Below are 288,358 nucleotides of genomic sequence, written 5' to 3'. Positions count from 1 at the left end.
CTCATGTTCAGTAGATGAGCTCAGCCCATCCAAACAGAGAACTCTTTGATTTCAATACAAAAGACATGATCTAGTTTATTTTTAGATAAATGCATTTTTGTTAAAGCTCCGTTAATCAAATGATCTAATGATGTGTAATGTGGAAGGAACAAAACCAAAGACAATTTGTACTGTGTCATGCAGCTTGGAAAACAGTTTTCAGCTCATACACAATTCCCAACTTCAAGTTTTGGGAATAACTTTATATCTCCAAAGCATATGGCTTCAAGTCATTTTTATTAGTTTAAATTCTGCCACTTTTCAGTCCAAGATCAAAAACAATGTTACCATTTGCTGAACATAAAGGAGGATTTAGTGGCAAAACAGAACAAGATTCCCTTTAAGAGTTGGTGAAGAATCAAAATCAGAACTAAAGGACGTTGAATAATGGAGCTGCAATACTACATTATCATTTTAATGCAGTGTGGCCGGCATTAAATCGGACACCAACACATGTGTGCAGTGCGTCATTAAAAAATTTGAGGAAACTGCGTAAGTGAAGGACAAAAACTATTTATGATAGTTGAACAGAGGCATGCCAAACACAGGAACTGAAATGAAAAGGCAACAGGTCTCATATACTGGTTTCAAATTTCTGGTGCAAACTGGCAGTTTTTGGTTACCCCCTCCATGAATTGCCACCTAACCATGGTGGAGGTGTCTGTGCGTCCCACATTGAAGGCTTTTGCTTTTGCCTCTTGGCAGTGACTCCCAAGGAAAACTAGTCCTGGGTGAGGTGAAAGACAAAGAGCAAGTCAGTCAAAGACTATGAGAGGAGGCACTGTAGGGGTGGAGAGAAATGCTGAGAGAAATACTGACTTTCAAGCACGTTAGAATTGTACAAACTGTTTTTGCTTGATATGTTGTGTTTACGTGTCCACACATGTTTCATATTTCCAGTAAACCACTGCACCTAAGAGCTCAAAGCTCAATGCTTTTGCACAGTCGCATACATGTGACTTCACATGAAGTCAATATTGTCATTATCGATTATTATTAATCATTGCAGTACGCTTTTTCTCTATGTATATTTTAAGTTATAGAAACTGTAAATATTTTAAAAATTAAAGACTATCTAAATTAAATGAAGAATGAGTTAATTGCATTGGCAACCACCATGATATTAAGCATAAATTATTTAACATTTTAATAATTATATATATACTGTGTTTGAGGTAATGATAAATAATCCAGTCATTAACCGATTACATTAGATTTTGAGGGGATTAAAGGAAGATGAGATCATTTTCAAGACTGAAGTGAATCAAGTGATTCCAGTGTTCATCGCAAACATTGTCAAATGTGTTTGTGAATAAGGTGTTATCATCGAATGCATACATTTACCAATGCATATTGATTTATATGTATTTCATTCACATTTATGTGCTCATCACCCCTGCAAGACACAGAGGAAGAAATATTGGACAAAAATTGTAGGTGCACTCTGATGTGTGTTAGTATTTGACTTGGACTTCCTACCAAAATGAGGTTTTTGAGAATACAAAATGCCACATCAGTTCATACATGTATCTTGGTTCATCACCTTTCTATTATCCTGTTGTGTAAAGGCAGAGCTTGCGGAGGATCAGGGCTGATGTTTTTGGTTTAAAAATGACTCCTTGAAAGCAGTTCAGACAGCACTGTTATATAGAGATTTCTTACAGTATATACACTTAATGATGAGCTTCAGCTAAACACCAAAGGCCTCAGGGCAAATCAACATTGAATGTTCTTGACATTTTCACTTAGCATTAGGAAATTGATTGCAATGTTGCTCCCTTAAGAGCCAGACTGGCATTTTCATATCATGGGAGCTGAAAACTCTCAGAAAAAATTTATAGTCCATGGAGATGCAATCTCATTATAACCAAGAGATGTTGATCTTCTGCAAAGTTCAACATGAAATATTAATTGCATTTGGGTCCCTGAAGAGTTTTTCAGAATCAGAATCACTTTTACATGTGTGACAGAAATAGTTGGAAAGCGACTTAATGGCACACTATGCAGAGAATTATTAAAAACCAAAATGATCAGCGGTGTAAGGACATATTAAACTAGAGAAAGGAGGACAGCTCGAGTAGCATTGTGTGGCACATTGCAGAAATGAGGAGGATATTAGAATTTGGATGGTGGAGTCACCTAATAGAATGACAGCCTACAACTGAAAAAAGTACAGAGGATTTCCCACTGGAATGTGAAGAGCACAGATGAAATGACACTGTGATTACCATAAAAAGGATCAGTAGTTGCTTTGGTATGTACACATGTGTACATACTAATGTCAATATTTCTCTAACAAGCCACTTTTTGTAGTGGTTAGAAACAAGGCAATTTCATTTGGAGGTCAGGATGCTCGGTAATAGAAATTGTTGATATTTGAAACACTTCTTTCAGTTACCTCGAAATTACAAGAGGTTTCCGTCCAGAAGCTTCTTGAATCAGAGTAATTTACACAACAAATTGGTCAAAACAATTGAGGTATGGGAGGCATCAGGGATCGACCTTCTGTCTCTGGTCCTCCTCTTTTATTCTTCATATTACATTGGTCTTCTTTGTATGTGTGTACAGAAGTCCAACACCATAAAAGTCATGAAGCAGAGACTAGAAGGCTACCATTTTTCCCCTTTTTACTCTCCCTATGATTGTTGCCTTCTTTCAAATGTGTTGGCAATTTTGACATCAACACTTCAGAAGCATTTGAATGATACATTGTACAAACAAGTTTGCTTGGAGCATACTGTGACAGAGAATCTTAACCACACAGTACATGAGAAATGTGTAAAAATGCAGATATATAGATTGTCAGCGGTCTATATCCTTTCAGTGCTGCTGTTTTGATATGTAATGGCAAAGAAAACTGTTCTTGAAGTGAAAGTGTGAATCCAGGCATCCATCCATTCTCTACTCGATGTAAAAAAGGAAAAAAAACTGCTTGTAAAGGAATCATTAAACAGGAAAATTACATGACATCATCCAAACAGTCTAAAATACTTTAATCTTTGGTCGTCCACCTAAATGTTTGTGTGGCAGGGTCGGTATTTTATATTTCAAGCTGTAAAGTGTAATATATTGTGCCATGGTCCAGTGCACCGTGGAGATACTTCACAGAGTGGAATGAGGCTTGAGGAATAACGATGAGGGATGGGTACCTCATATTTTTGTAGCTGTAGAGAGTCATATAGTGCAAGGTCTGGAATTAACAGGGTTGTGCAGACGCTGTGGATTTCAAAGTATGAGCAATATCCACCACACTCATGACAAATAGCATGGTAATAAATGGTGACTGTAGTAATGTCTATAACAAGGAGTTTAGAGATTGTAGATGGCTGTGGGGTTTGAGTCACAGGAAAAGTGTGATAGGATCAAGACAGCGTCTGCATAATTCTTAGCTATGGACTTCTAATGTACAAGACTAGGCCACGAATCCCACCATCAAATGCAAAGAAAGTTATATATTAAAAAAGAAAGGAAAGAAATTATGTTGTTCAGTTTCTTTAACTATGGGTAAATAAACGCTTTACTAAGTATTTCAAAAAAGTCTTTACTACATGCAGTTAGTGCATAAAGCATTTCCTAAAAACCAGGAAATTACAAGTCTGTGTATGTTGAAATCATTAAGTGCAAATAGTGGTATTTTTATTTGTGCAATCTAAACTAAATATCATTTAAGAAAAGATTACGTTTCTGTTTTTCATCTTTATAGTTCAAATGAAGCAAAATGAAGCATTTGTAATTCATTTATTTTTTAATCAAAGGGTTTCTGTGTTTCACATTCATGCAAACCATCCTATTTAGTGCTGTTGAGAAATGATTCTTATTTCATTTAATTTGTTTATCTTTGAGTGTTTCATCTTGCATAAGTATTTCAAAAAGTTGTAAAAATAATACAATTCCTTTGAAATACAGGATAGAGACCCAGAGCGTCAAATGCAAGTGGTTATGTTGCAACACAAGGGCCAAAAACAATGCATAGAAAGATGTGCTTTTAGTACAGTTGTTCTTAAATACAAGACTGAAAAACTTGAATTCTTGAGCCTGAGAGCTGAGACCACATGCTGCTGGTAATGATGCCCATGCTGACAGAGTTCACTGTGTGGTTTCTTTCATTGAAGATGGTGCAGTAGTTCTCACATTTTATACTTGCAGCACAAAGGCCCTTACTACCCAGTGGATTTGAACCCAGGATCCACTGGATCCATCGGCTGCTCAATCTCAGCAGCCAATCAGTGTGTAAATGTGGGTGTGTTTGTTATAACTCTGGTTGTGTGTTTCAGATTAGGGGCCTAGCTGCCTCTCCCACTTTTCTTGCTGACACACCTGGAAGCAGTTTGGTATTGACCACCTGTCAGCGACTCAGTGATTACTTACATGTTACTATTTACTTTTTTTAAAAAATGTTTTTGATTTTGATCTTTTCGATCATATACTTAAGCCCCTGTCCTTGATACTCAAGTGAACAAATTGAAGTACTTGCAGAACTAATAGCCACAGAAGAATAGGCAAAGGATGTTAAAATGATGCAAGCTCAGAAAGCCAAACTACATACACTTAAATATGAAATAAAGCCAGACAGAAATGCATCTGAAGCGCCATGAAGATAATACAGTTACAAAAGTTACAACTGGACAGTGACATAATAAATAGCAGCATCTGGAGTACAAACATATAGTAGTAGGTGATGATGGCATGATGGTGAAAATAATCGTGAAACAAAATCAGGCTCTTGAAATAACAATGCAACATGTATTAAATCCATGTGCTGTGCTATTTCAAATTCAACAGCCAATCTCTATGGCCTCTTTAAGTCAAGAGATGATCAGCCTAATTCAAGCAATTACAAACTCACCAAGCTTAAATTGCCTACTTGTTCCAGAACCCACTACATTTACTGGTGATCCTCAACAATTTGTGGAATGAAAAATCTCATTGATGGTTCTTATAGGTCATAAACCTCTCCCAGCGAATGAGACAATGCTTTATCTAAAGCATTATCTTGCAGGAGAGGCACATAAGGATGTAGAGGGATTCTCTTACACAAAGACAGAGAGCACCTATCAGAGTGTTTTTGCAATTCAAGAAGGGAGGTATGAAAGTCCATTTGTCATATGAAAGGCTTTCAAAATCAAGTTGCTTAAATGGCCCAAGATAGCCCCAAATGATCTGTTAGCACTTTGCAGATTTTTTCTAAGGTTCTTCTAAGGTTGCGCTGAAGCTATACCTCATGTCAAAGGTCTTACCATCCTTGATTACTGTGAAGAAAATCACAAGTTACTTAGGAAGCAACCAGAACGTGTTTTGTACAAATGAAGCCCAGTAGTTGTGGAGGAAATAGAGAAATTTGTAAAGTCATTTGTAATCCAGTAGCACCTTCATTCTTAATGAATACCAAAACCCAGAGGAGAGATTGCCTAAGAGAGCTAGAGCACTAAATACAAACATTCGATCACCTGCAGTTATGAAAGTCATGGTATTGCTAAGTGTTCAACCTTTGCAGCAAAGAACACTGATGATAAGAAAGCTTTGATTTATGAGAATCACTTGTGCTTTGGATGTTTGAGGAAAGGGCATATCATCCAAAGCAGTACAAGGTGACATGGATGTGGTATAAGTAGTAGGATGTCATCTACCTGGATTGCATGAGGAAAGAGACAGATAGCTTGTGGAAATTCTCACCTACAGTATTTGATATTCAACACACAAGTGGTTCGACATGATTTATTGGCAAACCTTAATGTTGAGGCGCAATTCGTCAAGCTCAAACGAAGCCCAGTGACATCTGTACAGAAGAATTCATAACCGTCGATCATATGTCCCAGCTAAGAAGACATCAGTTCAGTGGCATCACCTCAGATATCTCAAAACTATCAGTGCTATTTAGAGCTGGGCGATATGAGATTTTTTCATATCACGATATGTTTTTTTCATTTCAGGCGATAACGATATCTATCACGATATAAGCCAAATAACTATATTTGTAAGATTTAAATGTGCCGTTGCTCACAAGTAAAATGTGAAATAATCAGCAGCTTGTTTTTATTTAAATATTTATTTCCCATAATAAGTTCAACAGGGTAGATGTACTTAAGGAACATGAGACTTTTTCAGATAAATAAAGGCAAATATTGCAAACTACACAAAAGGCAGCCGCTAAAGCGTTTAAGTTTCAAAACAGAACAAACGAAACAGACTACTAAATTGTCAATTCCACTTAGAAACAAAATATTAATTCTAAAAATAAATCTTAGTTTGTTTTACAGAAGATCAGACAAAACTGACTAACTTTTGTCAATATCAAATAAACTGAGAACTAAAAGGAAATTCTCAATCTCTCCTTGTTGTATAGCTTAGCTTTTCAAACAGTTTTAACAGTTACTTTAGTCTGACAAAAGCCGAATGACGAATTAGCGCTTCCAGTCAGAGACTGAGGCTACGTCCACACGTACACGGGTATTTTTGAAAACGGAGATTTTCCGTTTTCGTTTTAAAAAATAATCCCGTCCACACATAAAGGCAGAAATGAAGGAAAACGCTGCTATGAACATGCCAAAGCAGCAGGTGGCGCTAGATTCCTAACCGTGCAGAAATGTTGGCCAATCAGAAGTCTAGAAGCCTCGGTGGGAAAAAGTAAACAAAGCTGGGGCATAGAAGCAGAACCGAGTCGTGTGTGTGGAGGGACAGTAACTGTGTGTATATGTAAGCATTTAAACACTGCAGAGAGTAGAATTAACAGTAACAGTATTGTAGAAGTTAATTTCACCGAAACAATAACGTGGCGCACAGTGTGACGCATGCACCAGTTTATTGTATTTCCAGACTTGCTTTCGGCACAATTTACAGTGCACGCTACTCTGTTTTTTGTCAGACTTGAAATAGCCGAAATACCTTCACACTACGGAACTTCTATGGCTCTTCCGTTCGACAATCTCTCCGGCATTGGAACCATCATCTGTTTTCTCTTCGGTCACGCTCGGTTGATTTTTCTAGTCGGCACACTCATTTCCTCCATTACGCGCTGGCTCCATTACCCGCTGGCTGCTTCCCAAACAAACACATGTGCGGCTTGGCACTTGTGCTGTACGTAACAAGTCACGCGACGTGACGCTGCGGCTGTGATTGGTTCGGCTCTGCGCTACTTAATTTGGATTGGCTGACCTTTTTTTTTTTTTTTTTTTTTTTGAGGACAAGAGCGGCGAGGTCTATCGCGATAGCTTAATTTCTCTATCGAGTAAAAGTTATATCGCGATACATATCGTTATCGTTCTATCGCCCAGCTCTAGTGCTATTATATTAGAGTGGATCTTCACTCGACAGTGCAGCCTAGGCGAAGTAGTCGAACGCAGATCCACTGAGCTCTCAACACAGACAGCATCGTCAGAAGAAAAGTTGATAAAGTAAATTAAAAATTTTGTATTGTTTGATACATATGCGTACCGAACCAAAAGCACTGTATCAAACGGTTCAATATCGATACGAGTATCGTTGCACCCCTACTAGGAAGGCCCATAAAGAAACTCGTTGTTCTTCTACAAGCTGAATGGTTAGCAACCTACCTTGGACGTTTAAATACACATGATGCATTTCAGTTATTGCTCTACTCTACCAACTACAACTACAGTATATTGTAAATATACTAATGCTAATTTGAAAGTTTTTTAATATGTTCATTTCTTATTCTAAATGCCTTCCTGCAAAAACGGATGTCTTATTTCACCTCTGTATCAAAAAAATCTACAGTAAGCATGTGTTGTTCATCTTTTTAGAGAACAGGATTATTGTCCTTTCTTAAGCTGTGTGACTTAGTTTCATTGTATGCATTTAAGCGTTCATTTATTTTGTTTACAGTTTTCACAGTGTGTCCATGGTACTCCATGGTGCGCAGCTTGCTTAAATGATGTTGCAGTCCAGAAATAAAGAGGTTACAGCTGTGGAGACTCTACTGTTAATAGTTATTCCAAGGCCTGCTAAAATAACTTTTGATGCACTTCTCTGCATCACATTTTTAGGCTCTTGCATAAGTCTTTATAGTCATCGACTATTGTTGTTCTTTCTCTTCTTCTCCTGCTTAATGAAACATAAAAACATTTTTTTTTTTAAAAAAAAATCATATTTGATGGGGATGGGTTAGATAACGTCTTGGACTAGTTAACTTTTACCCACAGGGCTTTCTTCTTTTCCTGCTTATTTCTCATGATGCAATTTCTCATTCTTGTAACCGTCTTTCTCTTCTCCTTCTGCTTAATTAATCTACTGTGATTTCAGTTTAAAACTCAAAATATAAAAACATTCAGGAGGAAATGAATATTAGGCTCCACACCTTGGGAAGGAAGGAAACTTTCAACCAAACATACTGACAATATAACGTTTGAGTTGTTAAAAGTGTGTATTTTGAAGAGAAAGAAACCCCTTTTTTTTTTAAATAAATAAATAAAAATAGGATTTTCCATAAATAAATAGCAACTGCACTGATTTGCAAATCATTTAAATTCTATGTTTAATTGAAAATAGACAAGAAAAAAAGCTGATATAAATATTTTCCCATTTAACCAAAAGTAAAATGAGCACATAATGAACCACACAAACCTGAGTTACTATGGTTTGTGGCAGGCAATTTACTGCGAACTGGGTTAAATTTAACATCTAAAAGCATGCCTTAGGGATGGGGATTGATAAGAACTTAGTGATTCCATTGTTGATATCACTTATTGATTCTCATTGACTCTGCTTTGAGAACCACCACCACCACTAAGCAGCTCATCAAAGATATTACATTCATGCAAATTAATTGCATGATGTGTGGTCAAATGTTTGTGCATGTTGGAGGTATTTCTCCCCTTTCTTGTTAGCAGTGTTGCGGAGGTACACAAAAAAAGAAATGAACAAAACACTCTTCTTAAAAGTAATGCAGTACGTTACTTATTTCTTCAGAGGTGGAATTTCTCACCATAAAATGACCTTAAGAACCAGTTATCGATTTCCATCCCTTGTTATGTGTTTTGATGTGTGTGTGATAGTTCCCACTGTCACATCTGGATGGCTCAAAGCTCATGGCTCATCACCATCTTGAAGCACCACAGTCAGTTTGAAGGCTGCAGCTGACTGCAACAGGTCTCAGACTTAGTCCCGTCCTAAAAAAAAAGACTAATTCAAAGGCAGGGAGATTGCAAGTTCATCACACAATAATTTTGATCTCAGAGTATCATTTTCCATAGTGTGACTGTAGCCGTACCTGTATAACAGTAACTAAAACTATGAGTTACTTGACTGAGGAAAAGCATGATTGTTGAAAATAATAGGGAGCCAAAAATAGTCTTGTGTTCCACATCACACTTAAGAGGACATTCTTCTGCAAAACCTGGATACTGTTCAACATTAATGGGGCCTTCACCAAAGTGAAAGCATGCAGTAAGGCCTAATTCACCCTCATATTATCATGGATGCAAGCTTTTGAACTGTGTGCTGATAACAAGCGGGATGGTCCTTTTAATCTTTTCCCCGCAGCAGTCCACCTCCATGACTGAAATAGAATTTCAGATTTTGTTGGACAAGACCACAGGGCAGTTTAAAAAAATAATAATAATAATTTAAATTTTGCCTGAATCCATCTTAAATCTGCCTGGGAAAAAAGACAACAGCAGGATTTCTATTTATATAGGTTTTTCTTTCTTTGTATGGTAGGTTTTAACATGTATTTCTGGATGTTGGAATGGACTGTGTTACTGACAGTGACTTTCAAAAAGGGTTTCTGAGAAAATGCAGCGATTTCCTCGACAGAATCGTGTTCATGTTCAATGCAGTGCAGCCCGAGGTTCTTAGCACCATGGCCAATCAGTGACAGCTTATCTCATATACAAGAAAATCTCTGCACTCTTGGAATATTTCTTTGACTTACTTTAGATCAAATCTCCAAATTCTTTGTAATTTTATGTTACACGCTTTTATATATATAAACCAATATGTATTTATACATATATTGTATATAGAGTCTTTCCTCCAACATTTTTAAATTTATGTATTTATAAATGTAGAAGCTTCATTCAGCCCAGCTTTAGAATTTAGAAACCCGGAACCATGTATACAGCCACTGCTGTGACTGTGTTATAACTGTGTAATCCTGCAGCTCTTCATGTTTAATCCATGGCTTATTCATGTCTTTGCAACACACATGAAACAAGCAAACAGCTATCTGCTGCAAGTTCTTATGGACCCCTACTATGCATGATGCCTCATGCTAATTAATTTTCCAACCACCTCCATGTTTCTACATCTTCGAGTAAACACAAAATTGTAAATAATTCAGAGGCTAAGCATGATCTCTAGAGAGGTGCTCTGATTATCCTGTAATTTACATGTGGTATTTTTTATTATTATTATTATTATTATTATTTTACCTATACTCAAATCTAACTCTAATATTAAGGTCTGTATAAACAGAAATAAACAAAATGAAAAACATTTGACAGTGTCTCTCCGTATCCTCAGATTTATTCTGGTGAAGAAACACAAGAAATACTCACTGTGGGAATTCTAAACACGTCATAGTCACAAAAAAGTAGACCTGTAGATCTTTGTGTATTTAGAAACAGCTTTATAAATAGCTGTGAAAGGAAATGATCCATATTGAGGTCTTGCTTAAACCTCAGCCTTTCTTTAATAAGAAACTGTACACTAGCAAGCTGGAAGCTCAGACCTCCAGAGAGCCCTCAGGGAATTTTTGCAAAGTGTTCTATACGTTTGAAGTGCATACAGTTGTTCTCTAGATAGCATCTCTTCACTTTTATGCAAGCTATTGCATTCATAATTCATACATTGTAGATGTGGCTTTAGGAAAAGGGGGTGAATAAAACACATAATTCTGCTCCATTTTCACACTCTTCACACTTTAGTGCCTTTTAAGTATTATTCAGAAAACATTCCCCATCCTGGTCCTTCAGTTTATGAATATACAGAACTGTGTCATCTTTATGACTGTCTTTACATACATGCCTATTTTTAAGCGCTTTAACTTAAAAGTAAAGTGTTATGTGAAGATTCAGCAATACACAAAATATAGCCTGACATGTGAACGTATTTCGTTCGCATGCATTCACACAACACACATTAGCTCTTCAGGCTCCTTTGCCAGAGGACTTAATTCACCGTTCCATCCTCTCGCCTCTCAATTAAAACCTATCCATAATCGCTCTTCCTATTACTCTTCCTGACTAATCCCTTTGAGAATACTTCTTTAACAATCCTTTCATCTTATCCATGAGTTAGTCATGTTTTCCTTTATCTCCTGTCTGTAATCTTGGCTCCGGTTGCACACCGTATTGTATCCTCGCATCTCACTCTCGGCAGCTCAAAGAAAGACAGAAAAAATACACAGAAATCACAAATTCAGGTTACTTTTCTCTGACAAACATCCTTCTAAAGCAAATGCAGATGGAAAAAGTGGAGACACAGTTAGCTCCCAAGTACTATTCCTCTTAGAGAATGTGTTTAATCAATACATTCATCTAAAAGCATCAACCAAATGAAAAGTGATCTCTGAATGCCCTTGGGCACTAACTACCCAGCAAAGTATAATGAATCAGGTTTTTGAGTTCATTTTACTACAATATCAATGCCGCTGCACTGAGGATAGTGCTTTAAATGATTTTGCACAGCAGATACAGTTATATGCATGTGTCAGTCTCACCTGTTATCGAGTTAAAAACTAATTTACCCCGAATGAAATTATTTTCTAATTGATCACGTATTTGAGGCTCCCTTTTAACGTCTTCTGCAGTGTGCTTTTCAGATAGAACAGTTTTCTGGTCTGTAACATAAGCAGGCTGTACTGTCCTCCCTCTTCACAGCAGTGTTAAAATGATTTACTGCCTGACTTGGTATAGCCCAATTTCAAGGCTGGCTCACAGGCCCAGCTCATCTGATTATTCAGATTATCAAAGTCCTGCCAAAAATCAAAGGGGACTGTGTGGAAGAAAGTAAGTGGAGACAGGTTTGAAAAAAAAAAAGCAAAAGAGAAATGAAGTATTTTTAAACCACCTCCCTAGATAGAGTCAAGAGGTTGACAAGTTTGAGGAAAAATTGATGTTTAATCAAAAAATACATTCTTTGGTCTAAAATTGTAGGGTTTTTTTAAGCTGTTTGCTTATAGAATAATAATGACTTCAATTAGTTTTGAATGCCGCCTTTTTAACTTCTTATCTCTCACGGTTACGGCAGTGATTGATTCTCAAGTGGTTCTGTGAAACTCAGGATACCATTGCTTGTCCTCTTCACCATCTATTTTTAAAGGCAAAGATATTAAAAACATAAGAAGACCGGCAGGAAAGTATGTGTATTCTGTTGTTTTGGGAATGTTATTTATGTTGAACAAACACAGTAAATTATTGAAGAGATCTGGTTCATGTAGCTGTAAATCTATTACAAAAATATCTCTGAACAAAACATTTAGCATTTAACCCTTTTAAGCCTTTGAAGAATTTCAAGTTGCTATGGATCAATACAACCTTTATATCCCAAATTTTAATAATATGCATGTATTAAGTCCATATAACTACATAAATTGCTACCAAAAAAGGGTGCAATAAACAACAAAGAAAAACTTTTTTTTTTTAAACATATTTTCCTAGTTACAGAAATGTCAAAGGTATATCCCTCCAAACTGTAAATCCAAAAGAGTTGCACAAAATAGTTCCCAATCACAGGAAATTTATTTTGAGGGTCTTCATAATTTCATTTTGGGATACGCTAATATTTATAAATTGCATCAAAAAAACAAAAATAGATATTATTGCGTACTATTTGGAAAAAAAACAAAACAAAACAAAGCAGCATTGCACTGTTGGAACTATTTCCAACAGTGCACTCAAAGTTCTAAGTGTCCCAGGAACTATACAAAAGTCAAACATGACTATAGATTGCCGAATCTACGAGGTGCACCTAAAGGCAACATGAACCGTGATCGGATATTGAACCGTACACAATGCTGTAGTTGCACAAATTTCTTTCAAGCATGGATGGCACGATTGCAGCCTTTTAGGGGTTAACCCCAATGAAAGTCAACAAGTAGCTTGTTGGTCAATAAAGTGGTTTTTATGGTTAAATGGCATTTTCTACGTTAACTAATTGTGAGGGGAGCATTTACAAGGTCGTAGTTTACAGACATATTTAAGGTCATCTTAATGCCAACAGATATATTCAGTATACTGTATATTTTAAGCACAAGCTGATGTAATACATGCAACGTATCTATACCTGTCATACTGTCATAGCTCTATCAGTCCCACAACATTTTACAGAATGACATATTTGATGAGCTTTTAAGTTGTTGACAGCTCATCAGATACTGAATTTTCCTTCTAAACTTTGCACATAAATATCAATAAATATTCAAATGATCCATTTTTACTCACAAAAAAATCAAACTAAAGAAAAAACAAAAACTGAATTGTGTTTTTTTCCCTTCTTTCCTGGCTCATCACTCATTTTCATCACAGCTCAGATTTACATGTCTCTGTATATAAAACTGTATATAAAGTAGTTCAAAATAGCACTGCCTACATTTGTATGCTGCTCACACACCAGTGCTTGAGTGTTAACAATCTTATGATGTCATACATTATATAATAATAATGCAGTCATCCTCCCAGAGCTAGTAGTATATCATGAATATACTACTGGTTACTAATATCTTTGCATTTCATTGGATTTTTCAGACAGAATTAACACTTGGAATAATTGACATTACTGCATTGGCACGTTTATTTAATTGAATGCACATCTTTCACCACTAGACTGTTATTGCTGCTAAAATGATGTGTTAGTAAGAGGTCATATCTGACCATTGCAGTGTCATGGATGATAAAAAAATAAAAACTGCCTGAATAATACAATTTGGACCTGTCCATTATGAGCCTATTTAGCATTCCTCTTGAGTAGTGTGCCAAATAGGCTGTAACACGCCGCTGTTTTTGTTGAGTCAGCCAGTCCTCATCTTGAATCCTAATATGCTAAAAGTTACCAATGTTATAACAGATTTATCCCTTCTCCAGAGATTATATCTCCAGTATGATAGCATAATATTTCCTGCAGTTCAAAACAGAGATGTTATATATGTGTGTATATATTCACAGCCAACAGGCAAATATTGTTATTATCAGTCTATGATATTTCATACCATTTCTCTCACCCCCGTGGTAATTTTTATTTATTTTTTCTGTCTTTAGGTCTTTTCTCTAAAAGTGGATTAGTACCCTTTTCACAAAAGCTCCATGTATCTGTCCGACGCTGTCAGGGTTGACGGATGCACCTCTCCTCTTTTTTTGTGTGTATGAGGCAGAGACAGATGCCCACGCATCTGCACCAACCAAGCATGGAACTTGTGAAAATACCGGAAAACTGATCTTGTGCAATTGATTAATTTGGTTTGAGAACTGAACCAGGTGTAGTTATTAGCTTCAGAAACACAACAGGTGGTGAGGCTGAAACTACAACTTGGCTTGTTTACATTTGTTTTCTCTTGTACTTTGCTGTCATCCCTCATTATTCAACTAATAACTTCATATTATGTCAGCACTCTATATCAATATCTATTATTTCTTAAGATCCAGAAAATGCATTGCAGCAGCAGCCTTGAAGGAAAGTGTTTTACTTTAAAATCCAATTACTTCTCCTAGTTATCATTTTGTGTGCGCGTATTGGAGTTCTTCGTCAGGAGGGTGAACCAATTTGAAAATGGAATGGGACCTTGATGGAATTGTTGATGTGTGTATGAATGCATAGATAATTTAGTGCTGATTTTGCATGTGTATGTGGGTGTGTTTATGCAGCAGTCTTTACAGTCTTTATCTGAGGTTCCCAGTCAGATGCATGTCCTGCTGTAGTGGTGACTCTCCAACTGCCTGGATGGTTGGCTTGATTCTGATCAGTAACCGGTGGTGTCACAGCGGATTTTTCTGGAGTGTGGAAAAGGTGGTTGGGCTTGGGGATTTGGAGGTGAACAGACCTGTTAAGATCATTCTGCTGTGACAGACCCTTTGCGCTCATCCTCTCTACTCTCAAGTAGTCAACTCATTGCGCTCTCATTTCACACTTCAGGGCAAATGGAAAGGGGGGAAGGAAAACCAAGAGTGAGGGAAAGTAAGGATGAGGGGAAGAGGAGACACTTTTGTACAGTGAGGCAGAATGATGGGATCGAGAAGGAGGTCCAAAATGGGGCCATGGACTTGTGTGTGTGTGTGTGTGTGTGTGTGTGTGTGTGTGTGTGTGTGTGTGTGTGTGTGTGTGTGTGGACAAGTTTTATACTAAGCATTACCCACAAATCATATCACTCTGCAGAACAGAGAAGAAAAAAAAACCCAATATGACAGGATGCAAACGTTATTGTCATTCTCATAGCTGCAAGTTAGGAACCTGCTCACAACAGCCTGGTCACGTTTTCAAGAAAGAGGTATTAATGCTGAGTTTTCCAAATGCATTTTTTGGCTCTCTGAGTACTACAAGGCAAGTGCCCTCTGGCTTCATTATATACATTTCTACAGCCAATGTCTCAAAAATTGGAAAGGCCAGAGGAACAATATATTAACTTGATTTATGGGTAACCTGTCAACTTAAAACGAGACATTTGCTTTTAATCAGTGGTATGCAATGACTTTGACAGAAAGTCAATGCACGCCACTTCCTCCAATGTTTAACAAGAAAAATTGGCCCAGATTAAAACTCCGATTTTGCGCTGCCTGCCTTATGTATTTTGCACTCTTCCTTGATGTCTTCACCTTTCTGCACTCCTCCCTGGTTGAAGAATTGTCAATTATTCTTACATCAACTCTTCTACTCTGCTGCTGTTCACTGATAACAATAGAAACACGTACTGTTAGAAGGAGGGGATTTGCTGCAACACAGCTGAATAAAATTAGTAGGTCATTAGCAAGAATCTATAGAACTGGACTGCATGCTGAGGTGGCAACCCGTAACCCTACTGAAGTAAATTAAAGTGAAGTAAAGTCTTTGGAAAAATGTACTTCTACAAGTACTTTTTTTTTTTGCACCATGTTCATTCACTCATGAGCTGCTGTACCATGAATCAAATGGCTGACTTGCCACCTCAGCATGCAGTCAAGTTCTGTTGAGTCTTCCTAATGGCCTATTTATGTTATTCAGGTGTGTTGCAGCAGGGATACATGGAAAAGTTTCAGGACACTGGCCCTCGAGGACTGGAGTTTGACACTTGTGCTCTATAGTCTAAGAAAAAAATATTGTCCTTCACTTGGTATGAATTGCATCAATTTGGCCCACTTCCATTTGGCTTGTTTAAAGCCCCAGTCACCTTCCAATGTGTCATGGACTGGGTACTAGGTACACATGCTACATGCCCTGCTGCCTACCTGGGTGATGTTATTATCCGGTGTGACACCTGGGTGCAGCATATGTGGGGAAAGGTCCTAGAGTCCTGGCTCGCCAGTCCTTTAAGTTCAAGGTGAGCCATAGGTCGGGGCACAGATGATTGTGGTGACTTCCTCTCTCAGTCGTCAGGGAAGGGATAGTAGGCTAGGCCGAACAACTCCCCGGCCTAAGTCAGGCAAAGGGGTATTTGGTACGGTGTAGTTTGTGGCATTGGAGGGATCGAGCAAAGGTTTCACGTGGGCAGTGACAGGGGAGGCTGGTCACAGGTGGTTTTCATCTTCTAATCATGCCTCCCATATTTCAGTAGGATGCCAGGAACGAGAAGAGCGGAGAAAAGAGGGGGAGCCTCTGTGGAGAGAGCAAGGACATGAATAAGAAAGTGCATAAACTCTGTAAATAAAGCATTCGCTCATTGGCTTCATCTCTTGGATGCGGAAAAATTATTTGGCATTCTTGTTTTAGAGTCAGTGGTCAGAGGCCAGAGGTTTAACTAAAATGCACATGCGCAAACGACCAGAACAAATTGCTTGTTATCAGGATACAGACACATCAATGAAATTTGCAGACTCCAGTACTGTAGTCAAGCAGAGTTAATCCTGCCTCCAGAGCAACCAGAGCCACACATAGGCAGTTATTTAAGTGTGGGTGCAAACAGCTAAGAAACTGTCTGACAGAATGCAGTTTGATATTAAAGAAGAAAGTTCCTTTTGATGCATTTTAATTAATTAATATCTATTTTTAAATTTCACTAGACCAGCACTGGTTGCCTTGTTTGCCCTGTCAGAATGCCAGTGCTTTTAATTGAGCAATTTCAGGCCTTTGCTCAATTAACTGAATCTTTCACCACAGTGTCTCTAACACTCAAGCACGGTCTTCTTTTGTTTACCACTTGAGAGCTTGGGGTTTCTGAAAATCAAACTTCAGATCAACAGCCCTCTAGCAACATGCCCATTTTTAACCTTTTGACTTGAGTCTGTCTGCATGAATAACTTTGCTTTGCTTTGCTATGCTAGATATCTTCAGAAGGTGAAAAGGGGCTGTATTTTCTTTGGCACACAAAACAAAAAGGGAAACCGTGTTCTCTCTCCAGGGCCTTAATTAAGCATCTGACCAAATACTTTTCTTTTCTCATTAGATTTGCAAACTGGACTGTATGAAAAGAAAATTGCAATCTAAGCACGTTCAGAAAAAGAGCTGTTCATTTCAAAGGCAATGCACTGCACATTTCATATTCTGAAATTAAGATAAGCAAAAGAATAATCACAGTAATTATGTCATTCATAATTGTTTTTCACCAATGACCTGTTTTAATTTCTTCACTTGAAACCGCCTGCCTAATAAGATAATATCTGTGGGCTGCAATAGAGATACTCATACATTTTTATTCTAATAAATGAATAGTTTACAACAAAAGCTACAGTTGAAAAGCAGCAAATCAATTATTATTATGAATAGTCTTTACATCAATATCAGCATCTGAATGAATCATTTCTTTCTAGAAAGACCACTTGTCTGTAAATACGGAATATTTACAGCAGACATTTCTCAATAGACATGGCAGCTCAATGTTTTCACAAGCTCATCAGTTTCTGTTGAAACACATCACAAGCCATGCTTTGCATGATTATATAAAGGTATTTGTTATTGAAAAGAAAATGGAAAATGTATGCTTTAATCCATTATTTACTGTAAAATGAAATTTTAAAGAGCTTACAACTTGTATTCTTTAAAACACGAATGGGGTAACCCACTTACATTTTGAAGCAATAATTCAGTTTCTTTAAAAAAAAATAAAAATACAAGCAGGATTATACATTTTTTATGCTCAGACAGGAACAATTTAAAGTCACAATAATTGTTTACTCACACACTTTGAATGCATTTTTAATCACAAATAGTTTAAAATTTCGCCTTGATACCCACACTATGAAATTCATTTGTCCTGCTTTAATTGGTGATGCCCCCATAAAAAATAATAAATTTAAATTAAATACCATTTAATACCAGTTACAGTATAAATAAAAAAGACTTTACACCATAGACTCACATCTGGGGTGTAATTTAATTTTGAACATTATTTTAACAATCATGCCCCTTGGAAATTCTCCGCTATCAACAAATTTGAGCCAGTGTGGCTCCTAAAATAGGCGCATTTCTGCAGTCATTATTTAATCTTAATCTCTTCTAAAAGACACATTTTTTGAAACAGTGCCATTTCCCATAAGTAACATACTGACTTAGACTATGAGGTTAGACGGCATGTATTTCAGATGGATTCTTTGTGTCTTGACAGTGGCAGTTATCCATTTTATTTACCCAACTGAAATCATTTTAGCTATCTTTCATCCCAGAATAGAAGGGTAAGGCATGTCAAAGCTGCTTTTGTGTTTGGACGTGGTGACACATGGAAAGGACAAGGCTGCTGTCTCATCTTAAGCTGCTTCCTTTTATTTTGTAGAACAGACAAAGTGTATTTTGGCAAAGTGGAAACCATCAAGATTTTTTTTCCCTCGTGAAGCTCTTTTTTATAATGAACTTATGTATCTATGGAGAAAGTCAAAGATGAGACCAAGAAAAAGAAGCAGAAGGAGTAAAGGAGAGAGATAAGTGTGTGTGTGTGTGTGTGTGTGTGTGTGTGTGTGTGTGTGTGTGTGTGTGTGTGTGTGTGTGTGTGTGTGTGTGTGTGTGTGTGTGTCTACAATTTTTCCATAAAGAAAAAAAATATAGAAGAGGGACTGTTCCAAGCTTCAAACGACAGGGTCTGCTCTTTGTTCTGTGCCATAGTGTTTGCACTTTTTATGAAAAGTCTCTCTATGACTCAAGAGCTCCCAGTCTGCTCTCTGCCTCCATCCACTTTGATTTATTTCAGGGTAGACTGACAGCACTCCACTCGATCAAAGGGATTAACACCGAAACAGAGCAAATCATAGAAATTTAAAAAAAAAATCAGCTATTTTTGAGCAATATTAACTTGTAGCTATGTCATCTACTAATGCCACTTTACTTCTTGCACACCTCCGGGTGGAAGTGTGAGATATGAAAGCTGCATCTTTGTAGTTGAGAGATACAGACACAGACATTTAGACGGAGATACAGAGAGGGACGGAGATGCAGAGGGGGCTGCTGCTTCCCTCAACCAATGCTTTTAGTGAGAGTGTGCTATAATTTCCTAAAACAGGGAGAGTGACTGCATCAAGCTTCAAACAGCAGGACCTGCTCTTTCATCCATATCTTTTTATGAAAATACTTCTCTGTTCTTTAAGAGTTTTCAATCTGCCTTCTGCCTTTATTTAGAGAATTTAAACAAATAGACCAAAAGTGCAAAATGCCTGAGATACAGCATTATAAAGCACACAATTACATTTTACGCTGTGCAATTAGAAGTGCACTCATTTGCATGTTTACTAGAGGCGCAAAAACTAAGAGCAACTGAGTTTGTCATCTGCAAAACAGGAAGATGCGAGTGATAAGAATGGACACAAAGGGATAGCTGAGGTTGGAGTGAAACTCACCGCTTAAGTCTCATAAAATTCAAGGACTAGGGAGTAGCACAGACTGTGAAATTGTCAGTGATTGCCTTTTGCAGAAAAACATTGTTGCATGTCAGTCAAGTTCCCCTCACTGTGATTAGTGAACAAACTAGGGCTCATCTGCATATTAAACAAAATGTGAGAGAGTTCTGTGGCAAGATGCAGTGTCCCAGCAAGTCGCAGTGAACTATTCAATAAAAACAAAAAATATATGCTTCCAGATATACTAAGAGGCTCTGGGCATTTTGGCAACAGATGGAACCAGTGACATCAGACACAATCCATTTATTAGCTGTAGAGAGGGTAACTGGGGTAGCTTTCTTCTGAAATAACAACTATACTTTTATTTGTAGGCAAAGCATGTTATCAATGCTCCTCTCCCACCCACACACAAACAGCCTATAAATAGCTTTATCAGTATTAATACAATATTATCTTCTATCTAATGTAGTATAAACCTATTCATTTACTTTTATGTATTCAGTGCATATATAGCAGTAATAAATGTTGCTTTCTAAGCTATAAACTAAAGTTTTGTAATTTTGTGTTGTTTTTTTATTTTGCCTACATATAAAACAACATGCATTCCACAAATGCAGCTATGAATTGTTTCAGTGATTTTGCACAGGGCAGCATGTATCCACACAGATCTATACAGCCTATATAGGCTTTACTCTTAATGTGTGATTTATGAGAGGTATTAAAGTGAGGATGATGGGAAATCAGCTATGTAATTTACTTTGTCAGAGTGTGCGAGACTTGTAATATAGCTGATTGATTATAGGATCACGGTCAGGGGCGTGGGATTAATAAACAGCCTTAATCACTCTGAATTACACTCAAGAGACAGGTTGTAAATCTGAGAGTAGAACAAAGGGGGTGAAAATCATGTAATACTGTGGTACTGTTACATTTGTCAGTTGCTGATGGACTGTAATTTAGAGGCAGTCAAGCAACAGAACACATTAGTAATGGCACTATGTCAGCACTCAGGCATATGTGGCTGAAATCAAGATTTAAGGGATGGCCAAGGGATCCCATGTGGAAAAGATATATATAAATCTTATAAATTTTGCATCTGTCTTGTGTGAAACTTGTATGAAAAGCATACAAGAGTGAAAACAGATATAAGATTATATAAATGACACTTGTATGTTCTGGATACTTACTAAAACAATATATGAAAGTAATGAGAAAGTGGCCACTTTCATGAGTAAATAAGTTTTTAATATTTCTTTTCCATATGGGATGTGTCAAAATAGAAAGAAGTGAGATAAATTGTCACTTTGGCTAAATGTCATTTGTGCTAACAGTGTAATTATTTTGACAAAAAGATTGCATCGGTAGCTTTTTTTTTTTTTTCCTTTTTCCTTATGTAAATATAATTTTTTACAAGAAAAAGGAAGATATTCCATCCTTCAAGGGGCTTAGATGACACTAAAGACATGTCAAGAGTAACAGAAGAATATTTCTTAATATATGGAAATAGAAACGATGTTGCATGCTTACAGAGTGAGCATTTTGAAGCGTCAGCGGCATCCATCAGCCACAGACAGCTGATTATCCATCAGTGTCCAGCATTTGCTGATGAAGTTGGAAGAGAAATAGTGGTGGCCAAAGACAATTTTCATCCTAATTATTCTGTCTGTCAATCTGTCAGGCAAGGCTTCCAGGTTTAACGCTGCAACTGCACTGAGGCACTACTTTCACCCAGCTCAGTGCACATACAAAAGAAGTGCACCGGTGGAGCACAAGCATGCACAGACTTATATACACACAGGAATGAGGACACACAAGCTCCTGACAGATATGCCATCCTCAGTGTGTAAAAGTACAGACAAGCAAAGGATAAGAGAAACAGAAGGTAAGCAGTGAAATGACTGACAGATTTGGCTCTCTTACTGACCCACACACCAAATCGTTTTACGCGTAACTCACATCCCCACAGGGCTTTTATCCAAATCATATCCACCCTACCACAGACTCATCATAAGAACTCAAACATTAAATCTGTCTGGAAAAGACGGTCTTACAGTACAAGGCGTCTAGGTAAAAATCAATAGGGATCAATTGCAGTGTGGACACAGTGTGTGTTTCACAGTACCTGAGGCAAATTTTGGAAGAATGTGTTCTCTTTCCAGAATACAAATGAAATGCCTAGGACAAGATTTAATAATATGTGTCCCGTTGGCCGTCTGCCTGACACAGGAGCTGCCACCATTAGATCATAAGTCTATATCTCAGTAGTTCTGGCTCAAAGCTGGCCAACAGCCTGTATCCACAGGCTGTGAGGCTCCTGAACTCTCTGCCCCCCTCTCACGGACAATAACCATATCCAACTTCTTAATAGCAATGAACTGGTCTGCATTGGTGCATCATATCTTTATTCTCTTCCCCCTCCTGCCCCCCCCCCCCCCTCTTTCTTAAATAGATAACTATCATATCTGATATCATATCTCACAGTACAATAATATTGAATGGGTTGCATTGTTGTATTTTGTCATGTTTCTCAGGTCTTTGTCTGAATTTCTACGAACATTATTGCTAAGGATTGTCTTATTGCATTGGAGTCACACTGGGTTAAATATGTACACTTGGGTTTTAAGGGGTATTTATTATTTTCTTCTTTTTTTTTGGGTTGTATGGAAGCCCCAAACGCAATTTCATTGTTCTTGACAATGACAATAAATAAATAAATACTAAAATACTAAAGCTTTAATTATGATTTGGTGGGGCAAAGGTGAAACTTTGAAAAAGTTCAAAAGAAGTTGGTTTTCGATTTTTCGTGGAGCTTTATTCAATAATGAAAAGGTCCTCAGAAGTCAAACCCTAACAGCAAAGTCCTGGTCATTGTAATTAGATTTTTTAGCGATGCTTCACCTCATGACTAAAAATGGATTCATGCCTAGAGGTGGACCTTTGTGCACTTACATTTGTAGGGGGGATAAATCATACATATTTATGTTTTTGTTCTGCTCTGCTTCATGTTAACACGGAAATTTTCCAAACAGACCAGACAAATAAATATGCTAAACAAACTTACACCGACTGCACACTTTTGGTAACTCTCATCCTGTATTAGCAGCTAATTTTTTCAAGACTCACCTAGAAAATCAGCTGACACAGTTTATGCAACACTTTAGTGCAAACACAACATAACTCTGTGTTATTATATATAACTGGATTATGTGTACAGTTTAAGTATAGCATATCTATAGATTTAGGCTTTGACTTAATTGTTTCTTCTACTCGTGTAATTCCAAAGTGACACAACAACACTCACCTCAGGTATGGTCCATCAACACCAGAGTCTGCCTCACAGATAAAAAGCCAGTAAAGGAACTTAGAATTGACTCAGTTGGGTAAATGTAAGGGAAAAAATCATGAATTTCATCTATTGCCTAGAACAAGCCCCAGGGTTTGAATACCTTTAAGAAGTTCTGTGACAATGATCCGTTAAAATTCTGAAATGACCACTGTGGCCATAGGGGACTTCAAAAGGATTGTCAGGAGACCGCTCAACCGCTGGGTCGATTTTTGGTCTTATAAAAAACAGACTAATTTAATTTGACGGTGATCACATTAGTTAATCTGCTCTAAAAGTAGACATTCCATTTTCTACAGCTGTGCTCTAGTCAGATACGCTTTATTTTATATTCAAAGTGAAATGATTAATTAATAGATTAGAGATGCTGAATCAATAGCTGCTCAGACAGTCTGACTGTTGTATAAGGTATCTGCTATGGACATCTTACTTTTCAGTATCATTTAATGCAGAGTAACCTGATAATGAGATAAGACAAAAGGAAAAAACGGACAGACACGCAGCGACCAATAAAAACTGTACCCCTGAGCCACAGGCAGATGATAGTGATACTGAGGAGATAGGATACTAATAACTGAAATTCATTTATCTAATTGCTATGAAAAAAGTAGACTGGTTTAAACATGACTATTGGCTTGAAAACTATCTCTAGTGTTGCAGTGAGCCAACATTTTACAGCTTCTATGTTTTTATCCTCAGCACAGGAATAAAAATGTACTTTTCTTCTATAGTATTGTAAATAAAGTGAGTAATCTTAAATATGAAAGGACCTAAAACTGATCCGTGTGGGATCCCACAAAACAGAAAACAGTATGGAGCAAATGGGGCAAATTCAGTCAAATCAAATTCCTCATTTAACTGGATTAAATATATTAATTTTAAACTTGCCTAGTGATATATAATCAGCACTGAAAATGCAAATAAGCAGAGAAAAATTAATATGTATTCCAATTTTGCCAACCTCAGTTTAAAAAAAAAAAAGCAGCAGTTCATTAGGCTACACTCTGGCATCTAGCAAGTGTCATGATATTGCCTAGCAGGCTGCTGTTTGTAAACTGCAGTGGGTTTAGCACCGCTACAGTCCTAAACCCTTTGATCTCCCGATTTCAAAACTGAAGTCAAAATGAGAGACTAGGAAATAAAAACCTAGAAATATTTATAACTTCAAAATTGTGTTAGATGACAGTGGGAGCAGTTTACAAAGAGTGTGTCTAAAAAACAAAAGCTGGCATAAAAACAAAATCCAATTTAAGATTTAGTTCAGCAAATTACAGCAAACGCTGTATTCAATATTTTCTGCAATATTGCATTTGACATATTATCTGTAGGGACAAACTCCTGTATTTTTTATGGCAAACTAAATTATATGGTGTTCTTACTGAAACACACCCAATATGCTGAATTAGTTGAGAAATAAAACCCAGCTCATTAGTTTCATGTGAATATTGCTCCAGAGGTCTTGTGGTTTGTTCAGAAGCTGTACTTCCATGTTCTGTTTAGAGAGAAGAGGCATTTCCCTGGCAACCTCCTCTTCAGTTCCCAAACTCAAGCAAACAATGTGGCATCACCGAGAGTTAAAAACTGTCTTTAATAAAATGATCAACATAGCTGCTCAACCAGGTGTAACATTAAAGATAAACATCCAGGCATCCATGAAAAACAGGATTTATAAAGTTTAACAGAGGTAGAAGTTTGGTGTCTGGCAAACCGTGAGCCAATGGGCGGCAGTTACATGGTAAGGTTTTAAAAACGTAGCTTTAAAACGTGCTGCGGATGAATAGTGCTAATAAAAATCCAGAGAGGCCAACAGTGATCACTGACTATTTTTAGGGGTTTGTTTTTAAATAGAACACGATACAAAGCATTTAAACACGTTAAAAAGACAACAGCCTTGATGAACGCAGTGTAGTTTGGACACGGAAGCATGATCATACATCATTATCTTTTTCAAATTGTACTGTAATGAACATGAACATTAAACATGATGAATTTGCTGGAATGTCCCAGCTCTCTGGGAAGAATCTCTGGGAGGATTGCCAATTTGTGAATAATCTTCCTCAGTGTAGAATGATGGACTTGAAATTATTTGGAAATGCCTTTCCAAGACTCATAGGGAGCAACAATTTCTTCTCTAAGATCCTTGCTGAAGATTTTCCTCCACAGTACCAGAAAAGCAGACTCCCAAAACCTCCCAAAAGGTGCTCGCATTTGCTGGTCTTCAGCTAACCAAGACACCAAACAAATGCTTTACTAATTCACATTATAGATCCATTTACCCAAGAAAAATGAAGTACACAACAATATCCTGTCAGTGAAGCTGTTGTGAATCTATACTGTGTGTGCATGTATTGGTGAAACAACATGATGGATTCATGCGTTTCAATTTAGATGTTGATTGGCTCTTTGGTGAAATAGTTAGGAAAAAGGCCCATTTTAGCGTTTCCAAATAATCCATTATTTTTCTGTTTCTGTTTCAATTTCCTTTTAGGACTCCTGATTCCTGCAATCTCGATCACTTCAAGAAGCTTTTGGAAATATTGAATAATAACCATCTCAAACAAAAATTGACAAAAACCAAAACAGCCTACTTTTTGTTTTCATCTGAAGCTACAAAATTGCAGCTGCTAAAGAGCAATTTCAAAGGCAAAAAAAAAAAAAACAGATTTCAGTAAGACGTCTTATCTTGATAAACACATCCCCAGGTGTGCGACTTCCCTCAGCTTAGCACAAGAGGGTCTGGTTTGCACAAGAAAATTACCAAACAGACACAAGCACACATAAGTGGCACTGCAAGCATATTAAAGTTAATGTTGGCATTGCAGCCTGTATCTTAAAATGAAAGGTCATCGCTCGCACGCGCACACACACACACACACACACACACACACACACACACCCAACTATATTAAGTGCAATCACATTAGAGGAAACAAATTCTGTTTGAACCTGAATATGAGATGAGGATCTTTCTACATCTATTAGGAGTCTTATTAGGTTGAAAGGTTGCAGGTGAAAACACTAACCATTAATGCAGTGGTTCTAATGTTATGAGGCAGGTTCCAGGTAGGCTGCTGATGATAAATGCTAATCCTTATTTTAGTAAAATTCAACTCAATTTCTTTCTTTCTTTTTTAATTGTTAATGAATGATTTAAAAAAAATATGGGACGTGAGGCGTGTGAACATGGGTGCCTTTGTGAGTCTGAGCAAGTGTGTGTATGTTTGTCATGAAGGACTGCTAGAACCCACAAGTATGAAAACACCCGTTTCTTCTACACATTTAGACAGTTTAGGTTTGAAGAGTGCATCAGATGGGTATCATGCATCACAGATAATAAACAGCAGCAGGTTCCCTGCATCAGCAGATAGATGGGCATTGTTAGCATGTTTATCTAGAAAGTTCCTGAAGCTGTCTATTACCATTTAGCCACTAAATTCAGGAAAACGTGGAGCGTGCAAACTGGGGAAACTGCCTTCATTGTCATCATGTTTGCCATCAGTGCTGCAGTCATTCACAAACATCATTTGTTTGCCATAATCTTTTGACCAGAATAGCTTGCTATCTGACAGAAGGAAGTGACACAACACTTCATAATTCTAGGAGTAGCACGGAGCCATACAAGCATAACTAATATAAAAAAAAAGAAAAAAGAAAGCATTTGGTTGGTAGGTGATGGAGCATTTCCTGTGATTTACAGCGGTTTGCCACCATCTATCAATCAGCAGTTACAGTGTGGACTGCAATTGCATCTAGCCGGAGTGATTGTGAACAAACTCTTCGATCATTTCAGGAAGGAAGGATATTTTATGCTCTCAGCGAAGGTCAGCTTGAGGTGTGTGGCTTTTTAGTTCAATAAAACTACACGATTCTCCTTTGATGTCAACACCATCCTCTCAGAGGAGGTTTAGCTCGAGATGTGTGTGTGCTTGGGAAACCCAGAGACACACATACCTGAGCTGCAGTTTATGTTAATATTATAAAGACTGTGACAGGGCCAGAGTCTCCATTTACCATCATTGTGTGCTGTGAATGTGAAGATGATTAGACAAACATGTGTGCCTTCAGACTGGACAGGTGTAAACACAGGGTAACTCGTCATCTTCTCTCAGTCTTTAAGTCTTAATGCAATGTACACCTAATGTTGCTGAAGGCTACATACATTTCCCAGAGGAACCCACCCGAGGGATTAATAAAGTTCTATCTTATCTTATCTATTATAACTATTTTACTAAGGCAATATGTTGATCTTGCCTTAGTAAAAGAAAACAGTAAACAAGAGACACCGAGCCATGTTCATGTAGGAAACATTTTTCAGCTGTTGAAATTCAAAGGCCCTTCATGCAAATCGCTACCTTACTGTCCTGGAGTGGTTTGTGGACTATGTTGTAGTAGGCTTTTGCCCTTGTGAGGATCTTCCAAAGCAAAATGGTTTTGGGTGAGGGGCCATACAAAGAGCAATTCAAAAAAACCCTTATAAGGAAAGGATACCAGGCACACACCCTGGAGGCAGGCCTGGGGAGGAAGCTCAAGGGAGACCCCCTGATATCTGGGGCTCAGCCCATAGGGCCCAGCTGGGCACAGCACAATGAGGAGATTGGAGTCCGCCCTTTTGTGGTTTCAGCACCTGCAGGTGGCACCACAGGGGTCAGCTGCAATCAGCAGTCAAGGTTCATGGCAGTCCCGTTCTGTTGAAACTAGATCTAGAAATGTCACCTCTGTAGTAGGTATTGTTCAGCCAACCTGTACATTAGGAGTTTCCCCAGTAAATGAGGAGGTTGATTCCCTGTGGCTGGATGTTTGTTTGCACTAATGTGTGAAATGACAGATCCATACCCAACCTTCTTGGAGTTGCAGGTTGTAGAAGAAGATACTGGACATTCCTGACAGCCCCAAACAGTGGGGGTGTGATGGGAATGTCTGGGAGAGGCCCCAGTTTGTGAAATCTTTAATTTGCACCTTCAAGAGAACTTTAACAACATTTTGAGGGATGTTGAGGGCATTGACTCTAAAATGACTGTGTTCCATACTGAGGTGGCTGCATGGAGCTGATATGCCTCTGCAACACTGAACGGAGATCGTCTTCTGAAAATTTCTGTTACTTCTGAGCAGAAGTAACCCTAAACCTCCGAGCATATGCTGGAATATGCAGAAAATAGTTTTAAATGTTAAACAAATTTCTTTAGTGCAACATCAGAGAATGTTGCATATAATTTAATGTTTGCTTGATGCATAAAGTTAAAAGATTAAAACTAATAAAACTAGTTTCAAAAAGAGACTTTTTCATTTGATTACATTTTATATGATGGGTTATGCAGAAAAATTAGAACTGGGCTGAAAGATCTATTGCTTTATTACCTAATCAGGTTGTAAATCATTTTTTTAAGTAACTAAGTAACTAATTACTTTTGAAAATAAGAAATCAGTAAAGTAATGGGATTACTTTTGGGGGAAGCAATCAGTAATTAGTTACTGATTACTTTTTTTCAAGTAACTTCTTCAACTGCTTCTGAACTGACTGGAGTGTGTTCTCCAATTATAGGGCGATCACACTACATATGCCAGCCTGAGTGGGATCCCAGTAACTTTGGTCCAGGCAGGGTGAACTGGTCCCTTTATTGCTTCTTACCTGTACAGTGATGCGAATGTTGCACTGGTCCTTTTATCTGGTTACTTTGGGTACTGGCCGAAAGAATGAGTTCATGGGGGTGGGCGTCCGGGTGCACACCGGCTCACTCCTTGGCGGCCGCTTGTCGGGGCCTGGGGCCTGGGGCTCGCTCGGGCCCCTTTGGAGGTGGGGTGCCCCCGGCCTCTCGGCCTAGGGCTCGGTCACTCAGGCGCAGCTGGGGGCCGGCGGAGCTCACGGGCGCGTCACTGCAACTCCCCCTGACTTCTGCTCCGCGGCTGCTGGGCGAGCCCTCATCTGGGACTCTCCTCAGCTCTTACTGGGACAGTGGCGCGGCTGCCCCTCTGTTGGTCTTCCATGGTCTCTTGTGTTCTGGGGGCCTCTGGATGTCTGGAGTTTTGATCTCCTCCATACCCGCTTCACACCCTGGAGGACGGGGCTGTGGCCCCCCCCACACTCCCTAGCAGATCATTACATGGAGAAACCTTTGGAATGCAAGCATGCTGATCCACACAGGTATGCACACATGGGTATTCACAGACGCGGACTAAAGCTTTCTTGGCTGCTGCCTCAAAGCACACTGTGCGCTGTCTATCTTGCGTGCTGCACAATATCGTTTATTATTTAGTAAATATTGATATCTATGACTAGCTAGTTTATTGTGATGGTGCTTTGTTTTCTCTATTATTATGTTGCTCTTTGTTGTTTGCTGTCTCCTCTGTTTGTTTTTGTTTGTTTGTTTTTTTTTTGTTTTTTTTCTCCATACAGGTGACCCAGGAGTTTTGTTTTTTTTTTCTCTCTCTTCCCCCCCCTTCTCACCGTCTCTTCTCCCCTTTGGTTTTCTTTCTTTCTCTCCCCCTCTCTCTCTCATTCATTCCCCCTGTCCTATTTATTAAAAAAAAAAAAAAAAATGACAAAGGATGAACTGAAGCTCTGCCATCACGTAATGTCGCATACTGCTGTTTCTGATGTCATTTAAGAAAAAAAAAAAAAAAAAAAAAAAAAAAGAATGAGTTCATGGATACAGATGACAGAAATATGCTTCTTCCAAAGGATAGCTGGGCTCCTCTTTAATGATAGAACGAGGAAATCAGTCATTCAGGAGGGACTCAGATTCGAGCCAGTACTCCTCCATCAAATGAAGCCAGTTGAGGTCGTTTGGGCATCTAAAAAGATTCCTTATGGGGGTCTTTTGGGTGAGATGTTCCTGGCACGTCCTATCAAAAGAAGACCCTGAGCTACCCACTCAGGAGAGATTAAAGATTACAGAGACATATTTCTCAGCTGGCCTGGGAACACCTTAGTGCTCCCCTTGATGAGCTAGAGAAGGTGGGTGGAGATATGGAGAGGAGGTGGGTGGGGATACGGAGAGGAGGTGGGTGGGGATATGGAATCTGCGGGAATCTCTGCTTATGCCTTTGCCCCCCATAGCCCAACCCTGGATAAGCAGTAGAAGATGGATGGAAATATAAAGCTGTGTCAAACACAAACAGCAAGAGCTCACAGGAAACAGTGAGATTTTCATTATTCTGGTAAAACATCCATTGCCTAAGGTTAAACTTAATTTGTAAAATCAGTGAGGAGTATAGTTTAGAGGAACCATTAACCTCCAGTTATAAACACTTTAAAAAGTTTAAAATCTGCTTTGAAATAACTTTTGGAAATAGGCTTTTGTGGATGTCTTTATAAATTAACCTATTTTGCTTTGTCACAAGGTCAGATGGACCTTTAAGACCATGTCATTGCAGATCAGATCACATGAGATGACCTGACATATGAGTGTCTGTGGATAGTCTGAAACAGTCATTCTAGTAATTTTGTCTGTATCCTCAAATAGAATAAAGGATTACTGTCACAGGAAAATCCCAGGGGAGAAATAATGCATCTAGAGGACAGCAGACAATACCAATCCAACTAATATTAACCAGTGATTCATCTCAAATCCCTTGATAATGTGTGTATAATTTTTCTCCCAGTCCTGTGCTTATGTAAACTGATTATTGTTGCTATTGCTATTTTGTGCACTATGAAATAAAGTCAGTATATACCCTACCCATCTAAACACTGGAGCACACACAGAGACTATATACTGAAATCTACTCCATCTACCACATGCATGTAAAAGTACACAATAAGCCTCTATGTGTTATCAAAGGAACAAATTACTTGAGACACAAATCTGGACAAAATGGGGGGGGGGGGGGGGGGGGAGAGAGAGAGAGAGAGAGAGAGAGAGAGAGAGAGAGAGAGAGAATACATGATTCAGAAATAAATAATAAACCTTTAATCTGTGGCTGAGTGTTAGCTTGACATGAACCAAACATGTCAAGCTAACATGAGAACAAAACAAATTCATGTAATCTCAAACCTTGGCAATGAAAATGTGTTGGATTCATAATATTTTGTGTATTTTAAGAGCAACAGGGCCCGTCATTGTACCCCTGCCTGCCTGATCTTTGTGTCATTTCTTTCAGGGAGAGCTAAGGGTGATCTTGAGCTGACAGTGTGATTCACATTTGGTGTGTACAGTGGCCTACGGCGCTCAATGTCAAATCGATTGTTCCCGTATGACATCGACCTACTAATCACAGTACAGCTTTCTGCTCCATCCTGCATGCTGTGCCAGTTTGACCATTGTATCACCACATCAGAAATTCCAGGTGTAGGATTTGAGTGTATTTGTGTCCTCTGGGTGCGTGTGTGTGCATGTGTGTGTAGGTATAGGATTCTGTATAGGTGTACCTAATATAAAGTATGATGGTGAGAAATGGGTGATGATAGAAAACTTGGCCTATCCTTGATACCTGCTACCTTAAAAGGGTTCGTTTACTGTCAGTGTCAATCCTTACAGCAAGCTTAGTCTGACTACACACAATAAAAAGCATCAGTGACCACTCTGCTGTATACAGTGGGGCAAAAAAGTATTTAGTCAGCCACCGATTGTGCAAGTTCCCCCACTTAAAATGATGACAGAGGTCAGTAATTTGCACCAGAGGTACACTTCAACTGTGAGAGACAGAATGTGAAAAAAAAAAAAAATCCATGAATCCACATGGTAGGATTTGTAAAGAATTTATTCGTAAATTAGGGTGGAAAATAAGTATTTGGTCACCTCAAACAAGGAAAATCTCTGGCTCACACAGACCTGTAACGTCTTCTGGAAGAAGCGTTTCTGTCCCCCACTCGTTACCTGTATAAATGGCACCTGTTTGAACTCATCATCTGTATAAAAGACACCTGTCCACAGCCTCAAACAGTCAGACTCCAAACTCCGCCATGGCCAAGACCAAAGAGCTTTCGAAGGACACCAGGAAAAGTATTGTAGACCTGCACCAGACTGGGAAGAGTGAATCTACAATAGGCAAGCAGCTTGGTGTGAAAAAATCAACTGTGGGAGCAATCAACAGAAAATGGAAGACATACAAGACCACTGATAATCTCCCTCGATCTGGGGCTCCACGCAAGAACTCATCCCGTGGGGTCAAAATGATCATGAGAACGGTGAGCAAAGATCCCAGAACCACACGGGGGGACCTGGTGAATGACCTGCAGAGAGCTGGGACCAAAGTAACAAAGGTCACCATCAGTAACACACTACAACGGCAGGGAATCAAATCCCGCAGTGCCAGACGTGTTCCGCTGCTGAAGCCAGTGCATGTCCAGGCCCGTCTGAAGTTTGCCAGAGAGCACATGGATGATACAGCAGAGGATTGGGAGAATGTCATGTGGTCAGATGAAACCAAAGTAGAACTTTTTGGTATAAACTCAACTCATCGTGTTTGGAGGAAGAAGAATACTGAGTTGCATCCCAAGAACACCATACCTACTGTGAAGCATGGGGGTGGAAACATCATGCTATGGGGCTGTTTTTCTGCCAAGGCGACAGGACGACTGATCCGTGTTAAGGACAGAATGAATGGGGCCATGTATCGTGAGATTTTGAGCCAAAACCTCCTTCCATCAGTGAGAACTTTGAAGATGAAACGAGGCTGGGTCTTCCAACATGACAATGATCCAAAACACACCGCCCGGGCAACAAAGGAGTGGCTCCGTAAGAAGCATTTGAAAGTCCTGGAGTGGCCTAGCCAGTCTCCAGACCTCAACCCCATAGAAAATCTGTGGCGGGAGTTGAAAGTCCGTGTTGCTCGGCGACAGCCCCAAAACATCACTGCTCTCGAGAAGATCTGGATGGAGGAATGGGCCAAAATACCAGCTACTGTGTGTGCAAACCTGGTAAAGACCTATAGTAAACGTTTGACCTCTGTTATTACCAACAAAGGTTATGTTACAAAGTATTGAGTTGTATTTTTGTTATTGACCAAATACTTATTTTCCACCCTGATTTACGAATAAATTCTTTACAAATCCTACCATGTGGATTCATGGATTTTTTTTTCACATTCTGTCTCTCACAGTTGAAGTGTACCTCTGGTGCAAATTACTGACCTCTGTCATCATTTTAGGTGGGGGAACTTGCACAATCGGTGGCTGACTAAATACTTTTTTGCCCCACTGTATATTATATTAGGTAGCCACACCTACGATCTACACCTCTAAACAGATTTAATGGGCTGAAAACTCAATCATGACACTTCCAGCTCCACACAAAAAGAGTCAAGGAATGATTGGAAAGCACTTCATGCATGTCTGTGGACTGAAGTGTTGTTTTCCCTCAAAGGCTTAGTTTCTGATTGTTCCTTAAATCCCCTAAAGCTGATTTGACCTCATGCTGCCCAAGAAAGACCAACTGCTGTTAACCTTCCACTGTGCATGAGTGTTTATGTAAGTATCAAAGGAGAACATTGATGCAGGGGATTACGTGTGCCTGAGCAAACAGACTAGAAGACAAGAAGGAGGAGGGGGGGTGAATGGAGGTCGTTTTGTGTCCGTGACTTAGTTCGCGTATTTAGCAGTTCAGAATACGGCCGCATATTTTCACAGCGTCTTCTTGCATCACTGAGAGATCATTGACAGTCCCGTGAACATAGAGCCTCTATTCTGATTAGCCTGCATTCAAATCCTGGCAGTTCAACAAAAAGCATTTTTGTTACTAGTAAAATGTGTTCAGTTCACTCAAAATTGCAGCAGATGGTCAACTACAAATCTCCAAAATTATGGGAATCACTCAGCGGGAATGCATGCTTTTGTCACTCAAAAAAGAGGATGCTTCACATAAACCAACTCTAACATAAAATAACACCATTAGCAGTCACCTTGCTTTTGTATATGAATCTGTTATGATAAGCAGAACAAAGAGCTGCAGCTGCAGAGCTGTTCATTGTTATGTATTTCATAGCTTCTGACAACTTTCATCAGCGTACTTCAGCTTTTAATGTATTCACTTCTGAGATTGCTTTTCCTCTTATCTCAGCCCTCCTTCTCCTTCCTCCGCTCGCATCTTTCCACAGAATCACAGATGACTGTCAATGAACTTCCTACTTACAATTTTCTTTGCCTTCTAACCTCACTAGGCAGAGCGCAGTTAAATCATTTTAGTTTAGTTTTTTTTTTCTACCCCCTACTTGTCATTAGTAGAAGAGGAGATGGAGGAACAGAGTTTAAGGTGTGATGATGAATTCTTTTACAGAGAATGTAATCAGAGAAAGGACTTATTGCTTCTAATTGAGCAGCACATAAGCTCAGAGGTCATTTGGTTTTAGTCTCTGCCACAGTTCCTTGCAACAAACTCAACTGCAGTAATTCCCCAGACGTGTCACACAGTTTTTTAGCAGGTGGGTGGCCAGCAAATATGCACTCAGTTAACAGTTCTGCTAACAAAAGGCTTCAAAATAAAAGGCAGTTGCACAGAGGGATAGGAAGAAAGACAATGAAAAGAAGGGCAAATGAATGCCAGAGAGAAGTGGGAAGAACAGAAGAACCACAATATCAGTATTCAACACGTAGAAAAGCATGAATGCACATAAAGACTGTGAAACAGAAGCAAGCAGAAGTGGATTTAGTGTTGACAGAGGACTGTGCAAGAACATGTTTCTTAGATCATTTACAATTTGGCAGAAAATTGAAAATTACTGTTAGTTGTACATACTGTTAGTGAGCTCCCCTGACCCCTTTATATCTTGATAAAACAACTCTCTTTCATTTTACAAGCACTTGAAAAGCACAAGTTTAAGAGGATAAGGTCATGACAGCCTACATCATAAATCTGAGACATATTTCCAGAAAGAAATTCTCTCCAGGATGATAAAATGAACAGAGCAGCTGAGTATATTCTATGTTTTTGCCGATTTTCTCAACACTTGACACTCTCAACACTTAAAGAATATTAAACCCACAATTTTCAGGCAGACAGATCTATGTGTGTCTACAAAGATGACAGGCTTCGCAAATATTGCACTCTCAAATTATTGTTTTCATTGCTATTTTTTTATGTATAAGTCAGTGTTTTAGATTTGACTGGTTTCCTCTGGACGTTTATCTATTGACTGTAATCATCCGCACTGAAATTGAACTGCAATGTTATGTCAACCATTTTAAATACAACATAAAAATGAAGCCTACATACATTGTCCATGATAAAATAATACATTTTTTATAATAATCTATAATGGAGGGATGGTGGTTGCCTTTGATAAATGAAGCAATATATACGGACAATACACCAGGTTTATGGACTTGTCATGGTTATGTATTATTCATACAAAACACATACTTTTAACAACGAGTTCTTTCATTAGTGCATCACTTGAGTTATTATTTTTCTGATTGAAAGTAAAATACAATATCATAAAAAAAGTACTATTTTGTGAAATATTTATTTATCCTCACTGGTCACTTTGTTAGGTACACCTGTTTACCTTCGTGATTATAGACAATCACGTGGCAGCAAATGAATGGATTTAGGTATATGGACACGGTCCAGAAAGATAAATGGCAAAGAAAGGTGATTTTGATTTAAGGACTTTCAGCGTGGTATGGTTGTTGGTGCCAAACCGAGTGGTCTGAGTATTTCAGAAACTGTTGCTCTCCTGGGATTTTTCCACAAATCTGTCTCTAGGGTTTACACAGGAATGGTGTAAAAAACAGTTCTATGGGTGACGAGGCCTTGTTGACATCAGAGAAGAATGACCAGACTGCTTTGAGCTGATAGGAAGGCGACAGTAACTCAAGTAGCCACTTGCTACCAGGAGAGCATCTTCTACTCCAAGTATAGCCTTGAAGCAGATGGTCTACAACAGCAGGAGATCACACCAGGTGTCACTCCTATTAGCTAAGAAAAGGAAACTAAGGCTACAATTTTCACAGGCTCACCAAAATTGAACAATAGAAGATTGGAAAACATTGTTTGGTTTGAAGAGTCTTGATTCCTGCTGCAGCATAGTGCACAATGGTAGGGTTTAGAATTTGGCATAAATCGCATTAAAGCATGGATCCATCCTGCTGTCCAACATGTCCAACATGCTGGAGGCATTGTGGACATGCAACAGCAAATCATTTTCACATTTTTTGGGAATGTCCCTGTGTGGTTCCATTTTGGAAGGAAATACATAAGGTCATGGAAACAATCTTCCAAAAGAAAATACAATTTCATTTTACATTATTGTACCTAGGCAACCTAGAGAGTCTTAATCTATGCAAACCGGATAAATATTTTTTCAGTGTGCTGTCGGTAGCTTGCAAAAAGGCCATAACTCGCCTTTGGATTAAAGAGGATATTCCTACCATAGATGAATGGATTGATGTGATATATAATATTTTTGTTATGGAAAGAATAACTTTTAGGCTAAAGTGCTAGGCGGACTCATTTGAAGAATATTGGTTGAAATGGTTGAAATATGTACAAAATGGGAGGCCCGATTTTGTATAATGTCATTGTATTTCTTGGTTTGTTTGTTCTTGTGTTTTGTTTGGTCTTGTTTTGGTCCATTTGTCTCTTCTGTTGTTGTTCGGTTTGGTTTTGCTTTCCCCCTCACGGTGATTAAATTGAATTTGTTGTATATGTTGTATAAATAAGAAAACTAATAAAACATAAATTTAAAAAAAAAAAAAAAAAGCATGGATCCATCCTGTCTTGTATCAATTCAGTCTGATTTGATGGTGTGGGGATATATTCTTGGCACATTTTGGGCCCCTGATTACTCCATGATGCCGCAGCTTAGCCAAGTATTGTAGCTGACCATGACCACAGTGTGGACCTCTTCTAAAGGGCTGCTTCCAACAAGACAACACATCATGTGACAAAGCTCAAATAATCCCCAACTCATTTCTTGAACATGACACCGATGCCAGATCTCAATTAGTGGAACGGCAGATTTGCATGGCTGTGCAGTTGACGAATCTGAAGCAACTGTGTGATGCTATCATGCCAGTGATGTGAACCAAAATATCTGAGAAGTGTATCCAGCATTGTATTGGTAGCTCTGACAGCAAACATGTGCACACTGTACCAAGAAAACCTTAGTGAACGCCCTGACACCAAATTTAGGCATCATAGATCTAATACTTACCAGGTAACACTTTAACATAAAGCCCATGTGTCTGGGGAAAGAGCTAAAAGTAGAAAACAATATGTCATTTACACATGATGCACCATCATGTAGGAAACACAAAGAGTTCATACTGGTACAATAATTTGCTAGAAATTATAAAAAAGCTAAACCTATTCATGTATAATGACACCTCTACTGTGTGACACACACATCAGCCAGACAGCACACCGAGCCATAATATCATAAGCAAATGCTTTCACAGATCAAATCCTTTCCTGAACTTGTAAATCTCCTATAATGCGAAATTGAAACCACAGGCAATCAGGTAATCCAACAAGGCGTCTGGACCTCCAGGGCACCCATAAATCTCTTGTTGAGATTCCTCCCTGTTGTGGGCGCACTACAACTGACGTGTGAAAGCCAGAGGCAGCCAACAGTTTTTAGAGTGATGTTCACTATACTGAGGAGAAAGCTGGAACATTTCCATGTTGTGATATTAAAAAGGTGACAATGTGAGGTGCTACACCACCGTGAGCACGTTCTCTTTTGATGCTGCTGCAATTACAGAGGAGTTCTACCACACTATTAACATCGTTTTGATCCTGGATTGTGTACCTTTACAGAGAAATGCCTGCATAATATTCATATATGCAACCTTGTAATCTCTTTCCCTGGTAGGAAACATAATGACAGATTTGCCATCCAATATTAATCAGCCACCAGTAGAGAGAGACAGAGAATGAGTAAGAATAGAAGGGTCGAAGGGAGACTGGGATAAGAACAGGAGGACGCGGTGAGCGTGTGTTTGTGCCTGTGTGATGGTGATTGCACACCCCACTTTCACTCTCTGATCACGCACTCCACTTACAGGTACTTCGGTGAACCTGAAACCACTCTGTCAAACATCTGTCAAGAGGCTGTCAGCGTGATTATGGGGAGCCACATCAAACAAAAGCTCGCAGTCATTGCAGCTGCCGTGTCACAGTTAAACTTGCAGCCCATCAGATGTGAAATTAGCCAATGACAATTTTAACTCCTGCTTGAAGAGATGTCATTTAGCTAATTACCACCAATGTATCCCTTCTACGGTGGAGATTAAAGTCTCATTTTGACTATAAACACTACTCCTGATACGATACATGAGCAGCTGCAGTGACAGAAGAAAACTATCCTCTGAGTTTCTCCACAGGGTGGTCACTATAATAAGAACACCTAATGGTAATTAATCAGTCCAGTACAAAAGCACTGCAGAAAATATTTTGGCAATGCTTACAAAGTCAAATTTGTGTTTGTGATTTTGACTGGGGTATCACTTCACCTCTAATTTATCACGCTGTGTAACATGTTTCAGAAACTGTGAGCTTCAAAGACCTGCAACATCACCACATTCTCCAGGGGGATTTCCTCGTTGTTGTGAACATGGACAGGGGATTCCACTGCCGATGTCTATATCAAACAAAAAACTGTACAAACACAGCTTTTGCTGTTACAGTAAGGCTCTTTGCTTTTCTTTCCCACTAACTGCATTTGTGACAATTCACAGACACGTCTCTTGGACTGCGAATCTATTTTGTTCATGTGGACAGTACTGCCACAATACCTGAAAGATCACAGCACACGCAAGTGGCTTGCCGCTGCGCTCGGCTCCACTTCTGTCATGCACAGCTGGAGCTGAACAGGCTCAACACGAGAGAGGGGGGTCATTAATCCCATGGCAACAGCTTCCTCACGTTTACTCACAGGAATGTGATTCTCAGTCATTTTTCTGTGATTATGCGCTTCTAATGTAAGTGCTTTTTTCTTAATTTATCTTGTTTTACTAATAGTCACTTAGTCCATGAATACCCTCCAATGAAAATGCTTAATAGACTGTGTATATATACACACTCAAGTAATCCTTCTGTTCCCAAGAACGATATTACTCTGACTTCTGTGCCTTTTTAAATTTTTTTTTTTTTTACTTTATTCACCTTGCTCTGAGTGCCATTAAACAGCGAATAACCGATAAGAGGACATTTTAGTTTATAATACCACTGATAAGGGCCTGTCTTTTCAGATACAGGCCTTATCTACTTTCCTTTATGGCTACCACTTATCAATGATTCCTTTCCAGACATTTCAGGGGATTACTTTAGAATTATTTCACTTCCAGAATTCCATTCGTTTACACTATCTTTTCATGGATAATACAATGACATTGACAGCCTGAAACATCTATTTATGGGGAAAATGAACTTAAATAAATTTCTTCTTTAGGAAAGCACTGGTCCATTTGGTTTTTTCATGTTTAGAAAAAAGGGGTAATGCTCTAGAGTAGTTAGGGATAGTCAAAGTGTCTAGTTTTGAGTTTCAGCTGTGGTGTCAGTTCTTTTTAACTTAATGCATACAAACAACCTAAAAAGCCTGATGCTTTTTAGGTTGTTTGTATGCATAACATGCATTTTGATTGCATCTAATCATCTCTTCCTATTGAGTTTCAACACCCTAATTTTAAGCCTTTGTGAACAAGCACATTTGCCAACTGTCTTAAAGTCAAGACTGTTTTTTTGCTTTGCTCCACACATGGCACAAATCTGCTGTGGGAAAATCATTGTTCTTCTTGTCGTTATTACTCTTGCTGTATGTTTGCGCTGACGTTGGAAAATGATCCCGCCTGATGTTGTGCGGTGGGTAAAATTCCAAACATTCAATGCTGAAGCACTTCCACAGTACTACATATGCGTTTTACATTAAATAGGTCATAATGTGTTGCTTTTCAATGACTTCTCTAAATGAAACGACTCTTTAATACAGTGAGGAAAAAGGTAGTTTGTTATCACTGTGCCCTGGGCGCTGGACTCAAACTAAAATGTTGCTTGACATCAACATTAATGTGCAGCTATTGGGAGTCTTTTTGTTCACAGCTGAAAATGGATTACTTCCCTCCAGAAACCTTGACTAAAAACATTTTCATATCATCGCCTTTCCTAATTTTCTCACTAGCGTAAGGCGAGAAACACTCTTTTGTTTTACCTTTAATGTCAGCCGATGCCATGATGGCTTGCGGAGACGGATTAGTTTGTCAATACCTAAGTCAGGAGAAAAGAAAGAAAATAGCCTACTAATGCTGTACAGGTCACAAGAACCCCCTGGCTTTACAGATGATCGATACAGTGGTCAGTTCCATATATCACTTATCTTCAGTTGAAAGAAAACCTTAACATAATGGATCTAAATCCATTTCAGGCCACAGGATTGTAAATTGAATGAATAATAATTGAATAATAAATAAACCATTAGCAGCCCAAATGCAGGTTTTCCAAATAGATTCACCTGAATAAAGACTAGTATACAATAACATTTCCTAATTTAGATAATAAATAATATACGAAATATACGATGAGCAAAAAACAAAAACTGCTTTAATATACGAGTTGTTTCTGGCACTTGCTAAGGAAATATTTTACTCTCATAAGGTACTGAGGGTTGATAACCAGCCAAAGGCAAAAAGTCTTGAGTCATATCCTGAGATAACTGACAATGTGTTGATAAGAGAGAGAAAGTGTGGCAGTAATATGACTGCAGTATAACTACTACTCTATTCTATATGAGCAAGAGGGAGGCAAAAGATGAAAACAAGACTGCATTATTACTGGAGTCCCCACCTGTGGGTTTCACGTTGGCTTCACTTCTTACAGCCTGCAGCGTAAAATGTACTGTGATACTCTGAGGCGTGAAGTAGAACAGTAGAACTCCATTTCCTGCGTTCCCGTCTCTGGTCTTTGACAGAATTCCTGTGACATTTTGTCTTGTAGTTTCAGCTCTCATTAAATATTTATTTGCATTATGCTGCCGTACTGCTGATGAGTAGCAGGTTGTGAAAGCCTATTTTTACTTGTAATGATGATCTAAGAAGGCATGTACTCGTTTGCACAAGTGTCAAATAGTGGCACAATCCTGCAAGATTTCAGTTAGCGTAAATGAAAAACAAAGACAGAAACATTGTGTTAAACGAAATAAAACACACACACGGCTTTAGGAGGAAAAATGAGCTAAAAGTACTGAATAAAGAAAATGTGTTAAGAGTTCATCTCTGTCAGTTTGGTCAGGTTTGTCCTTACAACAAGGATGATGAGGTTTTGGTGCATGTTTGTTAAAACTGGGATGTCTACATAACTGAGTGAGTTGCCTTCGTGAAGCATTATGTTTGTATAGGAATACATATTTTGAACCTCTTAAATCCCGCCCCAGATCAGGGGATGAAGGGAGCTTTAATTATCCACAACAGCATTTTTGGAGCCTTTAATTATTGAGTAATTACAACTGATAGGCAGGTTAACACATATTACTGTCAAATTAGTTCATTTTTTTCATGCTCTGCAATCTGGTGTCCCTTTCTTGGACAGTATGGAGATATGAGTTATAGAAAATAAGTACATCCCACAGCTGCTTACACTTCAGAACATATAGTTCTCCTTGTCTTTGCTGTAATCCGTTCATGGCGCAGATGTAAATAAAGCTCTGGTAACATTTAGCTAGAGCTCCAGAACAAGACTGAGCATGAAATGCAAATTTTCAAACAGCTCTACAAATATCACCAAACACAAAAACTACCTCTGGGCAGTTTGTCACAAAAGGTGTCTGCTAGCTAATGTATTGCTAGCAGACAACTGCTGAATTTGCCAGTGAGAGAAAAAAAACATGTTGTTGTGTGAAACAGAGGTAAAGAAAGATGCAAGACAGAGAAGACAGGAGAGGAAGAAGAGAGATTTTTTTTTTTTTTAAAGTCAAGTTATAAGTTTTTAAATTAGATATTGGATCTATACATAACATGCTGCTGAATTATAGCTTCTTTTTTTTAAATGATGCACATTTTTGGACTGGAGCAGAGCAACCTATAGTAATTGTGGTGAATGTCTGGTCACATTACAGGTGAGGACATCAACTTCTAGTTAAGGTGATGATGCTGATTACATTCACTCAATGAATACTATCTTTTCTGCTAGCTTTATAGCGTCTAGGCGTTTGCCATCATCCATACAGCTTATTAAAGATTCGTTTATATCTTGTCGACCTCAACTGGGTAAATTCACAGAGTAGTGAAAGTTAAAAAACAAATCAAAATTGATAAAAACTAAACCAGAAATAAAGTTTTATAAACAATAAAATAAACATAATTAATATGAGCAAAATAAAATTCCCAAATTGGTAATTAAAATGACTTGATATGACAAACTACAAATCAACAATTATAAAAATACAAAAATACTTCAAACTGTGGAGCTTTAATTGCATCGAAGTAGGCCTTCATTAATTATTCTGTTTTGCTTTAAAAATCTAAAGCGGTATTATTAAATTCATTCTTCAGTTCAACCATCACTTCAAAGATAGTCACTCTGTTATTCAAAATGATTTTTGCCCATTAACTTAATATATTAATTATTAATTTACCAAAATAATAATTTGGTCAGGATGCTAAATGGCATTATCATTGCTGTGGCTAATGTGACAGAGTCATGTCCACTTTACACACACTCCCCCCACCTGGCGCTATTTCTACACGAGGTAATCGATCTCATGTCAGTGCTCTCTGAATAGGGAGCACTGACTGGTTGGTTGGTTGATTGGTAGGTTCCATACAACTGTCACACTTGCCTAAAAATCTCATTAATCAGTGGACCAAAGTGACACTTCAATCAGCAAACTTTTCATATTCCTGTAACAGAAGCGAGATTTCGAACACACACAGATGCGCACACAGGAGCACACGAGGACACTGAGTCATCAATACGATGAGTGCACATACACCTACTTGAAAGACATGCAGTATGGCCACATAATGATGGCACATGCCAAGAACTTCAGGTTTTAATTACAGGCTTCCACTGGCAGACAAGAACCGCCACTTCTAATCAGAATCAATGCATAGACAAATGGGCGCTCACCCACATGCTGTCACTGATACTTTTCTTCTACATAACCTGCACACAATCAAAATGACACAATCAGGTAGCTGTTGAAGCATGGCAAAGGAAGGACATATTTAAAGTAAATATATTTTGCACATAGTCAACGTCCACTAAATCCAATAGGTGTTCTATTAGAGTTATAAACTATAAAACTATAAACTATAAAAGTGTGATATTGACAGATAGGACTACCGTTAACTTTTCAAGGCCACATTCAACAAAGTGCTATTCTTCAGAGATTTTGGTCCACAGTGATGACAGCCTCGCACAGATGAATCTCTTGTTCCACCACATCTCTAAGGGGCTCTAATGGATTGAGATCTGATGACTGTGGAGGCCATTTGAGTGAACTTTTATAATACCAGTTTGAGATGATCAATGTGAGCTGGCATGTTATTCTGCTGGAATCAGCAATCAGAATACGGGTACCCTGTGGTCAGTGCATGCATCTTTAGAGTTTTAGGCTCTAAAGTGGAACATGGCTTTGAGGGATGTCGAGTGTGTGAGCAGACTTGTCACGAATATCCAAGTTATAGACAAAAACAGGTATGTGTAAAGAAATAAACATGATTCTGCAATGCATTTCAGCAGTTTGACAAAAATGTATCAAATAGTTATATTTTATTTATTTTTAAGCTAATACAATCAAAGTGTAAAAATTGTACCCTTAGGACTGTGCCAGGGCTGCCCCTTCAGTCATTAAGATCAGGTAAATGTTTGCTGGCTGTGGCTTCATACTTACTATGATTAATGAGACTGGATATCATTTCCAGAACCAACTTGGAGCAAGGAAAAAAGGTAAAAAAAACAAAAACAAAAAAACATTAAAGCTATTTAAACTTCGCTTGCTATCTTTGAAAAAGCCTTCAACAGCATTTTTGTAAGTTAATTGCTACCAAATGTGCAATGCAAGTATTAAAACAGTCTACACTGTAGTTTTTGTCTCTGAAGAGAATTTTTTTTTTTTTTTTTTAAAAGGTACCAAAACAGTGAAAATAAATAAAGTGAAGCAGAAAACTTCACTGCACCGATTAAACAGGGCTTCTAAATTTATTTTGCTTTTTGATATTTTACCTCTTTTTCCTCATTCAGAAAAAATGAATATCTAAAGGATCCCGGGTAATGAAATGATAAATGTACATAAATTAGAAGACTTAAATGAGAAAATTAGCAATTACCAAAGTTTTAGAGTTAACATGCTGCTGTGTAATGATAATCTTTGAAGTGGGAAGCTAATCCAATGAAGAATGCAAATTATTGATTAGAGCTAATCCTCCCTGGTCTCCTGCCATGCATACCACAGGATAATTAACAAAATGCTTTGCGGATAAGTCTACCTGTGGTTCTTATCCGTTTCTACAGAACTAACTAGTAGCAATAGGATGAAAGAGAGTGGGAGAAGAAAGATGAATGGCCGAGTCCCTTGGATTAATAGTGCTGGCAAGGAAGAAAGGCAGGGTGGGAAGTGAAGATGGGTGCAGAATCCTTAATCACCCCTTCTGCACTCTATAAGCCACTCAAGTGACCAGTAGCCAGAAGTACATTTATTCTCTACCAATTAAGACAAATGGGCCAATTCCTGCCACTGCTGCCTTTTAGCATTAAAAAATGCATATTAAAAAAAAAAGCAAAAAGCTGTAGTGCTGTTTTAAATGCAACTGAAAATAGAGTACATCAATTCTCAAATAATTTAAACCCTATATATAGATAGAAGAGTACAAAGTGGGCGTATAAAAATGTTAAATTTCTTGGCATGTACAGATGAAAACAGAATTAATGGCACAAGTATTTTCAAAGTGCTGTTAAATAGAGCAAAGACTTTTTAACACCACTTTTTCAAGCATCCTAGTTTTTTTTTTTGGACGTCCTGCTTCTACTGATGATCAGTCAGATGTGATGCATTTAGTTCGCTAGACATGATTGGAAAAGGCATGTCTGTCTATATGAGGTCCCATATTTGACATTGCATGTCGGGGCACAAACCAAGCCATGACATCCAAGGAATTGTGTGTAGACCTCTGAGACAGGATTGTATCGAGGCAAAGATCTGGGGAAGTGTACAGAAACATTTCTGCAGCATTCTGAAGGTCCAAAGTGTGGCCTTCATATATAAATGAAAAGAATTTTGAAAACAGGACTCTTCCAGGAGCTGACCACCTGCCACTCTGAGTAGAAGCGCCATAGTCATGGAGATGACCAAGAACCCGTCGATGACAGAGCTCCAGCATTGCTCAGTGGAGAGAAGAGAACCTTCCAGAAGGACACCCATTTCCCAGTAATCCACCATTCAGGCAAAATTCTCATGTCGGGTAAAAACGAAAAGTCTTTGACCTTAATGTCACACGTAATGTCTGGAGGTAACCAGACGCCACTTATCACCTGCCAATACCATCCCTACAATGAAGAATGGTGGTGGCAGCATCGAGCTGTGGGGAAAGATGAATGCAGCAATGTACAGAGACATCCTGGATGATAACTTGTTCCAGAGCGCTGTGGACCTCACACTGGGGCCAAGGTTTGTCAACAAATTTTTGTCTTTATTTTTTAATTTTAAATATTTTTAAATACATTTGCAACAATTTCAACCAAAGTTTGTTCACTTTGTTATTATGGGGTACTGCATGTAGAATTCGAGGTGAAAAATGAATTTAATCCATTTTGGAATGAGGCTGTAACATGACAAAATGTGGAAAAGGTGAAGTGCTGGGAACATTTTCCAGATGCACTGTAATCGTTCTCCAGGTTGTGCTTTGCATACAACAGTTTGGCTTGAACGTGTCAATGTGTGCAGGATTCTAGTGATTGTCTTCTTAGAGACTTCAATTCCCAATAGGCTAAGTCATTTACTAGTGTCTCGGAAGTTGTTTTGGGGTCTTTAGACACACTTCACTCCTCTTTTCATTACAATCTTTCAGAATCTTTGACTTCCTACCTGCCAGGCTCATTGTTATGGCTGAATAATATTGAATTCCTGATTATACTTGTCACTCCAGCTCTTTGTATATCCACCTGTTTTGTGAGCGTCAACAATTTCCACCCCAAAGTTTTTCTGAAGTTGTTCTTTTGCTTTTGATGCTTTTTCAAGTGACAGCTCAAACACTTATTGATGTTTTATACTGTGTCAAATAGAATCCTCAGTTTTTGGTTGATTTTACAAGCTTTAAGCATTTCAAAGTTAAAGTGTAGCCATTCCACAGCAGTGGTTTGTGCTATAGGTCAATAATGATAATGTGCGCAAACATTTTAAAATAGTATGTTGAAAAAGTGTAATCAAATGCTTTAAACCCATCGTTGGGGTCACCACTTTTGAAAGCTTGTTCGAATTTAGTCAGCTAATTTTACCAGTTACCTGAGATTTTCAACCTGGTGTTTGTTTTTAAGTATTACAGTTTTGTCTCACACAGATCCATACAGTATGCACACCAGTCAAAAGGCATATCGTGGATGACTTTCTAATAATTTTGGTGAGGGTGAACAAATTTTGTACAAAAATTTATTCAATTTATTCCCCAGAATGAATTGTAATAATCTCAGTCATCACTTGAACTCTCTCATAAAACTATCACAAAGTCATATTTATTCTGTGCATTGGCATCACTGCCCCTCCCTGAGCCTGCTTCTGCCAGAAGTTTCTTCCTGTTAAAAGGGAGTTTTTCCTTCCCACTGTTGCCAAAGTGCTTGGTCATAGGGTGTCATATAATTGTTGGGTTTTTCTTTGTATGTATTATTGTAGGGTCTACCTTACAATATAAAGCGCCTTGAGGGGACTGTTGTTGTGATTTGGCGCTATATAAATAAAACTGAACTGAATTGAACTTTTTCTATTGCTCAAACCAAAGAGCCACAAGCATGGCTGTAGGATCTAGTTCTATTTCCCACTAATTGCCAGTTCATTTCCTTGTACTTTCTCAGTAGTTATTGCCCCATTTTTCTAACTGACAGCTTCCTTTAAAAAAATGAAAAAGAAAAAAAAGAGCGTCTACCAAACTGACTTGAGTTTGCACATCAGTCATGCTGTACTCTCAAGAGAGGATGCATCTAAACCTTATGCTTACCATCATATTTCAGTGTCCTCAGCCTCTCCCACTCGTGCTCCTTTTCACTGCAATCAGTGGCTCAGTCCTTGAGGTTCCAGAATTAAGGACAACTTCCAAGTCCATTGCATTATCTGCAGGACAATTATGTCTGATCTGCTAGAAAAATGTACTCAATAGAATAAGACTGCAAAAAACAGAAAAACAAAACAAAACAAAAAAAGTACATCAAAAACTCAATAGGGACTACTGTTTTCAGTTACACAAAATAAGCACTGGGAATACAAAGACAACTATTCTGGCTGATTACTGAATTTTATTGAAGGCTTTGGAATATAAGTATTTTTCCCCATGAAAACATAACCAAGAGTTATAGCTCCAGAACTTCCTCTACTATGTCGTTTTGAAAACAAACTTAATAATTTCAATCAAGAGTTAACAAGTGAAGAAATCTTCTACTGTTGAACTAGTTAAGTAGTCAACATAATAGTAAAAAGGTCTTGTGTTTCACGGGCAGGTAAGGCTGAAAGCATAAGGCTGTAATTCTGACTGCTACTCAACTCTTATCACAGTGTCAAAGGAGCTAATGTCAGGGCCATCGCTTTCTCGAGAAGGTTAACACGCACCACGATGAAAAAAGAAAACAAATTGTTAAACCATAAAAAAAAACTTATGTAAATGAGTCTAAAATTGCGACATAGTTTAGACAATGTTTCCTACTGTGTGTGTAAAAATGCAACTATTAAATACTTAAGTGCCAATATTCAGTAATTTATTACTTTTCTTTATCAAATAGGTTCGTTCCTATTTATTAAGCATTTTAAGATAGAACACAAAAACAAATGACTCCTCTCAAATCAAATATATCAAACTGTCACGCCAATTACAGGCCAATTCAGAAACAAAAATAAAAAGACTGCAGGACAGCTAACTTCTTTTCCACCAGTGATGCATTGTGATTCTTTTCAATGGCTCTGAAAGCCACTTGATAACAGCCGCACAGGCCAGAATTAAATTCTTCCAAATTAAAGTGAGGACGAAACCTAACAGCATGTCACATTTGGAATAAGTCAAAATGAAGATGTGGCACCAAATCAAGATAAGGCTCTCAATGCGCCTAATGCAACTTCAGCCTAGTATGCACAATCCTGTCGCACTACTCTGAGGTCTTCTACAATTGTGTTTAAGTATACTGACGTGAAAAGAATGAAAAAGATGTGACCATTTTGGTTATTAAAGTGCTCCAACACACCATCAATTAGCAGCGGTATGTATATATAAACATAGTTCAGCACTTTTACAAATCAACCATTTAAAAAGCCCCCATTCTGCAATCAAAAAACAAAAAACAAAATTCTAAGCCACCATACAAAGAAAACCAAAAAAACACTTTAGTTCTCTCAGTAGTTACTTCAATTTGACCTCAGGTTATGACAAAATTATTATTAAAAAAAAATAGCTGTAGAGAAATTAACATGATGTAAAAACAAACTACAAATAATGTCAGGCAGAATATCATCCATACTTTACATACATACAAAATTACATTTCATTTTTTTCTCTTTTAAGAATAGATTCTGTAAACACTGCTTCAGGTCCTTCAGGTTTGATTTATCCCCTTTTCTGCTACAATCTGTATGTTTTTCCATAGAAAATAGTCCGAGGCTCCTGTTCTGGCACTGCAGATGATTCTTCCCCCACCCCCATACTCCCCAACCGTCACAACATTAATTTAACTTTTTCAATTTTCTACCTATTTCACAGCAAAACCAAAAAAAGTGAGGAAAAATATAAGTATTGAGTGGAAGCTCTAGTGCGTTGATGTTGTCATGTAGGTGTTTTAAAAACGTGAAGATACTCTGACCCACATAAACCCAGTCTTTATAAAAAAGGGAAGGACAAGAAATAAGATAATAGAGAGGGCGGCGGGGGTCGGTGGGGGCATGGGGTGTTAGCTGAGGACAGTTGACTAGGCTAGGTTTTGAATATAGATAAGGCATAGCATGGGCAGAGGTTGGGGAGGTTTGAATTAGGAGTCCACATGTCAGGCAGATTGTTAGCCTTTCCAGTACATTTTCAAAAATGGGGTCAGAGGGTAGCATTAGGCAAGGACGTTTCTGTAAGGTAGTGAAGACTTTAGATGTGATTTAGAGGCCTTGGAGGAACTCCTGGAGCTGCCTGACGAGCTCCGTGTCCACAGTTTCCATCAGGACTCCAAAGCCCTGGTCCCCCATCAGGGCCTGCTGCGCCTTCAGCTTTTCATAGACAAACTGCTGGAGAGAAACGCTGTGCACCGGATCCTCCAGGGCCAACTGCAGGAGGACAAAGAAAATGGAGAGTGGAAAAATTAGTGATCCCACCTGAGAAAGGGTCTGTTAGGCAGCGCTTTGGGAGAAAACAAAAACACCAGCAAACCAGCTGCTCATGGTTGTAATGTAGGTCTTAACAGTTCCCATACATTCATTTCAGAGGCTGTTCAAGATACAGTAAGTAAATATCCAATTTTGAACTGAAGGGAGGATTAATGTTCTGGTACAAACTCAGATCTGGATTTTTGATTTTTTCCTCTCAGACTCGATTTCATTTCCATGATCTAATAACTTTTGGAAGAGATGCTGCCCTACACCAGGCTATTATTTTTGGTTACTGTCTCGGTATAGAAGCTTTTACTCCGGCTTTCAGAATTTTTAATGGTTTAGATGAATACTTAGCACTCTGAAGGACAACTACACATTTCCTTTTTACGACGCAGGATTATTGGTATTGCACACTATAAATAGTGGAGAGATACAGAGCAATATATACAAAGTATGTGACAGGAACAAAACAGGATGAAACACAAAAATTCATGACTACAGAGAGATACTACACCTAGAGAATAAGGAAAGCGTATCTTAATTAGAAAAGAAAGTGTAATCTTGATTCACTTAAAGAAAGAATATCAACATAATCCATAAAATGACCTGCCTGACAAAAAAGGCAAATCCACTAATTACTCTTAATTTTATTAATGCCTGCTATGTGTTGCAATGTGTGTAAGTAGGTGTGTAAAGGACTTTCACTGAAAATGCACTGTGGATTTTTTTACAAAAAAGGAGGAAAATACAACAGAAACCTTTTACGTGTGGCGACTCTGACATATATAACTAACAGAAAACGTACACAAGGAAAAATAATTCAGTATTCACAGTCACTGTCATTCATCTTATGCCGAAGAAAGCGCTGGAAAAATAATAATTGACAACAGTGTAAAAAAAAACAAAAAAACAAAAACAAGCACAGAAGACTTGAATGGTGGACTACAGCTAACACATCTCTGTAAACCTGCACACTGTCATTTATTTTCTGTGAAATGAAGCAGAGGCAAACACAACAGATGGCAAAAGCCTGAAAGCCGGGACTCGGTCTGCAAATAAATTAGAGAGGTATACAAGTTCTGTTAACACCACTGCACAAACAAAACTTCCACGCATGCAGTCAAGTTTTGAAGATTTCTTTTTGTGTGCGTCTAATAAAATGTATAAAGACAATTTTAGTCACCCTTATATGTTTTTAATCAGTGTGGGTACCTTACTATATCACCGTTTGTAACATTTCCACGTATTCTGGCTCTTTTTTTTTTTGCTATGATTTCCCCACAGATTAATTATCATTGTTGCTTCAAAGCAGGTGAGTATCTTGAATTTCAAAAAAAAAAAAAAAAACTCTCCTTGTGATCTCCTTTATCACCTAGCACAAATTTGACATTTTGGCGAGCGTGTTCACTCTTAATCACATCAGCCCACAACTGAAAAACAACTCTGGGTCCTTAGAGAAGCACAATATTGCAGTGGCAAATCTTAGTCTCTAGCCAATCACTGGAAACAATACTTGTCATACTAATTTGGTCTTCGTCATTACAATGCTATCAAACTAGTAAAGAGTGGATGTTGCAGAGTGGCTTAATGGAAAAGCTTTCATCTGAGCTGCATAATTACCTTCTCTCTGTATACCACAACATCTTTAAGGTCTTTTTTGTGTGTATGGGTGTGTGCGTCAGAAGCCACATATCATGGCACTTGAATACATTTTTAATCACCATGGTCCTCTTAAGCATCTACTATGATCAAACTAGGGAAAACATTATTAATGCAATTCTTCATATGTCTCAGTAAATATCAGATTAGTTTGGGTTAAACAGGAATAGAAGCAATTAAGTCTGTATGTAGAGATTACAATATTTCAGCAGCAATGTAGCCCCTTATCAGGACTGCACACTTCATATATACTAAATGAGCTTTTTAGAAAAATGCCAGAAAAACAATTCAAGTCTTTGCATATGATAGGGTGTGGATGAAAGTTTGCTGAAGTAGTGTAAATTATTAATATTATAATTATTATTAAATTTTTATTATTAATAAAGATTAAAGAGAAATTGATAAGTGAATAGAATTAAGAAAATAAACAGAATGTACACTCGCCAAGGTACTTCATTAGTTAACCCTGTTCAACTGCTAATCAACCCAAGTATATAATCACCCAATCACATGGCAGCAACCTTATGGATTTATGTAGATATGGTCTTGATTGTATGGTTGAAGTTCAAACCAAGCATCAGAATGTGTAAGAAAGTTAACTTAAGTGACTTTGTATGGTTGTTGGTGCCAAACAAGCTGGTCTGAGTTATTTGGAAATTGCTGATCTACTAGATTTATAATAACCACTCGATATAACCAAGGTGTGCAGAAGAACAACTCTGAACCTACAACACACTGACCCTTGAAGCAGATCAGCTACAGCAACAGGAGACTACACAAGGTGACACTCCTATTCCTGTCAGAGAAGAACAGGAAACTGAGGATAAAATTTGCAAAGGCTCACCAAAATTGGAGAACAGACGATGCCTCTGATGAATGGAAAAAGAGAGATACAGAGAAACCCCTTTCCCGCATCCAGCACAAAGAGGAAGTAACACAAGTGATATGAGCAGAAGAATAGTCATTTTCTGTTGTAACAGAAATTTGGCATAAACAACATGAACTCATGGGTCCTTCCTGCCTGGTATCAGCAGTTCAGGCTGTTGCTGGTGGTGGAATAGTGAGGTGGGGGGCGGGGTATTTTCCTGGAACACTTCGGACCCCTTTCAACCAAGTGAACATTGTTAAAATGCCACAACTAACCTCTATTATGCTGCGATCATCATCTCTTTATGACCGCAGTGTATCCATCTTCTGATGGTTGCTTCAAGCAGGATAACACATCCCTGACAAAACTCCTCTTAAGCTGGTTTCACAATGAATTCATCACAATCACCATGTCTCCCATCCAATAAAGCACATTTGGGCTTTGGAGAAACAGTAAATCAAATTGTGGATGCGCAGGAATAGCACCTTGTTGAATATGTCCCACAAACGAAACAAAGCCGTTCTTAAGGAAAATGGGGGGCCAACCTGGTAATACTGAGGTGTAAATGTTTCTGTACCCCAAAAAATAAAGTTCTGAGATAGAGCAATGGACTGTATTTAGGACATGCTGTGTTGAGACTGTGCACATAGCAACACTGATCAAAAGCAGTTTACAATGTTGCCACTATCAGTATAAACAGTATGCACGACCCATTGTCAACACAGGGGGAAAAACAAGGGCGGAGATGAGAAGACAAGAGAAGAGGAAAAAAAATAACGGTGACACGAGGCAACAAAAGGTGTAGATGTGATGGGTACAAAGGAATGAAATGTGATAAGGGAACGAGGAGACAAATATGACAAAAGAGGGAAAGAATCGTCATGCATGGGAATTAAGTACCAGGAACTGGCTAAGTAATGTGGTTCAAAGAACCCCATAAAGGCAGCGAGTGATAAAAACAAGATGACGTGGGATGCAAGAGTGGGCAATCATAGCTCTACCTCATTGTTCAGGACAGAGAAAAGAGATGAGTGGGAAACATGAGAGAGTTGAAGAGAGACAGCTGAAATGACAGGGGCTGTAAAAGCCCTCATCTCTAAAGTAATCCCGAGACTACTGTTGTCCTTTTCCAAAGCAAACGGTTCTCAGTTATTTCTATAAAACCATCAGTGTTATTTAAAATTGGCCAATGAGGGACTTTAAACACACTTAATTCACACAACATCATGTGTACCAGGGACCAAGATCCTTAAAGCTCTCTGAATGACAGGCTCACACAAAGACAAATGGTATTAGTACAATGATTGCCAATATTGGTTTCGGGACTGGGATTAGCAAGGACATATTGCAAAGATAATAATCTCACAGATTTCACAATAGTAAGCCTTTTTTTTTTAGATCCTCAACTTTCTGATCTCTCAGACCTGCTCTCCTATTTCCACTCTTACAGTTTACTACAACAGACTACTCTATTCAGTCGAAAAACACATTTGTACTGTAGCAGAGGATATGAAAGGAAACTAAGTCAGGCAGACAAATGCTAACTGGAGTTAATGATGCAATAACCTGTACTTTTCCAGCTTTTATCTCACATCCCGTGGTGCCTCATGTCTAACTGCAAACACACAAATACCCCGCAGGAGCGCGAGTGTGTGAGCACATACACCGACTTCTGTGTGATGTAATGAACTGTGGGCCTGCATGATGTATTGAAGTGTAAACTAAGAACTGTATTGTGTAAGGAGATGCTGACAGCACCGGGCTTAGTGGATTACACTGCGGGCAAATGTTAATTTCATCAGCTAATTTACAACACATCATCTGCAGCCTCGCCAGCTCATCGCCTTTAGAATCTCTAACTAGACATGTAAGCTGCTCTCAAGTGGTCAAATTTGACTCAAAGCATCATGCTGTTTAAGAGAAGCTATTGTCAACTCAGGTTTTAATGGCATCGCCGTCTTAAACAAATACCATCATATACATTAAAAAAAAGTAAACTTATATTCTCTTATTTTTTCTGCATGTAAATTTTCTGTCATGCATTATCAGTGTTTGGGTTATAATGTATTATGCATAACACTTAAAAGCAAAAATAATACAGTATTTATTTGGTTCAAAGTGAGTAATCCATTGGACACGTTTTAGACTTTTGCACTACTCCGAGAGGTGCGCTGTCACACACTTAGATTGATAATTCTACCTTTAAAACTTACATTTTCACACACATCAGCACAAAGCAGTTTCCTAATGACATATGGAGATCTTTGCACTTCCTGATTTGTAGATACTTTGCCATTTCTATACAGCTTTCTGTGTTAATCAAAGTTAGGTGATTTTTACACCATCTTGCATAAAAAGCAAGAAACAAAACAAAGACACAAAACCACATTGTATGACTTTCAATATAGAGATCATTTAACTCATGCACTGCAAGTGACACATATTTGATTAACATTTGCATTTTGAGTGCTGAATTTAGGAGCAGTAATACGTTAGACAAATGTAAAGTGATTACATTAATGTGCTTCCCCAAACATTGAGGATTAAATGCATTTTTCATAAGCAACATTATTTCTCTATTCATTATTTCATTATTTTTCTCTTGGCAGGTAGTCCAAATCTGGTGTATAAACCTTAGCATGGCAATTTCAGCCATTCTGTTAATAAACAGAAGGGAAGACAAAAACAATCCCATCAGGACACAAATACTGCATAATGAAGGTGATTTTGTAAACTGGAAGCATTTCTCATTTATGTCATTTGTTCAGTTGCTTGATGGGAGTGAACTATGTGAAATATGATTGGTTCAGGTCATTTGAGGCAAGGTTTCAATTTTGGAGTTTGTACTGTGAAGAAGATAAAACGGCAAAGTAATTGGGGGCTCTGGATAAGTGGGGAAAAGATAAAGTAAGAAAATGATAGAGTAAGAAGTGCAAGTGCAATAACCAAAAAAGTAAACATGGTTTGCCAAAACAATAGGTATAGTAAAAACAACTACAAGTAAAACTGACTGAAAGGATGAACTGAAAGAAAAAAAATATGCATCTGTATTAATATTAGGTAACCTTGCGCACAAGCCAAAAACAAACAAAAGAAAAACCCCAACAACAAAAATCCCTCCACGACATAAAAAGTAGGAAAGAAATATGAAACCAGTAAAGTTTGAGGGGAAAAGAAAAGGAATAATGATGAGAGAAAAGGACAGAGGGAGAGTGACATGCTTCCTGCTGCAGCTCACTGATAAAGAAGCAATGGTCGCCATGCCACAGAAGAAGATAAATGAGAGGGAGGATGAATAGAAGAGACAAATGAGATGTGAAGGAAGTGGAAAAGGTTTGGTAGATGTCTAGTGAGAAGATATAGAGGGGAAAAAAAGAAGGAGAAAGAATAGAGAAGTAGGCGAGATACGCTCTGAAGGAAAAAACTGTAATTATGACGATAATGATAATAATAATGATCCTAAGCACCCACGGCAGTCCGCTTTTACCTCATGCAAAATACCCAATAAAAAGCCTACATTTGTTCCATCTGTTCTGACATTACTTAGAGAGGTTGCCAAACACCTTTTTGCTTGCATCTTTTTTCTGCAACCAGTGTTGTCACACGAACAACTGTTTTCAAGGTGGCACAGTTTCACAAATCCATGCCAAAAACATGTAATTTAGCCTCTACTCAATATTTGCTTGGAAGTTATTCATACACCTTTGTCTGGGAAATAAGCTAATCTGCGCCAGCAGGCTGGAGAAGAATATAGCCTCAGCACACCTGAGAGAGTTTGGAACATGAAATTATTTGATCATGTCACCCCACTTCTAGGTGTAAAGTGGCTTACCTAAACAGAACAGAGGGCTACTTAATGTTATTGTATGCAGCTGTTCTTTAGTTGGAACAGAGTGTTTTTTTTACTGGGAAAAGGGCTTTCCATACCTGACACATTGGACCACCCTAACTTTTGGTGGCATTGATTAAATAAGATGCTTCTCCGCAACGATTCTGACATGATGGCATCTTATGCTTGTTGCAGATTTGTTGGTTGGACACTGATGATGAGAATCTCCCATTCCACCACAATGCAAAGATGCTCTGCTGGATTGAGATCTGGCAACTTTGTTGTCCGTTTCAGTATAGTGAACTCACTGTGTTCAAGAAACCACTTTGAGAAGATGGCTACATTTTGGTCCATAAAGGAATTTATGAGACACTCAACTGGCCCAAAAGTGTGCCAACAAAATATTCCCCACACCATTAAACTACCAGCACCAGCCTGAACCATTAACACAAGTAAGGATAGATCCATGCTTTTACAGGTACACTGTTTACTCCAAATTCTGACACTACCAATCAAATGTTGCAGCAGATATCAAATGATTTAGTACTTTCCTGCTTATATACAGTACTTTATGTGACAAGACATAAGTTTTTAACTCACTGTGTGTTCACGCGCAACTTTTCTTATAATCATTAGTTGATATTAATCTCTGGCTCTCTTCAATAGCGCGTCGTTATCCTGTCTTCGTTCTCTCACCTGAACTGGTCGCAGCAGATGGGCTCCACTTCCTGAGCCTGGTTCTGCTGGAGGTTTGTTGTTATTAAAAGAGTTTACATTCCCACCAATTGCCAAAAAAAGCTTGCTCAAAGGGTGTCATATGATTATTGGGGTTTTCTCTGAGTTTTTTTGTATTATTGTAACATCGTTATCTTACAATTTAAAGCACCTTGAGGCAACTTGTTTTAAATTTGGAAATATAAATTAAATTGAATTAAATTGAAACGTGACATATGTTACATGCAAAATACTTTTGTCTCTTTTTTTGTTTACGTTCATCAGTGTCTCTGGATGAACAGACCTATCACTGGGCTTGTCTGTGTCAAACAATATGTGTTGCATTAGGCATACGGTGCAAACAATGCCAACCACTTGTAGTAAATTATTCACAACTTGGCAGCTTAAAAGTTTTAAGCCATACATTTTAGTATCTGTGAATAATATCTGCATACTTGGGCAGGGATAGCTCAGTAGGTAAAGTGGTCGCCCCATGATCGGAAGGTCGGCGGTTCGAATCCACTTAACGGCTACCCTGAGGTACCCCTGAGCAAGGTACCGTCCCTACACACTGCTCCCCGGGCGCCTGCTTAGTGGGCTGCCCACTGCTTCACAGAGTGAATGGGTCAAATGCAGAGAAAAACAAGTAATTTCCCCATGGGGATCAATAAAGTATCCATTATTATTATTATTATTATTATTATCATACTTGTATATGATCGAATCTATATACAAAAAAAGTCCCCAATTTATCACAGGCATATTTTCTTATGTGCTGCAAAAGATATTTTTCATTCTATAGTTACTTAAAACCAGTGGGTGAGCTCATGGAAAACACCATCAATCTGAATAGACAGTTTAAAAAAAAAAAAAAAAGATGATCCAGTTTACATTAAAAGACCAAACTCGAGATTAAAATCATTCTATAAAGTGTAGCATAATCATGATGTGTCAAAAACCTTCACTGCTGATAAAAAAAAATGCTGCCATGAATGATGGTCCTTCAATACAATAATCATAGGCATTGTGGTTTAAGTAAATCCCACTTAGAAAGTATGATGCTTATAAGCACGGAAAGACAAAATCACGTAAAGATTAATTGTTGAATTTGCTCTTTTCATGGGATTTTTTTTTCCAGTAAAAGTGCAGGATAATGGGGCATTGCCCTAATGCAAGGCGTCACATCAGATTGAAGTTGAGACTGATTATGAACATCAAAGAATAAGGATAGCAAAGAATTGCTCCTATGCCAGTAATTATGGAAGCATATATAAGAGTGTGGCTAATGGATATTATGCAAGAGAGGGGGTCTATATGTGTGCATGTTTTGTTGGCAGAGCTACGCTGGCTTGGTGGGAATGGGCCTGCTGAATATCCGAGTCTGACACTAATCCTATTACCTCTACTCCAACTGCTGCAGATATCAGCTATTGACTGTTGTCCCCACATACACTGTCCTGATTAAAGGACACCTACATACTTATACACGCAAGCATATATCTTAAGTTATTGGGCGGGGATAAATAAACATACATAGAACATGTAAACATAGACATGTTAATTCCACATTTTAAATGTAAAAGATGTAGCACTAAAATCTTCTTTCCACAGACATTCCAATTCGATGTGAATTTTTAAAGCATAATTTCAGCTTGACGATGACTAACACAAACTCATATGTGTCGTTATTCACATTCAGCTCGAGAGCAATTCAATTCCAACATTTTAAAGCCCACTACAGGCTTTTTATGCTCTTAAAGCATAAACATACAGTGGCTGGAGGGGAGTCTCTTAGCATCGGAGCAGCCAGTCCTTGTGTTTGCAGTAGCACATTTATTCTTCCTGTGAAAACCTCCAGTACAATCTTTCTGTCTCATAAGTGTGTTTTGATGCATATAAAACACAAACATGTGCAGGAAATGTCCACTAGTCCCAAAAGCCCTAAATAAATCCAGGACAGGAACAAATGGCACAGTAGATGATACTGAAGAAAAAAGTAAAAAAAAAAGAAGGTTAAAATAACTAATTAAAAATAAATTTTGCATAATTTGAGAATTTTGTGTATCCAAGTATGGGAACAAAACATTCATAAATAGAGTGTCCAGATCTAATGATCAGGTTAGCTCTTATTTACAGAAGAAATTTAAGTGTGAGGGGGAAAAAAGTATTGCTTGGTGATATAAAGTCAACTCAGTCAGTATAATAATGGCTATAGACATCCTGATCTCACCAACCTTGCAGCTGAGCAGAAGCAGACTGTCCCTTTCATTGCACCAATGGCATTTTATCTTGACTTGTATTAAACGATACTGACTGCACTTGCACCACTGGACTCCCACAGCTCCGTTTAGAAGTGATCAGTACCTTGCTTTTAGTCAGTTGGGTGTTTTTGTGTTGCCTGCAGACTCTGTCTCCCACCACTTACAATGACAAAGATTGATTTTTTGTAATTTTTCTGTGTACCACCACAGAAGAGTTTAAATGAAATAATCAAGAAGTGATTGAAGTGCAAATTTTCAGCTTTAAGGGGGTTAACTGTTTAAAATTTAGACCGACTTTAATCAAATCTTTAGACTAGTAAATAGGAGAAATTTCCTGACCAATTGCTTGTTTACGTCTCGCTCAAAAATACAGATGAATTTATGCTAATAAGGCATTTTCAGTCATGCGTTGCCCAAAAAAAAAAAAAAAAAAAAAAAAAAAACCTTTGAGACCGCATTGCTTTCTACTACTTTAGCATACAGTATTGCTAAGCTAATGAAAACCTCAGACAAAGAATCTGCATTACTTACAAAAACAAAAAAAAAGATCATATATGGCCAATGCTATAATGCTCTCCAAAGGTAACAAACTATAGACAACTACAGACAGCAGCCTTTACGGAAAAGCGTCAGAGCCATTAAGCACTTTACATTTAGTCATCCAGTAAGCATTTGCAATGACGTTTAATACATAATATCAGAAAAATGACTGAAGACATGTATGGCTGAAATCTGAGTCTTGGGGGATTTTAACACTCATTGCTTGACTACTGCTTCTGACCATTTAAAAAGGGTTCTCTACAGCCTTATTATATCTTAATCAGGGAGCCTGGCAGACCTAATCTAAAGAACCCCTCAGGATCAACGCATAACTTCTTAATATAAATAATATGAATGTAATTTCAATTTATATAGGTATTCTAAATGATACAGACATTCATCACACACAGTGCAGTTCCTTTCAGGTTTATGTATATAATTCCATATATCGAGCCTGAGTCGCATCAAGGGACTTTAGGCACTAAGGTAAGAACTCTACAGTATTTTGGAGAAAAAAACCCCAAGAACCAGATGACCCCTATGAGCAAGCACTTTGTAATAGTGGGAAGGAGAAACTCCCTTTTTAACAGGAAGAAACCTCCGGCACAACCAGGTTCAAGGAGGGACAGCCATCTGCTGTGACCGGTTGGGGGCTAGGGGACAGAGAAAAGATATTAAATGCTGCGCTGGGGTCGAACATGACAAGCATAGAGATGAGTCCACTGTCAGAGGCCATAAGGTCATTGGTAATCTTCACTAGTGCTGTTTCAGTGAAATGCTAAAACCTGACTGAAACTTCTGTTCCTCTGCAAATGATCAATTAGCAGTTTCAAAATTTTTTGAAATAGGAGGACGCCTGAAGATTGGTCTATAATGAGGAAAAACAGCTGGATCAAGTAACGGCTTTTTAAGCTGTGGTTTAATTGCAGCCACCTTAAAAGCTTGTGGTACCTTATCCAGTGATAGAGATACATCAATCATATTTAACATTTTAGCGTTAATTAATGATAAGACTTCTTTGAACAGTCTTGTACCGAGGTGGTACTTTTAGACATGTTGAAAATTTAAAGGAAGAAATTATTTAAGTTAGTTTGCAAAGACTGACAGGAAAGAAAGAGTCTAAATAAATGGCAGCAGTTATTAAAGTTGCTGTACATGTCTGCAGGATGGCTGTGAAGGTTGTGGCAATCCACAACAGCAGCTGTAATGGCAGGCTATATTAGTTTTACAAATAACATTTCATTACAAGTGTTTCAATATATATATCTAGCATTCACTAATAAACAAAGACTACAACAAACTATGCAATACCCAACACATCTACATAATTTAATGTAGGAGATTCTTATGGAAAATTAAACCTGAGGCTTGGGTAATGGACATCATTAGTTACACTTTTAAAATGAAGTATAAAAACTGAGCTCTCACTGTAAGCAGCTAATTGCCTACATTTTAAAACAGACACACAGTTAGCGACAATATAAAGAATTTATTCTTTTTCTTTATAAACTTCAGCAGTTCTCTCCAAGTATGTATTAGATCATGCATGAACAGAAAAGCATGCTAGTGTGCATACTACAAAATCCAGCTGGAAGCAGGATTGTGTACCCATGTAGTTTCACAAACTGCATTTGACCTTTGTGAACTTTATACCATACCTTATAGAGTGAGGGTATGGTGTTGGAAAATAACCATAATTTGACCAGTCAAAGGAGCTTGCAAAGAAAAGCGTCTGGGCTTCTTTAAGTTGCTTGAAGATGTTTCACCTCTCATCCGAGAAGCTTCTTCAGTTCTAAGGTCAAATGGTGGAGAGTCCCAGATATAAACCTAGTGGGAGTGACCCCACAGAGGGACAAAAGGACCCCCTGATGATCCTCTAATCGCCTGAGCCAAGGTGGGAAACTGGGCGTGGGTCCCAATCAGCCAGAGTTTCGGGTGTGTTCATTGTGAAACCTGGCCCCACCTTATCATGCGAATTCCTGAGGTCAGATGGCCCAGGATGTGAGTGGGCGTTAAGGCGTCTGGGAAGGGATCTCAAAACTGGATTATAGATGGCAGAGAGTTGGTGTCATAAACCCCCGCCTCTGTTCAAAGATGGTCGCTCACGGTGGACATAGATGGCTTCTTTCACTCCTCTTTCAAAACCATCTGTCCTTTGATGGTTTGAAAGAGGTTTAAGTCCAGACGCTTTTCTTTGCAAGCTCCTTTGACTACGATGACCTGGATGACTGAGAACCTTCACAGACACATAATTTGACCACTCACCTCACCACTGAACACCCACCGCCTGACAGCAGCAGCTGTCCACAGCAAGGCATGATGCCCTGCCACATTGCAAAAGCTAGCCAAGAAGGGCTGGAGGAACAAAACAAAGAGCCTAAGGCATTATAACTCTGCCTCCCAAGAGATCCCAAGCAAGGCGAGTATCCACTCGTGCACTGGAACGCCAATCAATCCATGAAGACTCAAGCCCCTAAAACAAGTCCCTAAGACTTCACTGCCAAAGTTCTTGTGCCAGCCACCAGACAACACAGCTAGAAATTCTGTATCCATGCCTTAAAAGGAAAAGCTGTTTTGGTGGCATGATTGGAAAAAACAGAGTTTCAATATTATGATGGCTGTATGTACATTCAAACATCACACAGGCAATCTAGTTAAGAAATTAAGACAGAAATGAAACTTTCCTATCGTTTGCAGGAGAAAAAAAAAACAAAAAACGAAAACAGCTGAAGCTGTCTCTCTGTTTAGGAATACGGTGATATGATGTATAGGGCATCAATTCCTAAGGCCTTGGATGTTGATTATCATTATGCCCTTAGGCTTACTAATAGTCATGTTTATAGTGCATCATTAAATCTTATAAGAAAGACATGACAGGCATATCTCATTGTTTATCTGTAAGCCTCTCAGTGGGAAACTGTGACTTTACATCACTAATGCATTAAACTTGTGCTCAAAGCTATATGTCCATGAGCTCAGTTTATTAAAAAAAAGAAAACAGAAAAAAGGAGTGCTTTGGAAACCCCTCGGTGCATTCATTACTAATAGCTATGTCCCCAGTACCAGGACGTATACATTGCACTGACAAATTAGAAAACTACTACAATAAAGAACATAAAAGAAACCAAACAACATCAGGCAGAACAGAGTTGAGACATGAGTAGAATAATCGCTGTAAAGAAAAAATAAAAACAAAGATAAAAACACCACATACACAAATGTACACATCTCTCTCTACTTTTCATTAGGGCATGGCCTCTTGACTTCGAGAGCAGATTATTCCTTGATTGCAGTAATTTCCTCACCTAGTGAGGCAGCACGAACGGCAATATCGTAATTAGTACTGTACTAAAGGGCCTAATGTAAGAGTTCCTCAGCATTCTGTCATACAGGTGCATACTAGAAAATGTGTAGCTTAAACAGGCATGAGACTCAACATTTAAATCATTATTGTGTGATTTTTCAGAAAATCAAAGGATTTGAAGAGCAACTCCGAAGAAAACAGTAATAACAATGGCCCGCTAACATGCTCTACCAAAAATTGTGCTTTGGTGTGTATCTGACGGACGAAAGCCAAACCAGTTCCACACCACTGAAGTTGCAGCATTTTTACAAACCAATTCTGGTTCATCTGTTTCATTCAACGATCCACTTTCGCCTCTCTCATTCTTCGTCGCCGCCAGGCTTTTTCTGCCATGTGCGTATGAAAACAAAGGCACTGCGCATGCGTGTCTTACCCATATTCTATCGCGATATTTCTTTTTCCTATCATTGCCTAACATTATACCGGTATTACCACGAACGGTATGATATGGCCCAGCCCTACTAGCAGGATCAGAAAAACATTTCTTTTTAGTGCTCTAAGCAGAAGGCCATGAATTAGAGGAATCTTTGAACCAGGGCTTTGAGTGACAAGCTTGGTCAAACAGTGATATGAGACATCCTGTCTGAAATCTGGTGTGCCATCTGGTATGCACTAAAAGACCAACTTCTGCATTTGTAAGATGGCACTAAGAGGGGAAAGATGCAGTCAGCAACTTTTTCTGTTTAAAACTTTGTAAAATGTCATTAATTGAGGAAGCGCACAGAATAACAAATCACCCAGACCAAAGTTGAGTATTTACAAGGAACTTTTTCTCTTAAGTGGTTGTAGGCTTCTCACATGCATGGAAAACAACAAATATTTGTATTATTGTTATTACCGCTACCGAAGGAGGTATTTGATGTTTGTTTTTTTTAATCGTGTTGCCTTAAAAAACAGTTTTTCTTTATCAGTGTGTTTTGCTTCATGTTCTGTATTACCCTGCGAACAAATTTAAGTGTAATATCACCAGTGTTGGGACTAACGAGTTATTAAATAACGCGTTACAGTAACTACGTTATTATTGTGGTAACGAGCACGGTAACTAGTTATTATGCCAAAATCAGGAACGCGTTACTCGTTACTGGGATTTAGATAGGGTCGTTACTCGTTACTTCGTGTGGTGGCATCGCGGAGCTTCCACAGATTCAGTAACATTAGCAAGTGGTGGAGGCCAGCAGGTGGATGAAGGAAAAAGGAGGCAAGAGGAGAGACCCGAGGCGGCCGCCGGTCCAAGTGTGAACTGAACTTCAGGTAAGAAGTTATGACCTGCAGTCTCTCTGGGTCAGATATAAACCAAGTTTAGGTGGAGTTTATTTTCGTTATGCTGACTTTTTCCGTACTGCGTGATAGCTAGCTTGACGGAGTTTCTATACAGCTGGGTGGGTGCTATGACACTGATGTTGAACTTTATTTTGTTCATAAGTTATTAGAGTTGCCAATCGTCCCGTCTGGTATTCAGAGAAAATATTACGCGTTTCTTATTGAGGTGAAAAGGAACAGTTTGTCCCGTAATTCAGCTACAATGGAAAAGGCACAAAGCTGGAGTTATTCTGTGTTTACGCTGCACAGCTGCCCCTTCTTCTTTCATTCTCCCCCCTCCCTCACCTGTTGCTACTTCAATCATGAAAACTGATCAGTGATCAGCTGATCGTCTCTCTTGTTTATCGCTCACTTTGCGCCGAAAGAGGAAACCAGCGGATGTCGCGCTAAACAACAGCAGCACGTTTAAGCTTGATCAGCTGTTGTAAGAATTTATTTAATATTAATATTAAGTGCATATTAGAGCATGAGGGTGGGAATGGATGTTTGTATGTGTGTGTGCCTGTATGTCTGTGTCTATATGTCAGGTTGGGTATCAGACGCCACCTCTCTGGGGACATCTCAGGCCCTCCAAGGTTTGGAGGCCTATCTCCACCCACCACCACTTCCCCTGCCAGTGGCGGACTCCCTCAGGTATCGGTGCGTTGATGGTTCTTTGTGTGTGGGGGTGGGCGTCCGGGTACACACCGGCTCACTCCTTGACGGCCGCTTATCGGGGCCTGGAGCCTGGGGCTCGCTCGGGCCACTTCGGAGGTGGGGTGCCCCCGGCCTCTCGGCCTGGGGCTCGGTCACTCAGGCACAGCTGGCTGCCGGCGGAGCTCACGGGCGCGTCACTGCAACTCCCCCTGGCTTGTGCTCCGCGGCTGCTGAGTGAGCCCTCATCTGGGACTCTCCTCAGCTCTTACTGGGACAGTGGCGCGGCTGCCCCTCTGTTGGCCTTCCTTGGTCTCTTGTGTTCTGGGGGCCTCTGGATGTCTGGAGTTTTGATCTCCTCCATACCTGCTTCATACCCTGGAGGACGGGGCTGTGGCCCCCCCACACTCCCTAGCAGATCGTTACATGGAGAAACCTTTGGAATGCAAGCATGCTGATCCACACAGGTATGCACACGGGTGTACACACGGGTATTCACAGACGCGGACTACAGCTTTCTTGGCTGCTGCCTCAAAGCACATTGTGCGCTGTCTATCTTGCGTGCTGCACAATATCGTTTGTTATTTAGTAACTACTGCTAGCTAGTTTATTGTGATGGTGCCGTTTTTTTTTTTTTACTATGTTGCTCTTTGTTGTTTGCTTTCTCTTCTTTTTTTTTCTCCATACAGGTGACCCAGGTGTTTTTTTTTTTTTTTTCTTTCTTCCCCCCCTTCTCACCGTCTCTTCTCCCCTTTGGTTTTCTTTCTCTCCCTCTTTCTTTCTCCCTGTCCTGTCCCGTTTGTAGCAACTGAAAATAAAAAAAATTCATAATTATAATAAAGGTCAATCAAATGGACCAATATGGCAAGGCCATAATGATCCACTTGGTAAAATAAATCCGCTTGGCATCTTTCTTGGCCTTAAGACAACAATTCTGATGGCTAAAGATCCAAACGGGACACAAAAAAAAAAAAAAAAAGTATTTAATATTACCGTATTTCCCGGACTACAAAGCGCACCTGTATATTAGCCGCACAAGCTAAAATCAGGGGAAAATCCTGTTTTGTACATACATTAGCCGCACCTGACTAAAAGCTGCAGGTGTTTCAATGTTGACTTATCATATGTAAGAGAATATGCACAAAGGGAATTGTCAGGAAAGAGATGGCTGTTTGGAGACATCACTTTTATTAATATTTTGAAAAACAAGTTATGGGTACATATTTGCATAACTTTTTAGGTATATGTACAAGTAGCGGTAATTACAAGTACAAAACATGTACTGTGCTTCATAAATGAGTAACAAATGTAGTACATAACAATAACCTACAGCACACCAGAAAAATAGATTCGGACTACCTTTTAGGCTCAGGTGCAGCGACACGGCTTTAACAAGAAGAAAAGTCAGTCATTCACCACCATCTTCCCCAGTGTCGGATGTCACTTTCAAAACCAAAGAAATCCTCGTTGTCAGTGTCAGAGTCGAACACCCTCTGAAGGGCCGTGGCGGTGTCCTCCTCTTCATCATGCAGCAGTCCAGCCCTTTGAAATCCGTTGGTGATCATGGATGTTTTCACACTTTTCCACGCTGTCAGAATCCACCGGTGGAGTTGAGCACAACTTGCCTTTCGCAAGTTTATGGCCGCTTGTCATCCACGCCTCCCGCTGAACGTGTAGCGCTACTTTGAAGTTTGTTTTTCGCGCTACTTGTACGGCACTATGTTGCCTGGCGGATGGACATGTGACCAACATACTACTCTTGAACCCCGATGTGTGTCCGATCACATGCCCTTCTGCCAGGCAACGTAGTGCCGTACAATAGCGGAACAAATAAAACAAATCGTCTTACGATATGACAAAAATCATGGACAATCCATAGAAAAGCCACACCTGACTAAAAGCCGCAGGGTTCAAAGCTTATGCAAAAAGTAGCGGCTTATAGCCCGACAATTACGGTAATTTCTAGTATCAGCTGATGTTTGCTGGAGCCACAGCTGTAAACCTGCTGGTCATGATGTCGGTTTGGATGTGTGATGAGAGGGAAACATGAAGATGAAACCAGGAGATGTCCTTACTGAATCATCAGAGCTGAACAGGTGATGGAGAAACAGGTTTATCTTTTAGGTGACATGAATGAGTTGAAATTATGAACTGTTTCCGAGAGACAAATAACACCAGGATCCTTTTCTAAGTAGCTGACAGCTGGTAACTGTGCAGGGGCGGGTCTAGCAAAGTGTTGCCAGGGGTCCATGTAGGGCATTAACAGGGAGAGGGGGGCACAAAGAAATACTTTTCTTTCTTATTCTCATTTAAAATGTCTCTCTTTTAAAAAATAATTATCTGAATCTTACAACAAACGATTGATAGATTGATGCATATATACCATCAAAACAGTGTACATCACTGTCACAACAGTGTTTATTTTCATTCAAAGGCTTTATGATTTTTCCTATAATGGTGGGCCACTGTCTAGTCAAAATGCCCGGGACGATTTTTTTTGTCCCAGTCCAGCCCTGTATGCAGCTCATCTGCAGTCTGGTGTTGCCTACATCTTCCTATTCAGAAGGCAGAATTTCCGAGTTCTGAGTACAATCGAAAGCACCACGACTGCAGTTTTTGTGTTGGATGTAAAAGGTGCACATGACGCTGTGACGTAGGCTAGAATCATGGCAGCAGTCAATGACTGTCCAGGCGTGGGATTTCTCTCGTGGAAATATGCACATTATCTTTTCCTTTCTATTGGTAGGTGGCACAGTGCACTTGTGGCACGTAAGCAAGCTAGAAGACTGGCAAAGTTATGGAAGCAACACATTAACAAGAGAATTCTGAGTAAAACCAAAGTTACTTTCCCTAGTAACTAGTTACTTTGAAAGTAACGAGTAACTTGAAGTAACTGAGTTACTTTTGAGAGAAGTAACTAGTAATGTAACTAAGTTACTATTTTAAAGTAACTTACCCTACACTGAATATCACATATGTCTAGTTTAATCTCCTAGGACCTGGGTCCACATATGTGGATATCACATTTTGGGTTGTCTAGACCAGAATACTAAATTTTGCTCTACAAGGGCCTGATATCCACTTACGAGGACATTACACTGCCACTGTTCTATCGAAATCTAAAGCAAATATCCTCATGTGTGGATCTGATTTTTCTCAGAAACAAAAATAAGGTTAAAACAAAAAAATCACGTTCTTTGTTTTTACATTCATAAGGTCCCAATCAGCCCAAATAGCAAAGAGAAATTAAAAATGCATGCCATGAAAGAGTTCGGGTCTCAGGAGGTTAAACATCACTTTTTTTTTTCTTTTTTTTTTTTAAATCCCACTAGAGCTCAATTCAAAGTTTTTAAAAAAGCACACTAGTGTTTCTAATAAAGCCTTTGTTGTGACAAATAATCTTCAAAATCGAGCTAATTGTTTAAGATGCCTGCAAACTATCTAAGGAGAATGTGCTACACTGTACCAGACACTTCATACTTAGACCGTGCCCTTTTAACAGCATCTGTTGTGCCATTACCCATCTTAAAATTGTAGCTTGTGACAGAAAGTATTACATTATAATGGACAGTCTATTCCTCAATTCCAGCTTCACACATAATGGCAGCATGATTTTGTTAGCAGCATCATGCTGTAAATCCCCCATTCACTTTATTCAGTGTTCACTCCATAGCTTAACAATCTTTAAATAATTTGTAAAACACTCAAAACAGCTACTCTATTCACAGATCATACTGTGTATACAGTATACTAGATCCATAAGTGCTGTGCTTTAGCTAGCAGAGGGCAAAACATAGTATCTGTCACATTATACTGAGGGCCTTTGCATTTAATTAACGTCATTGTGTTAAAATTTGCTAAAATACACAAGATGACACTCGCAAGATAGTCGTCAATGAATAAGCATTCATGGAACTAAACGGCTAAATTATTATTTTTAAAAAAAAAAAGATAATTTATATATTGGTTCCCTTTCTTTAAAGCTTTTTAAAAGGATTAAAAGGAGGACTTTTTAATACTTCTAAGAAAATCTTCTACAGTCAAAGACTAGTACCCGTTCACATCACCAAATATTGCGTTTCCTCACTTCGGATGCTCTGTTAGACCTTTAGTGCAGCCACCTTCAGTTGCTGGTTGTTTGTGGGGTTTTCTGCATTCATTTCAGTCTTCAGGAACTGAAAGGCGTGCTCTATTGGGTTGAGATCAGATGGCTGACTTAGCCACTGCCGAACATTCAATTTCTTTGCCTTTTAAACTTGTTTTGGGTAATTATTTTCATTGTGAAGTGCTGTTCTGTTTTGCTGTATTTGGCTCAGTCTGAGCAGCGAATATAGACCTGTACACTTCATAATTCACCCTACTTGTATCAGTCATATTATCAATAAACATTAGTGACCGGCTTCCACTGACAGCATAGTGCATTTAAAAAAGTATCAATTTCTACAGAAAGCTACAAGTGAGAGAGGCAAAGAAGGCAGAATGGCAAATTAGGAAAAAAGATTTAGAGCAGTAAAATCATCAATTAAAATAATAAAAATAAGAATTACAATTGCATATAAAAATAAAAGAAGAAAAAATGAATAAACAGCCAGAGTTCTTTGCATAGCATAGCATTAACATGGTGATTGGTGAGAAAAGTGCAATAGTGTGAATTACACTGTATTGTTCTCATACCAACCAATCAAAATCATAGAGATTTGTTAGCGCTGTAATGAGCCATATGCAGAATGAATAAGCTTTTCACTGGTAATTAAGATACATAATGATCGATTTTACAAGTGAATTGTCAGAGCAAAGATCAATTATCCTCATTATTTGAATCAGACTAATTAACTCCCAATAAATGCAGAGAGCTGACAGGTTTAAATACTCAACATGCTTTTGGGTGCATCATCTGATTAGCAGAGCTGAAATGTAAAAACAAAGACTGGCAGAGATGTCATAGGGCAAAATCATTCTAATGTTCCCTGTGGTGCATGCATAACGTCATAATATCTGGCTTCTCTTTTTAAGAGCACGGTCTTATTAAAATGTTAAAATGGAGTAGAGTCATCAGTATGCCAACACTAATGATAACTGTTTAGCACTAGTCTAACAGGGATCTGCGAATCCTTTAAAGTCCTGAATAGCATTACAGATGTAAATCATGCTGTCAGATTTGATCTCTGCTGAGGTTGAAAATTTGTGTATTTATGCTGCAAATGCACGAGGTCAGACCTCTTGATCTAATTAGAGTGATTAAAAAAAAAGTCTGTTCAGCCCAAATATGATGGCATTTATGTTTGTTTCATGCATCATTTATAAGAAACATTACAGGTAGCTCATGGATGAAAAAATCTCATGTTTTTATCTGCTGTTTTAGCCTCATTAGTCGAGCAGAAGCTTGTGTGGATATCTAAGAAACTGATTTAATGCAAGTCATGGAAATGGAGGTAAACTGCCTTCTGGTTACCTTCCTAATGCTTCTCATTTTCTCTGTGACATTCAGCTGAGTGTCACAATAGAAGACATATCAAATGTTTAAAATAAGACATTTGACTGTTTCACAAAAGATTCATGAAATAGTGAACTAGGTCATGGCAGCAACATGCTGGAAAAAGGCCGGGACAGGGGGTAAAAATAAGTGGTACTAAACAGACACCACTGGAGGAAAAATTTGAAACATTTTGCCACTAATTAGGTTAACTGGCAACAGATCAGTAACAAGATTGTATACATATAGATAGCATCTTAGAAACGCAGTTTTCTTCAGAAGTAAAGATGTGCATTGGTTCACCAATCGGAAAAAGAAAAAAAAATCTCAACACTGGACGCTCATGATCTTCAGGTCCTCAGCACTCAATTAAAAACAATGAGCCTATGCAGTGATTTTTTTTAATCACTGCATAGGCTAAGAAGAGAAGGAAATCATTGTGTGTGTGCCAACCGCAAATGCAAGTCAAAGCTCTACCATGCAAAGAATAAGTAATATGTGAAAATGACCCAGAAATGCAGTCATCTCTGACAAAACTGATTAAAAATGCACTGAGGCAAAGTGGGAAATTGTTCTGTGGGCAGATGGATCAAAATTTGAAATCCACTGTAGAAAACATGGACGCTGTACCTCTGATGGTATGGGGGCACTATCAGCAACATGTGGTCCGATCCAGATGTCTTGCATATTTCAGCAAGATACTGCTAAACCACATACTGCATGGCTTTGGGGTTGCAGATCAATCTGTATATTTACTTTAACTTACCAATAATAACTTACTCTAGTCAACTATCCAAACAGAACACAATGACAGCATTCCGAGTACTGCCTTACAGACACAATGCAATATTCTGCATATGTCTCGATAAGCCTATTAGCTTTTCTATATCGCTTGCCAATTAAAAAAAAAAAAAAAAACTGCAATCATGTCAACTCCGACTACTCTCATGGACAATAAAGCTGGGAACCGACAGAGATGAAAACTAATTTTGATAACTCTGTATGTCTTAGGCAGTACAAAGGAAAATCTTTATATCTTGTGCTACAAAATAACAGAGGTCTATTATTCAACAAAACCAAATTATGCTGACACCAATGGTCTGCTTGAGAACAGGAGCAATAATAAAGCAAGAATGACAAGTCTTCATTACTAATGCTTTGTGTGACTCAGAGTGAATTGATAACACACTGAAACTCATTTCCTATAAATATATACCTCTGGAAGACCTTTGGAGGCAAGTTGATTGTTCTTTAAAATGAAATAATGAAAAACCGTTGAATGACAAGATCAATTCAAAGATTCATTGGTAGCTCATCAAAGCTTTAAATAATACTTTTGGTTAACTCTGAGAAATGAAAACCTGTAATGTGAATTTTAAATGCACCAACTTTCTTAATTTATCATCTTAATAACTCAAGCATGTTTAATTAAATTTTTATTTAAGGAGCCAAATTAGTTACTTGGCTAATCTGCACAAAATAAGAAAACGTTCAATATTAATAAGTATTCTCTTGAAAAACTGTTTTATATTCATTTTGAGCAATACCAACCACAGTGCAACAATGTGATAGGAATATTTTTTCCTTATCTACGATTTTAAACCACGCTGGACAATATGTCAAACTCCATACACTTTAAAATTGGCAGACTTTAGCTAATTCAATTTTTCGCCTATTTTGTCAAACATAACAAAACAAAACAAAAAACAAACACCAACTACATTTTCTCAAAAATGGCAATTTGAAAAAATAAGTAAAGAAAGAAAGAAAGAAGCCTGTATGCCAACTTGCTGTCCCACATCTGAGTATGACAAACTGGCATTGGCTAAATCTGAAGGTGTTTTTTGTAAAGCAAAATCTTTTGTTTTGGTACAAAGATGCAATGAATGCTTCTTACCTAAATACAATATATACAATTTTATTTCTATTTATGAATGTAATTGCATTTGTGTAACAACATTCAGGTAGAGCTGCAGTCAAACTTCTGCTGGCCCGAGATTGACTGTAGCATTGTCACTTTTCACATTCATAGAACAACTTTGAAAATAATTGTTATATCACTATCATTTTTACCAAACCCTTCCAATACCAACTCCAGAATAACGCGGTACTGAAGATCAACTCATTAGCCTAATAGCCTGGAACAAAAATCTCATCAGTTACACATCTTGAGCAAATGCTATAAATGACTAAACCTAGCATTCTGTTCAAATAAATCGAAATTACATCAAACAAAACATTTGCTGTACTCCTCAGTAAAGCACACCACATGAGACTTCGAAAATGAGGATATGTAGCTGGTGTGAACCTGGGATGCTACAACGCAGCTGTCATATAATTACCCATAAGAAGTAATATGCATAGTGATATGTGGAGTCCAATTCCAAGAGCTGATGTCCAACATCAATTTTTCACACCGGGGGGGGGGGGGGGGGGGGTGTCAGGGGTCTGTTACAAATGGGGGGGGGGGGGAGTGGAATGTGGAAAACATGCAGGGGAACAGGTTTTCCGAGACTATGCAACATGTAACTCTTATTGTGGCCTCCTGTGTGTGTGTGTGTGTGTGTGTGTGTGTGTGTGTGTGTGTGTGTGTGTGTGTGTGTGTGTGTGTGTGTGTGTGTGTGTGTGTGTGTGTGTGTGTGTAAGTGAACACACTTAAAGAAAAAAAGAAAAAATTAACTTCGCCAACTTTTCTTTTAGTAATGTTATGTGTGTAGTATCCCAGATTCTCTAACTCTGTGCTTTCCCTATAACAAGTCCTATTTAATTGTACTGTAACTGGGTCACAATTTTTTTGGCAAATCATGTAGTCTGAAAAAAACAGAAGAAACAAAAACAAAGAAAAAGAAAAATATGAATAAAGTAGCAAACAGAGCATTTCCTTACGTCCCTTGTCCATTTCTCGAGGTCAGAGCTATTTTGGCAGTAGGAGAGGAAGCTACACAAATTAATGTTGCGGCTCATTAGTGTACACATTCCTTCCTTAGCAATTACTATTGATTTGCCCTTGAGAAAGGTACCTGCCTACAACACACACTATTACAAATAGTACAAGGGTTGCTTATTTAAGCAGTCCATAAAGATGGAAATTAAACCTTGTGGTATTTTGCTATGTAAATAGGTATTGAATTTTTTTTTTCCAGTTCTATGGTCCAAACACTACAATGGAGGCAAATGGAATTTTATTTGCATTGCTCAAAGTATTCAATCGAGTGTGACCTTCCTGGATCACTATTCAGTGACTAGGTTTGGAAAACAGCCAGCTCACTATATACCTACTTATTGCTGTAGATTTGTTTGCAAGAGGGCAGACGTATTTTTTACTTTTATGTTGTAGTTCAATCAGTAATTGACATTTACTTACATAAATGCAGCACAATAACCTTTATGTGTGCTGTGCACATACATTAGCGTAGTGTAGTTTAAAAAAAAAAAAAAAAAATAGACGAGAGAGAGTAATTGGGCTCAAGTGTGTGTGTGCCCCCATAACACAACAAACAGAACCCATGTCATTAGTACCCACTGGACTAAGTCTTTGATGTTGCCTATCCTTCTTGTTGTTTGATGGTACTGGCCTTGTAGATGAAGCACAGGAATCAAATAATGCATTATGAACAGAAGCCAAAACACAGCAGCAGTTAGCTTAGTCTGGTTGTCTAGAATACTCAGATTTCATGGGCGAACATGTAAGTCCAAGGTTCCATCAGTAAGAGTTGATCTCAATGAAATTTAACTTCGTTGTGTGTTGCAAGTGATCCCAGTTTCCAAAGTGACAGGTCCACTGGGTGAGTTATTAGGCCGATAGGGCTGGAAACAACTATGGATTTTTTTCCTTGCCCATCGGGATTTGTTAACATATAGAAGGCCGGTACACCGCTGATAAATGCAAGATAATGCAAGATATTTAGGTTTGGTAAACATATTGGCTGCCTGACAAAATAAGAGAGTTTAAAATAATTTTTAATGTTTCTCTGGGTTTTTAATGTGAAACGTTTTCATTTTTATATGCATTAAAAAGTCATAAATTAGTAAATGAGTTATACTTTTAATGTAAAAAATACAACGGGTTCAGTTAGTTTTGCTCACTTTGTCAGTACAGGTAATAAATTGGGTCTTCCTGAACTAAATGGCAAGCAATACATTAAGGATCGGTAGAATCAGTAGGAGATGAAGAGATGGCAGGAGCAAGATTTGTTGTTATAGTCTTGTGCATGTGAAAGAAAGAAGAAGGAAGTCAGAATACAAGTGTGTAAATGTGAGGAAGACAGGTGGAAAGGTGAACAAGCAAGGAGTAGATATAGTGAATGCTGATGAGTTTAAATACCTGGAGTCAACCACCCAAAGCAATGCACGGCATATAAGAGGGATGAAGAAGAGAGTGTGGAGTGGGTGGAAACAAGTGTCAGGGGTGATTTGTGACAGAAAGACAGCAACAAGAGTGAAAGAGAAGGTTTGCAAGGCAGCGGTGAGATCTGCTATGATATATGGTTGGAGACAGTGGCAGTAACAAAAAACAAAACTGTGAATCCGTGTTTGGAAGCAGCTAAATGTAATTTGACAAGACAAAACAAAACACCAAACCAATACCTGCAGGCAGATGTTAAATGGCTAACTATACTATAATGTATAAAGACAGATAAATAGCAAAAAGATGTGAGAAGAAACACCATTTAGCAAAAAATAATAGTTACAAAAATGAGATGAGATAACTGTAATGTTCTTTAATTATTCACTCATTTTTTATATTTAATCTTTAGCATTTCCACAATAGTATATTCATTAAATTATTCCTTTTAAGAGACACTGCTGACATTTCCCTTAGTTCGCTAATAGTCATCACCAAGCTCAAGTACTGAAACTTTCACTTTCTATAATGGGCTGACAGGGGCTGGTGTGAAATCAAGGGTCCCCTGCACTGACAGCAATCAGTCCAATCGAGACGCTTCATGATTGTGATTTGCTTCAATGAAGAATGAGGAACCCCTATAAATAACAAAAATTACAATACGACTGGTCCTGCCATTTACTTCTATACTATCCAGTTTGAATTCTAATCTCACTCTCCATGGGAGATCAATTTAGGTGTGATAGTCCAAGTCAGAAGTCCAATTTTTATTCGCACTCTGCCCCTGTGCGGTGACTACTTTAGAGAAGTACAAAGCTTGACTACATTGCTCAAAGTCTCTTTTTCAGGCACTTTGAAAATTAAGAAAATAAACAGAGTTCTTTTCATCCACATAAAAAGGTAATGACTCAAACATAAGCTCAAAAGTCCAAGGAAAAGAAAAAAGAAAACTAAGAAAAAAACTAAAGTAATTATTTTGTTTAAAGAAAATACTTGTCTATATCTGCTTGAAGAATTACTTAATCTTCCTTCCTGGTAAACAGGACTAATCCTAAGCCAACTCTCATCTCTTTGTATTGTTTCCAAAGAGAGACTGACTTCTTTTTCACTCATTTCCAATCCAGTCTTGTACCTTACCATTTTTATAGAAATATTTTTTTCTTTATTTGTTACTGTGATCACTCAGGTGATCCCAATAACCCCTACTCAACACTGTTTTTGAATTATTCAAGCACAAAAAGGCGCCTAACAATTGGATGAACCAGCGTTGTCTCTAAACAATTTTAGATTGTATCACTAGCCTCAAAAACCACGTTTGTTCCCATTTCTTTAGATTAATCTATAAAAATGCTAAACATATGAATTTGACAGTCATCAAATAATTTTTTTTCACCAACAGAGTAATTCTCAAAGAACTGTTGGCTGAAAACTTCTATTTTAGCATGGTGTGCAGTTTGCATCTAGGAAAATTAAGGAAACTGGACAAGTGGAGAATAAAAGATGAAGTGGCAGACCTAAAAAACTATAGTTTTTATCTGAAGTTTTTATCAGTATCTGAAGAAGAAACCAGATAATATACAGAATGAAAAATCTAGCAAAACAGGAGAGTTCAGGCTGTGTTGAATAAATGTGTTCATACCAAATATCAACTTTTAAGCGCGTTAGAATTGCTACAATAGAAGTCTGCTTTTCCCTTATAAACTCCATTTCCATGTCCTGCATAGCTCCACATGTTTAAACAGGTGCAGAACTTTTCGTTTTTCTTAACAGAATAGAGAAATAAGGGATGTTTCAAGACTTTTTCACTATACTGCAAGAAACACTAGAAAATGTGTCAGTGGTTTAACAAAACAGAACTCATTCTGCATTATATATTTTCCTGTAATTAACTGACAGCCACTGTGATAAATCAACACTCAGTATATGGTATTGGAAAGCAAATTTATCTGCAAAGGTTTTCTATGCAAAATGGTCTCAATCAATTTCTTTTAATGTACTTTATTAAAAAAAACATTTTATTCAAAAGGGAAAATTCTAAATTAAGGGCTAAATTTAGGAAAACATGACTATCCACACGCCTGCACAGGGTGGCAGGAGGAGAGATTCCACCTCTCTATCGGACTTCAGTTCCAATAAAACATGCATGGAGGTGTGTTCAGATCTATTTGGGCCTGCTTCACCTCCTCCACTACCTCAAGCTTCTTCATCTCTAGAGATGTGACATTTCATGTCTTAAGTGCCAGTATCCAGGGCTTCTACCCGTACCTGCACGGCACTGTTTATGCGGCACTGACCCAAACAAACCCCTATGCTACCCAGTGATGCAGATGGCAGACATATGAAGCAGCTTCTGATGAAAGCTGGAAAAAATAAATTCACTCAGAAGTGGACCTGAAACATAATCAAGCCACATGGAGATAACGATTTTAAATTTCAGCAAAAAAAATTATGGTTTTTCACATTAGCTGATCACTGATTTTCAATGTCAACTGATGAGAAAGAACATGAGAGAGAAAACAATGTAAAAATAAAAATAAAAATAAAATAATAATAATAATGATACCTGTGTCTCACAAGATCTTTGAGACCAGCAGAAAAATATAGACATTTATGCACATTTCTGTTTCATACAGATGCAGACACAGTTGCTAAAAAGTGTCACTAGTCTCCTTTCTCATCAACTTATGCCTCACATAGAAAAGTCCATCATGCAGGCACTCCGATTGCTTGCACACATGTATTCATGCACGTCTCCAAGCACACACACTCACAAACATTAAAAAGCAGAGAGAGGTGCGACTTTAAGTCTTCTCTCCTCTCTTCCCTGGAGCAAAAAGTCAGGGTCTGGGCTGAGGTGATAAGTGCACTGGGATGCTGCCAAGCAAATAGCACGCACACACATGCAAAGAAAAGTAAAACAAGAATATAAATATAGCTATATTTACTCAAACACAAATAAAATCCCATTTGTACAAAAAAAAAAATGTAATTTTGCCTAAGCACACATTTAGAGAAGACCACTGATACCAACAATATAGCTAAACAATAGTGTGAATGAGTGAAGCAATTCGTGAACTTTCACAGTGTAAAGTGGTACAGGAAGCATCCTCAGAGGATGCATGCTCATACATACATGCACCACTTAATTGGTGTACATCTCCCACCTAGGGGCCACATATGGGTACTCACTGACATTCATGCTTATCTAAAGACTTGCAGGAGGCTTTGAGCTTGCTTTGAACTGCTGTCTGACAACATACTACATAAAGTGACCGTTTTCCTTTTCGCTGCCTGGAATGAACCCTTTATGCTCTTCTCTGCATCTACTCTATGAGTTCCAGAGTGGCATAAACTATCACAAGAACAGATGGGTTTTTTTTAAATTCACGGGACACAGAAAGACACTCTGATAAACAGACAATTAAACTCAAAACAATAAGAAATAAATTCATTATTAAAGTTATTTGTCTATTATCCAGTAATGGAAATGAAACAAGAGAAAAACTGATTTAAAGATTTCAAAATTAGATCTGTACCGTGTATGAATTACACATTTCACTCACCAGTTTCTTCCTCTTGTCCTGCTCAGTTGGTGGCTCCTCATCATCACTCAGCTTGGGCTCTTCAAAATGGCTCATCAGCATGCAGCTGCAAACACAATAATATTCAACTCAATATTAATAACCGCAAATAAACCTACACAGTAGGAGACAATTTCAGAACAGGCAGCATGCATACACAGGCACTCCAAATGCTGAACCCTCTGGCACCCCTTTTTTCCTGAATGCTATTAATATTGGTTCATCTGCATGCAGAGAGAATTACAAGTAAAACCTTTGTGCACAGTATACAGTCTGTGTATGGTCTTTTATTTCCTTTGTCCTTACTTAAGCCTTATTGTGAGTAGAGATAAGGTGGGGGGGTTCCTGAATGTCACACTGTGATTGTGGTGCGTAGCTACTGATAACTCGTGATCAGAAATTTTAACTCTATTCCACCTAAACCAATGACATTCAAAGTGACAAAAGTTAATTAACTCACAATTCTGGGTAGACAAAAATGCAGACTAGTAAATGGTAACTCTTCTGGGCACGTCATTAAAGAAGCTACAGTCAACATCTTGTACTGTTAACACTGAAAAACTGTAGCATGCCAAATTGACTATGTTATTTTACTGAAATTCATTCATGGCCGTAAGGACTTCTCATTTCACACTATGCAAGAACAATTCTAAACCACTCACGAAAACACAGGTCTGTTCGTTTAAAAGTTTACGTAATTCCAAAATAAAAGGGGAATGATTGTATTACTCACTGTTTTCTGTCTCAGCTGACTGCATTTATAAACAGCAAACAACACTCAGAGGAATATGTTCATCTACAAATATATTACTGCTCGTGTCACACCCAACAGGGACCCAAAACGATTCAACATATCACTGGCAAACAAACGCATACAGTAGACTTTGCTCCCAGCTTTTCAGTTCATTTCACACCATTAGATCTTAGTATGGTGCTGAGCATCTTTCACAGCAGTGAATAGGTGTCTATGTTTGGTGAACATCTGCTAAGAAACTGCTGAGAAAGAGACCAAAAATATTGAAATATGTAGAGGAGGTTCAAAGTGTAAGGAGCGCTGTACTCAGTAACTTTTCCCACAGTGAGAAAGTGATGGTAACTCAGACACGGGCATTACTGTGAGGCTTTATCAAGGTGCAAATACAACCAAGTCAATCTCTCATTTGCTTTCCTTGTTTTCCCTGTAGTGAGCCGCTGCCCCCATGAAATTAATTTTTATCTCAAAATATTTCTTCTGAGGTTTGTATTTGATAAATTCCAACTTCAGCATCGCATCTGCATTTGTAGTGCTTCAAGCACTTTTGGGCGTCTTCATTCATTATGCATGAGTTTTGTCAAAATTACAAACTCCATTCATTTGTGAAAAAAATGATGGGAAGGTTTGGACTGTATAATTTCCACGTTTATAAGCACAGTTTTTTTCTGCTCTTCATTTGTCAGGGGAAAAAAATATGAATACTTACTCTTTGAAAGTGCCCGTTTCAGGATCTTCTGTCATTACATCATGTAATGCCTCAACACAAATGTTGACGATGCCACAGAACTTGTCCTGAATCACGCTGATAACAGAGAACAAAGCTTCATTACTCATGCTGATCTCACCATCGCTTTTGACATCATCAGTACATTTTCACTGGAAAAAAAAAATGGGACAGTGTTATTTTGCTTTTACTTTATTAGTTACACAACAAAGCCTTATCATGTTGTCCACACAGTTCTCCAGAGGAAACAATTTTTTCACATTATATGCATTTCATATGGGCAAAATTCATAGTAATTCTATCTTACAATAAAAACTAGCCCAGTTGCTACTTCTAGATAAGACTATCTATCAACTATCCTATCTGATTATTGGTTCACAGTTATCACTTATATCACTATGTCTGTATTTCTACATTAAAAGATATATTGTATCATAACAGCCATTTGAAGAGCCTCTAGTTGAACTACTCCGTTCCTAAAACTAGCAATTAAACTCCAGAGTTTAAAACCCCTTTACATATAAAGCATTTAGAGACCAATCACACAACTACTACATGACTCCAACAGAAAATTTTATATCTCATGAGTTCACACTTGCTTGTAGTTCCTTAGTTTCCAAAATAACAATTCACTACCATGTACCCAAGACACTGTAAGATTAGGCCTAAACTCTCAAGTCTCATATAATTTAGCATGGTTTGCTGAAACAGCCTCTTCCTGACTCACTTCACTCTTAATGCACTCATAAGCCATTATCGATTTAACACTCATTAACTGTGTCTTCTCTTTCAGTTTGTGTTTTTTTTTCACTCTGTTGTCATTTGTTGCCTGCCATTCTGCAGATATATCTGGCTGCAGAGGTGTATTTTCCCAGTCCTCACTTACCAGCCCGGCCAACCTGTCAATAGCCTGTCGTATTGTTTCTCCTATTTCTACACTTTTCACTTTAAAATCACCCCAGTCGGTTGTAACAAATGAGAGTCCTCCCAGAGCCTGGTTCTCTTGGCGCTTTACTTCTGTTAAAAGGGAATGATTACTCCCGACTTTTAGAAAGTCTTTACTTAAAGTGTATCGTCTTGTTTATCTCTGTAATACTGTTAGGTCTTGACCCTTCTATCTAAAGTGCCCTGAGATAAGTGACTGGCACTTTGGGCTATATAAATATAACTGACATCAACAACCTTTAAAAATAATATAGTTTATGAAACCCAACCACACAAGCTTGGAGACTTGCCACAGTCACTGGTGAACTATTTGAGTGAGTCTCAGTGGTTAGTGGTAGTGGAAAGAATATACTTGGGGGGTTTTTCTCCCCTACATCAACAAGAATGAGAAAACAGGGAAGGAAGTGTTAGTGTGAGTGAGTATAGGCACTGATACATCAACTGTTCCTTCTTCTGTCAGTTCATATTCTCAGCCAGGTAGACCCAAGGCAATGCTACATAAAGTTCACTAAGCATTAGGACAAGCCATAACCTGGAAAATCAGAATGAAAGAAGTAAGTATACACAGATGTGTCCCTTATTTTGTAAGTGTGGCAATTTTACACATACACATGGTACCAAATCAGACTAAATATTGATATCAGTGCTAAATAATCTGAAATGTGCTCAATTACCTAGTCACCATAATATTAATTAGGAAATAAAGATTACTGGCCTGATGGTTTAGGCAACTCTCGCACACACACAAAATCATATCTAGCAGTGGCTCTACAGTTGATCCTTTTGGTAAAATATACCTACCAATATCCTGGGAGGGTAAAATAAAATCACTAAACATATGTGCCCCTGGTTATGAATAACAGTCTTAAATTGGTGGCCATGGCAACAACTGGAAATAGGCTTTGCCTTTAAGATCATTTTAACATGTCTGTCAATTCTAATTCTATCAACCAAAAACAACTCCCAAGTGAAAAACTAATAGCTGATTAGTGGTGCTGCTCAGTGCCTGTCATTTAAATCACCCTTAAGTGAAAAACTTCACAGTGATTACATGATGGCTTGCATGCCAAAACAAACTATTTACAAACTAGTTCGCAGAGATCTTTGAGAAGTAGTCACTACTCTGTCACAGTAAATCCCATTCACTTTTCTTTCCCCTAGTGATTTCTTTCTTGTAAATCATATATAACATATTACATATATAACACCAGCCACGTTATTAGGTATCCTTTGCTAGTGCTGGGTTCAACACCTCTTGCCTTCTCAGAACTGCTTAAATTCTTTGTAGCATAGATTAACTAAGGTGCTATAAACATTCCTCAGAGATTTTGGGCCATAGAGAGATGACAGCATCAGAGAGTCGCTACAGACTTGTTGGCTGACTATCCATGATGCAAATGTCCTGTTTCACCGCTTCCCATTGAGATCTTTGAGTTTCCCAAGAAAACATCCCCCAAACCATTATATTACCGCTAGCATCTTCAACTGTTGATCCATGGCAGGCCAGAACCAGGTTTTTAAAATTCTGACCGTCCCATCTGAATGTTACAGTAGAAATTAAGACTCATCAGACCAGGCAACTTTCCTCCGGTCTCAAAATTTGATGAACTGCAATCTGTATTCTCAGTTTCCCGTTCCAAACTGATAGGAGCAGTGTCTTTTGTGGTCTTCTGCTGCTCTTGCCTGTAATAAGTGGTTGCTTGAGTCATTGTTGCCTTCCTATCAACTCGAAGCAGTTTGGCCATTCTCTTCTGACCTCTTGCATCAACAAGGCATTTGTCACTTGATATTTTCTCTTATTCTCTGAAAAACCCACACATGGTTATGTGGGAAAATCCTAGTAGATCAGCAGTTTCTGAAACACTGGGACTAGCCTATCTGGCATAAAAAGTCACTTAAAGTTAGGGGAAAAGCTGCAAAATTGGCTAATTTTTTTTTTTTTTTTTTTTTTTTTTTTTTTTTAAAGGAACTTCACCATAAATTCCATTTTGGAACCAATGAGTAAAGCTACAAAGCCTAAGTACCAAAAACTGTAGTACCCTGAATAGTATGGAGAGAAATTTGACTGCAAAATGCTGCAAAAGCATCCGATATGATCCACGAGTGTAAACCAAGATTTGTGAGCTAAACTTAATGAGTTGTGAGTAAATGATTAGCATTTATTCAGCTTTATGATGTACGTATTTGCAAAACAGTTTTACGTGTGGTCAGATTGCTTCATATTTGTGCTTGGATTGAACCGCATGCTTGTGAGTCCTCGTAAGTTACATACAAATCATTGAACACAACAGTAAATCTTAGTTTATGCTTGTGGATCTTATCGTACGCATTTGCAACATCTTTGAGGCAAATTTCTATCCAAAGAATGGCCTGCTCCAAAAGCAAGTAAATCTCTACAGGCTTTCATATGAAAATGCTCAACGTTACATCTGGGGGGGGGGGGGGGGGGGGGGGGGGGGGATTAAGGTGACAGCTTAATAGAAAAAAACAAAAACAATTTAAAAAAAAAAAGACGGCTTGCACATATAAACATGTATCATTACCATCATCCTTCTGTCAGTACGGCACAGAAAATGTTCAAGTTCAATGTAAGAGGGCTGGTACTCTGTGTCTGTAAGCACGTATCCACGTATTTATCTCTTCATTTATCATAGCGAGAGGTGTTGCCCAGAAAGTGTTTACGGTCGGGACAATAATCCACCAGAAGAAGAGAGACATAAACAAATGTGTTTCATGCTTTGGCTAAAGGATGATGAATTACAGATTTAAGTAACATCGCTTACTATAGCTTGTGACATTAAGTCTTAAAAAGAGATGGAAAGTCGTTTCATTTCTGACAATATATTCTCGCCCCCATATGCAAGTCTGAAAACCCAGCTGTCTGCATTGGCCTGTATAAGGTGTGTATATCAGTATCCGCATTTGTGGTGCTCGGCTGACATATAATTGGCACCCAGAGTGTTAAAGCAGGCGCCCGTTAAGCTGTTGTGCTGTTCTGCATTTTATGGCTGTAAGGAGAAATATATACAGGATAATTTCACCACCTATATCCGTAATGATGAACAAGAGTCTACTAAATAATTTTCCAAGAACATCATTACTTTCCCCCTGTTGTGCCCTAAAGTCAGCTATGCAGTTCAACCCACTTTTCATGAGCTTAAAGCAAAATCAACACAAAAAGAATTCAAAAATGATTCTCACCTGTTGTCAGAAGGCAGGAGGGAAAGCAGAGCCAGCGACGACAGCTTCCTCCTCTCAGGCTGAGTGATGTTGTCCATTCGGTCAACCCACATCTCTATAACATTGCCCAACAACTGGTCCATCTGATGAGCGGAGAAAAGGAGGAAGAGAAATAAGGAGGACAGAAAAAAGGGTTATTTAAAAAAAAAAAAAAAAAAAAAAAAGAGCAGCAGCAATTTGTACGGAGATGCGTCTCAACCTTCGCTATATTTCTGATTAAACTTCCTGTCCTGTCCTCTGTGGTGAGAAAAAACGAGCATAGTATGATGAGAGACAACTTAGAGAGGAACATCTTTGCATTTATTCAGATTAAGGCTGCAATCTCAGAACTAGGCACAATTAATTTCTTTGCTCAGAGTTTCACAGTAGAGGAGGACAACATTTTAGGGCTTGAAAATGTTACCATTTGCAATTCCTTGGCTCATTACTTTCAGCCTCGTTCACACTGATTCCCTTTTAACAGGCACTTTGCATTTATGTCTCCCACAGACATTCATCGAGTCTGTGCTGAGGAGAGAGAAATGAAGGGCAGACATCAAACCTCACCTCCTGGTTACACTCAGAAGCCATTTGACTTAGCAAAGACGAGAAAAAACTGAAGTTCTGGAGCAGGACACGACCCATGATGCCCAGGTAGGTGGACATCACCACGGGATATCTCTGTAGATCATAGACACGCAATCATGCATACAGATGATGAAAAATAACCACGCATAAATGGTTTTACATAAAACACGAGTCATTAAGCTTGATAAGAGGGAAAAGATGGACCCACTGACACAGCAGAATCCTGTGAATGTGTAACCTTTAACTGAGCTGACTTATCAGTAATTGCCACTATACAGTCTTTGAAGAATTCATTTCAAGTGACAGTAAAGGACAAATTAGAAGGAGGGCCGGGACTATTAACACTTAAGAAAGAACTGAAACCTTAAAAGACAAATTTAAGGTTAAATATGTGGTGAATAATGAAAAACATATTTTTACAGGTTCCTCCTTTTACACAGTTCCAGCGTAGATTCGAGCAAGATGCAAAGGTAAAACTCACCTCACCATCCACAATACCTCTGAAGACAGCTGGCAGCAGGGGCTGAAACATGTGGGCTCCCAGCATGGGGCTAACCTTTAAAGCTATCTCTACCACCTGCAGGGACACAGGGCGAGGAAGGATGAAGGGCGACCCTCAGAGGGTGGAGTAAGCAAAAGGAGCAGAGAGAAACTGACAGGAAAATCTCAGGAGGAAGCCAGAAAAGGAGCACAAAGGGTCAGCCACATAAAAATGTAAAGAAACTTCTGTCATTATGGGAAAATCCCTCTTTTTATAGATGGTACAGTACGCGAAAGACGCAGCGTTTTTACATTTTGTATTACTTTCCCAAGAAAACTAAATGCTGCTTCTTGTATTCATAATCAAAGACGGTGATGCTGCAGGTAAGAGGGTCTAGAGTGAGCAGTTTGATATTCCTTATGTGCCATTTCTCAAATTCTTTTATTAGTAATGAGAAGTCATAGCTCCCCTTGCATTATAATGGGGTGTCAGTTAATAAGCAGCAGTGCTTGCGCAGTTTGTGTGAGTAAATGTTTATGTGTCTCCTTTTACTGGATATAATGGTGCTTTCAGCGCACCTGCTCTTCAGTGGCCACACAGGCACAACAACCTCTCACAGTGGCTGAACTCAAAAGCAATGAAAAATAAATCCAGACAATAAAAGAGAACGAGACACAATCAGCTGTGATTTTGGAAAAACAACATCTACGTGACTTGACTTTTTGTGAGAGGGGAGGAATGGGAGTACCTTGAGCACCTGCACCCGCCCTTCATTTGTGATGTCTTTCAGCAGGTCACAAAACGATCGACACAAGGATTCTGCGTAGTTCTGGGGAGGGAATAATCGGGGTAGATGGTTCAGTTCTGTAAAAACTTATGCAGATCAGCATGCCAACATGTATTATGACAATATAAGAGTTATGTGAAGTCCAAGTGTTCTTTTGTTGTGTCTCACCTGCAGAAACTCTGTAGCTGACAAATATATGTAGCCATTAACAATGTGGAAGCAGGTACGCAGGTTCTCAGAGCTCAGCTCTAAAACAGAAATGTAAATGTTGCACTTTACAAATTGGACAACAGGTAATTTTTGGAGCATTGCATAACAGAGGGATCAAAGACACTGCGAGAATATGGTTTTTGTTTCTAAATAATCTGAGGTGATACTGCTGAGTGAGACTCTTAATTCAGTTCAGTTTTATTTATATAGCACCAAATAACAGATGCCTCAAGGTGTGACTGGCAAAGACCCTACAATAGCACAATATTTGCTGTGGTTTTCTCTATATTGTGGGGTCTTACAGTATAAAGCAATATAAAGCACTCTGAGGTGACCATTTTTGTGATTTGGTGCTAACAGAATTTTTGTGTATCTGTGTGCATGTTTAAGTAACTATGTTTCTCTGTAAAGTAACATCTGGCAATAGCAAAGAAGCAAAGCATTCAGCCATCTCAGGTATAATAGTAAAAAAAATCATAATTATAAAAATTAAATTAAAAAACAACTTTATAATAATACAATTAATCTAATTTATTATTTTAGAATAATTTAAATTTCTATAAATAAATGTGCTGTAGCCCATGCCCCCACTTTAGACTCAAATCTGCTTGCTGCAAGTATCACTGGAACAACAAGTGGGATTGCTGCAGTCAGCTTTCAGCGAGCTACCCAATTCAAGCAGTGTATTAACAGTTCATTTTATTTTGACTTCTGTAGCTTTATTGTAGATTTTTGCTGATTAAAACAAAATGTAGCTGCTTCCATTCAACATTAAGTTCGCTTTTCTTAATGTTGAAGCTTGCTGAATAGGTGGTTTGAGTAAGGACTCCCGCTAGCTTTTTCCCAGTAAAGTTTGTAATGATGGTTACAGTAGCAGGCACTGCTGTTTTAAATACTACAAACACACTTTGTTTCACTACACCTGAGCTAACCAGTTTGGAAATGGCTCTGCATCTTTGCTGTTCACCCTCTTTTTAGACAGACACTGGTTCCATATCACTCACACACACCCCCTCATTAAATTTCTCTTACGGGTCTGTTTTAGTCGCAAACCCTTACAGTAAATGAAGGGTTGAAGCAAAAAAATCTGCTTCTTTGCGATAAAGTTATTTGAGTTACTTGATGAATCGTCTAAGGCGTAGTTTACAAGATGAGACAATAAACTCCTTAGTTATCAATAGCTTTTCTTATGTTAAATTAAGTGCATTTAGTTTAATTTAAGACTGATGAAAACAATTTCAAGGATATCAAGTTATATAAGGTAAAGACAAACTGTTCAAACAGAAGTCTTGTACAAAAATAAAGACAATTAATTTATACTAGCAACTTCAAATCAAAATAATAAACCACCAGTGCTATCCCCCCTGCCTCCTAGTACTCACACCAATGTATCAATTTCAAAATCCTACGTCGCCTTGTTTTCAAGTTCTCGCATTCACAAATTTTGGTTTCCATGCTGCTCGCCCGGCAATTGACGACAATACCCCATCAGCCTTTTACGGTTATAAACTGTAACACAGTATTGTTACAGTTTTCCTGTGCAGTATTTCCTAGTACACATACTTAAATATAGCGTTGCTTAGGAGGCTGTGATTCCTTGTCCTTTTAAACAAAATCCTACCTTTCTTTTGATTACATCAAAACACCTAAACCTGATGTGTTTACTTGTCAAAGTTTGTCTGCAAGAAGATTATAGTAGAATCTGTGATAAACAATGATAGCGGGCCCACTATGAGCGTGCCTGTTTGTAAAGATGATATTTATGCTAATGCATGCAACATGTTTTCTCCAGCCAACTGTCAGACATAATAAAGTAATGACGATAATATATTCTGCCATCTGTTATCTTCTCAGGTACATTATGTATTCCAGGAGCAATTTAGTCACTGCATCAGCCAAACACAGTATAAGGCTATACTATGCCAAACACATGTAATGAGAATTGATAATGAGTAGACAATTATTGAATATAACACAAAGGAGACACAGGTTAGTGCAAATTATAAGGAAGGAGCAAACAGAGGAATGTCTAAATAGTCAAAATAACTATTTTAATATGTCATTCTGTGTAGAATTGGTACTGGAGGAGAGCATTAAGAGGAAAGAAATGCATTCGTTTGGTCAGCCCAAGTCATAAAAAAAAGAAAAGAAAAGTCAAGGCAACAGATTTCTTAATAGTGAATGAGCAAGGAGACGTCAGTTCATTGAACATTGCGAGCATGGCAGGTCCGCAGAGAATGGATAAATGGGTGTGAATGTCCAAGCTTACTTAGAGACTGGATTTACATATTTTGACATGTGACAGTTTTTATGCATATTCTTTTTTAAGTTAAAAATATATATTTTAGTAAATGTGCAGTAACTCTATAGTTACCTCTAACCCAGTAAAAAACAGATATTGTGTTGCTGGTTTCCCAGATACTTCACCAAATGACCGAAAATGCTGGAACTTTTCCTCTCCTTCAAATTCCATTATGCAGTTATTTAGTAAAGGACACAAAAGAGTTCATTTGATGGAAGCTATTATTTTCATAGCCTAAAAGCGAGCAAAATCAATATTTCAAAAATAAATGTATTCAAATAGATTTAACTTGGACAGAAATTCTTTTGTTGTGTCTAAATCATTTTATTCCCATCAAGGTAACCTGAAAGGAAAGGAAAACATGTGGGTGGCTAATCCATCTCTGTGCTGTCAGTGACACCAATGATTTTATTAAACATTACTGAATCAAATTCAAAAGAAAGCAATACCTCCGCTTTCACAATACCTGCTCCAGCTGCAAATTATAATTTGTGCCAACAAGACAATTACTGCATAGACGTTTCTGTACACAAACAAATATAGGGTAAATAGAATAGCCTGAGCACATGCCAAACTAAACATAACTCTTTAGCAAGTTTATTTTGTTGTGACTGCAAAAATAAAACTACTAAGTAAGCAACTATGTTCAAACAATTGATGCAATACATGAAACAAGACACAAAATTAAGGTTGGCTATAGTATGTACTTAAATATCTCATACATGTTTCTCCAAAATATGCCTCAACTCACACTGCGTAACTGAAAACAGTTACAAGTTGCCAAAAATAGGTTGATTTAAACTACTGGTGGGCTCTGGCTGGTGGCAGAGCTCTCACAACAAACCTCCAGTGAGAACCGATCAGCATCTAATATAACTGCTTTGAGCTGAGATTCTACCAGCAGGTCTCTAAAGGCCAAGACTGGAACAAACATGGAAAGGGGCTTTTATGAGTGAGCTTAGCGTGAATACCCCAGGCGCAGTTTAAAAGCTATTTCAGTTCATATGACAGGGAAACTAGTGGGGTGTACTAAAAATGTGGCAACAAGGTTAATCTGGTTTGATATGTAACCTTGAAATGAAGGGCTCTGAGAGGAAAAACAAGTTTTCAGAAGAGACGTGAATGTTACATTAAGCATTTGTCTGTTATTTTACAATCCACCAAACAGAGTAACTTTGAGGGGAAAACCAGGTTGTTTCACCACAAATCTTCCCCAAGAGGGTAAAAAACAGAGTTGTGCATTGTAGGCATTGATTGACAAGAAATGACTATTATTTGGCATTCTGTTTGATCAGAGTCGGGGCTTTTTATATTACTTTAGCTGGTTATTACTAGCATTTCATTCCTCTTCTTAAATGTGTACTTTCTGATAAGATAGTACCTCAAGTGTATACAATAGATCAGTTATGCTTACCTAAAATCTTAATTGAGTGAGCTACATGATACTGGAAGGACCAAAATACCCACAAATTTGAAATGCACACAACACAGGGCAGGAAATTTTTCAGGAAACTTAGAAAAATTATTTCATATATTTCTTAACAGTTTTTTTTTTTTAATATTAACTGTTTTACTAAACTGTCTTTGAAGTGGGACTGTACAAGGTTCTACCAGTAGATATGACCTCCAAGCAGACAGGATCACCAAGCCGTGATCAGCAGCACGCATATTTTAGTTGCCAAAAAGAAATCATTATCATTTAAATAAACATATGCATGGGTCTGTCATCAGAACGTTTACAATATGAAAGAAGGACACAGACACCATGACATCACTTATTCATTTTGTGCTCCAAATTTTGTTGCTGCCATTTTTTTAATTTATTTTTTTGGAACCAGAAGTGATGAAGATGACTGAGTATTCTACCCTAACTAGATGGTTGATAAAGCTCAACAACCAAACTGTACAAGTGAAATGCAGATATACAGATATTTGCTAATCAATGCTAATTAGTAACAGACTCATTTCAGACATCAAAAAGTACAAACTTCTTGGGAGGTGTGTGCCAACAAGCAAACCTATATTAGTCAGTCCAGAGGTGTAATTATCTCACTATGCCGTGGAGGCGCCACCTAGCAGGCAATCAAACATAACAATCATAACAGCACCAATCCATCTGCCTATCTACGCTCCCTTCTCCCCTCACTCGTAAACAAGACCCCAAGATACTTAAACTCCTTCACTTGGGGCAGGAACTCGTCCCTGACCCAGAGTCAGGACTCCACCCTTTTCCAGCTGAGGACCATGGCCTCTGATTTGGAGGTGCTGATTGTCATTCACACTCAGCTGCGAAACACTCCATTGGGAGCTGGAGGCAGTCACCTGATGAAGCTAACAGAAGCACATCATCTGCAAAAAGCAGAGATAAAATTCTGAGACCACCCAAATGGAAGCCTTCTGCCACTTGGCTACACCTAGAAATTCTGTCCATCAAAATTATGGACAGAATCGGCGACAAAGGGCAGCCCTGGCAGAGTCCAACACCCACCAAAAACTAGTCCGCTTTATTGCTGGCTATAGGGACCAAGCTCTTGCAAAGGCTTTATAAGGACTGAATGGCCTATAGCAACGGATGCAACGAATCCCTTCACCAAGTCCACAAAAGACATGTAGACTGGTTGGGCAAATTCCCTTGCCCCCTCGAGGATCCTCGAGTGGGTAAAGATGGTCCAGTGTTCCACGACCAGGACGAAAACCACATTGTTCCTCCAGTATCAGAGGTACTACTGACGGATGGACTCCTTTCCACCACCCTGGCATAGACTTTCCCAGGGGGGCGGAGGAGTGTGATCCCCCTATACTTGAAGCACACCCTCCGAACCTTTTCTTGAAGATGGGACCCACCATCTCGGTCTGTCAATCTAGAGGTACCGGCCCTGATCGTCACACAACATTGTACAGGCACGAACCTCATCCAACCCAGGAGATCTGCCACTAAGGAGCTGTTAAACTGCTTCAGTGACCTCACTCCCGGAGATAGACAAGTCACCCCCCTCTACCCCAGACTCTTCTACAGAAGACATGTCAGTAGGATTAAGGAGATCCTCGAAGTACTCTTTTCACCACCTGACAATGTCCTCAGTTGAAGTCAGCAGCGCTCCATCTGCACTATACACAGTGCAGGTAGAGCAATGCTTTCCTCTCCTGAGTCGCCTGATGGTTTGCCAGAATGTCTTTGAGGCAGTCCAGGGAAAATAAAATCAATTGATGAAAAACTATTTCTTCTAAACAGTCTAGTTCTAATATAAACAAAGAGTAGACTGTTCTTTTTTCTATGCCTGTGAAAATACTGTCACCCCCATTATCAAACTTCAGTGACACCATATGAGTACACTCAAAAATACTTAATCTTACCTGCAAGCACAGTTACACATGCTGCATTGTCTTTAATGCCAAAGGCAAAATAAGAGGTAGATAAATGCTTGTGACATCTCTCCAGTCCCTGTCCCTCCATAATGAAACCACCACAAGCACTCCTGCCATGTCAAGCTGATAAGATGTGTACATATTCTGGTAATACCCTTTGAAGAAGAGTTTTGTGTAGCTATCAACATAAGAGGAAAACACACAAATTAATATTAAAAGAAAAAATAAACAAAGAATGTCATTCTTATTCTGGGCAGCCCAGAGTACCAAGGCCTGGACTTGATAAGACTTTCATCATTCACATCCCTCACGATTGCAAATGAACTCAGGCCACCCCCAGTGCCCATGTATGAATACAAACAGCCTGACAAAAATAACACTGCATCTTTCTGGTTATTGGAAGTAAATTCACTTCCATCTCCACACAGCATCCCCAGACAATTTCGGTGTGACACAAATACGGCAGGAACAAAAGGATGGAGGATTTAGTGTGTCAGCTTCAACATATCGGCTTCTTTTTACATCAACACAACAGCCCGATAAATGCTATTCTCTACCTTTGTTGTTCTCTCCTGGGTTCTATGTTGTGACTGGTCCTACAGTGAGATATGAAAAGTGCAATCCTGAAAGCACAATTATGATGGTCTGGAAATAAACACTCAGGTTCCAAATGAACAACAAAAAAATGTCTGCAGTTGATAGTAACCAGTGGTAACCCTCAGCCTTCTAGCAGGTAGACCTATGGTATGAATTTGAAAATCCTAGGTGATTTCCTTCTGGACTTATCCTGTTCCAAAGATTTTCAGAAAAGTTGACCTCTGAGTAGGGATGGGTATTGATAAGATTTTCACGATTCAGATTCTATTTTCGATTCTGTTTAACGATTCGATTCTTTATCGACTCTCTTATCGATTTTTTTTTTTAAAAAGGAGAACACTAAGTTCAATTAGCTTAGAACTTTGTTTTATATCTTCTCTTTGAAGAAGATAGAAATTTAGGAGTAACATGGCCTTACAAACCCAACAGTGAGATCTTAAGAGATCCACAGCCTACGGCTCTTCAATGGGGTGTCACAGGGTCCCCAGGAAAAAAAAAAAAATGTAAATGTAAAATAATAAAATAAATATTCTTCTGTAGCAATAACAAAGTATAACATAAATTATTCAGTAGCAATTACACAAGAATATCCAGTCCCTGCCTACAATTAAACACATTCAGTTACCGATAATCGGGGGCATCTGCTGTGGCAAATGGGTGCAAGCCTTTACCACAAACTTAGTCACTGCTGGGTGACATTCGTCTATCCTGACCTGAAAGGAGACACTAACGGTAGACTGCAGCAAGAACTGCCAGCATCTGAGCCAGCCAGACTCTGTTTGTCTCTCTCATCATGGTCACCTAAATGCAGCGCACAGTAATGGCAGGTTTTGTAATAAGGCAGATCGTGCTAACATAATATGCACTGTTAGTTGATTATTTACCTGCCGCATTAACGGGAGAAGACGTGCAAACGTTACCGCCGCTGCTGAGATTCACGAGTCCGGAGCGGAATTAAAAACACGACATTCATTTAAGGTCATCGTGTGTTTTGTGAGCAAATGCTTTTGCGTATTCGTAGTGTTTCCTCCCTTAAATGAAATATCTACTTTTCAAGTATTGCAAGTTGCCCTGTTGTCATCCGTTCTCGTAAAATATAATCAAACTTTTGAGCGTTTGAGCCGCTAAGGCGCTGTGTTTCCTGCCAGGTAAATGACGCTCCGCAAAGTGGTGACGTCATTCGGGGCGACTGGAATCAATAAGGGAATCGTTTGCAAAAATGGCAAACAATTCCAAGGAATTGAAACATACCCATCCCTACCTCTGAGTCATGGTCAAGGTCAGTGAGATCAGAACTAGTCTGGGACATAGGAGATACACCTATACTATTAGTTTCAAACTCCTACGTTACTTCGTTCTCGAGTTATCACATTCACAAACTTAGGTGTCCATGATGAAGGCCGCCTGTTCGATACGATGACGCCACTATCCCATCAGCCTTTTACAGCTAAGGGGTAAAAAATACTCTTTCAAATGTTTTTGAAGAGGACAATGCACTTCCTCAGGTTTCCAGCAAAGCGCTCACCAAAAGTGCAGAACACACAGCTGGGCACAAGGAAACTTTTTTTATTAATTAGTAAGATTTGGATGCAATTGAATTATAGAGAAATTATTTTAATATTTTCTCCTTCCATGCATAGAAATGCCCATGGACAAAATATTTGAAAAGCCTAAGGAATACAAATTAGTCTAAATCAGAATAGGCTGTTTTGCCAAACACTATAAAAGCAATTAAATTTTAACAAAGATGTGGGAAGGGAGGACACAATCACCCCCTCCACGCACACACCGTCATAATCAAATAGTCACAAAAACAGATGCTAAAGCACTGATTAAGCTTTAGTGAGTACATCCTTCATAGCCCTGGGCATATGCTGCAAAATCAGCTTCAGTTATCAACATTAGCTGGGAAATGAGACTCACATCTGACTGCGATAACAGTCCCTGAAGTACCACTAATGGTTCCTGGGTACTTCTAAAACGTGGTCATATTCCACAATTCCACTATTCCACAATTTTCAGTTTATAATCTGTGATTAGGGTGAAAATGTTTGCAAAGTAAGGAAAGTGAACAGATAGCAAAAAAGCTGTGCCAAAATCTGCAATGAAGCACAACAAGAACAGATAATGTTTGTTGGGCTTATTCTAGTCAGCCAGCTACAAAAAGTTGGAGATCAGTAAAGCCCTAGGCTCGGGGGGTTTAACAGCCTTCAAATGCATAAAACTTCACAGAAAAGTGACAAGTCATGATATGTCTGTTATTTCAAAGTGTTAATAAATACTAGACCTTGTTAATGCTCCGAAATATTCCAAGGTGAACGTATGAGAAGCGCTCTCCAAGCTCTATAGCCAGCAAAAAAAAAAGTCTCAAACATCTCACACTGGTTAATGCATGAGGAACTCCAGGTTAAACATGGATAGTATATCTGAAGTTATTAGACTGTAAGAAGAGCCCTTGTGGAGTATGACATCAAAATGGAAGAAAAGATGATAAGATGTTACCGTTTCCTCTATTAATGCATCAAATAAGGCGAAATATTTCCAACGTATGTGATAGCTATAATCAAAGCCATTACTTACAGTTAGGAAACCTGTAATAAAGAGCTTGTCGTCTAATGGGGTTGTTCAGATTGATCCAGGAAACATTAACAGGGCAGTTAACTGTGAGTCTACATTATGAGAAATGTTAGCAATTCCCTCAGAGTACTTTCATAAGCCCTTAGCAGGATTGCTTTATTCGTCTGTGGCTGTGCCTGGCCAATATTTTTGCACAACAGCTATGATGACACTGGATAATTGTGCCCCCCCAAAAAAAAACCCCAACAAAAAACAAAAACAAACAAACAAAACCCACAGACAATGATATATCTATAGAATATGTTGAAAAAAAAAATGATACCAGTGAAATTCACTTTCATCTTTGTTTACTGTGTCCATCTATCTGTTCTTTTCCGCTTATCCGATTCAGGCTGGTTGGGGGGCGGGGTTGGAAACTACTCGAGCTACTGTACAGAGAGGGGTAGGGTTCACCATGGATATGCTGCCCGACAGTCACAAGGCTAACACAGAGAAACAGACAACAGTTCACACTCACATTCATGGATGATCTGATATCCTCGTGTCGGTGTTGTTCCCACATCATAATAAATGTTGTTCCAGGTTCAACATTGCAAGTGACCAATCACATTGTTGTGACATCATACTTTTGCAAGCCAAGCCATTCATTCATTTATGACATTCCAGTGTTGCAAGGACAATATGTATAATGCTTACCGTTTATTAAAGAATAGTATCCTGAAATGAAAAGAATTCAAATTGCTGGATCGGCGGACAGAGGCGGTTTCTTGCACGTTAATTAGATTCTTTTTTTAAGGTGTTTTTTTCCAAAGTCGCAAAAGTATGATGTCACAACAATGTGATTGGTCACTTGCAATGTTGAACCTGGAACAAAATGTATTATGATGATGTGGGAACAACACCGACACGAGGATATCGGATCGTGCCACATTCATACGTAATTTAGAACCAATAATTAACCTAACACCACTTAGTGCACATCTTTGGACTGTGGAATGAAGTGGGGGTACACAGAGAGAACCCACGCAGACATGGAGATAATGAAACTCCACAAATAAAGGCCCCAGCCAGATGGTGGATTCAAACCCAGGACCTTGCTGTGGACAACAGTGCAAACCAACATACTTGAGAAAAATTAATTACCATATTAATATAATCAAAATATGAGTGTAGTCGATAACAATAACTGTATATTGGTATCCAAACAGAATAACTACACTAATAGTTAGTGCCTAACAGCCAAGAAAGGAACTTTTAAGCCATTACCAGCTAGGTTTTAACAGAGACCTAGCTGGGTCTTTAATATAACATGTCTTTTTCATTTTAAGGCCAAATTAACTTTTTTTCATCACAATTTTCAGAATGATAGAAGGCAAATGTGGGGAACTGGTTGGTGCCATTACCCCTTTTTATGCTTACTGCTGGCCATCACCTTGTACAAACACAAAATGCCCACAACGGTGAGCTAACACTTATCAAGTGCAAACAGATCTTTCATCTGTCAGCGTCTCTGACTTGACTGTGTGCAGCAGTATGTTATTACTTCAGCAAGGTCATGAAGCAGTTCTGTTTCAATTTATCAACCAGGAGGCAGGCTAATATTATACTGACACTACTAGTTTGATTACCAGTCACTCATCTGGCAATGTTTTAAATATAAGGCAAGACATGAAGCATCGCTGAATATGTTTCCAAACCAACTTCATTCTAAGCCAAAGACTAGAAAATATGGTGAAGCATATCTGCCCTTTGGGCTCCCCTGCAGAATTGGTTTTCCCTTCGTTGGGAGCACGCACTGGGCTCTTCAAATCACGGACAAACAGTATCCCACATTCTTGATTTTTAGTTCACAAACACTTGTGATGACTAACTACTGGTGACATTTTGGAGATGTTAGCTCTTTATACAGTAAAGTTACAGTGGGATACAAATAATATCAGGCTGATGCTGCCACAATTTGTTCCCCCGGTTCAAACCACAGACAAACAGTATCCCACAGTTGTTTATGTTTTTAAACCCATTTTGCACAGAGAGGCATTTTTTGAAAAATGTATTGATAGCAATGTTGAATATTATTACACAGGAAAAAAACAACTACAGTAAAATAATCACACCGTGATGCCTCTGCCTTTGTAAATAGAGGGACAGTAACTGTGTGTGTATATGTCTGTGAAGGTTCTCAGTCATCCAGGTCATCGTAGTCAAAGGAGCTTGCAAAGAAAAGCGTCTGGACTTCTTTAAGTTACTTGAAGAAGCTTCTCGGATGAGAGGTGAAACGTCTTCAAGTAACTTAAAGAAGTCCAGACGCTTTTCTTTGCAAGCTCCTTTGACTACGATGACCTGGATGACTGAGAACCTTCACAGACATATTGCCTTAAATTTTGGGAGGAACACCCTTCAACTGGTGCGGGAGTATGAAAGGGAAATAATCCAGTTTTTGAGATCCCTTCCCAGACGCCTTAACGCCCACTCACATCCTGGGTCATCTGATCCCAGGAATTCCCATGATAAGGCAGGGCCAGGTTTCACAATGAACACACCCGAAACTCTGGCTGATTGGGACCCACACCCAGTTTCACACCTTGGCTCAGGCGATTAGAGGATCATCAGGGGGTCCTTTTGTCCCTCTGTGGGGGGTTACTCCCACTAGGTTTATATCTGGGACTCTCCACCATTTGACCTTAGAACTGAAGAAGCTTCTCGGATGAGAGGTGAAACGTCTTCAAGTAACTTAAAGAAGTCCAGACGCTTTTCTTTGCAAGCTCCTTTGACTGTGTGTGTATATGCAAGCGTGTAAAGCCTGCAGTTATCAGCATTTTGTCTCTATCTGCCATTCTGCAATTCATCTCATGTAAACAATAATGTGGCGCACAGCATGACATGAAAAAAGGCACATACCTTTGACGTTGTGTGACGAACTCTGTATTCCTCGTCCACACGTAAACGCAAAAAAGGAGTTTTCAAAAATCTCCATTTTCGGTGATTCGAAATGCCGTTTACGTGTGGACGAAACAGCTGCGTTTTCAAAAATACCCGTGCAGGTGTGGACTAATAGTAGACATTAGTAGTTTATTTTCCTACTACCTGTAATTTATTGCAGATTACTTGTATTTGCTTAATTGTTTACTAAATGTTTGAGGTGTGAAATAAACCGCAATGGAGCAAAATATGGGTGTGTGTGGTTGGAGGATGTGTTTGTGCGTGTGCACGCGCGCGGGGGGGGGGGGGGGGGGGGGGGGGGGGGGGGCGAACATTTTTCTTGTAAAACAAAGGGGGGCCTAGCAAAAACAAAGTTTGGGAACCACTGATCTAACTGTACATTCATCATCTTAGAATTCAATGCAACCATCTATTTTCTTTACTGCTTATCCAATTTAGGTTTGCAAGGGAGCTGGAGCCTATCCAGGCTGTCACAAACAGGGACACAGGGTACACCAAGTCTATCACAGGGCTAACACAGAGAGACAGAAACATTCATGCTCACACTAAGACCTACGGCCAGTTTAGAATCACTAAATACATGCATGTTTTTGGACTGTGGGATAAAATCGGAGCACCTAGAGACAACCTACACAGGAACGATTGATGGCAAAAAGCAAACACTGCAACGCCTCATCGTACAATTTTGGATGACCATTTGGACCAAAATAAAGCTATTTGAAGACACAGGCTAAAATAACAAAAAGATTATGAAAATTAGCATATATGGCTACAAGAGCTACACATGACTTCCATATATCTCTTGTTATGAGAAAATAAGCAATCACTGGTTTTTAAAGATCTCTACATTTTGTGATTTTCTGTTTTATATCTATTTTTAATCCATCCATTCGCTACCGCTTTTCCTTTTCAGCGTCGCGGGGGGCGCTGGAGCCTATCCCAGCTGTCGTAGGGCGAGAGGCGGGGTACACCCTGGACAGGTCGCCAGTCTGTCACAGGGCTAACACACAAGGACAGACAACCATTCATACTCACATTCACACCTAGTGACAATTTGGATTTTCCAATTAACCTATCCCCACAAGCTGCATGTCTTTGGACGGTGGGAGGAAGCCGGAGTACCTGGAGGGAACCCACGCAAACACGGGGAGAACATGCAAACTCCACACAGAAAGACCCCGGCCTGATGGTGGAATTGAACTCAGGACCTTCTTGCTGTGCGGCTATTTTTAATTTTATTTTTATTTTTAATTAATACAACACTAATGTGTTTGTTTCCGACCAAAACTACGAACCTTTCGACCAAAACTTTGAACTGCTGAGTTTCTCAACACTGAAGGGACAAAGTAAAGTACATTAAAATGGCTACTTATCTCTATTTCTTGCTGACATTAGTCAGTGTAACGCCAGTAAGAGAGAAGAGAGAAACTTCTGTGCTTGTGCTCCATCATCACAAGTCAGAGCACCACACACAGTTGAAACGTGTCCTAGTTCAGAGTGTGGTGGCAGTGATACAGAGCGTAGTGCTAGTCTAACAATTTAGCCAAAGCAAGGCTCTTGACATTCTAATTAGGGAATTTTCTCCTCCAGTTCAGCAATGATGGAGCAGGGCTCTTTATCAGGCAGGCCAGGCCACATACCTGGCAAGCTCCAACATCCTAGTGAGCCAGACTATCTCAATGGCCCACATCCCTCCATTGCTCTCCATGGGCAAAATAAATGAACCACCAGATGTTCTAGTGAAAACTAGCCAAAGATGATGACTAGCTGAAGACTGATGAAAGAGATAGATTACAAAACACAGGCAACTTTAGTTCTTGTATAAGATTTGTCATTGGTATGTGGAAATAAATGCATGTTTTAAAGGAAAAATGTTTCTCTATTTAACTTCTTGTTCTTCCCAGCGTTAAATCACAGCTTTTCAAAGTGTTTCCTGATTTGTTCAAACCTGTGATCATACCTCTGAGCTATCATCTTTGAACATAGCAGCTTTGAAATTTCTATCTGACACTTGCACTCACAAGCACATTGAATGCAATTAATGAGCTTTAAACATGCAAACATAACCTTGGGAGAAACTGATTTTCACAAGAACATAAGACAGAGACAGCAACAAGCTGTAGAGAAAGTACTTAGGGCTGACAAGTGGCAGTAATTTTAAAGTCTTATCATCTGGGTTATTCGACTCATTAACGTAGCAGCAAGCATAGCCTAAAATAGCGGCACACATGCACAAATGCTACAATAGTGAAAACATCTACTGATGGCAAAGTACTTAAAACCAGCGCGCTTGTTAAGAGTTTTTGAAAATTTGATAACAGCTAAGATAACAGGGGCCTGACTAACTGAGGCCCACTGATCACTCTTGACTTTAAAGACAGCAACAGAGAGAAGACAAGTTCAGATTGCTTAATCGTGACATGACTGAAAGACTAAAAACTGGATCCTTTATCTCATAGCAGATGCAAGAAGAAAGAAGTTGTCAATGAGATGTGGCTGAAAGCTTAATAAGAGCTATTAAACAGCCCTTGTGTTAAGAATTATCAGTCCTAATATGACAAAACGGTAAAACAGCTAATATGTGCAAAATCAATACCTAATCTACATCTATTTTAGATACAGAAGCAGTTTAACATGAAAAGATGATTGATTAGAAACTTACCAACACCTTTTGATATTAGACATACGTATAGAAAACTCCAAAGATTTAGCCCAGATCTTTTTTATGAATATACAAACATGACTTGTATTTAAAAAGCAAAAAAAAAACAAAAAAACACAATGCATTTGCCCCTCATTTATTTATTTATTTTAATACTAATGGACTCCAGTTTCCTTGTACCTGCAGAAATGTGAAAGCTTTTTTTTCCTTTTCCTTGCATTAATATGTGTCTGGCATGGCCAGAGTAAAGTGGCACTCATCATCACTGAACCAAATATTGACAGAAAGGCGAGCAAGGTCTCCGAAGTAAACACAGAAAATGGGAATAATTATAAGCATATTTGGGTCACAAAATGAGTCACATTATATTGACCAAGATGGATGTTGGCAAAGCAGGATCTATTCTTAATCTATTAAGATCTATTCTTAAGGGAGAGAGATTGTTTCTCTATTGCAGCCTCTGATGAGAAAGAATTATTATTTGTTTTCAGCGTTTTAACACATGAGGCTGCTGTTGGATCACTGGGAGGATGGACAGATGATATAATATGGCATTTCTTCTTGCAAAATCACTTTAATAACCAATTTGTTATCTAAATAGACTATTAATTTCCTAATTTGAAACTAATTGCTGTAGCCCACATTTGAGCCCTTATGAGTTAAACTGCATATTAGGGAGATAAATGGTGCTGAATGGAATTGTGAAAGTAAACCTTTCATCTAATGTGGAATACCATTGTTAGGGCTGCGCTTCGCAGGCCGCGCTGGTTTAGAGACTTATTCCCGTGAACAAAGCAAGACAGAGCTCAATCCATTTTAACTTGCGAGGGGAGCTGATTGGACCAGGATCTTGGAGCTGCAAGCTCCTCACCTGATGTGTCTATGAGCATGTGATGTGATCAGTGATATGTGTATGTGTGTCTGTGTAGGAAACAGAAGTCAGCCTTCATCCTAAAGATCTAATCATCTTGCTAAAGATCTAATAATTTTGCACAATGACAATCATATTCATCCACAATTCTCTAACAACCATCACAGCATTTTCTCATATACCTTTATGACTGAGCTAATTTTTCTCCTGGAATTTGTGTTTCCACTTCCATCTGTCAATCTCCATTTCTACACAACCTTATCTGTCCGTGTGTATCTGTCTCTCATTTCCCACCATTAAACCTTCAATTTTTTGCTGTTCTTTAATCTGACACCCTCTTATCGATATTACAGTCTGTCTTCCCTCCTTCGATACACCCATTAAGCCCACTTAAACCAGTAATATGGCAGCTGATCAGCACGCGCTGATTATATGACAGATCTTCGTCAATCAAGTGGAAGCAATCGGGGCTGACGTCTTTCAATCACACAGTCAAGACTTCTACAAGTGCATAAATGTTATTTGCATTATTAGTTCATCTTCTGTGCTGAAAAATGTTCAGGAAAATGTTCCTGAATGATTGGACTCATTGTGATCACCCACAAACTTTAATCTGAATTTAAAACAGTTTTTCTATCACTAGGATTTGGTATGCTTTTTCACTTCTCTTTTTTGGTTTCTTGGCAACAGTAGTTGTTTTTGTCACCTTCCTGCCACCTCTCTGTAATTTTCTGTGATTGGTCTAAAATTTAACATAACTAGCAGTGATGCCTTGAAAAAAAAAAAAAAAAAAGCATCCCTTTTCCTGCCGTTTTCATCTCCTTGGTTTCCTGTTTCTGTTCAGCACTAGATAAGGCCGTCTCTTATCTTTCATCCATGTCCACGCTCCTCCAATGCACAAACTTTCTTTTATGTGACTTTCTCTTTATGAATTTTCCAGCAATCACTTTTAAATAATTCCTTTTCATTCACCACCTCCATGCCAACTTTTATCAAGCTTTCCCCTTTCCTCATCCTCTCTAATTCCCTCATCCTCTAATACATCAATCCATAACTGTCAACCCGAGTCCTTTGCTCTTGTCTCATGATTCCCCAGCCACACTGTAAGTGATCAAATGCTCCACCAAGCCAATCAAGCTACACTAGTGGTCATATCACTCGTTATGTGCAGAAGCACTAAATCAATACTATTCCTCATCGCACGCAAGGCCACACACATACACCACTACAGAGTAGAACATGTGAGGTGTGTCCCAGTGCTGTGGGCCCGTGATAAATCATCCAGCCAGTTCTATTCAGTCTGCCACCCCTCGCAGCTGCCTACAGACCAAGAGTAGTGACTCTGATGCCTTGAGGCAACTGCAAAGCCGCAACTCTGATCTTTACAAGCTACAATAGCCTGAGGTAATCAAACTATGAAAATTAAGTCCACGGTCATGGATTGCATCAACCTTCCCCATTCTCTGTGATTCTCAACTATTTGATCTGACAACACTGGCTTGTTTTGGGGGGGGGGGGTTGTGCAGCAATTTTACATCACTGTTATGACCATTTCTGGAGTGAAATGTTTTTTGTCTCTCTCTTCATAACAACACATATACAAATAAATATAACCATTATACAGGAAACCCACTCTAAAATGCATTATAGTCACATTATTCTTCATATTATTGTGACAGCTTCCTTTCTAAACAATACTGTGATCTGCATATAAAATGCCATTAAGTTATTTTGGGGAGTTTGTGTGTGGTCATAAACCAGGCCAGGCAAACCAGCAAACAAAGAAACATCATGTGAGCTCACCTAGCAAAGCTGACATGTTCTGGAAAATTCTGAGCAGCTCTGGAGTGATGGCTGGACTGTTCTCCAAAGTCACCAACCTGCATGATGACATGATGAGAGGCAAACAAGGGCAAAGTAATGAGATGAGAGAGAAAGAGAAAAAAAACAAGAAGTAACAAAAGAGATGTTCATTAGATTAGAGATGGCAAAAGAACATGGGATGAGAAACAGCAACACGACAAATATTACAGGAAGAGAAAGAAGGTCACGGGGATTTAAAACGGAGGAAAAACAAGGAATTATGAAGGTTGTGTACAAAGAAAAAGACAAAATATCATAAAAGCAACATCGAATGGCTAAATTTTGGCTATAAATGAAGTCCACTAAGAAAATGGAAGTTGTAGTCTATATAAAAAGAACTAATATTAGGGATCTAAAAAGAAAATGTTTGAATACACAGTTCATTCACATTTGTAGCTTACTAAATGTGTTATTGACACATCATCAGGATATTATAAGCACAACATAACCTTAGAAGCAAACAATAACAACAAAACAACCCAATTTCGACTGTAAACCAAGCAAACAAATATATAGGGCACCACTGTTTATCAAGTAGACTAAAAGATAGGAAAATAGATATAAGACTGAGGGTTTCTACTGCAAGACAGACACGGCATGCTGAATGCTGAACAGTGAAGCTCTCCAGCGCGGCAGACAGGAAAAGAGATTAAGTAGGACGTTAAAAAGCAAATGGATGATAAAAGAGCAATATAGGGTAACCCTGACAAATTCTCTTCTGCTGAACTGAACCTTTTGGAGGTAATGCATTTTCAAAAGTGAACATAGTGTATTGTAGCAGGCACCTTCATTAAAATGGTACATTCCCAAATATTAAGATAAAGTTAAGATTGTGGTTGAGCTGCATGAATTAACAACACCTGCATTTAACTCAAGAATAGATGCCTTTGAAAAAGAAAACTGAGAGTCAGTAAATGAGGCTGATGTTTAACATGAGAAAAGGACTCCGGTGAAATAGAGTGACAAAGACAGCTATATCCAAAGTATCTAGTGTCCTGATGGGAGTGTGTACAAGTCATAAATGTTAGTGTACTGCATATGTCTCTATACCAAAGCTCCAGCCCATCCTCCAGCAAATACACATGTGGCGGCTGCGAAACATCAGTGCTCAACTGGATGACAGGAAGAAGAAAAGGGTACAGGTTCTTGCTTTCTGCCCCGAGGCCCTGTGAGAACACAAAGATACAGGAAGTCAGTTTGTGTGCTTCAGTTTAATGGGTTTTCCTTGCAGATAACTTTAGCAGAACGGTGTGGAATAGAGACACATCGGCTTATCCAAAACCTGACACACCCTTCCCCAGCAACTAGTGAAAGACCATACCTCAGTGAATCAGGTTAACAGGGAGGAAGCTCTTTGTAAGCACAGAATGTTTCTTTGGCTGCAAAATACTTGCCTTAGGGTGCAAGAGTTGTTTATGGATTTATTTTTTAAAATCCTCACTTTATATCCCTTTAAAACACTATGGACCTATTAAGTTCGATTTCTGGGAAAAAAGCATGTCCTGGAACTAAGTCAGAGGTCGTTTCTTGGTCGTTTAGATTTTAATGACGTTTAAGATGACACAAGAGTAAGAAATGACGCAACTTCCCCTTGGGAGATTTTTTTCTTGGCAAAGTGTACTTCACAAGCCCTTTGTTACTAATGCACTGGACATCTGTATGTGGCCATACTGTAACACAGAAAAGGGGAATGAGCAACCGAGTAGTGTGTCATTTTGACCTCAATAGTATCGCACTGCTTTTAACTAATAGGGGGCATAAAACAGTGCTACTGGAAGCAAAGATGAAGACTTTAAAACCAAACTCATATTTCAAGGTACATTACCGCAGCTATAATGCTGGATTTGACTGTAAGAAAGGACACAGCTCAACACACATTCAGCTCTACATGATTGTTAGTGTTGTTATTGTTTCTGGAGGAAAATCTGGTCATCTAGTAAAGATTCTGCATCCCTTTTTCCAGATGTGTTTGGGTCAAATGCAACAGCAACATATCCAGAGTATGACCAACCATTTGATTAATGTTTCAACCAGGCTATAGACTATATCAATTTGGCAACACATAGTATAATTGAAATAGCTAAACTGAATGCTTCACTCAACATATCACAGAGAAACAGAGTTTGCATTTTCAAATTATTAAAAAATAAAAAATAAAAAAAATAAAAAAGCAGATTCCCTGTACACTTTCCTGGCCAAAAAAGTCACACATGTCAATATTTAGTTGAACCATCTAAAGCTGGCATCGTTTCAATAAGCAAACCCCTGCAGTCTTTATCTTTCAAACTTGGGCCGTCTACCAGAGGCCTGGGAGCTTCAGGGTCCTGCGAATTATCTTTGTCTTTTCTAAGCTGTGTTCTTCTGGACGAATCTCAGATGTGGCTCTTGGGATCTGCTGGAGCCATTTGTCCAGTTTGGGGATCACTGCCCTGAGTGCTCCGATTATCGCAGGACCACTATTACATTCTCCTTCCACATCTTCTCTAGCTCCTCTCTCAGCCCTTGGTAAATCACAAGGTTCTCATCTTCTTTCTTCCTGATGTTGGCTAGCACTTGGGAGTGATACATCTATCACTATAGCCTTCTCCCTCTGCTGTCAGTTTAAATATTTAATCGCAATTAATTGCGTGATTCCCTACAGTTAGCTCGAGACTAATCATAAATTAATCACAGATTTCTTTATCTTTTCTAAATGCACCTTAACAATAGTTTTTTCACGTTTCAATATCAGCACGGAGGTGGACAAACAGACCTGCTTTAGTCACATGTATATTTATGTAATACTGCTCAGAATATTCTCCAGAAAAATCTCAAGGGTACTGCATGCTCAAAAAAATATGCCAAAAGTAGACTTAAGCATATACTTCCTCACAATATAACTGCCTGCAAGACATAGCCACCCATGTAGCTATGGCTGTTGAAAGTTTGTCCCTTGTTTTAGATTGTTCAGGCGCCTCAGTTGAAAACTGTCCAGCATTGTCTGCATCAACATGTTATTATCACATTAACGTCAACAGCCCTTATCTCTGTGTGCGTGTGTGTATATATGTAAGTATATATGTGAATACACTGTCTGAGTGACTTCAAACAATAACACGGTTATTGAACTGACAAGAAAAAAGTCATCCAAATTCAGTTCAAAGTTTGTTTCATAAAAGGCAAAAGACAACCTTCCTTTAAGCAAAACTGTCAGCAGAGTTAGACAAGTACACAAACACGCACACACAGCAAAAAAATAAATACTTACATAAATCAGAATACACACAAACACACAAGTCAAGCACTCAAAGTTACCAATTATAGTGCCAACAAACACAATTGTTCTAAATTATGGATTATGCCCTCTGAAGCATTTCTCACCCTTGATACCTCACTTCCATCTTTCTTCACACATACACACAAACTCCTCTTGATGAAAACTTAACCACTATCTGACACCATGGCCTTTTAAAGCACTCTATCACTTTAAGCTTTACACATCCACTCTGTGTATTTATAGAGAACACAAGATCATTTGGAAGAGGATAAGGGAAAGATGCTGTTGATGATGCTAAGTGCTTGGGCACAGTCCCACTTTGGGGGTGTCAGCTCCTTTTATGCAGTTAAAAAGCAACTCCCCATAAAAAAGATCAAATACGAAGAGCCTGACTTAGCATGAGGTTGTGGTAAAGTTAGGATTATCGCAAGCTTAAAGTAACTGTTAAGATTAGGCAAGTACTGGTTATGGTTAGAATACATCTTAAAAGTCTTCAGAAGTGCTGAAAAATGACTCTGTGCGTGTAGCAGGGGAATAATCTGTGTGAAGGACGACAGGATCCAAAGTAGCATTCCAGATCTGTCAGCACTGTTTTACTGATAGCATGACATTAATTTGGTCTAAATATGCCATCTCTTACATTTATGTGGGTGTAAAACGAAGACAGCATTTCTCAATCCCCAGATGGTGCAACCCTTCTCTCTCCATCAAACAAACAACAACAAAAAAAAACCCTCCTACAGGCAAAACTGAAGTTTAAAAGCAAGTAAGCCAATACGCCGGCTATTATGCTGTTGGATCACTGACTGGCATGAGTTGGTTGTGCCAGTTCCAGCTGGTCCTAAGCCAAACAATCCATACACACTTCTTTGCAGGTACAGGACTGGGTACATTAGGACAGGTCCAGGTACAAAAGGGTTAATAACACAAGATACTCTGCTGTACCTTACATTTTAACTTTTAAACATTAACATTTTTCTGCATGTATTAAATGAAAAAAAAGAAATTAGCATGTGGCAACACAGTTAGATAATCTAAGGCCCTTCAGCTGCAGATTTTCATTTCGTTTGCCAGATGTGTACTCTTGTTACTCTCCCAGAGGAAACATGTTTGTATCACCAGGCATTTCATTTCCCACCATGAGCTAATGCAGCCACACAGGGGTCCAAATCTTATTCAAGTCTGAGATAAGCACCTTCAGTCCATAACAGCATTCTTCTTGGGACAAATGTTCTTCTCACTATTTAAGTTTATGGGGTTTCTCATTACTGATATCTCCAAATTAAGTTGCAGATATTTGCAATCTGCAGCTTAATTCTCACAACCCACAACTCCTATTATCTCCTGATATCTTTAATTCTAATAATAATCAAAATCAGGTGGATATCTTCTGACTTTGCTCATAGTTGAAATGTAATTAATTATTTGAAAGAGGCCCCAGCTGTGACCCTGGGGTCCTTTGGGAAATTAAACAACAGACCACTGAATATTAATATTGAGATTTTTGCCAAGAGTGTTTTGAAAGGATCTTGAGAATGTGTACCTACAACAAGGATTAAAGCTCTGGGGATTGTGAAATCCACGACTAAACTGAAATTTAGTCAATCCTGATGTTTTGGATTTTTGTGTGTGCTGTTGTTGTTTTTTTAAGAAAACTGTGAATCACACTTATAAACTTAATCACTGTAAAGTTGATACGACAGATCAACTTGTTGTTTAACATTTTGACTCCTCATACTAATCAGTCAATTCACTCAATTTATTTGAATTGAATAGTGTGTGAATACTCGATTTGCAAAAACTGGACCGACTAATGCAAAAATAATAAATTGTAAATTTGAGATGCACCATACCTGTACCAGTTGGATAAGTGTAGTTAGTATGGCACACCGAAGCATGTTGTGTTCTTCAGATTGCTTCCAGAGCAGAGGCAGGTATTGAACTAGACAGCCTACATAGGGCCGTATCTGAAAAAGAATCACATTAGATGGCAAATAAGAAGCAAAGAAAATGCTCTGCAACTTAAGTTGCAGGTTTCACAACAGTTGCAACTCATGTTCAATTCACATCAGACTCCCGTGGATTTGCAGAAATTAAAAGTCTCATTTGGGAGCAGAAAAAGCGACAATGGTGAATTCTGATTCGCTGCTGTCTCAGCAAAGTGTTATGCATATTTACTGCATGCCCAAACAAACTTTGAGACTACTCGGGCATATTTTCTCTCAAAATTTTCTTAATATTGTATACAAACTTGGCATAAGAAAAACAAACAGCCATCCAATAAGAAAGTTTTGGGGGGGGGTGTTTAAGTGAGAAATTGAGATCCCTTTCCTCTTATCCTCCCCGGCCTCCCTAGAAGCCCAAATCAGTCACTTCAAAACACATTTCAGAGGAAAAGCTGGGTACATAAAATACTAGACAGGTAGGTGAAAATTCATGATATTTTTTTTCTTTTAAGTCTGTTTGTCAGCAATGCGAAAATTAAATGTGCCAACTTCATAATCTGCAAAACCTCTTATGGAAGCTAATTTTGTTGACACATGTTGTCAGTGTCTGTAGCTCCACAGCAGCTAAGGCATTACATTTTACCAAACTATAGAGGATATGACACATGCACAGTTCATGAAAAAACTTCTCTGTCCTCAATCATCCTTCACAAAACACTGTTCTAATACCAAAATGGTATCATATCCATTTCCGTTCTTAGATTACATCAAATCTTTTGTTTAAATCATGTAAATATCTGGGTAGTTAGAGACTAATTGGATGCCATCACTGTCATTCCTGTGTGAAATTACAAAATGTGATGGCACACTGTGCAATTTAGGTGCAGTTACTTTGGAGCCAGCCAACTCCAGGACATTTGAGTATGGCACTGAATTAACAACTACAGAAACTATTCTGCCTTTTCTTGTACTGACTTGTGCTAGCCCTTTCTATTCCCTATAGTGGCTATGTGGCCGAGCTGAAGACCCCACACTGGGATTTTTTGCTCGATTACACCTTTATGAGGAGCCACCTAGGAGCAGAGAGAACAGTAAAAGAAAGAAAGAAAATGCTGTGGAGCCTTGAGGAGAAAGATAAAAAGCGAGAAAAACAGACCCACAAAACCACCCTAGGATGACATTTGTGAGACTGACAGCATAAAAAGTAGCTAAATCTCATATCTGTTATCATGTTCATTTCAACTCAACCCATAGTCGTGGTTTCATTGCCTAGTTCCTCAACTGCTGCCACTCTTTGCGGGTTCAAAATCCCTCATGAGAACGGTTAGAATATTAATGGGATTTCCAGTGACATTAGAAGTTTAGCCAAGACCAGTGACTGGGGGAAGTCTTAACCAGATTGACAGTTTGCTAGGATAAAAGCCATTTTTGTGACAGATTTAAGTCAAGGAATTATTTAAGGGATGGCACTTAAAATGGATCTGAATAGAACGTAGGGGGGTCAAAAGGAAAGGCATTTTTTTCCAGGGCTGGCAGTTAAATGGATTAAAACAACTTAATGGATGCTCAAAAAATCTAATCCATATGGTTACAAAAGCATTGCAGTGGCAGAGGAGAGACTGTATCTTCATTGTAAATGAGAGCAGACATCAGAACAAGCGCTGCTTGAGGCTTTGTGATTTACAAAGAATCAAGATTTGGGCTTTATCTTTTAAGACAGATGGCCGTTTTACCTTGGTGGTGTGGGTATAGTACAAGGTGACTGGTGATTTGTATCTGTGATTTGATGTTTTTTTAACAGCTTCACATGTCCCCTGCAGAGTCCAAGTCAATAAGTACAATTTGTGGAGTTACACTTCAAAGAGCACTGCCAGAATATATCTTTTCAGATGTCGAACACAAGGGCTCCTTCAAAGACACTTTGGAGTTTGCCTCAACTTTTCATACCGTAAATGTCATCGTGCAGTAATATAAAGATGCATATTACTTAAGGAAAACTTCTATCTGATATCAAACATCTTACCTGGATGCCTACTCTCTCGATGACGCAGGAGATGACATGGAGCACCTGCATTTTAGTGTCGCACTCTGTTACCTGCTGCAACAACTGGAAGAGCAGCCCAAAGATGGACTCAAGATACTAAACAGGGAGACAGAATTTAAAATGTCAGACATAAATACTGATGTCTAAAAAACCTTTTTTGGTGTTTTCTAAAACTTGAATTTCAGAAACTTGTACTCACTGGAAGGAATTGTTCTGTCCGGAACTCAAAGTCATCGACAGGTGATCATGAGTTAAAGAAGTAGTCAAACTTTAGGGTAGACAGATGTTAAAGCAATTCACCAAGATACACTCAACCATTGTACATTTGCTTTTGCAAGGTCGCAGTCAGTTTACAATAACACTCAAAAGAATGATAAATTCATGTGCTGCTGAAGTTAACTACCCTTATTTTCAAATAGGCCTATCAAAAGGATATTGAGTTTAAGAGTTGTAGCCGTCTCAATCCGCACCTATAAGAGGGGGGAAAAAACATGGCTCAGCAGGTAAAATTAAGCATCACATTATCCATCTAAACCGATACAAACAAACTCACATCGGGCGAGAAAAAATAGAAACCATAAACCTAAAGTAAAACAACTTTTCAGAAATAAACAAAGCTAGTTTGCAAGGTACCATGTTAGCCTAATAAAGGCCATCGAAGTGGCTGCTCAGCTTTCTGTATCACAGCAGCATAATCTGGCAATGAGTATGATGGCAGAAGGTTAAAGGTTAGCAAAAAAACTTAAATGCCAGTCTACTAACATGTCTCAAGCTTTAAATTCACATGCCTGTTTGGGTATATTCAGGTAAGATAACCCAGAACAGTCATAGGTCATACATCTAATGATCAGTTACAACTCTCAGGTTATTGCCTGTAAACTGACAAATGAGCACAATTTGGGTGAAGAACCCTTAGGTGATCAGTGAGAATTTGCTTAAATCTGTTACTGTAGGAGGAAAAGAAAATCTTGTGAATTATGGACAGATGGACTGTGGACACATCAGCATGGCATGAACTTATTGGTCCTTTGGCCAGATTTGCTAACCCAGATCTGAGAAATTCTTTTAATACAACAAATCAATATGTGTGATTTTGACTATTTTGTTACGGTTGGAATGTTATCGTTTTTAGCCTGCAAACATTTTTGCAAGGTCTGCATAGCAAATTTCCCCAAAAAGGTGCTTAAATTGCATTTTCCCTTCCACGATAATACAAATGGGGTTTCAAATCTGGATCACAGATCATTTCATATTCATACACTGACTGGAAAACTCAATTGGCCTCTGTCTTTCTGTTTGTGTTGTACAACACACACACACACACACACACAAAAAAGTTCTTTATGAATATGGAGCACCCCATTGATCTGATCTTGACCCTCAGATTTTCTCTCAATACTTCTTATCTTGACTAAAAAATATTGACAGTTTCACAAGCATTACCATCATCATTTATGCACATAACACAATCATTTTCAAACAACACGAGTGCGGAGTTAAATAATCTTCTTTGATTTTTAGAGTTACTCTGTTAGGGTAAAGCCAGAAAACTGCAGAAATCAAAATTTTAACGAACAAGATTTGTGTTCTCCATTCTTATGACACACACACACACACACACACACACACACACACACACACACACACACACACACACACACACACACACACTTTGCTTCCACCACGTCAGTCATATCATAATTTATCCTCCTTATTTTCATGCATATTTCTACATGTATAAAATACTGCCAAATCCAAATAAAATGTAAAATTGTTCTGTTTTTTTTAAAGGACAATAGTAAAAAGAAAAGGCGTTTGCATTTAATTTTTAATTCAGAAATCACAAATATCTATAAAATCCTGAGCCATTTTTACTGAAAATTTTGGTCTCCATTTATTCTGCCTCATCACATCATGCCAAGTCAAGGTTTTGGAATTACTGGCACCAAACCAGTGGTATGATCACACTCACACTGGCACATTTTCCTCAATTATTAATTGACTTACTCAAATAAGCAGCATAACAACTTCTCCAGCTTGTGGTGTTTATACTTTTCTAACACTATGAACAGCTCATATTTCTGAAGCACAGAAAATAAACTGATTCTCATATTATGTTTTATTTTTAAAAAATGACATGACAGCAATAACTGTAAGTAAGCATAATCTAAGGTCTGCATCTCTTTGGTAATTAACTTACAACACACACACACTTGACACTAGGCAGCAGCTTAGTCAAAATATAAGCTGTATGATATTTGTCCACTAAACAGATATGATACATTTGGCCATTTTAAATGAATACAATCATTTGTATAACAATAATAATATGGGCTAACAATATTATAAATCCATAGACAAAAATTTGAAGCATCTGTTCTATACTGAAAATACAGGTGACGAACAAAACAAATGGGAAAAAGTACATTAATGAAAGATAAATCTGAAATTCAGACAGTCTGGTTTAGACACGAAGAAAAAACACAGCCCTTCTGTCTGCATGTTCATAAAATACTGAATATGGTTTTAATAATTCCGCATACATTAACCAGCAACAAAAGGAGTATGTTGATGAAGTGGGCTCTGCAAGTGCCATCAGCACTGGCCTTGTTGGCAATTGGAATACTTATGAGTGAAACTACATTCTAATTCAACAAAGCATAGAGAAAACCATGGGTTAAAAGATGGAGATAAAATACTCAGATGGGTCTTATACAAAAACATACGTATTGTCCGACACTGTTACATGAAACATTCACTTTAAAATGTTACTGATGTTCAAAATATCTGAGGGGTTAAGAAGCCAAAAATAAAAAAATAAAAATAAAATTCATCAGATTTATGCCAACTATAAAAGTAACTGAAGGTCTAACCAGGGAAAACTTACATTTAACCAACTCAGTGAATCTGACTAAGATAAAAGTAACGTGAAAAAGCAACACCAAATCCAAAACAATCATCTGGAGTAAAATGATAATGAGCATCATCTAAAAAACCTACATGCATATTAAGTAACACAAATGCATATCCTCTTCTGGAAAATATTTCAGCCAGTGCTCACTGAAAAATTCTAAGTGTTAATTTAAAAAAAAAAATGCTGGCAGATAAGCAACAGCCATTTCCACAATTTGTAGTTACCGATGAGTTAAGTTGCTTTATAATACATCATTATAATACAAATTAATGATTAGTGTTCACATAAATACATGTATGTTGTAACGTGCGGTGGAGATGAAGCCAGCCGCGGAGATGTGCAGGTGGATAGCGAATGAGCAACAGCTTCTGACTTTCCAAAAAGTACTCATTTATTTACAATATCAAAAATAAAAGTGCTACCTCTACCACACATTACTAAAGAGCACACTAGTCCGCGTACACACGGGAGCATCCATTACAGGAGGAGTGCGAAGAAGAACAAAAAAAGGGGGTGACACCAGTCGTGAGACAGGAGGCGCCGCCATGTGGTGATACACTGCATTACAATAGCAACTGTTACAATGTGTATGTATGTGTAAAAGCTTAAGGAGTTAAAAGCTTAAACTCACCACAAGACTATTTTTAACCTTTACTAAGACTCTGTGAGTAAACAAACAAGAATGCTGCAAAAACTAGAACACCTTGAAGAAAATGAGGAGATAAAAAAAAAAAAAAAAACTGTCACAATCCAAGTAATATGCATCTGTGATTTAGCTCATGAATGCCACTGATGGATGCTAATAAAGCATGTGCATGGATGGCTGTCTCACATATAAAGCTCCCGGAGTGTGCAACACTACCACAGAAGTCTGCGGAAACTATTTAAGAGAGCATGCTTGTGATAATCAAAATGTTAATCTGATCAAGACACCGAGGGCCACTGCCTTATCACCCTTTCTAACAGTAAATGGCACCATAAATTACAAAAAAGCTCATCATATTGCATTCAGTACAATGACTGAGGCCATTAACTCATCGGGAAAGTATTACAGGTCACAGATCATGTTGTTTTGCCCCATAGACTTCTGCACAATTAGACTTCTTTATGCAACCAAATGGGCTTCCTTTTTCCATAACAATGAAGAGTTTGCTGCACTGCAGCATGAGCTCCTACATCTATCTTTTAAATACAATGCGACTATGACAAGGCGCTTCAGTCTAATTTTTGGACACAAGATGTCATAATTAAATAAGTGAATAACTTTCCAGGTTAATAAGGAAAACAGAGCAGCAACAAGGATATTAACAACTTAGATTGTTTATAAGTCTCGAGGTTTGATTAACAATTCATTCAGGTAAAGACTTTCTAATTGGCCCCGAAAGATACTGATCAGGAACTACAACATGATTAGTGAGCTGGTCAGTTATGTAAATGCAAGTTTGTACGAGGAAATGCCGCTGAAATGGTAACAGCACTGAAATTAATCTCTACTTTATATCACAAACGATTTACAAAACCCATTTACCTACACAGGGTGTAAATAAGAGTAAAATAGATAATACTGGCATGTAACTAAATTATCACATTAAGTGCGCATTCTTTTAAGTGCAATAAAAACCATCTGTGCACAACATCTGGATCAAAGCAGCCAAACGTATATAAGGTAACACCACACAAATTATGATCAAAGTTCAGGCTGGACCTTTAAAAAGCAAAAATCATTAGTGATTTCAATTAGGCTAAATTTGATATAGTGGCGCTACACATTTAGACTACCTAAGAGGCAGAACAAGACATGTCTGTTTGAACTATGACATGCTGCCTTCAAGCTACAATCACTGAAAACATTATCAAGCTATTTTTTTCCCCCTCCTGTTTTGCCAAGAATATCACTATAGCAAATTTCCTTGATCTATCATGACATCATTTTGAGGCTCACTTCACTACAACTTAAATTTTGTTTCGGTAGAACAAAGACAAATCTGAGGCCAGCAGATTGTGCGAGTGTGAGTGGTGGGGAGTTGAAACTGTTACAACTGTTTTGATATTTGTACTCCCCAAGACATCTGAGGGATTACAGCAGTGCTCATCAATTGGCATATGAGATGTGCCTTTATTAGTCAAGAAGACTGCAGGCTTTTGCACGGCATAGATTTTTAGGTTATCTAAGTGACTTATATATCATGTTTAACCTGAGTAGCGAAAGACGGTGGTGGGTTTGAAAACGATTTGCCGGGAGTCCGGTGTTCTCACCAGCTCTAGTGAGCTTTGCCCCCGGCTAGCTATCGAGCTCGTCGGGACGCTTTGGAAAATATGTGGTGTCTTGATAAACTGAGCAGATATTTGAGGTTTACACAGCTACATTCTCGCCTGAAAATATGTTAAACGTTTATTTTGTGACCCAGAAAGAATAATAAGAGTAATATTAAAACTAACTAGCTGCCGCCATTGGAAACTGAGCAGGGCAGCGCTATGAATTCTGGGATAGGTTGGGCCACAAAGTATACACCCGACCCATCCTTCAAATCTGGGGAAACGAAGGCCGCATTTGTCGGAGTCTTCAAATTTGGACAGTCTTTGTCATGTCGCTGTAACGTAATCGGCCTACAATTGCACAGGAGGATGCGGTTCCTGAATTTGGACACAGCTACGATACCGGACACTGCTTCTTCTTCTTCTCTGTTTCAGTCCGTTATTACACTCTTAAATCCTACTACTTATTCCTACGTCTTACAAAGCTTCAAACGACGCGTCGACTATTAAATTAGTCGTCGATGATTTTGATAGTCGACGTAATCGTGACTAATCGACTAATCGTGGCAGCCCTAAAGTACACACGTTTTTATTCTAAATTCTAACCTATAAAAATGACTGACAACTCCTGTTGCATGTACAGGAACGGATAGAAACACTCAGTTCCACAAAAAGTGAGCCCGTTTGAATGACATGTTCTAGATTTGTTCAGTGTCTGCTATTTGAATTGTATTTGAACCCTGAACAAACTTCTCTAAGAGCATTAAATAGTGTTTCACAACTTAATAGAAGGTTGTTGAAATTCAAATGCGCAGTACATTTTCCAGTCTACATACAGACACAAATCTATCTCTGTTAATAGTGAGTAACTATCCTATTTAGCCACCTACTGGCAAAGAAAAGTCAGCAACCTGCAATGAATTTTACTCAATATTAGAGATGGACCGATCCGATATTACGTATCGGTATCGGTCCAATACTGACCTAAATTACTGGATCGGATATCGGAGAAAACTAAAAAATGTAATCCGATCCATTAAATATCACGAAAGCACCTCACAAAACTTGCAACACGCCGTAACTCACCTCAGAACGTTAGCACGTCGGAGCAGTATGCATCACGTGATAGAGCGGCTGTGGCATGCGGGACCTGTCGGTGGTCTGGATAGCATTTGGAGCTTCGCTAGCAACCCGGCATTTCATCTCCGACAAAGTTATCCCGAGAGAAGTAAAGCAAGTGTGTAAGTCCATCTCTGAATGTTTGTAAAGCATTCCTGCGTTAAGCTTAACAAACGACTGCCTCTCCGGCTGCTACTTCAATCATGAAACTGCTTAACGATCAGCTGATCGGCTTTTCTGTCGCGAGTCCGTGTCTCTAGTTTGCTTTTGGCCCATTTTGCACCAGAAAGAGGAAACCAGCGGCTGAACAACAGCAGCACGTTTAAGCTTGATCAGCTGTTGTTAGAATTTATTTAATATTACTTTCTACTCGAGGATCTTTTCTACGTAGCTGACGGCTGGTAACTGTGCAGGGGCGGATCTAGCAAAGTTTAGCCAGGGGGGCTGATAGGGCATTAACAGGGAAAAGGGGGCACAAAGACATACTTTTCTTTCTTATTCTCATTTAAAATGTCTAGCTTTTAATAAATAATTATCTGACACCCAAAGTTTTAATTTGATGTAAAATGAATAGAAGTCAATTACTGTATATAGTAACTATTAAGTCTAATATATATATATATATATATATATATATATATATATATATATATATATATATACACCCTAGTAAGCTATAGTACTTTTTCCTTTGGGAAGGTACCATCTGTGCAGTCTGCAATTTTGTTGAAGAAAGATGTTGAATCTATTTAATATTTCTTGAAAAATAATTGATTTCTGTGCATTTTTTTTTTCACACTGCATCAAATTAAGGTTGATTACGTCGATTAAGCATCATGAGGTGGAGCGTGAGGGGTGGTTCCCTATTTTTTATTTTTTTATTTTTGTTGTTGCTGGGAGTTGGAACCCTATTAGTTAGGTTGCTTAATATTTATGCTAAGTACTCTTTAAAATACCAGAATAGGGAGGATGGTGTAGGTTTAAGTTTATTAGATTGATCAGTATTGCTGAACTATGAAATTTTTTTTTTTTTGCATACAGGTATAACAGAATAGCTTTAGTGTAGTTGTTGTTTTAAACTTGAGTATGAACTTATACAAAATGCAGCAAGATATTTAAAAAACAGTTTTGTTGATTAAAAAACACTATCGGATTCATATCGGTATCGGCAGATATCCAAATTTATGATATCGGTATCGGACATGAAAAAGTGGTATCGTGCCATCTCTACTCAATATACATGAAATGTATTTTGTATTCAACGTCATACCCCCACAACATGACAGATGATAATTGAGTGTCAGTTAATGGACACAGAAAATGATATTTAACTGCTACCTCTTGAGTGAACCAATCCCTGATCACATTTCTGGCTGTTTGGAGATTAAGTATTAAAATCTTAACTTTAATTAAAATGTTATCATATTACTAGATATAAATTATGTTAAAAGAAAACAATCAAGTGCATGAGACAGAAAGCATATCAGATGATTAAACTAATTTTACCTTACGGTGAAACTCAGTCCAAATTGGGGTTATGGTTTTGTCAAGGCCACAGCTAAATAAAAATGTTAGTGGATAGTAAAGGAAAAATTCAAAATATAAAATCTACAGTAAACAGTAAGTTGAGAAAAAAAGATGGAAAAAGCTTGTCACAAACTCTGATTACATTTGGCTTTTTTATGTAGAAAGATGGCAGCACAGTGGCTGTGGTTTCACGCTATTAAGCAGAAAACTGTGTTTGTGTAGCCAGCTGTGCACTTTCACTAACAGCCCATTTCAGTCATTATGAACTGAACAGGAGGGTTTTTTGTAAGAGAACCTGGCACTTTAATCACCAAGCACTTTTGAGTGGGGGAAAAAAAACTGTATGTAGCTGCCTTACCACCAAGTCGGGATCTTGCATGAGACTTAAGATGACCTCATAGAGTAAAGGTCGAAGGTCAGATTTGAACTTGACAGAAATCCACTGCCCTATTAGCCAGATGACTCGTCGACGAATCAACTTGTACCTGCAGGACAGAAGAAGACAAAGTAACTTTTAGCTGAAAACCTGAACAGATGACTACTCTGTGCTCTTCAATTATATCGTAATATGGAGAAATTAACCAGCTGGCGCTATAATCTTAGAACCATAATGTGAATACACAGCAGTAGTTAGCAGACCATTAAAAACTGCTGGGCCTATTCAAATAATGAAATCTGCACTGTCATTGTTTAAAGCTTATTCAGAATTGTTTCTTGTGTTGTGTTTTTTTTTTTTTATTGTTGCCTCCTGTATGCTGGAGGCTATGGCACAATTTGTGCTCTCGGGTAAATATCACTGTCACTTTATTACACCCTACAGATAAGTCTGAACTTGGAGTGTAAAGAATGTATTTGTTCAGACACATTCTACTGTATGTGCATTTGTTTAGCTGAATTCATATGAGCAAGAGACTGAAAGCCTGAGGGACAATGAATCTTGTGACTAATGACAACCTTGCATGTGTGCATTACAGTCGTGCTGATGGAGGATGATGTCAGGGATCGATGGCGGTCAAAAGGTTAATAGTGATAGCTCACCAGTCAAGGCTATTTTTTTCCAGTTTACCCACTGATGCAATAAATCGATAATATTATCATTGTTCTGAGATTCATAATAATTTTTAAAAAAGCCAAGCTACAGTGTCCCACTTCCACATATAACCAATACCTGCAACACAGAGGGGGACGATATAGTAAAACCACAACAGGGTACATATTATATCGAGTGGATACACATGGATACCACAGTGGTATGATGCTCTGGCACCCAGCAGCGATGCCATCACTCACTGGAGATACCATGAGGGGCAACAGGACGACTGGACTATGAAGCAAATCGTCAGCTCTAGTGTGTATGCACAAAACAAGCTACAAGTCTTGATCTTAAAAATAAATAAATAAATGTATAGCAAATAACATTAAATTAAAGGCCTGCTGCACAGGATCACAAAGAACTGGAGCATCAAAGAAGAATGAACAATCCATCAATGACCTTTAAAGTAAAATAGAGTTAACCAGACAAACTGGATTTTCACACGTTTTTTTGAGGCAATAACACGTGATGGTTCCAAAATGAGAAAGCAGGTATGCCAATGCCACTGGCAGTAAACAGGCAACTGGGAACATTCAACCAGCTCTCAATAAATCAAAATGCTAGCATCTCTGATCCAAAGAGAGAGTGACACTGCATGTAAATTATCCCAAGATCATCTGTTACTATCACTCACACAAGTTAAAATCTGTGGCTATTGCTAATGTTTGATGTTCTTAAAACTCTGAGAATATAGTACCTTTATCCTTTAGACTTGCATCGCTTTTCCTTTTCATGTTTGAACCCTACTTACTTTCCACCAAAACCTTAATAACGGTCCCTTCAAATCTTGGCCCCAATAAAATTTCCATATTGCTTTCAACTCTGGAATAAGTCTAAGGGCAAGCATTTAATTAACGAATAAGCACACATATGAGGCATCAACAGGCACATCCAAGAATCAACAGGCAATGACATTGGCTTTAATTAAAGAGTCTGTCTGCATCCAAAACGAGGAACCAGCCAGAAAAATTGGCAATGTGAAAGGAGATGCATGATACTCAGACCACAGATGTCAGGAAAGTTTAGAGACAAAAACTGCGACCACAGCAGCATTGCCACACAAAAATGAGACGGCATCGTGAGCCAAGATTGGTAAAGACAATTTTTTAAAATCTGCAAATGCTAATATGTATGCATTTTTTAATCTTTAATTCTGTGGCACAGGAATTTCAGCAGAGTTCAGGGCTGAATTTGAAGAGTTATGATTAACAGACAAAGAAGGAAAGTCCATGTAAGGAACACATTTCCTGATTTGGTGATGATTTATCAATGTTTGATTTTTGGCAAGTATCTGCAAAGAAATAAACAACATTTCTGTATATAAGCAATATTTTTTCTAGATCATGTTGTAGAAAACCAGTTGCAAAATGTCTTTGAGTATCCAACAAATAAATCTTTAACCTTCTCAGCATTATTTCTGACTTTGTACTGACGTGACTAACAGACTACACATTTCCAGGGCTATGTTGCATCTGTGCATGACTGGAAAAAAATACTGAATATCTGCTTCAGCAAGGGAGATTACAGGTGGTACAGTCTATTATTAGTGCAGTAGCAAAGTGGAAGAAAAGATTAGAGAAGCACATGGACAGACAGGTTGACAGAGGTATTTGTCAAAGGTCAGACATGACTCATCCATGCTAAAGCTGTTTCCTCCTCCACAACTTCACACAGCTGTCAGGAACCCTGTTCATCATTTCTGGCAAGCCCATGGGAAATCCGTGGACAGAAATGAGCCCAAAGGAATTTTACATTATTGCCGAGAAAGAAATCTTGCACAGTTCAGGCTACATAAATGTAATTTATTTCATACATTGCTGTGTGTATGTAAAACTTTATTTTCCCAATACTTAAAATTCCTAAGCAATGTAGTGTGAGACTTCCAAGTCAGAGTATGAAGAACCTTTTACACAGTGGCACAAAATAATTCCCTTTACCATTCCTGCAAAAAGCGATTCAGCCTGGATCTAAGGTTCGAGTGAACAGTTCCACATCACTGCCGTAAAGATTTAAGCACCATTTTTAGATTTTAGGACTCAAATTTAATTCACTTAGTCAATACCAAATGGAAGAGCTTGTTAGTCACAATCAGAGCTAATGCAAAAGAAACTAAAGAAAATGCAATGATATGACAAGTAGTATTAAAAAAAATAAAAAAAAATAGCTGCTGCCAGAGCTACCCCTCATCTTCAAGTAAATGCACCTTTAGTACAAATGTGAAAATCCTACATCACCTCATTTCAGCTACTGTATTCACAAGACTTTCACAAAACTTGACTTCTGGTCACCTAAAGGCCAAGGTTACGATAATCGAATGCATCCAAGGTTTTTAGTGGATGCACCTATGGAAACATTTTGAAAATCCTAGGTGTCATCTTTCTCGAGTGATCCTTTTCACAGGATTTACAGAACACTTAATCTCAACTAGTCCTAAGATTTTTAGATGTATGCCACCTCATGAGTTACTGTATTCACAAAGTTGGGTGTCCAAACTGCCTGTGATAGCACAAGACTTCACGGTTGAGGGATAAAAATGGAACCCCAATACAGGCCCAATCAGTTCAAGACTACTTGAAAAATGGCACACACACACACACAAAACATAAAAATCACATTTCGCATGGTTGGATCTTAACAACTTCCCAAGCAGAACTTCAACATGTAACTAGGAGAAATGGAAGTGAGTGAATGCTTTAAAAAAAACAAAAAAAAAAAAACACAGAAATCAAACTTCCAGGAATTGGAGTTGGATCGTCTCAGTGTCTTGACAGACAGCCAACTGGATCCTCCGGCTTAGTGCTGGTTAAAATTTTTGGGTCTTCCACTTGACTTTTCATAACCCTCAGGATCATTTAAGAAATTCCAAATGACTGCCTTGCTGCGTCCCACCTCAGCAGCAATGGTGCGCTGTGAGAGATCCTGCTTATGCAGTTCAACAACCCAACCATGTTCAAAATGGAAAAGTTTTGGGGGTTTTTGCCTTTGCCATCAGAATGTCATGACACTGTGACTACCTGACAGAAGGTAACAATAAATCCACTTTTTTGCACAGATTTGACCTTTTAAAAGCATGTGGTCATAAACTTTTGATCAGCCTGTTTCAGTTTAAGCCTGGTTTTCAATTAATTGCATGCTCAAACAAATGTTTGGTCTCCCTCCCATTTCTTCTTGTCACATGTTGAAGCTCTAATTGCAACCTTGTTAAGATCCAACCATGCAAAATGTGATTTTTTTTTATTTATTTATTTTTTTTGCCATTTTTCAAGTGGTCTTAAACTTTTGATCTGGACTTCATAATAAGCCCAGTTTTGTGAGTGCTTGTTTTCCCCAAGACTTGACCCCATGTCAACGTGTTTGTATCACAACGTGCTTGTGATACAAACCTAACAAAAATCAACCCAATGTGTCTAAAACTAGCAATAAGAGAACACCAAGACTTAAAAGGTAACAACTTTGAAAAGTCTCTTGGCTAACCAACAGATGCTTTTTACTCCAGACAGACACATCAAGCAACAAAGGGAATGTCAAAGTGCCAAAGTGTTTCACAGCCTTCTATGCTGGCAAAGCCTGGAAGCAAAATAATTGAACACAAACCATATCTGTTTAGGTTACAACAAAAGGTGTTTTTTAGGCTAGTCCAAGTAAATACCACAAAAAAAAAAGCTCTCAGCTATGTCCAAATACAAGTCATGTGTTAGTTCTGAATATGTATGAGCTTCAAGATGCCTCACTATCTCCTCTGTTCTTGTCAGGCACGCTGTCCCGTCACAGGTAAGACAGCTGTTTTGGCTTAGGCAGAAAAGGGAGGAAAATAGTGACAGCAAGTTAAAAATTAAAGTACTGTTTCTCATGAGGGTGACTGTACACAATGTGCATCTGTGTAGTCATTATGCCAAATACTGACAAACAACTCACTGGCTGCCTGAGGCTCAGCCATAGGTGTAAGCCACACACAGCAGCTTTGCTGACAGATTTGGGTGCGAATACATGCACTGTTACTACTTCACACCAAGTGATACAAGCAGACTTATCCAGGGCCTAAACTTATCATGAAACCTGCAAACTGCAAGAGGTGCAAGGGCCTTGTAAGAAAAAATACATAATAAAAAAAAATTAAAAAAAAAAAAAAACGCAAGCTAGCAAATAAACATCTACATAGCTTCTACTGGATGAGCGGCTCAGAAGCATTAGATGGAGGGTGATTTGAATGCAAATTATATTCAAGTTGTTTTTAAGTCTTGTAAGTAACTCAGATCTCAGTTGTAAACACCATGAACTGTAGACTTTAAGTTTGCATTCTTAGGCAACACTTTGCTAAACGGTTAGGGACCCACAGCCCTGAAATGCTGATTTGTTTTAAAATGGAAAAAAAAGTTTGGCAGATTTCTGATCTAAAGAATATATTCAACCCTAAAGAAACAACTCAAGATGATAAGTGGCACAGAAACTGTATCCAAGCAGGAAACAGAAAATCCTGTGAGTGAAAGGACTTTGCCAAAGACATTATCATTGCAATAGCTGAATCAATGTTATTTGCAAGAAACGGGTTTTTCTTGCATTAATAACAATTATACCTGTCACCTGAACATATTACTGTGGATCTCTGGGATTCTATTATGTGTGAAAATGTGAGATCACAATATGTACGCCATATTAAACACTCCAACCGTGAATACCCAAAGGGCCAAGGAAGGCAGACAGTGCAGCATCTGGGAATGTTCTGGTAACAGTGACAAATGTGCATCGAGCAAGTGTGTCAGCCAGAAAACCTGCTTTGAATGTGACGTCTGCAAATACCAAACAGGTATTGTCCCCTCTGCTTCTTTCTTCCTACTGACACTGCCAAGTTAGAGAGCTATTTTAACTATTCTGATGCTGTGCTTTATTTGTTGCTAGTAGTGGCTGGTGTGTGTGTGTGTGTGTACTGCCCTAATCTCTTTACATACTCAAATTATCACAAGATGTAAGGCCCCCGCTTAAATAAATGGATACATTTTAAAGTTTTTAGATGTTTAGGTTAGGTCAAGCATGCTGATTAAAATTGAGCAAGTACATGTTATGGCTGGTTAAAGTTTCGCCCAAGCATTCATAAGATGAACTGCAACACAGTTCGGTGAAACCAAACCCTCTATTTCCTAACGAGTCCCTTTCCCCGTCTAATTACTTTACACCAAATAAAGTGTATGAAGCTACTAAAATGAAAAAGTGAGTTCTAAGTAGGGCTGCCACGATTAGTCGACTAGTCACGATTACGTCGACAACTAATTTAATAGTCGACGCGTCATTTGAAGCTTTGTAGGATTTTCTGAGATTAAAGTTATCGTTTTTACACAGCCGAATAAACGTCAAGCAGACAACTGATTATCAGAAGTGTGAGATGCTCGAGAATATACTCCGGTGTCCTGTTATATTTTAGATAGCAAGGAGTTTATTAAACTTCACCGAAACAATCTGCAAATTTCATTAAAATTTAATAAACTATCATCTTGTCTTCATTTTTAGTTAGCACATACCTTAAACACTTAAAGCTGTAAGCTAATGATAGTTATATAAGAGCTGATGCATGCTGGTGCAATAAGCTGTACGTTTTACGTCCAATGGATGCATGATCTGATTAGTCGACTAATCGCAAAAATAATCGGTGACTAGTCGACTATCAGAATAATCGTTTGTGCCAGCCCTAGTTCTAAGTGGCATGAAAAACACAGAAATATGACAGTGATGGAAAAACTTTGCTCAACTGGCTAGGTGTTGCTATTCAGGGAAGAAAAATGGTATCCTACACAATAGTGTAAACCTGCATGGAAATCAGAACAGAAGATGATCTAAGAACCTTAGACTTTAATTGCTTGTTTTTGTATACTCGGTCACTAGGAGGAAAAACCCCTTAGTTTAGCAAATAAAGTGATTATTATCATTTCCATAAGCACAAACATGTAATTAGTAACAATATCAAGTATTAAATATAGTAATAATCATATCAAAAATTGTAGCAATACAGTTCTTTAACAGAAAGGACTATTAGAACATTTTAAAGGTGTGATACGTTCAAAAATGTCACAAATCACAGAAAGTTGAACAAAGCAGAGATAAGTCAGGTGGCACAGGCCACTACAAGTAATTACAAGTCTACAATAGAACACTTCATGATCTGGACCCCACAATTCAGCAGTATCAAATCCACCTACACACCTTTGGGGTGAACTTCAAAGCAGCATCAGTAAAAAAAAGAACTTCCACTTATAAACCTTGGGGAGCTGTGCAAAGCACTAATGTTTGCTTGGTTAGCTTTGATACCAAGAGCACGACGGCTCTGTGGTTCAGTAAGTGCCACAAGGGTGACAACTCTTTCAAATGTGGGCCTTTACTGTATGGAACAGCGACTTTCAACTTTATAGCCACGGAGTGCATATATAGATACACTATATAAAATGAGTAGTTCAGATCCACTGTATATCAAAAAACCTGCGGATCACACATATTTGGAAGTTTAAAGTGTTTGGATTGCAGTCATAATAAAGTGTTCTGAATATACAGCTTTAACATCAGGTGGCTTTAGATCAACTAGGCAGGAACGTGTGCATACGTGTGTGGGAGGGGGGTTAGCGGGCTGTGATAAGGCAGGTTACAAACAGCAAGTTAATTGCAGTAACATTACACAAGTGTATTCTTATTTGTAGTACACCCCACTGAGAGCTGAGAAATAAATACTACATTGCAACTTGAAAAACAAGATAATATACTGACAGTGTAAAGACAAGCATCACGAAGATGAAGTCCTTTAACAGATGTAGGCAGTCATGCATGAGCACTTGAAAACAGAAACCTCTGACTGCTACAGAGAAAAACTCCACACACCAAGGGAGATCATCAAGCATGTCCCTTTTTAAACCATCCATGATGAATACACATTCCCAACTTCAGAAGCCCCATCAAAGTACTGTGGGAACCATGTGACAGCAACACAGCTTCATTTGCACACCACAACAGAGAAATCAATGAGAGTTGAAAAGTTTATCTGCTGTCCTGGATGTAACTAACCTTGGCTTTGCTGAATCCGAGTACAGCTCAAGGATATGTTTTATATGACTTGCTTTGTTTTGGTGGACCACGAGTCGGAATATTGACTGACTGATTGATAAGGCCAGTGTCTTTTTATGATCACATTTTTACTGAGAAGATAAAAGACAATATTGAATTTTATATTGTAAGCAATGAACAGGCTGTTCCACTGTGTGCCACTCTTTCACCATCATCATGAAACATTGAAAGTATTTTATTTTAAAAACAAATACAAAGACACATTTTGTAAAATTTATGACACACATTGAGTGTCATGCTTCTTTGAGTAGCCATACTGCAGTGTCTACTGCTTTGATTGTGCATTCACACAGTAGTGCAAAAAGAACTCCGAGACTCATTGCTTCACCACTTCCCAGCAACTGAGGAGCACCACATATGACATGTTTCCAGAGTTTTAGCCGAAAGGGAATTTCTTACTGGCTTCTAATTACTGTTCTACTTTGCAGTTTTAATTTCAATTTGTCACTTGCATCAATTTTAATGCCTCTACACTAGCAACAGCCGTAGCTTCAGGCACTGAGTTTTCAGATTCAAGTTGTGTCTCTCTTTCGCCCCTATCGCTCTCTAGCTCCATTAATTTTATCCACACCCTTTATTGGGACGGCCATGGATAAAATTCTTAAAATTTGGAAGAAACATTCAAGTGGATTAAAAGATGGCCACTGTGGCCTTGCAAAAAATGTTTTGGACCACAACTCAAGAATTTATATGCCAATTGTGATCAAATATGACACAGAGTCTATCAGGTAAAACTCATGCCATGCCCAAAAGGTCAGAGGTCTAACGTTCTTTGACAGAATCTTGTGCATAATTATTTTATAATCATCAATAAATAAAATGTAAGAATTTTGATGATATTTCACATTTGGTCAGATGATGAACTGTAATCTTTGTTAAGATGCAACCTGTGTGTTTTCTGGTTGGTGCAGTAATTCAAATAGTCTTCGACTAACACCATTAATGTGTGTATTTGCATGAGTGCACAAAAAATTGAGAAAAATTGAGAGCTGGCATTTGACTACATAATGGATTTTGGGTTTGTTTTTTTTTTAATCATCTTCAGTGTTTTTCCCAGGAGTCTCAAAATTTAAAACCCTCCCTTAGAGTAAAACTGCATTCTGTATTGTTTCTTTATAGACTGGATTAAGCTTTAAAAAGAGATTAAACCCCAGGTAAAAGTGGAGGGGTTATCTGCACTTGCATAGCCTGGAGGAAGAATCAGTGCGACATCAAATACCATGCACTGTGACGTCAGCACCAACCCTCGGTGACCAACCTTCTGAGTGCTGCTTTGATTGTGATTGTGTGTGTGTGTGTGTGTGTGTGTGTGTGTGTGTGTGTGTGTGTGTGTCACTTCCATTGTCCTTCATCTCCACACCATCTCACCTCTGGTCAGTGTCTCCCTTTTCTAACACCTTTTAAATCCATCCATGTAGCAACTCATTGTAACTTTAGCTGACTGCCTGTAGAGCCCTTAAAGAGTTCTTTCACAGTTTAAACAAAGTTTTTCTATTGAGTGCTGCTGATGTCCGCATTTGTCTGCTGCTTGTAAAGTGATGTGAAAACTAGCAGTATTTTTTAACATAACCATGACGGAAAAAACACCCCAAGTATTTGTTACTTATGAGCTTTTTTGTATGCATTCAATGTGCTACAGGCTGTGAGAAAGCTGGAGAGGTTAATAGTCAATTAACTTGAGTACACTGGAAGGAGTGTTAAATATGCAACATAACAGACATTGAAACTGAGCTTGCATACAGTAAAACACCGATTACAAAAGAACTGCTAAGCTGCTTCACTATTATCATTTCAACCCTGAATGAGACCGATGTGGTCAAATGAGACATGTTCAAAAAAGGTAAGTATCCCCCCTCCGAGCCCCCCCCCCAAAAAAATATAAATTAATAATAATAATAATAATAATAATAACATTCCTTTTAATAATTCAGTAACCATGTCATACAAAAATAAAATCCTTACAGAAGGCTAATAAATTACTTAGATGTGGTATATTTACCTCTGTGAGGCCATTAGTGATTTAGGCCAAAAAATAATTTTATTGTTTAATGTTATCTAACCAGTAATAATTAGAGTGAAATTCCAAAAACTCATTTCACGGTCAAGTGGTCAACCTTTTCTAATTTAGTTAGATCTGGCTTTTTTTTTTTTTCATTAGTGCGTGCTTTAATATTAAAATTAATTTTTTTTAAAAAAAAGAAGAAACAATTAAAAATAGAATATTTAGAGAAGACAAAAAGAATACCTGTGATGGCTGACTTGCAACTCTCCAAGAAGCTGATTCTTGAACCACTGGTCAAAGTCCACATTGTCAAACAGTTCATAAGCTGCTAATCCCACTGCATTGTATACTGCAGAGAAAAAAGTTACACTGGTTACAATATTCACAATACGACTGACATGTTTCCCCTACAACAGGGGTGTCAAACTCAAATACACAGTGGGCCAAAATTCAAATCTGGAACAAAGTCGCGGGCTAACATTAATATTTATTGAAAAAAAAAATCTTCCTCCAGATTTAAGAATGAATCTTTTCTTATAGACTCGAACACGTTTTGCTGAAAAACTGAATATGGAACAAGCAAAGCTTAATACTAAACAATATATATATATTAGCTGTATAATACCAGTAGGCCAGCTCTAATAGTCATTTGGTACGGCTTCGCCGGCCAAATGTAATTAGGCTGCGGGCCAAATTTGGCCCGCGGGCCAGAGTTTGACACCTATGCCCTACAAGAACCTTTTCATTTAACCATTGGTTAAATGCTTGTGCAACACATGCACAGCAGCACAGACAAACAGCTCTTGAGGCTCTTTGACGCAAGTGAAAACGCAAAATTTGATAAATTAAACTGCAGGGGACCATCACAAAAATGTAACTTCATCCAACTTAACATGGACATTTTAAAGAAGCGAATAAAAGCAAAATGGTTAAAGCTAAAGCTACAGAGCTCAGAGCCAGTCAGGCTCTGCCGGCCTTGACCAAGCTTGAGATGTTATTAGCAAACTTGAAAACTGGTAAGGTAAAACATGTCAGATAAATGCCGGTGTAGAGTCATTTGGGGTTACTGGAATGTAGCTGTGGTTTCCAACAAATTAATGCTTGTTGTGAAGCTTTCATTCTGCTAACAGTAGGCTGAATATGCTTCAAATATGCAGGCAAATATTAACATACAAAACAACAAAACAAAAAAAGAGTACATGTTATAGAAACATAGACATTATAATAATGATACTATAGGTTATGCTTCAGGCAGAAATTGGTGTAATGGTGACTAAAGGGCAGGGATGGCTCAGTAGGTAAAGTGGTCACCCCATGATCGGAAGGTCGGGGGTTCGAATCCACTGAACGGCTACCCTGAGGTACCCCTGAGCAAGGTACCGTCCCTACACACTGCTCCCCGGGCGCCTGCTTAGTGGCTGCCCACTGCTTCACTGAGTGAATGGGTCAAATGCAGAGAAAAACAAGTAATTTCCCCATGGGGATCAATAAAGTATCCATTATTATTATTATTATTATTATTAAAATGAAGAAGAGTGCAATAAAAGAATAAAATAAAAGATGATTAGAAAAAGAGTGACAGAATGAGAATATAATATAATATAAAAAGGGATAAAAGAACACACAATACAAGAAATAGTGGCTGTTACTATTTATAATTTATCTTCAGAAGTAATGAATTTTGAAATGGCAAAAAGCAGAGAACAGGACTGATAAAAAACAAAACAAAACGAAGAGAGACTGATCCGATTTACGGAAAAAGAAACAGACTTTTTCCATTATTTTAATTCTCTTGTATTATGTAAGGCTGAATATGGGGCAACTTGTGAAACAAAGAGCAAAACCATAAACCAGCAAAAACAAGGGAAATATAATCATTTAGGTGTCTATGATCAGTTTCAGAGGAGTTTAACACTTTAGATACATATTCTGTCATTTATTTTGAGAAAAACCAGGACTAATGATATGATGTACAGATGGACAGTGGAGTGGTGCAAAAGTAGCAATCTTATATTTTACTACTGACAAGGGAGGGACGTCTCAATAGGCAGCTAAGAGCTCTTTGGAATTGGTCTTTTTTGTTGGGGAAGATTTTTGTGTTAGAACAGTCAAACTCTGATACTCCCAGCATGACAGAGCAATAATTACAATGGAGTAAAAAGTACGTGAGCTTTTGACTGACCTGCATCCTTCATTAGCAACTGAACAGAGTCTTCCACATTGGTTGGGCCTGAAAAGACACAAATATACACTGGATTTAATTTCAGTAACAAGGCAGAATCAATAAAATTAGCAATATAGCAGCATATCTATTGTCCCAGTATTGCTCTTTGACAGCGGAATGTATGTAAGGTATGTAACTGACAACTGGAAATTAAACAGGCACGTCACATCGGTCTTGCTTAAGCCATTTTGATGGGCTGTTCTTGCTCTCTAGTTGTATACTCAGGTTTCAAAATCAATAGATGTCTTCTTTCAACCATAGAATTACCCAAACTGGTGTTTTCCTTGCTCCAGCAAAACCAATTTCCACTCTGACACTTAAAATGAAAAGTAGCTCGAGAGACAGGGCAGAAGTGGACCTTGTAATCCACCCAAGCGAGCAATAGCACGACCAATTCAGCAACAGAACAAGAGCTACACACCAGTACCCCCATGAGATGAGGAGCAGTGTGCCAAATTTGCGTGTGTACATGACCGAGAGTTTAGAAAGGTGGACGTAATGACAGCCAATAGCAGAGTTCATACTGACTGTTAAGCTTAAATATTGAACTAAATCTGTGTTTCATCAACAGATGTGAATAGACTTGTTTGTACTATGCAAACTGCCTCAGACCATGTGTATGAGCAAATAATATATACTTATTTATGTTTCCAGACTGATGTCACCTAAAATTTGGTCAAAAGTAAGAATATTAATATTTATTATTATATTATTATAAAGACTAAAAATATCTTCTTCCCATCAGCCATCGGGCTACTCAACACCCACAATAAACTCCAAGCTGTCACTAAACACTGCCGATACTTGGGTGGGGATACAAAAAACCATGTCAAGTAATATAAATATTCATATGAAAGGGCACGGAGAAAGCTCTACAACAGACATTTTATTTTTTCAATGCAATGCCCAATCACGTCACAAAGATACCATAACAGGCCTACATCATGTTGTAATATAAAGATTATAAAAATTTTAGTATAGCCCTTGCCCTTTGAGGGGAATTACGTTTTTTTGTCTTCATCCTATTCTTATGTTAAATGTATGAAAATTATTAAAAACACTTCATGATGTCATTTATCACTTGTCACTCTAGTTTCAGTTACAGCAGTGAGTTTCTTATCTTGACTGATACATGAGCCATACCTTCACCTGCTCCCTTCATACTCTTTTGGTCTACCTGGTAGCCCCCCCCCTGCACAAACTTTGATGTCAAACCTTTTTTTTTTGTGCCTTCAATATCAGCCACAGTGCATGTCTCAGGGGATACAGAACTCATCTCCTCTGTTACTGGAGCCTGAGCCTTGCTTTTTTCTTTCCCATTTTTACCATTGTCATTTCAGAGGAAACACGGTGGACAGTTGAACCTTCTCTGGCACTATTTTTTAATCTTTTTATTTTTTTTGTCAGAAATTCTCCTGCACAGAACGTTCCAAAGTTAATGTTTCTTTATCTAGAGAAATGGAGGTGTTGCAGATTGTGAGCCAATCGCTAATATAAGCAGTGCAGTAAGAACAAACTCCAGAATATTCCATGAATCTGATGGTAGTTTTGTGTGTTTACTTTTTCTTCCACACTTTAAGTAAAATTTATATGCAAATATTAGTGACTCAGGGCCAATTTCTCTACTTACAGCTGCATGAGTAAGGGAATATACTGTAGCTGAACAGACGTATTCAACACAGTCTTTACACAAGTATAACTTCTTATGCAAACTTCTTAAATTAAAAAAATAAATCACTTATTTTGTAAAAAAGTTGAAATTAAGATTACTTGGCACAAAAATTATTGTTAAAAAAAATTCTTAAAGTTTGTGTTTTGTTTCTGTGATACTTGCACTTTTTTCCCCTAAAAAGGACCTCCTGGGATATGAATTGTCACATATTGGTGGGAGAAGTTGCACGTTGTTGGTTTCATTTTTGCCTTTTCTATTGTTTGTTTTAGTTTTTTAAGGTTAATAACCAAAAAAACCCACTGTTCACCACAATCAGGCTACAAAATGATTTGTACAAACAGCCTCTAAAATGATGATAAACTGAATCTATTTATGCATTATAAAGATGTATGAGTGTGTTATTTTTAGCTAAATGTGTCCAATTGACTGGCTCCTGCCTATACAGTTTTCATTGCCAAGGTGTTAAAAATTCACTGGAATGAAATTAGACTATGTGATTTGTAGGTATAATGCTTAAACTGACCCTGGAGATTCTGAACCATATCCAGCAGCACTGGTGTCAGGGTCTGGCTGTAGTTGTGGAAGATATCCAGGAACAGTACTTCTGTGCAGGGCTAAATACAGAAATAAGTTAGAACAAATAAAAATAGAGACAGGTAGTTGACAGAATATTAACACATGCAGCATCACATTTAGCGCAAGTCATTACAGTTACTTTTTATAGGATCACAATTCTTTAGTCTCAACAGCACGTTGGGTTCTGCTGGGCATTTAGAGGTGGGATAAGGTGAGGAGTGCAGCTATCGCATTAATATTTGATAAGGACAAAAACAAAAGTCATACAAAAAGGTGCGACAAAAATAAATAAACAATACATTGTGTTCCCAGTTCAATAGAAATGCAATCAATATAACACTGTTAGGAGATTTTTGTGGGTGTTTATGCTCAATAAAGAAACGGCCTAGACAACTTCATTAGTTTACTGGGTTAGAAAAAGCATATTAAAAAGGTGTAAGAAAGAGGTCATGGTCTGTGCCGTTTGTGAAAACATCCCATTTGCCACAATATCAGTGAGAGCTTATATACTGGTAGCATAACCGGTCCTCTTACACGGTACTTCAATCAGCTTCATGAGAATAGGACAAACAGAACAGATTCTAACTGATACAGAAACGATCCGTCCTGAGGTTCACAATATGCTAAAAAGCTGTTCAAATGCGTTTTGAGAAAAGAACAAGTCTGCCACTAAGCTTAGTGGTTGCTTATTTTAGCCTATATTTACATGCACAATTTTTAAAAGTAAGTGTTCTACTTGGAAAGCAGCAAACTCTTTTGTTCATTAAAAAAACAAAAGTTTTAAATTACATATGAATCCATTGTAAATCAGCAGTTGCAGCATACATTTGTGGATCCTGAGGCTATGAGCGTATCTGTGGCAATTTTAAAACTTCTCTCAAAAACAGAAAAGCTTCATAATTAATTGCCATGCACATGTATGAATTGATGTGTGAATTCAGAAGTTACTAGATTCCAACATATATAAATAAAATCATCCTCTAAGGCATTCAGTTTTATAGCGCTGCATTTTAAACAAAAAAAAAAAAAAAAATCAGAATCACCGATGCATTAAAAGGTATGGAAATTCACAAAATTGTTGTTTTCTAGAAAAATTCAAAACTGAAGTAATTAGATGTTTAATAAGTTCTTAGACCATAATGCCACTTTTCTTCTGCTGCTGCATGCCTTAAATGCATAAAAACTTGTACAAGGCTTAGAGTTCACTGAAAGAATGTGTTACTGTACTTCAAAGAAACAGCAGGGCAGACATTTGTCATCTGAAGTGATGAAAGTAAGTGGAATGGGGCACAACACAGGAGAGGGATAGAGAAGAAATAGGACCATGGATAAAAGATTATGTCATGCATCAGCAACAGCCTCTAAAACTAACTAGACTCATGACAACCTTTAAAACTCCAGGCGCCACTAAATGTTTTATGATGCTGCCATGTATACAGTCAACCACCACAGAACTGCACAGCATTTCTGAAAATACAGCACACATAGAAATATGTAACAATACCGCTGCAATTAACTTTAATGAAACTGGCTGTTATGATCATTTAAATCTACATTTTTATGATCGTAAAGACAGACATAATTGATTTCTGTCTGTTCTCGACATTCAGTTTTACCCAAAAACACAGGGGATCGATTTATTTTTGCTTTATTAATTCCTCTAATGCTTATTTTTTTGTATGATGAGGCAAATATTTAATTTCCTTCTTTTGAGCATAAGATCGAACAGACTGTTCTTCCATACCAACTCAGTGTGCTATATATGTAACAGTTCAAAGTACTGGTACTCATATAGCACTTTCCTATTCTAACTGAGCACTCAAAGCAAAGCAAAACATTCACCTATCCATAAACGCTCATGAACGTACTGGTAGAGGGGACTGAATCACTGATCTTCTGATTAGTGGATGACCTGGTCTACCCTCCTGAGCCACAGCTACCCTATTAATTTACAATTTCTCTGCACATATATATAGATGCATATAAAAATATACTTACCCGCAGACTGTATTTCCAAGAGTCACCACCTGTCTCTTCCACAGCTGAAACAGTTACAAAAAATAATTATCTGTTAGAAAATGTTGATTAGGAGGTGATGGCTGACACTGCACAACAGAAACATCATATATATTATGACAAAGCCCTGAAATTGCAAGTGTGTTTTCTCACACACACTCTAATATGTGGCTCTGACTGACTATAAAATTGGATTCAAATGTCAACAGACTGAACTCCCACACTGGGCCCTTGTGGTTTTAGCTTTATGAAGTGTTATGTCTGAGTGGTCAGTGTCATTACATAAAGCCTGTGAGGACACTATGATGTTTTGAAAATATAGCAAGATCTCAAATGCTGCCTATAACTACAAACGCGCACCAAGAGCTATACCCTATAAATTATGTCAATTGACAGTTTTAAGGAGAATCAAAAATACGTATTATAAATCACAAAATATTGATTTAAATTGCTTTAAATCTGCAAACTGTCCAATTTATGGATGAAGGGTATTAATATAATATGGTCATATGATGGTAGCAATCATTTACCTAATGCTGTAGATTCTCCCTAATACATCAAAATTTAAAATACACAAAAAAAACAGACATTGCAAAATCCATACAAGTTCAAATTTGCGAGCATATTTGTAGATGTGATATTACCAAAGCTCTCAGGGTCCTCTTCCCACATTGCTAGCTCTTCCTCTGTGAGAAGGAAGTAGTGTGAGACAAGCCGACGTCCAATCTCTGTCAGTGTGGGGTGGGTGAAGAATGCCGTCTTGATTTTGTGAGCTTCCAGGCTCTCTGGTTTACTGTCTGAAGGATGGAGAAATACAACAATAAATAAAGGAAAAAGACAACATTTCAGTCGTAAGTCATCACAAACACAGACACTTTTCTTCAAAATATTGTTACTTAATACAATACAAACATTGTATTATAGCAGTAGTGTTGCTACAGACATTTAGTACGTAAGATTCCTAAATATAAATAAGGACTGCAAGGCAAAATCTCTTAATTTTAGGCAACGAGCAGCTGAAGTAATCCTCAAGTGTGACTCATTTTTGCTGTCTGCTCATTAACTTCAAAATCATAATTCATTTTAATAGTGTTTCTGGTAAAAAGAAAAAGAAAAAAAATCTGCTCTGTTGCTCATTTTCTATTTTGTATTAATTGTGCATGATTTAAGGTTACAGTACAAGAAGAAAATTAAACAGCCCTTTAACTTCCTCATTTATCTTCTCTGTTATAGGAAAGCAAACCTGAAGTCATGACCAACTCTGACACAACAACACAGTCAGATATTCGAATGAAACCCAGAACCTTGGATTGTTAGAATGGGAAAGTTCTCGAGTAAGGAACCCCAGAGATTATGCTAGCTGACACAAGAAAGGCCAACTGCTGTGCCATTTGCTAATGAAGCACTAGAAACCTCAGACAGCTTGGGAAAAGAAAAAAGAAAAGAAAAAATACATGGAGCTGCGATAAAGTACAGTGACACCGATGGCGTTATAGCCCTGTGCTATTGAAACTCGCTGTCAGTGATGCGTATTCAAGGGCTTGTGGCATTTCTGCTGACTTTTAAATCACAAACCTAAAATGAAATGTTTATTACCTACAGAGAGCATCATTTTCATTTTTAGTATTATCACGTATATTTTTCAGTTATTCTCCAACCCTTCAGACTCCTCTTTCCCCGAGACACTCACAACTTACCATCAATGTTCTTGGCGGGTTTGTAGGCATCATTCTTTACAATCATCTTGATGAGGTTCATGCACTGAACAATAAAACGTTCAAAGGTCACTCCCTCTCCTGCAGGCGTGAACACGTAGGTAACAGCAAACTCCAGGGAACGCTGGATTAGCGGTATAAATGCGCATGGATGGTATTCCAGGAAATCCAACAACTACGTGAGAGGAAGGGGTAGACAGAACACAAGGACAGATACATAAAAACAGTGGTAAATTTAAATATTTTAAAGAAGAAGCTATAACAGGCCAGCCTCAGAGGCAGAATGCACAACCTATTCATGAACAACTAATGCAGTCATTTATATCATCATAAATTAATAGACGGGTCAACTCACAACTTTAGTGTACAAAATGATGGTCTTTTCCAGCTTTTCTCTGCATGTGCTGTCTGAACCAACCTGGCGACCTGATATAAAACAATCACATAGCTTTGTTACTTAAAGCAGTATTACACTAAATATATGCATGCAGCATTCTAGGAACTCATTTCATTTAGATCCAAGATACTGGACTAAAAGGTAGGAAGCAGGAGCTGCATCTCCAACTCTTATTAAACTCTTATTTAAAAACAAAAACAAACAAAAAAAAGAAAAGAAAGCAAGCAATAATAAAAATTTTAAGAGCTTTATAATCCTGGATATTCAATGCACAAATGACAAAAAGGAGGAGGAAAAAACTGAAAACCGAATCACTCTGAATTAGTTGTTAGCTCTATTTTGGAAGAATTTATTTAGGACGTCTTTGAGATCAGTATTAGTATTTTATTCTAGTATTTTCCACTTCAAGGCCAACCTCTTCAGTGATTACAAGTTTATTACTTGCATCTGAAATAAAAATGTTTAAGATCTCAGAGCTTAGGCAGAAAAGCCTTAAAGATAAAGACTGCCTGCTAGATGACAGTGATAGCGACCTAACATTAACAGACATATCATCTCTAAAGATCCTGTGTTGGCAGTATAGTGGCATTATTTTTTATAGAGGGTTTACTCTATTGTGAAGGCAAAAAAAAAAATCTGAATTTTTAAGCAAGATCTTCAGTTTGAGGATTTAGAAATAATCAATATAAAGATCAGAAGAAGTCTCAAAGTCTGACAAGAAAAGCAAATAAGTAAGTGTCCGAAGTCTTTATAATTTCTAATGGCCATCAATTGGTGCACTTGATTTTAGTAAACATTTACCTAATGCATATTAAAGTACCAACCACATTGGAAATGACTTTTTCAATGATGCTTGACAGTCACTTTGTAAATTAATGTTTTAGATTAAAACAAAATAAAGCAGATATGATTTATGGCTTGGCTACTTTGTGACTGAAAGTTCCTACTGCATGTGTATGGTCTCCTCAGGTTCTCAGTCAGATTCACATTTTTGCTTCTTAAGAGCTTAGAAGGATTTTATATTAAAATCCAGGTCTGAATATCTTTAAAAGTATCTTTTAATTCCAGTGACATCTATGCATCAAATACAATTTCATCAGCATAAAAATGGTATTCTCGTATGTGCAGAATGAACAGCAGAGTGCCCAATATCTAGGGACACATTCATCAATCAACTTGGAATATGAGTTAAAATCACTACGAGATGTAATACACCAAAAAGAGATGCTTTTAACCGATGGTAGAAAACATAACTGACATTTTACTTATCAAGAGATAGGGGAAAACCCTTTCAAGGATCTCAGACTGATGGACAAAAATTGCTGCAGTACAAGGAAGACAGGAAAGAAAAGAAAGGGGGGCAAGAAAGTTGACTCTCCAGCTGAGACTTCCTTTTCTTTAAAGTCAGATGCCCACTACACCTTGCTGACTGATAATCCCATGAGTCCTTTACAAGCGCTGATGCATATAATAAAGTACAGTAATATTAAAAATTAGAAAATAAATGACTCGCTCCCTCTGATGTACATTTTGGCTCCATAAAACCACTCCTGATTCTAGAGGCAATAAAGATGTCCTCTATAGTATACATTCTTGCCAAACCCATTGATGAAATCAGCTCTGCCAACAACAGTCTCATACATTCCTCCAACCACTTGTGAGCATGCAAGGTCATTGTTTCCTTCAGCTTCATACACACTAAAACTTCCATCAGCATGTACTAATTTGAAATGACAAAAGCTTCACTAAAAAAGCAAAATAGGTTAATTTTGCTTTGTTTACTTTTTTTGGCCACATATTCTTGAGCCATACAAATTTTCAGAGCCCACTGCATTCTAACTGAATTCGTGCTCATGCTATTGTTTCTCTGATGATATGCAACAGTTGGTAATGTTAGATGTGCAAAGTCACCCACGTACTAAGGAACCAATATCTGAGCGATCAAAAATATCTTTAACTAAGCAAAGAAACATATTTGAAGAATTAAACATTTATTCATTGTTATTAAAAGATAAGCAGCTAAGAAAAAAATATATACATGTATATTACAAGAATATAGTGACTGACAAAAATAGACGGGCCATCTGAGTAAAAACCTCAAAGATAAAGAGTCTGACATCAGAATGGACCACAAACATCGTCCCCAAGATACCAGTGTATATAGCTGACCTTATCAGACTGTGCAGAGCTGATATTTCTCACCACAAGCACTGAGCTGTCTTTCCGTTTCCCCTATCTGTCAGGCCAAAATACCAACAGGACCATGATCCTGTCTCCACTGCCATCAGCAGGGTGAATATTAGAAGTGATAGTACTGGCTGATACTGCTAATGATATTTTTCAACATCTGCTGCTACGGCAGATGGTGGAGTTGTGCCTGAGATTTATCTCAAACTGATTGGATGCTATGACAAACTTTTATACAAAAGAAAAAGAGACCATAAATAGCGAGATGAGAAGAAAAGTAAGCTTACGCAGCTGCCAATGACCCAAGTAGTTCCCAGTGGATAGAAATCCAGCACAAGGGCATGAGAAACCTGTTTAACTGATGGAACTGCACTGCTCAAAAAAAACTTAAGGAACACTTGATCATCACAAGAAAATCAATGGCTCCATAAACAGGACTTTATGGAGTCTGGTTCTGACAGAAGCCACGACTTCAATTAGGTAAAACAGGCGGCCAACGTCCATGGTGCTGGGCTGTGAGCACAGGTCCCACTAAGGATGTTGGGACTTCATGAGTGTTGCATGAAGTCTTTTTCTGACAGTTTGGTCAGGAACCTGCACATTAGAAGTCATTTTGTCACCTTTTGTTGAAGAGCTGGGTTGATGCCGTTCTACAACCCTGTCCTACTCTCCTGAAACTGCTAGAAAACAAAGCGAGTTTTCTTCCAACACCATGCACTGGCTCCATGTACATTCTGGAGGAGCTAAGCTACTTGTGCAACCTGAATGGGCTGCAGATACTGTCTTATGCTATCAGTAGACAATTTATTTACACAATAGCTAAGCATACGTCAACTCTAGTATTAAGGAGGGAATATTAGTATTCATGGTTTATTGTCCACAGAGCCAGAAACTTTTTATTATCAAACAGAAAATAATGGAAAAATACACATTCCTGACAAAGAAGCAACAGGCTTTTTGTCTGCTGATCACAGACTAATCGTGAACAACCGTGTAGTCACACCTCACAGGCCCATCGTGATCCAGATGAAAGAAAACCAAAAAGGGGTCTTTGGAGATTAGATTAAAAGTAGATTCTAAATTCCTGGATGAATTTCTGTGACACTTTAGTACCTAGAACAACATGACCCAAAATTGCAAATACCTTCCATCAAAAGAAGTCCCCACTCAAAGGCTGTGATTAATTAAAACACAGGATACATTCCACTCACCCTCAGATTGTTTTGAGCAGCACTGTTGAAACTCGTTAAATACACTGTTAAATAGCAATGTTGTCTTTTTGAGTTTAAAAGTTTGTGAAGTGAAAGAAATACTGTTTTAAATTCAACTGCTGCTCATAACCAGAATATAAAACTACAGGTCAGGAAAACGTTGAAAAACGACACAGTAAAGAACTATCATCACAACTAAAGCAACATAATATCAAGGAAAAGAGGCAAATAATAGGATAGGAGCGGCTGATAGGTGGGATTATGTCGTGCTTTTTTTATTCCGTGAACTTACTGTATGTTCACATGCGCACGCACGTGATTATCAAAGACAATTCATTATGTCTTTTAATTTTTTCAAGACATAAAATATTCATAGATTAGGTTGTCTTTAATTCAAACTATTTTTTTAATAAAAAAACAACAACTTGTAATTAGACATGTTCCAATACTTCAGAATATAAATTAATGAAAAACAAGGCTCGTTAGGATGACTCTCTCTGAACTTTTCATTTTCAATGCGACCACCTAACTTCAGAAATTATAAATTATCGGAGACTTTTCAGGAAATGCCTTCTGCGTGCACTACATGAAGCACCACTAACACGTTTACTGAAGTGTGAAGCCTACAATCATATACTTGAGGAAAAAGAAAGCAACATATACTTACAGCATTCCAAGAACTGTTTTAGCCTTTCAAACACTGCATTCAGGAAGCCCTAAAAAGGAAGAGAGGGTGAAAAAAAAGTTTAATTTCTGACATTTTTGCATTTGAATTACTGATGATGGCTTCATTAGTATTGCTCCAGGGGATATATACTGACAAGGGAATAACTTTTGGTATCTGTGTAGGTGGGGATGCTTGCAGCTTTACTCAGGAGTGTGTATGTATGTATGTATGTATATATATATATATATATATATATATATATATATATATATATATATATATATATATATATATATATATATATATATATATATATATATATATATATATATATATATATATAAATAAATAAAAAGGTGCCAGCTACTCGGTATGAAAGAGAATCAATTTTCTGTAGCCTGGTATAGTCATGGCTTAGCATGGGAAATTAGATGATAGATGGAGACACAACTGTTTAGTTCTGCAATAATGTGCACCCTTGAGGTCAACAGCAGTGGCATTAATCACGCGTTCAGCCAACACAGTCTAGTCAACAACTAAAGGTCCTAAAAAGAGTGAGTGAAGAAACGGGGGGGGGGGGGGTGTCACAAGTGGAGCACAGAAGACAGTGTGGAAAATTACAGAGAACACGGTTCACAGCAAGCGTTCGATATGCTCATGGTGGGATTTAGACAGAGGGGTATAGGCAAGGTGCATTGGGAGGATATCAAAATGGAGCATGTAGGAAATTACAAACTGTGAAAAGGGGGTGGAAAATAATTTTCAATCAAATCAGCCATGTCAAAAAATATTCTAGAACTAAAGAGGAAGGGAAATGAGGCTAATAGCAATGCCAGGGAAGAATGCACAGGATGAGGAGAAAAGCAAACAAATGTCAGCAAAATGAACAGAGATGGAAAATGGATACAGAGTGATAGCCATCAAATGGGTATGTCAGCAGTAGTGTGAGAAGTAGGAGATGAAAAAGGCAGATGAGTGTCAAATAGGCTAGTTCGCTTTGAGAAAAGATCTAAGGGAAAGGCAGTAAGTGGCAATTTAAGTAGTGAATGTTTTAGCTCTGTGATCAGGTATATGGGCACAGACCAGTTTTACAATGGCACAAGTGAATGTGCCTTTTTTTTAATGCAGAACTTTTTGGAATGGAGTGACACCAAGATGCTGGAAAGCTCCTGGATGTTATTCATCCAGCTTTAGTGTTTTTTGTCTATGTCGAACAAGCTCTATTGAAATTCTATTGCATCCTCACTCTTTTAGTGATTGTTTGACAATCAAGCCAGGAAGATTATCAACTGCAAAATGAGTTTTACAATTCATCACTGTGGCAGCCTGTGTGCAGAGTGACAATGTTCTTTATTCTTAGAGACAGTATTTTCCAACTCACTGCAGTTCTGCAATAATGCAGTCACTGTGGTGAGAAGAAAACAAACGTAATCTTTTCAGAACGCTCATGTCATGTGTAAAGAGATTCATTGTAAAACAACTTTTTAATGGGACCACAAGTATGAACTCCATAAACGATGCCATAGAGCTGTGACACACTAAGCAGAGTTCAGGGGAAGTGCCAACTTAGAAGAGATGGCTGCACAGCTCATTCTTCTGAAAATGTGGAATTTGAATACACTGGACACTAAAATCAATGGCATATAGTAATGTGCAAAAGTATCAGTCCACCGCTTTGTTCCTTTAAAAGTTTGCTAGGGAAATGGGAACAGCAATATATTAAAACATGTACACAAATGGCAATGTAGTCTATAAGGCAAAAAAGGGAGCTTGCACACTTCTAATGAGCTTGAAGGTCAAGATTTGGGATGACCACATTTATTCTCCAACACAGCCTGAACTCTTATGCAAGTTTTCTTGCAGCCTTCAAGTAGTTTTAAAGGACAGTTCTCCGAACTTTATGTCGGTTTTATCACACATTGCTTCAGTGATGTTGAGGTCTGGGCTCTGGGGAGGCCAATCTAGGATGATTGGTGTTCCATTGTTCTTATGCACCAAACTGGTTATTATATAGTTCTTTCCTAATCCACTTGAGCGCTCAATCTGCTTTAGTCACTCACTTATACATGCACTAGAGCTGGGCGATAGAACGATAACGATATGTATCGCGATATAACTTTTACTCGATAGAGAAATTAAGCTATCGCGATAGACCTCGCCGCTCTTGTCCTCTTAAAAAAAAAAAAAAAAAAAAAGATCAGCCAATCCAAATTAAGTAGCGCAGAGCCGAACCAATCACAGCCGCAGCGTCACGTCGCGTGACTTGTAACGTACAGCACAAGTGCCAAGCCGCACGTGTGTTTGTTTGGGAAGCAGCCAGCGGGTAATGGAGGAAATGAGCGTGACCGAAGAGAAAACAGATGATGGTTCCAACGCCGGAGAGATTGTCGAACGGAAGAGCCATAGAAGTTCCGTAGTGTGAAGGTATTTCGGCTATTTCAAGTCTGACAAAAAACAGAGTAGCGTGCACTGTAAATTGTGCCGAAAGCAAGTCTGGAAATACAATAAACTGGTGCATGCGTCACACTGTGCGCCACGTTATTGTTTCGGTGAAATGAATTTCTACAATACTGTTAATTCTACTCTCTGCAGTGTTTAAATGCTTACATATACACACAGTTACTGTCCCTCCACACATACGACTCGGTTCTGCTTCTATGCCCCAGCTTTGTTTACTTTTTCCCACCGAGGCTTCTAGACTTCTGATTGGCCAACATTTCTGCACGGTTAGGAATCTAGCGCCACCTGCTGCTCTGGCATGTTCATAGCAGCGTTTTCCTTCATTTCTGCCTTTATGTGTGGACGGGATTATTTTTTAAAACGAAAACGGAAAATCTCCGTTTTCAAAAATACACGTGTACGTGTGGACGTAGCCTCAGTCTCTGACTGGAAGCGCTAATTCGTCATTCGGCTTTTGTCAGACTAAAGTAACTGTTAAAACTGTTTGAAAAGCTCAGCTATACAACAAGGAGAGATTGAGAATTTCCTTTTAGTTCTCAGTTTATTTGATATTGACAAAAGTTAGTCAGTTTTGTCTGTTCTTCTGTAACACAAACTAAGATTTATTTTTAGAATTAATATTTTGTTTCTAAGTGGAATTGACAATTTAGTCTGTTTCGTTTGTTCTATTTTGAAACTTAAACGCTTTAGCGGCTGCCTTTTGTGTAGTTTGCAATATTTGCCTTTATTTATCTGAAAAAGTCTCATGTTCCTTAAGTACATCTACCCTGTTGAACTTATTATGGGAAATAAATATTTAAATAAAAACAAGCTGCTGATTATTTCACATTTTACTTGTGAGCAACAGCACATTTAAATCTTACAAATATAGTTATTTGGCTTATATCGTGATAGATATCGTTATCGCCTGAAATGAAAAAAACATATCGTGATATGAAAAAATCTCATATCGCCCAGCTCTAACATGCACTTTTTGCAATCCTTTTCTACCCAAGAGTTTTCTATCTAACACTCCACACACTCCAATGAACAGATTGGAGAGCAACTTGGGTCCAGTATCTCAACCAAGGATACTTATCGACTGGAGCAACCAGCCATCGAACCACTAACCTTATGCAGATATGCTTTTACTACACTGGCAGTGTGTTTAGGATAACCCCCATGCTGAAGAATGAAGCTATTGCCTACCAACAACATTTTCCAGACAGTATTTGATGGTGGATCCTCCACAAAGCCTCCACTGTGTTTTACTGTACACACTCAGTGCTGTACCTCTCTCGGTCTCCCCTGTAGATACTGACATCAATCTAAACTAAAGAAAATTCAAGTTCGCATTTATCACTCCATAAGACCTGTTGCCAGTTAGAACTCATTTTCAGTATAGTTCTTGTGTAATTTGTCATACCTCAAACCTTTTCTTCCTATTTCCCTTCCTTTCAAATGGCTTCTTGATTATCACCCCTCAACTGAGACCATTTTTGTTGAAGCTTCAGTGAACAGTAGATGGATCAGCTGAAAGGTCAGATCCATTTCTCACTTCTTTTATCATCCACTTGAACCAGTTTTTTGTTTGTTTGTTTTTAGGGCACTGCACACCATGCCATGATATATCATGTTTTCAGCTAATTGCTCTTTGGGAATCACCTTATTGGTGCAAAAATATTAGTTTGTCATCTTTGGTGGGGTGTTTTATGCACTGAACTAAATAAATGGAAACAAATTATGTGCTTTCAGTAAAAGACACAATTTAAAATTTGTTCTTCGCTATCCTATCTGTCATGTGTAGACACAAATCAAATCAAATTTATTCGTATAGCACAACACTAGTTGATCCCTTGAATTAGGTGTTTTTTAAAGCTTGAATGATTCAGAGGTCAGCGTTAAGTGGCTTTAACAAAAATACCTCCTCTGAAAATGGTCAGGTACAAGGACTGGACTGAACTGGACTGAAAATGACCAAAAAAGAAAGTGTCCAAAGAAAAACTTTCAAAGACCTTCACAAAGCCTGCAGAACTATTGCTCAACACCACTTCGTTTTGTTCCTTGGAAGCAAAAACAAATCCACACTATTGTATGAGGAGAACAAAGAAATTAGTCTCTATATTCAGTGAGCACTACAGCAAGACCAACTAACCAAGCCTTTTAGGATCATTCTATGTAAAGTCAGTCAGTTCCTGACCACTTCATAAGTGGCTAACTGTTTTATTTTTTTTTTTTTTATACCAACTTTTGTATATTTAATAAAACAATGCAGAATTATAACATCAAGCTATGAATGGGTTGAATTTTTGCTGTATTTCATTTTTTTATTTTTTCAGTATTTTTGAGCCCTCATAACTTCATAAGAAGAGGACCTAGTTAAAACCGAGTGTCACAACATATTAAAAAAAAAGAAGTCTTTTTTGGTTCATAGCTATTGTTGGGTAATAATAATGCCTGAGCAAAACAGTACAAATTAAATGTCTAGAATGTAGACTGACAGGAACGAGCAGCATTAGTTTATCTGTTACTGATGACTTAAAATCTGAAAGAAAACTAGAAATTTTCAAGGGTTACAGATTTATTATTATGTGAAAAGGTGCTCAATCAACATAAGTTATAGCATATAAAAGGTGTCCTTTATACACATAATATCAGGCTCATCTTATAGCATGATTCTTATTATTTTGTTATAGAACATTTGACACACATCAGCTATCAAAATCAATGAAGCAACTCAAGCAACCCAGTAACCTACAGACACTTCATTTCAGTTCCTGACAGAAACATGACCTTGAAAGGGAACTGGAAATTAGATCATGCAGTATGAATTAAAAGGGTTTTCTTCATCATCACACCCATCATCAAAGGAAGAGCAAAATGAGAGGTGACAACTCATCAAATTCTTAAAGAACTAATCAACACATAAGCATGACACATCCATAAACCATCACAACTCTCTGACAAACTTCAATAAAAAACATGGAGCAGTAGCTAAAAACATTCAAAACAATTTAGACTCCTGTTACTAGATACAATTTAAAAAATACTGGCAACTGCCAGTGCTACCCCTCAGCCTTCTAATAGACACACCTATGACATCAATTGAAACTCCTCAGTGCACTTATTCTTGAGTTATCACACTCACAAACTTGCGTGTCCATGCCGCCCGCCGGCGTGGTAGTGACAATTGCCCATCAGTCTTTTGAGCTGAGGTTTAAAAAGTTTAACACATGGCAAAAGAGTGAATAACTATAAGTTTTCTATTCAGAAAAAAAGGTAATTTCTTATTAACTGTTTTTTTTAATTGATTTAAGAGACATTACCCACTCTGAATCAGCTCTTTTCCCCCAACATTAACTTTAAGTTATGTCCAATAAAAAGAAAGGAATAAAATTTTGGAAAAAGGAAACTTTTTCCTTTGTCTCCAAACAATCAAGGGTCTGACTCAGACTCACTGCAATCACTCTGAGACAGCTTTTCAAATAATTGCCATTGCCAACACATTGCAATCAATGTGAGACAGTCTGCTCCAATAAGCACAACTTGGCTATGACGCATCTCTGTGCAACAGGGGAGTCGACTCAAATGGTTGCTAACTGGTTGTTTTCCGATTATATTCCTATATACTGTAAAAGCAAGACTGCTGAGTGCCCATATCATTCTGTAGATCAATCTCCACCCACAGCAGCTACATCCCTATCAGAGGAGGGAATTCTCTTTGAGATCTACAAGACTCTGGCTGGACTCTGAATGTAAGTAATTAATGTGGTAGTTAATGTGAACTTCTGCGTATGTAGACGGCAACACGTTTACAAAGGATTTTGCCAATTTTACTTATCACAAGCAGATTGCAAATTTGACCCCATTCAATCGCAAGACTGCACCTCACTGTGAGTAGTTGCAGACCTGGTCCCCATCTTTTCAGCAATCATTTGAAAGGCAACAAGATCATTGTACACAATGGCAATCCTTTTTGTCATGTCAGGTTCGAACCACTGTTTTTCCAAGTGTAAATACAGCATTAAACAGTTTAAGATAGTTACTCTGTGCTTAGTCATAATGGCATTATGTTGTTTACTTGTTTCTGTGAGAACCTTCAACGCCTAATTATTTTTAAAAGATTACAGAACTTCTTCCAGTGCACACTTGGAGCCTAATATTAATATTTTTAAAGAACTTGATTTTAACATAGTGAGTTATATTAAAACATGGTTGCCTAAGTAGATTCAAGGTAGGCATATTCCTGTGTTTATTCAGCACCAGGAGAATGAAAACAGCTATTAAAGTAGTAATTACTAAGAAAAGCAACAATGTAAATTAAATATGAAATATTTACTTTAAAACACTACAATGAGCTGGAATAACCAGTGAAAGCATGAGGCAAACATCCGTTTAATGAAAATATTGTGACCATCTTATAACCTTCAGCCTGGAGGCTAAGTTGTCGTCTCATTAGTGGAGAAACAGGGCGCAGTAAACATTTTTTTCTGTCATAAAAATGTCCTTGCCATCTACAAGCATAAAAAAAGCAGGAAAAAACAAATAAAGCAATAAAAATCAGAAATGACAGAAACATAACAGCAGAAGCACAAAGACAGAAACGGCACAGCAACAACAGACCACATTTTTAATGTTAATGACTCGTTGACCTTTTGTGACGACTTACATTGTATCAAAGACAAAAGGACAAACTGAATTCCCCTTTGGCAACTAACATTTATTTTTAATTTTCAGTTGTTCTGGCTTTAATAGATTGACAGAACCTATATATATGTATATCATAAATTACTAATAGCCAGCAATTCTGGATAGCTTCAAGCATATCTTTAATGTCAAAGTTGTTACTGACTGCCTTTACTTTCACAGAGTGCAACAACATACAACCCGCACCTCCAATCTAATCTACTTAATTGGAAACCCTGACTCCAAATAGCTTTTGGGGAAGTCATTAACACAGAGGTTCACTAACATTTTCCAGCCTGTACCATAGGTGATTACTCAGTGCTTTCAAAAAAAGACCAGAGAACAAAAATACAACAGTTTGGGATCTGTCAATTTAATCACACTGTGTGTATGACTATGTAACCTTCACTGAATGTTAAGTAGCACCTGAAAGCTTTAAATCAGTAAGCCTAAAAGGTTTATATCTATTTTTTCACTGCATTAGTAGATAATTTAGTCCTAAGTGCATTCAATTTGCTATACTGAAAAGGTTATCTGATAAAAAAATAATTATCGTCAGTATAGTTAGCAGCATTATAGGACTGTACAATGTGCTCAAGATACAATTCGTTTAGGTACAGAACAGGTAAATGCACCAAAATGTTTTCCATTTTATTTTGGTACTTAAAATACATTAAAATTCCAAGCATGAATTTTCTTGGCTAAAATCAAATTCAAAAAGCCTTAATCCTTCAAAAAATAACCAGGAACATGGTTTATCAATTATTCTTGTTCAGCATTCATTATTATTCTTTCACCAAACAGGAGATACTCAGAATATGAAACTGGAGTTCAAAGAACTGGGACAGTTTGTGCAAATGATTCCATTAACTCTGAGCCATGAGGAAACCAAAGCCCTATCCAGGCACATGCTAAAGATTTTTTTTAAACCAGATTTAAACTAAATTGAATTAACAGTTTCATGGAGTCAAACTTTCTTCACACTAGAAGTGAGAGAAGAGCTCCGGACTCTTTGAACCGAGACAAGGCTCAAGGCACTTTCAATCATCGTGGCCATCCATATTTTGCACGCTGTGATTGGAGTCGTTTTTGACCCAAAACACCAACAGAAAAATATCAGCTTTTCCCAAATATGAGAGGTACTAAAGCAGCCACAGCTGAAATAACTTGAGACTCACCATTACTTCCATATTCTGTTGTGGCTCTTGAAATCCATGGACTGTCAGTTTGCGAAGCACTAAAAGGAGCACAAAAAACATCACTATGCAGGATTTTCACTAATTAAAAATTAACTATATTCAACATCTCCTCATAATTAGTGTTTCACTAAGTAGCTGCATATATTAATACTTCCATGTTTGCATGTTCAATTATCTATGTTTTTAATCAAATGGTGGGATCATGACGATTAGATTACCATGTTGTGCTAATAGGTGATTGCATGTCTTTGCATGATAATGCAGGTTTGTGGCATGCGTGCATGTGTCTGTGCAAGTGTTGCTACCTTTAAGAGAGAGTAGTGTCCTCTCCAGCGAGCTGAGTGCCGCAGCCTCATCTCTGGCGTAGATCTGCTGGAGGAAGCAGTCTGTGTGATGGCTCCACAGGGAGCATGCAAAGCTGTAGATGCCCGATGCCAGCTGCCAACATACACATTAACATTTTGGTCAGGCACACCTGGGTTAATCTGGGTCTCGAAAGCATTTGAGGTCATTTCACTCAACATAAATGCGCAAGAAATTCTGGGCTAATATGAGTGTAGCTTTGTACAAGAACCTACTTTTGTTTTTATTTACCTGTTTTATTGTTTATTAGTTTATTAACATTAAAAATTTCCCTTCAGCACACCATCTTGGATCACTTTGCCAGTAAATTAATGTGACCACAGGTAAACATCAGCCACTGACATCAGAAAATGTCATTTTATTTGTTGATATGGTGACAACAAGGTCGGTGTTGGCGAGCGGCTATTAAATCGGCGTGTCCCTACATGGAACATCAGAAACTCAATTGCTGGTGATACACTCAAACAAACAGGAAGGAAAGATGGACCTAGGGCTGCTCGATTATGGCAAAAATGATAATCACGATTATTTTCACTGAAATTGAGATCACGATTATTTGACGATATTTATTTAACCCTTTAAGACCTACTATAGAACCAAGTCCACCAGAGCTTATATTATTTTTATTTATTTTTTGTACATGCTGTAGTGCCATTTGTGGGAGCATTTCAAGTTGCTATACATCAATACAACTGTTATAGCCCATATTTTAATAATATGTATGCATTAAGTGCATAGTAATTACATAAATTGCAAAAAAGTGCAATAAACTACAAAAAAAAATTGAAAATCGCTTTTGTTTTGTTTACATATATTTCTACTTGGAGAAGTTTAAGAGGTTTATCCCTCAAAACTTTAAATACAATAAAGTTGCAAAAAATAGTTTCCCACCACAGGAAATTTATTTTGAGTGTCTTCATAGTTTTATTTTGGAGATACAGCAATTTTTATATACTGCAGGAAAAACAAAAAACAATCCTATGATGCAAATTTGCAAAGAAAACAGCATGTGCATCATTTCACTTTGGGAAGTGTTACGAACAGCTGATAGGAACGGCAAAGCGTGTTTCTGGAATATTATGTTTTTGTTCCTGCAAGCGCTTTTTATGCAATTTTTGCAAAGCTATATGTGGAACGAAACCGTGACCGAGGACAAGCTGATGGCATCAGATGTAAGTACAACTCCTCCGGTTTCATATGCAAAACAAATTATTGCGCTAGCTTACACGGTTCAGGTTCTACAGGGATTTTAAAAAAGTTACACAAAACGGAGCGTGCTGCTCTGACCGGCTTTAAATGGTTAACAATGACTTTAAAAAAATAATATAAAATAGTGTGCAACACCACTGAAGTTTTTTTTTTTTTTTTTTTTTAACTCTTTTCAACCAACGGCAGTCACTCTCCAAATAACTTCTGCTTAGCTTTCCGAGCTTCCCTCGGGTCCTCTTAATCAGCGGTCTCCAACCTTTTTTGCGCCACGGACCGGTTTATGCCCGACAATATTTTCACGGACCGGCCTTTAAGGTGTCGCGGATAAATGAGGGAGGGGCTAATAATCGGCTCAGTCATTTTTAATGATCATTGAAAGCCCAGATCGTAATCGTGATTAAAATTCGATTAATTGAGCAGCCCTAGATGGACCTGTGAATAACAGGTCTAATTTAGCTCCAAATGAACTTCCAATTATAGTCTCAGTATTATTTGGGCTCAAACCAATTACACTTTCGCCCTCCATGATAGCGAAACAATATCATCAAAGGTAGATAAAAAGCACTCAGTTCTATCAGCCAAGTGTGACAATGTCTGCTTAGAACATCCAACAAATCTGCCAAAGGAAGAGAGTAAGTAAGTGTGTGTGTGTGTGTGTGTGTGTGTGTGTGGGGGGGGGGGGGGGGGGGGGGGGATTCTAACCATTAAATCTCATTCAAAATTGACAATAACATTGCAGTGGGATAACAGTCAAGTCTTTGCTATTTGATTAAGATAAACAACAAACCCACATTAAAATTACTCTGTGGAAAATTGTGAACACCATATATCAAACAAGGAAAGCAAGCAACTTCTAGCCAGAGGAACTTTGCGCTCTTGGTAACACTCAAGAGTCAAGTGGGAAAAATCTGAGAATCAGTGGTTAAGTTGATGTTCGGCTGTTCAAAGAGAAATCCCTACTTTGACAGCACAGCATAGGCTTTGATATATTCTTTAGAGAAACCGCAAGATTGGCAAGTTTCTTCTTTGGAGAGATTTCTCTACAGCTTGTCGTTTTCCATTCCTCAGATCCCAGACTAATCCAACCCATGGAGCCTAAAAGTGATGAGCCAAGTTCAGAAAACAACTTCATATTGTTCTCATGACTTCCTCAGTCTTGGTGTTTCAGTAGACTAATACGCTATTGTTTATATGGGTTTTTACAGTTTCATTACATTCTGTGAATGCACAACAGGTAAATCGCATCAAAGCGTCAATACACAGTTTCCAAATGTTACAGACATTCAAAAAATATAACAACCTACTCCAGTCGACAGGTGCATTGTAGTCTACCTTCTTATCCCCCTTTTTATTCCTCGTTGTGCTACATCTGTGTAAAAAAAACTAGTACATCCTTGCCGTTTGCATTTTCTACCCCATGAATCAAAAAGAACATAAAAAAATTAAAAACTATTAAGGTGCCTTTAAGTATAGGTCTGTAAGGTCCTAAGGCGAACCCGATTTCTGAATTAGTCCTCTCCCTAATGGCCCTCCAACACTACAGTGATACTTTTAATCTTTCAGCAGCGTTACCAGTCTTAGAATTACTATCCAATTACTATCCGAGAATATAATTACAGCATAAGCAAAATGTTTGTATGACAAAGTATACACATGATTATTAGAAGAAGAGAGGAGGAGGAGAGGAAAAAAAGAGGAGAGGAGGAAGAGAGGAGATTCAGTGTCAAAGTCATCAGTGCATCATTAAATGAGTGCGCTGTTTAATGGGGGCTCAGGCTGCCTTTGTTTCTTGTGTTGCCTAAGGGCAGAAATTTTGGCATACAGGACGCCTCTGCCTGGCATCCAACTATTTGGTCTCAGCCACTGCTCTCATGTCCTTTCACCCTCTGTTGGTCTCCATCTTCCCTCTGCTTGATCATCTCATTCCTCTAAAATCTTTCTCTCCACAAATGGCCTTTTTTTAAACTCAAATTTAAATCAAGCATGAAAGAAAAATATTGTATAATGTACGCTGTGTTCACCAGAAACACCAGAAATACTTACTCAAAAGTTAATTTGTCTCAACGCAATATCAACAAAGACACGGAAACGCTGATAACCATTTCTAAACAAGTCAACCATGCTTGAGTCATGTATGACAAGGGAATATTTTTGCTATAAATCTTGTATTTAACATGCTTCTAACAGAAGCTAAACAGCATCTCGTAGAGACAAAACCTAAAAAGTCTCAGGATAATCTTAGTATTCATCTATTCATTTTCAAAATCTTCTGAAGGAGGAAAAAAATAGCAACAAAGAAAAAAAAGTTATATTGCAGAGAGCAGGAGTCTGCAACCTGCAACGTATAAAAATCCAGAAAGTTTCACTGTTTACCTAACATAACCTTTTATTCAGGTATATACAACTGATGTATAAAGAGCAAAACACAGCTAAAAAACACTAAGAATAAGAATAAGAAGCAATGGAGAACAAAAAGGTTGTAATAGAATTTTGTATCAACACTGGACCAGCTAATATTGTGGACTTACATCCTGAAAAAGCCGCCTGTCCTGCGCCAGTCGTTTGGATGCTAGAGTTTTGGTGACATGATAGAAGGTTAACAGCGCTCTGTGCTGCTGCAGGCCATCCTGACCCTTCACAGACTCGAGCAGAATGGGGATGAGCTCTGGCCATTGCCTGGGGCAGTCCAGACGGGCCACCTTGGCTATCAGTACTGCGATCTGGGTTGCTATCTGTTGAGAAAAAAAAAAAAAGAAAAAAAAATACATGCAGGAAAGAGAAGTTGACCAGGGGCAAAGCATAAACACAGCAGAAGGTGGAGCAAACTTGATGGGAATTTTATTACGTAGTTCTCTTTTAAAAATAAGTAGCTCGAACAAATAGGACACAGAATATCAAACTTTTTACAGTCAACACAGTGTACATAGTACATGCATCTGGTGACAGATAGGGAATCAGTTGCATGGATTAAGTTGATTTTTAAAATAGAGTGCTTGTGCCTGAGCTATATCTGCAATGTGCATCACATGATCTGGTAACAGCTTCACTTCTCATATTTTTTTTTTTTAAATTGGCTTTCCACTGAGCCCAACAGCTGAGCAAATATCGCTCAAGTCTACTCATTACTCCAACACAAACTGCCGGTAAGACACTCAATACTTCGAGATTAATTTCAAGCTCAAAATGAAAAAGACACTTTATACCTCAAGACTTAATGGACATTTTATGATAAAAATCAAAACTCTTTATATTATTTGAACACACTCCAAATAGCTTCTTTTTTTTTTTTTTTTTTTTTTTAAATGTGAAAACCTTGCGTGAGTTTTTGTTCTTATGGTTGTATAAAAGATTTATCTCAGAACGTCTTGCAGTACACAGTTCAGTATTTAAACTTGCATCCTCACAAGCATCAGTAAGTCAATTTGTACACAAGTTACACTCACTCTCTCATTCACAAGCATAAAGCACCCTCATGAAATTTGGACTCCACGAGAGGCTGTGACTAGAGAGACATATGGTGTCCAAATCGTATTCATTGCTTGCCATATGGACCCGATCAGTCCTGATGTTCGAGAGCTGTCCCACAGGGACATACAACCTGTAGAAACCAAGATGGATGGCCATCATTTAGGGCCAAGTTCCACGTACCCCCTGGGACAGATGTATTACGCTGCTTGACTCCTGAATTATTTGTTTGTTGTAACCTTCCCCACACAGCCCCCCAAAAAAATGTCTATCAAGAAACTTCAAATTAAGTCCCAGTATGCAAAATTAGCAGCTTTCATCACTTTCAAATCTCATTCTATGGAGTCGCATTGTGACAGCCTAAAAAATCTTAATGCTGTCAGTCAGATCCTTTGTAACTTATCTGGTTTTGATAAAAGCACTTCAATCAAAATCAGTGTTTTATTCATCAGTATACAATGATCAAACATGTTTATTTCCCTCTCCCTCTTTATTTTCCCTGCTCACCTGATTGACAGGCTCGTTGAAGTTTGTGATTAGACCAGCACGCAATGACGTCTTCTCCTCTTCTGATAATGCACTGCGAACAAACCAATCAAAAAGCTGTTCAGAGGAAGTAGAGAGGTCGAAAGAGATGAAACAATAAAGCTGACAAAAAGACAAAGGCAGCACTTAATATAGAAAAACAGACACATTTGAAAGCGTCTATAGATAAATGAGTACAGTATTTCAGTATTACTTTAAAACAATCTTGCCCCACAGTAATTTTGCTTTCACAGTACTGCGCAAAAACCTTAAACCACCTTTCATTTCTTACTTCCAAGCAGCCAGACGTTCTTGTACATGAACAGTATCTGATGGTCATGTTCTTAAGAATCATGCAGTACCATATGGAAAGCATCAGATTGGCAACACCTTCATTTTTCAACATGACAATGATCCCAAACACCCTGCCAATGTAGTAAAAACATTCCTGGATATAGGGGTATGTCACCAGGGTGCAGAGGAGGCTACCCCCCCCCCCCGTCCCCTTCTGGCTGCCTCTGCCTCAATTTTATCCCACAACTTAGACATTCACATTACTCACACTCTCATTACACATACATATAGGATCTTGGGGGTGGGCACGATACACGGAATCCAAAGTACCATCAGGGTGTACACCCCACCCCTGGCGTCGTTGCCCACCTCTCAATTTTAAATACACGTAGACATTGAGGGCTAGCAGGAGGGACTGCGCTTACCTGCTGCTCTCTGGCAGGTAGCTCCATGCCCTCCTGGGTTTTAAATGCACCTTAGAACACACATGCATCAACCCTACAATGAGCGGGTGGAGGGAGGTTTGGAGTCTTCTCTCACCCCCATTCTCTGCGACCTGCTGGAGCGGGGGGGCTAGGAGGAGGAGTTGGCCGTCCGACTGCGGTCTGCAGTGTGGGGCCTCCCTGCTGCTGCGGAGTCAGGGCGGTCTGCCTCCCCCCACCGCAGGGAAAAGGGTAACACCACCTGGGTCTGGGTGCAGTTCCCCCCTCCAGGGGCAAGGGTACCTAGACCCGGTTTGTAGAGTACGCTTGGGGAGTGTGATCGTGTGTACAGCGTAGAGCTGGGCGATATGAGATTTTTTCATATCACGATATGTTTTTTTCATTTCAGGCGATAACGATATCTATCACGATATAAGCCAAATAACTATATTTGTAAGATTTAAATGTGCCGTTGCTCACAAGTAAAATGTGAAATAATCAGCAGCTTGTTTTTATTTAAATATTTATTTCCCATAATAAGTTCAACAGGGTAGATGTACTTAAGGAACATGAGACTTTTTCAGATAAATAAAGGCAAATATTGCAAACTACACAAAAGGCAGCCGCTAAAGCGTTTAAGTTTCAAAACAGAACAAACGAAACAGACTAAATTGTCAATTCCACTTAGAAACAAAATATTAATTCTAAAAATAAATCTTAGTTTGTTTTACAGAAGATCAGACAAAACTGACTAACTTTTGTCAATATCAAATAAACTGAGAACTAAAAGGAAATTCTCAATCTCTCCTTGTTGTATAGCTTAGCTTTTCAAACAGTTTTAACAGTTACTTTAGTCTGACAAAAGCCGAATGACGAATTAGCGCTTCCAGTCAGAGACTGAGGCTACGTCCACACGTACACGGGTATTTTTGAAAACGGAGATTTTCCGTTTTCGTTTTAAAAAATAATCCCGTCCACACATAAAGGCAGAAATGAAGGAAAACGCTGCTATGAACATGCCAAAGCAGCAGGTGGCGCTAGATTCCTAACCGTGCAGAAATGTTGGCCAATCAGAAGTCTAGAAGCCTCGGTGGGAAAAGTAAACAAAGCTGGGGCATAGAAGCAGAACCGAGTCGTATGTGTGGAGGGACAGTAACTGTGTGTATATGTAAGCATTTAAACACTGCAGAGAGTAGAATTAACAGTAACAGTATTGTAGAAATTCATTTCACCGAAACAATAACGTGGCGCACAGTGTGACGCATGCACCAGTTTATTGTATTTCCAGACTTGCTTTCGGCACAATTTACAGTGCACGCTACTCTGTTTTTTGTCAGACTTGAAATAGCCGAAATACCTTCACACTACGGAACTTCTATGGCTCTTCCGTTCGACAATCTCTCCGGCATTGGAACCATCATCTGTTTTCTCTTCGGTCACGCTCGGTTGATTTTTCTAGTCGGCACACTCATTTCCTCCATTACGCGCTGGCTCCATTACCCGCTGGCTGCTTCCCAAACAAACACACGTGCGGCTTGGCACTTGTGCTGTACGTAACAAGTCACGCGACGTGACGCTGCGGCTGTGATTGGTTCGGCTCTGCGCTACTTAATTTGGATTGGCTGACCTTTTTTTTTTTTTTTGAGGACAAGAGCGGCGAGGTCTATCACGATAGCTTAATTTCTCTATCGAGTAAAAGTTATATCGCGATACATATCGTTATCGTTCTATCGCCCAGCTCTAGTACAGCGTCTCTTTATGTCTGTCTCCACGTTGGTTGAGTGTGGAGTAAGTGCATATGAGAGCATGAGGGTGGGAATGGATGTTTGTATCTGTGTGTGCCTGTATGTCTGTGTCTATATGTCAGGTTGGGTATCAGGCGCCACCTCTCTGGGGACATCTCAGGCCCTCCAAGGTTTGGAGGCCTATCTCCACCCACCACCACTTCCCCTGCCAGTGGCGGACTCCCTCAGACATCGGTGCGTTGATGGTTCTTTGTGTCCGGGGATGGGCGTCCAGGTACACACCGGCTCACTCCTTGGCGGCCGCTTATCGGGGCCTGGAGCCTGGGGCTCGCTCGGGCCACTTCGGAGGTGGGGTGCCCCGGGCCTCTCGGCCTGGGGCTCGGTCACTCAGGCACGGCTGGCTGCCGGCGGAGCTCACGGGCGCGTCACTGCAACTCCCCCTGGCTTGTGCTCCGCGGCTGCTGAGTGAGCCCTCATCTGGGACTCTCCTCAGCTCTTTCTGGGACAGTGGCGCGGCTGCCCCTCTGTTGGTCTTCCTTGGTCTCTTGTGTTCTGGGGGCCTCTGGATGTCTGGAGTCTTGATCTCCTCCATACCTGCTTCATGCCCTGGAGGACGGGGCTGTGCCCCCCCCCCCCACACCCTCTAGCAGATCATTACATGAAGGAACCTTTTAAAAAAAACAAGCGCGTCCATGCTCACAGGTGTACACACGGGTGATCACACCCACAAACTACACCCTTTTTGGCTCCTACCTCAAAGCACACTGTGTTCTGTTGATCTTATGTGCTGCACAATAATGTTTAATATTTAGTATTTACTGTCATATTCCCATATATCATTGTGATGTTGTTTATTCTATTACTCTTGTTCTCTTCTGCTTGTTTTCTTTTTTCTTTCTCAGCAGGTGATCGATATATGCATTTTTTTTCCTGCCCATTCTGTTGGTTTTTGTCTTTTGCCCTTCTCCCCCGTCCCTCTTCTCAGCTGTTTCTCTTTCCCTCTTTCTTTCTCCCCTTCTTTCCCCCAGTCAAGTCTGTCCCGTATTCAGTAAGTGAAAATAAAATAAACAATAAAAGGTGAATCAAATGGACCATTACGGCAAGGCTGGGATGGTCAATTTGGTAAAGTAAATCCGTTGGGCATCTTTCTTTGCCTTTAGACAACAATTCTGATGGCAAAAGAGCCAAACGGGACAGGCAGAAAGGAAAAAAATAATAATAATAATAATAATAATAATAAGTCACTGACTGGCATCCCCAGAGCCCGGACCTCAACATTATTTAAGCAGTGTGGGATCATCTTGATAGTAAATGAAACTAAAGGCAACCAAGATCCAAAGAAGAGCTTTGAATGTCCTTTAAGAAGCTTGAAAACTATTCGTTAAAACTACTTGAAGATGTCATAAGAAAGCTTGCATAAGAGGAGAGACTGTGATGAAGAAGGTGGTCATCTCAAATACTGACCTTCCATACTGTACTTCCATGTATATTTGAACCTTTCAATAAATCACTGCAGATGAAGAAATGAGGAGTGGCTCAAGACTTTTGCATACTACTGCACATTAATTGTAGACCTAATATAGATAAACTGTTACTTTTTTGCACAATGTCTTTATTCATGTACCTCATGTTGCAGATTTATTTAATTCATTTTGATCTTAGACACAGTAATCAGACTGTAGTGTGCAGGAATATTCATTCAAATTATCCACAATAAAACAGGACCAAGTGTTAAACCCAGAATTTTCTAGCTGAAGGCAAGAATGCCAACTACTGAGCCACCATGTCGCATTACGAGGAGCGAGTGCCAGCCGCCCTGGCATTGTTGAATGCAGCACATATCCTAAGAGACCCCTATTATCTCAATTTGGATTCTAGACGTGCAAATCACAGACTTTAATATTATGGCAATAATGAATATGACAAAATAGCCAACTTGGTAAGGGATTTATTAAAATCAATTAAATGTGCTACATTATTAAGTGAAGATCCTGTGAAATGCATTAATTAATTAGTAAACTTTGAATAAACCTGCTGTCCTCCAAACCAGATATACTTTGGAGGTCGCAAAATAGTCACAATTTGTGTGAATATGCAAGAAAATATGTTGTTTTATGATGAGTTAGCCTGTTCTAATTCAGCTGCTGCTGAAGTTAGGCACATTGAAAGCATCTGATTTGAAGAACCGTGAGGAGTGACTCATGCTGTAACCCGTGGCAGAAAGAGAAGCGAGATGGGTGGAAGTCAAATTACTTGCAGGGAGATTGCAAATTAGTAATACAAGATTTGCTACACACACATATTTTGGGAATACGGGGGTGAGGCAAGCTTTAAAGAAATACAGGATGAAAGATTAAAAGATATATTAACGTAAGCAAGTATGCTCCTGAGCCCCATTTTGTCCTTGTAAGTCTGCAAGGAGCTAGAAAATCTGATGATTTGAGGGTGGAAAATATCAACCAAGTGAGAGACACAAAAAGATTTAACACAATGCACAGACTGAAAATTTCCTGAAAGAGAAACACTCAACTCCAAATTTTATTAGGTTGTTCTGGCTATTATGTGGGTGTTTCCAGCCACATAATATGTTGCAGGGAGATGTATTTTCAAAAATGCATTTGAATAAATGCAGAACAAGAAGCAGATTTGGTGTAAAAACCTCTCTAAGAACTGCAGGTTGCTCAAGTGAGTCACTCCCTCAGCAACAGTGGAGAATATAGGCCAGCTTTCTATTGTTTTACAAGCAAATTACTTAAATCCTACTTTAACAATATTTATTCATTCATTTGCCAAACTAGGGCACACTATAGTACAACTCCATAAAATTAACTCATCATAACAATTCAGCTAAATCAACCGAATTCCAACTAAAAATGTAAATCACCCGGTTCTGCATAAATGTCCTTTTCGTTTGTACAATGTTGGTTCTGGTTGCATCGAGGTCAGCGGTTTTCCCAAAGCTGACAGTACACCAGGGATGGCATAAATGTAACAAATAGATTTATCAGTTTAACATTAGGTTAAGTAAGAATTCTTCAGCTTTAAGTTTTTATGTTGTAATTTGAAGTCACTGGAACATCTGTTGATCAGAGCGGGAAACTGTAAACAGGTAAATTACTGTATTATCCATTAATGTCATATTTTTAACTGTATTCATCTCTGTAGTTTTAATATTTGATTATTATTTGATTGTAAAGCTGCTTTACCTTTTACATTTGTACCATCTTAATTTAGGCTTTTTCATTAAGTCCATTAAAAAGGAAGTTGACCTTGTTCATAGGAGAATTTCTGGGCTTGTCACAGCAGCAGCACATGTGTTACATTAACACTGATGACGGCACTATTAGCTCCAAGTGGCACAGTCGTGCTAAAATGAGCCAGGACACAGAGCCGAGTTGGTGCGGCCTGTAATGGTATCTAGTAACACCATTTTGGATGGAAATGGGCATTAGCTTTTTTAACAATGACTTGTTAAAACTATTTATCATCATCTACTACTCTACCCAGTACTGTAACTAAAAGTCCCTTCAGAAAGTGAGACAAAAATCCAAGGCTTGCTGTTCAATAATTGCTTATTTAAAGGACTGACGCAAAAATGTGGCTTTGCTAATGACTTAGAAACAATAACTATTGTAAATGTACCTGGACAAAGTATTTCAAAACCTCAAGTTAACTAAATCTGGCAACACACTCACAGATTAATTTTTTTTTTAAACAATTTTTAAATTAATTCAGTTAAAGTCTATTACTGTAAGCTGCTGTAACAAAAATGTTATGTCATGTTGCCTACACTTCATACACTGACACCACATGAACTGTGCTGAGTCACACACTATCCAACCTCTGGGTAAATGGCATTGTCCAAAAGTAATCGCATCAATAATCCACGGACCACAGCACTCCAAGTAAAATTTAGTTTACAGAACTACTGACAAGAGTGACTCAACTTTGGTAAGAGCAGAAAACTTACCAAACTTACAACAACAACAGAAATGAACTGCAACAATGCGAAGCAGTCAAAGAGTGGCCACAAGTGCTTAGGCAGAACCGATTACCTCCAACCAGCTCCTCTCCTGTGAGTTTAACAGCAAACGTCCATTCAAACCTTACAAAAGCCAGCTAGTCAGGTACCCGAAGAAAATTTGTAGGTTTTGACTACTAAAATCCGATCTTACACCAGACAAAAGAGACACAAAAGAATAAACCGAGCATAAAATCAAATCACAATGATATGAATAATCAGGACAGAAGGTAAAAAAGGGGGAAAATGGCAGCTGTGAGAAGTGATGGAGAGAGAAATGCAGATGTAAGCTAAAACTAGTGAAGGAAAGACAATGGGAAAATGGAGGACATGGAGGCTGTGACAAAACAGAAAATTGCAACTGCAAATATGAAACAAAAAGATTTGAAAATAAAGCCTCAAAATCAGGCAAAGAGATTAAGACCGATGAATAGACATGCTTCAGGAGTGGAAGAGACAAGAAAGGAAACGATGAGCTGCAGGAGAGAAAAGAAAAGGTCTAAAATGGAAAGGCAGAATAGAGAGGCTGATTAGCAGCAGAGAACGTGACACAAGCAAGCACTTACTGAGGTGCAACTCTCCTCCAGTATCTGTCGATGCCATTCTTGAAGTACAGAACCGCAAGCCACCTGACATTCACATCCAGCATGTGGTTATTGAAGATATTCTGTGGGAAAGAAACATAATCAGCTCAGCTCACAGTGCCTTGTTAGCTCAAATGAGTAGGACTACACAGTACTCTGATGGCTACAAGCCCTTTAAGATACAGCACCGTTAAAATCCAGGTCACACTGACTTTATGTTACAATATGTCTCAAGTGACCAAACTAATGCAGCTTTACTTATCATAAATGCCAAAATCACTGAGATTTAAAACGTAACCACAGAAAATACTGCTGTGTAAAGTCATTCTTCCTTACACGGCAAAGGCAGAGGCTCCATAAAGAGAGAACAGTAACATCAAAGATTGGAAACTTAGTCCTTTCAAGTTTGGGAGATAAAATGACAACGTGATTTTTCAAAAAGCATAACTTTTACTTTTGCTTTAATGCAAACCTAAAATATCCATCTGTTTTTTTTATTTAACTATGCAAGTTAAGAAAGAAACAAAATCCTCATCAGATTCCTCTCTGAAACAGTAATTCAGCTGCTTTGGTTCCCTTGCTCTTTATTTACTGACACCTTCTGTACCATCTCTGAGGTGAGAGATTAAGAGACCGCTATCATACTAAATGAGATGAGACAGCGCGCACACAGCACACCATGGCGTAATTGCCAGGGACCGTGGTATCAGGAACATCTCGTGAAAATTTAAATCATCTGTGACTCCAGAGATAACACTGAACTCAAAGCTAAGGATGACCCAAGATGGGATTTTTGAGATGGGGTCTAGCAATATGACCCCACCCCCCAATTCCACAAAACATCAAAGCACACACGCTTTTAAAGTGAGTTAAAGAAAAAGTTTGTGGTGATTTTCAGTATTACAAATGTAATAATAAATCACCTTGTGATTGTATGTCCCCACCAATTATGCTACAGTTTGTACCTATGTCTAAAAGTTCACACGGGGGAAAAAAAATGTGTTTTACATTTTTGCAATGTAAGGTCAAAGTTAACATCTTGGCCATCCTACACTTGCAATTAAAGGAGAGAAACAAATGTCACATTCTGATGTGCATTCTCCTCCATTAATCTGAGGCCATCTGAATGCATCAGTTTCATGAGCAACATTTATTTCCTTTCCATAAAAGTTACAATCTTATTTGGCTGGCTCTGCTAGCATTCACTTATCACTTTTAAAATGGCACAAGTCTGAACTGCATCCAGGAAGAGACAGGCTTACAGAACTGTCTCACACATCGTTAGTTGCTCAGCTCACTCAGTCAGGCTTGTTGGAGAATGCCCTGAACAGCAATAATGTTAGGTGGGAATTTAAAACAAACAAACTAAAATAAAAAATAAAAAAAAAACCTCCATGTAGGAGGAACTTTCACTTTGTGCCTCGCCATCTCTCTATGTCCTAACTAACCTCAGGGAAATCTCGTAGTTGGTCCTATACATATGAGATATGCAAAAAACCAGCTTGTTATTATTTTACAGAAACTACCAGGGTCAACTATTACTATTAGCCTCCCTGTTACTAATAGACAATTGTGTATTGTGTATCCTTTTTTTCTGGGTAACAGCCCGCTGTGACTTGTTGTAGCTTTAAACAAGTCTCACACGTTTCCTGCAAGGTTGCAAACCTTTCTTTGTCCATTTCTGTGCAGGATCGTCTTCTTTGACACTTTGCTAGTCATCCACTAATGTCTTGGCACTTGTTCTGGGGTCTTTAGACACAGCTTTCACTAGTTTTCTTTCTAGAGTCCTTCAAATCTTTTGCTTCCTTCCTCTGCCAGGTTTGTTCTATACTGTGTGGCTCTCTCTTCAATTTTTCAATACTTATACACTATACGCTCTGATAACTTTGTATATCCATCTTCTTATATGTAAGCACCAACAACTCTATTTCTCAAGTCTGATTTAATCTGATTTCTTTTGTTTTTAGTATCATATTTTTTCCTCAAGTTTTTATACTGTTTTTTAAGATAACCTTCAGTTTTAACTTGATTTTACAAGCTTCAAGCATTAAAACATCAGTTCACAGCAGTGCTTTGTGCTCAATAAAAAGTTTAGTTTTCCAGAGAGCTGATAATATTGCCACTGGTAATATTTAATTTTTCTTAAATAATTCTGTTAATGTGTGTAAATACAAGTATTCTATGCTTTCTAAAGAAAACTAGTATTTCTAGAAATGCTTCCCTTGTTTTGTTGAAAAAGCATTTGGGAAAAACCAAAAAACTTCAGAACTGCCTAAATTCTTTGTGGCACAGCTTCAACAACATGACCCCATTCCTCAGACACAATAGTATCACACAGTTGCACCAGATTTGTTGGCTGTACATCAATGTGACTCTCCCATTTCACCACACCCAACAGGTGCTATGTTGGATTACGATCTCAAGACTTTGAAGGCCTCTGAAGTACAGTGCTATATCAAAAGAAATCTTTGGATCTTTGTGAATTTGAGTGCATTACTCCTACTGGAAGCAGCAATCAGAAAATGAGAACGAAAACAGCCTTTACACAAAAAAGTGTGGTCAAAAAGAGATGGAGATGGGCAACCACATTACTCAGGTAGGCTCGGGTGTTTAAACAATGCTCAATTGGTACTAAGGGGCCCAAAGTATGGGGCAACCTTTTATTGTCAATTTTGGTGATGTCGTGTGAACTGTAGGTTCCTATTCTTAGCTGGCAAGTGTGTCACCTTCATATTGGGTGTTCAGATACTCTTCTGCATACCTTGATTGTAACAAGTGGAGCTATTGTGGTCTTCCTATTAGCTTGAAGCAGTGAAGCCATCTCCCCTGACCTCTGGCAGCAACAACGCATTTTTGTCCAGAGAGCGGCTGTTCAGTGGATATTACAAAGTTTCTGAAATATTAGGCTGTCTAGCACCAACAACCATGCCAAGCTAAGTCACTTGAAATCACATTTTTTCCCGTTTTGACATTGAGTTTGAACTTCAGCAGGTCATCTTGGTCATGTCTACATGCCTAATTGCGCTGACTTGCTGTAATATAATTTGCTGATTAGGTATCTACATTAGTTGCATCAGTTTAAGTGCTGTACCGGTAAATCTAAAAGTTATTTTCCTGAGCTAACTGGTTACTAAAGAGATGGAAGATCCAGCAACACCTGTAGTATACACAGTGTTGGGGAGTAACGGAATACATGTACCGCCATTACGTATTTAAAATACAAAATATGAGTAACAGTATTCCATTACAGTTACCGTTTAAAAAGGTGGTATTCAGAATACAGTTACTTTGTTGAATTAAAAGGATTACATGGCGGTCTTTTCCTGTTTCCTATGTTAGGCTGTCCCCTCTCTATTTTTGGTAATTCTACGCCGGCGGAAACCCAAACAAAACACATATTAAGAGGCTCTAATGCCTGTGTCTCAATCTCGCGGCCCATGTTACCCCCACTTGCGGCCCGCATAATTAAAAATTATTGTACAAAAAGTGATTTAATATGAAAGCAATAGGCAGAGTGTTACAGGCATAGCCCTAAAGAATGTAGCCTCATGGGCAGTATAGCCCAGTTCTAAGTAAGTTCTTAAGACTCGACTGTACTCTGTGTTCGTGTTTTCCTCCAAAACAATAAGTTCTGGTGGAGCAGCCTTTCAACGCCTCTCTCTGTCTCTCACTAGCAAACTTGACCCAAACAACAAAGGCAGGCTAGTTTTTGGCTATGAGCCCGACACGGAGCCCGACACGGAACCCGACGTATTAGTCAGAGGTTCCTTTACTGCGGTTCGGAGCCACGGACCTGTTTTATATACGCGCAGAATAGTTTTCCGTACGAGATCGCTGCAAAAAGTGCAGCCTTACCTAATGTCAACCTACTGTTACTCATTATATATTACAATTTAAAAATCTAGTTGGTATTGGTATGGCGAGTAGGGCTGCTACGATTAGTCGACTAGTCACTATTACGTCGACTGTTAAAATCGTCGATGACTAATTTAATAGTCGACGCGTCGTTTGACGCTTTGTAAGATCCCAAAAGACGCAGGAATAAGTAGTAGGATTTAAGAGTGTAATAATGGACTGAATCAGAAGATGGCAGCACTGCATGTACAAGGATGCCAGCTGCCATTAAACCCCGAAGAAGAAGAAGTAGCTCTGTCCCAGAATTCATAGCGCAGCCCAGCTCAGTTTCCAACAATGGCGGCAGCTGGTTAGTTTTAATATTACTCTTATTAGTCAAAGGAGCTTGCAAAGAAAAGCGTCTGGACTTCTTTAAGTTGAAGACGTTTCACCTCTCATCCGAGAAGCTTCTTCAGTTCTAAGGTCAAATGGTGGAGAGTCCCAGATATAACCTAGTGGGAGCGACCCCCCCACAGAGGGACAAAAGGACCCCCTGATGATCCTCTAATCGCCTGAGCCAAGGTGTGAAACTGGGTGTGGGTCCCAATCAGCCAGAGTTTCGGGTGTGTTCATTGTGAAACCTGGCCCCACCTTATCATGCGAATTCCTGAGGTCAGATGGCCCAGGATGTGAGTGGGCGTTAAGGCGTCTGGGAAGGGATCTCAAAACTGGATTATAGATGGCAGAGAGTTGGTGTCGTAAACCCCCGCCTCTGTTCAAAGATGGTCGCTCACAGTGGACATAGATGGCTTCTTTCACTCCTCTTTCAAACCATCTGTCCTCTCTGTCCAAAATGTGAACATTGGCATCCTCGAAAGAGTGTCCTTTATCCTTAAGATGCAGATGGACTGCTGAGTCTTGTCCTGTGGAGGTGGCTCTTCTGTGTTGTGCCATGCGCTTGTGAAGTGGCTGTTTGGTCTCTCCAATGTAGAGGTCTGAGCATTCCTCGCTGCACTGTACAGCATACACCACATTGTTAAGTTTGTGTTTTGGCGTTTTGTCTTTCGGGTGAACCAGTTTTTGTCTGAGCGTGTTGCTGGGTCTGAAATGCACCGGGATGTCATGCTTGGAGAAAACTGAGTTTTTCTGATACACCGACTACATAGGGGATGACAATGTTGTTGCGTCTGTCCTTTGCGTCTGTCCTTCTTATCCTCCCTCGCTGGTGTCTGGTCTTCTTTTCTGTGCCTCTTTGCTGACTTTAAGAACGCCCATTTAGGATAGCCGCACGAGTGCTTCCTTTACATGTGTGTGTTCCTTCTTTTTTTCCTTCAGGCTTAGAGGGAACATGTTCTGCCCGGTGGCGTAGGGTCCTAATTACTCCAAGTTTGTGTTCCAAAGGGTGATGGGAGTCAAAGAGGAGGTACTGGTCCGTGTGTGTGGGCTTCTGGTAAACTTCGATGTTGAGTTTGCCGTTCTCTTCAATGTGCACAGCGCAGTCCAGGAAAGGCAAACAGTCGTCCTTTGTGTCTTCCCAGAGCTAATGATAGTTATATAAGAGCAGATGCATGCTGGTGCAATAAGCTGTACGTCCAATGGATGCATGATCTGATTAGTCAACTAATCGCAAAAATAATCGGTGACTAGTCGACTATCAAAATAATCGTTTGTGGCAGCCCTAATGGCGAGTAGCCTTCAGTAATAGTAATAAAAATCACACAATAGTACTTTCATGTAGTTGTAAAAAGCATGATAATACATTAAGTAATCCAAAGTATTCAGAATACATTACGCTCATTGAGTAATGTAACGGAATATGTTACAAAATACATTTTGGGGCATGTATTCTGTAATCTGTAATGGAATACATTTTAAAAGTAACCTTCCCAATACTGAGTATACAGAAGACCTTTATTGCTTAAGCAGCACGTTTCCGCTTGTAGCCTTCATCAGGGTCATCATCAATTTAATACTGCAGCACTGATTCAATACCTGCAGCATCATCATCCGGAGGGATCCATCCTTATGCTTCTCCAAAGAGAGAGAGCTCAGCATCTTTAGTCACATAGCACAACAGTGGTAACTACATTTACTGCCTTTAAAAAAATAAAAAATAAATAAAAAAAAACCCACCCCAAAATAAAGACCGGAATAATCAGAAGCTAACATCAAATTACTTTGTGTACCTCACCTCACAAAGCTGTCTTTACAAACTTACACATTACTAATTGCTGTGACTTACTAAAGGTTACTAAAGTGTGCATGGATGCATTAGCATAACTAGATAGATAATTTGCAAGATGACACCCTAAGTAGCTGTGAAAATGTTTTATTCTAATACGGTTAAAAGAGGAAGTCTAACCTAATGCATCTAATATTACGTGATGTACTGTTAGACCTCACCCATAGTACTCATTGTGCAAGAAGCATGGCTCATTCAGTAACTGTTGTAACATCAACAAATATCATCAATGTTTGAATAATAAGATCATGTCACTGTAAAACCCGGAATGTAACATATCCCGTGTCTAAGACGCAACAGGACTACGAGAGGAGACAGACAACAAAGGCTATCGTTAGTTTCACTATATTTCACATCGTGGAGAAGTAGTTTCAAAAGGAATTTTCGGAGAGACTTCCAACGTGAAAAGGAAATCGCATGCAGTGTTGTCTCACAAATCTACAGTGTATTATTGGCAAATATAAAGGAAAATAATAAACTGTTCCATGAATGTAATAATCATTCGAGCTTACCCTTGCAGAACACAACCTGAGCCAATTTATTTACAAAATGCAGAGAGAGATGAAAGTGAAATCCATCTCATTGTATTGTATTGTATGGTTTAGACAGCAAACAAAAATGTGTGAGGATCCACTGTGGATCCACAAGGGCTTTGTGGTGAAAAGACACCAAGTGGTAGGTGCCGGTCAGGGCATTGTTTACCAGCTTTGTCACCACACATGCTTTTGCATATTGACAGTTGATGTGGTTAAAAAAGAAAAAAAACTTGTTAGTTACTTTCGTGTGAAGGTGACTGGACAGACTGTTAAAACAGAAAATATCTTACTCCTCAGTGTCCTGTTCTAATGCCGAGAGAAATATTTCCATCCATCTGAAAACAAAGAAGCCCTAAAATGATACGTTTCAGCAGATAAATTAAACCCGGTGGCATCTAACTTTCAGCAAAATACCCTATTAAGATCTTTATTAGTTTTAGTGGTTTTGATGTAGACTTTATTTCTCTTCTTTGATATCATGGCCTCACCAGAAGGACTGAGTAGAAGCCTGGCTGGGTCTCCCACTGCCGGAGCTGCTCCTCCGCAGGCTTGAGCACAGCTGTGTCCTGACTGGTAGCTTGGGTTAAGGCCTGCAGCACCACTGAACTGGCACTGTCCATATCCATAGCTGGATATATCTGAAGGAAAACAAAAGGGGAGGGAGAGAAGGAAAGACAGACAGAAAGCAGAATTTATTTTTTCTGTCCGTGAAAAGTTCTGGTTGAGCTGGGAGTAAAACCTTTCAAAATTGTTTCAGTGTAGCTAAAGCTGATGCAGTCAAATTACATCTACAAAAAAAAATGTCAGTACAAGGAATTTCTGTTGCTTTGTCTGTGGCTGCATCTTTTTCCATCTTATTTTTATTATAGATCAAGCAGTGCTGAAATCACTGTCAAACTGACTGGGAAAGAAACAAACCCATCCGAATAAAGAGAAGCGCACCTAATAGAAACACTGACAGTCATCTCGGCTGTACAAAGAGCTGTTCTGTCCCAGATAGAATTCAAGCACCCCAGCTTCACACGTCCAAAGGTGTTTTTCAGTCTCAAAGGAAGTACCCGAGTCACTTTCACAGTCTGAATAATGAACTGTTGCCTAACCAGGCCTACACTGATAACATGAATCCTTCATTATGAGCTCAACCTTTCATGAAGGGATTAACAGATTTTGTTTCCCTTTTTTTAAAACACTCTCCTCAGTACAAAACAAAATGAGCCATTTACAATATGAATAAAAAAATACATTTATTAGTGTTATTCCAAATACATTACATTAAAAACGTTTTTAAATAATCCTTTTAACAAACCAGTCATATTAAATTGGCACCATACTACTAAGTGCCATCCGTGAAATCATTAGTAGTATGGTGGCTGACTTTTCATGACTAGGTTAGAAAAACAGCATAGGGAACAACAAGACTGCCATCTACAGTCCAAAAGTAAATATCCTGCACCACAAAACACTGTGTGCGTCTGTAACTACATGTGCATTAAGAATGCATCAGGAGCATTGCGGCCGGTGCAATTTTCACATTACAAAGTATAATTATTGTAGTGCACAGTCCATGCATTATACATTACCATTATTAATTTTGATTATAGTAAGACTAGTACCAGTCAATTCTTAAAGACATTAATGAAGGTCGACTTTGTGAGCACAGTTATCTTGATTTAAGATAAACATTCACCTACAAATTGATAAGCGTTTCCTCACAGATAAACTTTACCTTGGTGGGCCACCCAGACATAATAAGAGTTACCAAGTATACTTTAAGTAATTCGAGCTTATTCCCCCCCTTATTTGCCTGTGTAAATGATGCTATCTGCGATCAGTGTCCAGGTTGTTATTGTGGCAATGTGGTTTCTGCTTTCTCTGAGAGTGGAAGCAGAACTGCTGCGAACTGGAGGGTCACTCCAACTGGAAACTGCAGAAAGTGACTACTGATTCAAGTGCCGCTACAGTGAGTTTACTGAGCCTGCAGACCAGAATAAGGACTGTCACCAGCTGCAGTCTAAGACGGTGGAATTCGAAGTTCATCTGCAGGATGAAAGGCTCATTCTGCAGAGCCAACTGATTATAATATTCACTTATTTTTCACAAAGCACTTGACAAATAAGATTTTCTCCTTTTATTTACAGGGAGGGGTACTTCTACACTTTCATTTCCAACTCACATTCCACTCTTGTGACTGTTGACAACGCTTTCCTGACCATCTCCATGCAAACTGAATCAGAAATGGCAAAAAAGGATTTCACTCCAAAGAATCCAATAATTCAGTCCAATAAAAATCCCTTGTTTTGACATCTGTAACTTACGTCATATTTTTATTTCTATTTTCTTTCCTTAAGTATGGCGTCTTGACAGTCACCCTTCTATTAATACTATTTGCTAATTTTTGTATGTTTGTTTCACTTAAATGTTTAGATCATCAAACAAATTTAAATATTAGACACAAAAAGCAGTTTCTAAATGAAGGTGTTTATTATTACGGGGAGAGAAAAAAATCCAAACTTATATGGCCCTGTGTGAAAAACTGATTGCCCCCTAAACCTAATAATGGCTGGGCCACTCTTACCAGCAACAAGTGCAATGAGTCTTTTACAGAGAGGAATTTTGGCTCATCTCAACCCCATTGTAAGATTTTCAAGCATGAACTGCCTTTTTATTCAATATTCAAGTTGAGGTCAGAAACAGATGGCCAGATATTCTACTTAAGGATGTTTTGGTAGACAGCAGAATTCAGCAAGTCTTCCAGGTCCTGAGGCAATAAAACAGCCCCAGACCACTACACTACCAGCACCATATTTTACTTTTGGTGCGATTTTCCTTTTCTGAAAATCTGTTTCTTTTATGCCAGATGTAATGGGACAGACACCTTCCAAAAAGTTCAACATTTGTCTCATCAGTCCACAGAGACGAAAGCGGATCGTTGAATGAAACGGATGAACCAGAATTGGTTTGTAAAAATGGTGCAACGACAGTGGTGTGGAACTGGTTTAGCTTTCGTCCGTCAGATACACAACAAAGCACTATTTTTGGTAGAGCATGCCAGCGGACCGTCGTTATTACCGTGTTGTTTGGTAAATACGGCACACTTAAAATCAAACCTTTGATTTTTCTGAAAATCGTGCCCCTTATAATCCCATGTGCCTTATGTATGAATTCTGGTTGCGTTTACTGACCTCGAAACGATTTTATGTCGTACACGGCGCTCGAAAATCTGTCAAATGTTTTAGTACGACTTTGCTAAGCTACGAACCCACACCGCTTGATGGATTGTCGGGGCATTACGGCTATCGTAGGCAGGAGCCTCGCGGAGTGATACGTACTGTGCTTCAACAAAATATTACCGTATTGTGTGTGTATAGCCTCTTTTTAAGTTTTGTGGATATTATACATGGTTATGCTGAGGATATGTCGGCCAATTTCCACTGGAAATGCCTTTTGGTTAAACTGTCAGCAAGGAATTTGCACTGTTACGTTTTTATACAACTTTAATGTAAAAAAAAACAGCTGCTTGTTTAAGTGAAAATACATTGATGGGGTTTTTTTTGCACTAATAAAATTGTGGAGTTGTAAAGTATTTTCTCTAGTGTCAATTATATCGTCAGTTATATCGTTATCGCAAATTTTCAAATCTATATCGTGAGAAATATTTTTGGTTATATCGCCCTGCTCTACCAGTCACTTTCTTTGAATCATGAACTCTGACCTTGACTGAGACATGTGAAGCCTGCGGTTCTTTAATGTTGTTCTGGGTACTTTGTGAGCTCCTAGATGAGACGTCGATGTGCTCTTGGAGTAATTGTGGTAGGCCGGTCACTCCTGGGAAGCTTCACCACTGTTCCAAGTTTTCTCCATTTGTGTATAATGGCTCTCACTTTGGTTCAATTGAGTCCCAAAGCCTTACAAATGGCTATATGTAACCCTTTCCGCCTCACAGATTTCAGTGACTTCGTTTCACAGGCGTTTCTTCAGATCGTGGCATGATGTGTTGCTTTTAGAGCTCTTTTAGCCTGTTTCACTTTGTCAGACAGATTCTATTTCAGTGATTTCTTGATTCAGCAGGTCTGCCAGTAATAATGCCCGAGTGTGTTTAGTAAAACTGAACTCAGCTTTCCAAAAAAATGTGGTCAAAGTTAATTCATGATCTAACAGGAGGGGCAATTACTTTTTTACAGGAACAGGTAGATTTTGATAACTTGCCTCCCTTAATCAGTGAAATCATCTTTTAAAAACTGGATTTTGTATTCATTGGGGTTATCTTCATCTAATACAAAAAAAATTGATGATCTGAAACATGCAAGTGTGTCAAATATGCAAAACACAGGGGAATCAGGAAGAGGGTAAACATTATTTTCACACCACTGTATGTAGACATAACACTGCTTTATCCCTTTAATTGGGTGCCTCTTTCGACATGAATGCTTCATAGGTCATAGTAAGTCGTTCAACAAAAATACCCTCCTCTGAAAATGGTCATGACAGACAGACCTGTAGCAATACTGGGGAACTATCACTCAAGGCCATGAAGGAAAAAAAAAACACTAAGAAAGTCCGACTCATTGGAAGCAACAGAAATGAAGGTTGGTTCAAGAGTTTTAGACAGTACTGTATGTTTACTGCAGAAACTAAAGTTAAATAGTGATTAGTCAGTAAAATAAAATAAAATATGATACAAAAAAAGAAAAATGTGTTTTTGGTTTAATCTTCTCTTGTTTAAAGTTTAGTAGAGTTTAAATCCAGTCTAAAAGCTTTAAAAAAAAAAAAAAAACAGGGTGCAGCAACAGAAACTCAGCTGGTACCGAAATGACAATGAGTGTTATGTGGAGCATTCAAGCACTGAAATGCTTGCAAAGCAGAGGGAAAAAATTAGAAACTTGGATAAAATCCAGTTTTTGAAATGTTGTATAGAAGGGCGGATTTGGCAGAGAGCCTAGTCTTGGCTCCAGCAGTAGCAGCTAATAACGTTACACTCAACCCTCTGAGAAAAGCACAGGAGGACAGGCTCTGTCCCCAAACTCCTCCCCCATGCAAGACCAATACTGCTGAGGTTTGATCAAAAGGTAAATAAAGATGTTCCGCTCTCTGCAGTCAAATTTAACAACAAAACAATAAAATTATACTAAAATACAAAAAGGTTACATCCGTTGGACTTGGGGTTACCAAGGTAGCCCACACATAGTACCTAAGGTATACACCAAGTTTACCTTAGGTACTAAAAAACCATGTCGAGCACTGCTGAGCTGACCTGAGTAGGTACTAATGGAAGGGCTTTAAGTGAGCATGTAGTGGCAAATGAAATAAGCCTTTGGATGAACAATGACGGCATTGTGATTTTGCCAGGCAGTTCCTATTAAATACCATCTATTAAAAATGTTTATTTAGGTAATATATGCTTTAATATAATAACTTATTTTCCTATGGTTAGTGATGTTATAGGACAAATTTCTGGTGAGGAGGAATACATTATTAAAGCATTACTGAAACAAATTCTGATAACACAGAATCTGCAGATTGACTTCAATCAGTAGCATTATGAGTTTAAGTCGTGCTTATCTTTTCTGTAATGTAATAAAATATCATCCATTTAGAAAACTGACCTGTGTGAGCTGCCTGGTTTGCTAGGACATTGTCTACTGATATACTGATAATCTCACTGTCGTGGACGGTTTCAGGATTATCTAGCTTACTCTTGGTGGGTATTTTAGTTAAAGACATCATTAAAATGGTGGTAGTAAGTAGACCACTGTAATATACCAAAATTCTTTTTCATGACACATGCTTTAACTTTTACCAGAAAAAAAAACCACCACGGCCCAAAAAGAAACAAAGCACTTAAGACAGTTTTTTGTTTTCCCTACAGTGACATACAGTATGAGAATGTGCTCTGTTCTGATCACATACTGCTTTTTTTGTTTTACCACTGTAAGAGTCACAACCTTAAACTTGTTCATCCACAATCCAAATCTGCATAACTATTCACGGTCCTTGGTGAGTGTAATGAGACAAACCTGGGGCAAGTCTGACTGCAGGAGCAAGACCAATGTGTCAACCTCAAATTGCTATTTAGTAGCTCAAAAGGTAGCTACTTCAATAATCTCCAACAAAGCACAAAAGAGGGAAAGAAAGCTGTTCCCGCTGAAGATAGAAGAAACAAACTTGTTTTGCCACTTAAGACAGAAACAGGCCACTGAGTACAGCCAAGCTACAAAGGAAGATTATACCAGCACCTAATGATGTGTGACTCAAACAAATCACTCCAATTACCACTGTTGTAGCCCTCACTAGTTCACATGAAGAGCAAAAGATGGACGTAAAATTGCACGGTGGAAAAGCTGGGCGTTTCGCATTCTGTTAAAAAGCTCAACGCAGGAGAGATCATCCCACGCAGAAAATATTTTCTAGTTTTATTATCTGACGATGCTGTGCAGTTTCTGAAGCGTTACAAGGTTAAGATACTTTATTTACTGTTAAGCTAAAGTGTTATTTTATACTTTAAATCATATGCTGTGTCACTGGATTTAAGGCTGCTGGCACCTTCTTTCAGTAATCACTCTTGACAACAGCTAATTGGAAAATGATAGAAAATACCCCTTAATTTACATACATGAAATGCTACTACCTGAATATCGTGATATGATTTGGGGGTTATATCACCCACGCGTAAATTGCCAACACATGAGGCTAATCCAGCGGTAGGCAGCTAAATATTGTTTTGCACTTGCCGTAGCTTCTGTCGCTAACACTAGCTTGCTGTCAAATGTTGGCTCGGTTGACAAGAAAGCTAGGGTGGCAACTGCAGGGGCTATCGGTACATTTACTGATTTACCTCCAACTAAAGCTACGGTAACACACGCCTGGACATTTTACACTATATATAGCTATATGTGTCTACAGGCCTTTAGTCAAAGCAAGGATTTGTTATGATTGTACAAACGCAGTCGCTAGCATGTCTACGCAGTGGGTTAGTTTGTTTCTGAAGCACAGAAGGAACCAAAACAAGCTCAGTGGCGTGGGGTAATAGTGGGGCAGAATTTTTAAACTAATGTGATTCACATTTGCCTTTTACTACTGCTGTAGGATTATATAGTCCAACTTGCTGTAGTCTTGCCCCAGTGCGCGTCATCTATAATCAAAATACCGCTCACTCACTAAAGAACCGGGGTGGGCAGAGTTCATAATCGTGCATATACCCCAAAACACCAAAGCTAACTTTAGGCTGACTAGCTAGCAAGCTTGAACTTATTCTATCCAAACCAACGTCCGTCAGTAGTATTTGTCCTGGCAACCAATTAAATATTTCTACAAAGACATATGAAGCTGGACTCACCTAAAAGAAAAGCAGTAGAAAACAGAATCTGTGCTTGTAACAGTGGCTGCTAAAGCGCTGCCAGTGGTAATGTAATGAGAGGTGGAAACACACGCTTGTAGGAATGGCGCGGGGAGAACAGCAGGCGCGTGTTGATGACGTAGGATCAGCGGCAGGCTGCTTCATCATGAGTAAAGAGAGCCAATCGCTGTTTAGTATACTGACACCAAAAAATCTGGCTGCTGAATTTTTGTATTTTGTTTGTTTTTGTAGGAAGTATTTTAAAGTTAATTCCGTCCTGAACTGGAAACCAGTGAAGTTACTTCAGTACTGGAGTAATATGTTCAAATTTCAATGTGCCTGTAAGGACTCTGGCCACTGTATTCTGAACAAGCTGAAGTAACCCTACTAATGATTTGGCAAACAGTAGTCTAGCCTGCTTGATATGAATGCATAGACCCATTTTTCAAAGTCAGTCTCAGAAATATATTTTCTAACTTTTCATACACTTGTTAAGTGGTAGAAAGCTGTTCTGGCGACCTTATTTGTATAATTATCCAAACTGAGTTCCAAAATAATGCCAAGGTTCCTGACTTGCTCACTGTGTTCAGAGAGAAGAAGATAAACATGGACGAAATTCTGTTTCTGACATTTTTGGTGCAATCACAAATATTTCTGTCTTGTCTCTGTTCAGTTCTGAAAAGTTTCTATACATCCATCAGTTAATGTTATCAGTGCAGCTTATTAAACTGTGAACAGTAGTTAGATGATTAAAGAAAAATAAAAAGCACAACTGTGTATCATCTGCATAAGAATAGTAGGACATATTATTATTCTTTTTGATAGTGCCAAGCACATAAAGGACATTTTAGTATCTTGTTTAATATTTGTCTATTTAAACTTGCATAGAGACCATGCATTATTCAGATATACAGTTTCATGATTACTTAATTTCCTGATTTACTTTAATTATCTTTTTTTTCCAGTTCAGTACATTAGTTCTAGTATGTTTCCAGGGTGGGCTTTCTCATTTCAGTTCAGTTTTTGTTTGTTTGTTTGTTTGTTTGTTTGTTTGTTTGTTTGTTTGTTTGTTTGTTTGTTTGTTTGTTTGTTTGTTTGTAAGTCCCAAAAAGTTGATTCTGTTCATCTGGACATAGCGTTTTCAGTGGGAAAAACATTCCATCGCTCATCCAAGTGACGTCTTCAGTCTTAGCGATTTCCCTACCAGGATGATTGAGCATGCATCAAGACGTTTGTTTGTAAGTTTCTTTTTTATATATAATTTGACAATATGGTCAGTTTTCAGGGGTGATGCAAACACAGCACTTTGTGAAGGTGGCTTTGTAATATAAAATTCAATAAATAGATCAGTGTGTCCTCTGATTTTAAGTGTCAACAGATTTGACTAAAACTAAAGACACAGGTATATATATTTCTTTTATTTTTGTGAGCAATATTGTTTTGTCTGTTTTTTTATTTTGTTTAAATATCTATTTGTTTACATCTACTGTTTGTTAAGGTTTAATTAATTATTATAATCATGATACCTTCTGTACTGTTTGTCGTTCATTATGATTCCCCAGGATCTCAAGCTGTTTTCTCAGAAAAGGCCGGCTGTCCTATAAGGCTTGTGTTTATGTGATGCTGTTTCATTAAATAGCATCGCTAATTTCTTCACAATTTGGCCTCAGTCAGAAAACCAAAGAAAAACTTCATTTTGTATTTGCTGAAAAACTCTAAAGGGCTACGACTCATCATTTTCTCGGTGGAACAACGCACTTTTGGGTTGAGTTGTGCCAAAACTTGATTTCCAGCATTTTGCCAAAAAGTGATTGCCTGTATTTAAACTGCTATAAATAACTTTTTGGCCTATATGTCAATTGTGTCCAGTCCATCATGAATGATATCAAGTCATCTTGAGCCACAAACGACATTCCTATCACAAGGTGAAAGCCGCAATCACTTTTTTGCAAAGCGACTTTTATATATCCTTTATTTATCATGTTAAAAGGTCTCACTTACATTAAAAAATGTATTTTAAGAGTAATCTGGCCAAGAGAATAGCAGAAATTGCAACAAATATAACAATAGGTCTATAAGGATATTTTAAGTGGCCTTAAAGGGTTGGATTGGTTATAAAGTAGGTACAATAACACAAAGTCATCACTTGAAAAATGTTAATTTTGAAATTTTATATATAACCCCATTTGTAAATCATGCTCATAAAGTCTATTTCCCAATACAAGTAAAGACATTAACGTAAAAAAAATTGAAAAGAAAAAAATAAAAAAAAATAAACTGGAAAAAAGAAATTGAAAAACAATCACTTTTTTGCCTGAAGGGCCACTATGCACCGGCCGAACAAGCAGTGACAGCAGTCCATTGGTTCATTTTCATGACTGACACTGGATTGCCCAATCAAATCTCGTAACGTGACCGGCCCCTCCCATAGCTATGCTGTGTGCTCATGGATCAAATGGCGAGAAGGTGGAGCTGGAAAGCTGAGAGAAAATAGTAAAAACAAAAATAGATGCAATAAAATGTGCCAAACTAACAGACATGTTAGCTGTCGGGGCTGCTGCACCGTGAACAGTAGTACCAGCAACAAGTAGTAACCAGGCCTCACAGTCAGAGGAGCGTGCTGCTGCTAGCACCAGCTGAGGGGAACACACACATATATACATACCAAAAAATAATCCAAGTCCAGTCCTGTTGACATCTCTGATCCCTAAATGTGGCTTGTATTCAAGGAATTCTCTAATCTTGCACATGGCATGTGGTCATTCACTGGGGAGAAAGGCATAACCCAGAGTACACAGGATAGTTATCTGTAGAGTGTATCTGTAGAGTGTAGACGAGTTTATCTTCTCACATAATCTCGAACTGCTTGATTTAGATTTTCTTACCACTAGGTGGCAGAGATATTTCAAAGCAGATGTACAGGCACGCAGCCTTTAGGTTATCAGGTCAGAATCTTGACCAATGTATAAATGAAAACTGCTTATTTTAAAAACCTGGAAGTTATACAAGACAAAGTGGACCACATTTCTGTCAGTCTATCATCGGTGACACCAGAGATAAACAAATCATGCAATCACACATTTATGTTGGCTCCCAAGAGAGTATTCATTCCTCTCTGTGGTTTACCACACAATAAGTATTATGCATTTACTGAATACTGATCACATCAAATAAATATAGTTTACCACATAAAGCAACCTACTCAGTGCAAGACACCAACTGACTAAATGTGCCCTATTTCAGTATTTCTCAAAATCAGAGTAACTTGATATTTGTGTGGAAAATGCTGGTCAAATAGCCTTTAATGTGTTCTGGGCAATAAGCAGACATATTACAGACATATCACTTAAGTATCTGAGAAAGTACAAGTACTGTGAGAAACTAGTTCGCCTTTTTGCACATAGCCCATTGTCAGGTGACATGCAGAACATGTTTTTCCACACAGTTATCTAACTGTAAATCATAGTGACACTAATCCCTATCAGTCTTCGTTTGAATTTCGGTGGCCATTTCACTGAAGGCTGTGTATTAACTGGGATAACTTACAATTATGGTACGCATGTCAAGAAAAAAGCTTTCTAGACATTATAACGACAAGAAAGATGATCACTTTTGACAAACAATGGATTTGTTGATACAAACAGAATAGAAGAGAAATATCCTTTATTGTCCCTCGTTGGGAAATTCACGTGTTACAGCAGCAAAGTGAAAGGCAGACAGAACTTGCAGATTCAAGTAAAGAATATCAAATAAAAAATGAGAAATGACAATTTTACAAATACTTGATCAGACATTGCAGCGCTAAAGGTGAGTGAGACTTTTTTTAAATGAAAATGAAGTCATAATGCAGCTGCTCAGAACACGATAAGATTTAATTACACACTTAGCACTCTTCCATACCTACCAGCCTAAGTTTGTGTGTGTGTGTGTGTGTGTGTGTGTGTGTGTGTGTGTGTGTGTGTGTGTGTGTGTGTGTGTGTGTGTGTGTGTGTGTGTGTGTGTGTGTGTGTGTATGTGTGGGTGTGTGTGTGACTGTCTGCCTGTCTGTGTGTATATTGAGATGTTCTTTAACCCTTGTGTGGTGTTCATATTTTTGTTACTCAGCCAGTGTTCATGGGTCTGGTGGACCCGCTAGAGTTTTGGCTTTCCAAATTAACACTATCAAACAATTTTATGTTAAATTACTCAACAGATGTTTACTTCATCCCAATTACAAGACATATGAACAGCAAACATGGTTAATTTTTTCCCTTTACCTTTGTTAGATCACATTTATGAATTAATGTGCTTCTCGTTTTTCTTTTATATAAAATGTTATAAATAAATCAGTTATAATCAAGTGGAGTGAGTGGAAAGACACAACACATTTACACGTGAAAAAATAATTACTTGTTTAATTTTTCTTTTGAAAAAAACTGAACACGGGTCTCACAGACCCGAACACCATACAAGGGTTAAATGGGAGGATCCTGTTCCTCGTTCCCTCTTTGTGTCAGTCTTTCCCGCTGAACAAAAACGTTTCTCTCACAGACTCACAGACACTTGACTCCTGAGCCTTCTGTACCAGAGAAGCATGGATTTCATGGAACTCTTTTTCATTTCTCTTGGTACTGGAGTTGTGGTGTACTATGGAGTGAGGCTACTGCTTTTCAGTAGGATGCTTTTTCCAAAACTGTGGTTTCCACTGCCAAAAACTTTCTTCACCTCAATGGGAGAGTGGGCAGGTGAGCAGCATGTTTATGCATGTCCACATGTATGCGTTTGTGCTGTGCGTGTCTGTGCCATGTGTAATGAATACCATACAATCTTCAGTAGGTCATACTATGATAAATAAATCCTGGAACTTCAGTAGGTTACGTAGTATCAAGCCAACATAGGTATCACGTTTTGTGATACAACACTACATTTATGTGTATACTGTATGTAATTAGAACTTTTAAATGACTACATTATTTGAATTAATTAATAAGCTAAAGTGTACATGGCAGAATCTGCAAGTGCCATGAACACTAAGCAGTGAAAGTGATTTAGTTGATCAACTTGTGTGTAAAAGTGCATTTAGTAGGTCACAATAGCGTGAGTCCCCTGCCCAAACTTGTTTTAACATTTCATCGTTACACAAGATTGCACTTGTGCGCTGATATACCCAAAGGAGGCAAGTCCCGACGCTTAAAATACTTCTTTTTTTATATACTTGCAGGGCAGCTGATATATGTACAGAAAACACAATTCAAATTCAATATCAAAATGTATGGAACATCAAGCATAAACTGCATGTTTTTCACATAACATCCATTCTGAGATGAGCAAAATGATCCGCGTCATCATAGTTGACATTGGAAAAAAGCTGCATAACGACAAGTCATACCTGTGTGACTAGTTTAACAGGAAGAACTTGGTATAGTACAGGGAGTCAGAAATATTCCTCTACCTTACCACACTATAGCCTACTCTTCCGAAAAATGTAAAGAAAACATAACAACTACATTTATTTTATACACAATTACATGTAGTGATAAGCTTACTGACAAAATGCACCATATTCCATTCATTTTCAAACTTGTAATAATTTAGATTGGCATGTAGTTGTGTAAAAAGGGCTGTTAAAGTGCAAATTATGATACGCAAATTATATATGCAAACTGTTTCTAATTAAGAATAGGAAAAACATTTTCAGATTTCAAGAACAGAGAAGTAAAGCCAAACCTTCGGGTTGAAAATGGCAAATTACTGTTGAAGGTTTGATTTAAACCAATCATGTTTTTCAGTGTTTTCCCAAAACATTTTACCCTGAAGTGTTTTTGTAGTGAGTGGATATACAGGATTAAGAATAATAAGCAGGAAGCTTTTACATTCGAAGTGGGTACAACAAATCTAACATAAACACTCCAAATGAAACTACAGAATAGAGTCAACTTAAAGGCGGCTGAGGAAATGAGCAAATACTTGCTCTCTTGTCAATCTCCTTGTGACATTCCTCTGCAGGTCCAGAAGCAGTTTCATTCACTCAAGAGGTTTGCTTTGGCATCTTCTGAAGGGGTTATTCTCTCACAGTGCTCAAAGAAGCCTAATAAAAACACTGGGCTGATCTTGCTTTTCTTCCCAAAGCCCACTTTCCTTCCCACTTTCATTCCAGAGGAATAACATCTGAACAGCACGGCTGCATAAATGACACCCCTCTCCAATTATTTCTCCCAATAATTGGAAAGCCCCATTTGTATCCCTCTTCAGACCTTTTAAACATTTTTAGTTTCAAGAAGCCTAAGCGGTGTTGTGCATGTGCATGGATCTATTGATAACAAAGAATAAGTTACTCAAATGGCAATGCCCCATTTTTTAGAAGCTCACAAATAATTAGGACAATTAACTATTTCACTATCAGGTGAGGCATTTTCTTTTTTTCTTTCATAATAATTAGGCAGATAAGAGATGTGGGCTTTTCAAATATAAGTGCTGTACTTGTATTTGGTAGCTGTCCACCAATAAGATGTCAGTGCAAGTGAAGGAGGGAATCACTAGGCTGAACAACCAAAACAAGCTTGCCAGAGAGACACTAAAAATGCAGGAGTAACCTAACCATCAGTTGTGAAGGCACTGGGCAGCTCAGCAGCACCCAAACACAACATCTAACCAAGGTAAGAACACTTTTAAGGTGGTACGTGAATCATCATCAAGAGGTACAATCAAGAGATGCTTTCATGAATGTAATTACAGAGGGTTTACACCGAGATGCAAATCACTGGTCATACACAGAAACAGTAAGGCCAAAAAACATCTAGCAGAGCCTGCAAACCAGATAGATGAAACTCAACTTAACTTGTACCAGAACGATAGCAAGGGAAACTGCTCGTGATTTGAAGCATACCGCCTTATCTGACAAAGATGGTAAATGGTAAATGGCCTGCATTTGTATAGCGCTTTACTCAGTCCCTAAGGACCCCAAAGCGCTTTACACTACATTCAGTCATTCACCCATTCACACACACATTCACACACTGGTGATGGTAAGCTACATTGTAGCCACAGCTGCCCTGGGGCGCACTGACAGAGGCGAGGCTGCCTGACACTGGCGCCACCGGGCCCTCTGACCAGGTAGGGGCATTATTACGACATGTGTGTGTATGGTTCTAATTGTGAGTGAATCACTATTGTTTACTGATAATGTGACTGATAAATGTAGAAGGATGAATTATTTAGTGTGCAGGGCTATACGCTCTGCTTAGATTCAGCCATGTGCTGCATAACCTATCAGGCAGTGCAAATAGATAATGACCCAAAGCATGTTGCAAAAGCAACCCAAGAGTTTCTCAAGCCAAAGTAATGGGATACTCTTCAATAGACAAATAATTCATTTGATATTAGTCAAATAGAGCATGTTTTTTAGTTACTGAAAATAAAATCTGAAGGTAGAGAGAAAAGCAAACCGAATGTAGTTGCAGTTAAGGCCTGAGCAAAGCATTAGCATCTGGTGATGTCCACAAGATTTCAATATAACTTAAAATGATCTTAGTTTGTCCAGCTTTTTGAGTTTCTAAACACAGGGAACTATGCACAATGACGACTGTGATTCCTAAAAGTTAAACCACTTGAATTAAAGATGAAATTCTGCCCTTAAATCACATTTATGTTATTTGATTTAAAATCCGCTGCGCTGGTGGACAGAGGCAACATTGCAAACACTGTGTCTAAACATTGTGTCATCCTTCAGTATTTATTTACTCAAATGGTAAATGGTAAATGGCCTGTATTTGTATAGCGCTTTACACATCCAGTCACCCACCCATTCACACACACATTCACACACTGATGATGGCAAGCTACTCAACTCTGACAATAGAGTACAATGAACTCGCTGTGACATATTAAAGTGAAGTAACTGTGGCGAGCTTTGTGAGATCACACAGTTTTTGTATAAAGTGGACAAATATGGCACTTAGAAACACTGTTAACAATGGGGACAAATAGACTTTCTATTCCCTTGTTGCCCTTGTTGAGTGCATAGGCTCAACATTAATTTAATATTGGAAAATGTCTTAAGTTGGCTTCCAGTTTTACTATCCTGCTGGCTTTTAAATGACAGTCTTTCTTGCTGCATCACTCTCACACAACAGCACATTTGTCTTTGAAGAGAAGCCTCCACAGGCTGCTGCAGTTCACAGAGCTCATTTGCATAAAGGAAAATGTCACAGTCATGTCTGGTTTCAAATTATTTTGGGTATGTTGATTTTATTCAGTTTGTCACAGAGGAATCCAATTTTTTTTTTATAACCAAATGTTATATAACTACATAATGCTGTGTTTCTTCACTCTCAGAAAAATAATGGTTCTTAAATGGTTCTTTTTAAAGACTCTATGGTTCTTCAAAGAACATTACCAGCTAAGGACCCTTTTAATTTATGAAAATGTTGTTTCATATTTTTCATTAAATATCACAAATAGATTTTAAATATATTGTAGTGGGCTAGGGGAAAGGGCCGCTGGCTAGAGGACAACTTAGAACACGTATATCTGATGTTAACGTGTTCTAAGTTGTATTGTTGTAATGGCAGTTACAGTTATCAGGTGTTGATTTGCCATTTTTGTGTAAAATTACAGCTGCTGTGTTTTCTGTGTTTGGTGTAGCCAGCGGAGCACCGTGAGTTAGACTGCTGTGTCCGTTTACCACCTCTCACTGCTGTGGTGTATGACGGAGTGATCCTAATTAAAGGCTGTGCTCGCTGTAGTTTAGCATTACAGCTAATGCAGGAATAGCAAGTTGAATACAGAAGTCTTCGTCTACATGTCTGAGCTTGCCACAATATTGTTTTGTTTAAGTTATTTGAAGGAAATGACACAGAAGAGTGATTTTCCTGTGACTGGCTCAGGTTTGAGTAACAGTGGAAATCATGAATTACAGATGCTGCAATCTGCAAAAAGGTGGACTATAATTAAATTGTGAAGGGACAAGAAGTTGTTCTTGGGTTAGACATCTTTAATAATCTATTGAAGTAATACACTAAAGGACCAGGGGTGAAGCTCTAGTGTAGCTGTCTGTCATTTTTGTTGCAGTACATGTCATTTAGAAGCTTTCTCTTGAAATATTATGGTGCTGACCAGCAAAGGGTAGCTGAGATGTTATTCTTTCCTCATGACTTCCAGCCCTTCCAGTGCTGCAGTGTCAACAGAGGCGTTTAATCCTCTCATTGTGTTATGGGCGTGCAAAAGGACATCCTTTGAGCTGAACATTTCTGCACAGGAAGGCCGATAAATGTCCAGCTCCAAGTTGGCTCATTTAGAAGAAACATGCTCATTCTAAATGTGCGACTGTTTTTATGGTCTGAAAAACAAAGTATTTCCCCAAGCGAAAATTGTTTTTATGGATGAAATACTACAAAGAATTTCTCAGAATCAACTGAACCCGTTCAGTTCATGTTGATAGTACAGATATAGACATACATCAACAAATCAAGAAAACAAGTGATCTGCTCTGCTAGTTTGCCAAAAAATATTAAAATTCATCAGACAACTGTAGTAAGCAGTGTTGGTCAAGTTACTTGAAAAAAGTAATCAGTAACTAATTACTGATTACTTCCCTAAAAAAAGTAATCCCATTGCTTTACTAATTACTTATTTTCAAAAGTAATTAATTACTTAGTTACTTAGTTACTTTTTAAAAACACGATTTACAACCTGAGTAGGTGATAAAGCGATAGATCTTTCAGCCCAATTCTACTTTTTCTGCATAAGCCATCATACAAAATGTAATCAAATGGAAAAGTCCCTTTTTAAAACTTGTTTTATTAGTTTTAACCTTTTAACTTTATGCATCATGCAAAAATTTAATTATATGCAACATTCTCGGACTGGAAGAAATTTGTTTAACATTTAAACTTATTTTCTGCACATTCCAGCACATAAAATATATTTTTTTGTGTGTGTTTACACTCTTTCAAATAGATGCAAGTAAAACACAGCAGAAAATAAATAACATCAAAGACTAGCGGTCCTGTTGCTCTATTTTCACTTGTAAAGCAGGAGTGGCGTAAGTGGAGGTTTACCCGGTCACTGGAAAAATCCGCGAGTTTCTCTGTGAGTTTCCCATTACGTCATAGCACACTCGGTGCTTGCTTGGAAGTTTAGGGGGTTTTTTTCGCTGTAAAAAGAAGTTTTCTTCCCACGCACAACGGACACTAATGTTTTTGTCACTTTTTATGGAATCAAACTCAAAGTAAGGTCAGTACTTCCACGCTTTAAATGCTGCACGCTCATACTCTCTCCCGCACTCATATGATCCATTGTTGATCTGCACACAGTTGTTGTCACTGTCATGAGATATTCTCGCAAAAAAATCACGGTTTTAGTAACGCAGTTACGCAGCGTTCCTACGGGAAAGTAACAGTAATCTAATTACGGTTTTTGCAATAGTAATCCCTTACTTTACTCGTTACCTGAAAAAAGTAATCAGATTACAGTAACGCGCTACAAGTAACGCGTTACTGCCCATCTCTGGTAGTAAGTCAGCTTATGAACGTAAATGACAACTTTGCACAAATATTACAAATACTATACTATATATAGTATATATGTACTATATACTATATACTATATTCCTTAGTGGAACAATTTCCCTACAGTGCAGCTTACTTGCAGCAGCTGTCTGACAAGTCCTTTGCTGTTGCGTCAGTAAAAACATCTGGTGTAGATACTCTGCCAAATCAAGCATGGGGAGCTACTTGCTATGGCGACCCCTTGTGAATGAGCTGAAAAAAACCTTCCCTAATCCATCCATCCATCCGAGATGGCTTTCTTTGTTTTTCTTTTAATTTTAAGAAGCATCAGTGCAGAATAGTTTTGTGGAGGTTCTGCATAAAAATATGCTGAAATTATTTATTGCATCTTGTAATGTCTTGATGCATCCAGGTAAGGAAATTCCAAAAAGTTGATTCTGTTCATCTGGACATAGCGTTTTCAGTGTTATTTCTTCAGTATCAGCTGACTGCAATTTTTTCCACCCTTATAAACAGTACATTTGCGTAATGACTATAACTGTCGTGGTCCTGGGTCATTTTGACCCAGCGCCCCCCTTTTTCTTTTTTTTTTCGGTTTTAAGTTCATTTGTTACTCTAAGGAGTTAGTCTATGGGTCCTTAGTTGTTCAGTTTGGATTTCCCCTCGTGTCTTTACCCCCTTTGTCCCCCTCTGTGTACTGGAGTTCTGGTGCCTTGTTTTCCCCTCCTTGTGTTCTATTCCATGTTTCCCCAGGCCGTCATGTCTGTGCTCTCCCTCGTGCTCCTCAGTGTTCTCTCTTACCCCCAGTCTGCGTCTCTGTGTATTTCCTGTTTTATTGTGAAGGTCCGTGTCTTATGTCAGTGTGTTCAGCTCACGTTTCCCCTGTCTCATCAGGTCAATTAGGTTTAGCCCTCCTGTTTGCCATTCTGCATTTTCCTCTGTGTGTATTTATAGTGTGTGCTCATCGCTGGTTTGTCTGTGTTACCTCCACGTGTCATCCCGTGTTCCACCACAGATGTTTTCCTCTGAGTTATGGTTTCATATTTGTTTAGGTTTGTTCTTAGTTTCCGTCCATCCCATCTCTGTTCTGTCTGTATTATCACCTCATGTAAATAAAGCCCACTCATTGCATCGTCAGTGCCTGCGATTGGGTCCTTTTCCCTTCAACCCCACACAACTCCCACTGCAGCAGTGACATAAACTAGCACTACTGGTGAACAATGGCCTGTGCAGTCAGTTTCTTGATCATTAATATGCAAATTTTTACAACCAATGATCAACAACTACTGATCAAAGACCACTGATCAATGGTCATGAGTGCCATTCACAGAGCATTGTGAGATGGGGAAAGATGTACCCTTAGGCCCGCTCCTCAATTCAGAAGGTGTGAATAGACTGTGGAGTCCTGGCCTGACAAGTTAGCTCTTCTGTGGTACATAGGACCATTGATCAATCATTGCTGATCAATGGTCATTACAATTTGCATCTTAATGATCAAGAAACTGATCTCACAGCCCATTTTTCGCCAGTAGTGCTAGTTTAAGCCATTACGCAAATGTGCTGTTTATAAGGTTGGAAAAATTTGCAGGCAGTTGAGACCAAAGAACTCACACTGAAAATACTACGTCCAGATGAAGAGAATCAACTTTTTGGGTACATCTTGTAATGTTTCTTCTTTAAAAATCATGATACAGGACAATCTGTGTTTCACATAGTTTATGTTTTCATAGGGATTATTCAAATGGTTCCTGTCCATTGGCAAGTATTTTAAATAAATGCTCTCCTTTCACCTCCACTGTATTTTGGTGGATGCAAAAATTGTAAAAAAAAAAAACCCAAAAAAACAAAAACATACATAGTGTATTTCAGGTTTGTTGCAATTGAATTAAAAAATATTTGAGTAATCAAGGAATATTGAAATACCAGATTTGAGGTTAGTCTAGATAAAGTTTGTGTAAACTTAAATAACAGTAACTCAGTTTCTGCAGACAAAATAAAAGGACATTGACTAAGGCAGCCTATTTTTGCCACTCTACCAAGGGAACAATATAACACTATTTTTATTCTTTTGTGTTATAGCATTATAAAATCTTGTTACTATGTGAAAAGTTAATTGTTCTAATTTGCAGTTATAGTAAGAAAGAGAGCGCATGTTTCTAATATAGTGGCTTTTCTTCAATGACTCACCATTAAATCCAGAATCGAATTTAAATTTTTATGTACTCCTCACATACAAGGTCTTGAATAATCAGGCCCCATCTTATCTTAATGACCTTATAGTACCATATCACCCCCATTACAGCATTTTGCTCTAGGACTGCGGGCTTGCTTGTGGTTCCTAGAGTATTCAAAAGTAGAATGGGAGGCAGAGCCTTCAGCTTTCAAGTCCGTCTTCTGTGGAACCAGCTTCGAGTTTGAATTTAGGGGACAGACAGCCTCTGTACTTTTAAGATTAGGCTTAAGACGTTCCTTTTTTGATAAAGCATATAGTTAGGACTGGATCAGGTGACCCTGAATCCTCTGTTAGTTATGCTGCAATAGATCTAGGCCGCTGCGGGATTCCCATGATGCATTGTTTCTTCTTCAGTCACATTTTTAAATTTACTATGTGTTTATACACCCCTCTGTATTAATTATTAGTTATTATTATTATTCTCTGACTCTCTTCAACAGCATGTCTTTGTCCTGTCTTTGGCTGCCCCTCCCTTAGCCTGGTTCTGTTGGAGGTTTCTTCCTGTTAAAAGGGAGTTTTTCCTTCCCACTGTCGCCAAAATGCCTGCTCGTAAGGGGTCATATGATTTCGTATGAATATTGGGGTTTTCTCTGTTTTCTTTACAATATAAAGTGCCTTTATATTGTTGAGATTTGGCGCTATATGAATAATATTGTCTCCTGGGTGAGGTGTTCCGGGCATGTCCCATCGGGGGCAGGCCCTGAAGCAGACACAGGACACGCTGGAGAGATTACAGTGGCTTGCAAAAGTATTCGGCCCCCTTGAACTTTCCCACATGTTGTCACATTACAGCTACAAACATGAATCAATTTTATTGGAATTCCACGTGAAAGACCAACACAAAGTGCTGTACACGTGAGAAGTGGAACAAAACTCATACATGATTCCAAACATTTTTTTTTACAAATAAATAACTGAAAAGTGGGGTGTGCGTAATTATTCAGCCCCCTTTGGTCTGAGTGCAGTCACTTGAACATCCCACAGAGCACTGTTCAAGCGATCATTCAGAAATGGAAGGAGTATGGCACAACTGTAAACCTACCAAGACAAGGCCGTCCACCTAAACTAACAGGCCGAACAAGGAGGGCGCTGATCAGAAATGCAGCCAAGAGGCCCATGGTGACTCTGGACGAGCTGCAGAGATCTATAGCTCAGGTGGGGGAATTTGTCTGTCAAATATGGTGGTGGCAGCATCATGCTCTGGGGGTGCTTCTCTTCAGCAGGAACAGGGAAGCTGGTCAGAGTTGATGGGAAGATGGATGGAGCCAAATACAGGGCAATCTTGGAAGAAAACCTCTTGGAGTCTGCAAAATACTTGAGACTGGGGCGGAGGTTCACCTTCCATTAGGACAACGACCCTAAACGTAAAGCCAGGGCAACAATGGAATGGTTTAAAACAAAACATATCCATGTGTTAGAATGGCCCAGTCAAAGTCCAGATCGAAATCCAATCGAGAATCTGTGACAAGATCTGAAAACTGCTGTTCACAAACACTGTCCATCTAATCTGACTGAGCTGGAGCTGTTTTGCAAAGAAGAATGGTCAAGAATTTCAGTCTCTAGATGTGCAAAGCTGGTAGAGACATACCCTAAAACACTGGCAGCTGTAATTGCAGCAAAAGGTGTCTCTACAAAGTATTGACTCAGGGGGCTGAATAATTACGCACACCCCACTTTTCAGTTATTTATGTGTAAAAAAAAAAAAAATGTTTGGAATCATGTATGATTTTCGTTCCACTTCTCACGTGTACACCGCTTTGTATCGGTCTTTCACGTGGAATTCCAATAAGATTGATTCATGTTTGTGGCTGTAATGTGACAACATGTGGAAAAGTTCAAGGGGGCCGAATACTTTTGCAAGCCACTGACTGAATACCTGTTAGGACCATTTGCCTGAGCATTTATAGTTTTCTTTCCAGATAATCACTAAATGGATTTTGTGCTTGTGTGTGCTTAGTTTATAAAGCGGATGTGTTTACTAATGTTACAGTAATAATCCTTATCTTCTCCTGGGGCATAGTGCAGATGATCACAGTTTTAGTGCCTCTCCCTTTAAGAACGCACTCTTTTCGAGTTTTTTTTGTTTTGTACTGATTGCTCCATGCAAACATTGAGAATCACACACAACTCACTTTGAACTTACCATAAGTGGGCTGGTACAAAGAAACTCCCATTTCTGTCAGTCGAAGGAAGTTTAACAACAGAAATTTGTATTATAGATGAATATAAAAAAAAAGTGGATTTTCTTTCTGTCATCTAATTGTTTATTTAATTATTTGGTGCAGGATGAATAGACATGAGGGACGTCTTTATCAACAGGAAACATTATAAAACTTATTTGAAAAAACTAAAACTAAAATTTCCAATGCTATCCAGTGGGCCAAATTGCAGTTTTTGCTGGGCCAATTCTGGTCCTCAGGCCTTGTGTTTGACTCTCCTGGCTTAGAGCATTTAGAGCAGTCTGAAACTTGAGCTTTTGGTTCACTGCGGTAACTTTTACTTATGTTGACTATATTATTTAAAACTTTGATCATGTTTAACATGAGCACCATATATTAAAATCAAAACGTCCACTTCTCATCACATAACCTCACCGCACATGCTCAGTTTGGTTATTTTCACTGTTTCATTGTCTTGAATGTAGTTCTTAAGTTGATATAATTAGGTTGTTTGTTTGTTTGTTTGTTTGTTTTTTATAGTTCAGTATGTATATCTACATGTTAAAGCCCTATTTGAACATACTGCTGCCTGTTTGTGTATACTGTGGTTTTCACTAAAGAAGAAATATAAATGACAAAACTTAGCGGATTGCATTTCATAAAACGGAGGCTCAATGTGAGGTTTCTTTGTCATTTGATACTTTCCTAATTAAGTAGTAAAAGTGTGAATTCAATTTATTTGTTCAGCTGAACAAATTAAAACGGAGGCTTAATTTCAGTTCCTGTTTCAGTAGTTAATAGGCAGTGTCACATTACTCATTTCCCCCCTGTGCTAACAACACTTCAAACCATGGGATCTTTTTAATGTTTTAATGGCTTTACACAATTTTCTCAGTGCTGTAAAACATAATTAGATATGAATTCTCATTTAGGTCTGAAAACGGTGATGAAAACAGCCTGTGGTCTTTGTAATAAGGGCCAGGAGGAAATGGGAGAGCAGTGAACACTCAGAAACAAGCTGTTCCTATCAGTTCTTTATCACACCAGGGGAACATGCTGTTTTAGCACAGTTTGTACAAACAGAATGGAGTGAGGATTAAACTAATGTAAACAAATAATAAAACAATCCTGGGATTTGGCTGAAAGCAGAGGAAGATGGGTAAGGCAGTGCATTACTGTACTGTTCTGTGCAGTACAGTGCCTCTAGTGGTCAGAATGGAAACTGCAGGAGATTTGATGAGGGATTCATTTGTAATTTTCAGTCTCTCCATCCTCCTTTCAGTGGTGACTGGTTCTTCAGAGGGAATAGGAAGAGCATATGCATTTGCAGTAAGTGACTGTTTAAATAACTCTGCTTGTGTTCTCATAAAACAAAACGAATACACATACTGTACATAATATCTTTTTATATTTTAGCAAATACTTATATGTATAATAATTTGAAATGAGCACACCATAGTTAAACTACTGTTCCTTTGAGGCACACTTGCTACTTTTTGCTGTGTAACTGTGTTTTCATATGTACTTTTCCACTATCGCTATTGCATCTCAGCTAGCTCAGCGGGGAATGAACATTGTAGTCATGAGCAGAACCAAAACAAAACTGGATCAAGTGGCTAAAGAGATAGGTATCTATGTGCATGTTTTATTTTCTTTGCTTCCTAAAATGTATGATATCTGCTAATATGCTGTTGATCCAGGCAAACGGTGCACAATATTTGTCTTTTCATTGTTCACAGGAGAAGCCACAGGGCAGAGGGTGAAAGTGATAGCAACAGATTTTACCAAAGAAAATATCTTTAGTGAAATTGAAGAGCAACTGAAGGACCTCAACATAGGAGTTTTAGGTGAGCTTTTATTTGTGCCTCCATACAAAATCCAGTTCCAAAAAAGATGGCATGCTGCGTAAATAGAAACACAATCCAATGATTTGCAAATCTCATGAGCCCATATTTTATTTACAACAAAACATCTTCATTTTTAAACACCATTTTAAGAAAAACATTAGCTTTTAAGCACTAAGCTGGGGCAGAGCCATGTTTACTGCAATGTAGCAGCCCCTCTTCTTTTAAGAACAATTTGTAAATCTGCTGATTTTACAGACTGTGGAATTTTGGGAGATGAATGTTGTTCCATGTTTTGTCCGATATAGGATTCTAGCTGCTCAACAGCCCTGGATCTCCTTTGTCATACTTCTTTGGTGAAAGTTATGGAAGATCGGCAGGCCTGTCAGCACCCAGACAATGCAGTTGTAGTTGATGCAGAATCGAGTTGATCAATATTTTGCTGGAACATGCAAAGATTTCCCCCAAAAAAGACAACCAACCTGTTACCGATCAATCTAATCAGCCGCAAAACATTCCTCCAGTTGTTTCTTTTTAGTATCATTTACTTTTCCAGCCTTTTGCTGCCACCATTCCAACATTTTTGAGACATGTCATTCACAGTGAGCTAACACTATTCATGAACTGTTCAACTGTAAATGAAACACAAATTTATCAAATTTGCAAATCAACACAGGCACTTTGTGTTTAGAGACAAAAAAAATGGGGAAAAAACCCTAATTATTTAAGAAAATAATATCAGTTATTTTCCGCGCTTTTTTCTACCCCAGTCAACAATGTAGGAACGCTGCCTTGCTTCATTCCCTACAGATTCCTTGAGTATGATGAGCTGGACAAGGTCAGTAGTACCTCAGCAGCTTATACTTAAAGGTGTTTAGTTTTTTGTGTATATGTACAAGCACATTATGTTTATATTTGTTGTTCCTTATTAAAACCCATTGATGATTAGGCTCTAAAAAAATCATCCATGCTCACCTGCTAGCTGTGATTTCTGTATGACTCTCTTTATGGCTTTGGCAGATATAATAGCATCACCTGCATATGTGTGCAAATGTATAATAAACAGATCCAGGACCTTGTGCACGACTCCATGTACAATAAGTAAAAACAAAAAAAGAAAATACCACTACAACATTATGACTAACTATAGATTGTTTGGATTGACCCCATTTGCATAATTATTACTTTTATTGGTAGTAAGTTTGACAGCAGATAGCATCCTGATGTTGAACCTCAGAGGGTTCAGTTTATAATAACATGTTTTTAGAAGAGCATTTTAGCTCCAAATACATTTCTTTAGATATAAATAAAGAAATTATCTGAGACCCATGTTCATCTATGTTTTCAGACAATTACCAAAGTGATAAACTGCAATGTGAAGACGATGGCCAAGGTAAGATCATAGTTTTATTGTTACTACAAAACAATGAATTTAAGGTCATATTGATTGTTTATTGATGAAGACAGTATATAATCATCAGTATAATCTGAGAGGGTTTGCCAGTAAAGGAAGCGCACGTAAAGGATTTTGTAGAGCAGGGTTGTCAAAGTGGCACATACAGCCCACTATGATCTTAAGTGGGCCAGATCAATGAACTTCCCCTTTCTGTCATTTTAAAGAAGTTTAAAACAGATTCCTGAGATATGGAAGTATGATTTCAGCAGTATGTCTCAGTTTTCTACATAAAAACGACATAAAGTAATAAATTAAATTACAGACAAAGTTTCGGTAGCTTCACCCAGACTGTCCTGTAATTATAAAGCACAAAGTTTTTGTTAATTTGCAAAAAATGTTCTTTGTTTATTATCTTTTTTTTACTGTGCACCCAAACATTTTTTTTTATAGTTAATAGTGAATGAACGGGGACTTTTCTGTTATTTACATACTTTTGTATAGAGTTAAAATATAGTTAAAACTCCACATTTTATGCCATCCTTTACATTTTCTAAAGCTGTCCAGTGGTCGGATTGGAGTCTTTGCCGGCCCAGTTCTGGTCCCCGGGCATTTTGTTTGACACCCCTGTTTTTTAAGGATTATTTGTATTGTTCTAAAACAAGTTAATGCTTTTCATTGCTTCATATGACTCAAGTCTGAACTTATTTTCTTTTGTTTCCAGATGTGCAAAATTATTCTCCCAGGCATGGCAAACAGGTTTCCTACCCATGTTTTCTTCATTAGATGTAATGTGTAAAGTGATGGATTATAACATGCTAATTAATACTGAGGTTGTGCTCATAAGTGTTGTTTAATTATTTATATCTGTTTGTATGTTTATTGTATTTATAGAGGGAAAGGGATGATATTGAATGTTTCTTCTGGAATTGCTTCTATCCCATTTCCCATGTACACCCTGTATGCTGCATCAAAGGCAAGTTTCACACCAGCGGCACACTTTTAAGTCTCTCTGCCCAGGCGACGTATGATCCTTCACATTTTAATTTGCGTTCTTATAGGTGTTTGTGGAAAGATTTTCTCAAGGTCTACAAGCTGAATACAAAGATAAGGGGATTATTATCCAGGTATTTTGATCCTCACTCAGACATCATCTCAAGTTTTATGAAACGAAAGCAATTATTTTCTTTAAACTAACTTTAAAGTCTTTTATTTCTTGTCCTCTTGTCCTAAATCTTTCCCTCTCATGCACTGTTTTCAGTCAGTGGCTCCATTCGGGGTATCCACTCGAATGGCTGGGTTCCAAAAAGCTAACATGATAACTTTTTCACCAGAAGACTTTGTAAAATATTCACTGCAGTACGTCAGCGCTGGAGACAAAACAAATGGAAGCATCTGTCATACAGTTCTGGTAAGACTTAGAGTCGCAAACATAATGCCAAAAACTGCCACCAAGAGACTGACCTGCAGTATTGTATGTGTGTGTGCATGTGTGTACAGGGCTGGTTGCTGCAGACTATTCCACTTAAGATTCTCTATGCAGAACCTATGATGCAAGGCTTACAAGACTACGCCAAGCAAAATCGAATGCAGGCTGGATTGGTCTAAATCAAAATCCATGTGTGACAGACATGCTGGTGTGCTTCAGATCATAAGTTCTTCTCCCCTTGCTTTTCTTTTTCCATCAACAGGTTAATCTTGGTTTCATCTGTCCGAAGACTGATATTTTTTTTTGTGGAGCTATGCAGGTTCGTTTAGATGCTTTCTGGGAAAGTCTAATCAGGTTTTCTTGTTCTTGACTGTAAACAGCGATTTGCATCTTGCTATAAACCCTCTGTATTTATGTTCATGAAGGCATGTCTTGATTGTAGACTTGGACGCACCTACCACCTTGAGAGTGTTCTCGACCTGGGTTGATGTTGAAAAGGTTTCTTTCTTCCTTTTTTTTGTTTAACCATCAAAATGATTCTGCCATCGCCTACTTTTGTAATCTTTGTGTGGTCTTTCAGGCATTTTGGTGTTCTTGAGCCGGTCAGTGTTTGGTCACTCCTGAAGTTTTTGCTATCTCTCGGATGATTTTGTTTTGTTTTTTTCAGTCTATGGCCTCCCTTACTTGTACTGACATCTTTGAAATTCCAGTGAACAGTTACTAAATCCACATTCAACACTCAGAATCCGCTTCAGAATAACACTGGAAAAGGCCTCGCCTGCCCAATTAATTTTTACAGTTGACTGACAAAACTGGTTGTGTACTAAAAAAAAAAAAGTTATAACATCTACACAGTTAATGCATTGCCTTTGTCAAACAGCCCCTGAATTAAAGGTGAAAGTCTGCACTTCCATCACATCTTAATTGTTTGATTTAAAATCCACTGTCATGGTGTATAGAGGCAAAATTGTCTCACTGTCCAAATACTTATGGAACTAACTGTATTAATATGAATGCAGTAGTACTGTCTGAACTGTTTCCATGTAAAACACACATGTCTATAAATTACATTCTTAATTTAATCTCCACGTCTTCATCTTATAGGGACTGATGCATGTTGTTTGTTCACTCAAATAAATGAAATATCACCATTGTTGGTTTTAAACAATATTGTTACTGAACAAATGGTGCTTTTCAAGTTTACTTGAGTAATTAGTGTTATTTCATGTAATACTGTGCACTCAAAAACAAGCTTTTCAATTTGCTTTAAAAAAAAACCCCTCAGGCCAAGTTATTCCACCCAAATGCAAAGTAACTGTTAACTTGCCAAAGCACTGCTTTTTGTTGTAATCAGACTATTACTTATTTATGAGTGTTCTTGTCAATAGAAAAATGATGTCGTGTTTCTCCTTCTTTGCACCTTCAGTTTTACGGTTCAGATATAAATCTCTTACTCCACACAGTTAATAATTCTGATGCAATTCAAGGTTAAAATTTACATAACTTTCTCATACGTGACTAAGCACTGATAGCAGTGACAAATGTGTGTGTGTGTGTGTGTGTGTGTCTACATATCTTGTAGAGATATGAGTAATAAAAATAATAATGACACCTTATCTGCTAAACGGAAGGACCTGTCTTGTTCCATTAATTCACTCCTACACATCCGTACGCGCGCGCGCGCACACACACACACACACACACACACACACACACACACACACACACACACACACACACACACACACACACACACTTTTAACTGTCATTAGCATCCTCTATTCTCCTCTGAGATTAAGAAAACATTTGCTCGCGTGATGGGAAGACGCAATCATCTCAGAATCAGACTCTTTTCTAATCCACAGCAGGAGTTCGGGACAGAGACTTATCAGCTTCTACCTGCATCCTCAGAAATTAGTTTGAAGGGTGTGCTGCAGACAGCATGATATACAGTGTTTAAAGAAAACAAAACCTTCCCTCATCTGTGTATGTATATATGCTGACACGCACAGCTGTTTTAATTAGCATGTGCTTCAGTGATGTCTGACCTAAAAGGGTCACTAATCACACGGAAACAGGGGTGTTTAGACAACCGTGATGAATGATCCTCCCCATGAGAGATAGTGTCGGGAATAAGAAAAAAGAAGGAGTGAGAAGGGGAGGAAGGTCAGAGTGACCCTGAGCTTAGATAGTCTATTCCTAGTCTGAATGTTTAAAAAAAAAGAAAGGAAAATAATGACCTGTTCACAAATCAAAACTCTGTTCACTTCTCTTGGTATCAATCAATGACTGTAGGAAACATATACACTGATTGGTATGGATATTCATGGTAAGAGAAAATCTCAGAATCTGTGAGCTCATCAGTTTATCTGTAATTGATACATATGACTTTGGTTTTGTAATATATTAAGACAGAAAATCCTCGATTTCCACTGTGTACATTCACAGCAACTACAAATAGTGTAGGAGCCAAACTCACGTCCACAAAGTCTTTTAAAATTGTCAAATTATCAAAAATGTATTGCTGCCTGATTGATCATCGCGAATAATGGCCGATGGTAAATCAAGTGTGTGGACGCTTTTAACGTATTCCTACCTGAGCTGTTTGTTTTTGTTGCACATCATTGTTCATGGTAAAGCTTCAATCTAACCTGGCCTGGACTGCAGATGTAAATTAGCCGTGTTGTTTAAATTTTTTAATGTTTTTTTCTTTGGTTTATGTATATTCGTTTACATGTATGAAAGGAAAGAAAAAAGAAAGGAGTATTTATCATACCAACACAAACAGGGTGACACAAGAGTAACTAGTAAATCATACTTCATGAAAAATAAAGATGTGTTTTAACTGAGTGATTTGATGTCTTCTCAGAGTTCTCTAAGGTCAACTGAATTTTATTTATGTAGTGTTTTTCATAAATACTACGAGCTGTAATAAATCATTGGAGTGATTTATTATTAATCATTCATCAGGCCCCGTTAGACCCTGAACTTGAGCTGTTAAGAATACGATGGGTGGATGTTGTGATCGTGTAAAGATTCGTCATGGCCACTAGAGGGCGCGAAATGTAAAGGTTTCATCGTGCCTTGGGATTCCAGAGCTATAGCGCTGCAGCAGAAATCCGGCGATCAAATGTAGTCAAATTACCATTTTTATCACAACACTGTTCCCCGCCACCGGGGGTTTCCCATCATGCGTGCTAAATTGAAATATCTGTGTAAATGCATCTACTTTCAAAGCTGCAGTCTGAGCAACGTGTGTGTTACCTGCAGCTGAAATCAAAGGATGTTTACCTGGGTTGTTCAACAGCAGGGACTTTCCTCACCTGGGGTGATCTGCGATTTATGGGTATGGGTGGCAGCACAATTATGACACCTTTTAATTTATAGTTTCCCTTACAAAGCCTCTCTAACGTCAAGTGCGGTTCTCAAAGCTAATATCTCACTTATTTTCCAGACAGTGTGTGGGAGAGCTTTCTACACACGCAGAATGAGGGCTTTAACCATCAGATAGGTCAGATTTTGGTACACATATTAAACCCAGAGTGTCTAAAGCCTCCAGCAGATAATGAATTCATTAAGGAAGGGGTCAAGAAAAAGGTTTTATCACAGAAGATGACCATGGGTGACATGGGTGGTCAGGGCTCTTGAAGACACCTTCTTGTGTGTACGTTTGTGTGTGTGTGTGTGTGTGTGTGTGTGTGTGTGTGTGTGTTGAAGCACGGGTAAGAAAAGGAGAGCCTTTGAGGATGCTCCCTGTGTGACTCCTTTCTCCTCCCTGGACACTGCTTGCGTGTTGTTTCAGTAAACAGAAGGGTCCAAAGATGATCCAAGACAAGCACATTGCCACTGCAGCCCACCCAGAAGCCAAGGTCAGCACTACTAACCTTCAGACACATGCGTAAACTTACACACTAAACCAAGCTCACACACAAAAAAATTCCAGGTTAACTCAAGTGTTTAGTTTGAAACTAGAACTTTATCCACCTTTGTGCTTGCAAAGTAAAACGAAGGTAGCAATTAACCCGGATAAAGGAGTTTTGAAAAAGTCCATACACTTACATACTTGACTGGCCAAACAGCCCAGATGTATATACTATACCTTTAACTCCATGTTGCCTTTTTTGGAGTGATGCTCATCTGTATTGATGGGCAAACATTCATAGAAGCTGAAATATTTCTATGACATAATTACCAATCTTGTTTTTCAGATTTTCTTGCTGAGCCCATGAACATTTAATTCCCACTGAGCAGTTCCAGGGGGGTAATTATTTCTCCCAGCAGTTATAATACCTACAGCTTTCCTGCCATCCAGGACTGGGCTCTTTGAAACTCAAGAAGATAATTCCAATCCTTCATCTTCTTCAAAAGAGCAGGCTGTCAGGGAAGAGCTGGACTGTCAGCGAGGGAAAGCAAACAAGCTGAAAGAAGAGGGACAAACGAGACAGAGAGAGTTTTAGAGAGATGGATGGTTTGAAAAATAAAGGGCAAGTAACTTCTCTGAGGGCCCAGTGCTCACATATGGCTAGGCTTTGCTTGTATAGCCTCACTTCAAGGCGAAGGGCCCTGCAAACATAAACAGTAGAGAGTCTGCAGCTGGAGCGGGGAGGCAGCCGCTTGCTCACCGAGACCTCTCTACACTAAACAATGGATCAAGTGACGCACAGGCCTTTGGCAGTGCAACAGAGACCCGGGCTGCTTAGAAAAGCCTTTCTTCCGTGCGTTTATATCTCTACTCTCTCAATATTTACCCCATGGGAAAACACACAATTTTCCATTCCTTTTGTTCTGAAAGCAGCAAAAAGAGTAGCCCTCCCATTTCCATCTCTCCCACCTTCAACACAGGGCAGGGTCAGAAAGGATAAGTGTCCTTTTTGTGCAAATCTTTAAAAATATTATAAAATTTTTGACAACAGTAGAACCCCAGCTAAAGAATTTAATAACTAAATTATTGCAACAGCTCGATAAAGGTGCTAGGAATGAAAAGATTAAAGCTTAGATTTGCACTGAATCTCCTACACTGATATTCCCACACATGGCCTATTTCCAGCCGTGATGAGGAGAAGCAAACAAAATGCGGATTAGTCTCCCTTACTGTGTGAGTCACTGCATTAGAAACTTAGTTTGTACAAGTGTGTGCATGTGTATCTGTGTGTGTGCATCTGTGTTATATCTCTTTTATGATGGGGCACAATGGGGAAAGGAAGGGCTCGGGAGCTAGTGAATTAACCCAAATTACAGCTAGCAGTTACCCAGACAACTGGATAGGAATGAGGGGCAAATGGTGTGTAATTTTGTAATGAAGGGGGAGTTCTTTTTCACATTTCGAGACCTCCTCTGCCTGTTACCGTAACAGGAGGACTCTGTATCCCTCCAAAACAGTTGTTGCCTGCTGAGTCACCTAAATGTGTGCTTTTTTTTTTTTAATAGGCCTCGGATAGAAGCTATTTATCTGTTTCCACGTTATTATCTATGATGGTCAGCTAAGTTTCTTTTACAATTTCTTAATGGTTACCTTTATTTTCAGCTTATTTTTTAAATAAGCTATAGTGTTGCATGAACTTTGACGAGAATTATATACTATGATTTCCTCTATGAGCTCGTAAAAAGCCCCAATAAGTAATTTTCTTAGCCAACCAACAAGTTAGTTTGTAGAGTTGTGATGTTTAGATGAGTTTTACTGAAATAGTGAGAAGTGTTTTGCATTTTTTCTCTTTTCTGACTCATTAAAAGTTGGTTAGAAAGGTTAAGTAGAAGTGCAAACATTAAAGATCTGGTAAAAGAGGGTAGGGTGTTTGCTCACTGCTCAAATGGGATTAATTTGCACCCACACAGTCCTAATAAGACAGATTAAAAAGATTTTTGAGCACAAAACCTTTAAGGCCACAGTGAAATGCAAGTTAAACCAAGGATGTGAGTGTTTTGCATGATCAGGAATTTTTTACGCTGTACAGGAAATAGTGGCTGGAGGGACTTAAGTAAGAAATTCTGACACCCACAAATGTTGTATGTGGCTTGGCACACACAGCATAACAAATGCAGGAACTAGCACCTACATACACACACCTTCCTTTCCCACAATATGAGGTCAGAAAACAGTGCTAGGAATAGATTAATTTAATCCAGTCTTAAGTAATGCATTTAGAGAATTTACTATAGCATTTATTGTTACAGTTGTCCATATTTGATATTTTGTCATGTTTATTGAAACAGGTGCACACATAAACAGAAAACCTGTGAATAAGGCAAAAACAGACTTTGTACAATTCTGTTTGTTCTGTTCTCTGCCAAGCTGTCGCCACACTGCTTCGGTGATGTTAAGGTCTGGGCTCTGGGTCCAGTCCATGACTGATCCTTTTGCATTGTGTTTTTTTTCTATCCAGTTATGCTTTTACCACACGGGCAGTGTGTTTCATCAGATGCTTTCTGGATAGTACTACATGGTGGATCAAAATCTGATGGTACTTTTCTGCATTTAGATTTCCATCAGTTCTGACAAGATCACCAACACTACTGGCTGAAGTGCAGCCCCATGACAGAGCCTGTGTCATGTTTTACTGTTGTACCTCTCTCCTGAGCTCCTCTGTGAATACTGACAATTTGAACCAAAAATGTCAAATTTGTATTAGTCACTCCATAAGATGTGTGTAGATACAAAACTGGTTCATCCTTTGAGTTTGGTGCCTTTTTAATGCTTGAATGATTCTTATACCGACTTAAAAACCCAAGAACTGGACTGAAAATGAGTGTAAAAGCAGTCAATGTCCACATAAAAACTTCAGAAAGCTTTAAGAACTATTGCTCAAAGAACTATTTTGTACAGTACTGTAAATCAACATTTATCACATTCATACGCTGAAGACTTGGGATTACTTTTTTTCAATGTGTATGTTTTTTTTTTTTTAAATTTCAGTGTCTTTAAAACAACAGATGCAGTTCGTAGCGCAGATTCTTTTGGTTGCTTCGTTTTATGCATTTATACATGAGCTATTTCTTAATCTGGGACAGCCTGCAGATGTTCTTCACACACTGCAGAGTGAACCTATAGAAACCCGATCCAAAGATGACTGCAGGCTGAGGTCAGAGTGGGTGACAACACTCATTCACAGTTTTTTACAAATCAAATCAAACTAGGTGTGACAGTCTGACCTGTGAAAATAAACTTAGAGGTTCAGGGCCATCTCTTCGCTTGACTGTGCTGCATTTTACAGGCTTACAGACACTCAGGTTATTGTGGCAGGAAATATAAACAGACTTCTCAACCTTCCCTCGACACATAAAGACAAGAAACTAATGAGAGGACTGGAAAAACAGTCAGCCTCTTTGGTGGGATTTCTTGTAGCTCCATCTGTGGGAAACGGCCTCCCATGGCAAGTAATAAAATACAATAATCCAACTGATTTGAGACATTGTCAGTTATAAGTCATGGCAGCAGAAGCAGATCTTTGTTATAATAATGTAGTTAGTACTAAGGACATGAAAGCTTTGTTTGCCACCGAGCCATGCTAGCTGACATCCATTAGCCTGGAACCACTGCAAGCCAGTTAGTGAGCTTCACCATTGCCAGTAAACACAAAAAGATAAAAACGATAGGGATCTGCAAATCTCAGTTTTGGATGAATCAGAAACAAAGAGAGAAAAATGTTTTGGGGACTTGGAAGAGAAAAGGCTTTTGATTCATTAAACAGGTGTGACGGATGTGTGGCTTCTAATTTAGCAAACATAGCCATGATCTACCACACACACACACACACACACACACACACACACACACACACACACACACACACACACACACACACACACACACACACTTTACCGACCTGCATGATTTGTTGAGGCACGTTCAGTGATGTTCCGCACTTTCTCATTTCTGCTACACAGAACACAACACTTAAACAGAGCAGCTTTCATTTACATCAACGCAACAGCTGAAAGAGGTCAAACACAGCTGTGTGTAACAGAACAGTAATGTGCACTCCCAAACAAACAAGATGACCTTTTTTTTTTTCATATTAAGGCAAAGCTTAGAGTTTGATGAATTTGACAAATGCAACTACAACGAAAATTTTCAGATGATGGGTGAATGGAAGGGCATGAATACTACCTGCCATCACTCATCTCGCTGCTCCACTTAAGTCTTGAATTGCTTATTGTTATTACACTAATAGCACAGCAGCTCTCCCCTCTGAGGGGCACAACTCAGCAGACCCACAGAGCGCTCAGATTACAGTGCAGATGACTGCAGGGAAACATCACCATCTACATTATGTAATGTCCACTCTCTTGGGAGGTGTGAGGCAGCAACGGGTGTGGAGTGACACAGACCTAACAGCCATTAAGGAGTTTTAAGTGGTATTTCTGCACAGTCACCAACACTTATTGGGTGACAATTATGATATCAGTCACACAAGCCTAGAAGCCAGTCGTTAACCCCTTAACAACCACTGGTTGGCAGAAAAAGAAAACGTGTAGTCCCAGATGCCAACCACCTACCAAATGAAAAGTTTAGTCATTTCACAGTTGCTGTATTTAGGAACAGCTGATCAGCCACTATACCTGTGTGATCGGCCAAAAGGGCTGACACTATGCAACCCTGCCTATGCTAAGTCCAAACCATAACCATGTTTGATGAGATCTGAGTCAGCTTCGCCCTGAAGTTCCACTTTTTGTTTCTCTGTTGGAAACAGTCCAGTGTAATGGAAATTATCTGTTGTCATCACATGATACATATATACAACTTACCACTGTGACGACAAAGTATAGTGCTTAGCCAGTGTAGAAAAAAAGAAAAAAAAGAAGAGCAGGGAAACTATTTTGATAAAAGTATATGCACGTTCAACTAAATACTTTCAAGAGTGATTACACTGAAGTTTATTTTAGTAACATACAAGAGAATTCTCTTTTTTAAAAAGTAAAAATAAAAGACAATTTAAAAGATTCAATCGTTTTAAACAAAAGAAAAGTACGAAAATTTGCAGACAAAGCTGCAAAACTGTTCACTAATACAAATTCAAATGCTATTTTTTCCACAGGAACTTGTCATTAGTTTTCCAGAGACTCTTGCTGTCCTTCTCCGCAGACACGGTTCTAGCTGCAAAGTTGGTGGTGATGCAAACTCTCTGCACTTCTTCTAAATCTGTTAATCTATTGATACTCTCCTCATTACCCTCATTCAGGATGTCCCAGAAGTCTTTGCGACTGCCCTTCGATGCCCGTGCTGTTGTTTCGACCTGGTGTGTAGTTTGGGTGTGTAAGGTTGCATCAGAGTGGGAAGTGAGTGCGGACGGTGAAGGCGTGGTAAGATTGGTGCTTACAGGTGCTACGGGTGGTGTTTTTGGGATGTGTTGAGTACTCTTGGGTTTGGGTTTTAGTAAGTCATCTAGGATCGAGGTGTCTCCTATCAGCTCTGTTAGGTAGGAGCGATTAGTGGAGATGGAAGGGGGCTGAGAATTTTCTCTCTGCTCCCTCTGCAAAGTTTCACTTATCCTCAAAGATGACTTCTGCTCCTGCTCTTTTCCTCGTGCTGTGGGTTTGGATACCATGGCGGAACTGCCATGGCTGAGGTCCGAAGAAGAAGGGGTATCTCTGTCTGTGCAGTTCAGGCGAGCAGAAGCCTCCCCAGACCCAAGACCACTGCTGCTGACTCGATCGCCGCCAAGACCACCACCAGCTATGTGGGCTCCAGAAGTAGAAACACTACCTCCCTTTGTCCGCTTGAGTCCTCTGGCACTGCAGTGCGTCTCGTCCTGCTCTTCTGACTCAGGACTTGGAACATCACTTAGAGGTTCCAGCACATTCCTTTGTGATATTCTTTGCTTTTTGCGAGGTTTTGGAGTATCGCCTTTTGAGTTTCTAGCCTTTTTTGGTGGCACAGGAGTTTTTTGCGATGTTTCAGGTTTAGTTCTGAAATTCTTTTGAGTGAATGTCAAATTTTTTGTGGCTTTTGAAGCATCCTTTTGTGGATTTTTGATCTCCGAGTTAGCAGCTAAGGGGGAGGCTTGTGCTGAAACAGGTTGTGGGAAGTTGTTTTTGACCGTATCAGCCAACTCAGGGAGGTTCAGTGAAGTGTAATACTGGTGAAGCAAGGCCAGCCTCTGGGTTGAATCTTTGCTCAGAATTTCAACAGCAAACTGGTGGACTGTGGGAAATTTGAATTTTTCTGCCATTTCCTCCAGCTGTTGCCTGCAAAAAAAAGAAAGAAAAGAAAAGGGGCGATAATGAAGGAAGAAAGTGCAAAAAACCCATCTAAAAATAGAAAATTGTGTTAGATACTGAAGATGACAGGATATTTTAACAACTAATGGTTTCTCCTAACCTCTATTCACAAATGCACAGTAAGATCAAGGCTAGAATCTGGCATCTGTGACCATAAAATGCCTTAAAATCTCAAATAATACCTCTTCAAAAAGCCACAAGGCCTATACTATTAACCACATATTGAGTGAGGCCTAACTAATTATAAACATCCCATATTCATGCTCATATCCAGAAAGCAGTGTAGTGTGTAGTATTTTTCATTAGCTCCTAGGCACCTATTAAAACTCTGCTCTAACAATTATTGGGGACAGAAATACCTCCGTGGTGGTAAAGCAGAATTATAGTGGTGTTACTAGCATTTGTGGCTTTTACTGAAAAAACAAAACAAAACAAAACAATACAATAAAAGTAGGAGCAGTATAACCTGATGCGCATGTGGATTTTAATCATTAAACACCAAGGTTAACTGAGGCGATAGCAATATAAGTAGTGTGTATTTGCTTCCTGGTGAGCCTCCAGGCAGGGATACAGCCCTCGGGGAGTGAGACTGGAGCCACGAACAGTGTCTGTGTGTCTGCGTTTGAGTATTTAGAAAGGGGTGGGGGTGATGCAGCAGAACAGAATCGTGTATTTGAATGCTCTGCATGTGAACGTGTGCTAATACTTGTTAGGATATGTGTGTGTACGTATCAGAGTGAGTTTGGAAGTCCTAAGGCGATCATTTTGGTTAGTCCCAGGAGGGCTGCGGTTGTGAAGGGGAAAACTCCTGCACTGTTGGGCATGGTCATAACTGGGTAATCTTTGGCACGATGCTGGGAAATAGGTGGAAGGAAAAGCTCAGAGGTGGTCCCTCACTAAATACACATACACAATTACTGAGGCCCAGGTGGGGCACTCAACACTATATCTCCGGTAGGTTTTGGCCTCATTCCTCACTGCTAGAAATTGTTCTTTCTTTTCCTTTCCTCCCCATTACTCCTCTAGCCAACCTTCCTCTCACTTATTATCCTACTTTTTTCCTCCCATATCAGAATTTTTTTTACTCTTCTGTTGCAGTTTTTCCCCTACACCTTCATCACCTCTCCCTCTTTTACCCCCCGGCCTCTCTTATCATCATGTGATTTTTCTGCCTTAAAATAAGTTAAACTCTTTTACAATTCACTACCTGCGTATGGCTTTGGGAGTCTCGCCAAAGATGAAGGTGTTGTGTTTGGTGTGATGCACACTCTTGGTGGTAAAGGTGACTGGATGATCCAAACTGAGCTCTTGCAGCCTCATAGTGGAATGACACGGCTCACTGTCTGGCAAGCTCTCCGCCAAGCTCTGGCACAATCAAACAAGAGTAAAGTTTCAGAGAAATATTGATCCACTCTCTGTCAAGTTACCTAACAACAACATAGTTTATAGTCATTACCGGTGGACCAGATTTGCAGGCATGAAAGAGCATGTAAAAAATGAAGTACTGTGCTGCAATTAATGGACAGTCTTAAGTCACTGGTCCTAAAAGTCCTATAATTACGCTAAATCATAATGAACAGCATTTATTTACCCCATAGTTCTACTCTTTTTAAAATTAATTTCACTGATCAACTCGGTTTCAAATCAGCACAAACTGCCCAACAGTAATCTACAAGTATCACTCCCATGTAACAGAAAAAAAATGTGTTTTATAAACTGGGTGAAATGATCCTTTAACTTGCCATCAACACAGGGTTAAAGGTATGACGCTTGACTGAGGGCTCTATATCATACTATGTGAAGAATCAATGGACCAGATCAGTGTTTGACCTCTTGTTTGTACCTCTTGGGTTCCTAGAAGGTGATTGGCCGGGAGCTGCGAGTACATTTTGCGTTCAAACACGTCCCGTACAGCAGCTCGACTGATTAGCTCTTCTGCTTTGCTGCCACCCACAATGCGCTGGTTAGAGTGGGTGTACACCACCTCCTGTACACCTCCTTGAAATGAAAAAAAAAAGTCCATCAGAATTGGTACAATTTTGTTATTAAAAGTGTTTAAAGTAGCACTGGAACTAACCTAGCATGCAGTCAATAGTTCCATTCTTTTCTTTAGATGCCAGGGTTGTCTGACTTTTCAAAGTTGTAAATGAAACAGCCTTCGGCATCAAAGCTTCCTTCTCTGTTGTGCCCGTCACAGGTCTTTGCCCAAGTTTTTGCAATTTAACTCTGGATCTCTCCATGTGTGGACTTACATGTTCCTCCTCTGAAGATGAGAATGTCTCTATATCTTCTGTGTATTTTGATCTTCTTTTATCCCTTTCACTTGCACTTTGCCTCCTTTTACTGCAGTCTGTCCTTCCTCCCCCCTTCTCTGCTCCATCATGTAAATATAAAGTATCCTTTTTGGACCACGACTTTGCCTCTAAGTCGAAGTCTTCAGATTCATCTGAGTAACCACCAAACTTGTGTTTTTGGCGAAATGTAGTTTTGAGTTTATTAACTTTATTTTTTTCTACTTTAGAGTTTTTATTGCCATCTTCATCCACAGTAATTATTTCACGTATCTGCCGTTTCAGACCCGTGTCACCGTCTTGTCTCCCATTATCTCCATTATCTCTTAATTTTCTGTCTGAATTGCAGGATGTGTCCCTGGTTTCTGTTCCCAAATGGACACCGACATTTCCTGTGATGGAGGTCGACGTGTCTTCCCTTTTTTCCTCCTCAGGATCTTCCTCAAAGCAGCTTCCTTCACCTTCTGGACTCGTTTGTCCTTCTAGCGCTGGTGCTTCTTTGACTCTTTCAAAGAGTTTGGAGAAACCATGCTGTTGGAGACTCATTCGACCAGGACCTGTTGTAGCACTCCTGCTCCTATTGCAATCATCTGTACTGAGGTTTGAGGCCTTTCTCTTGACCCCCTGCTCCCTCTCATCCTCTTCACTGCTGAAGTCCAGCACCCCTGTGGAGACGTTTGATGCATCGCTGTTCTCCTTCACTGGTTTATCATTTGGTACATGGACTTTTGTAGGTGAAGAACCTCCAGCTTGCTAAAACAGTAGACACAAGGTAGAAACAGACTGAGAAAGAAAGGACAAGCAGGGCAGGCAATACATTTCTCTTATTAGTTGCATCTTGTTGTAAGTGAACTGTAGCTTTAGCTCAAAAATCCACCTGTATCACCACTGAGTGACCCAATCAGGCAATCTTTCAAGTGATACAAAGCTATTTGTTAACTTTCAATAATGTGGTTTAAAGCTTCTATAATGATAAAAAGAAAAGGGTCATAACGTGTTCCAGTGTTACATGAATGAGTCTCTGGCTGCCCCCCAACTGATTCTAATTTCAATTTCATGAACTAGGTGACCCAGGTTAGCTCATATTTTTGCAGGTATCCAGGTTCTTTGAGTATGTCTGAATTCACTATAGTGTTTCAGGGTTTTCGTTATTTGTTTTTGGATTTTTTTGCAAGGAAAAAGCTGCTCTGACTGTTCTCAGTGGAGTAGTAAAAAGGACAGCATAGTGCACACTGCAGGCCTGGCTGGGAAAAGGATGATAAGGGGTACCACTGTATAAATAAATAGCTGAAAAGTGGAAGACAGACTTCATTGTGGTATGTGCCTTACATTAGCGCAAACAAGTAATGGCACCCAGCTGTTCATATGTGGTGGTGACACAACAAGAGCCTTATGCTTCAGTTTCACTAATAGAATAAAATGTTATCTGTTATCTTCCATAGCGTACTCCAGAGTCTACTGCACTTGATGTGTTTGCAAGTATTAATAGTAATTAATTGGAAGTGTGCAGTACAAGTTGGTCACTTTCACTCTCTCAAAACAGCAGCTGAGATCTGCTTAATGAGACTGTGTGGCTGGTAGACTGACGGACAGCAGGGTTCACGTGGGAATGGGAAGACAAGGGGTCTGCTTGGAAAGAATGACAGAGTCAGGGGTGTTCTGAGTTTCTGAGAAGAGAAGACTACTCACGCCAGCTCCCTTTGTCTCCTCCTCCGTGTCTTTGCCTGTGTGTGTACTCATCATAACACCAGCCTCCACTTGCCCTTCTCTCTGAGAGGAATTCATCAAAACAAACATTTCAGTGAACAGCATCAACTCAGTTCTGTCACAACCATCAGCACAACAATATCTTTCACTTTTGGTATTTAGTATAACACTGTGAGAGACAGGTTAGGTCTTCTGCAGGATACCATTTTTATAACTGTACGTTTAAACATATCTTTAATTTGAAATGTAAAGGGAAATCCTATTTGGGCAATATCCTGCTTTTTAAAAACACAACAAGCAACCTAGAGTACTGTGACACTGTTGTATGTATAAATCAAGATTTCTGAATCCTGCTAACCACCCTTGCGGACGCAGCTACAGCCAATTATTTTAACAACACCTGAATTCAAAGATTAAGAGATGTAGTGCATTTATTATGCAGATGGAAATATGTACACCCAGTTTTCTCTGTGCTCTGAGATGATGAAACCAGGACAGTCATACCTACCTAGTGTAGTTTAAGTCTTGATATTGAGTTGAAAATCAAAGCAAGTGTTAAATGCCTCCAAAGGCCCAAGACAAGAAACAGTAAAAGTCATTTTGGTTTGTGAAACCCTGAATTGCGACTGTGGAAATAAATCAGTGGGATGATGTGAGTCCAGGCGGGCAGCAGCACACACAGTCAAACAGTAAAAGGTCTGTCGGCTATCTAACCTCTAAAATCTTGCGGGTGAGACAGGTCCCTTGAGTTTGCAGCCTAAATAGGTTTTTGATCCCAAACAGTTCATCCTTATGGTCACCATGCCCCCGCACTGCTTCGAAATACCGCCGGGAGCTCTCTTTGCCAACTACAGAGGAGTGCAATTGCTGGAAAATGGGAGAGAATGTGGAAATGCAGCATCTAATTTATATACTATAGCTTCATCTGTATATACAGTATTTAAATTGCAGATTACATTATGTCTATGAGTTTACAGTAGTCTGGTACCTGTTTGTAAATTTGTCGTAGGTATATGACCTCTTCCACAGTCCCCAGTGAGATCAGCCTAAGAACAGTCACATCCCTGCATTGGCCAATGCGATATGCCCTGAGGAGATGTATAAAAAGTATGATGCTTTTCAACAGCACAAAGTGGCGCAATAACACCAAACATTCCTGCCTTGACTTTGGATGCAGTATGCAACAGTTAGGAATTACCAGAATATTGTTAGGTTAGCTAAAGAGCTGCAGCAAAACACTACTATGAAATAATATCTAGTCAGGTGGCAGCCTACCTGTCAATAGCCTGAAGGTCATTGGCTGGGTTCCAGGTGGGGTCAAACAGCACCACAACATTAGCACCAACAAAGTTAAGACCAAGACCACCTGCCCTAATAGAAAATACACATATTAGTAGGTTTCAATACCAAATACTACCTAGGATAAAATTAATTGCTACAAGTGTTGGTATTTCCAACTGACATGGTGGAAACCAGGCAGAGGTTGATGTGAGAGGAGCTGTTAAAGTCTCTGACGATCTGGACTCGCTCTTTGGATTTGGTGGATCCGTCCAGTCTGCTGAAGTCCAGGCCCACAGCCATGCAGTAGCTCTCCATCACATCTAATAGCTAAAAGATTCAATACACAATAAATGACCATTTAGGAGTTTATTAATCAGTAGAGTTGTATAGAAAATAGATCCTACACGTGTAAACTGAAGCAGCATATCTAAAAATATCTGCTGGACTTTAGTCTTTACAACTTATACTTACAGATCTACAGTGAGGCTAAACACTGAGCACTACACTGGCCTGTATGGACACCATGATTAGCATTAAAGTAAAACCAAGGTCATGAAAATATGACTTCATATCATGCTTCCTCCCTTCTGCACACTCTGCCTGCATCCCACGCCCACATCAAAAATTAAGTACTTTCAGTTATGATGTGAAGACTGAGAAAAAGAAACTTAGGCTCAAGGTTATAACTAACTAAAACTAATATAACACCTAAAAGTGAGTGTGAAAGTGCTGTAAAATTAAATGAAAACAAAACCTAACTGAGATAACACAACAATACTTAACATAAAAATATTACTTTTAGACTTAAGCCTATGTGACCGTGTATTATCAGACTGCTCTGCACTTTAATCTCACCTAGACGATAATGACAACAAATCTAAAACTATTAAAAATTTAACGAGTAAACCCACTCTAAAACTAATTCCAGAATTATAGCAGACGCAGTAGCATTTCAACAGAACCTCACAAAGACACCTGATGTATTCCTGGAGAGAGTGAAATTAAACTGAACAGAAAGCAAAAACTATAATAACTGCTGATTGATATACCTGAAGCTTAAATGAGTTATACTGTATCAGGTGACTACAACCATTAGACTGCACTCTCAGTCTAATTGTCTTCACCACAAACTTATAAATAAACATGATGTAATGAGAAAACCACGTCCTCTAGACCTTTTTTTCCTATAAGCAATTCATCTAACAGAAGACGCGATTAGCAAGGTTCAGGCTGCTCCTTTGTTCAATTTTATTTTATTGGCATAGCACCAATTCACAACAACAGTTGCCTCAAAGTACTTTGTATTGTAAGGTAAAGACCCTACAATATTAGAAAAACAATTGCATAACCCCCTATAAGCAAGCACTTTGCAACAGTGGGAAGAAAAAACTCCCTGTTAACGGAAAGATTTAGAACTGGTTTCTCAGGATCACTCTGAGACAGGATGATATTTTGCAAATGAAGGAATGCAGTCCTACACGTGTGTTTAATATGCATACAGAAGGACATATCCTGGTCACAAAGAACTCCAATACTCCTCATAGTGTTACTTAAGGTCAAGTTAATGCCATCCAGAGTATCAGGTTAGACACCATGTTTCCAAGATTTTTAGGATCAAGTACAAAAACTTCAGTTTGGGATGATTTAGAAATAGGAAATTAGAGGTAATCCAGGTCTTTAAGAAATGCCAGTAATTTAACTGGTAGATTTGTATCATCTGGCTTGATGAAAAAAATAATGCTGGGTATCATCTGCATAGCAATGAAACTGCACAGAGTGCTTTTTAATAACACTGCCTAAGGAAAATATGTATAATGTAAAACGACCCTAGAAGAAGACTCCCTATTTAAATGAACAAATTGGAATCTATCAAAATAGATACGACTCAGTATTTAATTCACTCATTGCACAACATATAAACCTGCAATCACACATCCAAAGTCACAGAAACAAAAAATGCAAACGCAGCTCTCACCTTGGTTGAGAGAGAAAAAATAAGCACTTTATCTCTCTTTTGTAGATAAAATTTGAGAAGCTTCTGCAGCACCTAAAAGAAAGCATAAACCTGTTAACCCCCTTTAGAAACTGGCAGTGAAGGGATCACGCAGCTGTTTTCGTGCTTTACCTTCATTTTTCCACTGTACATTGGGTCTGACAAGGCTTCAAATGCTTCATTTTTGCATCTATGCACAAATTCTGGAAACTTCTGGAATACCTTTGCACAAACAGCACTCACATACTTTTCCTAAAAATAAGTGGGAAAGTCATTTTAATGAACAAGATCTTGAGAGAATCGATCCAGAATCACGTGCAAAGCAACACAACTCTACCTGTTTCTTGCTGGTGCCTGGAGTAGACTGAAGGAGTGCTACATGGTTCGCAACTTTTCTCAATATGGCCAGGTAACTAAAGTACAGCTCCTTCATATGAACACCATCAGAGTTTGTCTATGATAGAAGGAAAATATTATTTAATGTAAGAGACAAAGCATCTTCTTGTTGATTTTTATACATGTGATTTTTATGCAAAAGCATAAAGTTTCCTTTCTGTTTTAATGGGATCTATTACTTAGTGTATTCTAGCAGACTATAATGAACTTTAAAACAGTTACTTAATGAAAAAAAAGATTAGGCACCTTCACAAAGACACTTTATATGAACTGCAGTTAAAATACATTGTGATATTTTGATGTGATACTTTAAAGTGGGTAAAATAAAATGTAAACAAACAAACAAAATATCCAATAAAAGTGATTTTGGTCTCAACATATAGAATCAAGTTGTGTGTCCCTGCAATTTACGAAGCACGATAGCAGAAGAGAAAAACTAACTTTATAGCAGCAGCTTCTGCGGGTGCGTCTGTTGTGACAGTCACATTTTTCTGATGACCTTAGGAGTAATGTCACATCTTCACTGCCGAGCACTGCCTGATACACTGTCTGCTGAAACTCTGTCATAGAGCAATATACCACCTTCGATGAAACAACACATACATACATATACAGAAGGGAATTAAGTCAAATAAATCTGATTGAATTAAAAAAAAATGTAATTATGAAAATGATAAAAGCACAGTAAGTGATAAAAGTGTTGGTCAGTCTGACGTCTAGTCTTACCCGGTCGTCCTTCTTGGGCAGCTGTTCTTTGATAAGAGCTTTAGTCCTTCTGAAGAACCAATGAGAAATCTTCCTCACCAGGGCTCTGACGGCCTTCCTCCCTGTAGCGAGAGCGCGTTTGGTTGCGCTGTGCCTCTGCCCTTGCTCAATTGGATCTGAAAATTTGTTCTTGAAGTGGCCTAAGCTACCAAGACAACCTGGTATAGCCCTGAAGAGAAAAGTAAACATAAATCTGAATCCCTGCATAGAAGTTAAATAAAAACATAATGCAATTCATTAAATTTAATTGAAAATGGGGCAAAGTCTACATATTAAAGTAAGATTTTTAACAGTAAGAATTAACGGTTCTTGTTAGTAAGATGGTAAGACCAGAGGCAAGCATTTGTGGAGGTGTGGGAGTGCATTAGTGTCCATCTCTGCACATTGATGGGACCATTGATGTTGAACAGTCATGGATGTTTTTCAGGGAAGGCTGAATTCAGGTGCTAAAATGGTCTAGTTAAAAATGCCTTCTTTAGGCTGCTCCTTTTAGGGGTCACCACAGTGGAGCATCTGACTACATCTCACGCTATAACTAGCATACTGCTCTCCAACACCAACCCTCTGCATGTCCTCCTTCACTTCGTCTATGAATCTTCTTTGTGGTCTTCTTCTCAACCTCCCACCTGGAAGGTCCACATTCAGCATCCTTTGACCAATATATACATTATCCCTGCTCTGGATGTTCAAAAAAATCTCAATCTTCCAACTTTGTCTCGAAACCGCTCAACCTAAGCTAAAATATCTTAACGTCTTCAGATCTGCCACCTCCAGCTGCACCTCCTGTGGGAATTAGTGGTGCTATCTCCAAATAATACAACACAGCAGGTCTTAAAACCATCTCATAAACCTTACTTTCACACTTACTGCAACATTTTGGGAACACATCACTCCGTACACTCATCTCCACTCTGCCAGCACTCACTTCTTCACTGTTATGCACTGTCCATTGCTTTGAATGGTTGATCCCAGGTATCTAAATTAATCCACGCCACTACTGCCGCTCCTTGCCTGTCTACCCTCACTACAGATTGCAATGCCATCTACAAATCTTATAGTCCACATAGACTTCTGCCTGACCTCATCTGTCAACCTGTCCATTACCATCACAAACAACAAAGAGCTCAGAGCTGATCCCTGATGTAATCCCACTTCCAGCTTGAACTCACATTTCACCAGGTTCTCGCTGTCCTCGTACATGTCCTGTACCAACCTCAGTTTTCTCTGCCACTCCTGATTTCCTCATGCAGTACCACAGTCCCTCTCTTGGCAGCCTATCATGGCCCATTAAAAACAAATTATGAAACAATAAAAACAACAGAGGAGGCCAAGAAATGTTGAGCAACTGAAATCCTACAGTGGTCAAACACTTGCTGAGGGCTGTAAAAAGAAAGGGTATAGTGAAATAGCCTCCCATATCCAAACATGTTCCCGACTTGCATTGCTTTATGCCTCTCACATTTTTTAAAAGACAAGTTGTGATATAAATTTTAAGGTTGTAATTTTAACCCACCAATCCATAACACACCACAGCTCCTCCAGGTTGTTCTGTAAAATAGTTCCAGTGAGACCAATTCTGACCTGATGGAAATACAAAGTTAGCATTAGAATCCTGACTCAAAGTTGAGCTTGCTAAAAGGTTAATAAATTAATGTGTACAGCCTCAAAGACAAAGTGCATCAACACTTTCCACTATCAGTTATTTGATACTGACTCATTAGTAGTCCATACTAAATACAAGAACTCTGAAATAACAACACAAGCTCTCTAACCTTACATCTTAGCTCCTTCATGGCCTGAGTGATCTGAGAGTCTGGATTTTTTATCTTGTGGGCCTCATCCACAACCACACCAGACCAGTCAATCCTGTAGGGAAAAGGCAAAGATATAATCTAGGGCATAAATAGATAAGGCAAATTTATTTACGGCACAAAATTGATCTAAAATGCAACTAAAGTGCCTTAAAAATAAATAAAAACTAAAATGAACAATTTCTTAAGGAGCCTAATTTATAAATAGTACTAAATGTACTATACATGTTTTTTAAGCGTGGGTCTTACTTATTAAACTGATCCAGGCAGAGACGAAGAGTTTCATAGGTAGTGAGGGCAATTTCAACTCGCCCTTTCTTAATGCGGGCCAACTCCTCCTCTTTCCTCAGTCCGTGGACCACCACACACTGGAAGTGACCCCATGTGTCCAGCTCATCTTTCCAGTTATAAAGCACTGACAGTGGGGCCACAATAAGGAACACCTTAAACAGAAATGTCACAGAAATGTCAAAATTGTGACTGTGATATTCCACTGCTGTCACTTGTTGCACTTTATCAAATACATAGTGTGTGGGTTTTTTTTCTTGACAATTTTGTTAAAACACAGGTCACATTTTTATGTAAGCAAGCTTTAAAAAAAAAAAAAAAAAAACCTACTTTGCTGGGATTACTTTGCTCAGATGACTGCTGACTCTGCAGAAACTGGGGCCTGTTGTTTGCAATGTCCTCCCATGTGCCTGTTTTGTGCAATACAGCAGCCAGAAAACCAATGACCTAAGGTGAGATCCAACAGACGACAAGAATGAAAAGGAAGAGAGCCACAGGAAGCAAAATTAAAAACAAACACTGGCACTTTAACAGTTCTCACAAAAAAAATAACGTGCTTTGTACCTGTACAGTCTTTCCCAGGCCCATGTCATCTCCCAGGATGCAACCTCTGGAACGGATGTAGTTATTGTAAATGAACCTGATACCTTCCTGCTGGTAAGCTCTAAGGTATCTATTGATGGTATAGGGAACTCGGTCTTCATCAGCATCACTCAGCTCTAACGGGACACATAACTTGGGGTCTATCAGGCTGGTAGGAAACCAAGGTTTCTCATGCATGAAGTCCCTCAAACCAGGTCTCACAAGTTTTGAGACAGGTATGGCTTCCGCCTCTTGTTCGTCCTCTCCCACATCTTTATTAGTGTCTTTAAATATCACCCATGCTGTATCCTCATTAAGAGAGCTGGAGGTCAGTTTCTGGATAGTGGCTTCTCTCAGGACACCATGTCTTAGGTGTAGAGCCAGACAACTGTCACCTTCACGCCATTCTGCTGCAAAATCATTGTGACATTATATTTATTAATGATGTAGATGTATTAAAGAATTTCACATTAACTCCAGTCATTAAAATGACTGCAAATTTAAACTTGGGCAAATATAACACTAGCTATAACATATAACAATAATCTTCGCAAATACTCTTTAAGAAATTGGTCAAAAAAAGGAAAGAAACGTCTTTGCAGGAGGGGGTATTTACCACCAACTGCTAAAATATGGCTAATCACTAATTTGTGAATGTAAAAATGAACGTAAAAGCTACTTGATAGAAATATAAACATTATCTACGGAGAAAACAGACAGAATAGGAAGAAAAACAGAACAAAAATACCTTTTCCAACTGCAGAAGTTGAAGCCATTAGGAGGAAACAGAGGCTGCACTCTCTGATCTTCTTCCGGTAGAGGAAAAGGCACTGTAGCTTGTTAGCCTGCTAGATTAGCTCAGCCATCATATACAAAAAAGGAAAACGGTTAAATGGAGACGAAAAACCTATCTGTGTGAGTCACGTGATTCCGAGTAAGTCGCTCATACTTTCTCCTCTTCCAAGCGTCCTTTATTTGGGGAAAAGGCACAACAGGCTCACAGCAGGATCAGCTCCACTGCAGGCTGCTCAGTGTTTATCTGTTTTCACAATCGATACCGCACTTTCGACAAATTTCACTGACGAATCTACATTTAATAAATGTAAATATAAAAATGTCGTTTGTGCAGCTTTGTTGATTTGATTTAAATCATTTATTAAACATTGTCTGGTTTAATGATTCGATCGATTTCATCTCTTTAACCATGCGTCTCTCTTGTGTGGAAAGTGCTGCTGAGGTTTTAATGTGCTCTATTCACGAAAAAAATGATAAAATTTAAATATCAAAATGAGATAAAACATCTCAAATCTGATTTGGAGTTAACGAAATATAATATCAACTAACAATTAACTTCATATGACATAAACAATATACAGATCGGTCACATTTGTCTCACCCTCGTAGTTCCCCGGTTTTTGGAGGTACTCTGAGCATCTCAGTGATTTTTTTTTTTAATTTATTCCTTTGCATTTTGCCAGGCTGACTCACATGTTGTGATCAGGGTTGATCACAATGTGTGAGTCACATTAACAGTGGAGCTGGTTGTAGATTTTCTGTAAGAACCCCCCCCCCCCAAAACAGCAGAGTTTGTACTTCCTGACAGTGATGAAAAGTTTAACCTGCCAAAGAGGATAATGATGCACTTTCTCCATCAGTGCCTGGTACCCTGCTGGCATGATCATTGACAAAAGCAGATGGTGGCATATAATATGTTCTCCTAAGACAATTGCTGCCTCCAGTTTCTACATGACCAGTACACCTGCAGTATCTGCTGGCAGCCAAAAAACCTTGTATCCGACCCCTCTTAAATCAGATGCAGACTCTTTGTACATGTACATGCCTTCTTGAGCAGGGGGAACTTGCATACGTTGCAAATGTTTAATCCAATATAGCAGGGGTGACAAACATAAGGCCAGGCGATCAGAATCAGTCTGTAAAAGGATGCAATACAGCCCCCTGGATGGCTTTGGAAAATGTTAAGGAGGGCATAAATTTTGGACTTATTTTTTTACTGTACTGATAAAGAACTTCCCCATGGCTATTTATACTACACCAAATTAATAAATAATAGTTAAATATTTAAAAAAAATAATAGAACAGTCTAATATAGAAATTTACAGTGAAACAATTACTTCTTTACACTGATGGAAAGGAGAGTTTCACTGGTCTGGACTTAAAGTAGGCTGTATGTAGCACATGATGTAAAATGAGTTTTACATCCCTGCATTACAGTATAGTGTGTTACCAGTGGTGTTGTTGGTGACTGTGGTCACGACTGCCATCAGATCATTAACAAACTCCTCCCATATAGTTTTGGGATGATCCTCGTCCTGTTATGATTATCCTCACCCTGTGAGGTACGATCTTGCCTTAAGCTCCAGACGAGGGTGATTGATGATCATTTTACATTTCCTCCACCCCTGAATATTCACATCATCCTCTGTCATCTTCTCACCAAGCTTCTTGTTAATGGTCTTGTCATTCTACCTTTAAATACTCTAGGAACAACAGTTAAGCCTGCAGTCTGAGAGCTCTAATGGGGTGATAAAAGGTCATTAAGATAAGATGGGGCCTGATTATTTAAGATCTGTTATGTGAGGAGCAGGTTTTTTAAATTAGATTTAAAATTGGATTTAACAGGCAGCCAGTGAAGAGAAGTCAATATAGGAGAAATATGCTCTCTACTTCTAGTCCCTGTCAGTAGTCATGCTGCAGAGATTCTGGATAAGCTGGAGGCTTTTCTGGGGTTTTTTTTTTTAGTACATCTTGATAATAGTAAATTAGAATAGTCCAGGCTAGAAGGAATAAATGCATAACTAGTTTTTCAGTGTCACGCTGACGCAGGATGATTCGATATACAGGTTGAGACCAGGAGCATCTGTGATTGATTGATTGGCTGATTGCAATCATGGCACACAGCCAATCTGTGGGAACAATAATTCTGGCTGAGTTTTAGGGATGGGACTTATTTCCCTCAATGACATGCAAATCAGTTAGTAACTTTTATGTAAAGTGTTGTTTTTTTCTGGATTTTTAGTCTCCCTCCACTAAAATCAATCTTCTTCACTCACCTTTTCACTCACTGTGCATTTATACACCACTCTGAATTGAATCATTAGTTATTATTATTCATCATTGGCTTTCTTCCACAGCATGTCAGCATGCCTCTTCCCCATACCCCCAACAGGTTACAAAAGATGGAAGCCCTTTCCTGAGTCTGGTTCTGCCAGAGGTTTCTTCCTGTTAAAGGGAGTTTTTCCTTCCCACTGTCACTCTGTATTATTGTAGGGTCTTTACCTTACAATATAAATTTCCCCAAAGTAACTATTGTTGTGATTTAGTACCTTATAAAAAAATTGAATTGAATTGAATTGTCAGCGTTTTTCACAAATCTGAAAAGTCCCAAAAATCTGCCAAGAAGCCAGAAGCATTTGAATTTTGAGTGTATGTTTAATTTAGCACTGAGTGTGTCTGCTAATAATGTGCTAATAATGTGAAATGCTGATTGCCTATGGGGCTAGTTGAAACTTTAACATTTAGATATCACTGGCAATGAAGACATTCTTAAAGAGGAAACAACAACATCGTCACATCAGCCAATATTTCCCATTAAATGCCAGAATACCACACAGAGTTGGTCTGTTGAAAAGTAAAACCAAGACAGATGTCTTGCCTGTTGTCTGGGGCTGATATGGTGGCAATCAGTAAGATCTCTTCAATGTTGTCTGTTGCTGTGCAGAACTGGCTTGTAAACATACACCAACATTATCTCAGTTCTTCATCCCCAATTTGATTTTCCCAAAACGTTGGCCATGCTGCTCCAGATGAGGCACGACTGGGTCTGCTTCTTGCCATGGTACACTGCTATACAAAAATGGAACTTTTTGTTCCTGCTTTCTCAACATTGGGAATTTATAGGGCAGCTGCTGCAGATGTTCTCATAAAGAAAGCCCAAACACTGATGTCAAATGGTTTACATACTACACTACATCTCACACACGCTTGTTCTCTCACTGAATCACAAGGAACCTTTTCTGGCCCCGTTAGAAATTCACGACTCAGACAGATAGAGTTGAGATAAATAGATCACTGGCTTCTGGCAAAACCTTCTCATTTTCAAAATTGACTAATTGATTTTTTTGAGATATTGTGCCAAGTGCTGGATTTTGATTTTTCATTTCTGAAATCAGTTGCTGGTTTTCAAACTTAGCTTCTTCTTGATCAAATTGGAGGAGAAAAAATATGTACTTTATTTTATCACTGCTCTTTTTTATGTTGGAAAAACTTGATAGAAACCCAGAATATATAGCAGCCTTCTTGGGAACCTACTTGCCTTCAAGAAAGCCCATGTTGTCTCTACTTGCCTTTCAGCTTGAGCCAGCTCTATAACCAGACACATTCTAACTATGTGTCCTGATTTCTGAACTGCCAAAGAAATATAAGATGGAAGTGGTCAGATCCAGCACTGAAATAAAAATAATAAAAATGTGAAAATAAATAGTGGCAAGTAAAACAGTGTGCATAGATTATTCATTCAGGTGTGCAGAGATATTAACTAATTGTAGCCACCCGTAAAAATGTATCTTTATCTGGTGCATAAATGTACATTTATCGGCTACTGTTGTACTATTTTGTGTCTATATCATCATGGAAAAAATGCAGCACCTAAAGTTGTGATTATAAATCTCTCGTACATTATACATCACCCAATAAACCAAACAATAGTAAAATTCCAAATCGATCTAGCTGATCTATAAGATATTTACTTATGTATGAGCAGTGTTGGGGAGTAACGGAATACATGTACCGCCGTTACGTATTTAAAATACAAAATATGAGTAACTGTATTCTGTTACAGTTACCGTTTAAAAAGGTGGTATTTAGAATACAGTTACTTTGTTGAAATAAATGGATTACACTGTTTCCCTGTTTCATATTGTGGCGGGTCAGGACTGTTTGGTTTTGTTTGACAGCTACGTTCTGTTGTTCCAGGCGGCAGCGTTACGGTTGCCATGGTTACATGGTGTAAAATATCAACTCCAGTGACATATTTACATCAGGACGCTCTCTCTCTGCGTGTTTCCTGGGTGAGAGAGGCCTTTTTGTTGTTGTTGTTGTGCTAGGCTAATAGGCAGAATGCTACAGGTATAGCTCTAAAGAATGTAGCATCATAGGCAGTGTAGTCCGTGCTGCAGGGAGAATGGACTGCCATACCCGTTATGTGTCTGTGAGCGAGGGAGAAAAAGGAAAAGTCGGAGCTGTCATCGAGCAGAAACGGGAGCTGGGAGCATGTAAATATAATAATAACCACTGCAGCCAAGAAGAGTGCCTGACGAGCCCAGGTGTAAGTACGCTATTAAGACTCGACTGTATGCTGTGTTTGTGTTTTCCTTCGAAACAATAAGCTCCGTTGGAGCAGCCTTTCAACGCCTCTGTCTGTCTCTCGCAAGCAAAGTTGACCCAGACAACAAAGTAAAGCTATTTTTCGGCTACGAGCCGACAGGGACCCCGCCGTATTAGCCAGAGGTCCCTTTACTACAGTTCGGAGACGCGGACCTTCAGTAACAGTAATAAATCACAGCAATAGTACATTCACGTAGTTGTAAGCAGTATGATAATATATTAAGTAATCCAAAGTATTCAGAATACGTTAATCTCATCGAGTAACGTAACGGAATACGTTACAGAATACATTTTGGGGCATGTATTTTGTAATCTGTAATGGAATACATTTTAAAAGTAACCTTCCCAACACTGTGTACGAGAAGTAACATGCATGGTGGTATTTTTGGCCTGCGGCAGTGACTTCTTCTGAAATGTGGCTAAATAGAAACTAAACTAAATAGAAAAAAAATTCCATTTTGCCAAAGAACTCTTAAGTACAATTGCAACGAGTTAGTTTTCACTTCTGTTAAGTAATAACTTTTTTTATAACATTCTTGCTGTCTCAGCTTTGTGCTTTCTTGAGATGAATATTTAACATTGTAATCTCTTAAAACAGAAAAGAAATATTTTCTAATTTATTCTAATTAGGTCAGAGTGTTGCATTCTCTTGCATTCATGGTGAAATTTCCCCACTGGCTTTCCTAGGAACCCACCTGTATTGACTTAAGAACATGCACTTTTGTGGACAAGGTGTTTCCTGCAGCAGTAGCTTTAATCTCAGTCGGATTTATTCGCCTCAGTTGAGGTTTGATTCAGATAAAACAGTGTTGGACCAGCCATGGGTGAAACTTCTGTCGTACGTTGTAATCAGCGCCTAGAAAGACCTGAATGGAAGTCTTGTCCCGCACTCGGGAGCTTCGGAAATACTCCTGTGTTCCACGTCCTCTCTCTCATGAGTCAGAAAGTCCACTATGAGCCAAAAGCAATTACCACTGTGCCAAAAATGACAGTTTCAACTTCATAAACACTGATTGCACAGACGGAAAATTAGGTTGATAATTCATGCTTTTCTCTTTGTCGCAGTTGTTTCATTCATCTGTTTAATTCATTCATGGTATAAGTGTGTCCTGCAAAAGCTGAAATAGTTTAATTTAAATTAAGTAAGATGTCTAAGAGCAACATATCCACAAAGCCTTAATTAAATGAGTGTGGATTTTTCAAAAAGAGGAACATTTCTGACACGTTTTCACTTTTTTTTGTACCAGTTGCATTTGTTTCATAGTAATGGTCTTTTTGCTGTAGAGCTAATCTTTCTCTAACCATTCGTGGTAGTATAATCCTAGGGAATGATCTTACTTTTATGAAGACTTTCTTTCAATTCCTCCAGTTGTCAATACGTACTTTTCAAATTAATGAAAAATATCAGGAATTCCATGAGGTAATTTCTTTAAACTGGCCACAGAAGGATAGAATAAAGAGATTTTAGATGTGAAATAGCTAACAAAACATCTTTCTGTCATAATTTTTTTAATCCTCACTCTAAATGTGTACTACTACAAAATTTGACAGAAGTGAATCATTTTAATTCAATTCAATTTTATTTATATAGCAGGAAATTTCCCTTTGAGGAAGTGCTTTGGTGACATTGGGAGGAAAAATGTCCTTTTAATGGGACGAAACCTCTGGCAGAACCAGGCTCAGGGAGGAGTCGCCATCTGGCATAACTAGCTGGGGTGAGTGGAGGAAGACAAAAAAATCATACATGTGCAAATGGTCAAAGGAGAAACTTTACTGTGACATTGAAATGTTCCGCAAAACCCCCGAAAAAAACTTCTTGGCCATTATTCAACACCATTACTCAATTATTAACATTTCATAATGTTCATACATTTGGTTGGATACAGATCTTGGGTTCCCACTCTGAACCTGCGGTGACTGTACGGATCTTTTGTCTATGTGCTATGCATTTTAAATATGAATACATGAATATAAACTTTATTTTGACCAGCGGGGGAGTTCTGCAACTCCCAGGCAGTAATTGTAGTTTTGAATACAGTTAATAAGACAATTTGCATCACAGACTTCTGACATGATTACATCCTTAGAGACTGCACCACTCCAAATCATAGGCAGTATGCAATTAAGACTGTCATCTATGTATTTATATTGTTTTAAAGATGCCAGGATGTCTCAGAATCACTTCAAATTGTGTTGTCACAGCTGCAATTTTTTGAAATCCACCTATTATCTTGTCATTGTCTCATTTATCATTATGAATGTAAGAGCTAGTCACAGTAAATAGTGTCCATTTAGCAAGGCTGGAGACAAAAGTGCTGTAGTTCTTTTTAATAAAGTTATATAAGGCTCAAATAAACTTTAATCATTATCCATTATCTCATCCAAACTCCTCTTGCTCTCACACACTCGCTCCTCCAAAAGCTGATAATTAACCTCCCTCTAAATGTCAGAGTGCTCTCAGGCCTGCGGCCACACTGAAACGGTAAAAGGTAAATATACAAAACCACTTTTTGTCATTCAGATTTCATAAGTGGAGAATCCTTCAGCCTCTGTTGAGCAGTTTGGGGCCACAGACAGATGATGACGCAACGTATTCTGCTCAGCAAATTGATTTACAACGTAGAAGCCTCTAATGACCCGAATTTGATGGCTGGTCCCCTTTGTCCTGCAGTGAGATGGAAAACTCTGCAGAGCAACATATTTACAATCACACTGCCTCTCATTACACTGCAACCCCATAGAAGAGCCTTTTGTTTGTCCTCTTTGGCCACACTACCAGAAAGCCCATCAACCAGAAAGTATAACTGACTGTGGAGTCTGTTCATGTCTGTGTGTGTGTGCTCTTGTGCTTGTGTAGCTGGCATCTTGCTACAAAATTCTCCACAGGGCCTTAAAAAAAACAAAAAAAACAGCTGATTAGATCGCTGACAACAAGAGTGTTAAACTGCAGGACAGAAACGCAATGGAAAGAGGGAAACGCGTCCGATTTCTGCCTGTGTTACTCCACTCTGGTAATAATCACACTCTTCCTGCCAGGCATGTTGGGCAAGCATGGATTGTCTGATACTGAAATAAAATAACTGGACCCTAGACAATATTTTCCCCACTTCCACTCTTCTGAACCACCCCTAACCCAACACTGACTGCAAGTCAAAGAACTGCATGACTGCACGTCTCAACAATGAGGCCACACAAAAAGCACAGATTCAGCAGAACTGGATGTCCATTTCTCAGGCGTTTAAGCATGCAATTATGCTCCCCTTTGCTCACCAATTCACAAACAGGATTAGGGGGGAGTACAACGTGGTATCTGTAGTAGTTCACTAAGTGCAGAAGGATCTGTGGAGACACTGCTATCTTGATTGGCAGGATTTTAAAGTTGTTGCACGTGAAATACCTAAGGGCTTGTGTAGTTGTGAGATTTCATTTGCGTGAGAGCTGGCAGTTTCATGCATAGTTGTATTTTTATGTATCTTGTGTTAATGTACTGTGTTTTTGAGTTTTTGAATATCTGCATGTGTTTATATATTTGTATGGGTATTCAGTGGGATGTTTTACTGTGGGGAGCAGCCCTGCTGCGGGTAGGCCGTGCATCCATGCATCCACACATATTCACCATATGGGGTCCAGAGGGGCTTTCAGGGCCAGGCCAGGCCATGCTTATGGACCATTTAGCACACATTGCTTTCTCCTTCATGGCTACACTGCATTTCTCCTGATACACAAATCAGAGGTGGAAACTTCACAGTGAATAGAGAAAGACTCCACAGAGAAAACAGAATGATATACAAATCTGTACTTATTGGAATACCAACACAATTTTCCATTTGCCTTTTATGCTGGTTCCTTGATACTTTGGATATTCTCTATTTAAATCTGTCAGCAGTACTGCGGGCAGTTAGTGTGACCTGTCAAAGCTGACTATTGTGAAATGTAATCATATACCAAGTTAAGAGAAATATGGCCTCGGGGTAGTATAGTATAGTATAGTAGTTTAGCACAGCCATTTCACCTTTTACTTGAACCCAACAGCTGATTTAAATGTGTCCAAATATACAGTGGACACATTTAAACGATTTAAACTCATAACTCATATAAAATGAGTAGTACATATATTCTACTGGATGTCACATATTGAGTTGAAAAAAATGTTTTTATTCAGTATTCTTGATTTGAGGAAACATTTTGAGATTCCATTAAGAAGTCTAAATGTAGAATGAGGCTGTTAAAAAACTAAGTACACCTCATGATTCAGTAGCTTGTAGAACCAACTGTAGCAGCAATAACTTAAAGTAATCGTTTTTTTCTATTACTTTATCATTCTCTGACATCACTGTGGACGACTTTTGGCCGACTCTTGATAATATTGTTTCAGTTCTCTGAATTTGCGTCATGCACAGCTTACTTAAAGCTGTGCCACAGCATTTCAGCCGAGTTAAGGTCTGGACTTTCACTGACCACTGTAGCGCTTTGATTCTTCATTTTCAGTCATTCTTTTGGAGATTTGCAGCTGTGCAGGGGTGTAATTTCCAAGGGGGGTTAGGGGGATTATGATCCCCGCAATAAACAGACCCAACCAATATAAGACCCCAATAAAATTATGAATTGTTCAGCACAAAGTTACGCCGATGCAGCTATGCTTAGGTTTGTTGTCCTGTTGCATGACACAGTTTGGACCAGTCAGGCAGATGGCCTCACATCTCACTCTAGAGTACTTTAGTATACAGAGTTTATGGTTGACTCATTGAAAAGTGCCAAGGCTGCAAAACAAAACAAGCTCAAATCGTTACCCCTCCACCACCATGCTCGACACTTGGTATGAGGTATTTGTGCTCATACGCTGTGTTTGGATTCCACTAAACAGGGTGCTGTGGGTACTTGCTGTGATTGATTTATATTTTAGCAACAGAAGAGCGTATAGCCTTATTTGATGTCAGAAGTGTGCAGACTGTCTAAAGAAAATAATTTTTGTTAATTTTGGGTTCACTATGTGGTGGTCTTTGGTTGGAATGCACTTACGTTTGTAATCCAAAGGTGTTATTTAATTTAATGAGTGCCTGCAGTTCAGTGATTTGATATTATTATCAGGATAAGTCATTTTCTGCCCCCAGAACAGCTTAAAATATATAATTCTATAACATTAAAACAGGGCACATTTAATCTTCTTTTTTTGTTGTTGCTACTTTTCCATATCTCCACTTTCCTTTCATCCATCCCTCACTCTTCTGATTTGTCTGTGTGTGGTCTAGAGACATTGTAAATCCCCAGCTCATGCATGGTGCCACCCAATGCGACGTTTAGGTCTCCTTATCCGCAGTATCAGCCCAACCCAGTCAAGGTCATTTATGGCTTTCAAAATTTCTCAAAGAAGACTTAATGATCTCTTTCTACATACATAAACAGACTGTATCTTAACACTCTGATATGCAAAAAACTCTTAACTTATCTGTCCTTGTGGAAAAGTTAGCTATGTTAATACAGTTTTTACAATTTTCCTGATGGATGGATACTCTGACAGTCATGTAAGATAACTTACTTCTTATCTATTTGTTCCTCTCGGTCAGTCATTGTCAGTACAAATCAGTAGAAGTGTTCATAAATGTTATATTTTATATGGAATTTATTTTAAATTATGTGTAACTCCAGTGTACAAATACCTAACGAAGCATTTGTGTTGTCTCCTAATTTATTTCCTAATTTTTTTCCACTGGAAAAATCCTTCTTTATATGACTCGACTGTTTCTTTCTTTTTGTCTGTTTTGCACATCCTCTCTTTTACCTGGATATTCCAGAAGTGACTACTATGCAAGCTATAGCGTTAGACACAGATGGTGGTGACAGAGAAGGGATTAATCTCATTCAGCTCTGAGGCCCTGGGAACAGTGGAGGCGTTGAAAAATAAAGCCTTAATTCCTGAGTTTTGGCCTGACTGGCTGGGTGGTCTCACAGGCACAAATATCATACTAAGTGACCATCCTCTCTACAGTTCACATCAGCCTTTTCAAACAAACACTGGGGCAGAACCCATTGCTAGAATGGCAATTGAGATATGCAACAGTGGGCATGCAACCTCTGCTCTGCCTGGGTCAGGCTGGCCTGAGAGAAGATGAAATGTGGGAACAGTGTGAGAGAGCTATAATGAAGATGGAGCAAAACTGAACGGGTGACCATTTAAAACAGTGGGAACGAGTTAGACGGTATGAAGGGAGGAGAGGAAGGAGAAAAAGAAAGAGAGTCATGGAGAGATCTTTGCTTGCTCTGTGTGTGGTCTGAAGACCTCCAAGCTTGTTCCGGGCTGACTGTGTCCTTCCTGGGCTCAGAGAAGAAGGGGCCAAAAAAAAAGGAGAAGACGCCTGCACAATAAAAGGGAATGTTTGCCTTTGCTTGTGTAAGAGCACGAATGAGTAAACTTTTCTTTTATGTGGAATAAGCAGGCAAACACTGGCATGTTTGGCCCGCCATGGGGAGATTACTGTGTTATTTGCAAATATATCAGCTAGCCTGCCAAACAGAGCTCTTTTCACCGGGCATTCACCCAGGAAGAACGGAGCCTCGCTCTGTGACGCATAGTAGTTTTTCGAAACACTTGTGCACCTGTGTGGATTTTGGTGGATGAACTTGACAAGATGAATTTTCCAAATAGCCAAAACATATTATAGATATCCTTATATTACATGTTGGTTTTCAAGCTAGTAAAATAAGTGCATTGTAGGCGAGCTGTTGTGCATTGAATTGCTATAAAGCATGTGCTTATCTCCATTTAGGGCAGTAAAAAAATTTCAAAATTTGTTGCAAAACGCAAAAGTAGCCAATTTAAAGATGTTAAAACTCAAACTCATTTAAATTTAAACACAGTCATGGAAAACAACAGATATCACTGCACATGCACAAATACTTCAAATGTGTCTGCAAGTCACAGAAATGTGCACATGCATGCACAATATGTAAGCAGTGGTTCCCTGGACAACCCAATAGCTGTGAGCATAATTATATAAATGCATGAATATAGTACGCACACACACACTCACAAACCCAAACACAGCACACGCCCACATACATCAAATACAAATACTTGTGTTCAATTAAAATCAACACTGACTGAGGTCTCAAACCCTGAAATCATTTCCAGAGACATTTTGTGTCTCTCCAGTGAAATGTAGGTTGTGCCTCAGTCGAGGGGACTGTAAAGGCACGGAGTGAGGAGGTCTGGCCCTGAACAGACAGGGTTACATATGAGTCCACTGCTGTGTGCCCCAAATACAGAGAACTGAATACCCTTCTTCAAATAAAGACTCTGATTAGACTCCATCAGTCATCTGTTAGCACTGAACCACAGGGTTTTTTCACCTTCAAGCTGGAGGAGAACAGATGTTGACAGATAAACACACTTATGCACAGGCACACACACACATTCACATGCACAGACAACATCCTGAGGCCAGATATGGGACCTATATGCAACCCTAATTCTGTTTAATGTAAATAAAAAACAGAATTAAATGATTTGAAAATCTCATAAACCCATGTTTTATTCACAATAGAACAGAGAAAACATATCAAATGTTTAAAATGAGACATCTTACAATTTAGTGAAAAACATTGGCTCGTTTTGAAATTAATGGCAGAAACATGTCTTAAAAAGTTGGAACGTGTGCAACAAAGGGCTGGAAAAGTAAGTGGTACTAAAAAGAAACAGCTGGGGGATCATTTTGCAACTAATTAGATTCATTAGCCAGTAATCAGTAACATGATTAAATATATGAAGAGAATCTTTGAGAGGCAGAGATTTTCACAAGTAACATTGGGCAGAGGTTCACCAATCTGCAAAGAAAAAAAAACTGCATCTACAAATAGTGGAATATTTTCAGAATAATGCTCCTAAAAAATTGCAAACAAATAATATCATCATCATTCTGAGAAACTGGAGGAATATCCATGTGCTGGGGACAAGGCTGAAAATCTGTATTGGATGATCTTAAAGCCCTCAGGCAGCACTGCCTTAAAACAGGCATGATTCTGTCATAGAAATCACTCTATGGGCCCAGTAACACATCCAGAAATCATTGTGTTTTATCCTGTCTTCCTCCCACCACCCTAAACTGGCCATGGCAAATGGCTGCCCTTTCCTGAGCATGATTCTGTTGCGGTATCTTCCTGTTAAAAGGGAATTTTTCCTTCCCACTGTCACCTAGTGCCTGTTTAAATGGGTTTGTTTGATTGTTGGGGATTTTATCTCTATTATTGTGGGGTCTTTGCCTTACAATATAAAGTGCCTTGAGACTGTTGTTGTGATTCAGTGCTACATAAATAAAATTGAATTGAATTGTCTGTGAACATAGTTCACCTTGCCATCCACAAATGCAGTTTAAAGCTCTACCATACAACGAAGAAGTCATGTGTAAACATGATCGAGAAACCCCACCATCTTCTCTGGGCCAAAAATCATTGAAAATGTGCAGAGACAGAAACGTACAGAGACAAAGATGAAAACTGTTCTGTGGTCAGATGAATGTAAATTTGATCATTATTTTTTGGAAAGAATGCATGCCATCTCCTCCAAACTAAAGAGGGGACATCCAACTTGTTGCCAGCACTCAGTTCAAAAGTCTGCATCTCTGCAGTTTAGGGGTTTATCAGGGGAAATAGATGGGATCTATACTTAAAGCTCACAGGCAATATCAAGTATGATATTCCTGTTCACTGACAACAAACGGTGTTTATGGGTTGTGTTAGGGTTTATCTGTGCTTCTGCAAAAATATATTTTGGGCAGAATCCAAAAAAACCCTCCAAAAACAAAACAGTGATTTATATTTTATGAATGATGTTATTTGTTATGTAGCATCTGGTTCAGGGTCATATCCAAAGTATTGCTATCTTCTTTTTCCCCATAGCACCTGATAGTTAACAAATTAGGGTATTTCCAGTGGGTCAGCTTCATCATCAGACAAAGTACTGGAACATTTGGAAAACACATGAGTATTTACATAGTGTTAGTATTCTCTACAGCACCTATTTCAACAGTGGGGGAAACAAACACATTAATTTTACATGCATGCAGAATCAGTTAGGATGAGGTTATCTGCAGGCAAACACTGAGGTATGGATGTAGTGTTTATCAAGTCAGGACTGCTTCTCAGAATTACAGCATGTGTTGAGGTCATTTGCCACAGCCCCACATGGATCCCAGTGCAAACAGGATGTCCTGTCTGACAGCTAGAAATAATCAGTCATTAGTCACTCTACCTTAGCAACGCACAAAGACACAAATACACAGTGCACACTGCTCACAAAGACTCTAGTCTGGTGTCTTTGTCACATCTTCAGCCCTGCTTTCATCTACAGATTCCTGCAAGTGGGCAAGCGTACAGATAACACATTATTTCTATATATCCAGACTTTACAATGGGATTGCGCCACCTGACGTAGTGAGCAAACTGGTTTTAGATTATGATAATTTACAAGATATACTTTTGATCAGCTGTGTTTTGTAGAAGAAGAAGAGTATAATGGTTAGAAGGCCATAAAAGGCATGGCTGTGAGGCTGTTACATGCACTTGTTAAATCCACTTGTCACTTTTATACACATTCAGAGACATATCCTGTGGTCCTTGGTGGGGTCATTCATAGCCTCATCTTTACTGTGGTAGTCCCTGGAGATGTAAACAGTTTGTGATGGGTCAGTGGTGTTTCTGCATAGGCACTGTTTGTCACCCAGCTATAGAGTCTAGGCAACAGCACAGCGGTAATGGTTTAACACTGCAACAAATCCTATATGCCAGATACGTTTTTATCAAATTTGAGGCAAAACAAGGTGTGTTGTAATGCTTCTATGTCATAGGAGGGGCAGATTTATTTATTTTTTTATTACAACCCATGGCTTGGTATTTTGCCATCAAACTGAATTAAAGCTGGAACAAAGGGGGAAGTCAAATTATATTATTTAGAACTTAGGAGTCTATCTATTTCCTATCTCCTACCACAATCTTACATGAGTTGAATGGGTAAGTGTTTTGGGTTGGAGGTCTTTACTTTAATGGCAAGTGGCAAATATTCTGATACTGGAAGGTAAAAATTAAAAAATTAATTAAATTAATTTTTTAATTTAAATGAACAAACTACAGAGGTCATTGTGTTTGGTCCCTGTGACTACTATGACTTTGGCCCTTTAGAAATTTATTTTAAAAAGACCCTTTGCGAGGAGTGATTTTTGACAGTAATCTGATGTTTGATAAACACATCAATGCTGTAATCAAAACCAGTTTCTTGCATCTTCAGCTACTTGTAAAAGTGAAGCCATCTCTCTGTTTTAGAGACTTTGAGAGAGCTATTCATAACTTCATTTCATCTCGCCTCAACATTTGTAATAGTTTGTAATAGGTTGTAATAGGTGTCAGTCTGTCATCAATTAGCCGACTGCAGCTCCAAAATGCTGTAACACGATTACTAACTTGCATGCGCAAGTGAGATCACACATCCCCAATACTAGCATCCTTACACTGGTTGCCAGTTAGTTTTTGAATTGATTTTAAGATTTTATTATTCGTTTTTAAGGCATTGCACGGGTTAGTACCCTCATACCTTTCTAATCTTTCGAATTGGTACACTCTTGCAAGATCATTGAGGTCTGCAGATCAAGTGCTCCTAGCTGTCCCAAGCTCCAGATTAAAGCACAGAGGAAATTGGCCTTTGCTGTGGCTGCTCCTACACTGTGGCACAAACTGCTCCTTCACATCAGGACCTCCCCAACATTAGATACTTTCAAAACCTGTTTTAAAACCTTTCTCACTGAAGTCTTCTCATTTTATGCTTCTTTTCTTAAATTTTGTCATTTCTTCCTATTTTTATCTCTTTTGATTATTTGAAATGTACAGCACTGTCAACAGTTGTTGTTTTAAATGTACTATATAAGTAAATTTGATTTTTGACTAATTTTACATTAGTACAATGTAAAATATTAATCTAGTCAACTGAAATTTGCTTGATTTGTATATATTTAGTTTATACTAAGCACCTTAAAGATTAAGTATTTGAATAAATAAACCTCTTACTTTATACATTTCAGTTGCATTTTACTCCGAATTATCGGTTCATGTTAGCTGAGGTTGAAATTTTTTTTCTTTTAAAATGAAAACAAAGGATTTTGAATGAAAACAACGGAATTAGACTGAACAGAAAAGAATTTGAATCAAAACAATGGAATTTGAATGAACAGAACAGAATTTGAATCAAAACAATGGAATTTGAATGAACAGAACAGAATTTGAATCAAAACAATGGAATTTGAGAATAAACAATGGAATTTAAATAGAAAGAGTAGAATTAGAATGAAAACAAAAGCATTTGAATGAAAACAACAGAATTTGAGAATAAACAATGGAATTTGAATGAACAGAACAGAATTTGAATGAAAACAATGGAATTAGAATGAAATGAACAGAGTTTGAATGAAAACAATGGAATTAGAATGAACAGAACAGAATTTGAATCAAAACAATGGAATTTGAATAAAAACAACAGAATTTAAATGAAAACAACGGAATTTGAATGAAAACAACAGAATTTGAGAACAAACAATGGAATTTGAATAAAAAGAGTAGAATTAGAATGAAAACAAAAGCATTTGAATGAACAGAACGGAATTTCAATGAAAAGAACGGAATTACAATGAAATGAATAGAATTTGAATGAAAACAACAGAATTAGAATGAACAGAACAGAATTTTAATGAAAACAACGGAATTAGAATGTACAGAACAGAGTTTGAATGAAAACAATGGAATTAGAATGAATAAAACAGGATTTGAATCAAATCAATGGAATTTGAATGAACAGAACAGAATTTGAATGAAAACAATGGAATTTGAATGAAAACAACAAAATTTGAATGAAAACAACGGAATTAACATGAAAACGACGGAATTTTGATGAAAACAACAGAATTTGAGAATAAACAATGGAATTTGAATAGAAAGAGTAAAATTAGAATGAAAACAAAAGCATTTGAATGAAAACAACAGAATTTGAGAATAAACAATGGAATTTGAATAACAAGAGTAGAATTAGAATGAAAACAAAAGCATTTGAATGAAAACAACGGAATTTCAATGAAAAGAACGGAATTAGAATGAAATGAATAGAATTTGAATGAAAACAATGGAATTAGAATGAACAGAACAGAATTTTAATGAAAACAACGGAATTAGAACGTACAGAACAGAGTTTGAATGAAAACACCGGAATTAGAATGAATAGAACAGAATTTGAATCAAAACAATGGAATTTGAATGAACAGAACAGAATTTGAATGAAAACGATAGAATTTGAATGAAAACAACGGAATTAGAATGAATAGAACAGGATTTGAATCAAATCAATGGAATTTGAATGAACAGAACAGAATTTGAATGAAAACAACAAAATTTGAATGAAAACAACGGAATTAACATGAAAACGACGGAATTTTGATGAAAACAACAGAATTTGAGAATAAACAATGGAATTTGAATAAAAAGAGTAGAATTAGAATGAAAACAAAAGCATTTGAATGAAAACAACGGAATTTCAATGAAAAGAACAGAATTTGAATGAAAACAACGGAATTAGAATGTACAGAAAAGAGTTTGAATGAAAACAATGGAATTAGAATGAACAGAAAAGAATTTGAATCAAAACAATGGAATTTGAATGAACAGAACAGAATTTGAATCAAAACAATGGAATTTGAATGAACAGAACAGAATTTGAATGAAAACGATAGAATTTGAATGAAAACAACGGAATTAGAATGAACAGAACAGAATTTGAATCAAAACAATGGAATTTGAATGAACAGAACAGAATTTGAATCAAAACAATGGAATTTGAGAATAAACAATGGAATTTAAATAGAAAGAGTAGAATTAGAATGAAAACAAAAGCATTTGAATGAAAACAACAGAATTTGAGAATAAACAATGGAATTTGAATAAAAAGAGTAGAATTAGAATGAAAACAAAAGCATTTGAATGAAAACAACAGAATTTGAGAATAAACAATGGAATTTGAATAAAAAGAGTAGAATTAGAATGAAATGAATAGAATTTGAATGAAAACAACAGAATTAGAATGAACAGAACAGAATTTTAATGAAAACAACGGAATTAGAATGTACAGAACAGAGTTTGAATGAAAACAACGGAATTAGAATGAATAGAACAGAATTTGAATCAAAACAATGGAATTTGAATGAACAGAACAGAATTTGAATGAAAACAATGGAATTTAAATGAAAACAACAGAATTTGAATGAAAACAATGGAATTAACATGAAAACGACGGAATTTTGATGAAAACAACAGAATTTGAGAATAAACAATGGAATTTGAATAAAAAGAGTAGAATTAGAATGAAAAGAAAAGCATTTGAATGAAAACAATGGAATTTCAATGAAAACAATGGAATTAAAATGAAATGAATAGAATTTGAATGAAAACAATGGAATTAGAATGAACAGAACAGAATTTGAATCAAAACAATGGAATTTGAATGAAAACAACAGAATTTGAATCAAAACAATGGAAGTTTAAAACAGACAACAGAATTTGAATGAAAACAGTGGAATTTGAATGAAAACAACGGAATTAGAATGAACAGAACAGAATTTTAATGAAAACAACGGAATTAGAATGTACAGAACAGAGTTTGAATGAAAACAATGGAATTAGAATGAATAGAACAGAATTTGAATCAAAACAATGGAATTTGAATGAACAGAACAACAGAATTTGAATGAAAACAATGGAATTTGAATGAAAACAACAGAATTTGAATGAAAACGACAGAATTAACATGAAAACGACGGAATTTGAATGAAAACAACAGAATTTGAGAATACACAATGGAATTTGAATAAAAAGAGTAGAATTAGAATGAAAACAAAAGCATTTGAATGAAAACAACAGAATTTGAGAATAAACAATGGAATTTGAATAAAAAGAGTAGAATAAGAATGAAAACAAAAGCATTTGAAGGAAAACAACAGAATTTGAGAACAAACAATGGAATTTGAATAAAAAGAGTAGAATTAGAATGAAAACAAAAGCATTTGAATGAAAACAACGGAATTTCAATGAAAAGAACAGAATTTGAATAAAAACAACGGAATTAGAATGTACAGAAAAGAGTTTGAATGAAAACACCGGAATTAGAATGAATAGAACAGAATTTGAATCAAAACAATGGAATTTGAATGAAAACAATAGAATTTAAATGAAAACAACGAAATTAGAATGAACAGAAAAGAATTTGAATCAAAACAATGGAATTAGAATAAAAAGAGTAGAATTAGAATGAAAACAAAAGCATTTGAATGAAAACAACAGAATTTGAGAATAAACAATGGAATTTGAATAAAAAGAGTAGAATAAGAATGAAAACAAAAGCATTTGAAGGAAAACAACAGAATTTGAGAACAAACAATGGAATTTGAATAAAAAGAGTAGAATTAGAATGAAAACAAAAGCATTTGAATGAAAACAACCGAATTTCAATGAAAAGAACAGAATTTGAATAAAAACAACGGAATTAGAATGTACAGAAAAGAGTTTGAATGAAAACAATGGAATTAGAATGAACAGAAAAGAATTTGAATCAAAACAATGGAATTTGAATGAAAACTACAAAATTTGAATGAAAACAATGGAAGTTTAAAAGAAACAACAGAATTTGAATCAAAACAATGGAATTTGAATGAAAACAACGGAATTAGAATGTACAGAACAGAGTTTGAATGAAAACAATGGAATTAGAATGAACAGAACAGAATTTGAATCAAAACAATGGAATTTGAATAAAAACAACAGAATTTAAATGAAAACAACGGAATTTGAATGAAAACAACAGAATTTGAGAACAAACAATGGAATTTGAATAAAAAGAGTAGAATTAGAATGAAAACAAAAGCATTTGAATGAACAGAACGGAATTTCAATGAAAAGAACGGAATTACAATGAAATGAATAGAATTTGAATGAAAACAACAGAATTAGAATGAACAGAACAGAATTTTAATGAAAACAACGGAATTAGAATGTACAGAACAGAGTTTGAATGAAAACAATGGAATTAGAATGAATAAAACAGGATTTGAATCAAATCAATGGAATTTGAATGAACAGAACAGAATTTGAATGAAAACAATGGAATTTGAATGAAAACAACAAAATTTGAATGAAAACAACGGAATTAACATGAAAACGACGGAATTTTGATGAAAACAACAGAATTTGAGAATAAACAATGGAATTTGAATAGAAAGAGTAAAATTAGAATGAAAACAAAAGCATTTGAATGAAAACAACAGAATTTGAGAATAAACAATGGAATTTGAATAACAAGAGTAGAATTAGAATGAAAACAAAAGCATTTGAATGAAAACAACGGAATTTCAATGAAAAGAACGGAATTAGAATGAAATGAATAGAATTTGAATGAAAACAATGGAATTAGAATGAACAGAACAGAATTTTAATGAAAACAACGGAATTAGAACGTACAGAACAGAGTTTGAATGAAAACACCGGAATTAGAATGAATAGAACAGAATTTGAATCAAAACAATGGAATTTGAATGAACAGAACAGAATTTGAATGAAAACGATAGAATTTGAATGAAAACAACGGAATTAGAATGAATAGAACAGGATTTGAATCAAATCAATGGAATTTGAATGAACAGAACAGAATTTGAATGAAAACAACAAAATTTGAATGAAAACAACGGAATTAACATGAAAACGACGGAATTTTGATGAAAACAACAGAATTTGAGAATAAACAATGGAATTTGAATAAAAAGAGTAGAATTAGAATGAAAACAAAAGCATTTGAATGAAAACAACGGAATTTCAATGAAAAGAACAGAATTTGAATGAAAACAACGGAATTAGAATGTACAGAAAAGAGTTTGAATGAAAACAATGGAATTAGAATGAACAGAAAAGAATTTGAATCAAAACAATGGAATTTGAATGAACAGAACAGAATTTGAATCAAAACAATGGAATTTGAATGAACAGAACAGAATTTGAATGAAAACGATAGAATTTGAATGAAAACAACGGAATTAGAATGAACAGAACAGAATTTGAATCAAAACAATGGAATTTGAATGAACAGAACAGAATTTGAATCAAAACAATGGAATTTGAGAATAAACAATGGAATTTAAATAGAAAGAGTAGAATTAGAATGAAAACAAAAGCATTTGAATGAAAACAACAGAATTTGAGAATAAACAATGGAATTTGAATAAAAAGAGTAGAATTAGAATGAAAACAAAAGCATTTGAATGAAAACAACAGAATTTGAGAATAAACAATGGAATTTGAATAAAAAGAGTAGAATTAGAATGAAATGAATAGAATTTGAATGAAAACAACAGAATTAGAATGAACAGAACAGAATTTTAATGAAAACAACGGAATTAGAATGTACAGAACAGAGTTTGAATGAAAACAACGGAATTAGAATGAATAGAACAGAATTTGAATCAAAACAATGGAATTTGAATGAACAGAACAGAATTTGAATGAAAACAATGGAATTTAAATGAAAACAACAGAATTTGAATGAAAACAATGGAATTAACATGAAAACGACGGAATTTTGATGAAAACAACAGAATTTGAGAATAAACAATGGAATTTGAATAAAAAGAGTAGAATTAGAATGAAAAGAAAAGCATTTGAATGAAAACAATGGAATTTCAATGAAAACAATGGAATTAAAATGAAATGAATAGAATTTGAATGAAAACAATGGAATTAGAATGAACAGAACAGAATTTGAATCAAAACAATGGAATTTGAATGAAAACAACAGAATTTGAATCAAAACAATGGAAGTTTAAAACAGACAACAGAATTTGAATGAAAACAGTGGAATTTGAATGAAAACAACGGAATTAGAATGAACAGAACAGAATTTTAATGAAAACAACGGAATTAGAATGTACAGAACAGAGTTTGAATGAAAACAATGGAATTAGAATGAATAGAACAGAATTTGAATCAAAACAATGGAATTTGAATGAACAGAACAACAGAATTTGAATGAAAACAATGGAATTTGAATGAAAACAACAGAATTTGAATGAAAACGACAGAATTAACATGAAAACGACGGAATTTGAATGAAAACAACAGAATTTGAGAATACACAATGGAATTTGAATAAAAAGAGTAGAATTAGAATGAAAACAAAAGCATTTGAATGAAAACAACAGAATTTGAGAATAAACAATGGAATTTGAATAAAAAGAGTAGAATAAGAATGAAAACAAAAGCATTTGAAGGAAAACAACAGAATTTGAGAACAAACAATGGAATTTGAATAAAAAGAGTAGAATTAGAATGAAAACAAAAGCATTTGAATGAAAACAACGGAATTTCAATGAAAAGAACAGAATTTGAATAAAAACAACGGAATTAGAATGTACAGAAAAGAGTTTGAATGAAAACACCGGAATTAGAATGAATAGAACAGAATTTGAATCAAAACAATGGAATTTGAATGAAAACAATAGAATTTAAATGAAAACAACGAAATTAGAATGAACAGAAAAGAATTTGAATCAAAACAATGGAATTAGAATAAAAAGAGTAGAATTAGAATGAAAACAAAAGCATTTGAATGAAAACAACAGAATTTGAGAATAAACAATGGAATTTGAATAAAAAGAGTAGAATAAGAATGAAAACAAAAGCATTTGAAGGAAAACAACAGAATTTGAGAACAAACAATGGAATTTGAATAAAAAGAGTAGAATTAGAATGAAAACAAAAGCATTTGAATGAAAACAACGGAATTTCAATGAAAAGAACAGAATTTGAATAAAAACAACGGAATTAGAATGTACAGAAAAGAGTTTGAATGAAAACAATGGAATTAGAATGAACAGAAAAGAATTTGAATCAAAACAATGGAATTTGAATGAAAACTACAAAATTTGAATGAAAACAATGGAAGTTTAAAAGAAACAACAGAATTTGAATCAAAACAATGGAATTTGAATGAAAACAACGGAATTAGAATGTACAGAACAGAGTTTGAATGAAAACACCGGAATTAGAATGAATAGAACAGAATTTGAATCAAAACAATAGAATTTGAATGAACAGAACAGAATTTGAATGAAAACAATAGAATTTGAATGAAAACAACGGAATTTCAATGAAAAGAACGGAATTACAATGAAATGAATAGAATTTGAATGAAAACAACAGAATTTGAATGAAAACAATGGAATTAACATGAAAACGACGGAATTTTGATGAAGACAACAGAATTTGAGAATAAACAATGGAATTTGAATAGAAAAAGTAAAATTAGAATGAAAACAACAGAATTTGAGAATAAACAATGGAATTTGAATAAAAAGAGTAGAATTGGAATGAAAAGAAAAGCATTTGAATGAAAACAATGGAATTTCAATGAAAACAATGGAATTAGAATGAAATGAATAGAATTTGAATGAAAACAATGGAATTAGAATGAACAGAACAGAATTTGAATCAAAACAATGGAATTTGAATGAAAACAACAGAATTTGAATCAAAACAATGGAAGTTTAAAACAGACAACAGAATTTGAATGAAAACAGTGGAATTTGAATGAAAACAACGGAATTAGAATGAACAGAAAAGAATTTGAATGAAAACAATGGAATTAGAATGAATAGAACAGAATTTGAATCAAAACAATGGAATTTGAATGAAAACAATGGAATTAGAATGAACAGAACAGAATTTTAATGAAAACAACGGAATTAGAATGTACAGAAAAGAGTTTGAATGAAAACAATGGAATTAGAATGAACAGAAAAGAATTTGAATCAAAACAATGGAATTTGAATGAAAACTACAAAATTTGAATGAAAACAATGGAAATTGAAAAGAAACAACAGAATTTGAATCAAAACAATGGAATTTGAATGAAAACAACAGAATTTGAATGAAAACAACGGAATTAGAATGTACAGAACAGAGTTTGAATGAAAACACCGGAATTAGAATGAATAGAACAGAATTTGAATCAAAACAATGGAATTTGAATGAACAGAACAGAATTTGAATGAAAACAATAGAATTTGAATGAAAACAACGGAATTTGAATGAAAACAACGGAATTAGAATGAACAGAAAAGAATTTGAATGAAAACAATGGAATTAGAATGAATAGAACAGAATTTGAATCAAAACAATGGAATTTGAATGAAAACTACAAAATTTGAATGAAAACAATGGAAGTTTAAAAGAAACAACAGAATTTGAATCAAAACAATGGAATTTGAATGAAAACAACAGAATTTGAATGAAAACAACAGAATTAGAATGTACAGAACAGAGTTTGAATGAAAACACCGGAATTAGAATGAATAGAAAAGAATTTGAATCAAAACAATGGAATTTGAATGAACAGAACAGAATTTGAATGAAAACAATAGAATTTGAATGAAAACAACGGAATTTGAATGAAAACAACGGAATTTGAATGAACAGAAAAGAATTTTAATGAAAACAACGGAATTAGAATGAACAGAACAGAATTTGAATGAAAACAATGGAATTTGAATGAAAACAACAGAATTAGAATGAACAGAACAGAATATTAATGAAAACAATGGAATTAGAATGTACAGAACAGAGTTTGAATGAAAACAACGGAATTAGAATGAATAGAACAGAATTTGAATCAAAACAATGGAATTTGAATGAACAGAACAGAATTTGAATCAAAACAATGGAATTTGAATGAAAACAATAGAATTTAAATGAAAACAACGAAATTAGAATGAACAGAAAAGAATTTGAATCAAAACAATGGAATTTGAATGAACAGAAAAGAATTTGAATGAAAACAATAGAATTTGAATGAAAACAACGGAATTTGAATGAAAACAACGGAATTAGAATGAACAGAAAAGAATTTTAATGAAAACAACGGAATTAGAATGAATAGAACAGAATTTGAATCAAAACAATGGAATTTGAATGAAAACAATGGAATTAGAATGAACAGAACAGAATTTTAATGAAAACAACGGAATTAGAATGTACAGAAAAGAGTTTGAATGAAAACAATGGAATTAGAATGAACAGAAAAGAATTTGAATCAAAACAATGGAATTTGAATGAAAACTACAAAATTTGAATGAAAACAATGGAAATTTAAAAGAAACAACAGAATTTGAATCAAAACAATGGAATTTGAATGAAAACAACAGAATTTGAATGAAAACAACGGAATTAGAATGTACAGAACAGAGTTTGAATGAAAACACCGGAATTAGAATGAATAGAACAGAATTTGAATCAAAACAATGGAATTTGAATGAACAGAACAGAATTTGAATGAAAACAATAGAATTTGAATGAAAACAACGGAATTTGAATGAAAACAACGGAATTAGAATGAACAGAAAAGAATTTGAATGAAAACAATGGAATTAGAATGAATAGAACAGAATTTGAATCAAAACAATGGAATTTGAATGAAAACAATAGAATTTAAATGAAAACAACGAAATTAGAATGAACAGAAAAGAATTTGAATCAAAACAATGGAATTAGAATAAAAAGAGTAGAATTAGAATGAAAACAAAAGCATTTGAATGAAAACAACGGAATTTCAATGAAAAGAACAGAATTTGAATAAAAACAATGGAATTAGAATGTACAGAAAAGAGTTTGAATGAAAACAATGGAATTAGAATGAACAGAAAAGAATTTGAATCAAAACAATGGAATTTGAATGAAAACTACAAAATTTGAATGAAAACAATGGAAGTTTAAAAGAAACAACAGAATTTGAATCAAAACAATGGAATTTGAATGAAAACAACGGAATTAGAATGTACAGAACAGAGTTTGAATGAAAACACCGGAATTACAATGAATAGAACAGAATTTGAATCAAAACAATGGAATTTGAATGAACAGAACAGAATTTGAATGAAAACAATAGAATTTGAATGAAAACAACGGAATTTGAATGAAAACAACGGAATTAGAATGAACAAAAAAGAATTTTAATGAAAACAACGGAATTAGAATGAATAGAACAGAATTTGAATCAAAACAATAGAATTTGAATGAACAGAACAGAATTTGAATCAAAACAATGGAATTTGAATGAAAACAATGGAATTAGAATGAACAGAACAGAATTTTAATGAAAACAACGGAATTAGAATGTACAGAAAAGAGTTTGAATGAAAACAATGGAATTAGAATGAACAGAAAAGAATTTGAATCAAAACAATGGAATTTGAATGAAAACTACAAAATTTGAATGAAAACAATGGAAATTTAAAAGAAACAACAGAATTTGAATCAAAACAATGGAATTTGAATGAAAACAACAGAATTTGAATGAAAACAACGGAATTAGAATGTGAACAGAGTTTGAATGAAAACACCGGAATGAGAATGAATAGAACAGAATTTGAATCAAAACAATGGAATTTGAATGAACAGAACAAGAATTTGAATGAAAACAATAGAATTTGAATGAAAACAAACGGAATTTGAATGAAAACAACGGAATTTGAATGAACAGGAAAAGAATTTGAATGAAAACAATGGAATTAGAATGAACAGAACAGAATTTGAATGAAAACAATGGAATTTGAATGAAAACAACAGAATTAGAATGAACAGAATATTAATGAAAACAATGGAATTAGAATGTACAGAACAGAGTTTGAATGAAAACAACGGAATTAGAATGAATAGAACAGAATTTGAATCAAAACAATGGAATTTGAATGAACAGAACAGAATTTGAATCAAAACAATGGAATTTGAATGAAAACAATAGAATTTAAATGAAAACAACGAAATTAGAATGAACAGAAAAGAATTTGAATCAAAACAATGGAATTAGAATAAAAAGAGTAGAATTAGAATGAAACAAAAGCATTTGAATGAAAACAACAGAATTTGAGAATAAACAATGGAATTTGAATAAAAAGAGTAGAATAAGAATGAAAACAAAAGAATTTGAAGGAAAACAACCGAATTTGAGAACAAACAATGGAATTTGAATAAAAAGAGTAGAATTAGAATGAAAACAAAAGCATTTGAATGAAAACAACCGAATTTCAATGAAAAGAACAGAATTTGAATAAAAACAACGGAATTAGAATGTACAGAAAAGAGTTTGAATGAAAACAAGGAATTAGAATGAACAGAAAAGAATTTGAATCAAATCAATGGAATTTGAATGAACAGAACAGAATTTGAATGAAAACAACAAAATTTGAATGAAAACAACGGAATTAACATGAAACGACGGAATTTTGATGAAAACAACAGAATTTGAGAATAAACAATGGAATTTGAATAAAAAGAGTAGAATTAGAATGAAAACAAAAGCATTTGAATGAAAACAACGGAATTAGAATGTACAGAAAAGAGTTTGAATGAAAACAATGGAATTAGAATGAACAGAAAAGAATTTGAATCAAAACAATGGAATTTGAATGAACAGAACAGAATTTGAATCAAAACAATGGAATTTGAATGAACAGAACAGAATTTGAATGAAAACGATAGAATTTGAATGAAAACAACGGAATTAGAATGAACAGAACAGAATTTGAATCAAAACAATGGAATTAGAATGAACAGAACAGAATTTGAATCAAAACAATGGAATTTGAATGAAAACAACGGAATTTGAATCAAAACAATGGAAGTTTAAAACAGACAACAGAATTTGAATGAAAACAGTGGAATTTGAATGAAAACAACGGAATTAGAATGAACAGAACAGAATTTTAATGAAAACAACGGAATTAGAATGTACAGAACAGAGTTTGAATGAAAACAATGGAATTAGAATGAATAGAACAGAATTTGAATCAAAACAATGGAATTTGAATGAACAGAACAACAGAATTTGAATGAAAACAATGGAATTTGAATGAAAACAACAGAATTTGAATGAAAACGACAGAATTAACATGAAAACGACGGAATTTGAATGAAAACAACAGAATTTGAGAATACACAATGGAATTTGAATAAAAAGAGTAGAATTAGAATGAAAACAAAAGCATTTGAATGAAAACAACAGAATTTGAGAATAAACAATGGAATTTGAATAAAAAGAGTAGAATAAGAATGAAAACAAAAGCATTTGAAGGAAAACAACAGAATTTGAGAACAAACAATGGAATTTGAATAAAAAGAGTAGAATTAGAATGAAAACAAAAGCATTTGAATGAAAACAACGGAATTTCAATGAAAAGAACAGAATTTGAATAAAAACAACGGAATTAGAATGTACAGAAAAGAGTTTGAATGAAAACAATGGAATTAGAATGAACAGAAAAGAATTTGAATCAAAACAATGGAATTTGAATGAAAACTACAAAATTTGAATGAAAACAATGGAAGTTTAAAAGAAACAACAGAATTTGAATCAAAACAATGGAATTTGAATGAAAACAACGGAATTAGAATGTACAGAACAGAGTTTGAATGAAAACACCGGAATTAGAATGAATAGAACAGAATTTGAATCAAAACAATAGAATTTGAATGAACAGAACAGAATTTGAATGAAAACAATAGAATTTGAATGAAAACAACGGAATTTCAATGAAAAGAACGGAATTACAATGAAATGAATAGAATTTGAATGAAAACAACAGAATTTGAATGAAAACAATGGAATTAACATGAAAACGACGGAATTTTGATGAAAACAACAGAATTTGAGAATAAACAATGGAATTTGAATAGAAAAAGTAAAATTAGAATGAAAACAACAGAATTTGAGAATAAACAATGGAATTTGAATAAAAAGAGTAGAATTGGAATGAAAAGAAAAGCATTTGAATGAAAACAATGGAATTTCAATGAAAACAATGGAATTAGAATGAAATGAATAGAATTTGAATGAAAACAATGGAATTAGAATGAACAGAACAGAATTTGAATCAAAACAATGGAATTTGAATGAAAACAACAGAATTTGAATCAAAACAATGGAAGTTTAAAACAGACAACAGAATTTGAATGAAAACAGTGGAATTTGAATGAAAACAACGGAATAGAATGAACAGAACAGAATTTTAATGAAAACAACGGAATTAGAATGTACAGAACAGAGTTTGAATGAAAACAACGGAATAGAATGAATAGAACAGAATTTGAATCAAACAATGGAATTTGAATGAACAGAACAACAGAATTTGAATGAAAACAATGGAATTTGAATGAAAACAACAGAATTTGAATGAAAACGACGGAATTAACATGAAAACGACGGAATTTGAATGAAAACAAACAGAATTTGAGAATACACAATGGAATTTGAATAAAAAGAGTAGAATTAGAATGAAAACAAAAGCATTTGAATGAAAACAACAGAATTTGAGAATAAACAATGGAATTTGAATAAAAAGAGTAGAATAAGAATGAAAACAAAAGCATTTGAAGGAAAACAACAGAATTTGAGAACAAACAATGGATTTGAATAAAAGAGTAGAATTAGAATGAAACAAAAGCATTTGAATGAAAACAACGGAATTTGAATGAAAAGAACGGAATTACAATGAAATGAATAGAATTTGAATGAAAACAACAGAATTAGAATGAACAGAACAGAATTTTAATGAAAACAACGGAATTAGAATGTACAGAAAAGAGTTTGAATGAAAACAATGGAATTAGAATGAACAGAAGAGAATTTGAATCAAAACAATGGAATATGAATGAACAGAACAGAATTTGAATGAAAACAATAGAATTTGAATGAAAACAACGGAATTTGAATGAAAACAATGGAATTTGAATGAAAACAACAGAATTAGAATGAACAGAACAGAATATTAATGAAAACAATGGAATTAGAATGTACAGAACAGAGTTTGAATGAAAACAATGGAAGTTTAAAAGAAACAACAGAATTTGAATCAAAACAATGGAATTTGAATGAAAACAACAGAATTTGAATGAAAACAACGGAATTAGAATGAATAGAAAAGAATTTGAATCAAAACAATGGAATTTGAATGAACAGAACAGAATTTGAATGAAAACAATAGAATTTGAATGAAAACAACGGAATTTGAATGAAAACAACGGAATTTGAATGAACAGAAAAGAATTTTAATGAAAACAACGGAATTAGAATGAACAGAACAGAATTTGAATGAAAACAATGGAATTTGAATGAAAACAACAGAATTAGAATGAACAGAACAGAATATTAATGAAAACAATGGAATTAGAATGTACAGAACAGAGTTTGAATGAAAACAACGGAATTAGAATGAATAGAACAGAATTTGAATCAAAACAATGGAATTTGAATGAAAACTACAAAATTTGAATGAAAACAATGGAAATTTAAAAGAAACAACAGAATTTGAATCAAAACAATGGAATTTGAATGAAAACAACAGAATTTGAATGAAAACAACGGAATTAGAATGTACAGAACAGAGTTTGAATGAAAACACCGGAATTAGAATGAATAGAACAGAATTTGAATCAAAACAATGGAATTTGAATGAACAGAACAGAATTTGAATGAAAACAATAGAATTTGAATGAAAACAACGGAATTTGAATGAAAACAACGGAATTAGAATGAACAGAAAAGAATTTGAATGAAAACAATGGAATTAGAATGAATAGAACAGAATTTGAATCAAAACAATGGAATTTGAATGAAAACAATAGAATTTAAATGAAAACAACGAAATTAGAATGAACAGAAAAGAATTTGAATCAAAACAATGGAATTAGAATAAAAAGAGTAGAATTAGAATGAAAACAAAAGCATTTGAATGAAAACAACGGAATTTCAATGAAAAGAACAGAATTTGAATAAAAACAACGGAATTAGAATGTACAGAAAAGAGTTTGAATGAAAACAATGGAATTAGAATGAACAGAAAAGAATTTGAATCAAAACAATGGAATTTGAATGAAAACTACAAAATTTGAATGAAAACAATGGAAGTTTAAAAGAAACAACAGAATTTGAATCAAAACAATGGAATTTGAATGAAAACAACGGAATTAGAATGTACAGAACAGAGTTTGAATGAAAACACCGGAATTACAATGAATAGAACAGAATTTGAATCAAAACAATGGAATTTGAATGAACAGAACAGAATTTGAATGAAAACAATAGAATTTGAATGAAAACAACGGAATTTGAATGAAAACAACGGAATTAGAATGAACAAAAAAGAATTTTAATGAAAACAACGGAATTAGAATGAATAGAACAGAATTTGAATCAAAACAATGGAATTTGAATGAACAGAAAAGAATTTGAATGAAAACAATAGAATTTGAATGAAAACAACGGAATTTGAATGAAAACAACGGAATTAGAATGAACAGAAAAGAATTTTAATGAAAACAACGGAATTAGAATGAATAGAACAGAATTTGAATCAAAACAATGGAATTTGAATGAAAACAATGGAATTAGAATGAACAGAACAGAATTTTAATGAAAACAACGGAATTAGAATGTACAGAAAAGAGTTTGAATGAAAACAATGGAATTAGAATGAACAGAAAAGAATTTGAATCAAAACAATGGAATTTGAATGAAAACTACAAAATTTGAATGAAAACAATGGAAATTTAAAAGAAACAACAGAATTTGAATCAAAACAATGGAATTTGAATGAAAACAACAGAATTTGAATGAAAACAACGGAATTAGAATGTACAGAACAGAGTTTGAATGAAAACACCGGAATTAGAATGAATAGAACAGAATTTGAATCAAAACAATGGAATTTGAATGAACAGAACAGAATTTGAATGAAAACAATAGAATTTGAATGAAAACAACGGAATTTGAATGAAAACAACGGAATTAGAATGAACAGAAAAGAATTTGAATGAAAACAATGGAATTAGAATGAATAGAACAGAATTTGAATCAAAACAATGGAATTTGAATGAAAACTACAAAATTTGAATGAAAACAATGGAAGTTTAAAAGAAACAACAGAATTTGAATCAAAACAATGGAATTTGAATGAAAACAACAGAATTTGAATGAAAACAACGGAATTAGAATGTACAGAACAGAGTTTGAATGAAAACACCGGAATTAGAATGAATAGAAAAGAATTTGAATCAAAACAATGGAATTTGAATGAACAGAACAGAATTTGAATGAAAACAATAGAATTTGAATGAAAACAACGGAATTTGAATGAAAACAACGGAATTTGAATGAACAGAAAAGAATTTTAATGAAAACAACGGAATTAGAATGAACAGAACAGAATTTGAATGAAAACAATGGAATTTGAATGAAAACAACAGAATTAGAATGAACAGAATATTAATGAAAACAATGGAATTAGAATGTACAGAACAGAGTTTGAATGAAAACAACGGAATTAGAATGAATAGAACAGAATTTGAATCAAAACAATGGAATTTGAATGAACAGAACAGAATTTGAATCAAAACAATGGAATTTGAATGAAAACAATAGAATTTAAATGAAAACAACGAAATTAGAATGAACAGAAAAGAATTTGAATCAAAACAATGGAATTAGAATAAAAAGAGTAGAATTAGAATGAAAACAAAAGCATTTGAATGAAAACAACAGAATTTGAGAATAAACAATGGAATTTGAATAAAAAGAGTAGAATAAGAATGAAAACAAAAGCATTTGAAGGAAAACAACAGAATTTGAGAACAAACAATGGAATTTGAATAAAAAGAGTAGAATTAGAATGAAAACAAAAGCATTTGAATGAAAACAACGGAATTTCAATGAAAAGAACAGAATTTGAATAAAAACAACGGAATTAGAATGTACAGAAAAGAGTTTGAATGAAAACAATGGAATTAGAATGAACAGAAAAGAATTTGAATCAAAACAATGGAATTTGAATGAAAACTACAAAATTTGAATGAAAACAATGGAAGTTTAAAAGAAACAACAGAATTTGAATGAAAACAATGGAATTTGAATGAAAACAATAGAATTTAAATGAAAACAACGAAATTAGAATGAACAGAAAAGAATTTGAATCAAAACAATGGAATTTGAATAAAAAGAGTAGAATTAGAATGAAAACAAAAGCATTTGAATGAAAACAACGGAATTTCAATGAAAAGAACAGAATTTGAATAAAAACAACGGAATTAGAATGTACAGAAAAGAGTTTGAATGAAAACAATGGAATTAGAATGAACAGAAAAGAATTTGAATCAAAACAATGGAATTTGAATCAAAACAATGGAATTTGAATGAACAGAACAGAATTTGAATCAAAACAATGGAATTTGAATGAAAACAATAGAATTTAAATGAAAACAACGAAATTAGAATGAACAGAAAAGAATTTGAATCAAAACAATGGAATTAGAATAAAAAGAGTAGAATTAGAATGAAAACAAAAGCATTTGAATGAAAACAACAGAATTTGAGAATAAACAATGGAATTTGAATAAAAAGAGTAGAATAAGAATGAAAACAAAAGAATTTGAAGGAAAACAACCGAATTTGAGAACAAACAATGGAATTTGAATAAAAAGAGTAGAATTAGAATGAAAACAAAAGCATTTGAATGAAAACAACGGAATTTCAATGAAAAGAACAGAATTTGAATAAAAACAACGGAATTAGAATGTACAGAAAAGAGTTTGAATGAAAACAATGGAATTAGAATGAACAGAAAAGAATTTGAATCAAATCAATGGAATTTGAATGAACAGAACAGAATTTGAATGAAAACAACAAAATTTGAATGAAAACAACGGAATTAACATGAAAACGACGGAATTTTGATGAAAACAACAGAATTTGAGAATAAACAATGGAATTTGAATAAAAAGAGTAGAATTAGAATGAAAACAAAAGCATTTGAATGAAAACAACGGAATTTCAATGAAAAGAACAGAATTTGAATGAAAACAACGGAATTAGAATGTACAGAAAAGAGTTTGAATGAAAACAATGGAATTAGAATGAACAGAAAAGAATTTGAATCAAAACAATGGAATTTGAATGAACAGAACAGAATTTGAATCAAAACAATGGAATTTGAATAAAAAGAGTAGAATTAGAATGAAAACAAAAGCATTTGAATGAAAACAACAGAATTTGAGAATAAACAATGGAATTTGAATAAAAAGAGTAGAATAAGAATGAAAACAAAAGCATTTGAAGGAAAACAACAGAATTTCAATGAAAAGAACAGAATTTGAATCAAAACAATGGAATTTGAATGAACAGAACAGAATTTGAATGAAAACAATAGAATTTGAATGAAAACAACGGAATTTGAATGAAAACAACAGAATTAGAATGAACAAAAAAGGATTTTAATGAAAACAACGGAATTAGAATGAATAGAACAGAATTTGAATCAAAACAATGGAATTTGAATGAAAACTACAAAATTTGAATGAAAACAATGGAAGTTTAAAAGAAACAACAGAATTTGAATCAAAACAAAAGCATTTGAATGAAAACAACAGAATTTGAGAATAAACAATGGAATTTGAATAAAAAGAGTAGAATAAGAATGAAAACAAAAGAATTTGAAGGAAAACAACCGAATTTGAGAACAAACAATGGAATTTGAATAAAAAGAGTAGAATTAGAATGAAAACAAAATCATTTGAATGAAAACAACGGAATTTCAATGAAAAGAACAGAATTTGAATAAAAACAACGGAATTAGAATGTACAGAAAAGAGTTTGAATGAAAACAATGGAATTAGAATGAACAGAAAAGAATTTGAATCAAAACAATGGAATTTGAATGAAAACTACAAAATTTGAATGAAAACAATGGAAGTTTAAAAGAAACAACAGAATTTGAATCAAAACAATGGAATTTGAATGAAAACAACGGAATTAGAATGTACAGAACAGAGTTTGAATGAAAACACCGGAATTAGAATGAATAGAACAGAATTTGAATCAAAACAATGGAATTTGAATGAACAGAACAGAATTTGAATGAAAACAATAGAATTTGAATGAAAACAACGGAATTTGAATGAAAACAACGGAATTAGAATGAACAGAAAAGAATTTGAATGAAAACAATGGAATTAGAATGAATAGAACAGAATTTGAATCAAAACAATGGAATTTGAATGAAAACAATGGAATTAGAATGAACAGAACAGAATTTTAATGAAAACAACGGAATTAGAATGTACAGAAAAGAGTTTGAATGAAAACAATGGAATTAGAATGAACAGAAAAGAATTTGAATCAAAACAATGGAATTTGAATGAAAACTACAAAATTTGAATGAAAACAATGGAAATTGAAAAGAAACAACAGAATTTGAATCAAAACAATGGAATTTGAATGAAAACAACAGAATTTGAATGAAAACAACGGAATTAGAATGTACAGAACAGAGTTTGAATGAAAACACCGGAATTAGAATGAATAGAACAGAATTTGAATCAAAACAATGGAATTTGAATGAACAGAACAGAATTTGAATGAAAACAATAGAATTTGAATGAAAACAACGGAATTTGAATGAAAACAACGGAATTAGAATGAACAGAAAAGAATTTGAATGAAAACAATGGAATTAGAATGAATAGAACAGAATTTGAATCAAAACAATGGAATTTGAATGAAAACTACAAAATTTGAATGAAAACAATGGAAGTTTAAAAGAAACAACAGAATTTGAATCAAAACAATGGAATTTGAATGAAAACAACAGAATTTGAATGAAAACAACAGAATTAGAATGTACAGAACAGAGTTTGAATGAAAACACCGGAATTAGAATGAATAGAAAAGAATTTGAATCAAAACAATGGAATTTGAATGAACAGAACAGAATTTGAATGAAAACAATAGAATTTGAATGAAAACAACGGAATTTGAATGAAAACAACGGAATTTGAATGAACAGAAAAGAATTTTAATGAAAACAACGGAATTAGAATGAACAGAACAGAATTTGAATGAAAACAATGGAATTTGAATGAAAACAACAGAATTAGAATGAACAGAACAGAATATTAATGAAAACAATGGAATTAGAATGTACAGAACAGAGTTTGAATGAAAACAACGGAATTAGAATGAATAGAACAGAATTTGAATCAAAACAATGGAATTTGAATGAACAGAACAGAATTTGAATCAAAACAATGGAATTTGAATGAACAGAACAACAGAATTTGAATGAAAACAATGGAATTTGAATGAAAACAACAGAATTTGAATGAAAACGACAGAATTAACATGAAAACGACGGAATTTGAATGAAAACAACAGAATTTGAGAATACACAATGGAATTTGAATAAAAAGAGTAGAATTAGAATGAAAACAAAAGCATTTGAATGAAAACAACAGAATTTGAGAATAAACAATGGAATTTGAATAAAAAGAGTAGAATAAGAATGAAAACAAAAGCATTTGAAGGAAAACAACAGAATTTGAGAACAAACAATGGAATTTGAATAAAAAGAGTAGAATTAGAATGAAAACAAAAGCATTTGAATGAAAACAACGGAATTTCAATGAAAAGAACAGAATTTGAATAAAAACAACGGAATTAGAATGTACAGAAAAGAGTTTGAATGAAAACACCGGAATTAGAATGAATAGAACAGAATTTGAATCAAAACAATGGAATTTGAATGAAAACAATAGAATTTAAATGAAAACAACGAAATTAGAATGAACAGAAAAGAATTTGAATCAAAACAATGGAATTAGAATAAAAAGAGTAGAATTAGAATGAAAACAAAAGCATTTGAATGAAAACAACAGAATTTGAGAATAAACAATGGAATTTGAATAAAAAGAGTAGAATAAGAATGAAAACAAAAGCATTTGAAGGAAAACAACAGAATTTGAGAACAAACAATGGAATTTGAATAAAAAGAGTAGAATTAGAATGAAAACAAAAGCATTTGAATGAAAACAACCGAATTTCAATGAAAAGAACAGAATTTGAATAAAAACAACGGAATTAGAATGTACAGAAAAGAGTTTGAATGAAAACAATGGAATTAGAATGAACAGAAAAGAATTTGAATCAAAACAATGGAATTTGAATGAAAACTACAAAATTTGAATGAAAACAATGGAAGTTTAAAAGAAACAACAGAATTTGAATCAAAACAATGGAATTTGAATGAAAACAACGGAATTAGAATGTACAGAACAGAGTTTGAATGAAAACACCGGAATTAGAATGAATAGAACAGAATTTGAATCAAAACAATGGAATTTGAATGAACAGAACAGAATTTGAATGAAAACAATAGAATTTGAATGAAAACAACGGAATTTGAATGAAAACAACGGAATTAGAATGAACAGAAAAGAATTTTAATGAAAACAACGGAATTAGAATGAACAGAACAGAATTTGAATGAAAACAATGGAATTTGAATGAAAACAACAGAATTAGAATGAACAGAACAGAATATTAATGAAAACAATGGAATTAGAATGTACAGAACAGAGTTTGAATGAAAACAACGGAATTAGAATGAATAGAACAGAATTTGAATCAAAACAATGGAATTTGAATGAACAGAACAGAATTTGAATCAAAACAATGGAATTTGAATGAAAACAATAGAATTTAAATGAAAACAACAAAATTAGAATGAACAGAAAAGAATTTGAATCAAAACAATGGAATTAGAATAAAAAGAGTAGAATTAGAATGAAAACAAAAGCATTTGAATGAAAACAACAGAATTTGAGAATAAACAATGGAATTTGAATAAAAAGAGTAGAATAAGAATGAAAACAAAAGCATTTGAAGGAAAACAACAGAATTTGAGAACAAACAATGGAATTTGAATAAAAAGAGTAGAATTAGAATGAAAACAAAAGCATTTGAATGAAAACAACGGAATTTCAATGAAAAGAACAGAATTTGAATAAAAACAACGGAATTAGAATGTACAGAAAAGAGTTTGAATGAAAACACCGGAATTAGAATGAATAGAACAGAATTTGAATCAAAACAATGGAATTTGAATGAACAGAACAGAATTTGAATGAAAACAATAGAATTTGAATGAAAACAACGGTATTTGAATGAAAACAACGGAATTAGAATGAACAGAAAAGAATTTGAATGAAAACAATGGAATTAGAATGAACAGAACAGAATATTAATGAAAACAATGGAATTAGAATGTACAGAACAGAATTTGAATGAAAACAACGGAAGTTTAAAAGAAACAACAGAATTTGAATCAAAACAATGGAATTTGAATGAAAACAACAGAATTTGAATGAAAACAACGGAATTAGAATGTACAGAACAGAGTTTGAATGAAAACACCGGAATTAGAATGAATAGAAAAGAATTTGAATCAAAACAATGGAATTTGAATGAACAGAACAGAATTTGAATGAAAACAATAGAATTTGAATGAAAACAACGGAATTTGAATGAAAACAACGGAATTTGAATGAACAGAAAAGAATTTTAATGAAAACAACGGAATTAGAATGAACAGAACAGAATTTGAATGAAAACAATGGAATTTGAATGAATAGAACAGAATTTGAATGAACAGAAAAGAATTTGAATCAAAACAATGGAATTAGAATAAAAAGAGTAGAATTAGAATGAAAACAAAAGCATTTGAATGAAAACAACAGAATTTGAGAATAAACAATGGAATTTGAATAAAAAGAGTAGAATAAGAATGAAAACAAAAGCATTTGAAGGAAAACAACAGAATTTGAGAACAAACAATGGAATTTGAATAAAAAGAGTAGAATTAGAATGAAAACAAAAGCATTTGAATGAAAACAACGGAATTTCAATGAAAAGAACAGAATTTGAATAAAAACAACGGAATTAGAATGTACAGAAAAGAGTTTGAATGAAAACAATGGAATTAGAATGAACAGAAAAGAATTTGAATCAAAACAATGGAATTTGAATGAAAACTACAAAATTTGAATGAAAACAATGGAAGTTTAAAAGAAACAACAGAATTTGAATCAAAACAATGGAATTTGAATGAAAACAACGGAATTAGAATGTACAGAACAGAGTTTGAATGAAAACACCGGAATTAGAATGAATAGAACAGAATTTGAATCAAAACAATGGAATTTGAATGAACAGAACAGAATTTGAATGAAAACAATAGAATTTGAATGAAAACAACGGAATTTGAATGAAAACAACGGAATTAGAATGAACAGAAAAGAATTTTAATGAAAACAACGGAATTAGAATGAATAGAACAGAATTTGAATCAAAACAATGGAATTTGAATGAAAACAATGGAATTAGAATGAACAGAACAGAATTTTAATGAAAACAACGGAATTAGAATGTACCGAACAGAGTTTGAATGAAAACAACAGAGTTTTCATGAAAACAACGGAATTAGAATGAACAGAAAAGAATTTTAATGAAAACAACGGAATTAGAATGTACAGAAAAGAGTTTGAATGAAAACAATGGAATTAGAATGAACAGAAAAGAATTTGAATCAAAACAATGGAATTAGAATGAACAGAACAGAATTGTAATGAAAACAACGGAATTAGAATGTACAGAACAGAGTTTGAATGAAAACAACGGAATTAGAATGAATAGAACAGAATTTGAATCAAAACAATGGAATTTGAATGAACAGAACAGAATTTGAATGAAAACAATGGAATTTGAATGAAAACAACAGAATTTGAATGAAAACAATGGAATTAACATGAAAACGACGGAATTTTGATGAAAACAACAGAATTTGAGAATAAACAATGGAATTTGAATAGAAAGAGTAAAATTAGAATGAAAACAACAGAATTTGAGAATAAACAATGGAATTTGAATAAAAAGAGTAGAATTAGTATGAAAAGAAAAGCATTTGAATGAAAACAATGGAATTTAAATGAAAACAACGGAATTAGAATGTACAGAAAAGAGTTTGAATCAAAACAATGGAATTTGAATAAAAAGAGTAGAATTAGAATGAAAACAAAAGCATTTGAATGAAAACAACAAAATTTGAGAATAAACAATGGAATTTGAATAAAAAGAGTAGAATAAGAATGAAAACAAAAGCATTTGAAAGAAAACAATGGAGGTTTAAAACAAACAACAGAATTAGAATGAAAACAATGGAATTAACATGAAAACGATGGGATTTTAATGAAAACAACAGAATTTGAGAACAAACAATGGAATTTGAATCAAAACAATGGAATTTGAATGAAAAGAACAGAATTAGAAAGAAAACAACGGACTTTGAATGAAAACAACAGAATTTGAATGTAAACAAAGGAAGTTTAAAACAAAGAACAGAATTAGAATGAAAACAACAGAATTAAATGACCACTCATTCAACTGTGTTATTCAGGTTCGAGTGGTTGGGAACATCTAAAAATAATATGTGATACTTTAAGACAAAGATAATACACAGAATGAATGAACACAGAGAGTGTTCAATTAAAAGCAGCCCAAGGTGCATTCCCACCTATAGCTATCATTCATACAGATGTGCCTGCATGGGAAACCTGTGTATATGTTGTAAGGTCACATCACTGTTTGTTTACCCAACCGTCTATCTTACCAGACACACTTGCCATTTAGATCCAGTATGCAGGAATGTTTACGACACTCTGTTAAATATAACGACGGCTTGGTTTGTCTCTATGAATTAAGGCCTTTCTCGTAAAGAAGAAGAGGAGGTTCCCCTGGGGCAAGTTTGGGGCTCTCTCATCACAGCACAATGGTTTTTAAACACAACTCTGGAGCGCTGTAATAGTGTTCTGTATATATGCTGTGACTTCACGATGTCTGCTAAATACAAGGCAGAAGCCATATATGATATTCACTGGAATTTTTACTGTAAGACATTCAACCCAAGCTCTGTTCTGCTTCATTTCTCTTTAAAAAGCATAGCAGCATATGTTTTTTGCAGCCATGCTTCCAGAAATACTAGGAAAAACACACGCAGTAGTTACTAATGCCTTGAATGAGTAATGGCAAATTTAAAAAAAACCTCACTGTAGTATGTTTGTTTTACTTTTCAGGCTTGTGGTGTATTGATTTGATATAAACCAATGTGATTCAGTGCCACAAATATGTACTCATAAAAGTGGGCTGTCAAAATCTGCACTCCTGTTCAGATGTATGAGAATGCATAAATCTGACATATCAATCTGCAAGAAGTAGGAAACTACAATGCCGTCTTTGTCAATAGCAACAGATATCTACATCTAACTCTAGACTTTATACACTGACCAACATTAAAATCATCTCTGTAATTCTGTGTCGGTCCCCTTCATTCCAACCACACAGCTTTGACCTGTTGGAGCATGGGAACACGGGACCTCTGTCACCAGGAAGTGGCAGTGAATGTGAAGTGATGTGAGGCCGCGCTTTTTCAAGTGGATGATCGGATGATTCCTTGAGGGGTCCTTGAATAGGTTTTGAGGTGTGGGAGGGACCATTCTCCTCTTGGAGGAGACCACTGCCATCAGGGTGTGCTGTTGCCACTGGGGGTCTCCTTGGTCTTCAGCTACGCTTAAGTGGATGGAACATACCACCTACCACCTTGTTACGTTCTTTTTTCTTTACTGTTGTGACAGATATTGTCTAAAAGTAGTAGACAGTATGTGACAGGTTTAGCCATTTGTTCCTGAAAATACCAATGTTTTGCATACCAAGCATTTTGTTTTTTCCCTCCTGTGGCATGCAACAAAATAACTCTGAGGAAACAATTGAACATTGGTCTCTGAATCTCAACCCAGGCCCAAATTCGACAAGAGCCAGATGTGGCTCTAAAGATGCTGATTATGTTTGTGTTGTTTACAAATGCTGCTCAAAGCAGATTCCTCCATTTTTTGGCCTTTTTCCCTTGCTGGGTCTATATACACAGACGCCCATTCTGACATAAACTGCAAACAATGAGGGTTTTGGTTTTATCATATAAAAGGTTCTGTTTGTTAGAGACGGCCCTCAGCGCCATGGTTTATAGCAAATATAGGGTTAGGCTCGGGTTGGGTAAAAGTATAGCGATGACACTATTTTACCTAAGCATGATCAACAAAATGAAGCTGGCCTTTGTAACACTTTACATAATAAAGTCATTTACATGCTGCTGTCCCAGTGTATCAGGATTTGGTTTCATATAAATAAGTGTCTTCCAAGCTACTAAAACTCCGCACATTATTACAAAATATGGTGCCCTTCTGCCGATGTCCCTTACCTTCTGGCACCCAATTCGAGGTCAACCAGTTTCGCCCCCTTTTGTCCCTCACAGTGACACTGGCAGGAAATGATTTCACACACGGAGAATGGATCCGCACCATCAGACAACAACCTCCTTCACCTAAGGTCAAAGGTCAGTGTAGTCACAGGGGGATTCGGAGTGTGTGTGTTTGAAATGTTTGTGAAGCCAGTCTCTGATCAGTTGTCAGCAGTGGACAGTTTGAGCGACTGATGAACTTGTGTGAGCAATTCTGTGGTATGTCAGGCATCTGTAACTGTCCATGTGTGAATCCAAATATGTTTTTTTTAAGGCCCCTTGGATTTTCTTTAATGTCACGCATGACCTTTTTTGAAAAAAGACTGCTTGAAACGACGACAGTAAGGCCACGTACCGGAAAGCCTCCTCCTTGAAGCCGAGGTCCATTTTTCTTGCACTTATTAGCATGTATGTGTAAGCCTTCTTAGGTGATTACTAGTGAAAGCTCTGTGAGTTTTTAAAATAAGGAAAATGGTTATTTTAACCGAATTGTAATTAATCCTTCTTGGCAAAATGAGCCACCTGAACAATTCTTTATGGGGCTATTTTACACTTTTGCTACTGTAACATAAAAAAACCCCCATGGAAACAAAAGAGAGGGGGAAAAAAGCATGTGGGTTCAAGCACAACCTTGCTAGGAATTTATTTGTGCAAGGTGAAGCCAGGGCAGTCCTAGTGAAACTATCCACATGGGATCATGTGACTATTAGTCATCTGCAAGATGAATAGATCGTTGGCTAGAATCCCATCAATCCCCACTCAACAACTGAAAGTTTGACTTTATGATAAGGATATGACTCGGGATTGGATCTGTGTTAGTCAGTGATGCTTTTATTTTGATAATTCCACTCTAAGGCTTCATGCTTGCCTAAAATGCACACATGTATTCAGAAAAGTAATGCAAACAAATTTCTATTTAGTTTACAGCTCAATCCACAAAGATCACTGATTTTCATGAAGTGGAGCGTATCACTGATAATTGCATTTTATCTCCAGATGCTCAAAGGAAACTGTGCCTTTTTCTGCACCTTTGTGCCTTCAAAACCTGTTTACACATTCATTTCAGCTCTATAGTAGGGCTGGGTATCGTCACTGATTTCTAGAATCGATTCAATTCCGATTCACAAGGCCCCGAATCGATTCGATCCACGATTCGATTTAATTCGATTCGATTTAAATCTGGGAAATTTTGACAGTCAGAAATATTATAATTCAGATCAGTACATTTACATATTTTTGTATCAATAAAAAGGAAGCTGACACACGCAAGACTTTATCACAGGTGTGAGCATCACAGCAGAGGCCTTTGTGTCAAAGTAGCTGAGGATAAAACACAGAAAAACATGAAGGTGATTTTCCTGGCCTGGGATTTTATAAAAATATTCTGCAGTACATCAAAAACGAAAGAAAACCATTAATCAACATATGAACATCACCTCTGAAGTTACAGCGGTTTTATTACAGACACAGCGTTTTGCATTTTGAATAATTTTAAAAAGTTTACATTTGTTCAGTATTGAACAGCAGAAATGAGGTTTTCTTTTCGGAAGAATGTAAAAGGGAAAAAACAGCGGCCGACAGCCTGTAAACAACAGTAGACTTGTGCGTAACAAGCAAGCGAATAATGAAGAAAGGGAAACTGTTCTTGAAGTACAGAGAGAGAGCTGTGCATCGCAGTGGAAGCAAAACAGTAAAAGTCTGAGTGAATTCATGACGATGTTTATGTGAAGCGTTTGGATCTTCTTTTGCTGCTGGTTCGGTCAATATTGTTTGGAGAGAGATCAAACTAACAGCTTTAGAATCGGCGCATAAAGGGCGTGCACACAAAGCGCAGACCCGCCGACAGATCAGAGTCAGCGAGCTGTCGGCTTTCAGCCCCGACTGTGAGAAAAGCGACATCTAACTGATTCTGATCCGCGGGTCCCGCTGTGTGTTTAAGTCTTTGTGCAGAATCCGTGTTCCTGCTCTCATTTACTGTCTTAACTGTTTGGTGGTTCTTGAAATTTTGTGAGATTTCACCTGAGATTCTGGCATTTTGGGCAAAATAAATTTATATTAAAAAATCGATTCAGGATTTTAATGAATCGATTTTACGTTATCCAAGCCAGAATCGATTTTAATCGATGAATCGATTATAAGAACCCTCCCCTACTCTATAGTATGTCAGGGCGGCTCCACGTTGTGCTGGGTTTTCCATTAAAATGTTTTGGTGTGAGGACAGATGAATAATACAACATCTGTACTTTGGATGAAGTAACTTAAGTTCCAGTACTTTATTTCTCGAATCTCTTGAGTCTGTAGTCTTTGTCAACATGCTCCTCACGAATGATAAAACCAAGAGCAGCTTTCAAGCTGACATTCCCCCCATTGCAAATTTCAGAGTCCCTCTGTATACAAGCGCATGTTGACTTTGTCTCGGACTGTTTGACATTTCTGTGCTGCACACCACCATGGTGGCGAGAGCACTGATGAATGGGTGTTTCTCTGATGTCTAGAGACCAAAGCCTGCAAACAATGTGTTAATATGATGCATGATATCAACTTACTTTTATTTCTATGAACTTCCTAAGTATTTCACCCACTTATTTCTCTTTTAACTTCTTTTGTCCCTCATTATTTATTGAGAAATGATTGCAACAGACACACAAAAAGCTCTGGTTGCATCACACTTGACTACATGATGAAAATCTTAAACAATGCTGCTTTTGAAATGTGCAGATGGATATCTCCTGAGTTCCAAGACTTCTGAGCAAGTACCTTTGCTGCAAAACATGAGAGTCAATTCAGATTGATATTCTTTGTATACATAACAGCCTTTGGCAGTCTACAGAAAAGCAAAGCAATAATTTAAATCAAACTAATAAATACTCTCATCCAGCTGTGTTTACACTGATCCATTCCTTTCTGAAATGAGAGAAGGCATACTGACGTTCTGGCTGTTACCATTTCTTTTGCTTCTTTAATGTATTGTTTTATCTCTTTGAAATATTTACATATTCATGCACACCTTGCGTGGAAACTGCCGTGTCATTCTCTTGCTGATGAAAAGGGGGACCCCTCATTCTTCAATTTAATGTGAAGCTGTTTAAAGTTTTCAGCAGAAATTATGGTTGAATGTTCACCACTAACAATTTTGGCAGGACTGGAAAAGAGTTACAGAAGGGAATGCCCACATCTCTTGACCAATACGCATAAATTAGCAAGATTGCTTGCAGGCGGTAATTAGGAAACAGGGATTGGATTTCAGCTACAAGATACAGGCTTGGGTAATTATGACAGCTATTTTCCCCTGCTCAACTCAGACCTCACAGTAAGCACACTAGACACTTAACCAAAACAGCCCTGATGCCCAAAGACATAAACCAGAAATGCACATAGCTAAGCGCACAGAAGTGCAGGTGTGATGTTACCGTGATGGGGATAAGTTAGACAGGTTTCATAATCCTCTGATTGCAGATGTCCAGTGAAGCAACCATAAATACCCCTCTTCGTTCTGCTCATGCTATCACCGTATATGTCCCGGATTTAACCGTGTTTGGGCCGCTTAAGCTATGACTTCATGGTATTGTGAAGAAAATAAGCAGACGATGACTGTGACGCCACATTCATGAGTCAGAAGAAACCCGAGTCAGACGCAGTGGTTTGGCAGCAGGTGGTCTCAGCACATATTCTATAGGTATTTACCACAGTTTAAGCAGTGTTATTAAAATGAATATAACCTATAGTCCCAGCTTGTTTCCCTGTCTCTGTTCCACTTATTCATTCCCCCCTTTTTTCCTCCACTCCATAAACGTGGAAGAAATGTGACTTGAAAAAGAGCAGCGAATGAGAAAATTCCCTTGTTGTGTCTGTATTTCAACTAGGGAGCAACAATTTTTAAAAAATGATCCATGTTCCAACATTTCCAAGCCTGGTGTGTCCTCATTATCTCTTTTTTCTTAATGTGTTCTGATGGTCAAAACAATCCAGAATCAAATGTGGCTGCACCAAAGTAAATTTTCCCAAAGAAATATTGACATTTTGTCAAAAAGCCCAAATTCCAGCACAGCTGATGCAAAAAAGCATCATAATTAAAAGTCTTGCAAACATCCCAATCAATGTAATGAGAGGGTTTAATGATAGATGAGCTTTCACCCGCATGCTGTCTAATTCAGTCCACAGTGCAAAGCTGTGCTTTTATTCATCTTTCGTCATTATTTAAGATTAGGGTAAAACATCCCCAACAAAAATGTGGTGAAGAGAGACATTGCTTGAATAGAATTGTAGTGTTTTTGCCTTTGTTGTCTGTTGTTTGTCTTTTGAGTAACAATGTATAATTATACAGTATATAATACACAATATAATGCTAGCTTTGTGAAACGCTGCTGTAGTTGAATTTAAAATACAGACTGTATATAAAAGATTGCCACAGTAACTATGATGTCACCCACTTTTTTGTGAATCCCGGCTTTTAAAACTTTAGTGTTAACATTTTTGGACCAGAACAAGAAAGTGGAGTGCTAGGTTATCAGCTATGATGAAGCCTGGTTAGTGTGCCACGTCTATTAAACCTTTCTAATTAAGATAATGAGGAAACACAGTAGAATTTACATAAAGACTATTTTCCTTACTCAGTGCTTTAGACCTACTCATAGACTGTGTACATAAAGGATGGACATAGGCATGGTGACACCATCCAGTACTCTGAATATTTGGTCATTAAGCACACTTCAGTCAGAAATCAAATTATTGTATTTAGCGATTAGACTCCAGCGACCCATCAAGGCAGAACAGAATCCCAGCAGTCCTAGGATTTAGGACAGGACCCCCTGGAATCTAGACACTGGTGGTGGTGGTGAAGATGAAGACTGAGGCTTGGACTGAGTTCTGACTGAAGTGGTTGTGAGGTGGAGATGGGAAGGAAGTGAGTTGCACAAATGAGAGGCACAGAAAATGATGGAGAGCACAGATTTTAACCACGTAGAGTAGAGGCTGATTTGCACAATGAAGGCAGGTAAGAAGGTGATTGGACCAGAGTAATGATGGCAGTACTGAGGTTGACAGAAAGGTTGTACTGATGAAAAGAACAGCCAAGAAGCCTAACACCTAACCATGAAGGTAGAAAGCGGGCATGAGTAATTACAGATTTTCCTTAATGAACTTACATCGAAGCTGTATTTCATTAAGGTGCAGCAACATGGAAAACAGTGACACTATAAGAAGTTGGAGAAGTGTATATCTTTGCCCAATCAGCTGGTAATTGATCATCTCAGCGGTGAGAAATGATGAGCCTACTACCCAATGAGCTGTAGACTTAGTGGACAATAGCATGTCGAAGCTGGTAACTTACTGAGGTTTCACATTACGTCAGACATATATTGCTTAAGAGTTATCTGCCATATTGGATGTGATACAGCCACTGGTTGCTAGGGAAAAATCTGTATTCCCTGACTGGTTAGCAGTGGTTCCTGGAGGTTGCTGGATGTCCCTGGATGAAATTGGTTGTAAGGAAGGAGCCATGTTAAAAACCTTCTATTGATTGCTTTGGTTGCTGAGCAGATTGCCAGGGTTTCCTCTAGTTTTTTTATGTTTGTCTGCAAATACGTGGTAAAAAATTAGCCTAGCAGAAGTAAACTTGAAAAACTCAAACCCCAAAAGCCCATTTGTGTTGCACATTTCACAGAGAAGAGATGGGTAGTGGAAATCTATAATTTCCATTCAAACTATGACCACAACAAAATACTTGTTGACCAAAGCAATCACAAGGAGATATTTTCCAACCATTTTTACCTAGTAACAAGTGGCTGCTAGGCCTGCGTGACTGGGTTTTTAGCAATAATTTTCTCAGTTAATGCCATCAACCTCTATAGCAAACACTCACCAAAATGGTGAACAAGTTAGCATCACAAGTCTTTTTTTATATTCTCTTGGCAGATTAAAGCCAAACATGGCACACGAGTCCCAGAGCACAGTCATTTTATTGCACGCAAAATTACACATGGCGATAAATGTAAACATGAAAACAGATTTTTCTTCTCTGTTTTGGCCACCGTATTTCCTTCCCTTCCCTGGCTCTCTTCATCCAACATTTCAGTAGTTTTAATTCTATACATGATGCTGCGGCATAGTTTACGCTCAAGAAACTGCTGTTTTTTGCACTCGATATATTGGATTTATTTACAACTCTGACATTTCTGCTTGATTTAAAATAGACATTGTGAATCTATTTCTAATTATTTTTACATTTTCAGGACGCCATATGTGCACTTCATTCCTCTGACAAACCAACACAAAATCCTGCAATTATAGGTTTATTACGCTATTAGGCACACCTGAGAAGAGCGCTGGTATTCCGAGAACTGCTAAATACCTTTCATTCCCATTAATACAGCTCTTGAGCTCAAACTGCCACCACTGACACACTACAGACATTTACAAGGAAGTTGTATTAAATTATAAATTTGAAATGCATCATCAATATTTAATAGGAAACGTTTGAAAGATGCATTTACAAACACCAAAGTGAGCATCCATTCTCTGCGCAGCTGAAACAATTTTCCCCTAACAAGAATTAATGCAGCTTGTTTATGAGCTTACATTCCAGAAAGGTAACAGTTCCCGCTGTTATTGCGACCAAACTGAACAGGAGGTCTGAGTGAGTAAACAGAGGTCTGGACAGCTTATTAGTTTCATACTCTTAAATGTGTCACTTTTTCCAGTGGCCCTCCCACAGAGACCTACCTCAGTTCAAATACAAGTAAATCTTCCATTAATATGCTGCAGTCAAGATGCAGAGTGCAGATGTTTGAATTTAAACAAATATATTTGTTTGTGAATGTGTGTCTGTGACTCAAAATTTCCCTTCTTTCTTTGTGCAATTTATAAAAATGAATTTTTTGTGAAACTAACTCCATCTGTCTGCTCTCCCTTCCTCTCAGCCTTTTTTGGACTGTATAACTTTCCTTCCTTTTTTTTTTGTAAGCCCTTTTTCTACAGAGCCACAGCGTTGATATTGTATTATACTGCTTATTTGTTGAGGCCATGTGTATACATTGAGACCAGCACACATTTCCTGTTAACATTGGAGGCTCAGCTCGCTTCCAAAAATTACAGCTTCTCAGGCCAGTTCTGCAGAACAGACCACTGCCTTGTCTAAATATCTGCTTGCTCCAACATTGTCCATCCCGGATTTCAAAGTAAATGTCAGCCAAACAGCAGACTAACTGTCAACTGCTGCACATAGTTCCAATAAAACTGACACAATTTAAAATTTTTAGTTTCTCATTAGCAGTCACACACTTCTTGTCAGGAAAACCTCATCTCATATCTCTATTCTCACATCATGCCTACTGACTTTTGAGAGACATCACTAGGAAGACACCCAAATCAACTTGCTTTATGTAAGCTTTATTTTTTTCACATATCACTGTGATTTCACAAAAGAAGAAGAAGAAGAATCAAAATCTGTCCTGCTTTCTTCACTGTGCCAGTCAAACAAACAAAAAAAAAGCATTTTCTTGATTTTCTTATAGTTTTGGTCCACCTCTCTATGTTCCTGCTAAATGTATCCTTGCCGAGCTCCTCTTATTGTACATACAAACCCTCACAGAAATTGGAAGAGGTAAACAGAGGCCAAAGTCTGCTGCTGCAACCTGTCAAACAGCTCTACGTATGATTGAAGACAATCTTGAGCTGCAACATAAACATCCCAGCAGGCTCTCACTCTGCACTCAGCCCCTACTCCTTCACAGGGAGCCATGGTGGTGCAGAGGTGGGGGGGGGGGGCAGTTAAGATGGAGGAGGACGGGAGAGCTTTATGACCTGGCAGAAATATTGGAAATGGTACCTATATGGGCCTTCCAAAGGGGAATACCGTAAGGATGTACTGACAGAGAGATTTTCCGCTGACTAAAAATGTCCAGCCTTACAGATAGAAATACACAAAGAACATTTCCCGTTTAATACAACTCGTCTTCCATTTCCATAGTTTGGAGAATTAGTGTATAGAGCGAAAGACAAAAGCACCAGAGTATTTGAGAGGAAAGGCACTCCACAGCAGGTTTGGTATTAAAAGCACTGAATAAATGTGTGAGTGCAAAAATGGGCTTAGAGTAAAGGAAACTCGATTTAAAGTCCACAAGTACAAATAGCAGCTCTGTTTTAGGATCATATATTAACGCTTGTAGAACAATAATATTTTTGTAAGATTGTTAGCGGAAAATTGGGAGGAAAAAAATCAAACAACAAGGTTGCATCTAAGAATTTTCATCAGGGAAATGCAAAGACATGAGATGCTATTGAAAAACTTTAGACTCTGCTACTATCTATGCAGGAGTAATGATGCAGTTTTTCAGGAGAATTTATTGGTCAGTAGGTGGTGATTTTGCACATGTTCCTCTCTAATCTAGAACCTAACCATTGCAGTATAAGTTAGCACGGTGATACAGCCCATCGTATCACAGCACTTTATCCTGCTGCACAGGCCTGTGCACAGAAACACACATAAAAAAATAGTTACCAAAATGAACTGGGAAGACAGCTGTACAAACACATGGATGAGATAGAGGAAAGATAGACACTAGGAAACTAAACTAATAAAATCAACCGCAGATCAAAAACTCTTTTAGTTCAATTCAATTTTATTTATACAGCGCCAAATCAAAACAATAGTTTTCCTCAAGGCTATCATATATAATTATATCCTTAAACTTAGTTACAGCACTTTCAGAAAGAAATCTACTGTAATGAAATTTATTCCCCACTGCTGTGAAAACCATTGTTGTAAATGTAAATGTCATTAAGAAAACAGTCAGAAAAAATAGGCTTTTTGGGAATACTGTTAAATATTCCATTTCTATGGCATATGTTAGAAAAAGATGCGACTGCGATTAAAGTGGTGGGTGGGCTCTTTTGAATTTTGCGAAAAGCCAGTAGACAATGGACGGTGGATGATTTGATGAGCAGCTCTAAGGCCGAGTAGATATAGAAAAGGGCATAGCTGGTCCCCTTTAGGCATTACGATATTGGTCAGAACAAAACCAGAATGTTACTCTTTATTTATGTTTACAAAAGATGGTTGAAACAAAGCTTTGTTTTCTTTTTCAAGGTTTGGCTAGCCAGGATTTTGTATCAAACCTCTGTTATTGTCTTATTGTTTACTGTGTTGGCTGTTCTATAAGCAAAGTTCCCATGGTTCAACAGCAAACTATTCAACTTGGTTAGAAGTTTGGGGCAAAACCTAGAAAACAACATATGATTATCATAGTCACAGCAATGTGTGCATAAGGGCATACAAGAAAACAAGCAGTCATGTTAGGGGCATTTACACATTTTGCAATACCTGTTTTCTTTTTGTTTTGTTTTGGTTAACAATCAGTGTAATGCTGCTAAAGCTAAATTGGACGTATAAACAACACTTTTGCCCATGAATGGAACATATCACATAAGCTTTCAAGCACCAAGAAACCTTCACTCCCACGCATCCATATTGATTTTCCTTCACTTTACTTTTTGTAAGTGGCATGAAAAACAAAAGTAGAGGATGTTCTTGCTTAACTGGGAACATTTGTTTTCAATAAACAGGTGTTCTTCTGTTGTTGTTGCCCCTTTTGGTCTTTTTTTTTTTCAATACACTTCACTGTAAGTGACTTACACTTACTGTAGTCTTATAACGACTGGAAAAAACGAACGCTTCATAAATACTCAACTAAACTGAGTATTTATGAACTTTCTGCATTTACGAGACTTTTTTTTAACTATTGGTTGGTTGGATACTGCTACTGTTTACTGATGTGACAGAAAACGAGTTGACTAAAAATGCAGTGGTTGGACTGGTTAAAAAAAATTCAAAGTATGTCCATAACGCCGGGTAATGGAAATAGTATTGATTAGAAATCTTTGTTTATCCCTGCATCAAGCATAACCATGGTCCTGGCTAAAAAGACGCTATTGTTTTGACTCAGGGATAGTAATGTTTTGGCACAGTTCTGCTTGGAACTGTAATCCACCTGCAAATCATAAATAAACGCATGCACTAAGCAAGGTTTCTCAGTGTTTTCTCATGGCCACTGGCCAGCAACCAGCCTTGAGGGGTGTGAGGGGCCCTGCCAGGGGTCACCAAAGGTGACTTGTTGGTGAAGTCATTCTGGGATCAATGCCCAATACCTCAAGCACCTAAATGAATACTTCATCTCCTTTCCTCATTAAGAAATCCATGTGGCTGTGAAAGAGGGCTAGATAAAAATTAAAGTATGTCTTCTTGACAAAACTTAACATATTAATAATAAAAACGAACCTAGAGTTAAACAGTTCGAACAATCAACTTGAGTAAAACAAGCAAACTAACTCTGAAACAATTTTTAAAAAATGTAATGCATAAGAAAAGCTAACAAATATTTAAGAAAAATATGATAACTCTCTCTGTAGGACATTGTTTTGAACAGTGAGTGTGTCACAGCAGATGCAGAAGAGCAGTTTAACTTATTTCTTTGTAGATCAACATGTAACAAATGATGTTTACATACAGATTTATTAAACATATTCGGTCACAAAAAGGGGAGTAATCTGATTTTGATGACAAGTATGAAAAGGTGACTACTGAAACCTTTTAGTTTGTTGTTTGTTGCTCCATGCCTTACAAGTTGAATGGAGTTGTTGATCTTACAAAATCTGAAATCCAAACTGTTTCCTGCATTTACAGATCAGAATAAGCTGGATTAATTTCTCCCTTCCTAAAGCCAGCAATTAGTGCATCCCATCCATGTTAATGGTCAATAAATAAAAAATGATATATGTTCATGTTTGGTCTAGGGTGTTTTAGTGTTGTTTGTGCATATGTATTTCATTAGTTCACACAGATGCTTGCAATATAATCTCCCGAGAGCATTTTTACAGGCATATCTTTACAACTTTTAACTACAGTATTCAAATGGGGGGAGGGGGACTATTTTCCACAATGACCTAAGGCACATATATGGAGTCCTGCAGCGTTACTGTCATGACAACAACTTGAACATGCATAGCACAGATATTGTGCTGCACTTACGGCTCCTACTTCCTCCTGTTCCACTGACACAGGCCTGGTTCTTCTCAGGAGCATTAGGGGGCATCGCAGCCTAACTTTGTTCCCCCTTGGACACTTTCCCTCACTCGGATGCTACACCTGCAGTATCTGATACTACACCTGGAGTATCTGATGGCAGTTAAATTGTATATATTTAAGGTTGGTTTTCTCCATCACAACCAACCTTCATACTAACTGCAAAGAAGAATCTTAGTATTTATGATACAGACAGATCAGAAATAAGCATTTATATGAATGTTATGTTATTTCCAGTAAAATGGACAGTTTCTGTCCAGACCAAATGTAAAGTAATTTGCTCCAAGGGTGACACTAAGGGTAGTAAAATTACTTACTTTGATAGTAACACAAATCGGTCTTTGTAAGTTAATATAATCTGAGACTATGTGGCTGAGGACATGTGATTGTATTAATCTGTTTGTGGTTTCCTTATTGTACAGCATCTACAGTCCCTTATGCATCAATGGAAACAATCTGTATGCTTGATCCTATGTGCTTGTTCCTTAAGTACCCACATGTGCACATGCGTCTCTATATTGCATTGCATTCACTTCTTTGATGTCAGAGTACACAGGTGTGCGTTGCGGGCTCTTTTTCTTTTTTTCCCCTTCAATTACCAAAGCCTAAAATACTGGAAGCTGCTGCTGCGTGATTGGCACAGTTTACGACGAATCACGTGACAATCAAAGGGTCCTGCCTATGAAGCTAAGGAGACCACCAACGTGGCCAAAAAAGGAACAGTCCTATAATTGGGTAAACTTTTTTTCTGAGCATTCTGACTGTGACCAAGACAGATTACGATGCATCTCTTTCTCTCCTCACAACACTTAATCATTCCTTTTTATCTTTATTATAACTGACTCGTTTCGCTCTCCGAGGAGCGGGAAATCACGGATTTGTTCTGAATGTTCTCCCCACCAGGACAGAAGATGGTAAGAGCTCGGCTGGCAGCCACACGCCCAGAGTCAGCTTAGATGGCTTAGGTGTGAAGTACACCTGATGCTCTGGCGAGCCAAGAGTGGCTGCTGGAGTTAATTGTTTTGCTTATTATAACCTTATTATTTTGACCCGATGTCTGTTTATTTGAATTAATTTGTTTTTATCTTTATTTCATGAAAAAAGTTATATCAGAATAAAGTCAATTATAAAAATGATGCCTGCAGCACGGATAGATAAATGCTACCTCCTTTGGCAGTTTAGGGACATGAGATTATAATGAAATCCTAAAATCCGCTTGCTTACTGTGCAGCAAGATGTAAATGCACAAATAGTTCTTATGTATATCTGCATCTATATGAAATGTGATTTTTTTTTTTTTTTAGCTAAATAACCATAATACTGTGATATTACCCTGTCGGATCACTAGACTAAAGGGGAGATAATTAGGCATTTGTATGCGTAATTGCGCATAAACACATCGCAGTTCTCTATAGGTAATATTTTCCCAGTTAGACGTTTTATCAAAGGGCTTTTGTTTTGCTTTGTAGAGAGCTGTGGTCCTGAGGCTGTGGCGTATTTTGATATGTACAAAACACTAATGAGCTGATTTTGGCGGTGTTGGACTCTAAAGATCGCAACAACAGTATAGCCTACAAGCCGCCCCCCTCTCATTGAACCAGTTAGAGGATCATCTGAGGGGAAAAAAATAGTTAAAGTTCTGACATGCCAAAAAGCCCCCTCCGATGCACAAACGGGTAGCTTGTATTTGACTTCGGGTCCTCTCGGGGAAACGCTTCATTATTGTAACGGAGCTCTACGTGAAAACCTGAATGCACCAAATGGGTTCGACTCTCGGCGAGCCTCCCCTGAAGTTGGAGATGCTCACATGAGGTCTGCCTGCCTGGGTGGTCTCTCTACTTTAGTGAGCTGTTGCTAAGCAGCTAATAATAGTCGTGTTTGCTGAGTAATTTCTGCCCTTCTGGAACCAATCAGATGCAAGAAACTCCTGCAATCTGACAGCCCCAGAGGCGGGATCTCGAGTATTTTTTTCCTCTTCTCACCCCTCCTCTTTCTCTGCCTCCAAATGGAGAGAGGTCTTTTTCTTCATTTCTATTGAATCTCAGAGTTGGCCGTGACGCGCGGCCCAGGGGAAGACCACATAGATGTCACCAGAATGCTACGACTATCGAGGTTTCATACCCGACAACTTGTGTATGGAAATCACTTCGCGAAGCTCGCTTTTTGAGAGAAACTTACTTTTTTAAGAGACACGGTGAATGCGGTGAAAGCGGTGGAGACCTCCGGATCACGAAATGTTGGGATGGAAGGCGCAGACTTTGACTCGCCGTCTCCAACAGGAGTATGAAGCCCTACTTCACGGGTGTGAGATCTCCGAGAGTGAAACTCTGTTCTCTTGGGATATCGCTACACGCTTTCGGGGAAATACTATAAAGTGGGAAACCATATCGCTGTCCCCGCAACATGGCCTCGGCTGGTAATGCGCCCTCCGAGCAGGAAAACAGAGACCCCGATCGGCCGAGGATAACGCGGAGGAACAGGGGGGACTATACCCGCAACACACCGCTGGATTTGGAGTATTTGCAGCGGCCGAGTTACTGCGATGCGGGCTTTGCTCTGGAGCAGATTTCAGAGGTGCTTTTATTTCTCATCTTGAACGGGAAAAGGCTTTGTGATGCTGCTTTCATTGTATTCGTCGAAAAGAAAAAAATGTGGCCAAACTGTCCAGTCGCTGCTAGGTAACGGGACGGGCTGGGCACGGGGTACACAGCGGTAAGGCAAGGTTGCAGAAAAGCGCAAAGTAGTTGTGTTTGATTTCACGCGACTCTTCCGATGCAACCGGCTTATGATGAAAGATGTGCTGCAAGTTCTAAGTGCCCGTTTCCCCAGTACAAACACGCGATTGTTTCCAGTGCATCCCCAACCTAGAGCAGTCCCGCACCAGGCAAAAAACATGCAGCTTTTACTCTCGCAGGCAACGCTGCCATTGACCGTTTCATAACATCCAGCCTTTCTTTTACGCGGAGCACCCAAAGCTTTAAAGAGTTTCGGTGACACTGTCTAAACTTGGGTGACTCGTGTAAAGAGGAGGAAAGTAAAGAATCCATGTGGCTGCCCTCTTCCGTTCACAAATATTGTGATTCCTCCCCGTGATAGCTCCTTCACTTCCCCGTGCAGGCCGGAACACACGAGCGGCCAGACTGGGAGAGCGCGTGTGAGTGCGTGGTGGTGGTATTTGTGGTTTTACCACATGCGCCGATTCAGGGTATTTAATATCACCGGGCGATGTGTGCGTGCAGGTTACTTCAGTAGCAATTACACTACACCTCAAAATGTAACAGTTTCTGTCAAGTGGGGAGCATGTGGTCTACAGTGCATTCAGTATTTTATTTTATTCTGTCTTTTAAGACTTATAGTCTGCTACTAACAGCAGTATTGTGCTTCCAATGGCCATTTTACATAAAGAGTAGAACAAAGACACAAGGGAGCCTGCTTAGTAGTTGTGGTTTGACAGTTATGTCCTGTTTACCTGTGTCTACTCTGGAGGTCCAGATGTACTTATTTTGGACTATTAAAAAAAATAATTATATATATATATATTAATATTATTATTATTATTATTATTATTTGTATTCACAACTGGTTATTGTGGCTGTGAAGTGACAGGGAATGTTGGTACCTTCCCAGTGCATGTATTATGCTAAGGATTCTGATCTGACAGGACCTGTAGCTCGCACTCTGGGGAGTCCTCAGCACTGCCCAGGATCCCCAGCAGATTTGTGGTTTTTCAGTGAATAAAGGTTAGCAGAGGGATTTAGTGGATGTGTTGGAAGATCCCAGCTCTCTGACTTTAGATCCCCGGTTGTAGGTAAATGTGCAGTCTTACTGAAAAGAGAGCAGGTGGGATTCTTTGATCAAAGAGAGGCTTGTACTTTAAAACTGTAAAGGTTCTTTTAAGTGGACACATTTATTGTTGTAGCTTATTTGCATGTATACCATAAAATCTTTTGTCTTTAACCCTACAGCCTCACCTGAGCAGGTAAGTATGGTGCTTTGTCTGTTAACTGACAGTAACTCTGGGACTCTTGTCTTATCATAGGGGAAGGCAACTGGGAGGAAAGCACCTCTGTGGCTGAGAGCGAAGTTCCAGAGACTTTTATTTAGGCTGGGCTGTTACATTCAAAAGAACTGCGGAAAGTTTTTGGTTGTTGGCCTCATGATTTTTGGAGCTTTTGCTGTGGGCTTACGGGCAGCTAATTTGGAAACGGATGTGGAGAAACTCTGGGTGGAAGGTAAGACGCTCTTGATTATTTTGTTTTTTGACAAGCTGTGCAATTCATGATGTTTTTAAGTGTGACCTGCTGGGACTTTTCTTTATTTCAGTGCTTTTGAAACTGTTTGACTTCATATTGCATGTTTCCAAGAATTTGACACAGTTTAGTTTGGAGGAAGAAGGTTTGTTGGTGTTACTTAATGAAGTAGGTATGGGGATTGTTTATTGTATAGGTGCTGGCAAGCACCCAAGCAAAACTTGAAAATACTTGCCTATTCCCAACACACTTAGCTTCTAAAACCGTTCTAGATGCACACATAAGATGTGCAAGGGCTGAGTGTAACTATGCTCATAACAAGTTGTAATTAAGTTCATAAGGGGCTTTCGGGGTAGAAGAAATTTTTGTGAAAGCCGCCATTTTGTGAGATGTGTGTGAGTGTGTGTGTGTGTGTGTGTGTGTGTGTGCGCGTGTGTGTGTCTGCCTGCCTGCCCCCAGCAGTTGACTGTGTGTGGTCCCGTTTTGGACAGCTCTCAACTTTCCAAAAAGATTTGTCTCTGGCTGCAGGGAAAAAGCGGAGTGAGGGCAGGAACTCGTGTTTGCGGGGTGGATGGAACATTTGTTAGTTTTCCTTGTTTTTGAAATTCCTAAACAACTTATGAAGAGTGAAAATATATAAGGAAGAAAGAAACTGTGCATATGGGTGGTGCTTGTGGGGGGTTTAAGGGGAAGGGGCTGAGCTTTTTTTCCTTTCCTTTGATCCACATTCCTGCGCTTATGGGTAGAGTTGGCTGTAGGAGTCATGAATGGAGGAGCAGACTTGTTGAGAAATTGAAGTGGAGTACTGTTTGGTTATAAAAATGAATGCATTTTTTTAGCGTGTGCTTGTGTGGTTGCCTTTTTAACTTTTTTAAACCACTTTGTCTCAGGTTTAAAAAAAAAAGTTAACAAGATCAAGCACTAAAGCAAACTGATTCCTGTACAGATCAAACACCACACCTCCTGCCCGGGGTTGGCTGTTCTCCCCTTGCGTGCAGCTGCAGGGGTCTGACAGACAGCGTGTTCTTCTAATCTGTGGCGCAGGCGCAGTTGGCAACAGTTTAGGCAGAGGGGAGCCTCTTTGGGATAGGAATCCTGATTATACTCAGAGGATCGCACTGTTTTCACACCCTTTCACATGTCTGACCACGGTCGCGTATACTAAAGTGACCGGCACCTTTTGGAACTGAATATTATTGCACACTTCACAGTGCATCATTTACTCTTACACACAAGTGCTCAAATGAATTAGTAATATATTTATAACTTCTTGTAATTTATGTAAAAAAATGAATAAATCAAAGATTTGCAGGGACCTGTCGCCGTTTTGTTGCCTGTTTGATTTAATTTTAAACGCTGTGTGGGATTTTAACAAAAATTACTAAAAAATACTAAGAGCATCACTTTGGCGTCTTCCTTCTCATACTGCTGCCCTTCTCAAAGAACGGGGTTTAGAAACATTTTGGCAAACTTTTTATTTAAAGCATATTTAAAAGGACAGCAATGAAGTCTTTTGGCTTCAAGATACATTGCAAGTGCAAACTGTAGACTTATTTCAGCTTCTTCAGAGTACTGAGGTTAAAATTACTAAAAGCTATAGCTTCAGAGTTATTGATTCAGTAGGTAAACGGTCTTCTTGTAGCTTCTCAAATGTGAGAATTTTTAGATTTTCTCAGTTTCCCATTATTATTTGCACCTTTTTGTCCTTGCAAGGTCTGGTAACTTGTGATTTATCAGCATTTTCAGATGTTTCAGCTGATTCTGTTGCAAGTTTAGCGCTGCTGGTGTTGCATCAAATTCAGGATACTCAAACCCAGAGTGACTGTACACTTTTGTTTTGTTCCACCAATAAATTTTGGTGTTGACAGAACTGAACCTGACCTTGACTGACACACAAGTAGTGTAGTGACCTCTGGTAGGCGTCTACAAAATGGTCTCATACTGGCTCACACCAAGATGCGAACCCCTGCTCGTACACAGGCTCTGACTACAAGACAGGGCTGCTGTGGTTTTCTACATCCCGATAAGTGAGGGGTTCCAGATGCTGGTAGGGAGAGATCTGTTTGTTTAGATTAGACTGCACAGCTGAGGGATAGATTAGTTCTGCCTGGACCGTGGAACGCTGTGCTGGGCCGTGCTGGGGGACTGGCCCATCGTCCGAGAGGAAAAAGAGGAGAGGACAGAGTGCCTGTTTATGTTTCATTTGGTTGGAACTGCAGGCGACCCATGGACGACCCCACGTGGAAGCTGTGTGGCCTGTGGATGCGTGCGCTCATACAATACAGCCCAGCTCCCATCAGATCTCTCAGCTCCTCCAGTGTTGACCGGAGCAACATTCACGTTTGCGATCTCGTGTCGTGTCGGTCGTCACCTGCTTTCTGATAGCTGCAGAGCAGCTGAGGTCTCCGGCAGACCGCCGTTAAGTCTCTACTGCAGTTAGCTTGTAGGTCACGTGCCACAGCTTTTGCAGGGATTGTCTTTTCTCACACAGTGCTCACTCAGCACTGTTTATAAATACTCTGACACAGGAAGTTCTGTTTATTAGACAAAGTGACAGAGACCAATTGGGAGTGAGATGCATGCCTGCACAAAGACGCAGTGGTGTCAGACCTCTGAGGATGCATGGAAGTTTGTTCTTTACTTAACAATCGGGGCAAGATCGTAAGATTTTCAGTCTTGTTTTCCCACTTAGAAAACATCAAAGTGACCGTGGTTTCTATTTAGGGCAGATTGTATCCACACTACAGACAATCTCTGTGTTTATATCCACTCACAGGAAATGATTAGTTCAAACAGGAAGCTGTAGTATTGTGGTGTACTGTCTCCCCACACACAATTGTGGTCTGAAGCTCTCTGTGTGCTTTCCTCAGTGTTGGAAAACATGCTCACTGGCTTGCGACCTCAGATGCATCCTCAGCTTAAACCTGAAGATCATCTAGATGATCTTGCAGTGATTAACAATAAGCCACATTCATGGAGAAGAGACATGGATAAGCGAGGAATGAGAGTCCTTTAGGTTTCCTCCTGGCTGCAAATGGAAAATGGAGCCATCCCTTGGCATTCTAGGTTATGGCAAAAACAGGCCAAATTGTAAAGAAAATAGGAGCACTGCCTGCCACTAATTAAAACAGTATCACATAAACATTGGCCTTCCTGTAGGACAGCCCCTCTCTCTTTTGCTCCGTTTCTTTGCGGAGAGAAAGGCTGGAGATTATGGAGCTGTGCTGATTGGGAAGAGGAGACGCAGGGAGGGGATGGTTTGGAAGTTGGGGCTTTTGAAGCTTGAGCTCTGGGCAAGGGTTGAAGTTGAAGCCAGGGGTGAAGCCGACGATGTGGAGCTGTGGGGTAATCATGGCTGGAGTTTTATTTAGTCTATAGATTCAGCCTAGACTGAAGCGAGGATGAATTAAGTGGCTGCATTTTGTTCTCATCACACCTCAGGATCCAGAATTGTGAATCTGTGGACCAAAGAGGTTTGATGAAGGATAAGTGAAGAACAGTAACTGGAGGAGAAGACAGAGGCTTCGTGTTAACACTGGCGACTGCTACGTAAACGGCATGTTTTTGCAGTATTGACCGATGTCAGAGTTTATTTTAACTTAGCTGTGCTCCAATCTTAAAACCACTGACATGTTGACATGGCTACACATCAGTGTTGACCTAGAAATATATTACATCCAGTCAGACACTTTGCTCCGTAATGATTGGTTAAGGAAAATTGAATCTCTTTCCCCTATGGAAACTTATTACCAAGAAGGAAAAAGAGTGTAATTGCCTGACAGTTGTGTCTGATATCAAATGTATGGCAATTATATGAATGATTCAAGTTTAAAAAGAGCTTGTGGTCTCCAGATTTATGGCTGGGACTGGGGCACAGGGCAGTGGATTGTAGTCTCAAGGTTGCAGACTGAGGGGAGGGCCTCGGTCCCGGAGTGCTTTCTTGGGGGGCATAAGTGCAGAGGCTGGGGGCCACTGGGGTAGACCCCTGAGACCCTGAGGTCATCTTGTGGAGGCCCCACTATTTAAAACCTTACCTGATACTCACCCTGTGGCCTGGGTGCAGAGTGAAGACTCACAGCAGAAGTGGGAGGGGGGGGGGGGGGTGGGGGGTGGAGGAACTGCAGCAAAGGTCGCAGCTGTCACCGGTCACTGTTTGTATATGTTCACGTGCGGGCATGTCGCATGTGTATGCCTACTGTATAATAGAGCGCCTCAGTGCCAGCTGTTTTGTTTCGAGTTTGCACTCTTTTCTCATTGTGTGATGATTCAGTTTTGTGAGTTTCTGATCAAACTTTTAAAATCTCTTCTCCAGCAGAGGGCAGTGAATCTATTTTTTATTTAATCTCTGAATTACTGTATAATAATTTTATGTCAAATAAATATCCAAGTGCAACAACAGCGCGCATCATCATTCCAGCTTCAACGACAGAATACACTTGAAGGAGCGACATGTCACAGAGGGAGTAATTTCAAAGTCATACTGCAGAAATTTCACAATTTAATTTCCTTTTAAATTGAAAGTGGAGCGCCTCTAGCCTGTCCCTGAAATCAGTATGGTAACAGTTACAGTGGTGCCAGGCTATGTTTGTGTGGAGCCGGATTTAAGGTTTCAAAATCCAGTCTGATAGGATCAAATGTTGTTGTTGTTTTTTTATTTTTTTTCTAAAGCCATTCCTTGCCCGTTCCTCCGTGTCTGTTTTGTATCTAGTATGATTAAGAACTGAGTCAACAGAGCTGGTGGTTGTTTTGTTGTTTTGCTGGTAATGGCAGTGGAAAAGGGTGCAGTATAATGTTAAGTGCATGCAGAAGAAGCCTTGACATCCTTTTTTGTGGAGGAGGAGGAGTGCCCTGAATGTGGTGTCTCCACTGAGAGGATTGTGGTTTGCATGGCTGAATTATTCAGCTTTTGATGTGTATACAAGCATAGATACATGCATGGGTGCATGTGCACACACACATGTACGCAGAAAGAGGCTTTGGAGTTTTGGTTCTGTGAATGAGTGGGTGGTTGAGCAGGGTTGGCATGCCAGTCTATTTTGGTAGTATCTTTTTTTTCCCTTTATCTTTCTTTTTCTCTCTTTCCCTTTCACTCTTTCTCTCACACTACACCTCCTGCAGCTTTCTTTCAGCAGAAGCAGCAGCAAGCGATCAAACATACAAACGCCCCCCCCCACACGCAATATTTCTCCCTAGTTAGCGCGGCATACACGACATAGAGTCATCTATTCTTCTCTCCTCATCAGTTTCGCTCCCTGACATCAAATGTATACAGTAATACTCAAACGTGAGCGCACCTACACATGCGCGCTTGTTCCAAACTGCACTCCGCTGAGTTTGTGTTTATCAGTTCACTACAAACATGATTAAACCCCTCTATAAGGAATAACATTCCAGTGTGTTGTGTTAAACTTTACGAGTTGATGAAAAGTGCAGGCTGGCTGGTGAGGGATTTAGTGTGGGGAAACATTGCGCCTCTGGTACTGTACACAGACTCGCTGCGCTGTTTTCTCAAGCTAGCGTTTGAAAACAGCTTTGTGTATATTAGGCCTACCTGGCAAAAGTGAATGTGAAATACCATTTAAAAATTTGCTCGTCAAGCGTTCCCCGCGTGTGTGCGGGCGTGTGTGTGTGTGTGCTCCCAAGGCAAGCATGCTCCCATTCACAAACAACATCCTGAGATACCTCCAAGCACTCTGTTTACATTTTGCATTCTTTCAGGCGCTCTTATTCAAAAACCAGAGCCCTGCGAATGACCGACCACAGGAGACTGTGGAGAGAATTACTCTCCCCCTCTACCTCCCTCTCTCTCTCTCGCTCTCTCTCTTCTGTTCTTCTCTTTTTCTCTCTGCCAGAAAGGTCTCTCTCTTTACCCGAGCCTCCTTTCCCCCCCTCCTGCCCCCCACCCTCCCACCACTCCCCCGTCCCTGGCTGGAGAGAGAGTGGCCTCAGAATGCCAGATGTATTACAGAGTGAGCCACGGCAATGTAAACACTCAGCCCTGCCATGAGAGCAGGGTGGTCTGGCCTCCCTCCTTCCCTTCCCTCCCCTCGCCTCCTCTCCCTCCCTCTTCCCCTTTCCTCTGTTCCCTCCCTCACAGCGATGACTGCCAGAAGGGTGGAGAAACACCCTTCTGTACAAAACAGCAGAGGGAGAGTGTGTGTGTGTGTGTGTCTGTGTGTGTGTGTTGGAGAGGAGACTGAGTGAGGGAAGAAGCAAGAGTATAGTAGCAGTAGTGTGTTTGTGTTTTGGCTGCAGTGCCTACCGTACACTAGGAAAGAGAGATTGGGGTGTGGATTGATGCTTCTCAGACTGCAGAGCAGAGAAATTTTCTCGCTAACATTTCCAACTGTGTGTATGTGTGTGTGTGTGTGTGTGTGTGTGTGTGTGTGTGTGTGTGTGTGTGTGTGTGTGTGTGTGTGTGTGTGTGTGTGTGTGTGTGTGTATTTTGTTTTATTTATTTATTTTTAGCCCCTCTGGCACACCACAGTTACATACGTAGCTGTATATTTCATTGCAATTCCTGCAGCACGTCGTCATAGAATCTGGCAACCACGGCAGTTACACAAGTACCACACATGCACATGCAAGACATAAAGATACAAAGATAACATTTCCTCTGTCAGATGATTGAAAAGTCAGGAGCTCCAGATTGAATCAGCATGCAACTGAGTGAAATCGTCTCTTGCACTATAACCTATCTGCATAAAGAGCACTGGGTGTTATAAAGACCATGTTTACACTTAAACATTTTCTACTTCGTTGTTCCCTGGCACGTGCACTACTCCAGTGTTTTTGGACCTGTGCATTTGTCCATTTTATTATTTGCTCACCCACCCTATGTTGCAGAGGGTCTAAGGCATAGGTGTCAAACTCTGGCCCGCGGGCCAAATTTGGCCCGCAGCCTAATTACATTTGGCCCGCGAAGCCATACCAAATTACTATTAGAGCTGGCCTACTGGTATTATACAGCTAATATATATATTGTTTAGTATTAAGCTTTGCTTGTTCCATATTCAGTTTTTCAGCAAAACGTGTTTGAGTCCATTAGAAAAGATTCATTCTTATATCTGGAGGAATAAATATATTTCAATAAATATTAACGTTAGCCCGCAACTTTGTTTTAGTTTTGAATTTTGGCCCACTGTGTATTTGAGTTTGACACCCCTGGTCTAGGGCCTACTGGAGCTGACACAGAGCAATAAGTATTGCTTATAGTACATTGGATAGATTTCAAGTCCATCACAGGATCCCAGAAATGGGAAGCTTTTGTATACTTCTAATGCTCTTCAAGTTTGGACACCACTGTGCTGTCTTTCAGTCTGAACTCTTCCTGTCATGCTGGGTTTTATCAGTCACTAAATGTCATTCTCTAATTTGTCACTCACCCCCATTGCATGACCCTTTCCAGAAGAAAACAAAAAAAATTAGGAAATCTGTCTTGACTGTCAGCAGTTAATTCAGCAAGAAGAACAAATTGCAGGCGTTTTCTAGTATAGTCTGTGTCTATACTAGCGCTGATTTCTAGCTAGCTACACATTCACTGTGTGTGCAAATGATCATTTAATATGTATTTCTAGGCTTTTTACAATGGATTGAGATTGTTTTTGGTTTAAAAACAACACTTACAGTGACAAAGGTAGCTGAATGCACGGGTTTGATATTTAGGTTAGATGCACATTAAAGTATCGAGTTGGGTCAGTTTCATATATCTTCCATCTTCTTGTTTCAAAATAACTATTTCATACACATTTACAGTTGTTTTATAGTTGATGTATTTACTGTGTGAATTATTAATACATACATTGTAAATGTATATGTTCATTCAAAAATGTATGAATTTCACCAAATAACATGTTTCACCACAGACCCTAATACTGTGATCCATGTAAACCATAAACACTTTGCCTCAAAATAAAGGGACCAGTGCTCTCACTATAATCCGCCCTTCTGTAAAAGTTTGGCTCTGGTTGTTGGGCAGACCTATACATAACAGAATGGAGTATAAACAACCACCATTTGCTGGACTTATAAACTAGATGATAATTGCCATTAACAAAAAAAGAGAAAGTTGTAGTGCATTTCACTCTTACCTTTGTCAGGCACAAAGTGATGGATACATCCCAGAAAGCTGCACGAGCAAGCAAGACACAGAAGGTCCATGAGATGCCCTGAACGCAAAAATGAGATCACCCCTTATCCAAATAACCTCAACATCCTGTCTGTTTTAAACTCGGTGGGTGCACTGCTGGGAATCTGAGCAAGTCAGATTCCCAGCAGTGTACTAAGTTTGCCCATGTTTAAAACAGACTGGGCGACTGGTTGTTGTGATGAGTGCAGAACAGATGCAAGTTCAGAGGTTCCTTGATTTATTAGTAAGATGGAATAATAGTTGAATTATGAGGGTGGTAGCCGTGAATCTCAAAAAACAAATACAGATCCTGTTGGTTTTTCTTTGTCTTACTTTCATACTGTTTCTGTGTCCTTTATTGCACACTCAAGAATGTGTGGTTTCTTTTTGGGATCCCTGAAATCATTGACCATCTTTACAGGAAATGACAAAGAGATAGCTAGTTGAGATTGGTTGTTGAGGCTCATGTCACGGTCTGTTATGGTTTGGTTGTGAGCCAATCACAAGGCTGTAAATGCAGCAAACTTAGTACACTGCTGGGAATCTGACTTGCTCAGATTCCCAGCAGTGTACTAAGTTTGCCCATGTTTAAAACAGACTGGGCAACTGGTTGTTGTGATGAGTGCAGAACAGATGCAAGTTCAGAGGTTCCTTGATTTATTAGTAAGATGGAATAATAGTTGAATTATGAGGGTGGTAGCCGTGAATCTCAAAAAACAAATACAGATCCTGTTGGTTTTTCTTTGTCTTACTTTCATACTGTTTCTGTGTCCTTTATTGCACACTCAAGAATGTGTGGTTTCTTTTTGGGATCCCTGAAATCATTGACCATCTTTACAGGAAATGACAAAGAGATAGCTAGTTGAGATTGGTTGTTGAGGCTCATGTCACGGTCTGTTATGGTTTGGTTGTGAGCCAATCACAAGGCTGTAAATGCAGCAAAAGGCTGGCTTAAATTTGACAGGCACTGCAGAAGAATACAGAATGTGATGGGGGTTTTTTTCCCTGTCCTGGAGTCTTTTTTTTTTCTTCATTATCACACACCTGAGAATGCAGAAAATCTGCTGCAGTTTAATTGGACATTATCTGGTCTTTACCTGCCAGCTTCCTGGAACAAAGTACGTGTGCTTTCAGATTTTACAGATGTGTGAAACCACACAATTATCACCGGCATTCACCGCTAGTGAGTGAGCGTAACGTGTGGTGCATCTTTTGCATTGCATTCAAGCAGGTCCCTCTATAAAACCAAACAGAATATTTACAGTTTTATGAAGCAGACAACTGTAGAAAATAACTCAGTTTGATTCTCTAAAAAATGTACAGAATTCATGGGTAAAATCGGCTAGACTTTATCAGAGTAAGAGGTGTACTATCGCTGAAGAGTTTATAAAGCTTTCGCGTCACTTTAGTGATGGTGGCTTCAGATCTGCCATGTCTGTTTGGCTGCATTATGACATCACTTTTAATTGAACTACAACCACTGCATGCACACATGCTACAAAAACAGACTTTCTGTCAATGTTTCCTTCCCCAACTACTCTTTACACAGCTCTCTGAATCCATTGGCACTGAATAGGATTTTTTTTTTTTTCGTGGGGGGTGGGAGAGGCGAGAGGGACCTGAATGAAGGCAGCAACGTGGAAGAATCTGCCCATTGAGGAGTGTGTGAATGTACACCTCGGGCCCAGGGGAAGCTGCATTGGGAGCCAGCCGACTGCTAAATACACCCATTTTAGGGGCCGCAGAGGCCGGACAGGTGATTAGCATAATCAGGAGAGAGGGGAGCTATACATATGGTAATGCAGTAGTTGGGGGGTGAGGTTTGGTGGTATGGGTGGGGATTCTGGGGGCAGTGGTTGGCAGCTGGGGTGTGTCGGGGGTCGGAGTGTTTCGGGGGTGCGCTGCTGCATGAGGAGACCCTCGGCTACAGCTGCCAGCCCGAGGACTTCCAGTCTCCGTTCTGTCACTCTCATGTTTTTTTCCTCATTTTTTTATTTCACAGTTTTCCACTCTTGACCACGATTGTTTTACACTCCCCTCTCTGTGTGGCAGCCCCCTCTTCTTATAAGCTGACAGGAGGGAGGGAAAGAGAGTGCAAGGGAGGGAGAGCAGTACAAGTGAGGGGAACTCACCACGGGTCAGATAGGGTCTCGGCTCCCAGTAAGGCCTTTCACCACATATTTGTGGCTGTGTGCACACCTGCATTGCAGAGTGAACATTGGAAACTGCTGTTAATGCTCTGTGGATTGCTGTGCGTGCTGCTGCAGTGAGCGCTCCTTCTCCTGCTCGCAAAGTTGTTCTGAGCCTTTTGCATCTCTTTACACACTGGCATCTCCTTTGCCAGTTCCTGTCTCTCTTTTTCCTCTCATCAAACCCTGTCCTCATATTCTGTGTGCTCCTGGATTAAAGCCTGGACTTCTTTCTTGCTTGTTCCTGTGGCGGGCTGATCATAATCTTGTGCCCGCCTGCAGTTCAACAATTCTCTAACACTTTTTGACAATGCTTTGACAGAAATCTATGCCACTTTTTTTCCCCGCTGCAGCTAAATATTTTAGATCGGTGTATAAAGTGATAAACAAATGCATTCTAGCATAGATCTGTTGATGTTTATCTACTTTTATTGAGAGGGTCTGTCACATTGCAGTGATGATATCCTACAGAAAATGGGAGCAGCAGAAAATCTAAGAAAAAAGATGAACTCAGAGCCGTGGCAGCAGATGGATAAGAGAAAGCAGACAAATGGTGGAGGACAGAAACAGGTGGGGTCCTCTTAGTGATCAAAGCAGGTTATTGACAGTAGCAGCTGAATGGGAGACAAACAGGAAGTAGGAGATGTCACTGGACAGACCTACTGTGGGAAACTACCTGAGCAGTGTGACCAGGAGCAGATACCAAGCAAGTTCAAATAAATGACCAAGATAGCCAAGTAACAGATGTCCATCCATCCATTTGCTTCCGCTTATCCTTTTCAGGGTCGCGGGGGGCGCTGGAGCCTATCCCAGCTGTCATAGGGCGAAAGGCGGGGTACACCCTGGACAGGTCACCAGTCTGTCGCAGGGCTAACACATAGGGACAGACAACCATTCACACTCACTAACACATTCACACCTAGTGGCAATTTGGATTATCCAATTAACCTATCCCCACAAGCTGCATGTCTTTGGACGGTGGGAGGAAGCCGGAGTACCCGGAGGGAACCCACGCAAACACGGGGAGAACATGCAAACAGATGTATTTTTATTATATTAGTATATACTCTCTTTCCAAACCTCATGAGAAAGTTTGAAATCAGCCATAGTCTAAATAAAACTATGTCTTAAACATAACTGAACTACCAATGAGAAAAAGATGACCTTGTGTGCAACGGCATGGAGTTAAAGATGAAATATTCTTATCATTTAAAAAAAAGACAAATGTTTTTATTGTCTCTTGTGCAATTTTATGTTGGAAGACAAAAAGAAAGGAAGAGTTATATAATTTTTCTCTATACTCCTCAAACTTTGCCTCAGGATTTAGGACTCCTATAGCCCAAGGCTGCCTCTAAGCACCTGCCTGAAAGTTTAAAGGAGTGTTGCTAGAAAACTGCAAAGATTTTGTAGGTCGCTGTTTTTTTGCAGTTTGTAATGTAATAAGAAATGGCAGTATACAGAACCGGTGGAGATCAAGTAACAAACTTTGACAAGAATACTGCAAATAGGATTGCTAAAACGGAAAATGAAAACCATCGTCTGACTCCTAAACCTACAGGAGGATTTGGCAAACTGCTCTGCTGCCTACATTACTTTAGTGTCAGAAGTTCTGGATGTTGTTATGGACTGAAAATTTTCTTATCACTGACTGAGCATCTCCACGAAGAAGTCTTCACCCCTGACTAAGTGGTCAGACCAAGAAAGATTCTTGGTAGGAAGAAAACCACCATTTAAGAATTCTGCAGAAGTGTTCCTCTTCCTCAGATCCAAGTATTAATACAATAATGTTTCAAGTTCGCAATCCTGTTGACTTCACTTCTTGGTTTTCACTCTGGCTTATATCATCCACTGTGAGACCTGCTATGAATAGGTGTGTGCCTGTGCTCAGTGCGTTGAATTAATTCACTTAGGACAAAAGTTAGGATAAGGTTCTCAGTATGTAGGTAAATGGGATATTTATGTTATAGTTATTTAATAATTGAACAGAAAATACCAAAATGTCTTTATAGGAGATTATGGGTTGATTCATTAGAAAGAAAATGGTTAATAATATCAATCTTTTAATACCAGCCTATGGAAAACTTGAAAGCACAACTTGAAAAACCACAGTAAGAACCTTTCATACCTTTGCAAATATTCATTAAGTACCAGTATTGCTAAACTCCAGAGAAACCCAAAATATCAAGCTCTTGTATGAAAGCATCATTTTTCTGTCTCATGCAACAGGTGTCACTTCCCAAGTTTAAAAGATCTTTTCAGTGTAAATCAACTTAAATTTGATTTTCTTTACACAACTTTTAAAGCAGCTTTTTAAGTACATGCCGTTGTAGTTTCATGGGGTGGTCGTCTCTTTATCCCTTTGATAATACTGGAGGTTCAGATTTTGGGAGGTCGCTGTAGACTTGGTAGCAGTGAGATGACCTGGTTTTGGGGGGCTTCCTCTTCACCATAGGGGGTGCCTGCTGGGATGGAGGGCTAATCCAGCTAATCCGTTCTCTGCAAACAGACACACACACCCACACACACACACACTCACACACAGAGATGTGTTCAGCCGCATGCAAATACATATAATACATTATGTCACAAATCTTTAGTTAGTGGAGCAGGTCAGGTGTTTCAGACTATTTATTCATAGATGTGTAAATATGTTCAGGTGTACACTGAACATAATTGGGATTGGAATTATACCAGCATCACTCACAGTTACAGGAGTGGTTGCCGCCGGTGGTGCGTGTTCTCCTCGAAAGTTATGGGCTGCTTCCGTTGTCAGACATAAGAGATGTGCTGGGGTGGGGACAAGCTGTTGTGTGTTGCATGGAAAGGAGAGAAAGCTGGCGAAAGGATATGGGGGGTGGTTTGGCTTTGACAGAGGGGCCGGGCTGATTGCCATCATGATCTGGCCAATCACAGTGTAGAGCTGAATGGAGCAAAGAGAGAGAGAAAATGAGAATGAGGAGGGGGCGTTCAGATCTGAAAGGAGGAAGGGGGTGATGTCAGTTCCTTAGAAACCTACTTTCTCTCCTTTGGTGCCCGCCACCCCCCACCATTCCTCTACTTTGAGAATAGGGGGACCAGGGGTTAATGTTATGCAACATGCTGAATACCCACACCGAGGGCTCCACTACAGTGACAAGCATAGGCCTCTTCTCTTCTCTTCTCTTCTCTT

The 288,358-nt window shown here is 37.8% G+C and overlaps 4 protein-coding genes across 7 annotated transcripts in view; 2 read left to right on the top strand and 2 right to left on the bottom strand.

Moving 5' to 3' along the window:
* Positions 1–48,093: 48,093 nt before the first annotated feature.
* ipo11 (importin 11) lies at positions 48,094–176,107 on the bottom strand. The gene is made up of 30 exons (XM_080893946.1): positions 175,986–176,107; positions 169,141–169,290; positions 162,023–162,123; positions 154,957–155,029; positions 153,513–153,716; positions 149,718–149,850; positions 149,392–149,450; positions 141,089–141,137; positions 136,982–137,052; positions 136,609–136,801; positions 135,556–135,708; positions 134,894–134,937; positions 132,843–132,933; positions 130,606–130,653; positions 128,667–128,772; positions 118,586–118,712; positions 110,848–110,881; positions 110,611–110,651; positions 110,391–110,507; positions 108,275–108,388; positions 104,216–104,331; positions 103,106–103,182; positions 85,946–86,025; positions 85,739–85,819; positions 84,991–85,086; positions 84,489–84,602; positions 83,904–84,025; positions 79,740–79,835; positions 78,262–78,346; positions 48,094–49,647 (listed from the first exon to the last, which is right to left on the bottom strand). The coding sequence occupies exons 2-30, from the start codon at positions 169,276–169,278 to the stop codon at positions 49,483–49,485; spliced, it is 2,928 nt and encodes a 975-aa protein (XP_080750072.1). The 5' UTR covers positions 169,279–169,290; positions 175,986–176,107; the 3' UTR covers positions 48,094–49,482.
* A 4,398-nt stretch (positions 176,108–180,505) lies between these two features.
* Positions 180,506–197,136, top strand: hsd17b3 (hydroxysteroid (17-beta) dehydrogenase 3). 3 transcript variants are annotated; one of them, XR_013972947.1, is made up of 12 exons: positions 180,506–180,709; positions 192,147–192,193; positions 192,417–192,492; positions 192,604–192,711; positions 193,479–193,546; positions 194,057–194,101; positions 194,826–194,860; positions 194,996–195,077; positions 195,163–195,228; positions 195,363–195,512; positions 195,602–195,849; positions 195,973–197,136. XR_013972947.1 is itself a non-coding variant. In XM_080893294.1 (11 exons), the coding sequence occupies exons 1-11, from the start codon at positions 180,559–180,561 to the stop codon at positions 195,707–195,709; spliced, it is 936 nt and encodes a 311-aa protein (XP_080749420.1). In that variant the 5' UTR covers positions 180,506–180,558; the 3' UTR covers positions 195,710–197,136. The 3 variants fall into 3 exon arrangements, 2 of the variants coding, with proteins under 2 accessions (XP_080749420.1, XP_080749421.1); XM_080893294.1 differs by having other exon boundaries at positions 195,602–197,136; XM_080893295.1 differs by lacking the exon at positions 193,479–193,546 and having other exon boundaries at positions 194,826–194,847; positions 195,602–197,136.
* Positions 197,137–201,782: 4,646 nt separating this feature from the next.
* On the bottom strand, positions 201,783–217,917 carry ercc6l2 (excision repair cross-complementation group 6-like 2). 2 transcript variants are annotated; one of them, XM_080894045.1, is made up of 20 exons: positions 217,608–217,917; positions 216,842–217,269; positions 216,608–216,724; positions 216,239–216,432; positions 215,951–216,044; positions 215,692–215,759; positions 214,140–214,347; positions 213,855–213,995; positions 213,355–213,471; positions 213,150–213,269; positions 213,000–213,071; positions 211,206–211,351; positions 211,019–211,114; positions 210,732–210,831; positions 210,458–210,610; positions 209,726–209,806; positions 207,823–208,789; positions 207,589–207,743; positions 206,953–207,110; positions 201,787–205,712 (listed from the first exon to the last, which is right to left on the bottom strand). In XM_080894045.1, exons 1-20 carry the CDS (start codon positions 217,633–217,635, stop codon positions 204,548–204,550), a joined length of 4,608 nt encoding a protein of 1,535 aa, XP_080750171.1. In that variant the 5' UTR covers positions 217,636–217,917; the 3' UTR covers positions 201,787–204,547. The 2 variants fall into 2 exon arrangements, with proteins under 2 accessions (XP_080750172.1, XP_080750171.1); XM_080894046.1 differs by lacking the exons at positions 216,239–216,432; positions 216,608–216,724; positions 216,842–217,269; positions 217,608–217,917 and having other exon boundaries at positions 201,783–205,712; positions 215,956–216,032.
* A 54,701-nt stretch (positions 217,918–272,618) lies between these two features.
* ptch1 (patched 1) overlaps positions 272,619–288,358 on the top strand; it is a 53,397-nt gene continuing 37,657 nt past the window's right edge. Inside the window, exons 1-2 of the mRNA XM_080893592.1 lie at positions 272,619–273,196; positions 274,662–274,854. Of these exons, the coding sequence (XP_080749718.1) occupies positions 273,026–273,196; positions 274,662–274,854 (364 nt within the window). The 5' untranslated portion in view covers positions 272,619–273,025. The remainder of the gene's footprint in view (positions 273,197–274,661; positions 274,855–288,358) is intronic.

The sequence above is a fragment of the Rhamphochromis sp. 'chilingali' genome (assembly GCF_963969265.1).
Source record: "Rhamphochromis sp. 'chilingali' genome assembly, chromosome: 10".
NCBI lineage: Eukaryota > Metazoa > Chordata > Actinopteri > Cichliformes > Cichlidae > Rhamphochromis > Rhamphochromis sp. 'chilingali'.
This window is presented reverse-complemented; position numbering and strand designations above follow the sequence as displayed.

Coding starts and splice junctions, on each gene's coding strand:
- hsd17b3 (XM_080893294.1), top strand. CDS start 180,559: ATGGATTTCATGGAACTCTTTTTCATTTCTCTTGGTACTGGAGTTGTG. Junction 192,194..192,416: donor GAAGAGCATATGCATTTGCA/GTAAGTGACTGT, acceptor ATTGCATCTCAG/CTAGCTCAGCGGGGAATGAA. Junction 192,712..193,478: donor CCTCAACATAGGAGTTTTAG/GTGAGCTTTTAT, acceptor TTTCTACCCCAG/TCAACAATGTAGGAACGCTG.
- ipo11 (XM_080893946.1), bottom strand. CDS start 169,278: ATGGATATGGACAGTGCCAGTTCAGTGGTGCTGCAGGCCTTAACCCAA. Junction 132,934..134,893: donor CTTGGAAATACAGTCTGCGG/GTAAGTATATTT, acceptor TTCTGTATTTAG/CCCTGCACAGAAGTACTGTT. Junction 85,820..85,945: donor CAGCTACAGAGTTTCTGCAG/GTGAGACACAAC, acceptor TTCCCTCCCCAG/AACTACGCAGAATCCTTGTG.
- ercc6l2 (XM_080894045.1), bottom strand. CDS start 217,635: ATGGCTTCAACTTCTGCAGTTGGAAAAG. Junction 216,433..216,607: donor AGCAAAGTAATCCCAGCAAA/GTAGGTTTTTTT, acceptor TTTCTGTTTAAG/GTGTTCCTTATTGTGGCCCC. Junction 216,045..216,238: donor TGCCTGGATCAGTTTAATAA/GTAAGACCCACG, acceptor TTTTCCCTACAG/GATTGACTGGTCTGGTGTGG.